This window comes from Hypanus sabinus, chromosome 28, assembly GCF_030144855.1.
Source record: "Hypanus sabinus isolate sHypSab1 chromosome 28, sHypSab1.hap1, whole genome shotgun sequence".
In the NCBI taxonomy this organism is placed as follows: Eukaryota; Metazoa; Chordata; class Chondrichthyes; order Myliobatiformes; family Dasyatidae; genus Hypanus; species Hypanus sabinus.
This window is the reverse complement of record NC_082733.1, coordinates 44,627,769-44,916,126: the sequence shown is the minus strand read 5'-3', so window position 1 is coordinate 44,916,126 and position 288,358 is coordinate 44,627,769. Positions and strand designations below refer to the sequence as shown.

The 288,358-nt window shown below is 48.2% G+C and overlaps 5 protein-coding genes and 1 long non-coding RNA gene across 12 annotated transcripts in view; 4 read left to right on the top strand and 2 right to left on the bottom strand.

Annotated features, from left to right (window-relative positions):
- Positions 1 to 40,033, top strand: part of LOC132382328 (uncharacterized) — a 188,536-nt gene extending 148,503 nt beyond the window's left edge. The window contains exons 10-12 of the mRNA XM_059952456.1: positions 34,683 to 34,754; positions 38,136 to 38,243; positions 39,427 to 40,033. Of these exons, the coding sequence (XP_059808439.1) occupies positions 34,683 to 34,754; positions 38,136 to 38,243; positions 39,427 to 39,534 (288 nt within the window). The 3' untranslated portion in view covers positions 39,535 to 40,033. The remainder of the gene's footprint in view (positions 1 to 34,682; positions 34,755 to 38,135; positions 38,244 to 39,426) is intronic.
- A 38,778-nt stretch (positions 40,034 to 78,811) lies between these two features.
- LOC132382661 (uncharacterized) lies at positions 78,812 to 121,188 on the bottom strand. Its single transcript, XR_009508441.1, has 4 exons — positions 121,053 to 121,188; positions 82,668 to 82,759; positions 80,498 to 80,648; positions 78,812 to 79,759 (listed from the first exon to the last, which is right to left on the bottom strand). It is a non-coding gene; the product is annotated as an uncharacterized LOC132382661 (long non-coding RNA).
- LOC132382659 (aminopeptidase N-like) lies at positions 120,606 to 198,550 on the top strand. 3 transcript variants are annotated; one of them, XM_059953093.1, is made up of 20 exons: positions 120,606 to 121,435; positions 141,883 to 142,025; positions 148,631 to 148,767; positions 156,412 to 156,538; positions 162,841 to 162,995; positions 163,659 to 163,772; positions 169,401 to 169,544; positions 171,201 to 171,266; positions 171,696 to 171,761; positions 172,421 to 172,590; positions 175,082 to 175,158; positions 178,279 to 178,412; positions 180,580 to 180,635; positions 182,995 to 183,142; positions 184,900 to 184,991; positions 192,893 to 193,000; positions 194,667 to 194,834; positions 195,594 to 195,734; positions 195,850 to 195,931; positions 197,526 to 198,550. In XM_059953093.1, exons 1-20 carry the CDS (start codon positions 120,780 to 120,782, stop codon positions 197,682 to 197,684), a joined length of 2,943 nt encoding a protein of 980 aa, XP_059809076.1. In that variant the 5' UTR covers positions 120,606 to 120,779; the 3' UTR covers positions 197,685 to 198,550. The 3 variants fall into 3 exon arrangements, with proteins under 3 accessions (XP_059809076.1, XP_059809078.1, XP_059809077.1); XM_059953095.1 differs by lacking the exon at positions 120,606 to 121,435 and adding an exon at positions 121,912 to 121,955; XM_059953094.1 differs by lacking the exon at positions 120,606 to 121,435 and adding an exon at positions 123,451 to 123,683.
- Positions 198,551 to 203,562: 5,012 nt separating this feature from the next.
- mtfmt (mitochondrial methionyl-tRNA formyltransferase) lies at positions 203,563 to 231,108 on the top strand. Of its 2 annotated transcripts, none has more exons than XM_059953091.1 (10): positions 203,563 to 204,571; positions 205,016 to 205,231; positions 208,328 to 208,450; positions 213,266 to 213,368; positions 217,014 to 217,089; positions 217,632 to 217,723; positions 218,922 to 219,003; positions 220,182 to 220,258; positions 225,427 to 225,621; positions 230,831 to 231,107. In XM_059953091.1, the coding sequence occupies exons 1-9, from the start codon at positions 204,381 to 204,383 to the stop codon at positions 225,592 to 225,594; spliced, it is 1,128 nt and encodes a 375-aa protein (XP_059809074.1). In that variant the 5' UTR covers positions 203,563 to 204,380; the 3' UTR covers positions 225,595 to 225,621; positions 230,831 to 231,107. The 2 variants fall into 2 exon arrangements, with proteins under 2 accessions (XP_059809074.1, XP_059809075.1); XM_059953092.1 differs by lacking the exon at positions 203,563 to 204,571 and adding an exon at positions 204,601 to 204,928 and having other exon boundaries at positions 230,831 to 231,108.
- A 3,847-nt stretch (positions 231,109 to 234,955) lies between these two features.
- On the bottom strand, positions 234,956 to 269,778 carry LOC132382657 (cartilage intermediate layer protein 1-like). Of its 4 annotated transcripts, none has more exons than XM_059953087.1 (8): positions 269,575 to 269,778; positions 268,937 to 269,069; positions 262,382 to 262,651; positions 259,275 to 259,409; positions 256,505 to 256,819; positions 244,412 to 244,520; positions 239,438 to 239,595; positions 234,956 to 238,650 (listed from the first exon to the last, which is right to left on the bottom strand). In XM_059953087.1, exons 2-8 carry the CDS (start codon positions 268,995 to 268,997, stop codon positions 236,339 to 236,341), a joined length of 3,360 nt encoding a protein of 1,119 aa, XP_059809070.1. In that variant the 5' UTR covers positions 268,998 to 269,069; positions 269,575 to 269,778; the 3' UTR covers positions 234,956 to 236,338. The 4 variants fall into 4 exon arrangements, with proteins under 4 accessions (XP_059809070.1, XP_059809071.1, XP_059809072.1 ...); XM_059953088.1 differs by lacking the exon at positions 269,575 to 269,778 and adding an exon at positions 269,416 to 269,550; XM_059953089.1 differs by lacking the exons at positions 259,275 to 259,409; positions 262,382 to 262,651; positions 268,937 to 269,069; positions 269,575 to 269,778 and adding an exon at positions 259,124 to 259,221 and having other exon boundaries at positions 234,959 to 238,650.
- A 15,198-nt stretch (positions 269,779 to 284,976) lies between these two features.
- Positions 284,977 to 288,358, top strand: part of slc24a1 (solute carrier family 24 member 1) — a 59,209-nt gene continuing 55,827 nt past the window's right edge. The window contains exon 1 of the mRNA XM_059953086.1: positions 284,977 to 287,032. Within this exon, the coding sequence (XP_059809069.1) occupies positions 285,556 to 287,032 (1,477 nt within the window). The 5' untranslated portion in view covers positions 284,977 to 285,555. The remainder of the gene's footprint in view (positions 287,033 to 288,358) is intronic.

Here is a 288,358-nt window from a genome sequence, read left to right as displayed (position 1 = left end):
ACTAGTGAGTCTTACTTCAGTGGTTAGTAAGTTGATGGAGAAGATACTGAGAGGCAGGATTTATGAACATTTGGAGAGGTTTAATATGATTAGGAATAGTCAGCATGGCTTTGTCAAGGGCAGGTTGTGCCTTATGAGCCTGATAGAATTTTTTGAGGATGTGACTAAACACATTGATGAAGGAAGAGCAGTAGATGTAGTGCACATGGATTTCAGCAAGGCATATGAGAAGGTACCCCATGCAAGGGTTATTGAGAAAGTAAGGAGGCATGTGATCCGAGGGGACATTGCTTTGTCAATCCAGAACTGGCTTGCCCACACGCTACAAAGAGTGGTTGTAGATGGGTCATATTCTGCATGGAGGTCGGTGACCAGTGGTGTGCCTCGGGGATCTCTTCTGGGACCCTTACTCTTTGTGATTTTTATAAATGACCTGGATGAGGAAGTGGAGGGATGGGTTAGTAAATTTGCTGATGACAGAAAGGTTTGGGGTGTTGTGGATAGTGTGGAGGGCTGTCAGAGGTTACAGCGAGATATCATCAGGATGCAAAACTAGACTGAGAAGTGGCAGATGGAGTTCAACTCTAAGTGTGAGGTGGATCATTTTGGTAGGACAAATATGATGACAGAATATAGTATTAACGCTAAAACTCTTGGCAGTGTGGAGGATCAGAGGAATATTGGGGTCTGAGTCCATAGGATGCTCAAAGCAGCTGCGCAGGTTGACTCTGTGGTTAAGAAGGCAAATGGTGTATTGGCCTTCATCAATTGTGGAATTGAATTTAAGAGCTGAGAGGTAATGTTGCAGCTATATAGGACCCTGGTCAGACCCCACTTGGAGTACTGTGCTCAGTTCTGGTTGCCTCACTACAGGAAGGATGTGGAAGCCATAGAAAGGGTGCAGAGGAGATTTACAAGGATGTTGCCTGGATTAGGGAGCATGCCTTATGAGAATAGGTTGAGTGAACTTGGCCTTTTCTCCTTGGAGCGAAGGAGGATGAGAGGTGACCTGATAAAGGTGTAGAAGATGATGAGAGGCATTAATTGTGTGGATGGTCAGAGGCTTTTTTCCAGGGCTGAGGCTAACATGATAGATTTAAGTTGCTTGGGAGTAAGTACAGAGGAGATGTCAGAGGTATGTTTTTTACTCAGAGAGTGGTGAGTGCGTGGAATGGGCTGCCAGCAACAGTGGTAGAGGTGGCTACAATAGGGTCTTTTAAGAGACTCCTAGAAAAGTACATGGAGCTTAGAAAAATAGAGGGCTATGGGTAACAGATAATTTCTATGATAAGGACATGTTCGGCACAGCTTTGTAGGCCAAAGGGCCTGTATTGTGCTGTAGGTGTTCTATGTTTCTATGAAAGTCTTTGGTATTACCCCGACAGCTGGCACTTAAAGTGTCTAGCTAATTGGTAGCCGACTGTGTTACACAGTTCTGATTTCCCTGTCTCCACACACGGATCCTGCTCTCTGATTTCCCTGACTCCACCCGCAGATCCTGCTCTCTGATTTCCCTGTCTCCACACACGGATCCTGCTCTCTGATTTCCCTGTCTCCACACACGGATCCTGCTCTCTGATTTCCCTGTCTCCACACGTGGATTCTGCTCTCTGATTTCCCTCTCTCCACACGCGGATCCTGCTCTCAGATTTCCCTGTCTCCGCAAGCGGATCCTGCTCTCTGATTTCCCTGACTCCACACACGGATCCTGCTCTCTGATTTCCCTGTCTCCACACACGGATCCTGCTCTCTGATTTCCCTGTCTCCACATGTGGATCCTGCTCTCTGATTTCGCTCTCTCCACACGCGGATCCTGCTCTCTGATTTCCCTGTCTCCGCAAGCGGATCCTGCTCTCTGATTTCCCTGTCTCCACCCGCGGATCCTGCTCTCTGATTTCCCTGTTTCCACACACGGATCCTGCTCTCTGATTTCCCTGTCTCCACATGCAGATCCTGCTGTCTGATTTCCCTGTCTCCACACGCGGATCCTGCTCTCTGATTTCCCTGTCTCTGCAAGCGGATCCTGCTCTCTGATTTCCCTGTCTCCACCCGCGGATCCTGCTCTGTGATTTCCCTGTCTCCACACTCGGATCCTGCTCTCTGATTTCCCTGTCTCCACACACGGATCCTGCTCTCTGATTTCGCTGTCTCCACACTCGGATCCTGCTGTCTGATTTCCCTGTCTCCACACACGGATCCTGCTCTCTGTTTTCCCTGTCTCCACACGCGGATTCTGCTCTCCGAATTCCGTGTCTCCACACGCGGATCCTGCTCTCTGATTTCCCTGTTTCCACACACGGATCCTGCTCTCTGATTTCCCTGTCTCCACACACGGATCCTGCTGTCTGATTTCGCTGTCTCCACACACGGATCCTGCTCTCTGATTTCCCTGTCTCCACACACGGATCCTGCTCTCTGATTTCCCTGTCTCCACACACGGATCCTGCTCTCTGATTTCGCTGTCTCCACACACGGATCCTGCTCTCTGATTTCCCTGTCTCCACCCGCGGATCCTGCTCTGTGATTTCCCTGTCTCCACACACGGATCCTGCTCTCTGTTTTCCCTGTCTCCACACACGGATCCTGCTCTCTGTTTTCCCTGTCTCCACACTCGGATCCTGCTCTCTGATTTCCCTGTCTCCACACACGGATCCTGCTCTCTGTTTTCCCTGTCTCCACACTCGGATCCTGCTCTCTGATTTCGCTGTCTCCACACTCGGATCCTGCTGTCTGATTTCCCTGTCTCCACACACGGATCCTGCTCTCTGTTTTCCCTGTCTCCACACGCGGATTCTGCTCTCCGAATTCCGTGTCTCCACACGCGGATCCTGCTCTCTGATTTCCCGGTTTCCACACACGGATCCTGCTCTCTGATTTCCCTGTCTCCACACTCGGATCCTGCTGTCTGTTTTCCCTGTCTCCACACGCGGATTCTGCTCTCCGAATTCCGTGTCTCCACACGCGGATCCTGCTCTCTGATTTCCCTGTCTCCACACACGGATCCTGCTGTCTGATTTCCCTGTCTCCACACGCGGATCCTGCTCTCTGATTTCCCTGTCTCCACACACGGATCCTGCTCTCTGATTTCCCTTTCTCCACACACGGATCCTGCTCTCTGATTTCCCTGTCTCCACACGCTGATCCTGCTCTCTGATTTCCCTGTCTCCACACAAGGATCGTGCTCTCTGATTTCCCTGTCTCCACACGCGGATCCTGCTCTCCGAATTCCGTGTCTCCACACGCGGATCCTGCTCTCTGATTTCCCTGTCTCCACACACGGATCCTGCTGTCTGATTTCCCTGTCTCCACACGCGGATCCTGCTCTCTGATTTCCCTGTCTCCACACGCGGATCCTGCTCTCTGATTTCCCTTTCTCCACACACGGATCCTGCTCTCTGATTTCCCTGTCTCCACACGCTGATCCTGCTCTCTGATTTCCCTGTCTCCACACAAGGATCGTGCTCTCTGATTTCCCTGTCTCCACACGAGGATCCTGCTCTCTGATTTCCCTGTCTCCACACAAGGATCGTGCTCTGTGATTTCCCTGTCTCCACACAAGGATCGTGCTCTCTGATTTCCCTGTCTCCACACGAGGATCCTGCTCTCTGATTTCCCTGTCTCCACACAAGGATCGTGCTCTGTGATTTCCCTGTCTCCACACACGGATCCTGCTCTCTGATTTCCCTGTCTCCACACACGGATCCTGCTCTCTGATTTCCCTGTCTCCACACAAGGATCGTGCTCTCTGATTTCCCTGTCTCCACACACGGATCCTGCTCTCTGTTTTCCCTGTCTCCACACACGGATCCTGCTCTCTGATTTCCCTGTCTCCACACACGGATCCTGCTCTCTGATTTCCCTGTCTCCACACGAGGATCCTGCTCTCTGATTTCCCTGTCTCCACACGAGGATCCTGCTCTCTGATATCCCTGTCTCCACACACGGATCCTGCTCTCTGATTTCCCTGTCTCCACACACGGATCCTGCTCTCTGATTTCCCTGTCTCCACACACGGATCCTGCTCTCTGATTTCCCTGTCTCCACACACGGATCCTGCTCTCTGATTTCCCTGTCTCCACACACGGATCCTGCTCTCTGATTTCCCTGTCTCCACACACGGATCCTGCTCTCTGATTTCCCTGTCTCCACACGTGGATCCTGCTCTCTGATTTCCCTCTCTCCACACGCGGATCCTGCTCTCTGATTTCCCTGTCTCCACCCGCGGATCCTGCTGTCTGATTTCCCTGTCTCCACACGCGGATCCTGCTCTCTGATTTCCCTGTCTCCACACGCGGATCCTGCTCTCTGATTTCCCTGTCTCCGCAAGCGGATCCTGCTCTCTGATTTCCCTGTCTCCACCCGCGGATCCTGCTCTCTGATTTCCCTGTCTCCACACATGGATCCTGCTCTCTGAATTCCCTGACTCCACCCGCAGATCCTGTTCTCTGATTTCCCTGTCTCCACCCGCGGATCCTGCTCTCTGATTTCCCTGTCTCCACCCGCGGATCCTGCTCTCTGATTTCGCTGTCTCCACACATGGATCCTGCTGTCTGAGTTCCCTGTCTCCACACACGGATCCTGTTCTCTGAATTTCCAGTCTCTACACACGAATCTCACACGGTCTCTGCCGAGTTCCCCTCTTGCTGATGGCTTTGGTTTCCTTTCCTCTATCTTTCCTGCAGGTTGCTTGCTGAATTCTTTTTGCTATCCTGAATATCTGCTGAATTAATAATAGTGTCCAGAGATGTTAGGGACAGCTCTGCCCAGGGTTTGGATGAAGGAGAAGCCTCGTCAAGCCCCATAAGGCATTTGTGAGGCCACACCTGGAATATTATGAGCAGTTTATGGCCTCTTCTGTGAGAAAAGTTGTGCTGACATTTGTAGAAGTATGAAGGCGATCTAAACGAAACCTATCAAACATTGAAAATCCAAGATAGAGTGGTTGTGGAGGGAATGTTTCCTATTGTCAGGGTGTCTAGGACTGTAGGGCACACCATCAGAATAAAAGGGCGTCCTTTTAGAACAGAGATGAGGTGGTACTTCTTTAGCCAGAGGATGGTGAATCTGTGGAATTCTTTGCCACAGGCAGCTGTGGAGGCCGAGTCATTGAGAATATATAAAGCAGAGGTTGATAGGTTTATGATTAGTCAGGCCTTGAAAGATTACGGCGAGAAGGCCGAAGAATTTGGTTGTGAGGGATAATAAATCAGTTGTGATGGAATAGTGGAGCAGACTCGATGTGCCAAATGGCCTCATTCTGCTCCTGTGTCATCTGGTCTTGTGAAGAGTTTTTTGATTTGGAAAATAAAGCGGGAGTATGGGATCCCAGCGATGCCGGTGTTGGGAGGCAAGGAGCTGAGTGAGGGAGAGACACTCCATAGCTGCGCTGACTCCTCTGCATGAAACTTCAACACCCTTCGTTCCTCCGGGGAGTGAGTATTAAATAGAAGAAAGACTGGAGACATGACTTGCTGATTTGTGAGTCTGGATGTGTTACAGCTAAAACTCCCATCAGCAAATATTGTTTTATTTTGCACCTTACCTTTAGCGATATTCTAAGGTTTATATTTTTATAGCTCTGAATATCAGACAAATCTGCTGATCTTGTAGAACCTAATACAGTCTTATCATGTCCTTTCTCTCATGATTTGATAAGGTTTTGCATTGTAATCTTTCCCTTTTACTGTTTAATGAGTTTCTGGCCTTGAGTTCAAATCTTTATACAGTTCATATCAAGAGCCATGGCTCTGTGAATAAGATATTCCCACACAAGGAAACATTCTTTTCATGACATTGTGTAATGTGCTCCAAGACATTCCCTTCTGGGTGGAGATACCCAGCCAGTGGCTGTTTTCTACCAGGATTTTCAGAAGGCCTGTGACACAGTGTCACATATGAAGCTGCTACATGAGTTGAGAGCTCATGGTATTAAAGATTCTAGCGTGAATAGAAGATTAGTCCTGATCAAGGGTCGTGGCCCGAAACATCAACAGTGCTTCTCCTTATAGATGCTGCCTGGCCTGCTGTGTTCCACCAGCATTTTGTGTGTGTTGTTGTCAACTAGAGTTCTTTATTTGAGTAATAGGTTTGTGAATTGTCACCACTGGAATGTAAAGAGATTCAGTCATCAACAGGATGCTCCTAAGTGATGTTATAAGTAATAAAGTGAAAAAGATCTTATTAAGATCAATATTTTGTGTGTGTTGCCTGATTCTGATCCTGATGAAGGGTCGTGGCCCAAAACATCAACAGCGCTTCTCCCATAGATGCTGCCTGGCCTGCTGTGTTCCACCAGCATTTTGTGTGTGTTGCTTGAATTTCCAGCATCTGCACATTTCCACGTGTTTGCTGGATAGAAGATTGGCTGATCAGCAGGAGGCAAAAAGTGGCAATAAAGGAAGTCTTTTCTGATTGGCTGCTGGTGATTAGTGCTGTTCCACAGGGGTCAATGTTGAGACCGATTCTTTTTACGTTATATGTCAATGATTTGGATGATGGAATTGATGGCTTTATGGACAATTCAAGGATAGGTGCAGGTGTTGTTGAGGAAACAGGGAGCCTGCAGAAGGACTTAGATTGTGGGAATGGTCAAAGAAGTGGCAGATTGATAGGGCAGAGCGTGGTAATGCACTTTGATAGAAGGAATAAAGGTGTAAGCGATTTTGTAAACAGGGAGAAAATTCAAAAATTGGAGGTGCAAAGGGACTTGGGAGTCCTTGTGCAGAATTTCCCAAGGGTTAATTTGCAGGTTGAGTTAGTGGTGAGGAAAGCAAATGCAATATTAGTATTCATTTTGAGAGGACTAGAATATAAAGGTAATGGTATGGTAGTAAGGTTTTGTAAGGCACTGGTCAGACTGCACTTGGAGTATTGTGAACAGTTTTGGCTCCCTTACCCAAGAAATGATTTGCTGGCAATGGAGGAAGTTCATGAGAATGATACTGGGAATTAAAGGGTTAATGAATGAGGAGTATTTAATGGAGTTTAGAAAAATGAGGGGGGATCTCATTGAAACCTATCAAATGTAGAAAGGCCTACACAGAGTGGATGTGTCTAATAGTAGGGGAGTCTGGGACCGGGGGGGGGGGCACAACCTCAACAGAGAGGAATGTCCCTTTGAAATGGAGAAGACGGTGAGTTGTTTTAGCTGGGGGGGGGGATAGAATCTGTGGAATTCATTGCTACAGATAGCTGTGTTGGCCAAGTCATTGGCTATATTTAAAGTGGAGGTTGATTCTTGAGTGTCGAAGGTTACGGGCAGAAGGCAGGAGAATGGGGTTGAGATGGATAATAAGTAAGCCAGGATGGAATGGCAGAACAGACTCGATGGGCTGAACATCCTCATTCTGCTCCTATGTCTAATAGTCTAATGTAATTGGTTTAGTATTGTCACATGTACTGAGGTACTGTCAAAACTTCACTTTGCTTGCCATCCATATAGACCAGAGGTCGGCAACCTGCGGCTCCGGAGCCGCATGCAGCTCTTTGATCTCTATGATGTGGCTCCCCGTGGTTTGTTAGTTTTTGAAATGTAATTCGAAATTTGAAGATTATGGTGATCTTGTACAATCTAAAAACTTTGTGGAGACCCCATTTCCTGGCACATCCGAACCGGCTCACAATTAGCCACCGTTCTGGCTGAGGGAGATAGCCTACGGGGGTTTGTGAGTACGTGTCTTTTGGAGCATCCGCGCCCACGGGGACGGGTTGAGGGAGGCTTTAAAGCAAGGCTGTTTAGTTCGAATAAAGTTACCTTTGACTGCAGTCTTTATTTTAGCGCTGCGTGTAGCACACCGCTACAATGTGTTTTTTTATCGCTATTAATATACATCACCACTGCCAATGCCTGACACCCATCAGTGCGCGCTTTCTTTTAATTCTTCGATCCAAGGTAGGCTAACTATGGAGTAACCTTCAACCCAACGTCTTTTTTTCGGAGTTCAAAATGTTTTTGTTGCATGCAGAAATGTAATTTCGTTTTCTCTGCAGGAGTTCATCAATTTCATAAATGCAACACATTATAGTTTGTTTATACATAGCATAAAGGCAAAAAAAAACCATTGTTTGCAGTGTTATTTAATTTTAAATATCAAACGGGTTTTGTGGCTCCCAGTGTTTTCTGTGGGAAATGGGTCCATATTGGCTCTTTCAGTGGTAAACGTTGCCGACCCCTGATATAGACCATTCTTCACATCACTATGTTAGTAGATGGGAAATGCAATAACACAATTTGTCATACCTCGGTAAGGTCTGTTTCGGCCTGCTTAGCTCCAGGGAGAACAGTCACAGCCTGTCTAGTCTCCGGGCCTCCAATCCCAGTAACATCTTTCTGCAGAGAAAAGGCGCCCTTCCTATATCTGGATAATGAAGCTTCATTCCCTTCTGGTTCCCACGGTAACACAACATCCCAATTCTTGAACTCTGTCATCATTATGTGCCGTGTGCTGTGAAGTGGGTGATCATGGTCCTTCCATGACCACGATGGATCTTGGCAAATGTTTCTACATAAGTGGTTTGCCATTGTCTCCTTCTGGGTAGAGTCTTTACAAGACGGGTAGCCCAGCCATTATCAATACTTGTCAGAGTTTGTCTGCCTGGTGTGATCTGCGCTGGCTGCTCATACGACCTGCTCCCAAGGCTTCACGTGACCCTGATCACTCCTTCTCCAGCCCTTAACCTTTCCCACCTATCACCTCCCCTGGGTCCCTTCCTCATTCCCTTTCTCCCAAGCTCCACTCTCCTTTCCTGTCTGACTCCATCTCCAGCCCTTGACCTTTCCCACCTATCACCTCCCCTGGGTCCCTTCCTCATTCCCTTTCTCCCAAGCTCCACTCTCCTTTCCTATCTGACTCCATCTCCGGCCCTTGACCTTTCCCACCTATCACCTCCCCTGGGTCCCTTCATCATTCCCTTTCTCCCAAGCTCCACTCTCCTTTCCTGTCTGACTCCTTCTCCAGCCCTTAACCTTTCCCACCTATCACCTCCCCTGGGTCCCTTCATCATTCCCTTTCTCCCAAGCTCCACTCTCCTTTCCTGTCTGACTCCTTCTCCAGTCCTTGACCTTTCCCACCTATCACCTCCCCTGGGTCCCTTCCTCGTTCCCTTTCTCCCAAGCTCCACTCTCCTTTCCTATCTGACTCCATCTCCGGCCCTTGACCTTTCCCACCTATCACCTCCCCTGGGTCCCTTCATCATTCCCTTTCTCCCAAGCTCCACTCTCCTTTCCTGTCTGACTCCATCTCCGGCCCTTGACCTTTCCCACCTATCACCTCCCCTGGGTCCCTTCATCATTCCCTTTCTCCCAAGCTCCACTCTCCTTTCCTGTCTGACTCCATCTCCGGCCCTTGACCTTTCCCACCCACCTGGCTTCATCTATCACCTTCCAGCCTGTCCTCCTTCCCCCAACCCCAACATCTTATTCTGGCATCTTCCCCCTTCCTTTCCAGTCCCGTAGAAGAGTCTCGACCTGAAACATCAACTGTTCACTCATTTCTTTGGATGCTTATACACGTGTCAAATCAAATAGAATTTGGTGGATTCTGTAGTTTCTTATATTTACCATGAAAACAAATCTCAGGGTTGAATAAATTTACTTTGAAGATTAGTTTTACTCGCCACGTGTATGTTGAAACAAGCAATGAAAGGTGATATTTGCATCAAATCAGCAAGGCACATGTATCAAACCCAATCTCCAGACCCTGTGTACCTGTGTGTCTCTCCCCCGTGTACCTGTGTCTCCCTCCCCCATGTACCTGTGTGTCTCTCCCCCCCCCCCCCCCCGTGTACCTATGTCTCCCTCCCGTGTACCTGTGTCTCCCTCCGGTGTACCTGTGTCTCTCCCCCCCGTGTCCCTGTGTCTCTCTCCCCCCGTGTACCTGTGTCCCCCTCCGGTGTACCTGTGTCTCCCTCCGGTGTACCTGTGTCTCCCTCCCCCGTGTCCCTGTGTCTCTCTCCCCCCGTGTCCCTGTGTCTCTCTCCCCCCGTGTACCTGTGTCTCCCTCCCCCGTGTACCTGTGTCTCTCTCCCCGTACCTGTGTCTCTCTTACCCGTGTACCTGTGTCTCTCTCCCAGTGTAACTGTGAGTGTCTCTCTCCCCGTGTACCTGTCTCTCTCCCCCTGTGTACCTGTGTCTCTCCCCCCTGTGTACCTGTGTCTCCCTCCGGTGTACCTGTGTCTCCCTCCGGTGTACCTGTGTCTCTCCCCCCCGTGTCCCTGTGTCTCTCTCCCCCCGTGTACCTGTGTCTCTCCCCCCTGTGTACCTGTGTCTCTCCCCCCTGTGTACCTGTGTCTCTCTCCCCCCGTGTCCCTGTGTCTCTCCCCCCTGTGTACCTGTGTGTCTCTCCCCCGTGTACCTGTGTCTCCCTCCCCCATGTACCTGTGTGTCTCCCCCCCCCCCCCCGTGTACCTATGTCTCCCTCCCGTGTACCTGTGTCTCCCTCCGGTGTACCTGTGTCTCTCCCCCCCGTGTCCCTGTGTCTCTCTCCCCCCGTGTACCTGTGTCTCTCCCCCCTGTGTACCTGTGTCTCTCCCCCCTGTGTACCTGTGTCTCCCTCCGGTGTACCTGTGTCTCTCCCCCCCGTGTCCCTGTGTCTCTCTCCCCCCGTGTACCTGTGTCTCTCCCCCCTGTGTACCTGTGTCTCTCCCCCCTGTGTACCTGTGTCTCTCTCCCCTCATGTACCTGTGTCTCTTCCCCGTGCACCTGTGTCTCTCTCCCCATGTACCTGTGTCTCTTCCCCGTGTACCTGTGTCTCTCTCCCCTGTGTACCTGTGTCTCTCTCCCCTGTGTACCTGTGCCTCTCTCCCCGTGTACCTGTGTCTCCCTCCCCCGTGTACCTGTGTCTCTCTCCCCGTGTACCTGTGTCTCTCTCCCCGTGTACCTGTCTCTCTCCCCTGTGTACCTGTGTCTCCCTCCCCCGTGTACCTGTGTCTCTCTCCCCTGTGTACCTGCGTCTCTCTCCCCCTGTGTACCTGTGTCTCCCTCCCCCGTGTACCTGTGTCTCTCTCCCCGTACCTGTGTCTCTCTTACCCGTGTACCTGTGTCTCTCTCCCAGTGTAACTGTGAGTGTCTCTCTCCCCGTGTACCTGTGTCTCTCCCCCCCCGTGTACCTGTGTCTCCCCCCCCGTGTATCTGTGTCTCTCTCCCCCCCCCGTGTACCTGCGTCTCTCTCCCCCTGTGTACCTGTGTCTCCCTCCCCCGTGTACCTGTGTCTCTCTCCCCGTACCTGTGTCTCTCTTACCCGTGTACCTGTGTCTCTCTCCCAGTGTAACTGTGAGTGTCTCTCTCCCCGTGTACCTGTGTCTCTCCCCCCCCGTGTACCTGTGTCTCCCCCCCCCCGTGTATCTGTGTCTCTCTCCCTCTGTGTACCTGTGTCTCTCTCCCCCCCCCATGGATCTGCGTCTCCCCCCCCCCGTGGATCTGCATCTCCCCTCCCCGTAGACCTGTGTCTCACCCCCTCCCGTGTACCTGTGTCTCCCCCCCCCCCGTGTACCTGTGTTTCTCTCCCCCCTGTGTACCTGTGTCTCTCTCCCCTGTGTACCTTTGTCTCTCTCCCCGTGTACCTGTGTCTCTCTTCCCCGTGTACCTGTGTCTCTCTCCCCTGTGTACCTGTGCCTCTCTCCCCGTGTACCTGTGTCTCTCTTCCCCGTGTACCTGTGTCTCTCTCCCCCCCGTGTACCTGTGTCTCCCTCCCCTGTGTACCTGTGTCTCTCTCCCCGTGTACCTGTGTCTCTCTTACCCGTGTACCTGTGTGTCTCTCCCGTGTACCTGTCTCTCCCCTCATGTACCTGTGCCTCTTTCTCTCTCTGTGTACCTGTGTCTCCCCCCCAGTGTAACTGTGTGTGTCTCTCTCCCCGTGTACCTGTCTCTCTCTCCCCCCGTGTACCTGTGTCTCTCCCCCCATGTACCTGTGTCTCTCTCCCCCCGTGTACCTGTGTCTCTCTCCCCCCGTGTACCTGTGTCTTTCGCCCCGTGTACCTGTGTCTCTCCCCCCCCGTGTCCCTGTGTCTCTCTCCCTCCGTGTCCCTGTGTCTCTCTCCCCCCGTATACCTGTGTCTCTCCCCCCTGTGTACCTGTGTCTCTCTCCCCCCGTGTACCTGTGTCTTTCGCCCCGTGTACCTGTGTCTCTCCCCCCCCGTGTCCCTGTGTCTCTCTCCCCCCGTGTCCCTGTGTCTCTCTCCCCCCGTGTACCTATGTCTCTCCCCCCTGTGTACCTGTGTCTCTCCCCCCTGTGTACCTGTGCCTCTCTCCCCTCATATACCTGTGCCTCTTTCTCTCTCTGTGTACCTGTGTCTCCCCCCCCAGTGTAACTGTGAGTGTCTCTCTCCCCGTGTACCTGTCACTCTCTCTTCCCCTGTGTACCTGTGTCTCTCTCCCGTGTACCTGTGTCTCCCCCCCGTGTACCTGCGTCTCTCTCCCCCTGTGTACCTGTGTCGCTCTCCTCCGTGTACCTGTGTCTCTCTCCCCATGTACCTGTCTCTCTCCCCGTGTACCTGTCTCTCTTCCCCGTGTACCTGTGTGTCTCTCTCTCCCCCCCCCCCGTGTACCTGTGTCTCTCTTCCCCGTGTACCTGTGTCTCTCTCCCCCCTGTGTACCTGCGTCTCCCTCCCGTGTACCTGTGTCTCCCTCCCCTGTGTACCTGTGTGTCTCTCCCCGTGTACCTGTCTCTCCCCTCATGTACCTGTGCCTCTTTCTCTCTCTGTGTACCTGTGTCTCCCCCCCCCAGTGTAACTGTGTGTGTCTCTCTTCCCGTGTACCTGTCTCTCTCTCTCCCCCCGTGTACCTGTGTCTCTCCCCCCATGTACCTGTGTCTCTCTCCCCCCCCCGTGTACCTGAGTCTCTCTCCCCCGTGTACCTGTGTCTCTCTCCCCCTGTGTACCTGCGTCTCTCTCCCCGTGTACCTGTGTCTCTCTCCCGTGTACCTGTGTCTCCCCACCGTGTACCTGCGTCTCTCTCCCCCTGTGTACCTGTGTCTCCCTCCCCCGTGTACCTGTGTCTCTCTTCCCCGTGTACCTGTGACTCTCTCCGCCCCCCCGTGTACCTGTGTCTCTCTCCCCCCCCCCCCCCGTGTACCTGGGTCTCTCTCCCCCTGTGTACCTGTGTCTCCCTCCCCCGTGTCCCTGTGTCTCTCTCCCCCCGTGTACCTGTGTCTCTCCCCCCCCCGTGTACCTGTGTCTCTCCCCTCATGTACCCGTGCCTCTTTCTCTCTCCGTGTACCTGTGTCTCCCCCCCAGTGTAACTGTGAGTGTCTCTCTCCCCGTGTACCTGTCTCTCTCTCTCCCCCGTGTACCTGTGACTCTCCCCCCCCGTGTACCTGCGTCTCTCTCCCCCTGTGTACCTGTGTCTCTCTCCCCCCGTGTACCTGTGTCTCTCTCCCCCCCGTGTACCTGTGTCTCCCACCCCTGTGTACCTGTGTCTCTCTCCCGTGTACCTGTGTCTCTCTTACCTGTGTACCTGTGTGTCTCTCCCCGTGTACCTGTCTCTCCCCTCATGTACCTGTGCCTCTTTCTCTCTCTGTGTACCTGTCTCCCCCCCAGTGTAACTGTGTGTGTCTCTCTTCCCGTGTACCTGTCTCTCTCTCTCCCCCCGTGTACCTGTGTCTCTCCCCCCATGTACCTGTGTCTCTCTCCCCCCCCCGTGTACCTGAGTCTCTCTCCCCCGTGTACCTGTGTCTCTCTCCCCCTGTGTACCTGCGTCTCTCTCCCCGTGTACCTGTGTCTCTCTCCCGTGTACCTGTGTCTCCCCACCGTGTACCTGCGTCTCTCTCCCCCTGTGTACCTGTGTCTCCCTCCCCCGTGTACCTGTGTCTCTCTTCCCCGTGTACCTGTGACTCTCTCCGCCCCCCCGTGTACCTGTGTCTCTCTCCCCCCCCCCCCCCCGTGTACCTGGGTCTCTCTCCCCCTGTGTACCTGTGTCTCCCTCCCCCGTGTCCCTGTGTCTCTCTCCCCCCGTGTACCTGTGTCTCTCCCCCCCCCGTGTACCTGTGTCTCTCCCCTCATGTACCCGTGCCTCTTTCTCTCTCCGTGTACCTGTGTCTCCCCCCCAGTGTAACTGTGAGTGTCTCTCTCCCCGTGTACCTGTCTCTCTCTCTCCCCCGTGTACCTGTGACTCTCCCCCCCCGTGTACCTGCGTCTCTCTCCCCCTGTGTACCTGTGTCTCTCTCCCGTGTACCTGTGTCTCCCCCCCGTGTACCTGCGTCTCTCTCCCCCTGTGTACCTGTGTCGCTCTCCTCCGTGTACCTGTGTCTCTCTCCCCATGTACCTGTCTCTCTCCCCGTGTACCTGTCTCTCTTCCCCGTGTACCTGTGTGTCTCTCTCTCCCCCCCCCCGTGTACCTGTGTCTCTCTTCCCCGTGTACCTGTGTCTCTCTCCCCCCTGTGTACCTGCGTCTCCCTCCCGTGTACCTGTGTCTCCCTCCCCTGTGTACCTGTGTCTCTCTCCCCGTGTACCTGTGTCTCTCTTACCCGTGTACCTGTGTGTCTCTCCCCGTGTACCTGTCTCTCCCCTCATGTACCTGTGCCTCTTTCTCTCTCTGTGTACCTGTGTCTCCCCCCCCCAGTGTAACTGTGTGTGTCTCTCTCCCCGTGTACCTGTCTCTCTCTCCCCCCGTGTACCTGTGTCTCTCTCCCCCCGTGTACCTGTGTCTCTCTTCCCCGTGTACCTGTGTCTCTCTCCCCCCTGTGTACCTGCGTCTCCCTCCCGTGTACCTGTGTCTCCCTCCCCTGCGTACCTGTGTCTCTCTTCCCGTGTACCTGTGTCTTTCTTACCTGTGTACCTGTGTGTCTCTCCCCGTGTAACTGTCTCTCCCCTCATGTACCTGTGCCTCTTTCTCTCTCTGTGTACCCGTGTCTCCCCCCCAGTGTAACTGTGTGTGTCTCTCTCCCCGTGTACCTGTCTCTCTCTCTCCCCGTGTACCTGTCTCTCTTCCCCGTGTACCTGTGTGTCTCTCTCTCCCCCCCCCCCCCGTGTACCTGTGTCTCTCTTCCCCGTGTACCTGTGTCTCTCTCCCCCCTGTGTACCTGCGTCTCCCTCCCGTGTACCTGTGTCTCCCTCCCCTGTGTACCTGTGTGTCTCTCCCCGTGTACCTGTCTCTCCCCTCATGTACCTGTGCCTCTTTCTCTCTCTGTGTACCTGTGTCTCCCCCCCCAGTGTAACTGTGTGTGTCTCTCTTCCCGTGTACCTGTCTCTCTCTCTCCCCCCGTGTACCTGTGTCTCTCCCCCCATGTACCTGTGTCTCTCTCCCCCCCCCGTGTACCTGAGTCTCTCTCCCCCGTGTACCTGTGTCTCTCTCCCCCTGTGTACCTGCGTCTCTCTCCCCGTGTACCTGTGTCTCTCTCCCGTGTACCTGTGTCTCCCCACCGTGTACCTGCGTCTCTCTCCCCCTGTGTACCTGTGTCTCCCTCCCCCGTGTACCTGTGTCTCTCTTCCCCGTGTACCTGTGACTCTCTCCGCCCCCCCGTGTACCTGTGTCTCTCTCCCCCCCCCCCCCCGTGTACCTGGGTCTCTCTCCCCCTGTGTACCTGTGTCTCCCTCCCCCGTGTCCCTGTGTCTCTCTCCCCCCGTGTACCTGTGTCTCTCCCCCCCCCGTGTACCTGTGTCTCTCCCCTCATGTACCCGTGCCTCTTTCTCTCTCCGTGTACCTGTGTCTCCCCCCCAGTGTAACTGTGAGTGTCTCTCTCCCCGTGTACCTGTCTCTCTCTCTCCCCCGTGTACCTGTGACTCTCCCCCCCCGTGTACCTGCGTCTCTCTCCCCCTGTGTACCTGTGTCTCTCTCCCCCCGTGTACCTGTGTCTCTCTCCCCCCCGTGTACCTGTGTCTCCCACCCCTGTGTACCTGTGTCTCTCTCCCGTGTACCTGTGTCTCTCTTACCTGTGTACCTGTGTGTCTCTCCCCGTGTACCTGTCTCTCCCCTCATGTACCTGTGCCTCTTTCTCTCTCTGTGTACCTGTCTCCCCCCCAGTGTAACTGTGTGTGTCTCTCTTCCCGTGTACCTGTCTCTCTCTCTCCCCCCGTGTACCTGTGTCTCTCCCCCCATGTACCTGTGTCTCTCTCCCCCCCCCGTGTACCTGAGTCTCTCTCCCCCGTGTACCTGTGTCTCTCTCCCCCTGTGTACCTGCGTCTCTCTCCCCGTGTACCTGTGTCTCTCTCCCGTGTACCTGTGTCTCCCCACCGTGTACCTGCGTCTCTCTCCCCCTGTGTACCTGTGTCTCCCTCCCCCGTGTACCTGTGTCTCTCTTCCCCGTGTACCTGTGACTCTCTCCGCCCCCCCGTGTACCTGTGTCTCTCTCCCCCCCCCCCCCGTGTACCTGGGTCTCTCTCCCCCTGTGTACCTGTGTCTCCCTCCCCCGTGTCCCTGTGTCTCTCTCCCCCCGTGTACCTGTGTCTCTCCCCCCCCCGTGTACCTGTGTCTCTCCCCTCATGTACCCGTGCCTCTTTCTCTCTCCGTGTACCTGTGTCTCCCCCCCAGTGTAACTGTGAGTGTCTCTCTCCCCGTGTACCTGTCTCTCTCTCTCCCCCGTGTACCTGTGACTCTCCCCCCCCGTGTACCTGCGTCTCTCTCCCCCTGTGTACCTGTGTCTCTCTCCCGTGTACCTGTGTCTCCCCCCCGTGTACCTGCGTCTCTCTCCCCCTGTGTACCTGTGTCGCTCTCCTCCGTGTACCTGTGTCTCTCTCCCCATGTACCTGTCTCTCTCCCCGTGTACCTGTCTCTCTTCCCCGTGTACCTGTGTGTCTCTCTCTCCCCCCCCCCCGTGTACCTGTGTCTCTCTTCCCCGTGTACCTGTGTCTCTCTCCCCCCTGTGTACCTGCGTCTCCCTCCCGTGTACCTGTGTCTCCCTCCCCTGTGTCCCTGTGTCTCTCTCCCCGTGTACCTGTGTCTCCCTCCCCTGTGTACCTGTGTGTCTCTCCCCGTGTACCTGTCTCTCCCCTCATGTACCTGTGCCTCTTTCTCTCTCTGTGTACCTGTGTCTCCCCCCCCCAGTGTAACTGTGTGTGTCTCTCTCCCCGTGTACCTGTCTCTCTCTCCCCCCGTGTACCTGTGTCTCTCTCCCCCCGTGTACCTGTGTCTCTCTTCCCCGTGTACCTGTGTCTCTCTCCCCCCTGTGTACCTGCGTCTCCCTCCCGTGTACCTGTGTCTCCCTCCCCTGCGTACCTGTGTCTCTCTTCCCGTGTACCTGTGTCTTTCTTACCTGTGTACCTGTGTGTCTCTCCCCGTGTAACTGTCTCTCCCCTCATGTACCTGTGCCTCTTTCTCTCTCTGTGTACCCGTGTCTCCCCCCCAGTGTAACTGTGTGTGTCTCTCTCCCCGTGTACCTGTCTCTCTCTCCCCCCGTGTACCTGTGTCTCTCCCCCATGTACCTGAGTCTCTCTCCCCCCGTGTACCTGTGTCTCTCTTCCCCGTGTACCTGTGTCTCTCTCCCCCTTGTGTACCTGCGTCTCCCTCCCGTGTACCTGTGTCTCCCACCCCTGTGTACCTGTGTCTCTCCCCCCGTGTACCTGTGTCTCTCTTACCTGTGTACCTGTGTGTCTCTCCCCGTGTACCTGTCTCTCCCCTCATGTACCTGTGCCTCTTTCTCTCTCTGTGTACCTGTCTCCCCCCCAGTGTAACTGTGTGTGTCTCTCTTCCCGTGTACCTGTCTCTCTCTCTCCCCCCGTGTACCTGTGTCTCCCTCCCCCGTGTACCTGTGTCTCTCTCCCCGTACCTGTGTCTCTCTTACCCGTGTACCTGTGTCTCTCTCCCAGTGTAACTGTGAGTGTCTCTCTCCCCGTGTACCTGTGTCTCTCCCCCCCCGTGTACCTGTGTCTCCCCCCCCGTGTATCTGTGTCTCTCTCCCCCCCCCGTGTACCTGCGTCTCTCTCCCCCTGTGTACCTGTGTCTCCCTCCCCCGTGTACCTGTGTCTCTCTCCCCGTACCTGTGTCTCTCTTACCCGTGTACCTGTGTCTCTCTCCCAGTGTAACTGTGAGTGTCTCTCTCCCCGTGTACCTGTGTCTCTCCCCCCCCGTGTACCTGTGTCTCCCCCCCCCCCGTGTATCTGTGTCTCTCTCCCTCTGTGTACCTGTGTCTCTCTCCCCCCCCATGGATCTGCGTCTCCCCCCCCCCGTGGATCTGCATCTCCCCTCCCCGTAGACCTGTGTCTCACCCCCTCCCGTGTACCTGTGTCTCCCCCCCCCCCGTGTACCTGTGTTTCTCTCCCCCTGTGTACCTGTGTCTCTCTCCCCTGTGTACCTTTGTCTCTCTCCCCGTGTACCTGTGTCTCTCTTCCCCGTGTACCTGTGTCTCTCTCCCCTGTGTACCTGTGCCTCTCTCCCCGTGTACCTGTGTCTCCCTCCCCTGTGTACCTGTGTCTCTCTCCCCGTGTACCTGTGTCTCTCTTACCCGTGTACCTGTGTGTCTCTCCCCGTGTACCTGTCTCTCCCCTCATGTACCTGTGCCTCTTTCTCTCTCTGTGTACCTGTGTCTCCCCCCCAGTGTAACTGTGTGTGTCTCTCTCCCCGTGTACCTGTCTCTCTCTCCCCCCGTGTACCTGTGTCTCTCCCCCCATGTACCTGTGTCTCTCTCCCCCCGTGTACCTGTGTCTCTCTCCCCCCGTGTACCTGTGTCTTTCGCCCCGTGTACCTGTGTCTCTCCCCCCCCGTGTCCCTGTGTCTCTCTCCCCCCGTGTCCCTGTGTCTCTCTCCCCCCGTGTACCTATGTCTCTCCCCCCTGTGTACCTGTGTCTCTCCCCCCTGTGTACCTGTGCCTCTCTCCCCTCATATACCTGTGCCTCTTTCTCTCTCTGTGTACCTGTGTCTCCCCCCCCAGTGTAACTGTGAGTGTCTCTCTCCCCGTGTACCTGTCACTCTCTCTTCCCCTGTGTACCTGTGTCTCTCTCCCGTGTACCTGTGTCTCCCCCCCGTGTACCTGCGTCTCTCTCCCCCTGTGTACCTGTGTCGCTCTCCTCCGTGTACCTGTGTCTCTCTCCCCATGTACCTGTCTCTCTCCCCGTGTACCTGTCTCTCTTCCCCGTGTACCTGTGTGTCTCTCTCTCCCCCCCCCCGTGTACCTGTGTCTCTCTTCCCCGTGTACCTGTGTCTCTCTCCCCCCTGTGTACCTGCGTCTCCCTCCCGTGTACCTGTGTCTCCCTCCCCTGTGTACCTGTGTCTCTCTCCCCGTGTACCTGTGTCTCTCTTACCCGTGTACCTGTGTGTCTCTCCCCGTGTACCTGTCTCTCCCCTCATGTACCTGTGCCTCTTTCTCTCTCTGTGTACCTGTGTCTCCCCCCCCCAGTGTAACTGTGTGTGTCTCTCTCCCCGTGTACCTGTCTCTCTCTCCCCCCGTGTACCTGTGTCTCTCCCCCATGTACCTGAGTCTCTCTCCCCCCGTGTACCTGTGTCTCTCTTCCCCGTGTACCTGTGTCTCTCTCCCCCTTGTGTACCTGCGTCTCCCTCCCGTGTACCTGTGTCTCCCACCCCTGTGTACCTGTGTCTCTCCCCCCGTGTACCTGTGTCTCTCTTACCTGTGTACCTGTGTGTCTCTCCCCGTGTACCTGTCTCTCCCCTCATGTACCTGTGCCTCTTTCTCTCTCTGTGTACCTGTCTCCCCCCCAGTGTAACTGTGTGTGTCTCTCTTCCCGTGTACCTGTCTCTCTCTCTCCCCCCGTGTACCTGTGTCTCTCCCCCCATGTACCTGTGTCTCTCTCCCCCCCCCGTGTACCTGAGTCTCTCTCCTCCGTGTACCTGTGTCTCTCTCCCCCTGTGTACCTGCGTCTCTCTCCCCGTGTACCTGTGTCTCTCTCCCGTGTACCTGTGTCTCCCCACCGTGTACCTGCGTCTCTCTCCCCCTGTGTACCTGTGTCTCCCTCCCCCGTGTACCTGTGTCTCTCTTCCCCGTGTACCTGTGACTCTCTCCGCCCCCCCGTGTACCTGTGTCTCTCTCCCCCCCCCCCCCCGTGTACCTGGGTCTCTCTCCCCCTGTGTACCTGTGTCTCCCTCCCCCGTGTCCCTGTGTCTCTCTCCCCCCGTGTACCTGTGTCTCTCCCCCCCCCGTGTACCTGTGTCTCTCCCCTCATGTACCCGTGCCTCTTTCTCTCTCCGTGTACCTGTGTCTCCCCCCCAGTGTAACTGTGAGTGTCTCTCTCCCCGTGTACCTGTCTCTCTCTCTCCCCCGTGTACCTGTGACTCTCCCCCCCCGTGTACCTGCGTCTCTCTCCCCCTGTGTACCTGTGTCTCTCTCCCGTGTACCTGTGTCTCCCCCCCGTGTACCTGCGTCTCTCTCCCCCTGTGTACCTGTGTCGCTCTCCTCCGTGTACCTGTGTCTCTCTCCCCATGTACCTGTCTCTCTCCCCGTGTACCTGTCTCTCTTCCCCGTGTACCTGTGTGTCTCTCTCTCCCCCCCCCCCCGTGTACCTGTGTCTCTCTTCCCCGTGTACCTGTGTCTCTCTCCCCCCTGTGTACCTGCGTCTCCCTCCCGTGTACCTGTGTCTCCCTCCCCTGTGTACCTGTGTCTCTCTCCCCGTGTACCTGTGTCTCTCTTACCCGTGTACCTGTGTGTCTCTCCCCGTGTACCTGTCTCTCCCCTCATGTACCTGTGCCTCTTTCTCTCTCTGTGTACCTGTGTCTCCCCCCCCCAGTGTAACTGTGTGTGTCTCTCTCCCCGTGTACCTGTCTCTCTCTCCCCCCGTGTACCTGTGTCTCTCTCCCCCCGTGTACCTGTGTCTCTCTTCCCCGTGTACCTGTGTCTCTCTCCCCCCTGTGTACCTGCGTCTCCCTCCCGTGTACCTGTGTCTCCCTCCCCTGCGTACCTGTGTCTCTCTTCCCGTGTACCTGTGTCTTTCTTACCTGTGTACCTGTGTGTCTCTCCCCGTGTAACTGTCTCTCCCCTCATGTACCTGTGCCTCTTTCTCTCTCTGTGTACCCGTGTCTCCCCCCCAGTGTAACTGTGTGTGTCTCTCTCCCCGTGTACCTGTCTCTCTCTCCCCCCGTGTACCTGTGTCTCCCCCCCCCAGTGTACCTGTGTATCTCCCCTCATGTACCTGTGCCTCTTTCTCTCTCTGTGTACCTGTGTCTCCCCCCGTGTACCTATGTCTCTCTCCCCTGTGTACCTGTGTCTGTCTCCCCCCCTGTACCTGTGTCTCCCTCTCCACTTTGTGATTTGTTTATTCCATTTCGATGAAGGAAATGCACCCTCTTCCCTTGTCCTCGCCCACCAATCACCGTAGTTATCCTGTAACTCGGTATTACTAGTGGAAGGCAGCTATGAAGCCCAGGGGACCATGGGTTTGCACCTCTGGAGGACTGTGTTCACTCCAGGGCACAAACCTGGGCGGGAAGATTTGAAGAACCGGCTGTTGGCCCTGCAGCAGGTTCTCCTTCTCCACATCACTGATGTAGTCCAGGGGAAGGGCAAACGCTGATACAGCTTGTTGTCGACATTAGACTCCTGACATTTTGAAAACAGCCGATTTTGAGACGGAACTCTTATACCAGATCCGGATTGGCCCAGTAGCCTAGAGATTAGTGTAGCATGATACGAGTTAGTGTCAGTGAGTGTGAACATGCTCTGTCGGTATGGGTTAGGGTCAGTGAGTGTGAACATGCTCTGTCGGTCCGGGTTAGGGTCGGTGAGTGTGAACATGCTCTGTCGGTCCGGGTTAGGGTCAGTGAGTGTGAACATGCTCTGTCGGTATGGGTTAGGGTCAGTGAGTGTGAACATGCTGTGTCGGTACGGGTTAGGGTCAGTGAGTGTGAAAGTGCTCTGTCGGTATGGGTTAGGGTCGGTGAGTGTGAACATGCTCTGTACGGGTTAGTGTCAGTGAGTGTGAACATGCTCTGTCAGTACGGGTTATTGTCAGTGAGTGTGAACATGCTCTGTCGGTATGGGTTATTGTCAGTGAGTGTGAACATGCTCTGTCGGTATGGGTTAGGGTCAGTGACTGTGAACATGCTCTGTCGGTACGGGTTAGGGTCGGTGAGTGTGAATATGCTCTGTCGGTACGGGTTATTGTCAGTGAGTGTGAACATGCTCTGTCGGTATGGGTTATTGTCAGTGAGTGTGAACATGCTCTGTCGGTATGGGTTAGGGTCGGTGAGTGTGAACATGCTCTGTCGGTATGGGTTATTGTCAGTGAGTGTGAACGTGCTCTGTCGGTATGGGTTATTGTCAGTGAGTGTGAACATGCTCTGTTGGTCCGGGTTATTGTCAGTGAGTGTGAACATGCTCTGTCGGTACGGGTTAGGGTCAGTGAGTGTGAACATGCTCTGTCGGTACGGGTTAGGGTCAGTGAGTGTGAACATGCTCTGTCGGTACGGGTTAGGGTCAGTGAGTGTGAACATGCTCTGTCGGTATGGGTTATTGTCAGTGAGTGTGAACATGCTGTGTCGGTACGGGTTAGGGTCAGTGAGTGTGAAAGTGCTCTGTCGGTATGGGTTAGGGTCGGTGAGTGTGAACATGCTCTGTACGGGTTAGTGTCAGTGAGTGTGAACATGCTCTGTCAGTACGGGTTATTGTCAGTGAGTGTGAACATGCTCTGTCGGTATGGGTTATTGTCAGTGAGTGTGAACATGCTCTGTCGGTATGGGTTAGGGTCAGTGACTGTGAACATGCTCTGTCGGTACGGGTTAGGGTCGGTGAGTGTGAATATGCTCTGTCGGTACGGGTTATTGTCAGTGAGTGTGAACATGCTCTGTCGGTATGGGTTATTGTCAGTGAGTGTGAACATGCTCTGTCGGTATGGGTTAGGGTCGGTGAGTGTGAACATGCTCTGTCGGTATGGGTTATTGTCAGTGAGTGTGAACGTGCTCTGTCGGTATGGGTTATTGTCAGTGAGTGTGAACATGCTCTGTTGGTCCGGGTTATTGTCAGTGAGTGTGAACATGCTCTGTCGGTACGGGTTAGGGTCAGTGAGTGTGAACATGCTCTGTCGGTACGGGTTAGGGTCAGTGAGTGTGAACATGCTCTGTCGGTATGGGTTATTGTCAGTGAGTGTGAACATGCTCTGTCGGTACGGGTTAGGGTCGGTGAGTGTGAACATGCTCTGTCGGTACGGGTTAGGGTCAGTGAGTGTGAACATGCTCTGTCGGTACGGGTTATTGTCCGTGAGTGTGAACATGCTCTGTCGGTACGGGTTAGTGTCAGTGAGTGTGAACATGCTCTGTCGGTATGGGTTAGGGTCAGTGAGTGTGAACATGCTCTGTCGGTACGGGTTATTGTCCGTGAGTGTGAACATGCTCTGTCGGTACGGGTTAGGGTCAGTGAGTGTGAACATGCTCTGTCGGTACGGGTTAGGGTCAGTGAGTGTGAATATGCTCTGTCGGTATGGGTTAGGGTCAGTGAGTGTGAACATGCTCTGTCGGTATGGGTTAGGGTCGGTGAGTGTGAACATGCTCTGTCGGTATGGGTTAGTGTCAGTGACTGTGAACATGCTCTGTCGGTACGGGTTATTGTCCGTGAGTGTGAACATGCTCTGTCGGTATGGGTTAGGGTCGGTGAGTGTGAACATGCTCTGTCGGTATGGGTTAGTGTCAGTGACTGTGAACATGCTCTGTCGGTCCGGGTTAGGGTCAGTGAGTGTGAACATGCTCTGTCGGTACGGGTTAGGGTCAGTGAGTGTGAACATGCTCTGTCGGTACGGGTTAGGGTCAGTGAGTGTGAACATGCTCTGTCGGTACGGGTTAGGGTCAGTGAGTGTGAACATGCTCTGTCGGTACGGGTTAGGGTCAGTGAGTGTGAACATGCTCTGTCGGTATGGGTTAGTGTCAGTGACTGTGAACATGCTCTGTCGGTCGGGGTTAGGGTCGGTGAGTGTGAACATGCTCTGTCGGTATGGGTTATGGTCAGTGAGTGTGAACATGCTCTGTCGGTCCAGGTTAGGGTCAGTGAGTGTGAACATGCTCTGTCAGTATGGGTTAGGGTCAGTGAGTGTGAACATGCTCTGTCGGTATGGGTTAGGGTCAGTGAGTGTGAACATGCTCTGTCGGTCCGGGTTAGGGTCAGTGAGTGTGAACATGCTCTGTCGGTATGGGTTAGTGTCAGTGACTGTGAACATGCTCTGTCGGTCCGGGTTAGTGTCAGTGAGTGTGAACATGCTCTGTCGGTACGGGTTAGGGTCAGTGAGTGTGAACATGCTCTGTCGGTACGGGTTAGGGTCAGTGAGTGTGAACATGCTCTGTCGGTACGGGTTAGGGTCAGTGAGTGTGAACATGCTCTGTCGGTATGGGTTAGTGTCAGTGACTGTGAACATGCTCTGTCGGTCGGGGTTAGGGTCGGTGAGTGTGAACATGCTCTGTCGGTATGGGTTATGGTCAGTGAGTGTGAACAAGCTCTGTCGGTCCAGGTTAGGGTCAGTGAGTGTGAACATGCTCTGTCAGTATGGGTTAGGGTCAGTGAGTGTGAACATGCTCTGTCGGTATGGGTTAGGGTCAGTGAGTGTGAACATGCTCTGTCGGTCCGGGTTAGGGTCAGTGAGTGTGAACATGCTCTGTCGGTATGGGTTAGTGTCAGTGACTGTGAACATGCTCTGTCGGTCCGGGTTAGTGTCAGTGAGTGTGAACATGCTCTGTCGGTACGGGTTAGGGTCAGTGAGTGTGAACATGCTCTGTCGGTCCGGGTTAGGGTCAGTGAGTGTGAACATGCTGTCGGTACGGGTTAGGGTCAGTGAGTGTGAATATGCTCTGTCGGTACGGGTTAGGGTCAGTGAGTGTGAACATGCTCTGTCGGTACGGGTTAGGGTCAGTGAGTGTGAACATGCTCTGTCGGTACGGGTTAGGGTCAGTGAGTGTGAACATGCTCTGTCGGTACGGGTTAGGGTCAGTGAGTGTGAACATGCTCTGTCGGTATGGGTTAGTGTCAGTGACTGTGAACATGCTCTGTCGGTATGGGTTAGGGTCAGTGAGTGTGAACATGCTCTGTCGGTCGGGGTTAGGGTCGGTGAGTGTGAACATGCTCTGTCGGTATGGGTTATGGTCAGTGAGTGTGAACATGCTCTGTCGATCCAGGTTAGGGTCAGTGAGTGTGAACATGCTCTGTCGGTATGGGTTATTGTCAGTGAGTGTGAACATGCTCTGTCGGTATGGGTTAGGGTCAGTGAGTGTGAACATGCTCTGTCGGTACGGGTTATTGTCAGTGAGTGTGAACATGCTCTGTCGGTATGGGTTAAGGTCGGTGAGTGTGAACATGCTCTGTCGGTATGGGTTAGGGTCAGTGAGTGTGAACATGCTCTGTCGGTATGGGTTAGGGTCAGTGAGTGTGAACATGCTCTGTCGGTCCGGGTTAGGGTCAGTGAGTGTGAACATGCTCTGTCGGTATGGGTTAGTGTCAGTGAGTGTGAACAGGCTCTGTCGGTCTGGGTTATGGTCAGTGAGTGTGAACATGCTCTGTCGGTCCAGGTTAGGGTCAGTGAGTGTGAACATGCTCTGTCGGTATGGGTTAGGGTCAGTGAGTGTGAACATGCTGTGTCGGTATGGGTTAGGGTCAGTGAGTGTGAACATGCTCTGTCGGTATGGGTTAGGGTCAGTGAGTGTGAACATGCTCTGTCGGTACGGGTTAGGGTCAGTGAGTGTGAACATGCTCGGTCGGTACGGGTTATTGTCAGTGAGTGTGAACGTGCTCTGTCGGTACGGGTTAGGGTCAGTGAGTGTGAACATGCTCTGTCGGTACGGGTTATTGTCCGTGAGTGTGAACATGCTCTGTCGGTATGGGTTAGGGTCGGTGAGTGTGAACATGCTCTGTCGGTATGGGTTAGTGTCAGTGACTGTGAACATGCTCTGTCGGTCCGGGTTAGGGTCAGTGAGTGTGAACATGCTCTGTCGGTACGGGTTAGGGTCAGTGAGTGTGAACATGCTCTGTCGGTACGGGTTAGGGTCAGTGAGTGTGAACATGCTCTGTCGGTACGGGTTAGGGTCAGTGAGTGTGAACATGCTCTGTCGGTACGGGTTAGGGTCAGTGAGTGTGAACATGCTCTGTCGGTATGGGTTAGTGTCAGTGACTGTGAACATGCTCTGTCGGTATGGGTTAGGGTCAGTGAGTGTGAACATGCTCTGTCGGTCGGGGTTAGGGTCGGTGAGTGTGAACATGCTCTGTCGGTATGGGTTATGGTCAGTGAGTGTGAACATGCTCTGTCGGTCCAGGTTAGGGTCAGTGAGTGTGAACATGCTCTGTCGGTATGGGTTATTGTCAGTGAGTGTGAACATGCTCTGTCGGTATGGGTTAGGGTCAGTGAGTGTGAACATGCTCTGTCGGTCCGGGTTAGGGTCAGTGAGTGTGAACATGCTCTGTCGGTATGGGTTAGTGTCAGTGACTGTGAACATGCTCTGTCGGTCCGGGTTAGGGTCAGTGAGTGTGAACATGCTCTGTCGGTACGGGTTAGGGTCAGTGAGTGTGAACATGCTGTCGGTACGGGTTAGGGTCAGTGAGTGTGAACATGCTCTGTCGGTACGGGTTAGGGTCAGTGAGTGTGAACATGCTCTGTCGGTACGGGTTAGGGTCAGTGAGTGTGAACATGCTCTGTCGGTACGGGTTAGGGTCAGTGAGTGTGAACATGCTCTGTCGGTATGGGTTAGTGTCAGTGACTGTGAACATGCTCTGTCGGTATGGGTTAGGGTCAGTGAGTGTGAACATGCTCTGTCGGTCGGGGTTAGGGTCGGTGAGTGTGAACATGCTCTGTCGGTATGGGTTATGGTCAGTGAGTGTGAACATGCTCTGTCGATCCAGGTTAGGGTCAGTGAGTGTGAACATGCTCTGTCGGTATGGGTTATTGTCAGTGAGTGTGAACATGCTCTGTCGGTATGGGTTAGGGTCAGTGAGTGTGAACATGCTCTGTCGGTACGGGTTATTGTCAGTGAGTGTGAACATGCTCTGTCGGTATGGGTTAAGGTCGGTGAGTGTGAACATGCTCTGTCGGTATGGGTTAGGGTCAGTGAGTGTGAACATGCTCTGTCGGTATGGGTTAGGGTCAGTGAGTGTGAACATGCTCTGTCGGTCCGGGTTAGGGTCAGTGAGTGTGAACATGCTCTGTCGGTATGGGTTAGTGTCAGTGAGTGTGAACATGCTCTGTCGGACTGGGTTATGGTCAGTGAGTGTGAACATGCTCTGTCGGTCCAGGTTAGGGTCAGTGAGTGTGAACATGCTCTGTCGGTATGGGTTAGGGTCAGTGAGTGTGAACATGCTCTGTCGGTATGGGTTAGGGTCAGTGAGTGTGAACATGCTCTGTCGGTATGGGTTAGGGTCAGTGAGTGTGAACATGCTCTGTCGGTACGGGTTAGGGTCAGTGAGTGTGAACATGCTCGGTCGGTACGGGTTATTGTCAGTGAGTGTGAACGTGCTCTGTCGGTACGGGTTAGGGTCAGTGAGTGTGTACATGCTCTGTCGGTATGGGTTAGTGTCAGTGAGTGTGAACATGCTCTGTCGGTACGGGTTAGGGTCAGTGAGTGTGAACATGCTCTGTCGGTATGGGTTAGGGTCAGTGAGTGTGAACATGCTCTGTCGGTACGGGTTAGTGTCAGTGAGTGTGAACATGCTCTGTCGGTACGGGTTAGGGTCAGTGAGTGTGAACATGCTCTGTCGGTATGGGTTAGTGTCATTGAGTGTGAACATGCTCTGTCGGTCTGGGTTATGGTCAGTGAGTGTGAACATGCTCTGTCGGTCCGGGTTAGGGTCAGTGAGTGTGAACATGCTCTGTCGGTATGGGTTAGGGTCAGTGAGTGTGAACATGCTCTGTCGGTATGGGTTAGGGTCAGTGAGTGTGAACATGCTCTGTCGGTATGGGTTAGGGTCAGTGAGTGTGAACATGCTCTGTCGGTACGGGTTAGGGTCAGTGAGTGTGAACATGCTCGGTCGGTACGGGTTATTGTCAGTGAGTGTGAACGTGCTCTGTCGGTACGGGTTAGGGTCAGTGAGTGTGAACATGCTCTGTCGGTATGGGTTAGTGTCAGTGAGTGTGAACATGCTCTGTCGGTACGGGTTAGGGTCAGTGAGTGTGAACATGCTCTGTCGGTATGGGTTAGGGTCAGTGAGTGTGAACATGCTCTGTCGGTACGGGTTAGTGTCAGTGAGTGTGAACATGCTCTGTCGGTACGGGTTAGGGTCAGTGAGTGTGAACATGCTCTGTCGGTACGGGTTAGGGTCAGTGAGTGTGAACATGCTCTGTCGGTATGGGTTAGGGTCAGTGAGTGTGAACATGCTCTGTCGGTCCAGGTTAGGGTCAGTGAGTGTGAACATGCTCTGTCGGTATGGGTTATTGTCAGTGAGTGTGAACATGCTCTGTCGGTATGGGTTAGGGTCAGTGAGTGTGAACGTGCTCTGTCGGTACGGGTTATTGTCAGTGAGTGTGAATATGCTCTGTCGGTACGGGTTAGGGTCAGTGAGTGTGAACATGCTCTGTCGGTACGGGTTATTGTCAGTGAGTGTGAACGTGCTCTGTCGGTACGGGTTATTGTCAGTGAGTGTGAACGTGCTCTGTCGGTACGGGTTAGGGTCAGTGAGTGTGTACATGCTCTGTCGGTATGGGTTAGGGTCAGTGAGTGTGAACATGCTCTGTCGGTATGGGTTAGGGTCAGTGAGTGTGAACATGCTCTGTCGGTACGGGTTAGGGTCAGTGAGTGTGAACATGCTCGGTCGGTACGGGTTATTGTCAGTGAGTGTGAACGTGCTCTGTCGGTACGGGTTAGGGTCAGTGAGTGTGAACATGCTCTGTCGGTATGGGTTAGTGTCAGTGAGTGTGAACATGCTCTGTCGGTACGGGTTAGGGTCAGTGAGTGTGAACATGCTCTGTCGGTATGGGTTAGGGTCAGTGAGTGTGAACATGCTCTGTCGGTACGGGTTAGTGTCAGTGAGTGTGAACATGCTCTGTCGGTACTGGTTAGGGTCAGTGAGTGTGAACATGCTCTGTGGGTACGGGTTAGGGTCGGTGAGTGTGAACACGCTCTGTACGGGTTAGGGTCAGTGAGTGTGAACATGCTTTGTACGGGTTAGTGTCAGTGAGTGAACATGCTCTGATGGTACAGGTTAGGGTTAGTGAGTGTGAACATGCTGTGTCGGTACGGGTTAGGGTCGGTGAGTGTGCACATGTTCTGTGGGTACGGGTTAGGGTCGGTGAGTGTGAACACGCTCTGTACGGGTTAGGGTCAGTGAGTGTGAACATGCTTTGTACGGGTTAGTGTCAGTGAGTGTGAACATGCTCTGTCGGTATGGGTTAGGGTCAGTGAGTGTGAACGTGCTCTGTCGGTACGGGTTAGGATCAGTGAGTGTGAACATGCTCTGTCGGTACGGGTTATTGTCAGTGAGTGTGAACGTGCTCTGTCGGTACGGGTTATTGTCAGTGAGTGTGAATGTGCTCTGTCGGTACGGGTTAGGGTCAGTGAGTGTGAACATGCTCTGTGGGTACGGGTTAGGGTCGGTGAGTGTGAACACGCTCTGTACGGGTTAGGGTCAGTGAGTGTGAACATGCTTTGTACGGGTTAGTGTCAGTGAGTGTGAACATGCTCTGTCGGTACGGGTTAGGGTCAGTGAGTGTGAACGTGCTCTGTCGGTACGGGTTAGTGTCAGTGAGTGTGAACATGCTCTGTCGGTATGGGTTAGGGTCAGTGAGTGTGAACGTGCTCTGTCGGTACGGGTTAGGATCAGTGAGTGTGAACATGCTCTGTCGGTACGGGTTATTGTCAGTGAGTGTGAACGTGCTCTGTCGGTACGGGTTATTGTCAGTGAGTGTGAATGTGCTCTGTCGGTACGGGTTAGGGTCAGTGAGTGTGAACATGCTCTGTGGGTACGGGTTAGGGTCGGTGAGTGTGAACACGCTCTGTACGGGTTAGGGTCAGTGAGTGTGAACATGCTTTGTACGGGTTAGTGTCAGTGAGTGTGAACATGCTCTGTCGGTACGGGTTAGGGTCAGTGAGTGTGAACGTGCTCTGTCGGTACGGGTTAGTGTCGGTGAGTGTGAACATGCTCTGTCGGTATAGGAACTGTGAGCTTCTCCCAGCTCAGCCTCGGACTTTGCTGGTCGGTGACGGATACGAGCCTTTTCACTGTCTGTTCGGATGTACCTGTGACAAACAGGGTGGCTGATATTGTTTTGATAGACAGGGACTGGAGTGCAACGTATTGTGCCCTAAGGTTGCTGTAAACAAAGTTAATGTTCTCTGCTGAATTTCCCAACGTGCCCCCTCCCCCAGTTGTTATTGCAGTGTTGTTATTGTAAGTTGCCGGAGATAAAGATAAAGACGTTTCTACATATTTATTTCCTTATTCTCTGTTTTCATCTGAGGTTTCCGTTGGTAATGGTTGAGCTGGGGCAGTACAACATGCAGAGCAAGTTGTTGCCCATGTCGGAAGCTCCCCCTCTCCATGTATCTGATGAACCCAAAGGAATGGAAGAGAAATACTGACAGGAGAAGGCCTTTTGTCCTTTCAAGCCTGCCCCAGTATTCAGTCTGATTCTGACTGATTTACCACAGCCCTTAGCTGCCCATTGGCGTAAGTTCCCCATCAGATCTCTCTGCTGCGTCCACCCTCTAGGCTGGGAAAATCTGCACTGAGACCCCACGCACCTCCATTGTAAATGATGCCCACTTACCTCCTCACCATCCTTCTTCACGGATGGAAGCACCTCCTGTTGTGCTTCCTCAGGACCCATGGCTTGCTCTGTACTTCAGTCTTTCACGGTCTCTCTTCTGGATTCCTCCAGCTGAGCTCCACCACCTCACTCTCAAAATCCCACCGCTCGACCAAGGGTTCTCAACGCCCCACCCTGCTGAACGTTCCGGGGCAGCCTCTCCCCTCTGCCATCAGGTTTCTGAGCCCATGAACACCACCTCACTCTCAAAATCCCACCGCTCGACCAGGGGTTCTCATCGCCCCACCCCTGCTGAACGTTCCGGGGCAGCCTCTCCCCTCCGCCATCAGGTTTCTGAGCCCATGAACACCACCTCAGTATTTGTTTGCTTCTTTTTTGCACTACTTACTTAATTTAATCTTTTCAGGTTCAGTATCACCTGCGTGAGTTATGAAATTTGTTAGCTTTGCGGAAGCAGTACATCACAACACATTACAAAACAACCCACACAAATTCTGCAGGAACTCAGCAGGCCAGACAGTATCTGTGGAAAAGAGGACAGTCAGCGTTTCGGGCCGAAATCCTTCGGCAGGGCCAGAGAAGGGTCTGCCTGGCCTGCTGAGTTCCTCCAGAATTTGTGTGTGTTGATTGGATTTCCAGATTTTCTCATCTCCATGCATGATAAATATTTTTAAGAACATGAATTCCAGTCGGTATGTATATGTACATTAAATAGGTAGTGCAGAAACAGAAATAAAAAGTAGTGAGGTAGTGTTCACGGGTTCAATGTCCATTTAGGAATCTGATGGGCGAGGGGAAGAAGCTGTCCCTGAATCATTGAGTGTGTGCCTTCAGGCTCCTGTACCTCCTCCTGTTTTTTTGAGGAGACGAGTACCCATGATGGAGCTGACTAATTTTACAACTCCAGCCCTCCCGCTATACCTTTCGGTGGTGCAGCCTGTCAGAATGCTCTCAGTAGTACACCTGTAGAAGTTTTCAGGTGTTTTAGTTGACAAACCAAATCTCTTCAAACTCCTAATGAAATATAGCCACTGTCTTGCCTTCTTTCTAGCTGCAATCTTGGAATCAGTTAGATCCCCAGAGATCTTGACATCCAGGAACTTGTATATATTTTACCCTGTTGTTATATAGAAGTTTTTTATAATTATGTCCTGCTGCCACAAAACAACAAATTTTGTGACATATGTAGGTGATATTAGGTGTGATTGTGATGGCTCCCCCCATGTGCCGTCTGCAAACCTGGATACCTTCCACTCGCCCCCCCCCCCCCCCTTCAGCTCAGGAGCCAGTTGTTGGAGCTGCTGTCCTTACAGCACGGAGAGGAATTGTACTGACTGCCCACTCTCTGACAAGCAGCCTCCAGACTACTCTAACCACCTCCCCCAGCACCCGAACCTGTCCAAATGCCTGTTAAATCTTGTAAATATATTTGCAGTCACCACTGTTGCACCATCCTCTGTGTGAAAAAAATCTCTCGGATGTCTCTCACCCCTCCTTTTCCTCCCTCTTCACCTTGAACGTGTTTGTAGTTGTTGGCGGGAGAAGGTTGATCTTTCCTATCTGCCGAAGGGTCTCGGCCAGAAACATCCACTGTGCTTTTGTTCACAGATGCTGCCTGGCCTGCTGAGTTCCTCCAGCACTTTCTGTGTGTGGCTCAGATTTCCAGAATCTGCGGATTTTCTCTTGTTTGTGGTTCCTTTCCTGTTGACGTCCCTGTTAGTTTATAAACGCCTGTAGTCTGCATGCTGTCACTATCAGTCCCTGTCAGTCACCTTGTGTTCAGGTGGTGCCACACTGAGCATCACTTTATATACTGGCTGTGCATTTAGTCTGTACAGCCACACTCAGCAGTTACTGGTTCACTGTAAGCACAAAGATGCTGTGGTCCTGACGAAGGGTCTCGACCCGAAACACTGACTGCTTCTTTCAACGGATGCTGCCCGACCTGCTGAGTTCATCCAGCTTTTGTGTACTGGTTCACTGTGTTTTATACGATTACTTTTATATTTATTCTGGGTTTTTTTTGTGCTGCTTCCGATCTGGAATAACAATTATTTTGTTCTCCTTCATACTTGGTGTACTGAAGAATGTGGGTGGTGGGCTGGAGATACGTCTCTCCCAAAGGAGGTGTAAGGTGCTCTTTCCCTCTGCTGGCCTGCAGGTCGCCCTTGGGCAAGGTGTAGCACCTGCTTAGCCCCACGATCAGGGTCATGTGAAACCACTTCTTTAGGAAAATTTGCCAAGAATAGTCATAGTCAAGAGAGCATGATAACCCATGTCACATAATGCTGTGATGAGTGAAGAAAGCTGTCAACAATCTTGAATATTGAACATTGAAGTTCAACCCCCACCCCCCACTGTCTCCCACACTTCAGTAAGAATAAACGCAGCCCACCATTGTAAGGCAACTCTGACATCTTCCCCCAGCCCCTGTACTTTGTGGACAGTGTGCACCTCTGGTAAATGAGCCACAGACTGTAGGGACAGGGCAAGCTGATTATCTGCAGTGATCAGCTGTAACACACTCAGCAAATTTACTCGGTAACGATTAATGACTGTTAATCTGTACCTTATCTTTCCCTTTGGACCAACATTCTTTCCAAGGTGAAAGGATATTTGTCTACTGAAGCATTCTGAGAGTTTAGGGATGTTTTGGAGCCCCAGTTCGTGGTGCTGGGTCAGCCTTTACCTTTCGAACAAAATCCACCCGTCTGTCTTTCAATGGGAAAATCGGTAATAAATCGTAGCAGGCAGTCATGCATTCCGGATAATTGTGTTAAGTCTCCTTGATCCTCATTTCTTTCCTGATGTTACCCACATCTGACAGTTACAGTGAGAATTACCTGTAGTAAGTCCAATGTCTACCCACTCCTCTGCTCCTCATCCCCACAACCTGCTCTCCCCACCCCTCCTTTTCTCATCCCCACTTCTCCTTACCTTCCCTTTCCCCAACTCCCCACTCCCCATCCCCTCTGCAGCATCCACCATCCGTGTCCTGCTCTGACCGTGGTCATTTAGACATTCCAATGGAGAAGTACAACAGAAACTGGGCCTTCAGCCCTCCATACCCTTACTATCCAAACTTCACTTAAATGTTGAAATTGAGCCACATGCACAACTTGTGCTGGCAGCTCAGTCCACACACTCACTACCCTCTGGGTGAAGAAATTCCCCCATGTGTTCCCCTTAAAATTTCACCTTTCACCCTTAATCCATGATCTCTGGTTCTAGTCCCAACCAAGCTACCTGCATTGATCCTATCTGTACCCTCTTTCACAAGAAACACAATAGAATCAATGAAAGATTGCACCCAACAGGAGGGGCAAACAACCAGTGCGCAAAGACAAAAATAAAGGGGAAAATAATTAAATCAATAAATAGACAAACAAACACCAGCAAGCAATAAATATCGAGAATATGAAATGAAGTGTCCTTGAAAGTGAGTTCATAGACTGTGGGAACAGTTCAAGGGAAGTTATCTCCTTTAGTTCAAGAGCCTGATGACTGAGGGAAATGACTGTCCCTGAACCAGGTGATGTGGGTCCTGAGGACCAGTACCTCCTTCCAGATGGCAGCAGTGAGGAGAGAGCATGTCCTGGGCAGAGGGGTCAGTGATGGAGAGGGCTTTACCTGTGATGGACTGGGTTGTATCCACTGCTTTTTGTAAGCTTCTTCGTTCAAGGGCATTGGTGTTTGCAAACCAGGTTGTGATGCAGCCAGTCAGGGTACTCTCCACCACACGTCTATAGAAGTTTGTCCAAGTTTTAGATGTCATGCTGGATATTCACAAACTTCTAAGAAAGTGGAGGCGCTGCTGTGCTTTCTTCATAATGACACTTACATATCGGACCCAGGACAGATTCTCATTACTGAGGAATTTAAGGAATTTAATTAAATGATTGATTGCTGGAAATAGTTGTTGGGCCTCGTCTGTGGGGGTCAGGAACGATGGAATGAAAGGTTATCAACCAAAACTGTTAATGATCTTTCCTCCAGCTGAAGTGGTCTGTCCTGCACATGTCTAGCTCACTGTATGGAGACATTTGGTGCAAGGACACAGGCCGTGCTCCTCCCTAATCCATCGTAGTCAAGCCAGTTGTGTTTCTCTGTCTATCTGATGCTCAATGTTTGCTTCAACTCTTCAGGTATTTGTGGAGACGCTGGACAAATGTTTTGAGAACGTCTGTGAACTGGACCTTATATTCCACATGGATAAGGTATGTTTTTAATCTGCTGCTCTTTGTTAGTGTTAATTATGCTAAATTTGTCTGCATTCAGATACGTCATGTAATGGAGGCCAAATGTTTGATAAAGGTCGCAGATTGTATCCGGCTGGACAAAGTTAACAACTGCATCCTACGCTTTGGCAGAGTGTGATGGATTTCACTGTTAGGTTTGGAATGTGTGGCATGGGAGGCTGTCGAATCAGCTAGGCCTCATCCAGTCTCAGGGCAGTGTGAGCTCACAGTCAGAGGGTACGTCATGTATTGTTGACTTTGGAGTGAGAGGTACTGTGACAAGAAGGTGGGGGGTGGGGATAACTAGAAGAATTGGATCAGCCCCAATTGAATGGCAGAGCAGACTCGATGGGCTGAATGGTGTACTTCTGCTCCTATATCGTAAGGTCTTATTAACATCTAATGAAGGGTCTCGGACTGAATATTCGTTTCCATTCAGTGCTTTGAATAGGTGATGGTGAGAGATTCTCCAGACAGCCCCACTGCACACTGGGTGGTGACAGCGACTTTGGTAATCTCACAGCCTGGAGATAGAAACTGCTTTCCATCTTAACAATTCTTGTCCTAATACTACAGTGCCTCCTGTCTGATGGTGGACAGCCAGAGACATTGCTGAACAGATGGGAGGGATCATTGACAATGGTAAGAGATCCAGGCCTAAGATGTTTCTCAGGAATGTCTACACCGATCCCTGTCTCCAGGCCTAACGGTGTTTCTCGGGAATGTCTACACCAATCCCTGTCTCCAGGCCTAACGGTATCCCTCAGGAAAGTATACACTGATCCCTGTCTCCAGGCCTAACGGTATCCCTCAGGAATGTCTACATCGATCCCTGTCTCCAGGCCTAATGGTGTTTCTCGGGAATGTCTACAGCAATCCCTGTCTCCAGGCCTAACAGTATCCCTCAGGAAAGTATACACTGATCCCTGTCTCCAGGCCTAACGGTATCCCTCAGGAAAGTATACACTGATCCCTGTCTCCAGGCCTAACAGTATCCCTCAGGAATGTCTACACCGATCCCTGTCTCCAGGCCTAAAGGTATCCCTCAGGAAAGTATACACTGATCCCTGTCTCCAGGTCTAACGGTATTTCTCGGGAATGTCTACACCGATCCCTGTCTCCAGGCCTAACGGTATCCCTCAGGAATGTCTACACTGATCCCTGTCTCCAGGCATAACGGCATCCCTCAGGAAAGTCTACATCAATCCCTGTCTCCAGGCCTAACGGTGTTTCTCGGGAATGTCTACACCGATCCCTGTCTCCAGGTCTAAAGGTATCCCTCAGGAAAGTATACACTGATCCCTGTCTCCAGGTCTAACGGTGTTTCTCGGGAATGTCTACACCGATCCCTGTCTCCAGGCCTAACGGTATCCCTCAGGAATGTCTACACTGATCCCTGTCTCCAGGCATAACGGTATCCCTCAGGAATGTCTACACCGATCCCTGTCTCCAGGCCTAACGGTGTTTCTCGGGAATGTCTACACCAGGGGTCAGCAACCTTTAACACTGAAGGAGCCATTTGGACCCATTTCCCACAGAAAAGAAAACACTGGGAGCCACAAAACCCGTTTGACATTTAAAATGAAATAACACTGCATACAACGTTTTGTTTTTGCCTTTATGCTATGTATAAACAAACTATAATGTGTTGCACTTATGAAATCGATGAACTCCTGCAGAGAAAACGAAATTACATTTCTGCATGCAACAAAAACATTTTGAACTCCGAAAAAAAGACATTGGGTTGAAGGTTACTTTTAAGTAAAATACTCAATGTCTATTTGAGTCCTTCTTGTATTTATGAAAAATGCCGAACTTAAATTTCCCGCCAGCAGCAAACCAAAAATAACGTCAGCCAGCTGTCAACCTGAAAAATAAAAGGACTATTTCACTGAACAATGAAAACATATGAATATACGTAAAATAATAGGCAATTAAAATATTTATCATGCTTGGTTAATGTGATTTCTGCTCCTGGACCTCAGCGCACAGCATCTGCACATCAGGGCTGTATGACGTCACCTTCATCTTTACACAGGATCGCAAGCTGTCATCTGTGAGGCGTGCGCGATGTCTGTTTTTAATAAAGTTCATGTTGGAGAACACCTGCTCACATACATATGTGGATCCAAAGATCGACAGGACTCCAAGCGCATACCTTTCAATGTTTACATAAATGTCGGGGATAGCATTCCATGTTTCGAACACAAGTTTGTCCGGTTTTAGGAGGTTTTCAGTATCACTCCATTTGTGATTCTGAGCAAGAACGGCCTTCTGACGGGCAACATCTTCAAGGTCTGCTGTCAAGCGTCTAAACTTGGACACCCATATGTCTTTGTCGGCTATGTCGGCCAGTTCCATCTCAAGATCAGGTTGACTCACACCTGCCAATGAAGTCGTATTCGGTAGGGATGGATCGATGCTTAGGAGAGTGACCGGAAAGGATAATGTATTTTTTTTCCTCTCTGAACTCACAGAAGTGTTTCCCAAATGATGTTTGCATTGCGATGATTGCAGAATGTAAATACTCCGAATTTATCATGTCGTGAGCTTGTTTGAACTCTCTCAAATTGGGGAAGTGAGTCAATGTGCCTTTCTGTAAATCTCCATTTACAGAAATAATTTACATTTACAGAATAATTGTAAATCTACAATTATTACTAAGCAACACAGTGGTTTAATTATTGAAGTACAGACGTTTCTCAAGTGTTTTATATGCATAGAATGGTAAAATATATACTATGTACTGAGACAAACGTTTGACAAACTGACGCTAAATAATACCGGATGTACTTGCTCCGACTTGCGTCCAAATCCGACTTAAAGACGGCCTCAGGAACGGAACTCGTACGTAACCCGGGGACTGGCTGTATTTATTCCTCTCCATAGACAAGTCAAGTCAAGTCACTTTTTATTGTCATTTCGACCACAAACTGCTGGTACAGTACTCAGTAAAAATAAAACAACAGACGCTGCATGACTTGCTGAGTTCCTCTGGCATCTTGTGTGTGTTGCTCAAGATTTCCAGCATCTACACAAGACACAAGACACAAAAGCAGCTCATTGGCTTGGAAGGAATATGTTCTGCGCCATATTACTTAAAATAAATTTCCACTGCACCCTCTCTGAAGCTTCCACATCCTATAATGTGACCAGAGCTGAGCACATTCAGCCCTTGACTCTGTGCTGAACTTTATTCATCTGCCCCCGTGAAGACCATTGCCCCTGTGCCCCAGACTTTCTCTGTGAGTGTATAAATTCCCCTTCACACTTGGCGTTCCCGGTAGGCAGCCTGCTGATGTTTGCTGTTGGATGGCATTGCACGCCGGTTTCTCATAGTGTCTCTGCTTGTCCACACAGGTTCATTGCATCCTGCAGGAAGTGGTGATGGGTGGAATGGTGCTGGAGACCAACATGAATGAGATAGTGACACAGGTGGAGGCACAGTCCAAACTGGAGAAGGCAGAGGTAAGGATGAGGGGTGACCCTGTCACACATTCTGTGCAGGAGGATGTGTTGGATGACAGAGCGTTAGTGGTGTTGCCTCACACTTCATTGTCATCATGAGCTGTGGGTGGGACTGGCTTATATTGTACATTCGATTCACCCTGAAATGAGGAGCTGGACACAAGAATACTGCTGACACTTCACTGACGCTCCGCAGGAAACTGTGGTGTTTACAGCTGGCAGACAGTTCTGTGGTAATTAAACCAGTTCTGTGGTAATTAAACCAGTTAATTAAACCAGTCACGTATTAATTAAACCAGTCACGTATTTCACTTTTCTCAATTTGTTCATGAATTGGAATTGGTTTACTTTGTTCAGACGTTCTGTGTACAGTGAGAATCTCCTGCACTTCGTTCAGACACGTCGATTCACTGGGGTAGAATGAGGTAAAACAATAATAGAATGCAGAGTAAAGTGCAGCTGTTACAGAAAATGTGCAAGGTAATAGACTGTGAGGTCAGGAGTCCATGTTGTTGTATCAGGGACCATTCAATGGTTTTACACCAGCGGGGTGGGCGGCTGTCCTTGATCCTAATGGTACTCGTCTTCTGCCCAATGCAGTGGTGAGCACAAGGGGGTAGTGAGTATACTGTCGGCTTTACTGAGGCAGGGTCCATCGAGGGGAGGCTGGTTTCTGAGATCTCCTGAGCCGTGTCCACAATTCTCTGCAGGTTTTTGTGGTCACAGACAGCAGATCTTCACCACCTTGTGTATAAGATTAGAGGCATTGATCGTGTGGATAGTCAGAGGCTTTTCCCAGGACTGAAATGACTAACATGAAGGGGCATAGTTTAGGTACAGAGGGTATGTCAGGGGTAAGTTTATCACACAGAGAGTGGCGAGAGTGTGGAATACACTGCCAGTGGAGCCGATACAACAGGGCCTGTTAGGAACATGGAGCTGAGGAAAACAGAGGGCTATGCGCTAGGGGAATTCTAAGCCGTTTCTAGAGTAGGTCGGCACAACATCGTGGGCCGAAGGGCCTGTCATGTGCTGTAGATTTCTGTGTTCTGCGTTCGCTTTGGATTGTGTGGTCAGAGCAGGGAAGCAGCCCTTCTGCCCAACTAGATCATGATGGCTCTTTGAATAGTTTGGTTTCTTAGCTGTGTGGCACTAAAGTGCAACCCTTCTCCTTCTGTTGCAGGCTGGCTTCTCTGCAGCTCCAGCGCGCGCTGTCTCTGCTGTCAAGAACATAAATCTCCCTGAGATCCCTCGCAACATCAAGGTTTCCAATCTCTCCCCGTTTATGTAAGAGGACGTTCTGCATCCACGAAGCCTTGTCGCCGTCCTCTGCACTTCCCCAGATACCACATACTGATTAGCACACCACAGTAAGACCTGTCTGTGTCCTGCACAGAATCCTCATTGGAGAATTGTACCAGTTGCCTCGGTCTGTGGGGCAGCCCTGAACACGGAAAGCTGAGAGTGCCGGAACTCGTGGGAGGTAGTCGACAGATCGGGCAGCATCTGTGGAGAGAGAAAGAGTGGATTTTCATTGTGAGAAATTGTTGTTCTTGCCTGAACAGTGTCAGTCACCACACCGTCAAAGTATTTTCTGTTTTCTCTCCTCCTCCAGCTTCAAACACCCAATCACCAGCCCATCATCGCATGTCCAAGGGTATAAAGTTTCATTATTTATAGTTAGTGAGTTACCCTTCATTGTTTTTCCTTATCAACTTGACTAATCTAGTTAAAATGTTTCACAAAGCCTCATTTAAAATGTCAGCAATAAAACAGATGTTCAAACTCTCCTTTGTTGGCTGCCTCAAAGCCAAATTCATTCTGTCTATTAACTTGTGAGTCTGTCCATTGATCTTCATCACCTAAAATTATTTCTTGAAATTGCCAAGATTAATCAAATCTATTCGCTTCCATTCAATATCCATTTCTTGACAGTTTGACAAATTGTAGTTTTGTTCTTAAAAATTGTATAATAATTTATAAGTGGAGAGAAAATTCAAAAATGTGAAGTACAAAGGGGCTTGGAAGTCCTCGTGCATGTTACCTGAAGGGAAAATTTGCAGGTTGAATCGGTGATAAGGAAGGCAAATGCAAGGTAAGCATTCATTTCAAGGGGTCAAGAATAAAAAAGCAAAGATATAATGTTGTGCTCCGGTTGGAAGTTCTACGCAGTCATCTCACCAACTACACCCAGTGCCACATCCACGACTGCGCTCTGTATACCGTCTTGACCGCAGTGTGTGCACCGTCTCGATCTCACTCTGTCCCACATCCGCGACCGCATTCCATACACCGTCTCGACCGCACTGTGTGCACCGTCTGGGTCACATGCAGTCCCACATCCGCGACCGCACCATATGCTGTCTCGACTGCACTCTGTCCCACATCCGTGACCGCACTCCATACGCTGTCTCGACCGCACTGTGTGCACCGTCTCGACTGCACTCTGTCCCACGTCTGCGACCGCACTCCATACGCCGTCTTGACTGCACTGTGTGCACCGTCTGGGTCACATGCAGTCCCACGTCCGCGACTGCACTCCATACACCGTCTTGACCGCACTGTGTGCACCATCTGGGTCACATGCAGTCCCACGTCCGCGACCGCACTCCATACACCGTCTTGACCGCACTGTGTGCACCGTCTGGGTCACATGCAGTCCCACGTCCGCGACCGCACTCCATACGCCGTCTCGACCGCACTGTGTGCACCGTCTGGGTCACATGCAGTCCCACGTCCGCGACCGCATTCCATACACCGTCTCGACCGCACTGTGTGCACCGTCTGGGTCACATGCAGTCCCACATCCGCGACCGCACCATATGCTGTCTCGACTGCACTCTGTCCCACATCCGTGACCGCACTCCATACGCTGTCTCGACCGCACTGTGTGCACCGTCTCGACTGCACTCTGTCCCACGTCTGCGACCGCACTCCATACGCCGTCTTGACTGCACTGTGTGCACCGTCTGGGTCACATGCAGTCCCACGTCCGCGACTGCACTCCATACACCGTCTTGACCGCACTGTGTGCACCATCTGGGTCACATGCAGTCCCACGTCTGCGACCGCACTCCATACGCCGTCTTGACTGCACTGTGTGCACCGTCTGGGTCACATGCAGTCCCACGTCCGCGACTGCACTCCATACACCGTCTTGACCGCACTGTGTGCACCGTCTGGGTCACATGCAGTCCCACGTCCGCGACCGCACTCCATACGCCGTCTTGACCGCACTGTGTGCACCGTCTCGACTGCACTCTGTCCCACGTCCGCGACCGCACTCCATACGCCGTCTTGACCGCACTGTGTGCACCGTCTGGGTCACATGCAGTCCCACGTCCGCGACCGCACCATATGCTGTCTCGACTGCACTCTGTCCCACGTCTGCGACCGCACTCCATACGCTGTCTCGACCGCACTGTGTGCACTGTCTCGACTGCACTCTGTCCCACGTCCGCGACTGCACTCCATACGCCATCTTGACCGCACTGTGTGCACTGTCTCGACCTCACTCTGTCCCACGTCTGCGACCGCACTGTGCACACCATCTTGACTGCAGTCCGTACAGCGACACAACTACACTGCATACAGCATCTCGTGTACACGCAGTACACAGTCTCAACTACGCTCAGTACACAGTCTCAACTACTGTCAGTGCGCTGTTTCAGCTACACTCAGTAGCGCATCTGAACCGTCAGCAGCCAAAGTGCTGGTGTTGTCACCATCTCGAGAGCTCTCACCGTTCTGGACCACTCCCGTTTTCACCTCCTCAATAAACCCTTCTGATTAACTCCGTCACTGCTCTCACACAAAATAGAGATTCAGATTCCTTTTGCCAGAGTAATTGGCATTGAAGTGTAAGTGGAAGCATCTGTTGTCTCCTGGCTCACAGCCCCATCACACGTAGCCAAGTGGAGCTGCCGTCTAGAAACTCTCTCCGTGTTTCAACAGTGTGAGCTACAGCTGCCTATAGCTATCGTCCATGGACAATGGCGTGTTACACTGGGAGCAAATCATATCGTTCCTCAATGGCTCATTTAACCACAAGATAATAGGCCATTCAACCCATCAAGTCTGCTCCTTCATTCCATCATGGCTGATCCCAGATCCCACTCAAACCCATACACCTCGCCACATCCTTTGACGCCCTGACTTATCAGAAAGCTATCAACTTCAGCCTTAAATATACCCATGTCATTCCACAGATTCACTGCTCTCTGGATAAAATAAAACCTCCCTACCTCTGTTCTAAAAGATCGCCCCTCAATTTTGAGACTGTGCCCTCTAGTTCTGGATACACCCACCATAGGAAACAGCCTCTCCACATCCAACTATCTAGTCCTTTCAACATTCGGTAGGTTTCAATGAGATCCCCATGTTTTCTTCTAAACTTGCAGACCTCTGGCATAGGTCTGCCACAGTGTCTTCCACTGATGCAAAGTACCCATTAAGGTCATCTGCCATTACTTTGTCCCCCATTACTACTTCACCAGCATTACTTCCCAGTGGTCCGATATCATCTCTCACCTCCCCTTTACTCCTTATATAGCTGAAAAAACTTTTAGTTTCCTGCTTTATATTATTGGCAAGTTTACCCCCATATTTCATCTTTTCCTTCTTATAGCTTTTTTAGTTGCCTTTTGTTGGATTTTAAAAGCTTCCCAGTCATCCAACTTCCCACTCACTTTTGCTACCTAATGTGCCCTTTCCTTGGCTTTTATGGAGTCCTTAACTTCTTTTATCAGCCATGGCTGCCTACTCCTGCCATTTGAGAACTTCGTCTACTGTGGGACTTATCTATCCTGTGCCTTGTGAACTATTTCCAGAAACTTCAGCCACCTCTGCTCTGCCGTCATCCCCACCAGTATTCTCCTCCAATATTCACGGTCAAGCTCCTCTCCCATGCTTCTGTAATTCCCTCTGTTTCTTTGCAATACTGATACATGTGACTTGTGCTTCTCCCTCAAATTGCAGTATGAATTCAATCATATTACGATCACTGCTTCCGAAGGGTTCCTTTATGTTAAGCTGCCTAATAAGATCTGGGTTATTAAACACACCCAATCTAAGATGGCCTTTCCCTGTGTAGGCTCAAGCACAAGCTGCTCTCAAAATCCATCTCATGGGCATTTAACAAACTCCCTCTCTTGCGATCCGACACCAACCTGATTTTCTCAATCCCCTTGCATATTGAAGTTCCCCCTTACAATTGTGTCTTTACCCTTACTACGTGCCCTTTCCAGCTCCCTTTGCAATCTCAACCCCACATCTTGGCTACGGTTTGGAGGCCTATATATGAGTCCCATAATGATTTTTTTTTCACCCTTGCATTTTCTTAACTCCACCCACAAAGATTCAAAATTCTCTGACGGTACATCACCTCTTTCTAAAGATGTAATTCCATCTCTTAGCAACAGAGCCACACCACCAGCTATGCCTTCCTGCCTGTCCTTTCAATACAAAGTATATCCTTTGATGTTAAACTCCCTACTATGGCCTTCTTTCAGCCACGACTCAGCGATCCCCATAACACCATACTGATCAATCTCTAATTGTGCCACGAGTCAGTTCACCTTGTTCTGAACGCTGCTCACATTTAAATACAGATCTTCAGTCTGGCTTTCTTTGCCCTTTTGAATTTTGCCTCTGTGGTACAATTTAACTCTTTGCTCTGTCTGCATTTGTACCCAATTGCTGACTTGTCCTTACTTACATTCATGTTACACCCATCATCTACGTGTAAACTGCTGGCTCATCCTGCAAGGTAACTGTAAGTGTGTGTGTGATTAGTGGAGATTTATCACTAACCTAGCAGCTTGGAGATGGAGAGAACTGGGAAAAGGGTAATTCCCTCGACATCTACAGACTTGTGTGTGCTACAAGAACAGGTTGCAGTGAATAATCCATCTCCCTCGGCCCAGCCAGTCTTCTCTCCTCACTCCAACACTCCGATTTATCTGAACTCCACCTGAATCTCCCTTCAGTGGCTCCAGCAGATTTCCAGAGTTAATCCTCCCTCATTCAAAGGATAATATTTCAACAACAAACCTCCCAACGTCAGAATTACTCCTCTTAACTTTCTTCAAGCCTGACACAAGTAATTCTGATGCCCATAAAGATTGCAGAGATTGTCAAGGCAATAAAAGAATTGCAAATGCAGAACACTGTAAATTAGAATCAAGAGTCTCGCTGGCAAAGCATTTCTTTAATACAGTTGCCGACCTCTGCTTCTTGTTGGCAGTACCTGGGTGACACAGGTTTACAATGCCAGAAGTTAGTCATTTCAATTAGTCAGGAGTTTAGACGTGAAGAAGTGAAACTCCACGAGGTCACTCTCTCCTTTATGCTCAAGCTAAGAAAGAATTTTGAACACTGCTTCGCCTTGTTTTCATTAACCTGAAAAACTCTGTGTGTTCATTAATTAGTCAGATTTGGGAAAATTATTACAAATACATTCAGTGGAACTGAAGTGAAGAGACTCAGGATAGGATGGATTGTGGAAAAGCAAAGATAGCTTGCAGTCAGACTGTCAGGAAGATGATAGGACAAAATAGCAGCCAGCAGGGTGAGTAACAGTGCATCAGAGGTGCAAAATCAAAAAGAGTAGCAGATACAGTACTCAAAGTGTTATATCTCAGTGCACGGAGTATAAGAAATAAGGTGGATGATCTTGTTGGCACTATAACAATTTGACACGTTTGATCTTGTGGCCATCACTGAATCGTGGCTGAAGGACGGTTGTAGTTGGGAGCTGAATGTCCAAGGTTACGTGTTGTTTCAGAGGGATAGGAAGGTAGGCAGAGAGGGTGATGTGGCTCTGCTGGTAAAGAAAGGCATCAAATCAATAAAAGATGTGACATAGGATCGGAAGATGTTGAATCCTTGTAGGTTGAGTTAAGAAACTGTAAGGGTAAAAGGACCCTGATGGCAGTTATATACAGGCGTCCCAGCAGTAACTGGAATGCGGACCACAGGTTACAATGGGAAATGGAAAAGGTGTGTCAAATGGGCAATGTCATGGTAGTCATGGGAGATTTCAACATGCAAGTCGATTGGGAAAATCAAGTTGGTAATGGATCTCAAGAGAGTGAGTTTGTTGAATGCCGAAGAGATAGCTTTTTAGAGCAGTTTGTCATTGAGCCTACCAGGGGATCAGCTGTACTGGATTGGGTGTTATGTCATGAACCGGAGGTGATTAGGGAGCTTAAGGTAAAAGAACTATAAGGAGACAGTGATCACAATATGATTGAGTTCAGCTTGAAACTTGATGGGGAGAAAATTAAGTCTGACGTAGTAGTATTTCAGTGAAGTAAAGGAAATTACAGTGGTATGAGAGAGAAGTTGGCCAAAGTAAATTGGAAGGAGCTGCTGGTAGGGATGATGGCAGAGCAGCGATGTGTGAGTTTCTAGGAAAAATAAGGATGGTGCTGGATAGATGTATTCCAAAAACAAAAAAAAAAATTCAAATGGCAAAATAGTACAACTGTGGCTGACAAGGAAGTTCAAGCTATTGTAAAAGCAAAGGAGAGGGCATACAACAAAACAAAAAATAGTGGGAAGACAGAGGATTGTGAAGCTTTTAAAAACCTGCAGAGAGCAACTAAAAGAATCACCAGAAGGGAAAAGATGAACTATGAAAGCAAGTTAGTAAACAATATCAAAGTAGGTAGCAAAAGCATTTTCAAATATGTAAAAAATAAAAGAGATGAGAGTGGATATGGGACCGCTAGAAAATGAGGCCAGAGAAGTAATCATGGGGAACATGGAGGTGATAGATGAACTAAATGTAGGCTTATCTTTTAGTTCTTGTTATTGTCAGCTATTCAGGAAGTATGAGTGTGAGGGCAGCTTGTTGTTCTCAGTGTCGGATGTGGGAGGTCCTGGAGTCTCCGAGCCTCACGGACGTCCACATCAGCGCCAGGTGCACCGAACTGCAGCTCCCGAGGGACCGAGTTAGGGAACTGGAGCTGCAGCTCGATGACCTTCGCCTGGTCAGGGAGAGTGAGGAGGTGATAGGAGTTACAGGCAGGTGGTCACTCCAGGGCCACAGGAGGCAGATAGGTGTGTCACGGTCAGGAAGGGGAAGAGGCAGGTACTAGAGAGTACCCCGGTGGCTGTACCCCTTGACAATAAGTACTCATGTTTGAGTACTGTTGGGGGTGACAGCCTACCTGGTGGAAGTGACAGTGGCCGGGCCTCCGGCACAGAGGACGGCCCTGTAGCTCAGAAGGGTAGGGATAGAAGAAAGAGGACCATAGTAATAGGGGACTCGATAGTCAGGGGTTCAGATAGGCGGTTCTGTGGAGGTGATCGGGAGTCCTGGATGGTAATTTGCCTCCCTGGTGCCAGGGTTCGGGACGTTTCTGATCGCGTCCAAGATATCCTGAAGTGGGAGGGTGAGGAGCCAGAGGTCGTGGTACATGCAGGTACCAATGACATAGGTAGGAAAGGGGAAGAGGTCCTGAAACGAGAGTACAGGGAGTTAGGAAGGCAGTTAAAAAGAAGGACCGCAAAGGTAGTAATCTCGGGATTACTGCCTGTGCCACGCGACAGTGAGAGTAGAAATGGAATTAGGTGGAGGATGAATGCGTGGCTGTGGGATTGGAGCAAGGGTCAGGGATTCAAGTTTCTGGATCATTGGGACCTCTTCTGGGGCAGGCGTGACCTGTTCAAGAAGGACGGGTTACACTTGAATCCTGGGGGGGACCAATATCCTAGCGGGGAGGTTTACTAGGGCTACAGGGCAGACTTTAAACTAGTAAGATGGGGGGGGGGGCGGGAATCAATTTGAGGAAACTATGGTAGAGGAGGTTAGTTCACCAGTAGAGCAAGTAAGTAGACAGTGTGTGAGGGAGGAAAGGCAGGTGATGGAGAAGGGATGCGCTCAGCCCGAAGATGTAGGGGAGAAGAAAGAAAAGGATAATAAATTTGAATGCATTGTTAGGGATGAAAAGAGAGGAGGAGGTGGAGAGTATCTTAAATGTAAATATTTTAATGCTAGGAGCATTGCAAGAAAGGTGGATGAGCTTAAAGCGTGGATTGATACCTGGAATTATGATGTTGTAGCTATTAGTGAAACATGGTTGCAGGAAGGGTGTGATTGGCAACTAAATATTCCTGGATTTAGTTGCTTCAGGTGTGATAGAGTAGGAGGGGCCAGAGGAGGAGGTGTTGCATTGCTTGACCGAGAAAATCTTATGGCGGTGCTTTGGAAGGATAGATTAGAGAGCTCCTCGAGGGAGGCTATTTGGGTGGAATTGAGGAATGGGAAAGGTGTAGTAACACTGATAGGAGTGTTTTATAGGCCACCTAATAGGGAGCGTGAGTTGGAAGAGCAAATGTGTAAGGAGATAGCAGATATTTGTAGTAAACACAAGGTGGTGATTGTGGGAGATTTTAATTTTCCACACGTAGACTGGGAAGCTCATTCTATAAAAGGACTGGATGGTTTAGAGTTTGTGAAATGTGTGCAGGATAGTTTTTTGCAACAATACATAGAAGTACCGACTAGAGATGGGGCAGTGTTGGATCTCCTGTTAGGGAATGCGATAGGTCAGCTGACAGATGTATGTGTTGGGGAGCACTTTGGGTCGTGATCACAATAGCATTAGCTTCAATATAATTATGGAGAAGGACAGGACAGGACCTAGAATTGAGATTTTTGATTGGAGAAAGGCTAACTTTGAGGAGATGCGAAGGGATTTAGAGAGAGTGGATTGGGTCAAGTTGTTTTATGGGAAGGATGTAATAGAGAAATGGAGGTCATTTAAGGGTGAAATTATGAGGGTACAGAATCTTTATGTTCCTGTTAGGTTGAAAGGAAAGGTTAAAGGTTTGAAAGCACCATGGTTTTCAAGGGATATTAGAAATTTGGTTCGGAAAAAGAGGGATGTCTACAATAGATATAGGCAGCATGGAGTAAAGGAATTGCTTGAGGAATATAAAGAATGTAAAAGGAATCTTAAGAAAGAGATTAGAAAAGCTAAAAGTAGATACGAGGTTGGTTTGGCAAATAAGGTGAAAGTAAATCTGAATATAAAAGCAAGAGGATAGTGAGGGATAAAATTGGCCCCTTAGAGAATCAGAGTGGTCAGCTATGTGTGGAGCCGAGGGAGATGGGAGAGATTTTGAACGATCTCTTCGGTATTCACTAAGGAGAAGGATATTGAATTGTGTAAGGTGTGGGAAACAAGTAAGGAAGTTATGGAACCTATGACAATTAAAGAGGTGGAAGTACTGGTGCTTTTAAGAAATTTAAAAGTGGATAAATCTCCGGGTCCTGACAGGATATTCCCCAGGACCTTGAGGGAAGTTTGTGTAGAAATAGCAGGAGCTCTGACTGAGATCTTTAAGATGTCATTAGAAACGGGGATTGTGCCGGAGGATTGGCATATTGCTCATGTGGTTCCATTGTTTAAAAGGGGTTCTAGAAGTAAGCCTAGCAATTATAGACCTGTCAGTTTGACATCAGTGGTGGGTAAATTAATGGAAAGTATTCTTAGAGATAGTATTAATAATTATCTGGATAGACAGGATCTGATTAGGAGTAGCCAGCATGGATTTGTACGTGAAAGCTCATGTTTGACAAACCTTATTGAATTTTTTGAAGAAGTTACGAGGAATGTTGACAAGGGTAAGGCAGTGGATGTAGTCTATATGGACTTCAGCAAAGCCTTTGACAAAGTTCCACATGGAAGGTTAGTTAAGAAGGTTCAGTCGTTAGGTATTAATGCTGGAGTAATAAAATGGATTCAACAGTGGCTAGATGGGAGATGCCAGAGAGTAGTGGTGGATAATTGTTTATTGGGATGGAGGCTGGTGACTAGCGGGGTGCCTCAGGGATCTGTTTTGGGCCCAATGTTGATTGTAATATACATAAATGATTTGGATGATGGGGTGGTAAATTGGATTAGTAAGTATGCCAATGATACTAAGGTAGGAGGTGTTGTGGATAATGAGGTGGGTTTTCAAAGCTTGCAGGGAGATTTATGCCAGTTAGAAGAATGGGCTGAACGTTGGCAGATGGAGTTTAATGCTGAGAAGTGTGAGGTTCTACGTTTTGGCATGAATAATCCAAATAGAACATACAGAGTAAATGGTAGGGCATTGAGGAATGCAGTGGAACAGAGAGATCTAGAAATAACAGTGCATAGTTCCCTGAAGGTGGAGTCTCATGTAGATAGGGTGGTGAAGAAGGCTTTTGGAATGCTGGCCTTTATAAATCAAGGCATTGAGTACAGAAGTTGGGATGTAATGTTAAAATTGTACAAGGCATTGGTAAGGCCAAATTTGGAATATTGTGTACAGTTCTGGTCACCGAATTACAGGAAAGATATCAATAAATTAGAGAGAGTGCAGAGACGATTTACTAGGATGTTACCTGGGTTTCAGCACTTAAGTTACAGAGAAAGGTTGAACAAGTTAGGTCTCTATTCATTGGAGTGTAGAAGGTTGAGGGGGGATTTGATCGAGGTAATTAAAATTTTGAGAGGGATAGGTAGAGTTGTTGTGAATAGGCTGTTTCCATTGAGAGTAGGGGAGATTCAAACTAGAGGACATGATTTGAGAGTTAGGGGGCAGAAGTTTAAGGGAAACACGAGGGGGTATTTCTTTACTCAGAGAGTGATAGCTGTGTGGAATGAGCTTCCTGTAGAAGTATAGAGATCAGTTCAGTTGTGTCATTTAAGGTAAAATTGGATAGGTATATGGACAGGAAAGGAGTGGAGGGTTATGGGCTGAGTGCGGGTAGGTGGGACTAGGTGAGATTAAGAGTTCGGCACGGACTAGGAGGGCCGAGATGGCCTGTTTCCGTGCTGTGATTGTTATATGGTTAAATGGGTATTTTGCATTGGTGTCCACTTCTCGGATGTGATGCTGAGGCTTTATGAGGCACTGGTGAGGCCTCTTTTTTCTTTTTCAATCTTTTTATTAAATTTCATATATAAAAAAAAAACAACACAAAATAATGAATAGATTACAGATTCAATAAACTTGAGATTACATTAGTAATAGGATAATAATATCCTATTAAAACATCCATCAACAAAAGGTGCATAAATCAATCAAGTCTATGTAAATATATATGAAAAACAAAAATAATCGTCGAAAAAAGAGAAAAAAAAAATTGAAATTATATATGAGAAAAAATATATAATGAAAAAAAATACTAAACTAACACTAACATGGGCAATAATAACACTTTATAAATATATAAAGGTGTCAAGAAAAGAACTCCAGAACTCCATACCTGAACAAGTATAAGTAGAGAAAAGGATCTGAAATAAGCCAAATTAATTCATATGAAAGTGTCGAATAAATGGTCCCCAGGTTTCTTCAAATTTAATTGAAGAATCAAAGATAGTGCTTCTGATTTTTTCCAAACTCAAATAAGAAATAGTTTGGGAGAACCACTGAAATGTAGTAGGAGGATTTACTTCTTTCCAGTTTTGTAATATAGATCTTCTGGCAATTAATGTTACAAAGGCAATCATTCGTCTGATTGAAGGGGAAAGTTGATTGCCATCTTCATTTGGTATACCGAAAATTGCAGTAATAAAATGGGGTTGTAAATCGATATTCCATACTGAGGAAATGACATCAAAAATGTCCTTCCAATAGTTATGCAAAGTGGGACATGTCCAAAACATGTGAGTCAATGAAGCCACTTCTAAGTGACATCTGTCACATTGAGGATTGATATGCGAATAAAATCGGGCAAGTTTATCTTTAGACATATAAGCTCTATGTACAATTTTAAATTGTATTAAAGCATGTTTAGCACAAATAGAGGAGGAATTAACCATTTGTAAAATTTTTTCCCATTTATCTGTTGATATATTACATCGAAGTTCTTTTTCCCATTCTTGTCTAATTCTATCCGATATTTCTGGCTGTATCTTCATAATCATGTTATAAATAAAAGCTACTAATCCCTTCTGACAAGGATTAAAAGTAAAAATCAAATCTGAAAAATCCGATGGAGTTGAATTAGGAAAAGATGGAAGAATTTTATGTAAGAAATTTCTAATTTGTAAGTATCTAAAAAAATTAGATTTAGGTAATTCAAATTTGTTGGATAGTTGATCAAAGGACATCAAAGTACCTTCAAAAAAAAGATCACGAGGCACTGGTGAGGCCTCACCTTGAGTATTGTGAAGTTTGGGCTCCTCATCTAAGAAAAGACGTGCTGGCATTGGAGAAGGTCCAAAGGAAGTTCACAAGGATAATTCCAGGAATGAAAGGGCTATCGTACAAGGAATGTTTGATGTCTCTGTGTCTGTACTTGTTGGATTTTACAAGGATGAGGGGGATCTCATTGAAACCTTTTGAATGTTGAAAGGCCTAGACAGAGTAGATGTGGAAAGGATGTTTCCCATGGTGGGGGAGTCTTGGAAAAGGAGGCACAGCTTCTGAATAGAGGGCTGTCCATTTAAAACAGAGATGCAGAGACATTTCTTTAGCCAGAAGGTGATGAATTTGTGAAATTTGTTACCACAGGCAGCTGTGGTGGCCAGGTTGTTGGGTGTATTTGAAGCAGAGGTTGATAGGTTCTTGATTGGACATGGCATCAAAGGTGACGGGGAGAAAGCTGGGAAATGGGGTTGAGGAGGAGAAGAGAAAAGGATCAGCCATGATTGAATGGCAGAGCAGACTCGATGGGCCAAATGGCCCAATTCTGCTCCTATGTCTTATGGTCTTATTAGGTTCACTTGTACCCCGGTTGTTAATGCAAAATTCTAAACAGCCAATTGTGTGGAGCAAATCAAAGCATGCGGACATGGTCAAGAGGTTCAGACCAAATGTCAGAATGGGGAAGAAATGTAATCTAAGTGACTTTGACCGTGGAATGAGTGTTGGTGCAAGATGGGTTGGTATGTGTATCTTAGAAACTGCTGATCTCTGAGATTTTTGCACAATAGTCTCTAGAGTTTACAGAGGATGGTGCAAAAAGAAACCAAAGAAAATCCAGTCAGTGGCAGTTCTGTGGGTGAAAATGCCTCGTTAATGAGAGAGGTCAGAGGAGAATGGCCAGACTGGTTCTGTGGGTGAAAACGCCTCGTTAATGAGAGGTCAGAGGAGAATGGCCAGACTGGTTCTGTGGGTGAAAACGCCTCGTTAATGAGAGGTCAGAGGAGAATGGCCAGACTGGTTCTGTGGGTGAAAATGCCTCGTTAATGAGAGAGGTCAGAGGAGAATGGCCAGACTGGTTCTGTGGGTGAAAACGCCTCGTTAATGAGAGAGGTCAGAGGAGAATGGCCAGACTGGTTCAAGCTGACAGGGAGGAGACAGTCACTCAAATAACCACATATTGCAACAGTGGTGTGCAGAAGAGCATCTCTGAACACACAACATGTCGAACCTTGAAGTGGATGGGCTACAGCAGCAGAAGACCACACCGGGCTCCACTCCTGTACCTCAGAAAGTGGCCACTGAGTGCATGTTTACATGTGTTAAGAATTTGCTGTGGTGTGTTGGTGAGGGTGTGACATGCAACAAAATACAATATTCAACAATTCTAAAAAATAAAGAATTACATAAGAATAACGTTTGAAGTCTGGATATAGAATAAAGCATGCAGAAATACCAGTGTGTATTTACAGTGTAGATAGAAACAAGGCAGAGACAGAGCAGACTGATATGATAAGCATGCAGGTACAGCAGGCAGTGAAGAAAGCTAATGGCATGTTGGCCTTCATAACAAGGGGAGTTGAGTATAGGAGCAAAGAGGTCCTTCTGCAGTTGTACAGAGTCCTGGTGAGACCACACCTGGAGTATTGTGTTCCGTTTTGGTCTCCAAATTTGAGGAAGGACATTCTTGTTATTGAGGGAGTGCACTGTAGGTTCACGAGGTTAATTCCTGTGATGGCGGGACTGTCATATGTTGAAAGATTGGAGTGACTTGGCTTGTATACACTGGAATTTAGAAGGATGAGAGGGGATCTGATTGAAACATAAGATTATTAAGGGATTGGTCATGTTAGTGGCAGGAAAAATGTTCCCACTTTTGGGGGAGTCCAGAACCAGAGGCCACAGTTTAAGAATAAGGTGTAGGCCATTTAGAACAGAGTTGAGGAAAAACTTTTTCACCCAGAGAGTTGTGGATCTATGGAATGCTCTGCCTCAGAAGGCAATGGAGGCCAATTCTCTGGATGCTTTCAAGAAAGAATTAGATAGAGCTCTTAAAGATAGCGGTCAAGGGATATGGGAAGAGGGCAGGAACGGGGTACTGATTGTGGGTGATCAGCCATGATCACATTGAATGGCGGTGCTGGCTCAAAGGGCCAAATGGCCTACTCCTTCACCTATTGTCTATTGACCTTCCTCCCAGGGTCAACATGTTGAGTACCACAGGGCATGTGTTTAAGGTGAGAGGGTATAAGTTCGAAAGTGTGAGGGGCAGGTGGTTTACACAAATGGTAATGCCAGCCAGGAATGTGCTGCTGAGGTTGGGACAGAGGTAAATTCAATGCAGAGAGTGAAGGGATAAGAGGATTGTGTAGGCAGGAGGGTACTGCGAGTAATTACCTGTTTAGTTTGGCTGAAGGGCTGGATCCTGTGTTGTCCTTTCTACAAACTTATCTTACGTATGTGAACTTCTGTATTTGAATGATCCCAGACTGTGAAGAGAACTTCACTCGTAACATAACTGCTCCATTGTAATGTTACACTTTGTGAACTTCTAGATGCACAGGACATCAGACAAATGGTGAAAGTTCTCTTTGAAATACGCAGCACACAGCTTCAGGCTGTGTTTGTTATTGTGCTGTCTTTGTGGAGTCCACTATCCATTAATCTGAAACCCCAACAAATGCTGGATACACTCAGCAGGTCAGGCAGCGACTATGGAAGGAGAAACAGAAAATATTTCAGATTGCACACCTACTGAATGTTTCCGTATTTAGTGCTTCAGTGGATTGGCATTGATGATAAACTCTGGCCCTACCCATTCCACAGGGCTCAGTAACCAAGGAGGCCAATGGGTCAACCCAGCTGAGCTACAGAGTGGGAGCAAGTGATTTTCATATTTGCAGAGAGAGGTAATCTGTGTTTATTTCAGTTTTGAGCAGACCACTGTGGGAGGGGTGGTATTGAGGGGAGGGGTACTGAGAGACACTGACCAGAGAAGCGTGGAGTTTGTGTTGGTGGCCTGGGGATTGTCGGACGGAGAGTGGTGCCCAGACTGACGGCTCAGTGCAGAGAAACCAGGCTTGGCCTGACCGTCTCATGACCTTCTTTGTAGTAGCAAAGTTACACAGTCTGAAGTGACCATCAAATATTTACACTCAGATTACTCAATACAATTAACTCATTACTGTTGAGTTAATAATTTAGGCTGTGACACTGAAAGCTTCTCTTTATGCAAGATTCTGTCGTTCCTGTGCTCATGGAACTGTCCTGTCTTACGCCACTTTGCTCTCGTGTCCAGTCCCGTAACCTGGGGCAATCTCTAAACTTTCCAAAGGCAGATGTAAATCTGTGTGTGATCATCCTGCAATATCAGAGACCATCAGGCCGGTCTACCTGCCCACTGACCTCTCCCTCGTCGCAAATGCCGGACCAGCCCCCAGGGAGGTCTGTGGGGTTTGCTGGTGGAAGTGACGGAAAGTGCTTGGCAGTATGGGCCACAGGATTTTAATTCCCATTGCCACATGGCTATGCTTGTTCTCCATTGCTCGGGTGAGAGAAACAGTCCTTCATGTCGAATCCCGAGTTCTCCATCCCCTCAGTCCCTTTTCTCTCCCCTCCTAATCCACCCAGATACCCCTACACCATGCCCAGACCTCGTAACTGTCTCCTTCCCCCTCTACACCCACTCCATCTGCTCAGCACCTCCGTTGTTTGTTTCAATGCTCCCACCACATCCCCCATCAGAACCCACCATCTGCAGTCCTCTGACACCTCGACCTCCCTCCACACCCCCTCCTCTTCTATCTCTTACCTCTCCGTAACCAAATCCACCCTTCACCCTGCAAGCTCCAGTCCCACCCCTGTGTAGTGATTGTGACCGAGGATAGATCCTCCCTGCCCTACCCAGCAACTCCCTAATCATGGGACAATTCACAATGATCCATTAACCTACCAACTGGTACATCATTGGACTGTGGGAGGAAACTGGAGCAGCCCGCGGAAAGCCACGTGGTCACAGGGAGAATGTACAAGCTCCCTACGGACTGTGGCAGGAATCAAGTAGGCATTCTCATGGAGAATTTCAGAGCACCTGTCCTTGGCCCAGCACATAAGTGTTATTACAAAGAAAGCACGGCAGTGCCTCAGGAGTTTGCGAAGATTCAGTATGACTCTGAATACTTCAACAAACTTCTATAGATGTGTGGTGGAGGATAAATTGACTGGCTGCATCACAGCCTGGTATGGAAACACCAATGCCCTTAAACAGAAAAAGCCTACACAAAGCAATGGATACGGCCTTGTCCAGCTTGGGTAAAGCCCGCATCATCATCACACAGAGCATTGTCACAGGAAAGCAGCATCCATCATCAGGACCCCCACCTCCCCCAGGATATGCTCTCGTCCCGTTGCTGCCATCAGGAAGAAGGTACAGGAGCCTCGGGCCCCACACCACCAGGTTCAGGAACAGTCACTAACCTCAACCATCAGGTTCCAGGCCAGAAGGCCTAACTTCATTCCACTTTAGATAATAAGTCACAGGAGCAGAAATAGGCATTTGACTTGACAAGTCTGCTCCACTATTCAAACATGGATAAGTCTTTTCTCCTCCTCATCTCCAGTTCCCAGCTTTCTCCCCGTAACCTTTGATGCCGTGTCCAATCAAGAACCTATCAAGCTCTGCCTTAAATATACCCAATGACCTGGCCTCCACAGCTGCCTGTGGCAACAAATCCCACAAATTCACCACTCCCTGGCTAAAGAAATTTCTCCATATTTCTGTTTTAAAAGGGCGCCCCTCTATCCTGAGGCTGTGCCCTCTTGGTCTAGACTCTCCCACCGTGGGAATTATCCTTTCCACATCTACTCTGTCTAGACCTTTCAACATTCGAAAGGTTTCAATGAGATCCCCCCCTCACCCTTCTGAATTCCAGCAAATACAATCCTGAAGCCATCAAACCTTCCTCGTAAGATAACCCTTTCATTCCTGGAATCATCCTTGTGAACCTCCTCTGGACCCTCTCCAATGCCAGCACATCTTTTCTAAGATGAGGGTCTCAAAACTGTTCACAATACTCAAGGTGAGGCCTCACCAGTGCCTTATAAATCCTCAGCATCACATCCCTGCTCTTGTATCTAGACCTCTTGAAATGAATGCTAACATTACATTTGCCTTTTTCACCACAAACTCTACCCGTAAGTTAACCTTTAGGGTGTTATGCACAAGGTCTTTCAAGTCCCTTTGCATCTCAGATTCTTGGATTTTCTCCCTGTTTAGAAAATAGTCTGCACCTTTATTTCTTCCACCAAAGTGCATGACTATGCTTTTTCCAACGTTATATTTAATTTGCCACTTTCTTGACTGTTCTCATAATCTGTCCAAGTCCTGCAGCCTCAACACTACCTGCCCTTCCACCAATCTTCCTATCATCTGCAAACTTCGCAACAAATCCATTTATCTCATCATCTAAATCATTTATATACAGCATAAAAAGAAGTGGTCCCAACAACGACCCTTGCAGAACACCACTAGTCTCTGGCAGCCAACCAGACAAGGATCCTTTTATTCCCACTCACTGCCTCCTACCAATCAGACAATGCTTTAACCATCTTAGTAAACTTTCCCGTAATACCATGGGCTCTTAACTTGGTAAGCAGCCTCATGTATGGTACCTTGTTAAAGGCCCTCTGAAAGTCCAAATATACAACATTATCTATCCTATTTCTGATCTCCTCAAAGAATTCCAACAGGTTCGTCAGGCAATATTTCCCTTAAGGAAACCATGCTGACATTGTCCTATCTTGTCCTGTGTCACCAAGTACTCCATCACCTCATCCTTAACAATTGATTCCAACGTCTTCCCAACCACTGAGGCCAGGCTAACTGGTCTATAATTTCCTTTCTGCTGCCTTCCTCCTTTCTTAGAGTGCCCAAATTTCACTTGCCCCATCACTGAACTGTTCCTGTAACCTATGGACTCACTTTCAAGGACTACGAGAACGGTCTAGCTGAAGACCCGAGGGGTCGTAACTGAATGGCCACAATGATACGACGGATTAAGAAAGCCACAAAAGGTTTGCCTGCCACCTCTGTTGCTGTTACATCTCACTAGCTCTCTCTCTCTCTCTCTCTAACGATTTCAACACAACAACCATAACCACGTCAGCATCTATGAACTGAGTATACTTTCCTATGACAATTCATTTACCCCTAGACATCAAAAGAGTTTATTTATTATTGATTATTATTATTCCTACACTTTTAGGTTTATTACTGCTAACTTGTTTTATATGTATATTTGCATTTTTTATAGTGTATTGTGTAGTTTACTAATAAACACCTTTAGTTTGGTACCACCAGACTCCAACGGATTCTTCTTTCTCTGCTGGTCAGACACCCAGTTACAGGGCACGTAACAATAGTAATTTATAATAAATAGAACAGTCAGTGTAATATAGAGTACACTCAAATCAGTGTGAGTTCATCATTCTGATGGCCTGGTGGAAGAAGCTGTCCCAGAGCCTGTTGGTCCTGGCTTTTATGCAGCGGTACCATTTCCCAGATGGCAGCAGCTTGTTTGGATTGTGGTTGGGGTGACTTGGGTCCCCAATGATCTTACGGGCCCTTTTTACACATCCGTCCTTGTCCTTGCAAACAGAACAAGTGCTACACCTGCCCCTACACCTCCTCTCTCACTCCCATTCAAGGCCCCAAACAGTCCTTCCAGGTGAGGCGACACTACACCTGTGTGGCTGTTGGGGTCACTTACTGTGTCCGGTGCTCCTGGTGTGGCCTCCTCTATATCAGTGAAAACTGACATAGATTGGGAGACCACTTCGCCGAGCTCCTACGCTCCGTCTCCCAGTGGACACCCATTTTAATTCCACCACCCATTCCCATTCCAATATGTCCATCCGTGGTCTCCTCTTCTGTCGCGATGAGGTCATGCTCAGGTTGGAGGATCAACTTTGTATTCCATCTGAGTAGCCTCCAACTTGATGGCATGAACATCAATTTCTCAAACTTCCAGTGATGACCCCCCACCCTCTCCTTCGCCATTTCACATCCCCTTTCCCCTCTCTCACCTTATCTCCCTGCCCGCCCATCGCCTCCCTCTGGTGCTCCTCCCCCTTTTCTTTCTTCCATGGCCTTCTGTCCTCTCCTATCATCTCCCCCTTCCCCAGCCCTGTATCTCTTCCACCAATCAACTTTCCAGCTCTTCACATCACCCTCCCACTCCAAGTTTCACCTACCACCTTGTGATTCTCCCTCCATTCCTCCATCTTTTAAATCTACTCCTCAACTTACTTTTTCTCCAGTGCTGCCAAAGGTTCTTGGCCCAAAACGTCGACTGTACTTTTTTCCATTGATGTTGCCTGACCTCCAGCATTTTGTGTGCGTCCCTTGTCCTTTAGGTGTGGATATACAGCCAAGTCTTGACCAGAGAAGTTATCCGTCCTATATTGGGACACCTGTTTGTGAAGAAGATGTCTTGTCTCACTGATATACAGATCTGTGCCGTTCTCATTCCACTGGACAGCACACTCAATATTGCTGTTTATGTTTGTGTGTAGGATCCTTGGGGTGGATGAGTTTCAGTCTGACTGTCTTTGTAAGTTAGGAAAACATAGGGATTTGGTATTTGTTGAAAATCCTTCTGAGTTTCTCTGTAACTCCAGCTACATATGGGATTACTATGCTTTTTTCCATCTGTTTTGCTTCTTCCCTCTGTCCATTGGGCTGATGTCCCTGCTGGTTTTAGTTACTGTCTTGATGAAGGCCCAGCCATGGTAGCCACAAGCTTTCAAGGCTTCTCTCAAATACTTGCGTTCCTTGCCTTTAGCTGTAATGTTGGTGTGCGCAACCTCGGGGCGGTGAAGTAGTGTTCTGATAACACCGACTTAAGTTGTAATGGGTGATGAGAATCAAACTGTAGGTACTGATCTGTGTGGGTTGGTTTCCTATGAACTTTAATAAGAAGATAATCATTTTCTTTGACAAGAAAGACAGGATCAACGAGGCTTATACTCAGTGGAATTTAGAAGATTGAGGGGGGATCTTATTGAAATGTATAAAATTCTAAAGGGATTGGACAGGCTAGATGTGGGAAGATTGTTTCTAATGTTGGGGAAGTCCAGAACGAGGGGTCACAGTTTAAGGATAAAGGGGAAGCCTTTTAGGACCCAGATGAGGAAAAACTTCTTCACACAGCGAGTGGTGAATCTGTGGAATTCTCTGCCACAGGAAACATTTGAGGCCGGTTCATTGGCTATATTTAAGAGGAAGTTAGATATGGCCTTTGTGGCTAAAGGGATCGGGGGTATGGAGAGAAAGTAGGTACAGGGTTCTGAGTTGGATGATCAGCCATGATCATACTGAATGGCGGTGCAGGTTCGAAGGGCTGAATGGCCTACTCCTGCACCTATTTTCTATGTTTCTATGTAAGTACTGCCCAGTCTAGAAAGGCCAGTCTATTGTTCTGAACGTCTTCTTGATGTTATTATCCATCGAGTTGATGAGAAGGCTTGCATCTCATGGGTTTCGATCTTGACCCAGGTGTCATCCACATACCTGAACCATACACTGGGTGATGTTCCATGGAAGGTGCTTAAGGCTGTCCTTTCTACTCCTTCCATGTACAAGTTGGCTACAGTAGGAGACACTGGTGAACCCATGGCACAGATGTGTTTCTGTCTGCAGAAGGTATCTTTGTACGTATTTGAAATAGGTAGTGTTGAGACAAAGTACGAGTAGACTACATACCTGATCCGAGTTGAGTGTGGTTGTACTGTCCAGGGTACTATCCTGACATAGACTGATCCGTGTTGAGTGTGGTTGTACTGTCCAGGGTACTATCCCGACGTGGACTGATCCGAGTTGTGTGTGGTTGTACTGTCCAGGGTACTATCCTGACGTGGACTGATCCGAGTTGTGTGTGGTTGTACTGTCCAGGGTACTATCCTGACGTGGACTGATCCGAGTTGAGTGTGGTTGTACTGTCCAGGGTACTATCCTGACGTGGACTGATCCGAGTTGAGTGTGGTTGTACTGTCCAGGGTACTATCCCGACGTGGACTGATCCGAGTTGTGAGTGGTTGTACTGTCCAGGGTACTATCCTGACGTGGACTGATCCGAGTTGAGTGTGGTTGTACTGTCCAGGGTACTATCCTGACGTGGACTGATCCGAGTTGAGTGTGGTTGTACTGTCCAGGGTACTATCCTGTCGTGGACTGATCCGAGTTGTGTGTGGTTGTACTGTCCAGGGTACTATCCTGACGTGGACTGATCCGAGTTGTGTGTGGTTGTACTGTCCAGGGTACTATCCTGACGTGGACTGATCCGAGTTGTGTGTGGTTGTACTGTCCAGGGTACTATCCTGACGTGGACTGATCCGAGTTGAGTGTGGTTGTACTGTCCTGGGTACTATCCTGACGTGGACTGATCCGAGTTGAGTGTGGTTGTACTGTCCAGGGTACTATCCTGACGTGGACTGATCCGAGTTGTGTGTGGTTGTACTGTCCAGGGTACTATCCTGACGTGGACTGATCCGAGTTGAGTGTGGTTGTACTGTCCAGGGTACTATCCTGATGTGGACTGATCCGAGTTGAGTGTGGTTGTACTGTCCAGGGTACTATCCTGACGTGGACTGATCCGAGTTGTGTGTGGTTGTACTGTCCAGGGTACTATCCTGACGTGGACTGATCCGAGTTGAGTGTGGTTGTACTGTCCAGGGTACTATCCTGACGTGGACTGATCCGAGTTGAGTGTGGTTGTACTGTCCAGGGTACTATCCTGACGTGGTCATGTTCTTACTGCCTTGATTGCTTCTGAAGTGGGCATGGATCTGAATAAAGATGTAACATCATTTGACACCTTGATCTCGTCTGTGTTCAGCTTCAGGTGCCGAACTTTCTCGACAAGGTCCTTGGAATTTTGGATGTGGTGTGGAGTGTCGCTGACTAACGGAGTGGGAATGGTGGTAAGGCGCTTCACAGTGTTGTAAGTAACTGAGGTAATGCTGCTCTCGAGGGGCTGAGGGCCACCCCTTGCCTGTGGATCTTGGGGATTCCCTGTAAGGATGGGATGGATTCTTCCAGATAGAGGCACTCATGGATGTCCCAGGATAGGAGGGCTAACAGCTCGGGTCAGGATTCGACTGTGTATCTACACCTAAAGAACGAGGGACGCTCCTTTGATGACAACGATGTGCACATTTTGGACAGGGAGGACATGTGGTTTGAAAGAGGGTTTTAAGAAGCCAGCTTTCCCAAACTGGTAAGCCCATCCCTGAACAGAAGGGGTGGGGTACGACACCACCTATCAGCTACTTACGATGCAGTCCAGACATCTCTATCCCAGTCCACACTAAGCCGGAAAGCTACCCGCCATGGATCAGACTGAAGAAGCCTCTCGGATGAGCGGTGAAACGTCTTCTACACAACTCAGCGAGTCCAGTTGCCTTGCTGTTGCCTGACACCCAATGACTTGGTCTCCACAGCCATCTGAGGCAATGAATTCCACAGATTTGCCACCCTCTGGCTGAAGAAATTCCTCCTCATCTCTGTTTGAAGACATTGTTTATTTCAATACTTTGTATTGACAATGCTTCCTTTGATTTGCAGATGATGACACTTCTGAAGGTTCACATTCCTTGGCTGGGACACTTCCCTGAAGATACTCACATTTACAGTGGTGCAATTTCCTAAGCCCATAGTTGATGCAGAGCAAGTAACCCCACCCCATTGTTAATACCTATTAGGTGAATGTTGTGTACTTGGATTTTCAAAAGACCTTTAACAAAGTGCCTCAAGTGGGTGTCTTGTGTAAGACGTAAGAACGCAAGGTGTTACAGGAAAAATACTAGCATGGGTAAAGCAATAGCTGACTGGCAGGAGGCAAAGAGAGGGAATAAAGGGAGCCTTTACTCGTTGGCTACTGTAACTACTGGTGTTCCACAGGGGTCTGTGTTGGGACGGGTTCTTTTTATGTTACATGTCAATGTGTAAAAAGGGCCTGAGGATCATTGGAGACCTGAGTCACCCCAACCACAAACTGTCCCAGCTGATACCATTTAGGAAGTGGTACTGCAGCACAGAAACCAGGACCAACAGGCTCTGGGACAGCTTCTTCCACCAGGCCATCAGCCTGATTAATTCTTGCTGATACAATTGTATTTTTATGTTATATTGACTGTCCTGTTGTACATACTATTTACTACAAATGACAATAAATTGCATTCTGCACATTCAGACGGAGAGGTAACGTGAAGATTTTTACTCCTGTATGTGAAGGATGTAAGAAATAAAGTCAATTCAATTCAATTCAATGATTTGGATGATGGAATTGATGGCTTTGTGTCCAAGTTCACAAACAATATGAAGATAGGTGGTGAGTAGGTAGTGTTGAGGAAGTAGAGAGGCTCCAGAAGGATTTAGGACAGATTAGGAGGATGGGCAAAGAACTGTCAGATGGAATACAGTGTCGGGCAGTGTATGGTCATGCAGTTTGGGAGAAGAAATGAAAGCATAGACTATGTTCCAAATGGAGAGAACATTCAAACTATAATGTGCAAAGGGTCTTGGGAATCCTTGTGCAGGATTCCCTGAGGGCTAATTTGCAGATTAACCATATAACAATCACAGCACGGAAACAGGCCATCTCGGCCCTCCTAGTCCGTGCCGAACCCTTAATCTCACCTAGTCCCACCTACCCGCACTCAGCCCATAACCCTCCACTCCTTTCCTGTCCATATACCTATCCAATTTTACCTTAAATGACACAACTGAACTGGCCTCTACTACTTCTACAGGAAGCTCATTCCACACAGCTATCACTCTTTGAGTAAAGAAATACCCCCTCGTGTTTCCCTTAAACTTCTGCCCCCTAACTCTCAAATCATGTCCTCTAGTTTGAATCTCCCCTACTCTCAATGGAAACAGCCTGTTCACGTCAACTCTATCTATCCCTCTCAAAATTTTAAATACCTCGATCAAATCCCCCCTCAACCTTCTACGCTCCAATGAATAGAGACCTAACTTGTTCACCCTTTCTCTGTAACTTAAGTGCTGAAACCCAGGTAACATCCTAGTAAATCGTCTCTGCACTCTCTCTAATTTATTGATATCTTTCCTATAATTCGGTGACCAGAACTGCACACAATATTCCAAATTTGGCCTTACCAATGCCTTGTACAACTTTAGCATTACATCCCAACTTCTGTACTCAATGCTTTGATTTATAAAGGCCAGCGTTCCAAAAGCCCTCTTCACCACCCTATCTACATGAGACTACACTTTCAGGGAACTATGCACAGTTATTCCTAGATCTCTCTGTTCCTCTGCATTCCTCAATGCCCTACCATTTACTCTGTATGTTCTATTTGGATTATTCCTGCCAAAATGTAGAACCTCACACTTCTCAGCATTAAACTCCATCTGCCAACATTCAGCCCATTCTTCTAACCGGCATAAATCTCCCTGCAAGCTTTGAAAATCCACCTCATTATCTACAACACCTCCTACCTTAGTATCATTGGCATACTTACTAATCCAATTTACCACCCCATCATCCAGATCATTTACAAACAACATTGGGCCCAAAACAGATCCCTGTGGCACCCCGCTAGTCACCGGCCTCCATCCCGATAAACAATTATCCACCACTACTCTCTGGCATCTCCCATCTAGCCACTGTTGAATCCATTTTATTACTCCAGCATTAATACCTAACGACTGAACCTTCTTAACTAACCTTCCATGTGGAACTTTGTCAAAGGCTTTGCTGAAGTCCATATAGACTACATCCACTGCCTTACCCTCGTCAACATTCCTCGTAACTTCTTCAAAAATTTCTTCAAAAAAGATTGAGTCGGTGGTAAGGAAGGCAAATGCAATTTTAGCATTTATTTTAAGAGGACTGGAATAGAAAAGCAAGGATGAAATGTTGAGACTTTATAAAGCACCGATGAGGCTTCACTTGCAGTACTGAGAGCAGCTTTAGGCCCCTTATCTTAGAAAGAATGTGCCGACATTGGAGATGGTCCGGAGGAGGTTCACAAAAATGATTCCAGGATTGAACGGCTTGTCATATGAAGAGTGTTTGATGGCTTTGGGCCTGTATTCACTGGAATTCTGTAGAACGTGGGGTGATCTCACTGAAACCTATTGAATGGTGAAAGGCCTCAGTAGAGTGGACGTAGAGAGGACGTTTGCTATTGAGGGAGAGTCTAAGGTCAGAATTACAGGTGTGTCCTTTTCAAACAGAGATGAGGAGGAATTCCTATAGGGGGAGGGTGTTGAATCTGGAATTATTTGCCACAGGCTGCTGTGGAGGTCAGGTCTTTATGTATATTTAAGGCAGAGGTTGCTGATGCGCTCACCTGAAGCAATTAATTCTAAGTATTCCTACACCACTCTTTGTGTGAAGAATCTGCTGCTGATGTCCCTTTTTAACCTATCACCTCTAATCTTAGTTGATTATTTGGATTCAGAACTGGCTTTGCTCAAGAGACAGAGGGGCGCAGTTGAAGGGACTTTCGAGCTCAAAGTCTGTAATTAGTGAAGTTCTGTAGGGATCTCTGCTGCTTGTGAAGTAAATAAATAAGCTGACTGAAAATTTAGATGGGTGTGTTGGTGAATTTGCAGATCAGTGGAGCTGTGGATAGTGTAGAAGTCTGGCAAAGAGTACAACACAATACAGATCAGATGCAGACATGGGTAGAGAAATGACAGAGGGAGTTTAACCCAGATAAATGTGAGGTGTTGCACCTCAGCTGGGCAAGTGCATGGAAACAGCACCCTATTAAGAGCAAGATCCTGAACAGTGTTGCTGAACGGAGAAATCTCGGGATCCATGTTCATAGCTCCTTGGAGTTGGCTGCACAGATCGATTAGGTGGTGAAGAAGGCCGATGGAATACTTGCTTTTATTAGTGAGGCACTGACTTCAAAAGCCAGGAAGTCATGTTGTAACTTTATGAAACTCTGGTTTGGCTATTGCATACAGTTCTGGTTGCCCCACTAGAGGAAGGATGTTGAGGCTTTGGAGAGGGGGCAGAAGAGGTTTACCAGCATGCTGCCTGGTTTAGAGGGCATGTGTTATCACGAGAGGCAAGACGCACGAGCTCATTTCACTCAAGTGGTGGATGTCGAGGGGAGATCAGATCGAGGTTTATAAGATTATGAGAGGCATAGATAGAATGGACAGGGAGTATCTGTTCCCCAGGGTTGAAATGTCCAGAGGTCATGCATTGAAGGTGAGAGGGGATAGGTTCAAGGGGGATATGAGGGGTCAGTTTTTTGCTCAGAGAGTAGTGGATGTCTGGAGTGCACTACCTGGTGCAGTGGTAGAGGTAAATACATTAGAGGGTTTTAAGAGACGTTTGGATAGGCACATGGATGTGAGGAAGATGGAGGGGTATGGACATGGTGTAGACAGGAGGGATTATTGTTTGAATGGTCTTGATTTTCTTTTTAGCTGGGCTGGCACAACACTGTGGGCTGAATGGCCTGTTCCTGTGCTGTTCTCTTCTTTGTTCTTAAAATTATTCCTCTTGTTCTTAACAACTTTCTCCTTGAGAAAAAGAGGATATGCCTTCACACTGCCTAAATCCCTCATGATCTTTTAAACTTATAAAATCACTCCCCAATTTCCGAAGTTCAAGGGAAGAAAATTCTTGTCTACACAATCCCTCCTTGTCCAGCCAACATCCTGGTAAAACATTTCTCCACCCTTTCCAGTTTCATAACATCGTTGTTATAACAGTGACCAAAGCAGTACAGAATAAAATTGTGGCCTCACCATAACTTCCCAACTCCTGTACCCAGTACCCTGAATGATAACGGCCAGAGAGCCAAACGCCTTCTACAGGGACCTTTCCTACTGGCCTGACAGCGGAGTGTAGTTTCCGTGTATTGTGAGGAGATGCTGCACCAAACCAGACAGTGACAGCTCTGATTACAGTGCAGAATTGCGCCAGTGCGTTCCAGGGAAGCTAAGAGGATATTGCACCAAACCAAATAGTAAATGCTGTTCTGGGGAATCAGATTAATATCACCCAAATATGGCATGAAACTTGTTAGCATAGCACCAGCAGTTCAATGCAATAGATGATAATACAGAAAAACCTGTACAAAAAGGACGGGCTGCACCTGAACCCAAAGAGGTCCAATATCGTAGTGGGCACATTTAATACAGCTGTTAGGGAGGGTTTAAACTAATTTGGCAGGGGCATGGTAACTGGAGTGATAGGGCTGAGGAAGGGGAAAACAGAAATAAATCAAAGATAGTGTGCAACAGAGATTATAGAAAGAACAGGCAGGAGATGAGGCTCAATCACAGCCAATGGGATGAGTTATAGGGCCATAGAGGCATGGTGCAGTTAGAACAAGAAACAACAAATACTGGACTGTGGATCAAAGAATACGTACACAACGCTGGAAGAACTCAGCAGGTCAGGCAGCATCCGTGAGAAAAGAGTAGCCAACGTTTCGGGCCGAGACGTTCCTGGTGAAGGGTCTCGGCCGGAAACGTTGGCTACTCTTTTCTCATGGATGCTGCCTGACCTGCTGAGTTCTTCCAGCATTGTGTACGTATTCTTTGATCCACAGCATCTGCAGTTGTATTTTTGTGTTTAAATACTGGACTGAAAGTGTTATATTTGAATACATGCAGCATAAGAAATAAAATGGATGATCTTAAAATTCAGCTACAGATTGGCAAATATGATGTTGTGGCCATCTCTGAAACTTGGCTAAAGGATGGCTACCGTTGGGAGCTGAACATCCAAGGATATACGGTGTATTGGAAAGATAGGTTAGTAGGCAGAGGGGATGGTGTGAACCTCTGTATAAGGAATAATATTAAACATTAGAGAGGGATGACATAGAATTGGAAGGTGTAGAGTCTCTGTGGGTTGAGTTAAGAAATGGCCAGGGTAAAAGGACGCTAATGGCAGTTGTATACAGGCCTCCAAACAGCAGCCGGGATGTGGATTACAAATTACAGCGGGAGATAGAAAAGGCATGTCAGAAAGGCAATGTCATGATAATCGTTGGGGATTTCAAGGTAACAAGGTGGATGAATTGAATGTGCAGAGAGTTATTAATGAATATGATATAGTTGGGATCACAGAGACATGGGTCCAGGGTGACCACGGATGGGAGCTCAACATCCAGGGATATTCAATATTCAGGAGGGATAGACAGGAAAGAAAAGGAGGTGGGGTAGCATTGCTGGTTAGAGAGGAGATTAACGCAATAGTAAGGAAGGACATTAGCCTGGAGGATGTGGAATCGAAATGGGTAGAGCTGCATAACACTAAGGGGCAGAAAACGCTGGTGGAAGTTGTGTACAGGCCACCTCACAGTAGTAGTGAGGTTGGGGATGGCATTAAACAGGAAATTAGAAATGCATGCAATAAAGGAACAGTAGTTATAATGGGTGACTTCAATCTACATATAGATTGGGTGAACCAAATTGGTAAGGGTGCTGAGGAAGAGGATTTCTTGGAATGTATGTGGGATGGTTTTCTGAACCAACATGTCGAGGAACCAACTAGAGAGCAGGCCATTCTAGATTGGGTATTGAGCAATGAGGAAGGGTTAGTTAGCAATCTTGTTGTGCGAGGCCCCTTGGGTAAGAATGACCATAATATGGTGGAATTCTTCATTAAGATGGAGAGTGACATAGTTAATTCAGAAACAAAGGTTCTGAACTTAAAGAAGGGTAACATTGAAGGTATGAGACGTGAATTAGCTAAGATAGACTGGCAAATGATACTTAAAGGGTTGACGGTGGATATGCAATGGCAAGCATTTAAAGATTGCATGGATGAACTACAACAATTGTTCATCCCAGTTTGTCAAAAGAATAAACCAGGGAAGGTAGTGCACCCGTGGCTGACAAGGGAAATTAGGGATGGTATCAAGTCCAAAGAAGAAACATATAAATTAGCAAAAAAAAGCAGCACACCTGAGGACTGGGAGAAATTCAGAGTCCAGCAGAGGAGGACAAAGGGCTTAATTGGGAAAGGGAAAAAAGATTATGAAAGAAAGCTGGCAGGGAACTTAAAAACTGACTGTAAAAGCTTTTATAGATACGTGAAAATAAGAAGATTGGTCAAGACAAATATAGGTCCTTTACAGTCAGAAACAGGTGAATTGATCATAGGGAACAAAGACATGGCAGACCAATTGAATAACTACTTTGGTTCTGTCTTCACTAAGGAGGGCATAAATAATCTTCCAGAAATAGTAAGGGACCGAGGGTCTAGTGAGATGGAGGAACTGAGGGAAATACATATTAGTAGGGAAGTGGTGTTAGGTAAATTGAAGGGATTAAAGGCAGATAAATCCCCAGGGCCAGATGGTCTGCATCCCAGAGTGCTTAAGGAAGTAGCCCAAGAAATAGTGGATGCATTAGTGATAATTTTTCAAAACCCCTTAGATTCTGGATTAGTTCCTGAGGATTGGAGGGTGGCTAATGTAACCCCACTTTTTAAAAAAGGAGGGAGAGAGAAACCGGGGAATTATAGACCGGTTAGTCTGATATCGGTGGTGGGGAAAATGTTCGAGTCGGTTATCAAAGGTGTGATAACAGCACATTTGGAAAGAGGTAAAATCATTGGACAAAGTCAGCATGGATTTGTGAAAGGAAAATCATGTCTGACGAAACTTATAGAATTTTTTGAAGATGTAACTAGTAGAGTGGATAAGGGAGAGCCAGTGGATGTGGTATATTTAGATTTTCAAAAGGCTTTTGACACGGTCCTACGCAGGAGATTAGTGTGCAAACTTAAAGCACACGGTATTGGGGGTATGGTATTGATGTGGATAGAGAATTGGTTGGCAGACAGGAAGCAAAGAGTGGGAGTAAACGGGACCTTTTCAGAATGGCAGGCAGTGACTAGTGGGGTACCGCAAGGTTCAGTGCTGGGACCCCAGTTGTTTACAATATATATTAATGATTTAGACGAGGGAATTAAATGCAGCATCTCCAAGTTTGTGGATGACACCAAGCTGGGCGGCGGTGTTAGCTGTGAGGAGGATGCTAAGAGGATGCAGGGTGACTTGGATAGGTTAGGTGAGTGTGCAAATTCATGGCAGATGCAATTTAATGTGGATAAATGTGAGGTTATCCACTTTGGTTGCAAGAACAGGAAAACAGATTATTATCTGAACGGTGGCCGATTAGGAAAAGGGGAGATGCAACGAGACATGGGTATCATTGTACACCAGTCATTGAAGGTGGGCATGCAGGTACAGCAGGCAGTGAAAAAGGCAAATGGTATGTTGGCATTCATAGCAAAAGGATCTGAGTACAGGAGCAGGGAGGTCCTACTGCAGTTGTACAAGGCCTTGGTGAGACCGCACCTAGAATATTGTGTGCAGATTTGGCCCCCTAATCTGAGGAAAGATATTCTTGCCATAGAGGGAGTACAGAGAAGGTTCACCAGATTGATTCCTGGGATGGCAGGACTCTCATATGAAGAAAGACTGGATCGACTAGGCTTATACTCACTGGAATTTAGAAGATTGAGGGGGGATCTTATTGAAACGTATAAAATTCTAAAGGGATTGGACAGGTTAGATGCAGGAAGATTGTTTCCAATGTTGGGGAAGTCCAGAACGAGGGGTCACAGTTTAAGGATAAAACTTTTAGGACTGAGATGAGGAAAAACTTCTTCACACAGAGAGTGGTGAATCTGTGGAATTCTCTGCCACAGGAAACAGTTGAGGCCGGTTCATTGGCTATATTTAAGAGGAAGTTAGATATGGCCCTTGTGGCTAAAGGGATCAGGGGGTACGGAGAGAAAGCAGGTACAGGGTTCTGAGTTGGATGATCAGCCATGATCATACTGAATCGCGGTGCAGGCTCGAAGGGCCGAATGGCCTACTCCTGCACCTATTTTCTATGTTTCTATGTAAGTACTGCCCAGTCTAGAAAGGCCGGTCTATTGTTCTGAACGTCTTCTTGATGTTATTATCCATCGAGTTGATGAGAAGGCTTGCATCTCATGGGTTTCGATCTTGACCCAGGTGTCATCCACATACCTGAACCATACACTGGGTGATGTTCCATGGAAGGTGCTTAAGGCTGTCCTTTCTACTCCTTCCATGTACAAGTTGGCTACAGTAGGAGACACTGGTGAACCCATGGCACAGATGTGTTTCTGTCTGCAGAAGGTATCTTTGTACGTATTTGAAATAGGTAGTGTTGAGACAAAGTACGAGTAGACTACATACCTGATCCGAGTTGTGTGTGGTTGTACTGTCCAGGGTAGTATCCCGACGTGGACTGATCTGTGTTGAGTGTGGTTGTACTGTCCAGGGTACTATCCCGATGTGGACTGATCCGAGTTGTGTGTGGTTGTACTGTCCAGGGTACTATCCTGACGTGGACTGATCCGAGTTGTGTGTGGTTGTACTGTCCAGGGTACTATCCCGACGTGGACTGATCCGAGTTGTGTGTGGTTGTACTGTCCAGGGTACTATCCTGACATGGACTGATCCAAGTTGTGTGTGGTTGTACTGTCCAGGGTACTATCCTGACGTGGACTGATCCGAGTTGAGTGTGGTTGTACTGTCCAGGGTACTATCCTGACGTGGACTGATTCGGGTTGAGTGTGGTTGTACTGTCCAGGGTACTATCCTGACGTGGACTGATCCGAGTTGTGTGTGGTTGTACTGTCCAGGGTACTATCCTGACGTAGACTGATCCGGGTTGTGTGTGGTTGTACTGTCCAGGGTACTATCCTGACGTGGACTGATCCGAGTTGAGTGTGGTTGTACTGTCCAGGGTACTATCCTGACGTGGACTGATCCGAGTTGAGTGTGGTTGTACTGTCCAGGGTACTATCCTGACGTGGACTGATCCGAGTTGAGTGTGGTTGTACTGTCCAGGGTACTATCCTGACGTGGACTGATCCGAGTTGAGTGTGGTTGTATTGTCCAGGGTACTATCCTGACGTGGACTGATCCGAGTTGTGAGTGGTTGTACTGTCCAGGGTACTATCCTGACGTGGACTGATCCGAGTTGAGTGTGGTTGTACTGTCCAGGGTACTATCCTGACGTGGACTGATCCGAGTTGAGTGTGGTTGTACTGTCCAGGATACTATCCTGACGTGGACTGATCCGGGTTGTGTGTGATTGTACTGTCCAGGGTACTATCCTGATGTGGACTGATCCGAGTTGAGTGTGGTTGTACTGTCCAGGGTACTATCCCGACGTGGACTGATCCGAGTTGTGTGTGGTTGTACTGTCCAGGGTACTATCCTGACGTAGACTGATCCGGGTTGTGTGTGGTTGTACTGTCCAGGGTACTATCCTGACGTGGACTGATCCGGGTTGAGTGTGGTTGTACTGTCCAGGGTACTATCCTGACGTGGACTGATCTGGGTTGAGTGTGGTTGTACTGTCCAGGATACTATCCTGACGTGGACTGATCTGGGTTGAGTGTGGTTGTACTGTCCAGGATACTATCCTGACGTAGACTGATCCAGGTTGAGTGTGGTTGTACTGTCCAGGGTACTATCCTGACGTGGACTGATCCGGGTTGAGTGTGGTTGTACTGTCCAGGGTACTATCCTGACGTGGACTGATCCGAGTTGAGTGTGGTTGTACTGTCCAGGGTACTATCCTGACGTAGACTGATCCGAGTTGAGTGTGGTTGTACTGTCCAGGGTACTATCCTGACGTGGACTGATCCGAGTTGAGTGTGGTTGTACTGTCCAGGGTACTATCCTGACGTGGACTGATCCGGGTTGAGTGTGGTTGTACTGTCCAGGGTACTATCCTGACGTGGACTGATCCGGGTTGAGTGTGGTTGTACTGTCCAGGGTACTATCCTGACGTGGACTGATCCGAGTTGAGTGTGGTTGTACTGTCCAGGGTACTATCCTGACGTGGACTGATCCGAGTTGAGTGTGGTTGTACTGTCCAGGGTACTATCCTGACGTGGACTGATCCGAGTTGTGTGTGGTTGTACTGTCCAGGGTACTATCCGGACGTAGACTGATCCGAGTTGTGTGTGGTTGTACTGTCCAGGGTACTATCCTGACGTGGACTGATCCGAGTTGAGTGTGGTTGTACTGTCCAGGGTACTATCCTGACGTGGACTGATCCGAGTTGAGTGTGGTTGTACTGTCCAGGGTACTATCCTGACGTGGACTGATCCGAGTTGAGTGTGGTTGAACTGTCCAGGGTACTATCCTGATGTGGACTGATCCGAGTTGAGTGTGGTTGTTCTGTCCAGGGTACTATCCGGACGTAGACTGATCCGAGTTGAGTGTGGTTGTACTGTCCAGGGTACTATCCTGACGTGGACTGATCCGGGTTGTGTGTGGTTGTACTGTCCAGGGTACTATCCTGACGTGGACTGATCCGGGTTGAGTGTGGTTGTACTGTCCAGGGTACTATCCTGACGTGGACTGATCCGAGTTGTGTGTGGTTGTACTGTCCAGGGTACTATCCTGACGTGGACTGATCCGAGTTGAGTGTGGTTGTACTGTCCAGGGTACTATCCTGACGTGGACTGATCCGAGTTGAGTGTGGTTGTACTGTCCAGGGTACTATCCTGACGTGGACTGATCCGAGTTGTGTGTGGTTGTACTGTCCAGGGTACTATCCTGACGTGGACTGATCCGAGTTGAGTGTGGTTGTACTGTCCAGGGTACTATCCTGACGTGGACATGTTCTTACTGCCTTGATTGCTTCTGAAGTGGGCATGGATCTGAATAAAGATGTAACATCATTTGACACCTTGATCTCGTCTGTGTTCAGCTTCAGGTGCCGAACTTTCTCGACAAGGTCCTTGGAATTTTGGATGTGGTGTGGAGTGTCGCTGACTAACGGGGTGGGAATGGTGGTAAGGCGCTTCACAGTGTTGTAAGTAACTGAGGTAATGCTGCTCTCGAGGGGCTGAGGGCCACCCCTTGCCTGTGGATCTTGGGGATTCCCTGTAAGGATGGGATGGATTCTTCCAGATAGAGGCACTCATGGATGTCCCAGGATAGGAGGGCTAACAGCTCGGGTCAGGATTCGACTGTGTATCTACACCTAAAGAACGAGGGACGCTCCTTTGATGACAACGATGTGCACATTTTGGACAGGGAGGACATGTGGTTTGAAAGAGGGTTTTAAGAAGCCAGCTTTCCCAAACTGGTAAGCCCATCCCTGAACAGAAGGGGTGGGGTACGACACCACCTATCAGCTACTTACGATGCAGTCCAGACATCTCTATCCCAGTCCACACTAAGCCGGAAAGCTACCCGCCATGGATCAGACTGAAGAAGCCTCTCGGATGAGCGGTGAAACGTCTTCTACACAACTCAGCGAGTCCAGTTGCCTTGCTGTTGCCTGACACCCAATGACTTGGTCTCCACAGCCATCTGAGGCAATGAATTCCACAGATTTGCCACCCTCTGGCTGAAGAAATTCCTCCTCATCTCTGTTTGAAGACATTGTTTATTTCAATACTTTGTATTGACAATGCTTCCTTTGATTTGCAGATGATGACACTTCTGAAGGTTCACATTCCTTGGCTGGGACACTTCCCTGAAGATACTCACATTTACAGTGGTGCAATTTCCTAAGCCCATAGTTGATGCAGAGCAAGTAACCCCACCCCATTGTTAATACCTATTAGGTGAATGTTGTTTACTTGGATTTTCAAAAGACCTTTAACAAAGTGCCTCAAGTGGGTGTCTTGTGTAAGACGTAAGAACGCAAGGTGTTACAGGAAAAATACTAGCATGGGTAAAGCAATAGCTGACTGGCAGGAGGCAAAGAGAGGGAATAAAGGGAGCCTTTACTCGTTGGCTACTGTAACTACTGGTGTTCCACAGGGGTCTGTGTTGGGACGGGTTCTTTTTATGTTACATGTCAATGTGTAAAAAGGGCCTGAGGATCATTGGAGACCTGAGTCACCCCAACCACAAACTGTCCCAGCTGATACCATTTAGGAAGTGGTACTGCAGCACAGAAGCCAGGACCAACAGGCTCTGGGACAGCTTCTTCCACCAGGCCATCAGCCTGATTAATTCTTGCTGATACAATTGTATTTTTATGTTATATTGACTGTCCTGTTGTACATACTATTTACTACAAATGACAATAAATTGCATTCTGCACATTCAGACGGAGAGGTAACGTGAAGATTTTTACTCCTGTATGTGAAGGATGTAAGAAATAAAGTCAATTCAATTCAATTCAATGATTTGGATGATGGAATTGATGGCTTTGTGTCCAAGTTCACAAACAATATGAAGATAGGTGGTGAGTAGGTAGTGTTGAGGAAGTAGAGAGGCTCCAGAAGGATTTAGGACAGATTAGGAGGATGGGCAAAGAACTGTCAGATGGAATACAGTGTCGGGCAGTGTATGGTCATGCAGTTTGGGAGAAGAAATGAAAGCATAGACTATGTTCCAAATGGAGAGAACATTCAAACTATAATGTGCAAAGGGTCTTGGGAATCCTTGTGCAGGATTCCCTGAGGGCTAATTTGCAGATTAACCATATAACAATCACAGCACGGAAACAGGCCATCTTAGCCCTCCTAGTCCGTGCCGAACCCTTAATCTCACCTAGTCCCACCTACCCGCACTCAGCCCATAACCCTCCACTCCTTTCCTGTCCATATACCTATCCAATTTTACCTTAAATGACACAACTGAACTGGCCTCTACTACTTCTACAGGAAGCTCATTCCACACAGCTATCACTCTTTGAGTAAAGAAATACCCCCTCGTGTTTCCCTTAAACTTCTGCCCCCTAACTCTCAAATCATGTCCTCTAGTTTGAATCTCCCCTACTCTCAATGGAAACAGCCTGTTCACGTCAACTCTATCTATCCCTCTCAAAATTTTAAATACCTCGATCAAATCCCCCCCTCAACCTTCTACGCTCCAATGAATAGAGACCTAACTTGTTCACCCTTTCTCTGTAACTTAATTGCTGAAACCCAGGTAACATCCTAGTAAATCGTCTCTGCACTCTCTCTAATTTATTGATATCTTTCCTATAATTCGGTGACCAGAACTGCACACAATATTCCAAATTTGGCCTTACCAATGCCTTGTACAACTTTAGCATTACATCCCAACTTCTGTACTCAATGCTTTGATTTATAAAGGCCAGCGTTCCAAAAGCCCTCTTCACCACCCTATCTACATGAGACTCCACTTTCAGGGAACTATGCACAGTTATTCCTAGATCTCTCTGTTCCTCTGCATTCCTCAATGCCCTACCATTTACTCTGTATGTTCTATTTGGATTATTCCTGCCAAAATGTAGAACCTCACACTTCTCAGCATTAAACTCCATCTGCCAACATTCAGCCCATTCTTCTAACCGGCATAAATCTCCCTGCAAGCTTTGAAAATCCACCTCATTATCTACAACACCTCCTACCTTAGTATCATTGGCATACTTACTAATCCAATTTACCACCCCATCATCCAGATCATTTACAAACAACATTGGGCCCAAAACAGATCCCTGTGGCACCCCGCTAGTCACCGGCCTCCATCCCGATAAACAATTATCCACCACTACTCTCTGGCATCTCCCATCTAGCCACTGTTGAATCCATTTTATTACTCCAGCATTAATACCTAACGACTGAACCTTCTTAACTAACCTTCCATGTGGAACTTTGTCAAAGGCTTTGCTGAAGTCCATATAGACTACATCCACTGCCTTACCCTCGTCAACATTCCTCGTAACTTCTTCAAAAATTTCTTCAAAAAAGATTGAGTCGGTGGTAAGGAAGGCAAATGCAATTTTAGCATTTATTTTAAGAGGACTGGAATAGAAAAGCAAGGATGAAATGTTGAGACTTTATAAAGCACCGACGAGGCTTCACTTGCAGTACTGAGAACAGCTTTAGCCCCCTTATCTTAGAAAGAATGTGCCGACATTGGAGATGGTCCGGAGGAGGTTCACAAAAATGATTCCAGGATTGAACGGCTTGTCATATGAAGAGTGTTTGATGGCTTTGGGCCTGTATTCACTGGAATTCTGTAGAACGTGGGGTGATCTCACTGAAACCTATTGAATGGTGAAAGGCCTCAGTAGAGTGGACGTAGAGAGGACGTTTGCTATTGAGGGAGAGTCTAAGGTCAGAATTACAGGTGTGTCCTTTTCAAACAGAGATGAGGAGGAATTCCTATAGGGGGAGGGTGTTGAATCTGGAATTATTTGCCACAGGCTGCTGTGGAGGTCAGGTCTTTATGTATATTTAAGGCAGAGGTTGCTGATGCGCTCACCTGAAGCAATTAATTCTAAGTATTCCTACACCACTCTTTGTGTGAAGAATCTGCTGCTGATGTCCCTTTTTAACCTATCACCTCTAATCTTAGTTGATTATTTGGATTCAGAACTGGCTTTGCTCAAGAGACAGAGGGGCGCAGTTGAAGGGACTTTCGAGCTCAAAGTCTGTAATTAGTGAAGTTCTGTAGGGATCTCTGCTGCTTGTGAAGTAAATAAATAAGCTGACTGAAAATTTAGATGGGTGTGTTGGTGAATTTGCAGATCAGTGGAGCTGTGGATAGTGTAGAAGTCTGGCAAAGAGTACAACACAATACAGATCAGATGCAGACATGGGTAGAGAAATGACAGAGGGAGTTTAACCCAGATAAATGTGAGGTGTTGCACCTCAGCTGGGCAAGTGCATGGAAACAGCACCCTATTAAGAGCAAGATCCTGAACAGTGTTGCTGAACGGAGAAATCTCGGGATCCATGTTCATAGCTCCTTGGAGTTGGCTGCACAGATCGATTAGGTGGTGAAGAAGGCCGATGGAATACTTGCTTTTATTAGTGAGGCACTGACTTCAAAAGCCAGGAAGTCATGTTGTAACTTTATGAAACTCTGGTTTGGCTATTGCATACAGTTCTGGATGCCCCACTAGAGGAAGGATGTTGAGGCTTTGGAGAGGGGGCAGAAGAGGTTTACCAGCATGCTGCCTGGTTTAGAGGGCATGTGTTATCACGAGAGGCAAGACGCACGAGCTCATTTCACTCAAGTGGTGGATGTCACCACTCTCTGTGTGAAAAACTAACCCCTGACATCCCCTCGGTGCCTATTTCCAAGCACCTTAAAACTATGCCCACTTGTGTTAACTATTTCAGCCCTGAGAAAAAGCCTCTGGCTATCCAAACAATCAATGTCCCTCATCATTTTATAGACCTTTTCTGGTCACCTCTCATCCTCCATTGCTCGAAGGAGAAAAGGCCAAGTTCACTCAACCAAGGCAACGTCCTTGTAAATCTCCCCCGCACCCTCTCTATGGTTTCCACATCCTTCCTGTAGTGAGGTGACCAGAACTGAACACAGTACTCCAAGTGGGGTCTGACCAAAGTCTTATATAACTGTAACATTACCTCATGGCTCTTGAACTCAATCCCATGGTTGATAAATGCCAATACACCATATGCCTTCTTAACAACATTTTCAACCTGCACAGCAGCTTTGAGTGTCCTATTGACATGGACCCCAAGATCCCTCAGATCCTCCACACTGCTAAGAGTCTTACCTTTATATTATATTCTGTCTTCAAATTGGACCTACCAAAATAAACCACTTCACAGTTATCCGGATTGAAGTCCATTCAGCCACTTCTCAGCCCAGTTCTGCATCCTATCGATTCCCCACTGTAACCTCTGACAGCTCTCACACTATCCACAACACTCCCAACCTTTGTGTCATCAGCAAATTTACTAACCCACCCTTCTACTTCTTCATCCAGGTCATTTATAAAAATCACAAACAGGAGGGGTCACAGAACTAATCCCTGTGGAACATATAAGCCATCTACAACCACCCTTTACTTTCTGTGGGCAATTCTGGATCCACAAAGCAAGGTCTCCTTGGATCCCAAGCCTCCTTACTTTCTGAAGGAACCTTGCATTGGGAACCTTATCAAATTCCTTACTAAAATCCAGATACACTACATCTGCTCTACCTTCATCAATGTATTTTGTTACATACATGTTAAATGGTGAGATGGCATTTAGAATATTGTGTACAATTTTAGTCTCCTTACCACCAAAAATATATGGAGGAATGGGATAGTAGGTTTGCTGAATGGTTTGCATTTTCCAAGTTTACAAGCTCGTTGAAGTTTCCAAACTTCTTACAAGACTTGATAATGTGGACACAAAGAATGTTTCTCTGGCTGAGGGCCTGAAACGAGGAATCATTGTCACAGAATAATGGGCAGATCATTTAGGACTGAGATGAGCAACAATTTTTTCACCCAGACAGTGGTGCTTAAGGAATTCTCAATGCCAGGAGACATTGAAGGCTTGGTCATTGAGTCCCTTTTTCATCTTGGTATTTATTTTCTAATTTTCCTAACTCTGAGGAAGGCTCTTTGACTTGCACCATTAATTCTATTTTTATTTTTACAGATGCTGGGTGTATTTCCTGAACATTTCCACAAGTAGTTTTAAATGTCAGATCATCCTGTAAGTTAGTTTGTATTGACTTGACTCAGACTACCCATGTTGTATGACTTGTTGTTCTTCTGAAGGGAATTAGCTATACGTGTCATCAACACGAAGTGTTGGTAGCAATCAATTTATTCTAGTTTGTGAGCAAAACCAGAGTTGTTCACTTCTGGCTTTTATGCTTGGGTTAATAATATCTGCCAGAACTTTTTTACTTTTTACATGAGTCTTTCAAATGAAACTTTTACACTGAGAGTTTGTTGATTTATCTTCATTGCAATTAACAATGGTTAGGAAGACCAATTTTTCCCAATAAGAATGATCTGGTTTAATATTCAAAACAGACTTAGCTAATAGATATCAAGTTGAAGCACGTCACAAGAACTGCCAAGAATTCCTGTCATTACGTCCATATCTCAACTCTTCAATTTTCAGTTTAAAAGTTGTAACTTATTTTTACTTCAATTACATTACACTAAATGAAGAATTCCCAATCTGATAGGGCTGACTAAATTTACAACCTCCTGCAGCTTCTTTAGGTCCTGTGCATTCCACCCCCTACCCCCCACATACCAGCTGTGATGCAACCTATCAGAATGCTCTCCATGGGACATCAGTCGGAGTTTTTGAATGTTTTAGGGGACAAATCGAATCTCCACAAACTCCTAATGAAATATAGCTGCTCCCTTGCCGCCTTTTGTAGTTGCATCAATATGTCGGGGGATGACATGTTATCAAATGCCACAAGAAGTAAATCCTCTGCTGGGGTTTTTGTTAACGTAGGAAGTAGAAGTTCCGAGTGCAGAGCAGCAAAGCCATTTCCACGACGTTCTTACACCTCGGGGAGTTCCAGAGTTCAATTCCAGTGCCGTCTGTAAGTGTGTCCTCCCTGTCGCACACGTGGGTTTGTCCTCGTGCTCCAATTCCCTCCCACAGTTCCTTTTAACAAACACAAAAGTTTATTTGCACAACAAAAACACAAAGTTCAAACAGTAAGTGTTTACAAGATAGTGAATAAATGCAAATTAAAATATGATTATTACTGTCTAGAATACAGTCAAATCCCCGGGGGAGCACCGCTCCTGGAAATCCCCCACTGTACCCATTATGACCACAGGCTCTCTCTCCAAGGACAGCCAGGCACGAATGCATCCTTGGAAGAGGGGCAGGCAGTTGGGCCTGGCAGAGCCCTCAACTGTCCGCAGCCTGGACCCATGATTAGCCATTTGACCAGGCTTAGGATGAAGACCAGCAGGAGATCCTCCTCGCGACCTGCCCCCCCCCCCCCGTACTGCCCAAAAAGTGGCAGGTAGGTTAATAGGTCAGTGTAAGTTGTGCCGTGATTAGGTTAGGGTTAATTGGGTTTGTCGGGAATTGCTGGGGCAGCGTGTCTCGAAGGGCTGGAAGGATTGAATCAAAATAAAATGGTTCTGCTACCTGAGGTCCCATGAGGTAACAACACCCAGGCTTGCAGACATTGAGTCCAGAAATATTTGCTTTTTTTTTGGGGGGGGGAACTAGAATAATAACAGATTTCTTGAAACATGCTGGAAGAGTGCATAGTTTGAGAGACTGATTGAAGATGGCTGCAAAGACTGTAGACAGCTGGTCAACACAATGTTCAGGATAACAGGGGAGACTGAATCAGGGTAATAGCTTACTGAACAGCTTTCTCACCTCCTCTCTCTTGACAACAAAGGGTGTGGGTTGTTGGTGATGTTCCGGCTGAATGGGCATGAGTCTTTACAAACAAGAGAGAATCTGCAGATGCTGGAAATCCGAGCAACACACACAAAATGCTGGAGGAACTCAGCAGGCCAGGCAGCATCTGTGGAAAAGAGTACAGTTGACATTTTGAGCTGAGACCCTTCATCAGGACTGGAGAAAAAGACGAGGGGTCAGAGCGAGAAGGTGGGGGGATGGGAGGAAGCAGAACAACAAGGTAGTTGATAGGTGAAGTGGAGAGAGGGAGAGGGGTGAAGTAAAGAATTAGGAAGTTGATTGGTGAAAGAGATACAGGGCTGGAGAAGGGGGAGTCTGATAGGAGAGGACAGAAGGCCATGGGGGAAAGGGAAGGGGGAGGGGCACCAAAGGGAGGTGATGGGCAGGTAAAGAGATAAGTTGAGAGAGGGAAATGGGAATGGTGGAATGGTGAAGGGGGAGGGGGTGGAGCAATTACCGGAAGTTTGAGAAATTGATATTCAGGTCATCAGTTTGGAGGTTACCTAGACAGAATTTAGGGTGTTGTTCCTTCGTGCTGAGCGTGACTTCCTCATAACGGTAGAGGCCATGGACTGACATGTCAGAATGGGAACGGGAAGTGGAATTGAAATGGGTGGAAATCCCTCTTTTTCTAGCGGATGGAGTGTGGGTGTTCAGCAAGTGGTCATCAGGTCTCACCGATGCACAGGACGCAGTGAATGACCCCAACAGACTCACAGGGCAAGTGTCGCCTCACCTGGAAGGACTGTTTGGGCCCCTGAGTGGCAGTGAGGGAGGAGGTGTAGGGGCAGGTGTAGCACTAGTTCCACTTGCAAGGATAAGTGCCAGGAGGAAGATCAGTGGGGAGGGATGAATGGACAAGGGAGTCATGTAGGGAGCAATCTTTGCGGAAAGCAGGAAGTGTGTGTAGTGGGGTGGGGGGGAAGATGTGCTTGGTGGTGGGATCCCATTGGAGATAGTGGAAGATACAGAGAATTATGTGCTGGATGTGGAGGCTGGTGGGGTGGTAGGTGAGGACAAGAGGAACCCTATTCCTGCTGGGGTGGCGGGAGGATGGTGTGAGGGCAGATGTGCACAAAACGGGAGAGATGTGGTTGAGGGCAGCATTGATGGTGGAGGAATGAAAAGCCTCATCCTGAGAGCGGAGATGGAGGAATTGAGAGAAGGGGATACCATTTTTACAAGTAAGAGGGTGGTCCAGGTAGCTGTGAGAATCGGTGAGTTTATAAAAGATATCAGTGGAAGAAACAGTGAGATGAAGATAGGGGAGGGAGGTGTCAGGTGAATTTGAGGGCAGGGTGGATTTTGGAGGCAAAGTGGGTGAGGTTGACGAGTTTTGGAAGCAGCACCAATGTAGTCGTTGATGTAGTGAGGGTGATCTGTGAGGCAAATTTGCAGTAGAACTTGTTTATTTGGTTTGGGAGGAGGGGGACATTGAGGCCTTGAAGTTGTACAAAGCTGCTTTCACAAGCAGGAGGACATCTGCAGATGCTGGAAATCCGAGCAACACACACAAAATGCCGTAGGAACTCAGAAGACCAGTCAACCCTCCTTCTCAACCCTCTCACTCTCTCTGTCTTATTCTCTCCCCCCATTCTCTTTCACCTCCCCTGTCTCCTTCCCTGCCCCTCTTCCATTCTCTCTCTCCTCTCTTTCTCTCCCTCATACACTCTCCCTCTCTCTCTCTCTCTCTCTCCAGAGAACAGTACAGCTCAGGAACAGGCCATTCCATCTAAAGAGCAAATCAGAAACACCCAAACACTAATCCTCCAACCAACACTATGTCCATCTTCCACACATCCATGTATCTATCCAACCTCTGATGTACCTGCCTCTACCAGCATACCAGGCAGTGAATTCCCAGCACCTACCACTCTCTGAGTAAAAAGTTTACCCCTCATATCCCCCTTGAACCTATACTTCTCACCTTCAATGCATACCCTCTGGTATTCGCCCTGGGAAACAGATACTCTCTGTCCACGCTATCTATGCTTTCCATAACCTTGTTGATATGTTACTTCTGTTTAAACGTACTGTGGGTTAACAGTAAACAATCATATTCTGGGAGAATTAGAGAGTTTTTATTTACGATAATAAACAAACATGTCTTAACCCAGCCACGTACTGGAACATTCTGGCAATCCCGCACATGCTCAGTGCTCTGTCCAATCATGTACTGGCGCATCATTGCACATGATATCACCGCATCTTCTTTTCCTTAAAAAGAAAAACAATTAATAACGTTAATCAAAGCAGATACATAATTCAACAAGTCTCTATCGGTCTTTCTGTGGGCTTACGAACACGAGTAGACCTAAGTGGTACACACAGATCTTGTGTTTTCTTGTTATTATTTACATGTTTTGTCTCATCTGCATCTGTTAACTGAATCTCTGAAATAGGGTCTTTCTTGATGTCTTTGCGATTTCTTCTTACCACTGCTCCCTCCTCTGTTTGGACCATGTATGATCTGGGTTGTACTTCTTCGTACTGTAGCTTTCTGTGTCCATGTGTTCACTTTGTCTTGTATCCTCACTTCATCTCCCTGATGCAGTTCAGCTAATGGACGAGTATGTCTATCAGAGTATATTTTCTGCTTTGCTTTGTGTTCACCTTTCCATCTGTTCACTTGTTCCCCTTCCTCTGTTCTCAGAAGGTCTCACCCATTGGCAGATTAGTTCTCAAACATCATCCCATCAAGAGCTGAGCAGGTGAAAGTCCACATTCAAGTGCAGTACTTCGGTAGCCTAACAAGGCTTTATAAAAATCAGCTCCACTATCTTTTACTTTGTGCATCATTTTCTTGACAATTCCTACCAATTTCTCAACTAATCCATTAGACTGAGGGAAAAATGGACGAGATGTTGTATGAACAAAGCCCCATTCATGAGTAAAATGTTTCATGCAAACACTACTGAACTGTGGACCACTGTCTGTGGAAACTTCACCAGGTGCAGCATGTCTGGAAAACACTGATCTCACGCATGTAATTAAATTCTCTACAGTCATTCTGCCCAGACAACACACTTCAGGATACAATGAGTAGTAATCTGTTAGTAATAGATAGTCTTTGTTGTTAGTTATAAAAAGATCAACGCTTGCCTTCTGATAAGGTCTATGAGGATTCGGATGTGGGTGCAATGGCTTCTTAGGGTTGCTAGGTTGGTGTTTAAGGCATATTTGACAAGAAGACACCAATTCTGCAATCTCTTAGTTCATCCTGGGCCAAAACATTACTTTCCGTGCCCTTCTCCTATATTTTTCAATGTCTAGGTGGCCTTCATGAATTTTATCAAGCATTTCTTTACGGAGAATTTTAGCCATAACAATTCTACTACCTTTGTACAATATCCCATCCACAACAGACAGTTCTGATCTATGGTTCCAATAATCTTGTACTACTGAGGTACAGTCATGCCTGTTATCTGGTCATCCATCCATCACCACTTGTATTACCTGACTGAGAATTTTGTCCTTCTCTGTCTCAACACACAGCAGTTCCAACTTTTTGGGAGCAACAGGTACAGTTTTGATGACCATATCAATGAATACCTGAACATCAATAATGTTCCTGTGACCGTCTTTTGTTGTTGGATCCACAGCCCTGGAAAGTGTGTCAGCTGTGTGCATGAATTTTCCAGGTGTGTATGACACATTTAATGCATATCTTTGCAATTTGATCATCATTTGCTGAATTTGCAAAGGACAGTCGCTTAAACATTTGTTAAACAATGCAATCAAAGGCTTGTAGCGGTGTGCTACAAACAGCGCTAAAATTACGACACGGAGTCGGTAACTGCAGTCGAAGGAAAAACTTTATTCGAAAACTTCAGCCTCACTTTTAAGCCTCTGTCAACCGGCCCCCCATGGCGAAGAGGCTCCAAAGCTCTGTGCTCGCAAACCCCCGTAGGCTATCTAATTGTGAGTCGGTTCGCATACGCTAGGAAAAGAGCCGCCACATAACCCCCCCCCAGAACCGGCGATACACCCCCCAATGTCCACAGCCAGGGCCAGAACCTGCTTGGGAGGTCGGCCTCTGCGCCGAGGCGCCGGAAACTCGGCCGGTTGCGCCAGGTCCACATGGGCCGGCTTGAGGCGGTCCACCGTGAAAACCTCCTCCTTCCCCCCAACGTCCAGCACGAACGTGGACCCGTTGTTCCGGAGCACCGTAAACGGCCCCTCGTATGGCCGCTGCAGCGGTGGCCGATGCCCGCCCCTTCGTACAAACACAAACTTACAGTTCCGTAGGTCTTTGGGTACGCAGGTCGGGTGCCGCCCATGCTGTGAAGTGGGTATGGGGGCCAGGTTACCGAGCTTCTCGCGAAGTCTGCCCAGGACTGCAGCGGGTTCTTCCTCTTGCCCCCTCGGGGCTGGTAGGAACTCCCCGGGGACGGCCAGGGGCGCGCCGTATACCAACTCGGCCGACGAGGCGTGCAGGTCGTCCTTGGGCGCTGTGCGGATGCCGAGAAGGACCCAGGGAAGCTCGTCCGCCCAGTTGGCTCCTCGCAGGCGGGCCATGAGGGCCGACTTCAGGTGACGGTGGAAACGCTCCACTAGCCCGTTCGACTGTGGGTGGTAGGCAGTGGTGTGGTGCAGCTGAGTCCCCAAAAGGCTGGCCATAGCTGACCACAGGCTGGAGGTGAACTGGGCGCCTCTGTCGGAGGTAATGTGGGCTGGTACACCAAAGCGGGATATCCAGGTGGCGATCAGGGCTCGGGCGCAAGATTCGGAGGTGGTGTCGGTGAGCGGGACCGCCTCTGGCCATCTTGTGAACCGGTCCACGATAGTCAGGAGGTAACGCGCTCCGCGCGACACTGGCAGGGGGCCCACGATATCCACATGAATGTGGTCGAAACGCCGGTGGGCGGGATGGAACTGCTGCGGTGGGGCTTTGGTGTGCCGCTGAACCTTGGCCGTCTGGCAGTGCATGCACGTCCTGGCCCATTCACTGACCTGTTTGCGGAGTCCGTGCCAAACGAACCTGCTGGAAACCATCCGGACAGTTGTCCGGATGGAGGGATGCGCCAAGTTATGAATGGAGTCGAAAACACGTCGCCGCCAGGCTGCGGGGACGACCGGACGGGGCTGGTTGGTGGCGACGTCACAGAGTAGGGTCCTCTCACCTGGGCCCACGGGGAAGTCCTGGAGCTGCAAACCAGAGACTGCAGTCCTGTAACTCGGAATCTCCTCATCTACCTGCTGCGCCTCTGCCAGTGCCTCAAAGTCTACCCCTTGGGAAAGGGCATGAACGGTAGGGCGAGAGAGCGCATCCGCCACGACATTGTCCTTACCCGAGACGTGCCGGACATCCGTTGTGTATTCAGAGATGTAGGACAGGTGGCGTTGCTGGCGGGATGACCAGGGGTCGGATGCCTTCGTAAACGCAAAGGTAAGCGGTTTGTGGTCCGTGAACGCGGTGAAGGGCCGACCTTCTAGGAAGTACCTGAAATGCCGGATTGCCAGGTAGAGCGCCAACAGTTCCCGGTCAAAAGCACTGTACTTGAGCTCGGGTGGCCGCAGGTGTTTGCTGAAAAACGCCAGGGGTTGCCAGCGACCTGCGATGAGCTGCTCCAGCACCCCACCGACTGCCGTGTTTGATGCGTCCACTGTGAGGGCGGTAGGGGTGTCCATTCTGGGATGTACTAGCATTGCGGCGTCAGCCAAAGCTTCCTTCGTTTGAACGAAAGCGGCGGCGGACTCCTCGTCCCAGGTAATGTCCTTGCTCGGACCCGACATCAGGGCGAACAGGGGGCGCATGATCCGGGCAGCTGAAGGGAGGAAGCGGCGGTAGAAATTGACCATACCTACGAATTCCTGAAGGCCTTTGACCGTGGTGGGTCGGGGGAAGTGGCGGACCGCATCTACCTTAGCGGGCAGAGGGGTTGCCCCGTCTTTAGTAATCCTGTGGCCCAGGAAGTCAATGGTATCAAGTCCGAACTGGCATTTGGCAGGGTTGATTGTAAGACCGTACTCACTCAGTCGGGCGCAGAGTTGACGGAGGTGGGACAGATGCTCCTGACGACTGCTGCTGGCTATGAGGATGTCATCCAAATAGATGAACGCGAAGTCCAGGTCCCGTCCCACCGCGTCCATTAACCGCTGGAACGTCTGTGCGGCATTCTTCAGGCCGAACGGCATGCGGAGGAACTCGAAGAGGCCAAACGGGGTGATGAGAGCCGTCTTGGGGACGTCGTCAGGATGCATCGGGATTTGATGGTACCCTCGGACAAGGTCGACCTTGGAGAAGATCCGGGCGCCGTGCAGGTTTGCCGCAAAGTCCTGAATGTGCGGCACAGGGTAGCGGTCCGGTGTGGTAGCCTCGTTCAGCCTGCGGTAGTCGCCGCACGGTCTCCAGCCCCCCGTCGCTTTGGGCACCATGTGCAGGGGGGAAGCCCAGGGGCTGTCGGACCGCCGGATGATCCCCAATTCCTCCATTCTCTGGAACTCCTCCTTCGCCAGTCGGAGCTTGTCCGGGGGAAGCCGCCGAGCACGGGCATGGAGGGGTGGTCCCTGTGTCGGGATGTGGTGCTGTACGCCGTGCCTGGGCATGGCTGCTGTGAACTGCGGTGCCAGAACCGATGGGAACTCCGCCAGGACCCTGGTGAAGTCGTTGTCGGACAGCGTGATGGAGCCGAGGTGAGGGGCTGGCAACTGGGCCGCGCCCAGGGAGAACGTCTGAAAGGTCTCGGCGTGTACCAGTCTCTTCCTGGGCAGGTCAACCAGCAGGCTGTGAGCTCGCAAAAAATCCGCACCCAGAAGCGGTTGGGCTACGGCGGCCAGTGTGAAGTCCCACGTGAACTGGCTGGGGCCGAACTGTAGCTGCACCTGACGGGTGCCATAGGTCCTTACTGTGCTGCCATTCACGGCCCTCAGGGGGGGACCCGGTGCCCTGCTGCGAGTGTCGTAACTCGTCGGAGGTAAAACGCTGACCTCAGCCCCAGTATCGACCAAAAAGCGGCGTCCCGACCTGCTATCCCACACATACAGGAGGCTATCCCGATGGCCAGCCGCCGTAGCCATCAGCGGCGGCTGGCCCTGGCGTTTCCCGGGAACTTGCAGGGCGGGCGGCAACGGCGGGCTTCTGCGCCCCACCGCTGGTGGTAGAAGCACCAGTGGTCATTGGGCCGGGGGTTAGTGGGCTCTGCGGCCGGGCCTGGACTAGTTTGCTGCCGGGAGCGTGGCTGGGAGATCTGTGCGATGGACGCCCCGCTCACCTTTTTGGCGTTCCACAGCAAGTCCGCCCGGGCTGCCACCTTCCGGGGGTCACTGAAATCCGCGTCGGACAGCAGCAGGCGTATGTCCTCGGGCAGCTGCTCCAGGAATGCCTGCTCAAACAGGAGGCCTGTGTGTCCCTCGGCCAGAGACAACATCTCATTCATTAAAGCCGATGGAGGTCTGTCTCCCAAGCCATCCAGGTGCAGTAAACGGGCAGCCCGCTCGCGCCGTGAGAGTCCGAAAATCCTGAGGAGCAGGGCTTTGAATTCCGTGTACTTGCCGTCTGTCGGGGGCGACTGTACGAACTCCGCGACCTGGGCAGCTGTGTCCTGGTCGAGGGAGCTCACCACGTAGTAGTAGCGGGTGTCTTCTGAGGTGATCCGGCGAACGTGGAATTGGGCTTCGGCTTGCTGGAACCATAGGTCCGGGCGCTGTGTCCAGAAACCCGGCAGTTTCAACGAAACCGCATGAACAGAGGCGGCGTCGGTCATTTCTGGTCCAAAAATCGTTTGGACCGTCGGGGTCACCAATTGTAGCGGTGTGCTACACGCAGCGCTAAAATTACGACACGGAGTCGGTAACTGCAGTCGAAGGAAAAACTTTATTCGAAAACTTCAGCCTCACTTTTAAGCCTCTGTCAACCGGCCCCCCATGGCGAAGAGGCTCCAAAGCTCTGTGCTCGCAAACCCCCGTAGGCTATCTAATTGTGAGTCGGTTCGGATACGCTAGGAAAAGAGCCGCCACAGGCTTATGATCGGTTTCAACATCAATAGATTGCCCTGACACAAACTGATGAAATCTCTCGCAAGCAAACATAATACTGAGCAATTCTTTTTCAGTTTGGGCATAACTTGTTTCTGGATCAGATAATGCACGAGATGCATATGCCACTGGTAGCCATTCCTGATCATGTTTCTGGAGTAATACTCCTAAGCCCACTTGAGATGCATCACCTGAGATTTTGACGGGTCTCTCAGCATCATAGAGTTTCAACAGAGGTTCTTTAGTGAGCACTTTCTTCAGATTTGCCATGCCTTCTCCTGTTCATGGTTCCAGCTCCATTCATTTCTCTTTTCTGTTAGCTGCCTCAATGGAGCAAGCTGTTCCGAGAGATTGGGTATGAATTTTCCCATTTAGTTAACCATTCCCATAAACCTTTGAACTTTTTTTACATTGCGGTCTTGGCATGTTCTCAATAGCAGAAACCTTCAAAGGATCAGGACACAGACCCTCACTGCTGATGATATCACCCACAAACATAAGTTCAGTCACTCCTAGCTGACAATTGTCTTTATTCAATTTCGGGTTTGCCTTGTCTCAAAGACTTGTCTGAGCCTGGTGTCATGCTCTTGTCCTCAAATAATAGTATCATCCATGGATGTATCTATGCCCTCAATGTGCTCATATAGCATGTGAATGGTTTTATGGTACACTTCAGGAGCTGATGCAATTCCAAATGGAAGCCTAAGAAAACAGTATCTGGCAAAAGGAATGTTAAAGGTACGCAATTCTGAACTCAGTTCATCTAATTTGAGTTGCCAGAATCTGGAGGATGCATCTAATTTACTAAAGTACTTTGCATCAGCAAACTGTGACATAATTTCTTCACGAGTGGGCAATTTGAAATGCTTTCTTTTAATGGCCCGATTCAAGTCTCTTGGATCTAAATAAATCCTGTTTTCCATTTTATCAACAATGCAATCTTATCGACAAGCAAATTGACCCATTTAGTTGGTTCATCAATTTTTTTTATGACTCCAAGCTTTTCCATTCTGTCTCGTTCTGTTTGCAGTTGTTGATGTAATGCAAAAGGTACTTTTCTGCATGGATGTATTACGGGTTGCACTGTATTGTCGATTTTAATCAAGTGCTCTCCTGGAAGACAACCAAGCCCTTTAAACAAGTCTTCATACTTGTTCATCAAGTCACTGTATTCTGACTCTGTGTTGCTATCCAGGACTAAAATTCTTTTCACCAAATTAAGTCTTTCACAGGCAGATAAACCCAGAATTGACTGCACATTTTTTGACATGACCACAAATGAAAGCGTATGCACAATATCTTTGTGTGATACCTTTGCCAGGCATGTTCCTTTAACTGGAATGTCTGCACCTGAATATCCAGTCACTTTTATATTTGTCTGATGTAACTTTGGTCTTGGTTTTAATGCATTAAACTCAGATTCTGTAAGAACATTTACTTGTGCTCCAGTATCAAGTTTAAACAGAATATTGTTTTGATTCACTTTCAATGGAATAGTCCAGTCATTCTTGCTTTGTTTTTTTTTCACAAAGCTCATCGATATAAAACTCCTCACATCCATCTTCAAGCACAACATTTACTTTATCAATTTTTTTATTGATTTAAAACGAGCATATGTACAAGCAAGAGAATTATCTCAAATATATATATATCAATAATAATACATAAAGAAGGTGAAATAAACATTATCAAAATCATGCATAGTATTAATCTGATATAGAATGTATAATAAGGAAAAAGATAATTAATTCTCCTCTTATCAATTCATGAAGAGAAAAAAGATTTTTTGAAATTTTTATGTGAATAAAACCCACTATTCTATACAAACAAAAACAAAAAGGACAAAAAGGGACTGGGCAGACCATCCTGAGAGTAAAACCAAGAAAAGAAAGAGTTTCTGATCAAATCCAAAACTTCAGAAAAATAACTGGAAGGGAGTCAGTGCAAAAACTAATAAATCAAACCATATGAAAATATTGAATAAAAGGTTGCCAGATTTCAAATTTAAAGGATGTATCAAATGGGTCCGACTTCTTATTCTCCCTAAACTTAAACAGGACATGGAGGAAAGCCAGTAAAATACAATAGGTGGATTAGAATCCTTCCATTTAAGTAAAATGGCTCTCCTAGCCAATAAAGTTGAAAAGGCTATCATTCACTGAGCGGAAACAGGAATATATCCTGCTTCTGATGGTTGTAAGTCCAGATCCAAGACTTTTGATAAAGTTTTAAAGACATCTTTCCAAAAATTATCCACCTTTATGCAAGACCAAAACATGTGAGTTAAAGTGGCCACCTCAATATTACATCTATTGCAAATAGGATTGGTATTGGGAAAACTATGGGCTAATTTATCCTTTGACATATGTGCCCGATGCACTGCCTTGAACTGTATCAAGGAATGGTGGGCACAAATAGATGACGTATTTACCAAATGAAAAAATTTACTCAATTGATTATCTAAAAGTAACTCTTGAAATTTCAATTCCCAAGCACCTTTAATTTTATTGTTAGATATCACTCATAAATTCAATAACCATTTATAAATTGTAGCTGTCAATCATTTTTGAAGTAGTTTAACATGAAAAAGGGTATCTATCATATTAGGTGGATAAGCAGAACGGTAATTTGGAAGCAAAATACGATAAAAAAAATTCCTAATTTGTAAATATCTAAAAAAGTGTGCATTAGATAAATCATATTTATCTGCTAACTGAGTGAAAGACATTAAACAATCCCCTATAAACAAATCTGAATAAGTTATTATTCCTTTGGTTTTCCAAATTAAAAAGGCCTGATCTAAAACTACAACACACAGTCCTGACGAAGGGTCTCAGCCCAAAACATCGACAACGCTTCTCCCTATAGATGCTGCCTGGCCTGCTGTGTTCCACCAGCATTTTGTGTGTGTTGCCTGATTCTGATCCTGACGAAGGGTCTCGGCCTGAAATGTCGACAACGCTTCTCCCTGTAGATGCTGCCCGGCCTGCTGTGTTCCACCAGCACTTTGTGTGTGTTGCCTGATTCTGATCCTGACGAAGGGTCTCGGCCTGAAATGTCGACAGTGCTTCTCCCTATAGACGCTGCCTGGCCTACTGTGTTCCACCAGCATTTTGTGTGTGTTGTTGTTTGAATTTCCAGCATCTGCAGATTTCCTCGTGTTTGCTGATCTAAAACTGATGGTTTAAAAAAATAGTTAAGATGGATTTTACCAGAAAGAACAAAGTTATTTAACTCAAAAAATTTGCAAAACTGAAACCAAATTCTTAATGTATGTTTAATAATGGGATTGAGGTCTCGACTACCAATCTTAGAAAGCAACAAAGGAAGAGGAGCTCCCAGTAAAGAGGCCAAAGAATACCCCTTCACCGAGTTTTTCTCCAAACCCACCCATAAAGGACAGTCATGTATGACTGAATAATGAATCCAAAAGGCAATAATTCGAGTATTAATTGCCCAGTAGTACAATCTAAGATTTGCAAGGCCATACCACCATCCTTTCTTAATTTCTGCAATAAAATAGAATTATGTACAGTTCTGGTCACCGAATTATAGGAAAGATATCAATAAATTAGAGAGTGTGCAGAGACGATTTACTAGGATGTTACCTGGGTTTCAGCAATTAAGTTACAGAGAAAGGTTGAACAAGTTAGGTCTCTATTCATTGGAGCGTAGAAGGTTGAGGGGGGATTTGATCGAGGTATTTAAAATTTTGAGAGGGATAGATAGAGTTGACGTGAATAGGCTGTTTCCATTGAGAGTAGGGGAGATTCAAACGAGAGGACATGATTTGAGAGTTGGGGGGCAGAAGTTTAAGGGAAACACGAGGGGGTATTTCTTTACTCAGAGAGTGATAGCTGTGTGGAATGAGTTTCCTGTAGAAGTAGTAGAGGCCAGTTCAGTTGTGTCATTTAAGGTAAAATTGGATAGGTATATGGACAGGAAAGGAGTGGAGGGTTATGGGCTGAGTGCGGGTAGGTGGGACTAGGTGAGATTAAGAGTTCGGCACGGACTAGGAGGGCCGAGATGGCCTGTTTCCATGCTGTGATTGTTATATGGTTATATGGTTAAAGGTTTACTCAATCTAGGATTTTTATTATTCTAATTATAGGATGAGATTTTACTTGTTTCATTTTACTTTCCTTCTTTATAATTTTACAACAGCGTGAAAAATGATTAATCTTACCACAGCCATTGTAAATTTAGCCATATGTGGGACACTGATTTGGACGTTGTTCCCGTGCACTGCGATCACGTGACTTTTTTCTTTCCAATGCTGTCTTGCTGTCGGTTTTGTTGACGTGTTATTATATTTCTTGATATAGTTTTTTTACAGCGTTTGCATTGCAGTTTTCAACAAAAAGCCCTTCAGCCTGTAACGTCACAGTCTCAGAAGCTTTGCAAAGTGCCAAAGCTTTTTCAAAATTTAAATCTTGCTCTCTCAACAGCCTTTCTCTCAGAGCATTATCTCGAATGCCACAATCAACTCTATCTTTAATGAGAGAATCCGTGAGCAATCCAAACTCATTCTACTACGCTTTCATAACTCAGTAATGTACTGATCAATTGTTTCAGCAGCTCTCTGTGCACATGTGAAGAATTTATATCACTCATACTTTAAATTACGCTTAGGTATACAAATTACTTCAAATCTGTCCATTATTGACTTTAAATTGAAATTATCTTCAAAGACAAGATTATTATATACCTCTGCTGCGTCATTCCCGATTACACGGGGCAGAACCATAGATTTCGTTTTGTCTGATTTTTCTTCATAATCGATCGTTGAAAAGTATAGTTCAAACTGTCACTTAAATATCCTCCAGTTCTCAGCTACATTGCCAGTCAGCTGAAGTTTTGATGGGGGTTGTAAACCTTCCATTTTACTACAGTTTGAGCTTTTTTCCCTTATATTTTTCCAATTATCTTCGATTCTCAATTTTCCCATATTATTCTTCAGAACCACTCCTGACACAATGTTATGTTACTTCTGTTTAAACATACTGTGAGTTAACAGTAAAGAATCATATTCTGGAAGAATTAGAGAACTTTTATTTACAATAATAAACAAACACGTCTTAACCCAGCCACGTACTGGAACATTCTGGCAGTCCCACGCATGCTCAGAGATCTGTGCAATCATGTACTGGCGCATCATTGCACGTGATATCACCACACTCGATCAGATTTCCCCTCAGCCCCCAGCGCTCCCTTTCTCCCTCACTCACTCTCTCTCTCTTTACCTGTCCCTCTCTCTCTCTCTGTCCCACTCTCCCTCTTCTTCCTTCCCTCCTCATATGCTCTTCTCTCTGCCGCATTTTCTCTTTCACACACACTCTCCCCGTCCTTTTCTTTCACTGTCTCCCTGGCCAATTCATTCTTTTCTTTCTTTTTCTCTTTCTCTCTCTCCCCCCTCTCTATCTATATATCTCTATCTCTAACTCTCTCTCCTTCCTTCTCTCCCCCTCTCTCTCTAAGTCTTTCTCTCTCTATATATATTTATCTATATATCTCTCTCTCTTGCTCTCTCTTTCTGCCCGTCTCTCATTAAAATACATTAATTGCTTATGTTATGTTATCATGCTACCATGTAATACATGGGCACCCCTTGCTTAAAGTGAAGATGAAGATAAACCAGCATTTCGGACTCTCGTGCCTTTCCTTGAAATACTTTGAAGCTCCCAGTACAGAGCTTGGGTTCATCGCTGTATCATTTCTGGAATGTGGCTGATAGGCCCCACATTCCTGACATTTCCTGCTCCAGCTGCCTTCCACATGTTTGAGGAAATGTTCCACTACAATAAACACTTACAAATAAATATTTAGGTTCTAAACATGTTTCTGCTGCGTGGAGGAATGGGGGTGTGGAGGGGGGCCACATGTACTGTGGTGATCACCAGTCGTCACGCAGTGTCAGAGAGACTACCTTCCTCCCCTAACTGCGGCAATGGGCGTCATCTCCCTTGCTTGATCAACATGCATATTGTCATCTGTGAAACCACCCCCTCTCCTTGTACCACTCCCGATCTCTGATCTAGCCTCCTTCTGATCTCTCTTCAACCAATTAACCTGTCAGCACAAAAGGTCCACAGCAGATGGCTCTTCACTCTACCCTAGTAGTGTTCTTGGCTTTATTATCCATTCAGAAATCTGAGGGTGGAGGGGAAGAAGCTGTTCCTGAGTCCCTGAGGGTAGCAATGAGAAGAAAGCATGCCCTGGGCGATGGGGGTCCTTAATGATGGATGCTGCATTTTAAGGCATCATCTTTTGAAGATGTCCTCAATGCCGGGGGGGGCGAGTGCCCATGATGGAGCTGGGTGAGTTTACAACTTTCTGCCGCTTTTTCCGATCCTGTACAGTGGTCCCTTCACACTGTCTTCACTGTGGATGACACTAGCAGTGTGCCAGAGGTCTGAGAGTGTCAGGGAGCAGGAGTGAGTGCCATTGCCATTACAAAGGAAAAAATGCCAGGCAAACTCAAAGGTCTTAAGGCGCATAAGTCACCGAGACCAGATGGACTACATCCCAGAACACCGACAGAAGCTGCTGAAGAGACCATGCATTGGTCATGGTCTTTCAAGAATCATTTGACTCTGGCAAGGTCCCAGAGGAGTGGAAGATTGCAAAAGCCGCTCCACTCTTTCAGAAGGGAGGAGGTCAGAAGAAAGGAAATTATCAGCCACTTAGCCTAACCTCAGTGGTTGGGAAAATGTTGGAGTCCATTATTAAGGATGAGTTTCCAGGGTTCTTGGAGACTAAAGATAAAATAAGTCAAGGTCAGGATGGTTTATGTAAAGGGAAATCTTGCCTGACAAATCTGTTAGAGTCCTTCGAGGAAGTAACAAGCAGGGTGGACAAAGGAGGGCAGTGGATGTCATTTACTTGGATTTTCAGAAGGCGTTTGATGAGGTGCCACACATGAGGCTGTTAACAAAGCATGGATAGAGGAATGGCTGACAGGCGGGAGGCAGTGAGTGGGAATAAAAGGCGACTACTCTGGTTGGCTGCCAGTGACTAGTGGGTGTTCCTCAGGGGTCAGTATTGGGACCGCTACTTCGCACGTTGTCAGTGATTCAGATAATGGAATTGATGGCTTTGTGGCAAAGTTTGCAGATGATATGAAGATAGATGGAGGGGTAGGTAGTGCTGAGGAAGCAATGCGATTGCAGCAGGACTTGGACAAATTGGAAGAATGGGCAAAAAAGTGGCAGATGGAATAGTGCTGGGAAATGTATGATAATGCATTTTGGTAAAAGGAACAATACTGCAGACCATTATCTAAATGGGGAGAAGATTCAAACATCAGAGGTGCAGAAGGATTTAGGAGTCCTCATGCAAGACTGAGAAGGTTAATTTACATGTTGAGTCTGTGGTAAAGAAGGCAAATGAAATGTTTGCATTTACTTCAAGGTGAATAGAATATAAAAATGAGGAGATAATGCTGAGGCTTTATAAGACACTAGTCAGGTCACACTTGGAGTATTGTCAACTGTTTTGGGCCCCTTATCACAGAAAGGATGTGTTGTCATTGGAGAGAGTCCAGAGGATGTTCACGAGGATAATTCTGGGGTTAAAGGGGTTAATATATGATTTGCGTTTGGCAGCTCTGGGCCTGTACTCACTGGAATATAGAAGAATGTGGGGGGGGGTGGGGGGAGTGGATCTCATTGAAGCCTACCAAATTTTGAAAGAACTAGATAGAGTGGATGTGGAGAGGATGTTTCCTATCCAGAACTAGAGGGCACAGCCTCAAAATTGAGGGGTGACCTTTTAGAACAGAGGTAAAGGAAAATTTTTTAGCCAGTGAGCAGTGAATCTGTGGAATGCTCTGCCACAGACTGAGGTGGAGGCCAAGTCTATGGGTATATTTAAACTGAAAATTGATAGTTTCCTGACTGGTCAGGGTATCAAAGGTGATGGCAAGAAGGCAGGTGTATGAGGTTGAATGGGATTTGGGATTAGCCATGATGGAATGGTGGAGCAGACGCAATGGGCTGAATGGCCTAACTCTTCCTATATCTTATTGTCTGTTATACCAGACAGTGATGCAGCCAGTTAGAATGCTTTCCACAATAGAACAATAGTGCCCGTGGTGACAAACCAAATCTCCTCAAACTCCTAATGAAGTATAGCCACTGTTCTACCTTTGTTACAATTGCATCAATATGTAGAGCCCAGAATAGATCCTCAGAGATGCTGACACCCAGGAACTTGAAACTTCTGATCCCTCAATGAAGACTGGCACGTGTTCCCTCAACTTCACCTTCCACAATCAATACTCTGGTCTTACTGATGCTAGGTGCAAGGTTGTTGTTGGGACAATTTGCTAAGACCAGTTAACCAGCCCAGTAGGTCTTTGAACTGTGGGAGGAAACCGGAAGACACAGAAAAACTTATGCATTCCTCAAAACTCCTTAGAGAGGATCACAAGACCATAAGACATAGGAGTGGAACTAGGCCATTTGGCCCAATGAATCTGCTCTTCCATTTCATTATGGCTGATCCATTTTCCCTCTGAAACACAATCTCCTGCCTTCCCCCTGTATCCCTTCTTGCCTTGACCAATCAAGAATCTATCAACGTCTGCTTTAAATATACCCAACGACTTGGCCTCTGTAGGTGTCTTGGCAACGAATTCCACAGATTCACCACTCTCTGGCTAAAGAAATTCTTTCTTATCTCTGCTCTAAATGGACATCCCTCTATTCTGAAGCTGTGTCCTCTAGTTCTAGACTCTCCCACTATAGGAAACATCCTCTCCACATCCACTCTATCTAGGCCTTTCAATATTCGCTAGGGTTCAATGAGATTTCCCTCCCTCCCCCATTCTTCTAAATTCTAGTGAGTACAGGTCCAGAGCCATCACACACTCCTCATACGATGACCCTTTCATTCCTGGCATCATTCCCATGAATCTCCTCTGAACTTTCTTCAATGTCAGCACATCCTTTCTCAGATAAGGGGCCCAAAATTGCTCACAATACTCCAAGTGTGGTCTCACCAGTGCCATATGAATCCTTCATATTACATTCTTTCTTGTATATTCTAATCCTCTCAAAATGAATGCTAACATTGTACTTGCCTTCCTCACCACTGACTCAACCTGCAAGTTAACCTTTAGTGAATCCTGCACAGGGACTCCCTTTGCACGTCAAATTTTTGAATTCACTCCCCACTTATGAACTAGTCTCTGCCTTTATTTCTTCTACCAAAGTGCATGACCATACGCTTCCTGACATCGTATTCCATCTATGGCTTCTTATCCCATTCTCCTAATCTAAGTCTTTCTGTAGCCTCCCTGCTTCTTCAAAACTACCTGGCCCTCCATCTATCTTAATATCGTTCACAAAATTGGCCACAAAGCCATCAATTCTGTCATCCAAATCATCGACATACAACGTTAAAAGAAGCTGTCCCAACTCAGAGCCCTGTGGAACACCACTAGCTTCTGCTAGCCAACCAGAAAATGCTTTCTTTATTTTCACTGCCTCTTGCCTATCACCTATTGCTCTATCTATGCTAGAACCTTTCTTGTAATACCATGGGCTCTTATCTTGTTAAGCAGCCTCATGTGCAGCACCTTGTCAAAGGCCTTCTAAAATCCAAGTAAGTAACATCCACTGATTCTCCTTTGTCTATCCTCCCTTTTATTTCCTCAAAGAATTCCAACAGATTAGTCGGGCAAGAATTTGACACCGGAATTGAACTCTGAACTGTGAAGCTCTGAGCTGCAGTAGTGTCACATTAGCCGTGGTGCCAATATGACTGGAGTTGAGGTTAAATGATGATGTCGATTAGCACATAAAGGCGTAGAGAATCAATATTTGTGTGCTGAGAGTCAGTCCGAGGATGTCTGTGATCTCTGTCCCCTCTCGCAAGGGACTGAATATCATTCCTCACCAACAGAGCCACCCCACCCCCTCTGACAGTCAGTCTGTCCTTTCGATAAGATGTATATCCTTGAATATTCACTTCCCAGGCCCTGTCCACTTGAACCCATGTCTCAGTTATTCCCACAACATCTCTGTTTCTATGGCAACAGGTGAGATTTAAGGATGGTGTGTTGCCTCCCTGGAGCTAGGATCCAGGACATCACGGACCGATTGCAGGGAATCCTCAAGGGTGAAGGTGAACAGCCGGAAGTGGTAGTGCATGTCGGCACAAATGACATCGGGAAGAAGAGGAAGGACATTCTGCAGCGGGACTTCAGAGAACTCGGAAGAAGTCTGAAAAGCAGGACTTCCAGGGTGGTTATCTCTGGTTTGCTTCCAGTTCCTCGTGCTGGAGAGGGCAGGAAGAGGGAGATAATGGATCTGAATGTGTGGCTGAGGAACTGGTGCAGGAAGCAAGGATTTACATTCTTGGACCACTGGGATCTGTTTTGGGGTAGGGATGAATTGTACAAAAGGGACGGGTTGCACCTTAATAAGCGGGGGACCAGCATTCTGGCAGACAGGTTTGCCACTGCAACATGGATGTGTTTAAACTAAGTAGTGGGGGGGAGGGGATGAACTGGAAATATAAGGGTGGAGTTAAAGGGAAAGTGAAAATAAGAAAAGTTAAAAAGGACAACAGAATCAATGGAGTAGAAAGCTCAAGAAGAGATCATACGGTATGGCCAAGTGAAATAGGAATTGATATGAAAGGAGAGGGGAGTACCGAATTAAAAGTATTATATATGAATGCACGAAGTATAAGGAATAAAGTAGATGAGCTTGAGGTTCAGTTGGAAATTGGCAAGTACGATGTTGTGGGAATAATAGAGACAAGGCTTCAAGCAGACAGGGCCTGGGAAGTGAATATTCAAGGATATACATCTTATCGAAAGGACAGACTGACTGGCAGAGGGCGTGGGGTGGCTCTGTTGGTGAGGAATGATATTCAGTCCCTTGCGAGGGGGGACATAGAATCATAGAATATGGATAGAACTGAGAAATTCTAAGGGTAGGAAGACCCTAATGGGAGTTATCTATAGGCCCCCAAACAGCAGTCTGGATGTAGGGTGTAAATTGAATGAAGAGTTAAAATTGGCATGTTGCAAAGGTAATGATACAGTTGTCATGGGGGATTTCAACATGCAGATAGACTGGGAGAATCAGAATGGTACTGGACCCCAAGAAAGGGAGTTTGTGGAGTGCCTCTGAGATGGATTCTTAGAACAGCTTGTACTGGAGCCTACCAGGGAGAAGGCAATTCTAGATTTAGTGTTGTGCAATGAACCGGATTTGATCAGGGACCTCGAGGTAAAGGAACCATTAGGAGGTAGTGACCATAATATGATATGTTTTAACCTACAATTTGAGAAGGAGAAGGGAAAATCGGATGTGTCAGTATTACAATTGAACAAAGGGAACTATGGAGCTATGAGGGAGGAGCTGGCCAAAGTTCAATGGAACAATACCCTAGCAGGGAAGACAGTGGAACAAAAATGGCAGGTATTTCTGGGAATAATGCAGAAGGTGCAGGATCGGTTCATTCCAAAGAGGAAGAAAGATCCTAAGGGGAGTAAGGGGCGGCCGTGGCTGACGAGGGAAGTAAAGGGCAGTATAAAAATAAAAAAGAAGAAGTATAACATAGCAAAGATGAGCAGGAAACCGGAGGACTGGGAAGCTTTTAAAGAGCAACAGAAGATAACAAAAAAGGCAATACGCCAAGAAAAAAATGAGGTACAAAGATAAACTAGCCAAGAATATAAAGGAGGATAGTAAAAGCTTCTTTAGGTATGTGAATAACAAAAAGATAGTTAAGACCAAAATTGGGCCATTGAAGACAGAAACGGGTGAATTTATTATGGGGAACAAGGAAATGGCAGATGAGTTGAACAGGTACTTTGGATCTGTCTTCACTAGGGAAGACACAAACAATCTTCCAGATGTAATAGTGGCCAAAGGAACTAGGGTAAAGGATGAACTGAAGGAAATTTATATTAGGCAAGAAACAGTGTTGGATAGACTGTTGAGTCTGAAGGCTGATAAGTCCCCGGGACCTGATGGTCTGCATCCCAGGGTACTTAAAGAGGTGGCTCTAGAAATCATGGATGTATTGGTAATCATTTTCCAATGTTCTATAGATTCAGGAACAGTTCCTGCTGATTGGAGGGTGGCTAATGTTGTCCCACTTTTCAAGAAAGGAGGGAGAGAGAAAACAGGGAATTATAGACTGGTTAGCCTGACGTCAGAGGTGGGAAAGATGTTGGAGTCAATTATAAAAGAGGAAATTACGACACATTTGGATAGCAGTAGAAGGATCAGTCTGAGTCAGCATGGATTTATGAAGGGAAAATCATGCTTGACTAATCTTCTGGAGTTTTTTTGAGGATGTAACTATGAAAATGGATAAGGGAGGGCCAGTGGATGGAGTGTACCTGGACTTCCAGAAAGCTTTAGATAAAGTCCCACATAGGAGATTAGTGGGCAAAATTAGGGCACATGGTATTGGGGGCAGAGTACTGACATGGATTGAAAATTGGCTGGCTGACAGGAAACAGAGTAGTGATTAATGGGTCCCTTTCGGAATGGCAGGCTGTGACCAGTGGGGTACCGCAAGGTTCGGTGCTGGAACCGCAGCTGTTTACAATATACATTAATGATTTAGATGAAGGGATTAAAAGTAACATTAGCAAATTTGCTGATGACACAAAGCTGGGTGGCAGTGTGTAATGTCAGGAGGATGTTATGAGAATGCAGGGTGACTTGGACAGGTTGGGTGAGTGGGCAAATGTATGGCAGATGCAGTTTAATGTGGATAAATGTGAAGTTATCCACTTTGGTGGCAAGAACAGGAAGGCAGATTACTATCTAAATGGAGTCAAGTTAGGAAAAGGGGAAGTACAACGAGATCTAGGTGTTCTTGTACATCAGTCAATGAAAGCAAGCATGCAGGTACAGCAGGCAGTGAAGAAAGCTAATGGCATGCTGGCTTTTATAACAAGACGAATTGAGTATAGGAGTAAAGAGGTCCTTCTGCAGCTGTACAGGGCCCTGGTGAGACCCCACCTGGAGTATTGTGTGCAGTTTTGGTCTCCTAATTTGAGGAAGGACATTCTTGCTATTGAGGGAGTGCAGTGTAGGTTCACAAGGTTGATTCCCAGAATAGCGGGACTGTCATATGTTGAAAGATTGGAGCAACTGGGCTTGTATACACTGGAATTTTGAAGGATGAGAGGGGATCTGATTGAAACATATAAGATTATTAAGGGATTGGACACACTGGAGGCAGGAAGCATGTTCCAGCTGATGGGTGAGTCCAGAACTAAAGGCCACAGTTTAAGAATAAGTGGTAGGCCATTTAGAACAGAGATGCAGAAAAACTTTTTCACCCAGAGAGTGGTGGATATGTGGAATGCTCTGCCCCAGAAGGCAGTGGAGGCCAAGTCTCTGGATGCATTCAAGAGAGAGTTAGATAGAGCTCTGATAGATAGCGGGGTCAATGGATATGGGGAGAGGGCAGGAATGGGGTACTGATTGTATATGATCAGCCATGATCACAGTGAATGTTGGTGCTGGCTAGGAGGGCCAAATGGCCTACTCCTGCACCTACTGTCTATTGTCTATCTATAGGGAGAAGCAGTGAATGATCACTACTTCATTTTGATTCTGTTTTATTGCTCTCTTTTGGATGTCTTATTTAATTTATATATAAACTGTGTATATTTCTTATTGTATTTAATAGTTTTTATTGTTGTGTATCGCAATGTACTGCTGCCACAAAACAACAAATTTCATGGCATATGGCATTGATTCTGTTCTGTGTTCTATTGCATTGTTAAAACAGCACAGGTGCAGGCCCTTCAGCCCACTATTGCCATGCTGACCATAAACCATCCATCTACACCTTTGTGTGCCATAGTTCTCAGTTAGATTCCAGTGCCATTTGTCCGTTCTCCCCATGACTGTGTGGGTTTCCTCTGGGTGCCCAGGTTTTCTCCCACATTCTGGTCATTGTAAATTGTCTTGTGATTGGGCTAGCATTAGATCGGTGGGCTGCTAAGTTTGCTCCATATTCTTCTCTGCCCTGCAATTCCAACACATTTTCAACATCTCCACTAGTAAACCACCCCCAGGCAGTGTGTTCTTGATCACAGTCACACACTTCTTTAAAGAGATTTACATAATTGAGCTCCCTCCCAGGGGAGATTAACTCCACTTTTTAATTTAGCCCCATCATTTCGAAATGTCTGTAATCTTAAGTATTAGTGCATCTGGAAGGTCACACAGCACAAAACACAAATCCCTGAGTGGCATAATCATCTGAACTTAACTAAGCGCATTAGATCTTGCATACATTCCAGTTGTCCCAGTCACCACATACCAGGGCCAGTTTATAGCAACCAAGTTACATGGCACCCAGTCAGAGAGATGCTAGCTTGTTCTTCTTCAACAGAAAGATATAGAAAACATTTCAGAGTCTGCAGATCGACAATCCCTTAATCACAGGTAGATGGGGTTGTAGAGAGAGCTTTGGGCACATTAGCCTTCATAAATATGGACAGGGCCTAGGATGTTGGGATTGTACAAGATGTTGGTGAGGACAAGTTAGCAGTTCTGATCACCCACATACAGGAAAGATATCAATAAAATTGAAAGAGTGCAGAGAAAATTTACTAGGATGTTGCCGGGACTTGAAGATCTGAGTTACAGGGAAAGGTTGACTAGGTTAGGAGTTTATTCTCTGAAGTGTTGGAGGTTTGAAAGACTCACCCATCAGCGGGAACATGCTTCCTGCCTCCAGTGTGTCCAATCCCTTAATAATCTTATATGTTTCAATCAGATCCCCTCTCATCCTTCTAAATTCCAGTGTATACAAGCCCAGTCGCTCCAATCTTTCAACATATAACAATCCCTTAATAATCTTATATACGTTGGTACTCATGACGTAGGTAGAAAAAAGGAGGAGGTCCTGAAGAGGGTATTCAGGGAGTTGGGTAGGAAACTGAGAAGCAGGACCTCCAGGGTAGTAATCTCAGGATTGCTGCCTGTGCCACGTGCTAATGAGTACAATAGCATGATCAGGCATATTAATACATGGCTGAGATACTGGTGTAGGGGGCAGGGTTTCGGGTTGCTGGATCATTAGGGCCACTTCTGGGGGAGGTACAACCTATACAAAAAGGACGGGTAACACCCGAATCTAAAGGGGTCCAATATGCTAGCAGGCAGGTTTAATAGAGCTGCTAGGGATGGTTTAAGCTAATTTGGCAGGGGGATGGTAACCGGGGTGATAGGGCTGAGGAAGGGGAAAACAGAAATAAATCAAAGATAGCGTGCAACAGAGATTATAGAAAGGACAGGCAAGAGATGAGGCATAATCACAGCCAGTGGGATGAATTACAGGGCCATAGAGGTGTGGTGCAGTTAAAACAGATGCAACTAATACTGGACTGAAAGTGCTGTGTTTGAATGCACGCAGCATAAGGAATAAAATGGATGATCTTGAAATTCAGCTACAGATTGGCAAACTGTGAAACTGTGACATCTCTGAAACTTGGCTAAATGACGGCTGCCATTGGGAGCTGAATGTCCAAGGATATATGGTATATCAGAAAGATAGGTTAGTAGGCAGAGGGGGTGGTGTGGCTCTGTGTATAAGAAATAGTATTAAATCATTGGAAAGAGATGACATAGAATCGGAAGGTGTAGAGTCTCTGTGGGTTGAGTTAAGAAATGGCCAGGGTAAAAGGACCCTAATGACAGTTGTATACAGGCCTCCAAACAGCAGCTGGGATGTGGATTACAAATTACAGCAGGAGATAGAAATGGCATGTGTTATGAATGTACCACAGCTCTGAGGGGCCAAAGGGTGCGGGATAGCCCCCTCCTTTGTGAGAATCGCAAGATCACTATTGAGTCCGTTCAGGAGACCCAGGAAATGGGAGAGGGAGAGGGGGGGAGAGAGAGTGAGAGTGAGAGTGAGAGTGAGAGTGAGAGAGAGAGAGAGAGAGAGAATGAACTTCAGCTAAAAGAGCTGGAAGCAGCTGAGAAGGAGAAGGAGAGGGCCGAGAAGGAGAAGGAGGCAGAGACAGAGGAAACATGACTTGCAGATGGAGAAGTTAAGGCAAGAGCAACGAAGTCAGGGGTGGGACCGAGAGGAGCGGTTTGATGTCAGTCGGGCGTTGAGGTTAGTACCCCCGTTCGAGGAGACGGATGTAGATAGTTATTTCTTGCTTTTTGAAAAGGTGGCAGTGAATCAGAAGTGGCCCAGAGAGCAGTGGGTGGCGTTGTTACAAAGTGTGTTAAGAGGGAAGGCCCAGCGGGCATATGCGGCGTTGTCCACGGAGGGGGAAGGGGAAGAGAAATATGACCAAGTAAAGGCGGCCATTCTCCGGGGTTACGAGCTAGTAGCTGAAGCATATAGACAAAAGTTCAGAAATTTACGAAAAGGGTGGAATCAGACGTATGCCGAGTTTGCCTATGAGAAGGGTGTGCACCGTTGGTGCACCGGGAAAAAGTGGACGAGGATTATGGGCGTCTCAAGGAGTTACTTTTGATTGAGGAATTTAAAGGTTGTGTTTCAGAGGACATCCGGATGTATTTGAATGAGAAGCTGAATAAGTTGAAATAGGGGTGCCATCCGAGTTCCCGAGAATTGACGCGGACGTCCTTCTCGGTAACGATTTAGCAGGTGGTAAGGTTTGGGCAGCCGGCCGGTGAGTGCGGCGGCCCCGCCCATAGAGTCCCAGACCTACCCCACAAGCGCGGTCACTCGCAGCCTGCCGAGAACGAGAGCAGTTTAAATCGGGCCAGTTTCGATTTGGCCGAGACATTGCTACTGACCCTGTACCACGAGGGTTTAGAGGGTGGTAAAACGAAGAGTAGTAAAGTAAAAGAGGGTAAGGGAGCGGAGGTAGATCTGCCTTTAGTGAGGAGAAAGGTCAGAGAGGCAGAAAATAAAGATGAGGAACCGATAGAGCGGTTAAGAGGTCCAGAGTTGGACAGGGATGATCTGTCTGGGTTTGGCAGAACTGTTTGAGGAAGTTGAAACTTCTAAAGGTGTTCCCGATAATGAAATGAGGGCAGCCCTAGATGAAAAGGGTGCCCTTACCTCGAAGAAATCTGCTGGGTTGGCAGATGAGGTTGTTTCAGCCCGCAGGGTTGAGTTTACTCCAGAAGGGAGTTGCCCAGAGAGTAACTGGGAGAAATTAGAATTTAAAAAGGGTACGGATATTGAAAGCCTGGAAGAGGCCAATGTCCCGTTTGAGAGTGTCCAAGATGGGGATGCACGTGGTACTGAACCTAGTAACGGAGCTCAGAAGAAGTCTGAGGTATTTGATTCAGTGGAACGGGGCGGCCGTCCTGGTGGGTCAGATGGACTCGGTTCTGTGAAAAAAGGGTTAACCTTGGTAACCGTGGGAAGTGTGAATTCCCAGGTGTTTGGACTCGAAGGTGTGTTCAAAGTTAATGCAGAATTTAAGAATGGGGAGATGAGGATTATTATTGAAGGAAACGGAAAGTCTGTAGTTCCCAAGCCGAATGAAGAAATTTTAAACCTGGCAGATCGCTCACAGAGTGAGCCGGGAGATAGCGGGGCCCCCCACTCTATTGTTATGCCAGGATGGGGTGTGAAGAGGCCGAATTCGAAATGCTACTTGAACTAAGAGTTCGAATTAAAAACCAATAGCCTGAAGGGTCCTGACGAAAGGGCTAGCCACCTGTGTAAAATTAAAGAATTGGGTGGAAATGGTCTAAGTTTGGGACACGGTGTTGATAAAATAACCCCTATGAACGAGGAGGGCGGGAGTTTACCTTACCACGCCAAATTACTCAAGCTCCCCATGGGGGGACTCACCGGAAAAGAGGCGACAGTTAATGGGGATGCCATTTTAAACAGCAAAGCAGGTTGTACGGGATTGCGCCAAAGCCTGTGAATAATAAAGACAGCCCCTTGGAGACCTGCCGGTTAAGTAAAACGACAGAAACGATTAGTATTCGCATAAACTTTTGTAGATGCACATAAGCTAAGATCACACCTCCCTAATTTTGTTGCTGAAGGAAAGAAATAAAAATAAGTGGTTATTAAATTGAAGTTTGATGCTAAAAGACTTTAGTACGGTATACGATGTTAAGATATTAAAGAAAGTGACACTGTAATCATTAACTGTTTAGATACTGAATTGAATGTATCACTATTACTCTGTAAAAAAAAACAACTTTTGTATTGTGTTAGATTCTAAAACCCTGTAAGACTCTGTAATACTTCGTTTTCACCGCTGGTGAAAACGCTTTGAAGAAAGGGGGTGTTATGAATGTTATGAGGGGCCAAAGGGTGCGGGGTAGCCCCCTCCTTTGTGAGAATCGCAAGATCACTATTGAGTCTGTTCAGGAGACCCAGGAAATGGGAGAGAGAGACGTGCCGAATACCTCGTTCCACCGCGATGTAAAATAATGCGACATTGACCATTGTCTCCTGGAGACCACGTTTGTGGATTGGGGACTATGCTACGTGTAAGCCCTCGGGCAAAGAGGGCTGGTTGAGAGAGAGATTGCATCATCCCAACCTGATTGATATCTGAGACCCTGTGAGGAAGTATAAAAGAGGGTCTGGGGGAACACCCCCTTCAGACGCACCAGAAGAAATGCTAACGATCCCGTAGTAGTGGGAAGCCATTTGAAGGAAGTCACGTGCGTTCGATTCCGTTGCTGGAATCGGTGACTGGAACCACGGAAACCTGCTTAGCTAACAACGGGGAAGCCCGCTCCCCTGATTCAATGGATTCGCTTCATAAAAAACCCGGGCAAGTTTCTTTTCTCACCAATCTCTCTCTCTCTCCAACAAGTGAAAACCCAGCGGTCCCCCCAAAAGGCTGAAGCCTACAGGACCTGAGTGACTTTTATATTTCCATCGGACAATATATTATCCCCTAGACGAACGATCGAGCTGTTTCCTATTGATGGTTATTATTAGACCCGCGCTTTTAGATTGAGTAGTGACGACGTATATTAGCTGAATGTTTGTATTAATCTTATTTTTGTGCCCCTTTATAAATAAAGACTTTTAAAAATAGTACCATCAGACTTCAACGGACCTCTCTATCTTTGCTGGTAAGTGATCCAGTTACGGGATTTCATAACACATGTGAGAAAGGCAATGTCATGATAATCGTTGGTGGTTTTAACATGAAAGTGGATTGACAGGAGAGAGAACGTAGAATGTCTAAGGGATGATTTTTTAGAACAGCTTGTTGTTGAGCCCACTAGGGGATTGGCTGTGCTGGATTGGATGTTGTGCAATGATCGAGAGGTGATAAGAGAGTTTAAGAACCCTTAGGTTCTTTAAGGAACCTTAGATTCTGGCTTTGTACCGGATGACTGGAAAATTGCAAATGTTGTTTTACTCTGCTATTGAAGAAGGGCGGGAGGCAGCAGAAAGGAAACTATAGACCTGTTAGCCTGACATCAGTGGTTGGGAAATTGTTGGAGTCGATAGCTGGGATGAGATTACGGAGTACCTGGAGGCACATGACAAGATAGGCCAAAGCCAGCATGGTTTCCTGAAAGGAAAATCCTGCCTTTCAAACCTACTGTAATTTTTTGAGGAAGTTACATGCAGGGTAGACAAAGGAGATGTAGTAGATGTGGTGTACTTAGATTTTCAGAAGGCTTTTGATAAGGTGCCACACATGAAGCTGCTTAGCAAGATAAGACCCCATGGAATTTCAGGGATGTAACTAGCATGGGTGAAGCATTGGCTGATTGGCAGAGAACAGAGAGTGGGGATAAAGTGATCCTATTCTGGCTGGTCGCCGGTTAGCAGTGGAGTTCCACAGGGGTCAGTGTTGGGACAGCAGTTTTTTAACGATGGATGTCAATTATTTTGAAAATGGGATTAATGGATTTGTGACTAAATAATACAAAGATATGTGGAGGAGTGGGTAGTGTTGAGGAAACAGAGAGTGTACAGAGAGACTTAGATAGTTTAGGGGAATGGGCAAAGAACCATCAAATGAAATGCAGTGTTGGAAAGTGTATGGTCATGCACTTTGGTAGAAGAAATAAATGGGCAAACTATTATTTAGAAGGGGAGAGAATTCAAAATGCAGGGATGCAAAGGGACTTGGGAGTCCTTGTGCAGGACACCCTAAAGGTTAACCTCCAGGTTGGCTCGGTGGTGAAGAAGGCAAATGCAATGTTGGCATTCATTTCTAGAGGTGTGGAATACAAGAGCAGGGATGTGATGTTGAGGCTCTATAAGGCACTCATGAGACCACACTTAAGAGTATTGTGTGCAGTTTTAGGCTCCTTATTTTATAAAGGGTATACTGACATTGGAGAGGGTTCAAAGAAGATTCATGAGAATGATTCCAGGAATGAAAGGGTTACCGTATGAGGAATGTCTGGCAGCTCTTGGGCTGTATTCCCTGGAATTCAGGAGAATGAGGGGGGATCTAATATTCTGAATTTTAAAAGACCTGAACAGATTAGATATGACAAAGTTATTTCCCATGGTCGGGGATTCTGGACAAGATGGCATGACGTCAGGATTGAAGGATGTCAATTTAGAACAGAGATGCAGAGAAATTAATTTGGTCAGAGGTGGTAAATCTGGAAATTGTTGCCACAAGCGGCTGTGGAGGTCAAGTTATTGGGTGTATTTAAGGCAGAGATAGAGAGGTTCTTGATTAGCCAGGGCATCAAAGGGTGTGGGGAGAAGGCCGGGGAGTGGGGACGACTGGAAGAATTGGATCAGCCCATGATTGAATGGCAGAGCAGACTCGATGGGTTGAATGGCCCACTTCTGCTCCTATATCTTATGGTCTTTAGTTTTACCTTCTACAAGTTTTTAAAAGCTTCCCAATCCTCTATCTTTCCATGAGCTTCTATGCCCTCTCTTTTTCTTTGACTTTGGCTCTGACTTCACTTGTCAGCCACGGTCATGTCCTTCTTCCGTTAAAAAAAATCTTCTTTTTTGGAATACTGTATATCTGTCTTGTACTTCCCTCATTTTTCTCAGAAACTCCAGCCATTGCTGCTCTGCTGTCCTTCCTGATAGTGTCTCTTTCCAGTTAACTTTGGCCAGTTCCCCTCTCATGCCATTGTAATTTCCTTTATTCCACTGAAATACCAACACATTGGAATTTAGTTTCTCCTTCTCAAATTTCAAAGTGAACTCGATCATATTGGGATCACTGTTCCCTAAGGGTTCCTTAACCTTAAGCTTTCATGCCGGATCATTGCACAACACCCAATCCAGCACAGCCGATCCCCCAGTGGGCTCAACGAAAAGCTGTTCTAAAAAGCCATCCCTTAGACATTCTACAAATTCTCTCTTGAAGTCCAGCACTGACCTAGTTTTCCCAATCCACGTTCATGTTAAAACCCCCAACGATTATCATGACATTGCCTTTCTGACATGCCTTTTCTACCTCCTGCTGGAACTTGTAATCCACGTCCCAGCTGCTGTTTGGAGGCCTGTATACAACTGTCATTAGGGTCCATTTACCCTGGCCATTTCTTAACTCAACCCACAGAGACTCTACACCTTCTGATCCTATGTCATTCCTTTTTAATTATTTCATATTATTTCTTATACACAGAGCCACACCACCCCCTCTGCCTACTAACCTATTTTTCCAATACACCATATATCCTTGGACATTCAACTCCCAATGGCAGCCATCCTTTAGCCAAGTTTCAGAGACCGCCACAGCATCATATTTGCCAATCTGCAGCTGAATTTCAAGATAGTCCATTTTATTTCTTATGCTGTGTGCATTCAAGTAAACATTTTCAGTCCAATATTTGTTGTTTTCTGTTTTAACTGCACTACACCCCTGTAACTCACCCCTCTGGCTGTGATTATGCCACATCTCCTGCCTGTCGTTTCTATAATCTCTATTGCATGCATATCTGTCTTTGATTTATTTCTGTTTTCCTGTTCCTCAGCCCTATCACTTTGGTTCCAATCCCCCTGCCAGATTAGTTTAAGTCCTCTATTAAACCTGCCTGCTGGGATATTGGACCCCTTTGGGTTCAGGTGTGACCCGTCCTTTTTGCACAGGTCATACCTCCCCCAGAAGATGCCTCAATGATCTTGGAATCCGAACCCCAGCCCCCTACACCAGTCTCTCAGCCATGCATTAACATGCCTGATCATGCTATTCTTGCACTCATTAGTACATGGTAGTAATCCTGAGATTATTACCCTTACTACAGGTAAAACAAAGGAATCCTCACAGAGGGATCAGAAGTGCAGAGAGTGAGCATTTTCAAGTTCCTGGGCATAAAAGATCTCTGAGGATATAACCTGGTCCCAACATATTGATGTAGTAGAAAAGAAGGCAAGACAGTGACAATACTTCATTAGGGTTTTGTAGAGATTTGGCATATAAATAAATACACTCAAAAACTTCTATAGATGTACCGTGGAGAGCATCTTGACAGGCTGCATCACTGTCTGGTATGTGGGGAGGGGCTACTGCACAGGACTGAAAGAAGCTGCAGAGGTTTGTAAATCTAGTCAGCTCCATGTTGGGTACTAGCCTACAAGTTCCCAGGACACCTTCAGGGAGTGGTGTCTCAGAAAGGCAGCATCCATTATTCATGACCTCTGGCACCCAGGGCATGCCCTTTTCTCACTGTTACCATCAGGTAGGAGTTACAGAAGCCTGAGGGCACACACTCAGTGAGTCAGGAACAGCTCCTTCACCTCTGCCGTCCGATTCCTAAATGGATATTGAACACTTGGACACAACCTCACTTTTTTAAAATATAGAGTATTTATTTTTTTGCACAATTTTTGAGTCTATTCAAAATACGCCTGTTGTAAATCATTTATTTATTTCACTTCTATATTATCAATTGCATTGAACTGCCGCAGCTAAGTTAACAAATTTCGCATCACCTGCTGATAATAATAAACCTGATCCTGATTTCCTAATGATGGGAAGGGATTTGCCTGTACAGTATCTGATGGTTGGTAGGGATTTGTCCACAATTGAACAGTTTCATCAAATAAACCTTCTGAACATAGAAGGCAAGATCTTTTTCAGCGTGTTGGCGCAAAGACTTACAAAATATCTGAAACAAAACCATTTCATTGACACATCAATCCAAAAGGCTGACATAGCAGGCTTCTCGGGACGCCTTGAACACGCCAGAGTCGTATGGCATCAAAGCCAGACATTTAAGAAAGAAGGAAAGGATCTGCATGGCTTGTTCCTCGACCTGGCCGATGCCTATGGATCAGTCCTCATTCCCTGTTGTGAACTGCTTTTGAATTCCTTTAGGTGCCTGCAACAATCACAAATCTGGTAAAACACTACTTCCAGGATCTGCAAGTTTGTCTCACAACATCAGACTTCACCACAGCAGCTTGGCAACCACTGGAAGTAAGCATCATGGCGGGGTGCACCATCTCCCCACTGGCCTTCACTCTGGCAATGGAGCTCATTATCAGAGCCTGAAAATGGGTTGCGGGAGGAAAATAGCTACAGTTTGGTCAAAGGTTACCACTGATACAAGCCTATATGGACGATATAACAATACTGACGTCAACTGTCCCCTGCACCAAGAGACTTCTGCAAAAGCTTCATCAAAACATCATATGGACAAGGATGAAGATCAAGCCCAGCAAGTGCAGAAGCATCTCCATTGTCAAAGGTCAAGTCACAGATCATAGATTTCATATCGATGGAACACCTGCCCCAACTGTTTCAGAAATGCCAGTGAAGAGCTTGGGCCGATGGTATGATGCTAAGCTCAAGGACACCGAGCAGTTTAAACAACTCAAAAAGGATACCATCACGTAGATAGCTCACATCAACAAGACCTGGCTGCCAGGAAACTTCAAGCTGTGGTGTTTCCAGTTCGGTATACTCCCAAGACTCATGTGGCCTTTAACAGTGTATGAAATCCCCATTAACAAGGTGGAAAGGCTCGAAAGAGTGATCAGCACACATGTGAAACAGTGACTTGGACTTCCACAATGCTTAAGTCCTGTTGGACTGTACGGGAACGGCAAATTGGAATTACCAATTACAAGTCTTGTGGAAGAATACAAATGCACCAAAGCAAGGTTGGTCATTACCTTCACTGAATCTGAAGATACTGTTATTCGAACAGCAGCCCCCGTGTGGCAACGGGGAGGAAGTGGACCCCATCTGAAGCGATCAGAGTGCTAGGTCTGCTCTTCACTTCAGGGACATGGTTGGCCAAGTCCAACATGGGAGAGCCGGTCTCGGGCTTGTCCCGAAGGCTCCTCAACGGCACAAGGCAACATCAGTGCAGAAGAGACGGCTCGTTGTGGAGGAGGTGAGGAGACAGGAGGAGGCAGAGCGACACGCCAGAGCCGTTTCAATGGCCAAGCAGGGCCAATGGACTAATTGGGAGAGCCTGGAAAAGAGGAAACTCAGTTGGCGTGACATCTGAGAGATTGAGGGATCTCGGCTAAGTTTTGTCATCAGAGCCACTTATGACCTCCTACCAACACCTCAAAACCCGAACCAGTGGTGGGGAGAAGACCCCACTTGCTCTCTTTGTCAAGCACCTGGATCACTAAGGCACATTTTAACAGGATGCACCATGAGCCTCAGCCAGGGGTGGTATACTTGGTGGCATAACCAAGTTCTCAGACAGCTGGCATCAATCTTGGAACAGAGGCAAGCCACCGTAAATGCTCTCCCACAAACATCGGCAGGAAATATCCACATTACACGATTTGTACCAGCAGGCCAACCTCCGGAGCACCAAGTAACATCAAAGGACATAAGCATTCTGCATGTTGCTCAGGATTGGAAAATGGACGTGGACTTGGAGAAAAAGCTTGTGTTTCCCCCAGACATTGCGGCTACAACACTCTGGCCAGACATAGTCCTTTGTCCACAACAGCCAAGCTGGCATATGTTGTGGAATTGACAGTACCATGGGAAGATGGTGTTGAAGAAGCTTATGAGAGGAAAAAGACCAAGTACTCTGAACTGGCAACTGAAGCTGCTCAGAACGGCTGGAAGACCAAGATTTTCCCTGTAGAAGTGGGATGCAGGGGATTCGTTGCTATATCTACGACCAGTCTGTTGAAGAAGGTGGAGGTGAGGGGTGTCTCCCTCCAATAAGCAATCAAATCCTTGTCAAACGCAGCAGAGGAAAGCAACTGGATTTGGATTAAAAGGAAAGACAACAACTGGGCTGCAAGATGAAGACAGGAGGGTAGGGAACTGAGGGGGGTGTATCTGGGATGCCAGGTAACACTGTTGAGCCCTCTGGAAACGTATGGGGCTTATCAACGAAACATTAGAGAAGGAAGGTGCCCACCAGATGACCCCGATGACATAGCTACCCTCCTCGTCACCACTCCAAGCCACTGACAACATCGAGACTGCCAACTTTATCACTGGGATTGAAACATCAAGTCCTAGTAGCTCTACCTAATGATGGGAAGGGATTTGCCTGCACAGTATCTGATGGTGTGCAGGAGTTTCTCTGTACAGAATCTGATGGTGTGTAGGGATTTGACTTTACAGTATCTGAAGGTGGATAGGGAGTTGTCTGTACAGTATCTGATGGTGGGGGGGATTTGTCTGTACAGTACCTGATGGTGGGGGGGGACTTGTCTGTACAGAATCTGATGGTGGGGGGGGACTTGTCTGTACAGAATCTGATGGTGGGGGGGATTTGTCTGTACAGAATCTGATGGTGGGGAGGGATTTGTCTGTACAGAATCTGATGGTGGGGAGGGACTTGTCTGTACAGAATCTGATGGTGGGGGGGATTTGTCTGTACAGTATCTGATGGTGGGGGGGATTTGTCTGTACAGAATCTGATGGTGGGGGGGGACTTGTCTGTACAGAATCTGATGGTGGGGGGGGACTTGTCTGTACAGAATCTGATGGTGGGGGGGATTTGTCTGTACAGAATCTGATGGTGGGGAGGGATTTGTCTGTACAGAATCTGATGGTGGGGAGGGACTTGTCTGTACAGAATCTGATGGTGGGGGGGATTTGTCTGTACAGTATCTGATGGTGGGGGGGATTTGTCTGTACAGAATCTGATGGTGGGGAGGGATTTGTCTGTACAGTATCTGAAGGTGGATAGGGATTTGTCTGTACAGTATCTGATGGTGGGGGGGGGATTTGTCTGTACAGTACCTGATGGTGGGGGGGGACTTGTCTGTACAGAATCTGATGGTGGGGGGGATTTGTCTGTACAGAATCTGATGGTGGGGAGGGATTTGTCTGTACAGTATCTGATGGTGGGGGGGGATTTGTCTGTACAGTATCTGATGGTGGGGGGGGACTTGTCTGTACAGAATCTGATGGTGGGGGGGATTTGTCTGTACAGAATCTGATGGTGGGGAGGGACTTGTCTGTACAGAATCTGATGGTGGGGAGGGACTTGTCTGTACAGAATCTGATGGTGGGGGGGATTTGTCTGTACAGAATCTGATGGTGGGGAGGGATTTGTCTGTACAGTACCTGATGGTGGGGGGGGATTTGTCTGTACAGAATCTGATGGTGGGGGGGGACTTGTCTGTACAGAATCTGATGGTGGGGGGGATTTGTCTGTACAGTATCTGATGGTGGGGGGGATTTGTCTATACAGTATCTGATGGTGGGGAGGGAGTTGTCTGTACAGAATCTGATGGTGGGGAGGGATTTGTCTGTACAGTATCTGATGGTGGGGGGGATTTGTCTGTACAGTATCTGATGGTGGGGGGGGATTTGTCTGTACAGAATCTGATGGTGGGGAGGGATTGGCCTGTACAGTATCTGATGGTGGGGAGGGATTTGTCTGTACAGTATCTGATGGTGGGGGGGGACTTGTCTGTACAGAATCTGATGGTGGGGGGGATTTGTCTGTACAGTATCTGATGGTGGGGGGGGGATTTGTCTGTACAGAATCTGATGGTGGGGAGGGACTTGTCTGTACAGAATCTGATGGTGGGGGGGATTTGTCTGTACAGTATCTGATGGTGGGGGGGATTTGTCTATACAGTATCTGATGGTGGGGAGGGAGTTGTCTGTACAGAATCTGATGGTGGGGAGGGATTTGTCTGTACAGTATCTGATGGTGGGGGGGATTTGTCTGTACAGTATCTGATGGTGGGGGGGGGATTTGTCTGTACAGAATCTGATGGTGGGGAGGGATTGGCCTGTACAGTATCTGATGGTGGGGGGGATTTGTCTGTACAGAATCTGATGGTGGGGAGGGACTTGTCTGTACAGAATCTGATGGTGGGGGGGATTTGTCTGTACAGTATCTGATGGTGGGGGGGATTTGTCTGTACAGAATCTGATGGTGGGGAGGGATTTGTCTGTACAGAATCTGAAGGTGGATAGGGATTTGTCTGTACAGTATCTGATGGTGGGGGGGGATTTGTCTGTACAGTACCTGATGGTGGGGGGGGACTTGTCTGTACAGAATCTGATGGTGGGGGGGGACTTGTCTGTACAGAATCTGATGGTGGGGGGGATTTGTCTGTACAGAATCTGATGGTGGGGAGGGATTTGTCTGTACAGTATCTGATGGTGGGGGGGGATTTGTCTGTACAGTATCTGATGGTGGGGGGGGACTTGTCTGTACAGAATCTGATGGTGGGGAGGGATTTGTCTGTACAGAATCTGATGGTGGGGAGGGACTTGTCTGTACAGAATCTGATGGTGGGGGGGATTTGTCTGTACAGAATCTGATGGTGGGGAGGGATTTGTCTGTACAGAATCTGATGGTGGGGAGGGACTTGTCTGTACAGAATCTGATGGTGGGGGGGATTTGTCTGTACAGTATCTGATGGTGGGGGGGATTTGTCTGTACAGAATCTGATGGTGGGGAGGGATTTGTCTGTACAGTATCTGAAGGTGGATAGGGATTTGTCTGTACAGTATCTGATGGTGGGGTGGGATTTGTCTGTACAGTACCTGATGGTGGGGGGGGACTTGTCTGTACAGAATCTGATGGTGGGGGGGGACTTGTCTGTACAGAATCTGATGGTGGGGGGGATTTGTCTGTACAGAATCTGATGGTGGGGAGGGATTTGTCTGTACAGTATCTGATGGTGGGGGGGGATTTGTCTGTACAGTATCTGATGGTGGGGGGGGACTTGTCTGTACAGAATCTGATGGTGGGGGGGATTTGTCTGTACAGAATCTGATGGTGGGGAGGGACTTGTCTGTACAGAATCTGATGGTGGGGAGGGACTTGTCTGTACAGAATCTGATGGTGGGGGGGATTTGTCTGTACAGAATCTGATGGTGGGGAGGGATTTGTCTGTACAGTACCTGGTGGTGGGGGGGGATTTGTCTGTACAGAATCTGATGGTGGGGGGGGACTTGTCTGTACAGAATCTGATGGTGGGGAGGGACTTGTCTGTACAGAATCTGATGGTGGGGGGGATTTGTCTGTACAGTATCTGATGGTGGGGGGGATTTGTCTATACAGTATCTGATGGTGGGGAGGGAGTTGTCTGTACAGAATCTGATGGTGGGGAGGGATTTGTCTGTACAGTATCTGATGGTGGGGGGGATTTGTCTGTACAGTATCTGATGGTGGGGGGGGGGATTTGTCTGTACAGTATCTGATGGTGGGGATGAATTGGCCTGTACAGTATCTGATGGTGGGGAGGGATTTGCCTGTACAGTATCTGATGGTGGGGGGGATTTGTCTGTACAGAATCTGATGGTGGGGGGGATTTGTCTGTACAGTATCTGATGGTGGGGGGGGGATTTGTCTGTACAGTATCTGATGGTGGGGAGGGATTGGCCTGTACAGTATCTGATGGTGGGGAGGGATTTGCCTGTACAGAATCTGATGGTGGGGGGGATTTGTCTGTACAGTATCTGATGGTGGGGGGGGGGATTTGTCTGTACAGAATCTGATGGTGGGGAGGGACTTGTCTGTACAGAATCTGATGGTGGGGGGGATTTGTCTGTACAGTATCTGATGGTGGGGGGGATTTGTCTATACAGTATCTGATGGTGGGGAGGGAGTTGTCTGTACAGAATCTGATGGTGGGGAGGGATTTGTCTGTACAGTATCTGATGGTGGGGGGGATTTGTCTGTACAGTATCTGATGGTGGGGGGGGGGATTTGTCTGTACAGAATCTGATGGTGGGGAGGGATTGGCCTGTACAGTATCTGATGGTGGGGGGGATTTGTCTGTACAGAATCTGATGGTGGGGAGGGATTGGCCTGTACAGTATCTGATGGTGGGGAGGGATTTGCCTGTACAGTATCTGATGGTGGGGGGGATTTGCCTGTACAGTATCTGATGGTGGGGAGGGATTGGCCTGTACAGTATCTGATGGTGGGGAGGGATTTGCCTGTACAGTATCTGATGGTGGGAGGGATTGGCCTGTACAGTATCTGATGGTGGGGGGGATTTGCCTGTACAGTATCTGATGGTGGGGGGGGGATTTGTCTGTACAGTATCTGATGGTGGGGAGGGATTGGCCTGTACAGTATCTGATGGTGGGGAGGGGATTTGCCTGTACAGTATCTGATGGTGGGGGGGATTTGTCTGTACAGTATCTGATGGTGGGAGGGATTGGCCTGTACAGTATCTGATGGTGGGGGGGATTTGCCTGTACAGTATCTGATGGTGGGGGGGATTTGCCTGTACAGTATCTGATGGTGGGGGGGATTTGTCTGTACAGTATCTGATGGTGGGGGGGGATTTGCCTGTACAGTATCTGATGGTGGGGAGGGATTGGCCTGTACAGTATCTGATGGTGGGGAGGGATTGGCCTGTACAGTATCTGATGGTGGGGGGGATTTGCCTGTACAGAATCTGATGGTGTGTAGGGATTTGTCTGTACAGTAACTGATGGTGTGTAGGGATTTGTCTGTACAGAATCTGATGGTGGGGGGGATTTGGCTGTACAGTATCTGATGGTGGGGGGGATTTGTCTGTACAGTATCTGATGGTGGGGAGGGATTGGCCTGTACAATATCTGATGGTGTGCAGGAGTTTCTCTGTACAGAATCTGATGGTGGGGAGGGATACGTCTGCAATATATCTGATGGTGTGTAGAGATTTGTCTGTACGGTATGTGATGGAGGGAAGGTATTCATCTGTACAGTAACTGATGGTGTGAAGGGATTTGTCTGTACAGTATCTGATGGGGTGTACAGATTTGTCTGTACAGTATCTGATGGTATTTGGGGATCAATGCCTCTTATCATCTTGTACACCTCTATCAGGTCACCTCTCCTCCATCGCTCCAAGGAGAAATGTCCGAGTTTACTCAACGTACTCTCATAAGGCATGCTCCCCAATCCAGGTCAATCTCCTCTGCACCCTTTCTATGGTTTCCATGTCCTTCCTGTAGTTGGACAACTAGAACTGAGCACAGTACTCCAAGTGGGTCTGACCAGGGTCCTATATTGCTGCAACATTACTTCTTCACTCTTAAACTCAATCCCATGGTTGATGAAGTCCAATACAATATACCCCAAGATTCCTCTGATCCTCCACACAGCCAAGAGTCTTACCATTAATGCTGTATTCTGCCATCATATTTGACCTACTAAAATTAACCATCTCACACTTATCTGGGTTGAACTCCATCTACCACTTCTCAGCCCAATTTTGCATCCTATCAATGTCCCGCTGTAAACTCTGACAGCCCTCCACACTATCAACAACACCCCCAACTTTTGTGTCTTCTGCAAATTTACTAACCCATCCTTTGACTTCCTCATCCAGGTCATTTATAAAAATCACGAAGAGTAGGGGTCCCAGAACAGATCCCTGAGGAACACCACTGGTCACCAACCTCCATGCAGAATATGACCCGTCTACAACCACTCTTTGCCTTCTGTGGGCAAGCCAGTTCTGGATCCACAAAGCAATGTCCCCTTGGATCCCATGCCTCCTTACTTTCTCAATAAGCCTTGGATGGGGTACGTTATCAAATGCCTTGCTGAAATCCATATACACTACATCTACAGCTCTAACTTCATCAATGTGTTTAGTCACATCCTCAAAAAATTCAGTCAGGCTCATAAGGCACAACCTGCCTTTGACAAAGTCATGCTGACTATTCCTAATCATGTTATACCTCTCCAAATGTTCATAAATCCTGCCTCTTGGGATCTTCATCAATTTACCAACCACTTGCAGATATTCACAATATAATATTATTTATGAAAAATCTATCAATAATTAAAGACTGGCAAAGAACCAATGTGCAAAATAAGACAAACTGCGCAAATAAAAATAAATAATCTCGAGAGCAAGAGTTGTCGAGTTCTTGACAGCAAGCCTGCGGGTTGTGGAATCAATTCAGAGTAGAGGTGAGTAAAGTTAACCCTTCTGATTCAAGAGCCTGATGATTGAGGAGTAATAACTGTTCCTGAACCTGGTGGTGTGAGTCCTGAGGCTCCTGTACCTTCTTCCTGATGGTGGAGGGAGAGCATGTCCTGGGCGGGGGTTTCCTGATGATGGAGGCTGCTTTCCCTTGACAACGCTCTGTATGGATGTCCTTAATGGTGGGGAAAGTGGGGCTGGGTCTTTAGCATGATGGGCTGGGCGGTCCACATACCTTTCAAGTGCATTGGTGTTTCCACACCAGACTGTGATGTAACCGGTGATACACTCCACTCACTACACATTCATAGAAGTTTGTAAAAGTTCCAGATCGTATGCTGAATCTTTGCAAGGAAGTACAGTTGACCTTAAAGAGCTTTATAAAATCTGAAGAGGAACGGGCGAAGCTTGTCGCAACCTTTCCCCCAGGATAGAGGAGTCTTAAACTAGGTTTAAGTTGAAAGAGGAAAGATTTGAAGGGAATCTGAGGGGCAAGTGGAGGCTGTCAGGTATAAGTAAAGAGGTGTATAGGATTACAACATTGCCAGAGGTGCACGGACAGGAAAGCTTTTGAGAGATAGGGCGCCTAATGTGGGGAAAATGGAACGATGTTAGGCAACGGAACAGTATCGATCGGTTGGGCAGAACTGCCTGTTTCTGGGCTATTTCTGGACGAGGTGGAGGTGGGTGTTACCGCTCCGCTCTTTCAGTGGGGCGACGGGGATCAACTGCCGGAGCTCTCGGTGACCCGAGACGTGGGGCTGAGGGGAGAGAGCGCTACCTCCAGCGGGAGATAAGCGGGACCAGGATATGGTTACGGGGAGACCAGATTCGGGGGGAGGAGGAACGGGAGACGGATCGCAGGGGCGGGACACTCTGTGAATCTACACGCCCGGGACCATATGGGGAACGCCCGGGCGCGGCGCAGCTGTTCCCGGACGCGGCGGGGCTCAGCCCCCTGCCGTTAAATGCCGGAGCCCAGCAGCGCCCGGGACGCAGTGCGGGCGGGAAGCCGGGTGCGGGAGACATGGGCCAAGGATTCTACATCAGCCGCACGCTGGCGGCCGTGGCGGGTGTCCTGGCGGCCGGAGCGGCTGCTACCATCATCGCGCTTGCCGTCGTCCTGGCGCAGGAGCGAGCTAGCCAGCCTTCTGATAACGGGGCAGGCGGCCCCAGCACCCCGGCGGCGGGCGGCCCCAGCACCCCGGCGGCGGGCGGCCCCAGCACCCCGTCGGCGGGCGGCCCCAGCACCCCCACGGCGCCACTACAACCCTGGCAGCGACTCCGTCTGCCCACTGACCTGGTCCCGCTGCACTACGAGCTGAATCTGTGGCCGCAGCTGAAACCGCAGTCTGGCAACAACGACTTGTACATCTTCAAAGGCAGCTCCTCCGTGTTGTTCAAATGCGTCAAATCCACCGACCTGATTCTCATCCATTCCGACCGGCTAAATCTGAGCAGCGCGTCGGGGCAGCTGGCCTGGGTTTGGGGTGCGGGTGGGAAGCCGCTCGACGTGAAGAAGAGCTGGCTGCAGAACGACACCCAGTATCTCGTCATCGTTCTCGCCAAGCCGCTTAAGCGCGGCGCGAACTACTCCCTCTACACCGAATTCACTGGACGACTTGACGACGACCTCCGCGGTTTCTACCGGAGTCAGTACGTGGACGAGAGTGGAAAGACCAGGTTGGTACCGGGCTCGGGGAGTGGGAGCCAAGCCCCGGTTGGAGCCGAATGGGGTGTGTGTGTACGGATCAGGGACCGGAATGGGAGCTGAGCCCCGTGCACCTGGCAGAACCGTTTCGGAGCGGGCACTGAGTCCCTGCGAGCAGGCTGCCGGGTTTCGAACCGCGGCCGTGAGGATGGGAGAGTCGGTCCATCGGTTGGCGATGGTGGCTGTGAAGGAAAGTTCAGTCTGGGTGGCTCTGTGACAAAGTGGTGGGGGGGGGGGGGAGTGAGAGGGCAGCACCGCCAGTGGGTACGTCTGCCTCCCACGGGCTGCCCGGACTGAGTGGTGTTTTCAAGCCCTACAGTTATATTAGGAGCATGATTTCGACGAAGAGAACTCACTCACGCAGAGTGGGGGAGCAGGAGCCGAACAGGGCTCATCCGCGGTGGCGTGGGGGGGGGGGTAACCAGGAGCTGAAAGGGACCAACCAGGACTGTGGGGGCCAGGAATGAGGAATCGCCAAGCTGAGGAGAACTGGTACTGAGGGAAAGTGTTTTTACATCAGGTTGTGGGATCCCTCAGTAGGAAACATATCAGGATCAGGAGATTGAGCTTCTCCTGTGAATGGAGGGGCACTAGGGAGTGTTGGGGAACAGAGGGATCCAGAAGAACCACATTGTTCATTGAAAGCAGCATCATAGGTAGAAGGTGGTAAAAAAGGTGTTTGTCACAGGCTATCATCAGTCAGGGCACCGAGTACGGGAGATGGACTTGTTCTTCAAGTAGGTGTACTTGAAGAACTGTGTACACCATGTTACAGGAAAGAAGTGGTTAAACTGGAAAGAATACAGAAGGGATTTACGAGAATGTGCCAGGACTAGATGGTCAGAGTAACAGGAATGTTGGATAGTCATGGTCTCTATTCCTTGGAACAGAGGAGAATGAAGAGCGACCATATTGATATGTTTAAAATTATAATAAGGAGACGGCATCTGTCTTTTCCAAGGGCAGGGGAGATCAAGACCCAAAACGAGGGGGTAATTTTTAAAGTGAGAAGGGAAAGGGAAGCTGAGGGACAATGTTTTTCACACAGAAGGTGGTGGCGGCCGAGGAAGGTAGGTACAATAGTATAATTTGGATCGGGACAGGCAGGGGAAGGGCCTGGACCTATTCCGGACTAAGTGTGGTCGGGCCAAAGACCCTGTATCTGTGCGGTGTTCATGACTGGGAATGACTGGATAACAGATTCAATGCGTCATGAGGAGCGGCTCTTCGGAATTGTCAAACCCAGCAGTGACGGGGGGGAGGGGTGAGTGTGGAGCGGCGACGGGGTGTTGTGGTTCCTGACAGTGGGTCAGCCAACATCTTGGTGAAATGTCTGCAGGAGGTAGTTAACTGCAGGTTCGAGTTACAGCGGCGCGGTTTCGGAGAAAGTGGGATCTCTCCAATACAGCTGGTCACTGAGAGTTCGGGAAATAAATGGGTAAAGTGAGCTTCGAGGGAGGGTTTTGTAATAAAAAATATTTCTTTACACGAACGAGAGGCGCAGCTTTGCTCTGACCGGAGCGAGGCGCAGATGTGAGTCTCAGGAATGCCTCCGCGGTGGCTTTTGCCGCCATCTGTAGGTAGCGCGGACGGAGAGGTGTACCTGCCCCTCCTGGAACGTGATTAACTTTCCAACTGAACAAATTGTGTTTACAAATTGTGCCTCTTAAGTTTGAGCAACATTTGCTGAGCGAGTCTGTGGTGCAGGTCTGTTTTATTCCTGTATTTACCAACGCCACTCAGCCGCTCTCCCTGAATGGGAGATCCTAGAAGTGAGGTTAAACTTACACTTTCTACAGCTTCTAACTTTTCTAAAAGTTTCCTCTGGGAATCGAGTCCCTGGGTGGAGGGCAAAGTTATTTTTAAAAATCCTTCGGTAGCAGTTCTAGGTTTATTGAGTGAGAGGCGGGTTGTGTTGCGCAGGGTTAATGACCACAGAAGGTCAGTGACAGAGTGGGCTGACAAAAGCTACGTATCTGAGCTTCAGTGACAGGTTTAACTGATGGCATTGAAAGTCAGCAGAGAGCCGAGATGCCGAGATCACACTGGCACTGAGCTTGGCCACAGAGTTTGCGTTTGTGCATTTATATGCACATGTGTCTCCCACCGAAGAATCAGTCCAAGATGTGTCTGTCTCAGTATCTGGAGGCGGCGTCTGTTGCTTTACGAAAGCCTGCGCCAAATCCACCATGAAATATTTAACGACGGCGCCACTCGCTTGTAGGAAGTTTAAAGTACATTTAATATCGAAATAATAATAGATGCCGTCAGATACGACACTGAGATTCATTTTCCTGTGGGCATTTAAAGGAAAATAAGGAAATATAACATAATTTGTGAACAACTTCACATATAAAGGCTGACAAACAACCAATGTGCAAAACTAAGAAAAACTGTGCAAGTAGAAAGTACTGAGAACTGGAGTTGTGGTGAGTCCTTGAGAGTGAGTGGGCCCTGGAGTTGTGGTGAGTGAAGTTACCCACACTGTTCCTGACACTGGTGGTGTGGGACCTGATGGTTGAGGGGTAATAACTGTTCCTGAACCTGGTGGTGTGGGACCTGATGGTTGAGGGGTGATAACTGTTCCTGAACCTGGTGGTGTGGGACCTGATGGTTGAGGGGTAATAACTGTTCCTGAACCTGGTGGTGTGGGTCCTGATGGTTGAGGGGTGATAACTGTTCCTGAACCTGGTGGTGTGGGACCTGATGGTTGAGGGGTAATAACTGTTCCTGAACCTGGTGGTGTGGGACCTGATGGTTGAGGGGTAATAACTGTTCCTGAACCTGGTGGTGTGGGACCTGGTTGAGGGGTAATAACTGTTCCTGAACCTGGTGGTGTGGGACCTGATGGTTGAGGTGTAATAACCGTTCCTGAACCTGGTGGTGTGGGACCTGAGGGTTGAAGGGTGATAACTGTTCCTGAACCTGGTGGTGTGGGACCTGATGGTTGAGGGGTAATAACTGTTCCTGAACCTGGTGGTGTGGGACCTGAGTGTTGAAGGGTGATAACTGTTCCTGAACCTGGTGGTGTGGGACCTGATGGTTGAGGGGTAAAAACTGTTCCTGAATCATCTGTTGGAGTTTTTTGAGGGTGTAACAAGGATGTTAGACGAGGGTAAGCCAGTAGATGTTGAGTACCTAGATTTTCAGAAGGCATTCGATAAGGTGCCACATAGGAGATTGGTGAGTAAAATCAGAGCTCATGGCATTGGGGGCAGGGTTTCAACATGGATAGAAAGCTGGTTGGCAGATAGAAAGCAAAGGGTAGCAGTGAATGGGTGTTTCTCAGACTGGCTGGAGGTGACTAGTGGGGTACCACAGGGCTCTGTATTGGGACCACAGCTCTTTACGATTTATGTCAATGATTTAGATGAGGGCATTGAAAACTATATCAGCAAGTTTGCTGACGATACTAAACTGGGTGGCAGTGTGACATGCGAAGAGGACGTTAGGAGAATACAGGGAGACTTGGATAGGCTGAGTGAGTGGGCAGATACCTGGCAGATGTCATTCAATGTGAATAAATGTGAAGTTATCCACTTTGGAAGCTGGAACAAGAGGGCAGAGTATTGTCTGAACGGTGTCGAGTTAGGTAAGGGAGAAATGCAAAGAAACCTAGGAGTCCTAGTTCACCAGTCAATGAAAGTGAATGAGCAAGTGCAACAGGCAGTGAAGAGGGCAAATGGAATGTTGGCCTTTGTTACAAGGGGAATTGAATACAAGAGCAAGGATGTTCTTTTGCATTTGTACAGGGCCCTGGTGAGACCACACCTGGAATATTGTGTACAGTTTTGGTCTCCAGGTTTAAGGAAGGACATTCTGGCAAATGAGGAAGTGCAGCGTAGATTCACTAGGTTGATTCCTGGGATGGCAGGGCTGTCTTACGCAGAGAGATTGGAGAGATTGGGCTTGTACACGCTGGAATTGAGGAGATTGAGAGGGGATCTGATTGAAACGTTTAAGATAATTAAAGGATTTGATAGGATTGAGGCAGGAAATATGTTCCAGTTGTTGGGAGAGTCCAGTACCAGAGGGCATGGATTGAGAATAAGAGGTCAGTTATTTAAAACAGAGTTGAGGAAGAGCTTCTTCTCCCAGAGAGTTCTGGAGGTGTGGAATGCACTGCTTCAGAAGACGGTGGAGGCCAATTCTCTGGATGCTTTCAAGAAGGAGCTGGATAGATATCTGATGGATAGGGGAATCAAGGGATATGGGGACAAGGCAGGGACTGGGTATTGATAGTGAATGATCAGCCATGATCTCAGAATGGCGGTGCAGACTCGAGGGGCCGAATGGTCTACTTCTGCACCTATTGTCTATTGTCTATTGAACCTGGTGGTGTGGGACCTGATGGTTGAGGGGTAAATAACTGTTCCTGAACCTGGTGGTGTGGGACCTGATGGTTGAGGGGTAATAACTGTTCCTGAACCTGGTGGTGTGGGACCTGATGGTTGAGGGGTAATAACTGTTCCTGAAGCTGGTGATGTGGGACCTGATGGTTGTAGGGTAATAACTGTTCCTGAACCTGGTGGTGTGGGACCTGATGGTTGTAGGGTAATAACTGTTCCTGAATCTGGTGGTGTGGGACCTGATGGTTGAGGGGTAATAACTGTTCCTGAACCTGGTGGTGTGGGACCTGATGGTTGAGGGGTAATAACTGTTCCTGAACCTGGTGATGTGGGACCTGATGGTTGTAGGGTAATAACTGTTCCTGAACCTGGTGGTGTGGGACCTGATGGTTGAGGGGTAATAACTGTTCCTGAACCTGGTGGTGTGGGACCTGATGGTTGATGGGTAATAACTGTTCCTAAACCTGGTGGTGTGGGACCTGATAGTTGAGGGGTAATAACTGTTCCTGAACCTGGTGGTGTGGGACCTGATGGTTGAGGGGTAATAACTGTTCCTGAACCTGGTAGTGTGGGACCTGATGGTTGAGGGGTAATAACTGTTCCTGAACCTGGTGGTGTGGGACCTGATGGTTGAGGGGTAATAACTGTTCCTGAACCTGGTGGTGTGGGACCTGATGGTTGAGGGGTAATAACTTTTCCTGAACCTGGTGGTGTGGGACCTGATGGTTGGGAGGTAATAACTGTTCCTGAACCTGGTGGTGTGGGACCTGATGGTTGAGGGGTAATAACTGTTCCTGAACCTGGTGGTGTGGGACCTGATGTTTGATCATTTAATAACTGTTCCTGAACCTGGTGTTGTGGGACCTGATGGTTGATGATTTAAGAACTGTTCCTGAACCTGGTGGTGTGGGACCTGATGGTTGATGATTTAAGAACTGTTCCTGAACCTGGTGGTGTGGGACCTGATGGTTGATGATTTAATAACTGTTCCTGAACCTGGTGGTGTGGGACTTGATGGTTGATCATTTAATAACTGTTCCTGAACCTGGTGGTGTGGGACCTGATGGTTGATGATTTAAGAACTGTTCCTGAACCTGGTGGTGTGGGACCTGATGGTTGATGATTTAAGAACTGTTCCTGAACCTGGTGGTGTGGGACCTGATGGTTGATGATTTAATAACTGTTCCTGAACCTGGTGGTGTGGGACCTGATGGTTGATGATTTAATAACTGTTCCTGAACCTGGTGGTGTGGGACCTGATGGTTGATGATTTAATAACTGTTCCTGAACCTGGTGATGTGGGACCTGATGGTTGATGATTTAAGAACTGTTCCTGAACCTGGTGGTGTGGGACCTGATGGTTGATGATTTAATAACTGTTCCTGAACCTGGTGGTGTGGGACCTGATGGTTGATGATTTAATAACTGTTCCTGAACCTGGTGGTGTGGGACCTGATGGTTGATGATTTAAGAACTGTTCCTGAACCTGGTGGTGTGGGACCTGATGGTTGATGATTTAATAACTGTTCCTGAACCTGGTGGTGTGGGACCTGATGGTTGATGATTTAATAACTGTTCCTGAACCTGGTGGTGTGGGACCTGATGGTTGATGATTTAAGAACTGTTCCTGAACCTGGTGGTGTGGGACCTATGACTCCTGTACCTCCTACCCAATGAGAACAGACCTCACTGTGTCCAAGACCAACACTACACGCGCTAACCATAAGCCATGGATGATAGCGGAGGTGCATGCGCTTGCTGAGGACCCGTGACTCCGCTTTCAGAGCAAACAACAAGGCAGCCCTAACAACAGCAAGGGGCCAAATTGTCCCGGGCCATCAGAGGGGCAAAGAGTGCACGTGCCCAGCGAATCCACAGCCACTTCCAGGACAGCGGCGACAAGAGGCGCATGTGCAAGGGCATCACCAATTACAGGACAACATCACCTGCCTGTACTGGTGATGCCTCCCTCCCAGATGCGCTGTATAACTTCCGCGCTCTTTTTGAGGTGGAAAATGACATGGCAGCGAGGAAGTCCACCCCTCCTCCAAATGACCAGGTGCTGTGTCTCACCGAGGCCGATGTGAGAAGAACCCTGTGCAGGGTCAACCCACGGAAAGCTGCTGGACCAGACAATATTCCTGGTAGAGTGCTCAGAGAATGTGCAGACCAGCTAGCAGATGTTCTCACTGACATCTTCAACATCTCCCTGAGCAGTGCCACCGTTCCAAAGTGCTTCAAGGCCGCCACCATCATCCCCGTGCCGAAGAAGCCTTCAGTGTCCTGCCTAAATGACTACTGTCCCGTTGCACTCACATCCATCATTGTGAAGTGTTGCGAGGCTCATCAGGAGGCATATCAAGACCCTGCAGCAGATAGTGAGGTCAGCTGAGAAGATCATCGGGGTCTCTCTTCCTGCCATCACGAACTTTTACACTACACGCTCCATCCGCAAACAGCATTACGAAGGACCCCACACAACCCTCCTACAAACTCTTCTCCCTCCCGCAATCTGGGAAAAGGCACCCAAGCATTTGGGCTCTCACGACCAGACTATGTAACGGTTTCTTCCCCCAAGCTATCACACTCCTCAATACCCAGAGTCTGGACTGACACCAACTTACTACGCTCTACTGTGCCAATTGTCTTGTTTATTATTTATTGTAATGTCTGCACTATTTTGTTTACCTTATGCAGCTCTGGGTAGGTCTGTAGTCTAGTGTAGTTTTTTTTCCTGTTTTTGTTACATGGTTCAGTGTAGTTTTTGTACTGTTTCATGTAGCACCATGATCCTGAAAAACGTTGTCTTGTTTTTACTGCATACTGTACCAGCAGTTATGGTCGAAAAGACAATAAAAAGTGATTCAACTTGGTCTGGATGAGGCTGGGGGTCTTTGATGATTCATGTTGTTCTCTTGTGACAGCGCTCTGTGTGAATATTCTCAGTGGTGGGGAGGGCTTTACCTGTGAAGGACTAGTCTGTATCCACTGCTTTTTGTAGGATTTTCCATTCCAGGCAATTGGTGTTTCCATATGATGCAGCCAGTCAGTATACTCTCCACTACACATCTATGCAAGTTTGACAAAGTTTTAGGTGAAATCTTTATGATGGCACTTATGTGTTGTTACCTTTTACAGAAACTTGTTCAAAGGAATCCCACAGAATAAAATGAAGCTTGACACCAAGCTGCAATGGAGATGATTGTAATGGGGAAGAGGGAAGGAGCCTTGGGGTTTTTGTAATGGGGAAGAGGCAAGGAGTCTTGGGGTTTTTGTAATGGGATATGGGCAAGGAGCCTTGGGGTTTTTGTAATGGGGAATGGGCAAGGAGCCTTGGGGTTTTTGTAATGGTGAATGGGCAAGGAGCCTTGGGATTTTTGTAATGGGGAAGAGGCAAGGAGCCTTGGGGTTTTTGTAATGGGGAAGAGGCAAGGAGCCTTGGGGTTTTTGTAATGGGGAAGAGGGAAGGAGTCTTGGGGTTTTTGTAATGGGGAAGAGGGAAGGAGCCTTGGGGTTTTTGTAATGGGGAAGAGGCAAGGAGTCTTGGGGTTTTTGTAATGGGGAAGAGGCAAGGAGTCTTGGGGTTTTTGTAATGGGATATGGGCAAGGAGCCTTGGGGTTTTTGTAATGGGGAAGAGGCAAGGAGCCTTGGGGTTTTTGTAATGGGATATGGGCAAGGAGCCTTGGGGTTTTTGTAATGGGGAATGGGCAAGGAGCCTTGGGGTTTTTGTAATGGGGAAGAGGCAAGGAGTCTTGGGGTTTTTGTAATGGGATATGGGCAAGGAGCCTTGGGGTTTTTGTAATGGGGAAGAGGCAAGGAGCCTTGGGGTTTTTGTAATGGGGAAGAGGCAAGGAGTCTTGGGGTTTTTGTAATGGGATATGGGCAAGGAGCCTTGGGGTTTTTGTAATGGGGAATGGGCAAGGAGCCTTGGGGTTTTTGTAATGGGGAAGAGGCAAGGAGCCTTGGGGTTTTTGTAATGGGGAATGGGCAAGGAGCCTTGGGGTTTTTGTAATGGGGAAGAGGCAAGGAGCCTTGGGGTTTTTGTAATGGGGAAGAGGCAAGGAGCCTTGGGGTTTTTGTAATGGGGAAGAGGCAAGGAGCCTTGGGGTTTTTGTAATGGGGAATGGGCAAGGAGCCTTGGGGTTTTTGTAATGGGGAAGAGGCAAGGAGCCTTGGGGTTTTTGTAATGGGGAAGAGGCAAGGAGCCTTGGGGTTTTTGTAATGGGGAAGAGGCAAGGAGCCTTGGGGTTTTTGTAATGGGATATGGGCAAGGAGCCTTGGGGTTTTTGTAATGGGGAATGGGCAAGGAGCCTTGGGGTTTTTGTAATGGGGAAGAGGCAAGGAGTCTTGGGGTTTTTGTAATGGGATATGGGCAAGGAGCCTTGGGGTTTTTGTAATGGGATATGGGCAAGGAGCCTTGGGGTTTTTGTAATGGGGAATGGGCAAGGAGCCTTGGGGTTTTTGTAATGGGGAAGAGGCAAGGAGTCTTGGGGTTTTTGTAATGGGATATGGGCAAGGAGCCTTGGGGTTTTTGTAATGGGGAATGGGCAAGGAGCCTTGGGGTTTTTGTAATGGGGAAGAGGCAAGGAGCCTTGGGGTTTTTGTAATGGGGAATGGGCAAGGAGCCTTGGGGTTTTTGTAATGGGGAAGAGGCAAGGAGCCTTGGGGTTTTTGTAATGGGGAATGGGCAAGGAGCCTTGGGGTTTTTGTAATGGGGAATGGGCAAGGAGCCGTGGGGTTTTTTGGCATCTTTAGCGGAGTGGTTAAACTAAGTAAGTGATTGGAAGGGGGGAGAACTGGGAAGGAGGGTGTTGCATAGGGCACATTCACAGATCTTGAGTTGGGTCACTGACACCCTGTCCTGCTGTGGCTGGGAGGAGCCAGTGCCCTGCCCATGTGGAGTGTGAGAGGTTGCAGCTCCTGTCTGAATATCTGAAGTGGCTCCTCCAGTTCTGGCTGCAGATCAGCTTCACGTCCCTGATCACTGATCACCCATTGAGGACAGATGACGGCCGTTTGGGTGAGCCCCTCGTAGGCCTACTCCTGGGCCTGACCAAACTGGCCATTCATGGGTCCAGAGGGCAGTTGAGGGCTCTACTTGAGCCGACTGTGGTAAACTATGTATACCCGTCTGGACGCGCCCCTCTGCTGACTGCTCCTGTGGCTCCTCCCACAGACCCCGGTATAAAGGCGATTGGGGCACTGCTCCTCCATCAGCCTCCGAGATGTTGTGCACCCTGTTAATAAAAGCCTATCGTTCACTTCCAGTCTCCTAGAGTTATTGATGGTGAATCACTGACTGGCTGCCCTTCATGCCTCAGTGTCCCTGGAGAAGGGGTGTGCCTCTATGGTGGGGCCTGCAGGGGCTCAAGTGTAATTGTATTTAAATTTGAAAATGTAAATGAGGTTCTGCAGATGCTGGAAATCCAGAGCAACACACAAAATGCTGGAGGAGCTCAGCAAGTCTGGCAGCCATGGCAACGAAGTGGTTAGGGAGTCACTATTACTGCTGAGAATGCTGTGAGTTCAGAGCTCAATTGTACACCCTCCCCATGGAATGTGTGGGTTCCGGGTGTTCCCATTTCCTCCCCCAATCCTGAGGTGTACTGGGTCGGTTAATTGGTCATTGTAAGTTGTCCCGTGATTTGGATAGGGTTAAATGGGGGTTGTGGGGGCATTGCTGGGGTGGTGTGGTTCAAAGGGCCAGGGGCCATCTCTGTGTTGTGTCGCCACAAAATCTCATATAGAAAGTTGAAGTGAAGCAGATTTCCTGTTCTGAAAGGACTTCCATTGCTGGCCATCTCCATCTCTCCACTCTCTGGCCTGATGCGCCTGAAATGGCGGCCACCCCTCGGCCCACTGGGATGCTGCTGACCCTCTGGTCTTGCCCAGTTACAGCCATGTGACCAACTAACCCATATGTCTTCGAATGTAGGAGAAAACCAGAGCAGCTGGAGGAAATCGCCGTGACCTTGGGGATAACGTACAAACTCCTCACAGAAAGGGGTAGGTCAAGTGCAAGATTTTGCAACCAGGGTAGGTGTCACATAGTGAACGGTCGGGTACTGAGGAGTGAGGTAGAACAAAGGACTCTGGCGATTATTCATTGAAAGTGGCGTCACACATCGATGCATTGAGTACAGAAGATGGGATGTTATGTTGAAGTTGTCTAAGACGTTGGTGAGGCATAATTTGGAGTATTGTGTGCAGTTCTGATCACCTACCTACAGGAAAGTGTAAACAAGATTAAAAGAGTGCTGAGAAAGTTTGCAAGGATGTTGCCGAGTCTGAAGGACCTGAGTTATAAAGATAGATTGAATAGGTTAGAACTGTATTCTTTAGAATGTAGAAGATTGAGAGAACATTTGATAGAAATATACAAAATTATGAGGGGTATTGGATAGGGTAATTGCAAACAGGTTTTTCCACTGAGGTTGAGTGGGACTACAACCAGAGGTCATGGGTTAAGGGGGAAAGGTGAGAAGTTTAATGGGAACATGAGGGGAAACTTCTCTCAGAGAGTCGTGAGTGTGTGGAATGAGCTTCCAGCACAAGTGGTGGGTGCAAACTCAATTTTGACATTTGAGAAGCTTGGGCAGGACGGGGGTCCCTGAAGTACTTTGTTCACCGGCTGATGCACTGACGTCTGATTTTAAGACAAAGTCTTAAAGTAAGGTTTTAAAAATCAAGTGCAGAATCCCATGTGTTTACAGGAAAATAAAGAAATACATTAGAATTAATGAAAAACTATACATAAACAAGGCCTGACAAACACCCGATGATGTGCAAAAAAGGACCAATATGACAGAGCAGTCAGCCTGCAATCACAAGACGGGAGGAAGCTGGGCGTCAGTCCAGAGGCAGAGGTAGACATGTATTTGACATAATAATATGAGAGGCAAAATTGGCATGAATTTAACAGGTCATGTTTGACAAACATGTAGAGCTTATAACTGTCTGAATGACTTAGGGAAGGTTTCCAAACAAAAGATGCCAGAGAAATTAGTTCAATAAAACTAGGGCACACAGCTTTGACTGTGATGTACTGGGTTGGTATGGTCGTGGAGTGGTTAGTGTAACATCATTACAGCGTCAGTGACCCAGGTTCCATTGCCTGTAAGGAGTTTGTACGTTCTCCCCATGGCCATGGGGAGCCTCCGGGTGCTTCAGTTCCTCCCACAGTCCAAAGACATATGGGATAGGGTTAAAAAGTTCTGGACATGTCACGTTGGTACAGGAAGCATGTCGACATTTGCAGGCTGCCCCCAGCACATCCTCAGACTATGTCGGTACTTGGCCAAACGACACATTTCACTGAGATGAGGAAATCCAAATGACACGAAATGCTGGAGGAACTCAGCAGGCCAGGCAGCACCTGTGGGAAAGAGGACAGTCGACATTTCAGACTGAGACACCTCATCAGACTGGAGAAAAAAGACGAGGGGTCAGAGTGAGGTGGGGGATGGGAGGAGGCAGTGATGCTTTGGGGATCGGTTGTTCACGAGCTGTATCAGTGATATGGTGAGAACATCCCAGCATGCTGCGTGCCGAATCAAGGCAGGTCGGAGTCTGGGCTGAGCTAAGGGATGAAGGGAGGGAACTCATGGATATACCCGTAGGCTCAGAGACTGCAGGGGCAGGGTGGGAGGAATGGACTGTATGCCCCTCGTATTGTTCTTTGAGCATTATGTATTCTGTTGTTTTCCCTCCACTACTACCTCAATGTGCAGTCCATTTCTTACCTCCTGTACCTAATAAAGTGGTCTCTGAGTGTGTGTTCATGGTCTTCTGCTGCTGTAGCCCGTCCACTTCAAGGTTCAATGTGTTGTGCATTCAGAGATGCTCTTCTGCACACCACTGTTGTAACGTGAGGTTATTTGAGTTACTGTCACCTTCCTGTCAGCTTGAACCAGTCTGGACATTCTCCTCTGACCTCTTTCATTAACAAGATGCTTTCACCCACAGAATTGCCACTCACTGGGTACTTTTGTTTTTCACACCATTCTCTGTAAACTCTACCGACTGTTGTGTGTAAAAATCCCAGGAGATCAGCAGTTTCTGAGATACTCAGACCACCCTGTCTGGCACCAACAATCATTCCACAGTCAAAGTCACTTCAATCACATTTTTACCCCATTCTAATGTTTGGTCTGAACAACAACTGAACCCTTTGACCATGTCTGTGTGCCTTTATGCATTGAGTTGCTGCCACGTGATTGGCTGATGAGATATTTGCATTAACGAGCAGGTATTATGGGGTGGCTACTGAAGTAGCCACTGCGTGTACTGGTTTGTAAGATTGCACTGGCGAGCAGGCAGATAAAGCTGCTCTGTCTCTCTGTACACGTAACAACGTGTCTAGATTCTTTAATGTCATTTCCAGTACAGGAGTGAAAAGCTCCTACTCCGGATCCGATGCAGCACAGAAAAACCACTGGGGTAAAGAACGCAATAGAAATGTAGAGAACCTACAGCACCTTACAGGCCGTTCGGTCCTCAATACTGTGCCCAACATGCTCTTCCTTTAGAAACTACCTAGGGTTACATATAGCCCTCCATTTTTTCTAGATAATAGACAGTAATAAACAAAAGGTAAATGTAAATACATCAGATTGATTGTTCATAAAGTAACACTAGGTGCAGGAGACTCCAACAGGCTATGATGGTGGTGGTTTGGGGTGTGTTGGTGGGTGGAGCTGTGGACCTGCCTTACTACTTGGGGAAAGTAACTGTTTTTGAGTCTGGTGGTCCAGGTGTGGATGCTACGTAGCCTCCTCCCTGATAGGAGTGGGACAAACAGTCCATGAACAGGGTGGGTGTGATCCTTCATGATGTTCCAGCACCTTTCTTAACACATGTCCCTGATGGTGGGTTGGCTGGTGCTGGTGATGTGTTGGGCAGATTTGACCTACTGTTGTTGAGCCACAGAGCAGTTACCAGACCACGTTGGGATGCATTTTGCTTTATCTGAAACACTGACGTAGAGGGGTGTGGATTGTCTGAAGTCTCCGTACCGTGCAGTGAGATGTGGCTTGTTACATCTGCCCTGGAAACACGGACTGACAGATGCCAGAGCTGTGACATCAGGTATAGGGGGTGAGCTTCCCTCATGGACTTCAGCCGGCTCAAAGTCCACAGCATTTATTATCAAACTGTGTTTCCGTTACCATGTGCTGTTTTCTTGCAGGCAATTTACAGGATAAACAAAATATGAAAATAGATAATTTTTTGAAAGATGAGGAAGTGAGGCTGAGTGGATTTCCTTCTTGTTCTGACTTTGTTTAGAGAAATACAATAGAATTTACAAAACTTTAATGCAAAGACCATCAAACCATGTCAAAAAGGCACTGTGCAAATACAGAAAGACTACTGGGAACTTCAGTTTGTGAAGAGTCCCTGATACTGAGTCTGTAGGATCAGAGAATCAGTTCAGAGCTGTGGGTGGTGAAGTTACTCACTCCAGTTCATGCTCGTAAGAGTAATAACTCTTCCTTAACCTGGTGGCCCTTTTCTGTTGACGGGTACCGATGTTTCCATACCAGGCCGTGATGTAACCATTTTGGATACCGTACATCTCTAGAATTTTGTCAAAAGTTTTTGGTAGCATGCCGTATCTATACAGGTCTGTAAGAAAGCAGTGACTAAGCACATGGGCTTGTGATATTGAACCACCCGCACTGGTGTTCCACTCGGAGTAGATGGCCTACTGCAGGAGGGACTGAGCAGAGGGCATTTTTTAAGTAATGGGAAACTGCAAGGTGCTGGTGTTTGGAGGGACCTCTGTTTCCCTGTGTACACTTGACAAATGTAGGGTAAAAATGAGCAAAGTCTTTGACTTAAGAGGAAGTGGCTACAAGCGTAAAGACACTTGAAAGGTCAGGCCCTCCAAGGGAAGGAAGGATGTACTTGTGACTGAGGGAATGCTCTGTCTTTACAGCGTTTATGTAGCCCATCATGGGGAAAGCCCCCCCCACCACTGAGCCCAGTTACATGAAACAGGAAAGCAGTGTCCATCAACAGGGACCCCCACCACCCAGGCCATGTCTCTTCTTGCTGCTGTCATCAGGAAGTAGGTACAAGATCCCAAGGACCTACACCACCAGGTTCAGGAACAGTTATTGCTCCTCACACATCAGGCTCGTGAACAAAAGGTGATAATCACTCATTTGCCCCATCCCTGAGACAGTCCCACAAGCAACACTCTCACTGTAATTATTCTTTATCCTTTTATGTCATGTTCTCGTTATTTATTCCTATTTATTTATATTTGTATTTGCACAGTTCGTTGTCTTCTGCACTCTGGTTGATCTTTCATTGATCCTGTTTACTTATTAATCTATAGACTTGCTGAGTATGCCCATAGGGAAATGAATCTCAGGTTGTATATGCTGACATATAGCATATGTACATTGAATATGAATTTATTCTGAACTTTGAGATTGAGAGAGAGCAGGACAACACGCTAGTATAGTGTTTAGTGTAACATTTTTTAATAGCAGTTCGGCTGCCACTACTGACTGTCGGGAGTTTGTACGTTCACCCCGTGAACACATAGTTTTCCTCTGGGAGCTTGGGTTCCCCCCCACCACAAAAATGTATGCGTTAAGTTGTAGGCAGGCTGTGTTGGTAACAATTGTGGGCTGCCGCCAGCACAACCTCAGACCTGTTTCTCACCAATACAAATGATATATTATACGTTTCTATGTACGCGTGACAAATGAGAAACACCAACCCTCTGATTTTCAGCGTTTCAATTACTCCCGCTTTTACTGAGAGAGACACAGTGAGGGTCAGTGTGATGGGTGGAGATCGGGTGGGGTGAGGGTCAGAGAGGTGGAGATCGGGTGGGGTGAGGGTCAGTGTGAGGGGTGGAGATCGGGTGGGGTGAGGGTCAGTGTGATGGGTGGAGATCGGGTGGGGTGAGGGTCAGAGAGGTGGAGATCGGGTGGGGTGAGGGTCAGTGTGACGGGTGGAGATCGGGTGGGGTGAGGGTCAGTGTGAGGGGTGGAGATCGGGTGGGGTGAGGGTCAGTGTGAGGGGTGGAGATCGGGTGGGGTGAGGGTCAGAGAGGTGGAGATCGGGTGGGGTGAGGGTCAGTGTGAGGGGTGGAGATCGGGTGGGGTGAGGGTCAGTGTGATGGGTGGAGATCGGGTGGGGTGAGGGTCAGAGAGGTGGAGATCGGGTGGGGTGAGGGTCAGTGTGACGGGTGGAGATCGGGTGGGGTGAGGGTCAGTGTGAGGGGTGGAGATCGGGTGGGGTGAGGGTCAGTGTGAGGGGTGGAGATCGGGTGGGGTGAGGGTCAGTGTGATGGGTGGAGATCGGGTGGGGTGAGGGTCAGTGTGAGGGTTGGAGATCGGGTGGGGTGAGGGTCAGTGTGAGGGGTGGAGATCGGGTGGGGTGAGGGTCAGAGTGATGGGTGGAGATCGGGTGGGGTGAGGGTCAGTGTGAGGGGTGGAGATCGGGTGGGGTGAGGGTCAGTGTGAAGGGTGGAGATCGGGTGGGGTGAGGGTCAGTGTGAGAGGTGGAGATCGGGTGGGGTGAGGGTCAGTGTGAGGGGTGGAGATCGGGTGGGGTGAGGGTCAGTGTGATGGGTGGAGATCGGGTGGGCTGAGGGTCAGTGTGAGGGCTGGAGATCGGGTGGAGTGAGGGTCAGTGTGAGGGGTGGAGATCGGGTGGGGTGAGGGTCAGTGTGAGAGGTGGAGATCGGGTGGGGTGAGGGTCAGTGTGAGGGGTGGAGATCGGGTGGGGTGAGGGTCAGTGTGAGAGGTGGAGATCGGGTGGGGTGAGGGTCAGAGAGGTGGAGATCGGGTGGGGTGAGGGTCAGTGTGATGGGTGGAGATCGAGTGGGGTGAGGGTCAGAGTGACGGGTGGAGATCGGGTGGGGTGAGGGTCAGTGTGACGGGTGGAGATCGGGCTGGTGTGAGGGTCAGTGTGACGGGTGGAGATCGGGTGGGGTGAGGGTCAGTGTGAGGGTTGGAGATCGGGTGGGGTGAGGGTCAGTGTGAGGGGTGGAGATCGGGTGGGGTGAGGGTCAGTGTGATGGGTGGAGATCGGGTGGGGTGAGGGTCAGTGTGAGGGGTGGAGATCGGGTGGGGTGTGGGTCAGTGTGAGGGGTGGAGATCGGGTGGGATGAGAGTCAGTGTGAGGGGTGGAGATCGGGTGGGGTGAGGGCCAGTGTGACGTGTGGAGATCGGGTGGGGTGAGGGTCAGTGTGAGAGGTGGAGATCGGGTGGGGTGAGGGTCAGTGTGAGGGGTGGAGATCGGGTGGGGTGAGGGTCAGTGTGAGAGGTGGAGATCGGGTGGGGTGAGGGTCAGTGTGAAGGTGGAGATCGGGTGGGGTGAGGGTCAGTGTGAGAGGTGGAGATCGGGTGGGGTGAGGGTCAGTGTGACGGGTGGAGATCGGGTGGGGTGAGGGTCAGTGTGAGAGGTGGAGATCGGGTGGGGTGAGGGTCAGTGTGACGGGTGGAGATCGGGTGGGGTGAGGGTCAGTGTGAGGGGTGGAGATCGGGTGGGGTGAGGGTCAGTGTGAGGGGTGGAGATCGGGTGGGGTGAGGGTCAGAGAGGTGGAGATCGGGTGGGGTGAGGGTCAGTGTGACGGGTGGAGATCGGGTGGGGTGAGGGTCAGTGTGAGAGGTGGAGATCGGGTGGGGTGAGGGTCAGTGTGAAGGTGGAGATCGGGTGGGATGAGGGTCAGTGTGAGAGGTGGAGATCGGGTGGGGTGAGGGTCAGTGTGATGGGTGGAGATCGGGTGGGGTGAGGGTCAGAGAGGTGGAGATCGGGTGGGGTGAGGGTCAGTGTGACGGGTGGAGATCGGGTGGGGTGAGGGTCAGTGTGAGGGGTGGAGATCGGGTGGGGTGAGGGTCAGTGTGACGGGTGGAGATCTGGTGGGGTGAGGGTCAGTGTGACGGGGTGGAGATCGGGTGGGGTGAGGGTCAGTGTGAGGGGTGGAGATCGGGTGGGGTGAGGGTCAGTGTGAGGGGTGGAGATCGGGTGGGATGAGGGTCAGTGTGAGGGGTGGAGATCGGGTGGGGTGAGGGTCAGTGTGAGAGTTGGAGATCGGGTGGGGTGAGGGTCAGTGTGAGGGGTGGAGATCGGGTGGGGTGAGGGTCAATGTGAGGGTTGGAGATCGGGTGGGGTGAGGGTCAGTGTGAGGGGTGGAGATCGGGTGGGTTGAGGGTCAGTGTGACGGGTGGAGATCTGGTGGGGTGAGGGTCAGTGTGACGGGTGGAGATCGGGTGGGGTGAGGGTCAGTGAGATGGGTGGAGATCAGGTGGGGTGAGGGTCAGTGTGACGGGTGGAGATCGGGTGGGATGAGGGTCAGTGTGACGGGTGGAGATCGGGTGGGATGAGGGTCAGTGTGAGGGGTGGAGATCGGGTGGGGTGAGGGTCAGTGTGAGGGTTGGAGATCGGGTGGGGTGAGGGTCAGTGTGAGGGGTGGAGATCGGGTGGGGTGAGGGTCAGTGTGACGGGTGGAGATCGGGTGGGGTGAGGGTCAGTGTGAGAGGTGGAGATCGGGTGGGGTGAGGGTCAGTGTGATGGGTGGGGATCGGGTGAGGTGAGGGTCAGTGTGAGGGGTGGAGATCGGGTGGGGTGTGAGTCAGTGTGAGGGGTGGAGATCGGGTGGGGTGAGGGTCAGTGTGAGGGGTGGAGATCGGGTGGGGTGAGGGTCAGTGTGACGGGTGGAGATCGGGTGGGGTGAGGATCAGTGTGAGGGGTGGAGATCGGGTGGGGTTAGGGTCAGTGTGACGGGTGGGGATCGGGTGGGGTGAGGGTCAGTGTGAGGGGTGGAGATCGGGTGGGGTGAGGGTCAGTGTGAGGGGTGGAGATCGGGTGGGTTGAGGGTCAGTGTGACGGGTGGGGATCGGGTGGGGTGAGGGTCAGTGTGAGGGGTGGAGATCGGGTGGGGTGTGGGTCTGTGTGAGGGGTGGAGATCGGGTGGGGTGAGGGTCAGTGTGAGGGGTGGAGATCGGGTGGGTTGAGGGTCAGTGTGAGGGGTGGAGATCGTGTGGGGTGAGGGTCAGTGTGACGGGTGGAGATCGGGTGGGGTGAGGGTCAGTGTGACGGGTGGAGATCGGGTGGGGTGAGGGTCAGTGTGAAGGTGGAGATCGGGTGGGATGAGGGTCAGTGTGAGGGGTGGAGATCGGGTGGGGTGAGGGTCAGTGTGAGGGGTGGAGATCGGGTGGGGTGAGGGTCAGTGTGAAGGTGGAGATCGGGTGGGGTGAGGGTCAGTGTGAGTGGTGGAGATCGGGTGGGGTGAGGGTCAGTGTGACGGGTGGAGATCGGGTGGGGTGAGGGTCAGTGTGAGAGGTGGAGATCGGGTGGGGTGAGGGTCAGTGTGAGGGGTGGAGATCGGGTGGGGTGAGGGTCAGTGTGAGGGGTGGAGATCGGGTGGGGTGAGGGTCAGTGTGAGGGGTGGAGATCGGGTGGGGTGATGGTCAGTGTGACGGGTGGAGATCGGGTGGGGTGAGGGTCAGTGTGAGAGGTGGAGATCGGGTGGTGTGAGGGTCAGTGTGACGGGTGGAGATCGGGTGGGGTGAGGGCCAGTGTGACGTGTGGAGATCGGGTGGGGTGAGGGTCAGTGTGAGAGGTGGAGATCGGGTGGGGTGAGGGTCAGTGTGAGGGGTGGAGATCGGGTGGGGTGAGGGTCAGTGTGAGGGGTGGAGATCGGGTGGGGTGAGGGTCAGTGTGACGGGTGGAGATCGGGTGGGGTGAGGGTCAGTGTGAGAGGTGGAGATCGGGTGGGGTGAGGGTCAGTGTGACGGGTGGAGATCGGGTGGGGTGAGGGTCAGAGAGGTAGAGATCGGGTGGGGTGAGGGTCAGTGTGACGGGTGGAGATCGGGTGGGGTGAGGGTCAGTGTGCGAGGTGGAGATCGGGTGTGGTGAGGGTCAGTGTGATGGGTGGAGATCGGGTGGGGTGAGGGTCAGTGTGAGGGGTAGAGATCGGGTGGGGTGAGGGTCAGTGTGACGGGTGGAGATCGGGTGGGGTGAGGGTCAGTGTGAGAGGTGGAGATCGGGTGGGGTGAGGGTCAGTGTGAGGGGTGGTGATCCGGTGGGGTGAGGGTCAGTGTGAGAGGTGGAGATCGGGTGGGTTGTGGGTCAGTGTGAGTGGTGGAGATCGGGTGGGGTGAGGGTCAGTGTGACGGGTGGAGATCGGGTGGGGTGTGGGTCAGTGTGAGAGGTGGAGATCGGGTGGGGTGAGGGTCAGTGTGAGGGGTGGAGATCGGGTGGGGTGAGGGTCAGTGTGAGGGGTGGAGATCGGGTGGGGTGAGGGTCAGTGTGAGGGGTGGAGATCGGGTGGGGTGAGGGTCAGTGTGACGGGTGGAGATCGGGTGGGGTGAGGGTCAGTGTGAGAGGTGGAGATCGGGTGGGGTGAGGGTCAGTGTGACGGGTGGAGATCGGGTGGGGTGAGGGTCAGTGTGAGAGGTGGAGATCGGGTGGGGTGAGGGTCAGTGTGACGGGTGGAGATCGGGTGGGGTGAGGGTCAGAGAGGTGGAGATCGGGTGGGGTGAGGGTCAGTGTGACGGGTGGAGATCGGGTGGGGTGAGGGTCAGTGTGAGAGGTGGAGATCGGGTGGGGTGAGGGTCAGTGTGATGGGTGGAGATCGGGTGGGGTGAGGGTCAGTGTGAGGGGTAGAGATCGGGTGGGGTGAGGGTCAGTGTGACGGGTGGAGATCGGGTGGGGTGAGGGTCAGTGTGAGAGGTGGAGATCGGGTGGGGTGAGGGTCAGTGTGAGGGGTGGTGATCCGGTGGGGTGAGGGTCAGTGTGAGAGGTGGAGATCGGGTTGGGTGAGGGTCAGTGTGAGGGGTGGAGATCGGGTGGGGTGAGGGTCAGTGTGACGGGTGGAGATCGGGTGGGGTGAGGGTCAGTGTGAAGGTGGAGATCGGGTGGGATGAGGGTCAGTGTGAGGGGTGGAGATCGGGTTGGGTGAGGGTCAGTGTGAGGGGTGGAGATCGGGTGGGGTGAGGGTCAGTGTGAGAGGTGGAGGTCGGGTGGGGTGAGGGTTGGGAAAGGGATGTGGTGGGGAATGAGGGACATTAGTTGTGTTGACTGTTTGCTACTGGTTTAACAGGATCATCGCTACCACTCAGATGCAGCCAACAGATGCGAGGAAAGCTTTTCCCTGCTTCGACGAGCCTGCGATGAAAGCCACCTTTGCCATCAGGCTGATGCACGATCAATACCACACCGCTCTCTCCAACATGCCGATGACTGGTAATCATGCAAAGAGGAAGCTGGGGCTGTCAAAAACAACTGTATTTTTATTGACACAGAAAACATTGCAAAAGTTTTAGATACACGTCTCGCTGGGGTGGCTGAAACTTTTGAACAGTACTATATTTATCAATGTAGGGCAGAGAGCAAATTTGCAAATTTGGCTGGAGCAAAGGAGGCTGGGAAGGGTATTTGGTCAATCTCGGACCTTGGGAAGGGTCAGAAAAGGTCACCAATCTCAGGAAAGGTCTTTTGTTGTTTTGGGACTCAGGCAAAAGGAGGGTCTTTGTTCAATCTGAGACCTCAGGAAGGGTCATCAATATCAGGAAAGGTCTCTGGTCAATCTCGGACCTCAGGAAGGGTCATCAATATCAGGATCACTGGTCAATCTCGGACCTCAGGAAGGGTCATCAATATCAGGAAAGGTCTCTGGTCAATCTCGGACCTCAGGAAGGGTCATCAATATCAGGATCACTGGTCAATCTCGGACCTCAGGAAGGGTCATCAATATCAGGAAAGGTCTCTGGTCAATCTCGGACCTCAGGAAGGGTCATCAATATCAGGAAAGCTCTCTGGTCAATCTCGGACCTCAGGAAGGGTCATCAATATCAGGAAAGATCTCTGGTCAATCTCGGACCTCAGGAAGGGTAATCAATATCAGGATCACTGGTCAATCTCGGACCTCAGGAAGAGTCATCAATATCAGGATCTCTGGTCAATCTCGGACCTCAGGAAGGGTCATCAATATCAGGATCTCTGGTCAATCTCAGACCTCAGGAAGGGTCATCAATATCAGGAAAGGTCTCTGGTCAATCTCGGACCTCAGGAAGGGTCATCAATATCAGGAAAGATCTCTGGTCAATCTCGGACCTCAGGAAGGGTCATCAATATCAGGAAAGGTCTCTGGTCAATCTCGGACCTCAGGAAGGGTCATCAATATCAGGATCACTGGTCAATCTCGGACCTCAGGAAGGGTCATCAATATCAGGAAAGGTCTCTGGTCAATCTCGGACCTCAGGAAGGGTCATCAATATCAGGAAAGGTCTCTGGTCAATCTCGGACGTCAGGAAGGGTCATCAATATCAGGAAAGGTCTCTGGTCAATCTCGGACCTCAGGAAGGGTCATCAATATCAGGATCACTGGTCAATCTCGGACCTCAGGAAGGGTCATCAATATCAGGAAAGCTCTCTGGTCAATCTCGGACCTCAGGAAGGGTCATCAATATCAGGAAAGATCTCTGGTCAATCTCGGACCTCAGGAAGGGTCATCAATATCAGGATCACTGGTCAATCTCGGACCTCAGGAAGAGTCATCAATATCAGGATCTCTGGTCAATCTCGGACCTCAGGAAGGGTCATCAATATCAGGATCTCTGGTCAATCTCGGACCTCAGGAAGGGTCATCAATATCAGGAAAGGTCTCTGGTCAATCTCGGACCTCAGGAAGGGTCATCAATATCAGGAAAGATCTCTGGTCAATCTCGGACCTCAGGAAGGGTCATCAATATCAGGAAAGGTCTCTGGTCAATCTCGGACCTCAGGAAGGGTCATCAATATCAGGAAAGATCTCTGGTCGATGACGGACCTCTGGAAGGGTCATCAATATCAGGATCTCTGGTCGATGACGGACCTCAGGAAGGGTCATCAATATCAGGAAAGATCTCTGGTCAATCTCGGACCTCAGGAAGGGTCATCAATATCAGGAAAGGTCTCTGGTCAATCTCGGACCTCAGGAAGGGTCATCAATATCAGGATCTCTGGTCAATCTCGGACCTCAGGAAGGGTCATCAATATCAGGATCTCTGGTCAATCTCGAACCTCAGGAAGGGTCATCAATATCAGGATCACTGGTCAATCTCGGACCTCAGGAAGGGTCATCAATATCAGGAAAGGTCTCTGGTCAATCTCGGACCTCAGGAAGGGTCATCAATATCAGGATCTCTGGTCAATCTCGGACCTCAGGAAGGGTCATCAATATCAGGAAAGGTCTCTGGTCAATCTCGGACCTCAGGAAGGGTCATCAATATCAGGAAAGCTCTCTGGTCAATCTCGGACCTCAGGAAGGGTCATCAATATCAGGAAAGGTCTCTGGTCAATCTCGGACCTCAGGAAGAGTCATCAATATCAGGATCTCTGGTCAATCTCGGACCTCAGGAAGGGTCATCAATATCAGGAAAGGTCTCTGGTCAATCTCGGACCTCAGGATGGGTCATCAATATCAGGATCTCTGGTCAATGACGGAGCTCAGGAAGGGTCATCAACATCACGAAAGTTCTCTGGTCAATCTCGGACCTCAGGAAAGTTCCTCAATATCAGGAAAGGTCTCTGGTCAATCTCGGACCTCAGGAAGGGTCATCAATATCAGGATCTCTGGTCAATCTCGGACCTCAGGATGGCTCATCAATATCAGGAAAGATCTCTGGTCAATGACGGACCTCAGGAAGGGTCATCAATATCAGGAAAGATCTCTGGTCAATCTCGGACCTCAGGAAGGGTCATCAATATCAGGAAAGATCTCTGGTCAATCTCGGACCTCAGGAAGGGTCATCAATATCAGGACCTCTGGTCAATCTCGGGCCTCAGGAAGGGTCATCAATATCAGGAAAGGTCTCTGGTCAATCTCGGACCTCAGGAAGGGTCATCAATATCAGGAAAGGTCATCAATATCAGGAAAGGTCTCTGGTCAATCTCGGACCTCAGGATGGGTCATCAATATCAGGAAAGATCTCTGGTCAATGACGGACCTCAGGAAGGGTCATCAATATCAGGAAAGATCTCTGGTCAATGACGGACCTCAGGAAGTGTCATCAATATCAGGAAAGGTCTCTGGTCAATCTCGGACCTCAGGAAGGGTCATCAATATCAGGAAAGATCTCTGGTCAATCTCGGACCTCAGGAAGGGTCATCAATATCAGGACCTCTGGTCAATCTCGGACCTCAGGAAGGGTCATCAATATCAGGAAAGGTCTCTGGTCAATCTCGGACCTCAGGAAGGGTCATCAATATCAGGAAAGGTCATCAATATCAGGAAAGGTCTCTGGTCAATCTCGGACCTCAGGATGGGTCATCAATATCAGGATCTCTGGTCAATGACGGACCTCAGGAAGGGTCATCAACATTACGAAAGTTCTCTGGTCAATCTCGGACCTCAGGAAAGTTCCTCAATATCAGGAAAGGTCTCTGGTCAATCTCGGACCTCAGGAAGGGTCATCAATATCAGGAAAGATCTCTGGTCAATCTCGGACCTCAGGAAGGGTCATCAATATCAGGACCTCTGGTCAATCTCGGACCTCAGGAAGGGTCATCAATATCAGGAAAGGTCTCTGGTCAATCTCGGACCTCAGGAAGGGTCATCAATATCAGGAAAGATCTCTGGTCAATCTCGGACCTCAGGAAGGGTCATCAATATCAGGAAAGATCTCTGGTCAATCTCGGACCTCAGGAAGGGTCATCAATATCAGGAAAGATCTCTGGTCAATCTCGGACCTCAGGAAGGGTCATCAATATCAGGAAAGGTCTCTGGTCAATCTCGGACCTCAGGAAGGGTCATCAATATCAGGAAAGATCTCTGGTCAATCTCGGACCTCAGGAAGGGTCATCAATATCAGGACCTCTGGTCAATCTCGGACCTCAGGAAGGGTCATCAATATCAGGAAAGGTCTCTGGTCAATCTCGGACCTCAGGAAGGGTCATCAATATCAGGAAAGATCTCTGGTCAATCTCGGACCTCAGGAAGGGTCATCAATATCAGGAAAGATCTCTGGTCAATCTCGGACCTCAGGAAGGGTCATCAATATCAGGAAAGATCTCTGGTCAATCTCGGACCTCAGGAAGGGTCATCAATATCAGGAAAGGTCTCTGGTCAATCTCGGACCTCAGGAAGGGTCATCAATATCAGGAAAGATCTCTGGTCAATCTCGGACCTCGGACAAACAAGGCCTCAGAACTGGTCTGTGATGTGCCTTTGGGCAACTGCCCTGCCCTGTGTCCATTATTTCAGTGTTTCCTTCAGCTTCCTCTCAATGTAGATTCCTGTCAGTGAAGAACAGCAATGAACACGGTATTTAAATGTTATTTGGCCTGGGTGTTAAGTACTTCCTGTAAAAAGTGTCTATTGCGTTGGGCCATAGGAGCAGGAATGTGTTGTGAAGCCTGAATCTGTGTGGGACTGCCCACTGGACAGCATTCCTTCTGCTGGGAGAGGCTGAGGAGTACGTTGTCCATCTGTGGATAGTGAGTATAGAGTCATAGCGCACTGCAGTGCAGAAACAGGCCATTCAGCCCATTGAGTCCATTCTCAACTATTCTACCTAGTCCCATCATCCTATATTGGGACTGGCACCCGCCTTGTCCCTCCCATCCATGTGTGTACCCAAACCTTTGCAATAGAGTTTGGGTCCAGCACTTCCGCCTATGTTTGCAATCTACTGTTCACTGCCGCTGTTGCGAAAAGCTAATTAACATGAGACCATAAGACTTAGGAACAGAACGAGGCCATTCAGCCCATCAAGTCTGCTCTGCCATTCCATCACGACTGATTTATCATCCCTCTCAACCCATTCACCTGCCTTCTCCCTGTGACCTTTGACACCCCGGCTAATCAAAAGTCTGTCAACCTCCATTTTAAATATACTCAGTGTCATAGCTTCCACAAAGTATTCCACGGATTTAGCACCCTCTGTCTAAAGAAATTCCTCCTCTTTCTGTTCCCATTGTTGTCCTTGTCCATTCTCCCCATGACCGTGTGAGTTTCCTCTGGGTGCTCCGGTTTCCTCCCACAGTCAAAGGTGTGCAGGTTGATTGGTCATTGGTACCTATCCTGATTAGGCAGTGTATCTCTACAGAAATAAATACACAGACAGACAGGCATCCCTCTGGTCCTAGATTCCCCCACTATAGGAAACATCCTTTCTATCTGTGCCCTCTGGTCCTAGAATCCCCCACTATAGGAAACATCCTCTCCACATCCACACTATCTGTGTCCTCTGGTCCTAGACTCCCCCACTATAGGAAACATCCTCTCCACATCCACTCTATCTGTGCCCTCTGGTCCTAGATTCCCCCACTATAGGAAATATCCTTTCTATCTGTGCCCTCTGGTCCTAGATTCCCCCACTATAGGAAACATCCTCTCCACATCCACTCTATCTGTGTCCTCTGGTCCTAGACTCCCCCACTATAGGAAACATCCTCTCCACATCCACTCTATCTGTGTCCTCTGGTCCTAGACTCCCCCACTATAGGAAACATCCTCTCCACATCCACTGTATCTGTGCCCTCTGGTCCTAGACTCCCCCACTATAGGAAACATCCTCTCCACATCCACTCTATCTGTGCCCTCTGGTCCTAGATTCCCCCACTATAGGAAACATCATCTCCACATCCACTCTATCTGTGCCCTCTGGTCCTAGATTCCCCCACTATAGGGGATTCATCCACTCTATCTGTGCCCTCTGGTCCTAGATTCCCCCACTGTAGGAAACATCCTTTCTATCTGTGCCCTCTGGTCCTAGATTCCCCCACTCTAGGAAACATCCTTTCTATCTGTGCCCTCTGGTCCTAGATTCCCCCACTATAGGAAACATTCACTCTATCTGTGCCCTCTGGTCCTAGATTCCCCCACTACAAGAAACATCCTCTCCACATCGACTCTATTCTAGGCCTTTCAATATCAATGCTATTTCCTCTTCCACACCCCACCCCCCAGCAAGTACAGGCCCAGAGCCATCAAACTCTCCTCATTGATAACCCTTTTATTCCCAGGATCATGCCTTTAATTTTCCTGCTATTTATGCCCTGGGTGCTTCTGTCCATGAACTCCTCAGCTACTTCTGTGTTTAAATCAAATTTCTCCTGAGTTGCCCAGGGCCAGCCAGCCTGATCAACCTTTCGTCGTAAGACAACCCATTTCTGGTGGTTCACCGTCTGACAACAACGGCCAGAAATCTGTGCAGGACGGTTTTCTTTTTGAAGTGGAAAGGGCGTGGCTGCAGTGGTTTGAGTCATCGTCACAACAGGGGTTGTAGTGGATTCCTCTGTGCCCTCATCCCTCTTCTGAACGCTGTTCCTACCACAATGCTCCATGTAGCTGAGCTCAATGGTGGCAAGGCCTTTACCCCAATGGAGTACTTTGTTTTCAGAGTTTAATGATTACAGTCTGTATCTGAACTAAAAGTTATATGAAGCTGGAGCAATAACAACTTTTAAAAAACCATTGGACAGATTGGGAAGATTTAGAAGGTTATGGGCAATTGGGAAAATAAAGTCAGTGATGGGCCAAAGGGCCTGTTCTGTGTTCTGTCTCTCCATGATTTGGGGTGGACACAATAATATGAGCAGTATGTAATCAGTTGGTTATTGTCCCTAAACCAAGAGATTCTGCAGATGGTGGAGGAACTGAGCAGGTCAGGCTGCACGTCATAAACAGTTGACATTTCAGGCCGAGACCCTTCATCAGGACTTGCTGTTCCTGATCTACATCTAGCATCAAATGATTTTATTTAGATGCCAACTGAGACTGGTGTTGTAATTTTTGTATTTATTCCACTTTGTGTAATGTTGAAACGTTCTCAGGACGGGACTAAATGCCTTTTCTTCCTTTACAGGAAATAAATCCATGGTTATTGATAATGTCAAGTGGTATAATGTCTCCTTTGAAACAACTCGCAAGATGTCCACATACCTTCTGGCTTTTATTGTTTGTGACTTTGATAGTGTGGAGGAAATTTCAAATGGAACTATGGTAAGGGATCCGAACCCGTTAGCGTTTCTAATCAGAACCCGTGAGCGTTTCTAATCCGAACTAGTGTGCGTTTCTAATCAGAACCCGTGTGCGTTTCTAATCCGAACCCGTGTGCGTTTCTAATCAGAACCCGTGAGCGTTTCTAATCCGAACCCGTGAGCGTTTCTAATCCGAACCCGTGAGAGTTTCTAATCCGAACCCGTGAGCGTTTCTAATCCGAACCCGTGAGAGTTTCTAATCTGAACCCGTGAGCGTTTCTAATCCGAACCCGTGTGTGTTTTTAATCAGAACCCGTGTGTGTTTCTAATCAAAACCCGTGAGCGTTTCTAATCTGAACCCGTGTGTGTTTCTAATCAGAACCCGTGAGCGTTTCTAATCTGAACCCGTGTGCGTTTCTAATCAGAACCCGTGTGCGTTTCTAATCCGAACCCGTGAGCGTTTCTAATCAGAACCCGTGAGCGTTTCTAATCCGAACCCGTGTGTGTTTCTAATCAGAACCCATGTGCGTTTCTAATCCGAACCCGTGTGTGTTTCTAATCCGAACCCGTGTGTGTTTCTAATCCGAACCCGTGAGAGTTTCTAATCCGAAACCGTGTGCGTTTCTAATCAGAACCCGTGTGCGTTTCTAATCCGAACCCGTGAGCGTTTCTAATCCGAACCCGTGAGCGTTTCTAATCCGAAACCGTGTGCGTTTCTAATCAGAACCCGTGTGTGTTTCTAATCAGAACCCGTGAGCGTTTCTAATCCGAAACCGTGTGCGTTTCTAATCAGAACCCGTGAGCGTTTCTAATCAGAACCCGTGTGCGTTTCTAATCCGAACCCGTGAGAGTTTCTAATCCGAACCCGTGAGCGTTTCTAATCAGAACCCGTGTGCGTTTCTAATCCGAACCCGTGAGAGTTTCTAATCCGAACCCGTGAGAGTTTCTAATCCGAACCCGTGTGCGTTTCTAATCAGAACCCGTGAGCGTTTCTAATCCGAACCCGTGAGCGTTTCTAATCCGAACCCGTGAGAGTTTCTAATCCGAACCGGTGAGAGTTTCTAATCAGAACCGGTGAGAGTTTCTAATCCGAACCGGTGAGAGTTTCTAATCCGAACCCGTGAGTGTTTCTAATCCGAACCCGTGAGCGTTTCTAATCCGAACCCGTGAGAGTTTCAATCAGAACCCGTGAGCGTTTCTAATCCGAACCCGTGAGAGTTTCTAATCCGAACCCGTGAGCGTTTCTAATCCGAACCCATGTGCGTTTCTAATCCGAACCCGTGAGAGTTTCTAATCCGAACCCCTGTGCGTTTCTAATCAGAACCCGTGTGTGTTTCTAATCCGAACCCGTGTGCGTTTCTAATCCGAACCCGTGTGCGTTTCTAATCAGAACCGGTGAGAGTTTCTAATCAGAACCCGTGAGAGTTTCTAATCCGAACCCGTGAGCGTTTCTAATCAGAACCGGTGAGAGTTTCTAATCAGAACCCGTGTGCGTTTCTAATCCGAACCCGTGTGCGTTTCTAATCCGAACCCGTGAGCGTTTCTAATCCGAACCCATGTGCGTTTCTAATCCGAACCCGTGAGAGTTTCTAATCCGAACCCGTGTGCGTTTCTAATCAGAACCCGTGAGCGTTTCTAATCCGAACCCGTGTGCGTTTCTAATCAGAACCCGTGAGCGTTTCTAATCCGAACCCGTGTGCGTTTCTAATCAGAACCCGTGAGCGTTTCTAATCAGAACCCGTGAGCGTTTCTAATCCGAACCCGTGAGCGTTTCTAATCTGAACCCGTGAGAGTTTCTAATCAGAACCCGTGAGCGTTTCTAATCAGAACCCGTGTGCGTTTCTAATCCGAACCCGTGAGCGTTTCTAATCAGAACCCGTGAGCGTTTCTAATCCGAACCCGTGAGAGTTTCAATCAGAACCCGTGTGCGTTTCTAATCAGAACCCGTGAGCGTTTCTAATCAGAACCCGTGTGCGTTTCTAATCCGAACCCGTGAGCGTTTCTAATCAGAACCCGTGAGCGTTTCTAATCCGAACCCGTGAGAGTTTCAATCAGAACCCGTGTGCGTTTCTAATCAGAACCCGTGAGCGTTTCTAATCCGATCCCGTGAGCGTTTCTAATCCGAACCCGTGAGAGTTTCTAATCAGAACCCGTGTGTGTTTCTAATCCGAACTTTTGTGCGTTTCTAATCAGAACCCGTGTGTGTTTCTAATCTGAACCCGTGTGCGTTTCTAATCAGAAACCGTGAGCGTTTCTAATCAGAACCCGTGTGTGTTTCTAATCCGAACCCGTGAGCGTTTCTAATCCGAACCCGTGAGCGTTTCTAATCAGAACCCGTGAGCGTTTCTAATCCGAACCCGTGAGCATTTCTAATCCGAACCCGTGAGAGTTTCTAATCAGAACCCGTGTGTGTTTCTAATCCGAACCCGTGTGTGTTTCTAATCCGAACCCGTGAGCGTTTCTAATCCGAACCCGTGAGCGTTTCTAATCCGAACCCGTGAGAGTTTCTAATCCGAACCCGTGAGAGTTTCTAATCAGAACCCGTGAGCGTTTCTAATCCGAACCCGTGAGCATTTCTAATCCGAACCCGTGAGAGTTTCTAATCTGAACCCGTGAGCGTTTCTAATCAGAACCCGTGTGTGTTTCTAATCCAAACCCGTGAGAGTTTCTAATCCGAACCCGTGTGTGTTTCTAATCCGAACCCGTGAGCGTTTCTAATCCGAACCCGTGAGCGTTTCTAATCCGAACCCGTGAGCGTTTCTAATCCGAACCCGTGAGAGTTTCTAATCAGAACCCTTGAGAGTTTCTAATCAGAACCCGTGTGCGTTTCTAATCCGAACCCGTGTGCGTTTCTAATCCGAACCCGTGTGCGTTTCTAATCAGAACCCGTGAGCGTTTCTAATCCGAACCCGTGAGCGTTTCTAATCAGAACCCGTGAGCGTTTCTAATCAGAACCCGTGTGTGTTTCTAATCAGAACCCGTGAGCGTTTCTAATCCGAACCCGTGAGCGTTTCTAATCCGAAACCGTGAGAGTTTCTAATCCGAACCCGTGAGAGTTTCTAATCCGAACCCGTGTGCGTTTCTAATCAGAACCCGTGAGAGTTTCTAATCCGAACCCGTGAGCGTTTCTAATCAGAACCCGTGAGCGTTTCTAATCCGAACCCGTGAGCGTTTCTAATCCGAACCCGTGAGCGTTTCTAATCCGAACCCGTGAGCGTTTCTAATCCGAACCCATGTGTGTTTCTAATCAGAACCCGTGAGCGTTTCTAATCCAAACCCGTGAGAGTTTCTAATCTGAACCCGTGTGTGTTTCTAATCAGAACCCGTGAGCGTTTCTAATCTGAACCTGTGTGCGTTTCTAATCAGAACCCGTGTGCGTTTCTAATCAGAACCCATGTGCGTTTCTAATCAGAACCCGTGAGCGTTTCTAATCAGAACCCGTGAGCGTTTCTAATCCGAACCCGTGAGAGTTTCTAATCCGAACCCGTGAGAGTTTCTAATCCGAACCCGTGAGAGTTTCTAATTCGAACCCGTGAGAGTTTCTAATCCGAACCGGTGAGAGTTTCTAATCCGAACCCATGTGTGTTTTTAATCAGAACCCATGCGCGTTTCTAATCAGAACCCGTGAGCATTTCTAATCAGACCCCGTGAGCATTTCTAATCAGAACCCATGCGCGTTTCTAATCAGAACCCTTGTGCGTTTCTAATCCGAACCCGTGTGCGTTTCTAATCAGAACCCGTGTGCGTTTCTAATCAGAACCCGTGAGCGTTTCTAATCAGAACCCGTGTGCGTTTCTAATCCGAACCCGTGAGCGTTTCTAATCAGAACCCGTGAGCGTTTCTAATCAGAACCCGTGAGCGTTTCTAATCCGAACCCGTGAGCGTTTCTAATCAGAACCCGTGAGCGTTTCTAATCAGAACCCGTGAGCGTTTCTAATCAGAACCCGTGAGAGTTTCTAATCAGAACCCGTGTGCGTTTCTAATCCGAACCCGTGTGCGTTTCTAATCAGAACCCGTGAGCGTTTCTAATCCGAACCCGTGAGCGTTTCTAATCAGAACCCGTGAGCGTTTCTAATCAGAACCCGTGTGTGTTTCTAATCCGAAACCGTGTGCGTTTCTAATCCGAAACCGTGAGAGTTTCTAATCCGAACCGGTGAGAGTTTCTAATCCGAACCCGTGAGCGTTTCTAATCCGAAACCGTGTGCGTTTCTAATCAGAACCCGTGAGCGTTTCTAATCAGAACCCGTGAGCGTTTCTAATCCGAACCCGTGAGAGTTTCTAATCCGAACCCGTGAGAGTTTCTAATCCGAACCGGTGAGAGTTTCTAATCCGAACCCATGTGTGTTTTTAATCAGAACCCATGCGCGTTTCTAATCAGAACCCGTGAGCATTTCTAATCAGAACCCGTGAGCATTTCTAATCAGAACCCGTGAGCGTTTCTAATGCGAACCCGTGTGTGTCTTTAATCAGAACCCGTGAGCGTTTCTAATCCGAACCCGTGAGCGTTTCTAATCCGAACCCGTGAGCACATCTACTGCTGTTTTCCTGAGGCTGAGGATTGGTCTCATCAGATGAGGGATAAAGATGGCCTTTTCCATCGATGTTGGGTGAAAGGTGAAATATGTAAGCCAGGGGTTGCCGACCTTTTTTGTGCCGAGGAGCCTTCCCATTAACCAGGGGAGTCCGTGGACCCCAGGTTGGGAACTCCTGGTTTAAGGGGAACGTGAGGAGGAGCTTTTTCATTCGGAGGATGGGGAGAGTGGGGAATGAACTGTCAGCGGAAGTGGTGAGTACAGGTTTGATGGCAACATTTGAGAAATTTGGATGGGTACATCAATGGGAAGGGTATGGTCCTGGTGTAGGTGGATAGAACTAGGCAGATAAATAGCTCAGCACAGACTGGATGGGCTGAAGGGCCTGTTTCTGACTCTAAATTCCACCTGCCCATCATTGAGCGTCTGTAGCCCTGTCCACTCTATCAACTCCAATGTCTGTGTCTGCTGCAAATTTACCCATCCCCTGATTCCCAGAACAGCTTCCATCCCCACTGACATTGTCTCCATTTTATTAGGAAACGATTACTGCATTTTTCTTCCTCCTGGTATCATGTGGGATGGATTCTAATACCCTGTTTTCTCTCTCCCAACTTTTTTGAAATAGTGAGTTTGCCTGCTGTCGACCTGTGCAAACTGTTCTGGCCTCTGTCGAGTTTTAGAAACTAACACTTAGTAACACCACTCACTTCCTTCAAAGTGCAGGACAGCTGTGTGTGGAGGGTTTTTCATCTTTTAGTCTCATCTCTTTTTCTATGGCACCCGGGGTTTGTAAGTTAATTTTTTTTAAAATCTGGTGGCTCTTTCCTCCTTTAGCGAAGACATGAATAACAGACTTGTTTAATTTCTTTACTGTCTCACCGAGACTAGGTTCACTTTCATCACAAGATGCTGACAGTTGGGGCAGAATTGGTCCAGTCTCTTCACCCGCCCCCCCCCCCACAAATCATCTATTCCTCCGCCACCCCTTGCTCCTTGATCCACAGATCCCTGGTGACCGTGAAGGAACACAATTTGCCTTTCATTCCCTTTCATTCCTGCTCTCTGCCAGTAACCTGAAACCATCAGCTCTAATTCAGTGCAGTGAATATTGACTCTCATCTCTGTTGGGGCACAGAGCAGCTTCAGCAAATGAACAGGCCCTTCAGCCATTCTAACTTAATCCATCCTGTATCTCCCCACTGCTCATGCACTTTTCTAAATGCCTGTTATATAACGATGGTGACTGTCTCCAGCAATGCCCCAGCACCACGTTCCCTGTGCTTAAACTCCCTCCCTCTCACCTTAATGCTCACCCTCTGATATTTGACATTTCAACCTTGCGTTAAAGACCGGCTGTCTACCCCATCAATGTATCCTTATAATCTATAAACTTCTACACCTGTGGCTGAGAAGACAACCTCTCCTTACAGCCTGCCACCTCCAGTCCAGGCAACCTCCCTGCGTCCGTGACCTGAACTGAACACATTCCTACAGCTTCAGCTTCACCGAAGTGTCACACAGCACTCCCTGCCTCTTGTACTCAGCACCGTCAGAGAGATCTCCTCTCGTCCTCTGAAGCTGAGCAAACAGATGCTGGGCCAGGTTTAATATCACCGGCAAATGTAAATTTGTTAATTTTGCAGCAGCAGATCATTGCAATACATGATAAAAGAGAGAAAATTAGTGAGGTAGTGTTCATGGGTTCAATGTCCAGCCAGAATTCAGACAGAGGAGGGGAAGAAGCTGTTCCTGAATCACTGAGTGTGTGCCTTTGGGCTTCTGTACCTCCTTCCTGATGGTGACAATGGGAAGAGGGTGTGTCCTGCGTGGCGGGGTCCTTAATAATGGACGCCACCTTTTTTGAGGCATTGCTCCCTAAAGATGTCCGAAGGCTAGCGTGTCTGATGGAGCTGACCAAATTTACAACTCTGCAGCTTACTTCGGTCCTTTGCAGTAGCCCCTCGCACCCCACCCCCCCAGCCTCCTGCCCCATACCAGACGGTGATGCAGCCTGTTCGAATGCCCTCTGTGGTACATCTGTAGAAGTTTGAGTGTTTTGGGTGACAAACTAAATCTGCTCAAACTCCTAATGAACTATAGTTGCTGTCTTGCCTTTTTTATAGCTGCATTGATGTGTTGGGACCAGGCTCGATCCTCGGATATCAATTCCCAGAAACTTGAAATTGTTCTCTCTCTCACTTCTGAGCCCTCTGAGGATTGGTTTGTGTTCCCTTGACTTGCCTTTGCTGGTCCACAACCAGCTGTTTCGTCTTACTGACGTTGAGTGCCAGGTCGTTGCTGCGACACCACTCCACTAGTTGGCATATCTCACTCCTGTACACTCTCTCGTCTCCACCTGAGATTCTCCAGAAATGGCAATGCTGTAGTGAGTCTTGCTGTTCACGGGACAGCCATGGAACCTCAGTGCTTTGATAGACTGTTTTGGATAAATTCTAATCACCATCACAAATCAGTAACAAAGCCCAGCAAAGTGGAACTTTACATTTCTCGTGAAGCAGCTGATTTTGAAAACACAAGTTCAGAGAGGACTTCATGTTTGTGTTTGCTCATGGCGAGTAACGCTACAAGTAAATTGTCCGTGGTCTCAAGCTGAAGTGTGAGATGAAATGAACACTTTGCGTCCACTCACCTTGTAGTGTGTGGCAATACATCTTTGGTTTGTGCTTTGAGTGGCTACATCTCACATGCCCCATCCTATTACAGGCGTGAGATGATTGATAGCCGTGGCAGAATGGAGAAGATGAAAGATCACTTCGAAGAGTCATTGGTTAGCTTGATTGCAAAGTTGTTAGCCTTATTCGAAGGTCCTTCAATCTGTGCCTGCTGAGGTCACTGAATGCGTTTGCGAGGCTGGTACCTACCGGGGCTTCTACGCAGCCAAACGTTGTTGGCCACTGCTGGCATTATTTGTTCAATGTTAACAGATTGAAAAGTGTTGATAATTGGGAAGTTTTGTGGGCTGTATATATAGAGTGAGAGTCTGTGCTGTTGATTTGGTATTCATGCTGAAGGAATTTCCCATTACTTTTGTGGTTGATGCTGCTTACAGGGCACTTGCTGTGAAGCGAAACACCTGGCACATTATTCTTCCACCATTTGATATGTTTTAGATCCGTATTTGGGCTCGAAAGGCTGCGATCGCTGAGGGCCAGGGCTCTTACGCTCTGAATGTTACTGGACCAATCCTCACATTTTTCGAATCTTACTACCAAGTTCCCTACCCACTCCCGAAGTCAGGTATCGTTTGCACAATCGAGCATTCTTTGCATATTTTAATGCAATCTCTTTAATGTTATTTGAGCTGTTGGTTAATTACAGCCTGGGACACAATGAAAAGCTCTGAGGTCTGGGTTCGAAATTCAGGATTTGGAATGAGGGGGAGGAGGTGTAAATTGAAACCAAGGCCCAGGGTGAGGGGAGAGAGAAGGTAAAAGCAGCAAGTGAAGCTTGCAATGTAGGTCACTGCTCAAGGTGTGGTCTCATCTGCGGGCTGTGGGCTGGGCGCGTGCTTGCGGAATGCCTTTGCTATCCTGAAGTTCAGCCTGCTCCACCCCCAATTCCCTGGCTGAACTCTCCACCTACGGCCTCACTGACTGTTGGAAAACAAACCCTGTGCAGGCCCCAGGAGCTGTGGTTCGCAGCAAGGCAAGGGTTAAGACAATGTCCAGGCAAAGACAGCCTACAGCCTATGGTGTGCAGTCAACCCAGTCAAGAGAAGTCTTTGAAGAACATAGTTTCCCTTTTTTAACAAAGCTATAAAAGTTTATTTACATCACAAATACACAAGGTACAGACATTCAGTATCAACAAGACAGTGAGTACACTCAAATTAAAATATGGTTACTACTGTCTATTAAACAGTCAATACCCTGAGGGCAAGTACTGCTCCCATCCTGTCTTGTAGGCCGACCACAGCAGGGGACCAAAGTTTAAGGTAATGTCAAGCCAAGGACAGTTCTCACAGAAAATGTGCAAACAGTGTGGGCAAAGGGGCCTCTCAGCATCACAGCTTTCCTTTACGCAGCAAGGGACTGGAGCCAGGGAGCAGACTGAGATAAGATAGTGATATCAGTGAAGAACTGGGAGTGATTATTGGTTGGGTACTCTGAAGTATTTCTGGTCTTTAACATGGGGGTTCTCGACTATCACAGTGCAGTTGGTGATGGATCACGGTTACGGAAGATGACCATACACAACGTTACTGATTGCTGAATATCTGAATTGTGAACTTCTGTATATCGAGCAAACACGAGGAAATGTGCAGATACTGGAAATTCAAACAACACACACAAAATGCTGGTGGAACACAGCAGGCCAGGCAGCATCTACAGGGAGAAGCGCTGTTGATGCTTCGGGCCGAAACCCTTCGTCAGGACCCGTTTTGATATAACCTGTAAGTGCGTAGATGGAGTTAGAACAGTATCTGGTAACACAGTCATTGGTGTCCTGACGAAGAGTCTCGGCCTGAAACGTCGACAGTGCTTCTCCCTGTAGATGCTGCCTGGCCTGCTGCGTTCCACCAGCATTTTGTGTCTGTTTTCTGTTTAAAAATGCCATTTTGTCGCTCAGACTTCACAGCAGCATGGTGACAGGCCGGTGTGTGCAGGTAAAGCAGAAGAGTGAATTTTCAGAGTCAGTAATTCCGGTGACAGAATGGCATCTCCCACCCCAGTCCACGTTCTTTCCTTTTCTCAGCACAGGCCACAGGCTGAAGGCTGCGTTTTGGGTATTCACAAGTGCAGGCAGGGTAGCAAGGTAGAGGGGCATTGAGAGAATGTCTCTCTGAGGCCATTTCACATCACTGGTTTTACACATACTCCTTTCTGCCAGTTCCACTTTCCCTCCGTCCAGTGACACCCTTCGTTCCACTCCCACCCCAGTGTCACCCCACGTTCCACTCCCCCAGTGACACCCCTCGTTCCACTCCCCCAGTGACACCCCTCGTTCCACTCCCCCAGTGTCACCCCTCGTTACACTCCCACAGTGATACCCCTCATTCCACTCCCCCAGTGTCACCCCTCGTTCCACTCCCCCAGTGACACCCCTCGTTCCACTCCCCCAGTGTCACCCCTCGTTCCACTCCCCCAGTGACACCCCTCGTTCCACTCCCCCAGTGACACCCCTCGTTCCACTCCCCCAGTGTCACCCCTCGTTCCACTCCCCCAGTGACACCCCTCGTTCCACTCCCCCCAGTGACACCCCTCGTTCCACTCCCACCCGTGACACCCCTCGTTCCACTCCCCCAGTGTCACCCCTCGTTCCACTCCCCCAGTGTCACCCCTCGTTCCACTCCCCCAGTGACACCCCTCGTTCCACTCCCCCAGTGACACCCCTCGTTCCACTCCCCCAGTGTCACCCCTCGTTCCACTCCCCCAGTGACACCCCTCGTTCCACTCCCCCAGTGTCACCCCTCGTTCCACTCCTCCAGTGACACCCCTCGTTCCACTCCCCCAGTGACAACCCTCGTTCCACTCGCCCAGTGTCACCCCTCGTTCCACTCCCCCAGTGACACCCCTCGTTCCACTCCCCCAGTGTCACCCCTCGTTCCACTCCCCCAGTGACACCCCTCGTTCCACTCCCCCAGTGTCACCCCTCGTTCCACTCCCCCAGTGACACCCCTCGTTCCACTCCCCCAGTGACACCCCTCGTTCCACTCCCCCAGTGTCACCCCTCGTTCCACTCCCCCAGTGACACCCCTCGTTCCACTCCCCCAGTGTCACCCCTCGTTCCACTCCCCCAGTGACACCCCTCGTTCCACTCCCCCAGTGACACCCCTCGTTCCACTCCCCCAGTGTCACCCCTCGTTCCACTCCCCCAGTGTCACCCCTCGTTCCACTCCCCCAGTGACACCCCTCGTTCCACTCCCCCAGTGTCACCCCTCGTTCCACTCCTCCAGACACACCTCGTTCCGCTCCCCCAGTGACACCCCTCGTTCCGCTCCCCCAGTGACACCCCTCATTCCGCTCCCCCAGTGACACCCCTCGTTCCACTCCCCCCAGTGACACCCCTCGTTCCACTCCCCCCAGTGTCACCCCTAGTTCCACTCCCCCAGTGTCACCCCTCGTTCCACTCCCCCCAGTGTCACCCCTCATTCCACTCCCCCAGTAACACCCCTCGTTCCACTCCCCCCAGTGTCACCCCTCGTTCCACTCCCCCCAGTGTCACCCCTCGTTCCACTCCCCCCAGTGACACCCCTCGTTCCACTCCTCCAGTGACACCCCTCGTTCCACTCCCCCAGTGTCACCCCTCATTCCTCTCCCCCCAGTGTCAACCCTCGTTCCACTCCCCCCAGTGACACCCCTCGTTCCACTCCTCCAGTGACACCCCTCGTTCCACTCCCCCAGTGTCACCCCTCATTCCTCTCCCCCCAGTGTCAACCCTCGTTCCACTCCCCCCAGTGACACCCCTCGTTCCACTCCCCCAGTGTCACCCCTCATTCCTCTCCCCCCAGTGACACCCCTCGTTCCACTCCCCCCAGTGACACCCCTCGTTCCACTCCCCCAGTAACACCCCTCGTTCCACTCCCCCCAGTGTCACCCCTCGTTCCACTCCCCCAGTAACACCCCTCGTTCCACTCCCCCAGTGTCACCCCTCATTCCTCTCCCCCCAGTGACACCCCTCGTTCCACTCCCCCCAGTGACACCCCTCGTTCCACTCCCCCAGTAACACCCCTCGTTCCACTCCCCCCAGTGTCACCCCTCGTTCCACTCCCCCAGTAACACCCCTCGTTCCACTCCCCCAGTGTCACCCCTTATTCCTCTCCCCCCAGTGACACCCCTCGTTCCACTCCCCCCAGTGTCACCCCTCATTCCACTCCCCCAGTAACACCCCTCATTCCACTCCCCCCCTGTCTCCCCTCATTCCACTCCCCCCAGTGTCATCCCTCGTTCCACTCCCCACAGTCACCCCTCGTTCCACTCCCCCCAGTGACACCCCTCGTTCCACTCCCACCCCAGTGACACCCCTCGTTCCACTCCCCCAGTGTCACCCCTCGTTCCACTCCCCCAGTGTCACCCCTCGTTCCACTCCCCCCAGTGACACCCCTCGTTCCACTCCCCCAGTGACACCCCTCGTTCCACTCCCCCCAGTGACACCCCTCGTTCCACTCCCCCAGTGACACCCCTCGTTCCACTCCCACCCCAGTGTCACCCCTCGTTCCACTCCCCCCAGTGACACCCCTCGTTCCACTCCCCCCAGTGTCACCCCTCGTTCCACTCCTCCAGTGACACCCCTCGTTCCACTCCCCCCAGTGTCACCCCTCATTCCACTCCCCCCAGTGTCACCCCTCGTTCCACTCCCCCCAGTGTCAACCCTCGTTCCACTCCCCCAGTGACACCCCTCATTCCACTCCCCCCCGTGTCACCCCTCGTTCCACTCCCCCCCAGTGTCACCCCTCGTTCCACTCCCACCCCAGTGTCACCCCTCGTTCCACTCTCCCAGTGTCACCCCTCATTCCACTCCCCCAGTGACACCCCTCGTTCCACTCCCCCCAGTGTCACCCCTCATTCCACTCCCCCAGTGACACCCCTCGTTCCACTCCCCCAGTGACACTCCTCATTCCACTCCCCCCAGTGACACCCCTCCTTCCACTCCCCCAGTGACACCCCTCCTTCCACTCCCCCAGTGACACCCCTCGTTCCACTCCCCCCAGTGACACCCCTCGTTCCACTCCCCCAATGTCACCACTCGTTCCACTCCCCCAGTGTCACCCCTCGTTCCACTCCCCCCAGTGTCACCCCTCATTCCACTCCCCCAGTGACACCCCTCGTTCCACTCCCCCAGTGATACCCCTCATTCCACTCCCCCAGTGTCACCCCTCGTTCCACTCCCCCCAGTGTCACCCCTCAATAAGAGCACAATAAACAATATTAGACATGATGGTTGTGTACATAGACTGATTGTCTGTACGTAAGGTGATGTGGGCACAGGAGCATCTGAACACAAGTTGATTTTGAGGGGAAATAATAAAATAATGGTGGAAGGCGTGGAGAGATGAGTTAGTGGGTATAGTTGTCGATGAATATCCTGTTAGAATCCTGTTTGACCGTAGGGTCAATATCCCGTTAGAATCCTGTTTTACGGTACGGTCAATATCCTGTAGGGTCAATATTGATAGGTACCAGATAACGAGTATACACGATAGTCTGCTACAGCACAGGAATAAGCCTTTCAGCCTGTTATATTGTGTTGAATTAATAAGTAAATGTCTGATTAAACTAATTCCTCCTGCCTACCCATGCTCCAAGTCCTTCCATTCAATGCGTAGAGAATGGCTGAATGACTTTATGTATATCAGAACGGGCTACTATTGACAGAAGATGGGTTGTTATGTTAAAATTATGTAAGGTCTAATCTGGAGAATTGTGTGTTGTTCTGATCACCCACCTCCAGGAAAGATATCAATAATATTGAAAGAGTGCAGAGATAATTCAGAAGGATTTTGCCCAGACTTGAGGACTTGTGTTTTTGGGAAAGGTTGTGTAGGTTAGGACTTTATTCCCTGGAGTGTGGGAGAATGAGGGGAGATTTGATAGAGATGTCCAAATCCATGTGGGGTATAGATAGGGGTGATGACTGGAGATGCGTCTCAATCAAAGGAGGTGTAAGGTGGTCGTATCATATCACAAGTCCTGGTTATTCAGCCACTGATGCCAGGTAGATAATCTCTGAGAGTATTGATAATGGCTGGGGGGGATCTCACCCGACTTGTAAAGGCATTGCCCAGAAGCAGCAATGGTAAACCACTTCAGTAGAAAAATTTACCAAGAACAAATGAGACCATGGTTACCTGCGGCATATGACGCATCCCATGATGACAGATAGATAGATGGAGTAAATGCAAGCAGGCTTTTCTCCACTGAGGCTGGATGAGATTAGGACCGGAGACTATGGGTTAAGGGTGAAAGGTGAAATGTTTAAGAGGAACCTGAGAAGGAAGTCAATCTTTGAGAGAAGTTTGGATAAGTAGATGGATGGGAGGGGTATGGAGGGTTGTGATCCGGGTAAGGTAGATGGGACAAAGCAGAATAACAAGTCAACATGGTCTAGAGAGACTAAAAGTTCTGTGTGTGGTAATGCTCTATGGCTCTTCATGTGCCTGTCTGAGAGGCTTTTAAACACACCTCTCGTATCTACCTCACCCAACTACCCCAGGCACCCTGTGGAAAACTTTGCCCCGAATATCTCCTTTGAACCCATCCCCCTCACCTTAAATGCATGCCCCTGGTGTTAGACATATTGACCCTGGAGGAGAAGGATATCAGCTCCCTGTGCCTCTCATAACCTTGCATCTGATCTTCTCTCTGTCTCAGCCACTCCACAGAAACCAGGTCAAGATTTTCCAACCTGTCCTTATCGCAATTGCTCTCCAACCTGGGTGGCATCTTGCTCCCTGCCCAAAGCCCCCGCACCCTTCCTGTAACGGGGTGGCCAGACCTGAATGCTCACTCCAGGTGCAGCCCGGATTCCCGAGTATCAGTCAGTGGAATGAGAGTTGCTAACCCCCTCACACCCAGCTTCGCTGTTTGATGTTCCAACAGATCAGATTGCGCTCCCGGATTTCAATGCCGGTGCAATGGAGAACTGGGGCCTGGTCACGTACCGGGAGACAGCCCTGCTGTACGATCCATCGCTGTCTTCCAACGGCAACAAGGAGCGCGTGGTGACGGTCGTCGCGCATGAACTTGCCCACCAGGTACCAACGTGTCAACCCACTGAAGACTGTGATCCGCAGTACAACATTCACCCAACATGCACAGGCTCTCGCTCCCTGATGAGGGAAAAAGGGGTGTCCTCCTTTCACAGCGAGGGGGCATAACAAAACACCGGTTTAAGGTGTTAAACTGTTGAGCTGCTTGCCCCCCCCCACCCCGAGTCCTGAGAATTGGCGACGATCTCTCACCCACCAATGAGAGAGAGAGCGCGACTCAGCGAGTACAGAACCTCCGGCGGCTGATCCGCTGCTCCCGGTGTGCCATTCTCCCCCGCGACACCTCAGTCAGCGGCACCGGTTTAGAATCAGTCCGTCCACATGGCCGCGGAACCCCCACACCCTGAAGGGGCCCTTGTCTTCTTTTCGGCATATCGAAAAGCAGCTGGCCGTGCGCCCCCAGGAGCAGGTCCCACCACTGTGAGGAACCAGAGTTTGAGTGTAGCTCCTCAACAGAACCCCGTCCACCCTGAAAAGCAAAAGGAGACACACCAAAGGTAGAAATTAAGCTGTTTCTGTAAATGAGCTCGAAGGAGGCGTAATTTAGCACCATCCTGACTCCACCTTCTAGTATGAGGGACGGTGCATACGGATTGTTCCGGAATCGCTCTGCTAATTCTTACTCGCTAATTTTAATCTTTGTTTCAGTGGTTTGGAAATCTTGTGACTCTTAAATGGTGGAATGACCTGTGGCTGAATGAAGGCTTTGCCTCATACGTTGAATATCTGGGAGCTAATTACGCCGAACCGTCGTGGAACATAGTAAGTGGTTTGGTCAACACTTGCAAAATGCCGGAGGAACTCGGCAGGTCGGTCAGCGTCTATGGAGGGGAATAAGCAATCGATACTTCGGGTTGAGACCCTTCATCAGGGTCATAGGGTGTGATCAGGCCGATGGAAGGATTTTGTTCATCGGAACTTTTGTCAGGGGTTTGAGGGCCCAGCTGCGTATTCCTGCTCCTGATGCCTTGCATTGGGACAGTGTGGTAAGTTGTGGGCGTGCTACGTTGGTGCTGGAAGCCACATGACAGTAGTGGGATGTCCCCAGCACATCCCAATGATTCAACCAGACACCAACGTTTCGATATACATGTGACAAATAAAGTTAGTCTTTTGAGCCCAAGAGAGATTGAAATCTCCAGGTCCCCAACAAACAACCCCATTAACTAGTATTAGTATACAGAATATAGACCAGTACAGACCCTTCAGCCCACAATACTGTGCTGTACATTTAACCTACTCTAAGATATCTTCCCTCCTGCATTGTTGTGTCATCCAAATGCCTATCTAGGAGTCTCTTATATGTCCCTAATGTATCTGTATCTACACCATCCTTGGCAGGACGTTCCACTTTCCCACTCCCAGAGTTAGTATAATAAAAAACTAATTCTGACATCCTTCCTTACTTTCCTCCAGCCACCTTAAAATTAGAGGTATGTTCAATGACTGAAGTACAGGATGAAATAGTAATGGCTGACGTATTGTTATCTTACAAATGAGGCACTCTCTGAAGTTAATTGTTACAACGTCCCGGGTGGGGGGGGGAATCAGTTGGTGCGGAGATTTTCTGACTGTGGGTGGTGCTTTCCTGTGGGGGTGGGGAGGACGAAGCTAAAAGTTCAAGTTCAGATTTAATTGTCATTCAGCCACCCATGAATACAGCCGATTGAAACGGTGTTCCTCACGGGCCAAGGTGCAAAACACACGAGCAGCAGCACACAGCACACCGTATATCATATTCAGTAAGAAAGAGGAAAGAAAGACTTGGCTGGAGATTGTCCTGGTCCCGTTAGATCTCCCATCAAACAAGGTGCACAAGAAAGCTGTGGGATTTCAATGGACTGGCTAGCTAGAACCAAAAACAGAAATGAAGGCACAGATTATAGAGTCAGAGGGTAGAAACAGGCCATTCAGCCCACTACATCCCTGCTGACCAATCAGCATCCATTATATCACACCCAGCTCACACAGCCGTCAATGTCCGAAAGTTTCTTGTATTCATCCACCTGAATCAGGCTTGTTATCAGGGACGTACTGTAGTTGTAAAATTTGTTGTTTTGTGGCAGCAGTACAGTGTAACACATTACAAATTAATGCAAGTTACAGTAAAAATAAATAAAGAGGAGTAGTGCAAAATAAATATATTGTTTAATTTTTTCCATTTATGGGATGTGGATGTCACCAGCTAAGCCAGCATTTATTGTCCATCCCTAGAAAATAAATATTGCTGAGGAGGAATAGTGAGGTAATGTTTAAGGGGTCATGGGCTGGTAGAAATCTGATGGCGGAGAGGAAGAAGCTGTTTCTAAATAACTGAGAGTGGGTCTTCAGGCTCCTGTCCCTCCTCTCTGACAGTAGCAGTGAGATGAGGACATGTCCTATACACCTTGAGTGACTCGGCCTCCAGCACTGTCTCTGGCAGTGTGTTCCAGGCCCTAACCTGGGTGAAGATGATCTCCCCCCCACCCCCCTTAGATCCTCTGCACATCTCTGACCCCTCAATCTGAATCTGAGTCTCTACATGTGATGAAGGGAAGATCTCTCTGCACCCTTCACTTTGTAATCATGTTCCCTGTTAACCTCTGCAATCTCTCCTTGTGTGCAAATGCTCTTCCCAGGCAACTCCCTGGGAAATCTCCTCGTCATCCTCTCCAGCGTTATCACTTCCTTCCTGTAACACGGAGACCGGAACCGCACATAGGACTCACTATGGCTTTGTATTAACCTTCCTACCGTTGTATCCAACAGCTCAACTATTCAAGGCCACTACCCCATAATGCCCTCTTCTTAATGGTGCATTACCGCCACCTTCTGCTTGGAGTGTGGACTTACATCCTAAATCCCTTCACCCATTTCTCTCTCTCTCTCTCTCTCTCTCTCTCTCTCTCTCTCTCTCTCTCTCTCTCACACACACACACACACACACACACACACACACACACACACACACACACACACACACACACACACACACACACACACACACACCCTAATACCCTAATTCTACACTTTATCCTTCCTTCTTTGGCCATCCTAGTACCCTATTCCTGCTTATCCATCATATCCTATATAAAAAAAACCCTGTATCCCTTAAGAAAGCTAAAAGCACCCTGACCCCTGTGCTCTCTCACCCATGCCCAGTAACCCTTTTAACGTGAATTCCTGCACCCCCAATTTCCTTAGATTAATTCTCATCATCTCTCCCTGTATCCCATACTTCCTGCAACTCAGAACTACATGTTCTACTGACTCCTCTTCCTGACATTCCTCACACAATCCTGTCTGGTGTTTCCCTGTCAATTTCAATGTTTGGTTTAGTGCCTTAACCTAGTCCACACAATTTCCTCTCTTCTGTATAATGCCCTCCTAAAGAAAGAAAGATTGTAAAGACGAGATCAGTTTTATTTGTCACACGGACATTGAAACGTCCAGTGAAATGCTTTGTTTTTGTCAAATCAAATCAGTGAAGATTGTGCTGGGCTGCCCACAAGTGTCGCCATGTTTCTGGTGCCAACACATTGTGCCCACAGTTTACTAACCCCACATGAAACCGGAAACCCACAGTCACAGGGAGACCACACAAGCTCCTTCCAGTCTGGCAGAATTTGAAACCTGATCTTTGTGTACTGTAAGGTTCCCATGGCGCCCCAAATTTTTCAGGAGAGCCCTGGTCACGTCATGCACCTATGGTACCACCTTCAACCCTGCTGTGATGAGACCACACTTGGTTTGCACGTCACACTCTTTCTGAGCATCCTGCACCCAGATGGGATGAACATGATTTCTCCAGCTTCCATTAATCTCTCCCCCTCCCCTTTCTCTTGTCATTCCCTATTCTCATTGCCCTCTCACTCCTTCCCTTCTCCTCACCTCCCTCTGGTTCCCTCTCACTCCGTCCCTTCTCCTCACCTCCCTCTGGTTCCCTCTCACTCCGTCCCTTCTCCTCACCTCCCTCTGGTTCCCTCTCACTCCTTCCCTTCTCCTCACCTCCCTCTGGTTCCCTCTCACTCCGTCCCTTCTCCTCACCTCCCTCTGGTTCCCTCTCACTCCTTCCCTTCTCCTCACCTCCCTCTGGTTCCCTCTCACTCCTTCCCTTCTCCTCACCTCCCTCTGGTTCCCTCTCACTCCGTCCCTTCTCCTCACCTCCCTCTGGTTCCCTCTCACTCCGTCCCTTCTCCTCACCTCCCTCTGGTTCCCTCTCACTCCTTCCCTTCTCCTCACCTCCCTCTGGTTCCCTCTCACTCCGTCCCTTCTCCTCACCTCCCTCTGGTTCCCTCTCACTCCGTCCCTTCTCCTCACCTCCCTCTGGTTCCCTCTCACTCCTTCCCTTCTCCTCACCTCCCTCTGGTTCCCTCTCACTCCGTCCCATCTCCTCACCTCCCTCTGCTTCCCTCTCACTCCTTCCCTTCTCCTCACCTCCCTCTGGTTCCCTCTCACTCCGTCCCTTCTCCTCACCTCCCTCTGCTTCCCTCTCACTCCTTCCCTTCTCCTCACCTCCCTCTGGTTCCCTCTCACTCCTTCCCTTCTCCTCACCTCCCTCTGGTTCCCTCTCACTCCGTCCCTTCTCCTCACCTCCCTCTGGTTCCCTCTCACTCCGTCCCTTCTCCTCACCTCCCTCTGGTTCCCTCTCACTCCTTCCCTTCTCCTCACCTCCCTCTGGTTCCCTCTCACTCCGTCCCTTCTCCTCACCTCCCTCTGGTTCCCTCTCACTCCTTCCCTTCTCCTCACCTCCCTCTGGTTCCCTCTCACTCCATCCCTTCTCCTCACCTCCCTCTGGTTCCCTCTCACTCCGTCCCTTCTCCTCACCTCCCTCTGGTTCCCTCTCACTCCTTCCCTTCTCCTCACCTCCCTCTGGTTGCCTCTCACTCCGTCCCATCTCATCACCTCCCTCTGCTTCCCTCTCACTCCTTCCCTTCTCCTCACCTCCCTCTGCTTCCCTCTCACTCCTTCCCTTCTCCTCACCTCCCTCTGGTTCCCTCTCACTCCGTCCCTTCTCCTCACCTCCCTCTGGTTCCCTCTCACTCCTTCCCTTCTCTTCTCCTCACCTCCCTCTGCTTCCCTCTCACTCCTTCTCTTCTCCTCACCTCCCTCTGGTTCCCTCTCACTCCATCCCTTCTCCTCACCTCCCTCTGGTTGCCTCTCACTCCGTCCCTTCTCCTCACCTCCCTCTGGTTCCCTCTCACTCCTTCCCTTCTCCTCACCTCCCTCTGGTTGCCTCTCACTCCGTCCCATCTCATCACCTCCCTCTGCTTCCCTCTCACTCCTTCCCTTCTCCTCACCTCCCTCTGCTTCCCTCTCACTCCTTCCCTTCTCCTCACCTCCCTCTGGTTCCCTCTCACTCCGTCCCTTCTCCTCACCTCCCTCTGGTTCCCTCTCACTCCTTCCCTTCTCTTCTCCTCACCTCCCTCTGCTTCCCTCTCACTCCTTCTCTTCTCCTCACCTCCCTCTGGTTCCCTCTCACTCCGTCCCTTCTCCTCACCTCCCTCTGGTTCCCTCTCACTCCTTCCCTTCTCTTCTCCTCACCTCCCTCTGGTTGCCTCTCACTCCGTCCCTTCTCCTCACCTCCCTCTGGTTCCCTCTCACTCCGTCCCTTCTCCTCACCTCCCTCTGGTTCCCTCTCACTCCTTCCCTTCTCCTCACCTCCCTCTGGTTCCCTCTCACTCCTTCCCTTCTCCTCACCTCCCTCTGGTTCCCTCTCACTCCATCCCTTCTCCTCACCTCCCTCTGGTTCCCTCTCACTCCGTCCCTTCTCATCTCCCTCTGGTTCCCTCTCACTCCGTCCCTTCTCCTCACCTCCCTCTGGTTCCCTCTCACTCCATCCCTTCTCCTCACCTCCCTCTGCTTCCCTCTCACTCCTTCCCTTCTCCTCACCTCCCTCTGGTTCCCTCTCACTCCGTCCCATCTCATCACCTCCCTCTGCTTCCCTCTCACTCCTTCCCTTCTCCTCACCTCCCTCTGGTTCCCTCTCACTCCGTCCCATCTCATCACCTCCCTCTGCTTCCCTCTCACTCCTTCCCTTCTCCTCACCTCCCTCTGGTTTCCTCTCACTCCGTCCCTTCTCATCTCCCTCTGGTTCCCTCTCACTCCATCCCTTCTCCTCACCTCCCTCTGGTTCCCTCTCATTCCGTCCCTTCTCCTCACCTCCCTCTGGTGTCTCTCCTCCTTCCTTTTCTCCCATGGTTCACTCTCCTCTCCTTCTGCAACTCTCACCTCCTAACTTCTTACTTCTTTTCCCCCCTCCCCACCTGGTCTCTCCCGTCACCTTCCAGCCTTCACTCCTTACTCCCCTGTCTTATTCTGGTGTCTTCCCCCTTCTTTTCCAGCGTTTGGTGTGTGTTGTCTCCTGGACAGTAACTGATTCACCACACTGCTCTCTCTTCTCACTGACAGACGCTGCTAACGGTCTTGAATGATGTTTACCGAGTGATGGCTGTTGACGCGCTGGCGTCGTCCCACCCTCTCTCATCTAAGGAGGAAGAGATAAACACGCCTGCCCAGATCAATGAGCTGTTTGATGCCATTTCCTACAGCAAGGTGGGTCTTTCCCTGGGCAGTTACACCTTGTATCGAGAGGACAGGCAGGCAGAGTGGGGGGTGGTGTTCCGTTGGGGAAAAATGAAATCAAATCTTCAGAAAGTGACAACGTAGGGTCAGAAAATGTTGAATCCTTGTGGATAGGGTGAAGGAACTGCAAGGGAAAATCCCACTGATAGGAGTTGTATTACAAACCCCTCAAATAGCAGTAAGGACGTGCTCGACAAATTACAACGGGATGCAGAACATGCATGCCAAAAGGGCAATGTTACAAAAGGGCAACGTCATGGGGATTTCAATATGCAGATAGATTGGGAAAGTCAGGTAGGTGCTGGATTACAGGAGGGGGAATTTGTAGAGTGGATGTGGAGAGGATGTTTCCTCTAGTGGGGGAGTCTAGGATCAGAGGACACAGATAGAGTGGATGTGGAGAGGATGTTTCCTACAGTGGGGGAGTCTAGGACCAGAGGACACAGATAGAGTGGATGTGGAGAGGATGTTTCCTATAGTGAGGGAGTCTAGGACCAGAGGACACAGATAGAGTGGATGTGGAGAGGATGTTTCCTATATTGGGGGAGTCTAGGACCAGAGGACACAGATAGAGTGGATGTGGAGAGGATGTTTCCTATAGTGGGGGAGTCGAGGACCAGAGGACACAGATAGAGTGGACATGGAGAGGATGTTTCCTATAGTGAGGGAGTCTAGGACCAGAGGGCACAGATAGAGTGGATGTGGAAAGGATGTTTCCTATATTGGGGGAGTCGAGGACCAGAGGACACAGATAGAGTGGACATGGAGAGGATGTTTCCTATAGTGGGAGAGTCTAGGACCAGAGGGCACAGATAGAGTGGATGTGGAAAGGATGTTTCCTATAGTGGGGGAGTCGAGGACCAGAGGACACAGATAGAGTGGATGTGGAGAGAATGTTTCCTATAGTGGGGGAGTCGAGGACCAGAGGACACAGATAGAGTGGATGTGGAGAGGATGTTTCCTATAGTGGGGGAGTCTAGGACCAGAGGACACAGATAGAGTGGATGTGGAGAGAATGTTTCCTATAGTGGGGGAGTCGAGGACCAGAGGACACAGATAGAGTGGATGTGGAGAGGATGTTTCCTATAGTGGGGGAGTCGAGGACCAGAGGACACAGATAGAGTGGACATGGAGAGGATGTTTCCTATAGTGGGGGAGTCTAGGACCAGAGGGCACAGATAGAGTGGATGTGGAGAGGATGTTTCCTCTAGTGGGGGACTCTAGGACCAGAGGACACAGATAGAGTGGATGTGGAGAGGATGTTTCCTGTAGTGGGGGAGTCTAGGACCAGAGGTTACAGCCTCAGAATAGTGGGATGCCTATTTAGAACGGAGATGAGGAGGAATTTCTTTAGCCGATGGTGGTGAATCTGTGGAGCTTGTTGTCACAGGCAGCTGGGTATATTTGAGGCAGAGGTTGAAAGATTCCTGATTGGTCAGGTCAAGAAGGGATATGGGAGAAGGCAGGAGGTTGGGGGCTGAGGGAGAAATGGATCAGCCATGATAAACTGACAAGACAGACTCGATGAGCCAAATGGCCTAATTCTGCTCCATACCTTATGAGCAGATAGTGCAGTGTTCTGTGTAACTAACATTCTGATGACGAACTGCATTGGTTTCTTTGCAGGGAGGAGCAGTTCTCCGCATGTTGTCCAACTTCCTCACGGAGGAAGTCTTTGTTTCTGGCCTGAAAGTAAGTTTCAAGTTGACTTGTTTCGATTCAATTCCATTCAGGTTTTACTGTCATTTAGCCGCATCTAACCTCTCATCAATACAGCCAGACCAGACAGTGTTACTATGGAGTCAAGGTGCAAAACACAGCACCAACAGTCACACACAGCACAAAGCACACATGGCATCACAATCACTCGGTAAAGGAATCCAAAACCCGTGGCACGAACACTGGAGCACCAGACTGCAGCCTGGACGGTGGAGTGCACCGGGCCCGACTCCACACTCCTCCCGCACCCCCCACTGCAGGGACACTGTAGCTTGAGGCCCAGTCCTTGCATAAATGAGACCTATAAAATATACTTGTATAGAGTCCAGACTGTACATCGAAGCAACTGATTTGAAATCTGCAGCAGTTTGCTGACCTTGTCCAATTTTTCTTTCCACACAGGAATACCTCACGAAATATTCCTACGGCAACACTGTGTACTCCAATCTCTTTGATGAGCTCCAGCAGGTCTGTACTTTCAGTGATAAATGTGACTCCCTGTAAAAACCCGGTCTGGGTCTGAGTGTCAGGTGACTGAGGTCACGGCCCCTCTGCCCGTCTCAGTCTCCATGGCAGACGAACTCACGTTTATCATGTCTCCAGATCGTCCATTTTCCAGTCCCGGCTGTTCCCTTTACACAGTTTCAAGCCATTTTTTTACCCGAACTCTGCCCTGTGGCTAGTCCTGTTTCACAATTCAAAGTTCAGAGTTCAATTCCGCTCTCTGTAAAGAGTCTGCACATCCTCCCCATGGAATATGAGGGTTTCCTCCCACAGTCCAAAGACGTACCAGCCAGTAGGTTAATTGGTGATTGTCAATTGTCCTGTGGTTAAATCAGGGGTTGCTAGAAGCTGGAAAACCCTATTCCAGAGCAGCAAATGACCAGAGAGAGGGACGAGACTGACCTTGGTCACATGGGTGAGTTGGGTCAGAGGCTTGAGTCGGTGCTGGGTGAGAAGAGGGTAAACCCATCCTCACAGAACTGGGGCCAGCAGCCCAGTGCCAGAGACACAGTTGCCTGGCTGTGTGTGGAGAGGATGGTCCCTCTCCTGTACAGGGACCCGGAGCGATGCTGGTCTCAGGCCACGTGTACACCTCCCTGTAACAGGGGAACTTTCTGTTCTAGGCTGCAGACGGGAAGGTCCAGCTGCCAAGGACGGTCAATGTAATAATGAATCGATGGACACTACAGATGGGTTTCCCGGTGATCACCATCGATACAAATAATGGAAAAATCAACCAGCAACATTTTCTTCTTGATCCTAATTCAAATGTGACGCGTCCGTCAATATTTAAGTAAGTCTGTTAACTGGGAGAGAGCAATCTAGACTTTGATATATACAATTCCTGTACACATTTTGTCTGAATGAGACTGCGCCACTTCACGTCCCCCAGGGTGAATGAGCATTTTGTTAAGATTAGCTTTATTTGTCACGAGTACAGTGAAACACCAAAACATTTAGTGAAATGCATTCACAGTCAGCACTCTCCGAGGATGTGTGGGGGCAGCCGGCGAGCATCACTAACACAGCACCCCCACGACTCACCAACCCTAACCCGTACATATTGGGAATATGGGAGGGAACTGGAGCACCCGGAGGAAACGATATTGGGAATATGGGAGGGAACTGGAGCACCCGGAGGAAACGATATTGGGAATATGGGAGGGAACTGGAGCACCCAGAGGAAACGATATTGGGGATATGGGAGGGAACTGGAGCACGCGGAGGAAACGATATTGGGGATATGGGAGGGAACTGGAGCACCCGGAGGAAACGATATTGGGGATATGGGAGGGAACTGGAGCACCCGGAGGAAACGATATTGGGGATATGGGAGGGAACTGGAGCACGCGGAGGAAACGATATTGGGGATATGGGAGGGAACTGGAGCACCCGGAGGAAACGATATTGGGGATATGGGAGGGAACTGGAGCACCCGGAGGAAACGATATTGGGGATATGGGAGGGAACTGGAGCACCCAGAGGAAACGATATTGGGGATATGGGAGGGAACTGGAGCACCCGGAGGAAACGATATTGGGGATATGGGAGGGAACTGGAGCACCCGGAGGAAACGATATTGGGAATATGGGAGGGAACTGGAGCACGCGGAGGAAACGATATTGGGGATATGGGAGGGAACTGGAGCACGCGGAGGAAACGATATTGGGGATATGGGAGGGAACTGGAGCACGCGGAGGAAACGATATTGGGGATATGGGAGGGAACTGGAGCACCCAGAGGAAACGATATTGGGGATATGGGAGGGAACTGGAGCACGCGGAGGAAACGATATTGGGGATATGGGAGGGAACTGGAGCACGCGGAGGAAACGATATTGGGGATATGGGAGGGAACTGGAGCACGCGGAGGAAACGATATTGGGGATATGGGAGGGAACTGGAGCACGCGGAGGAAACGATATTGGGGATATGGGAGGGAACTGGAGCACGCGGAGGAAACGATATTGGGGATATGGGAGGGAACTGGAGCACGCGGAGGAAACGATATTGGGGATATGGGAGGGAACTGGAGCACCCGGAGGAAACGATATTGGGGATATGGGAGGGAACTGGAGCACCCGGAGGAAACGATATTGGGGATATGGGAGGGAACTGGAGCACCCAGAGGAAACGATATTGGGGATATGGGAGGGAACTGGAGCACCCGGAGGAAACGATATTGGGGATATGGGAGGGAACTGGAGCACCCGGAGGAAACGATATTGGGAATATGGGAGGGAACTGGAGCACGCGGAGGAAACGATATTGGGGATATGGGAGGGAACTGGAGCACGCGGAGGAAACGATATTGGGGATATGGGAGGGAACTGGAGCACGCGGAGGAAACGATATTGGGGATATGGGAGGGAACTGGAGCACCCAGAGGAAACGATATTGGGGATATGGGAGGGAACTGGAGCACGCGGAGGAAACGATATTGGGGATATGGGAGGGAACTGGAGCACGCGGAGGAAACGATATTGGGGATATGGGAGGGAACTGGAGCACGCGGAGGAAACGATATTGGGGATATGGGAGGGAACTGGAGCACGCGGAGGAAACGATATTGGGGATATGGGAGGGAACTGGAGCACGCGGAGGAAACGATATTGGGGATATGGGAGGGAACTGGAGCACGCGGAGGAAACGATATTGGGGATATGGGAGGGAACTGGAGCACGCGGAGGAAACGCGCAGTCATGAGGAGAGCTTTCAGACTCCTGACAGAGATCAGCAGGGATTGAACTCTGGTTTCTGGCGCCATGAAAAACAGGACCAGGTAGAGTGAGGCAAAGCCAAGGAACATTCACCTGGTCTCACCCGGACATCCAAACTGCCAGTTCAAGGTCTTTGTGCAGAGGGAGGGGCTCTGCGACGTGTTCATCTGAGGGTCTGCGATGTGTCTGTCTGGCTGTCTGTGATATGTGCATCTGGGGGTCTGCAATGTGTCTGTCTGGCTGTCTGTGATGTGTCCATCTGGGGGTCTGCAATGTGTCTGTCTGGCTGTCTGTGATGTGTCTGTCTGTGATGTGTCTGTCTGTGATGTGTCCATCTGGGGGTCTGCAATGTGTCTGTCTGGCTGTCTGTGATGTGTCTGTCTGTGATGTGTCCATCTGGGGGTCTGCGATGTACCTGTCTGGGGGTCGGCGATGTGGTTGGAGTGGACCCAGTTTCTGGTGGCCGAGCCGTGGAGGACATCCCAAGCTGTGATCAGGGTTCAGTTCCCAGGAAAACGCCAGTTGTCACGATCAATAACAGGCTCCGTTGCCTCTTCTCTTCCAGTTACGTCTGGATTGTGCCAATTCAGTGGATGAAGACTAATTCACAAGCCAATTTAACCTGGTTACTGGAAAAGGAAGGTACGCACTCAACAAGTAGGAACTTCTACCTCCCGGTAGAGGGGGTGCAGAGGGATGCAAGAGGGACAAATTTGGTCTACACCAACCGTATCAGCTGTCCATCAGAACCCCCCCTGTTGCCTGGTCGAGCCCCTTACCTCTGTCGACTGTTCGACCCCCCCCCCCTCCCTCCGCCTAGTCAATCCCCCCCACCCCGTGGCCTGTTCGCCCCCTCCTCCATCACCCACCTTCCCTTCTGTCACCTGAGTCGCCCTCCATCCCTTGCCCCTCCCTACGTCACCTGCCCCCTCGGTTGCTCTCACTCTCTCTTGCCCCCCCTTCCTTGACCGGGGCAGTGGGGCACCTACCCACACATCCTCAAGACCCCTCATTGCAGAAATTTGCTGTTTCCTTCAGAGTTGCCTCTCAGGTGTGACCCCTTCATGAGGTAATCCCCTTGGACAGTGTGCCTTCTCTGGCGTGACCCCTCACCTTTCCCTCCTGCCATAGGCGTGGAATGGTCTGCCTCTCTCCAGGGCAGCCATCTGATGCACATCCCAGGGTTCATGACGTGGTGCTGGGAATCTGTTCTGCCGGGAAATCTCAGAGAGATTCAGCAGGGAGAGAGGCCCTTTGGCCCAGACCATTACATGCTGACCAACATTCCTGTCGAAACTAATCCCATGCACTGGCATCCCTCTGACCCTTTCCTGTTCACTTACCTATCCAAACATAAACGCAAGAGATTCTGCAGATGCTGGAAGTTTAGAGCAACACACAAAATGCTGGAGGAATTCAGCAGGTCAGGCAGCATCAATGGAAATGAATAAACAATTAACATTTTGGGCCAAGACTCTTCTTTAGGACTTTTAAATTTCAGACATTGTTACTTTACCTGCCTCAGCCACACCTTCTCCTGCAGCTTAACCACACTCGGGGGTAAGAAGTTTCCCCTCAGGTTCCTATTTAGTCTCTCCCCTCTCACCCTAAACCTGTATCTTCTGGTTGTTGATGCTCTGGGAAAGAGACAGTGCGTTCAGCCAGACTATGGCACATGTGGGTTGATCAGTGCCTTCGACATGTGAAATACCTCCATCCTCTCCTATCAAGCCTGATGGGCTGTGTGCCCCGTCACCATTCAAGTGTGTGGGACGTGGGAGAGGCCGAGGTTTTGATTTGGGACGTGGAGACATTCCAGGCCTGAGACCATCTGCTCTCAGTGTGACTGATGACAACCTGATAGCAGGTTGTTGAGATTTCGGAAAGGTATCTTTGCCCAATCTGTCAGAACGTGTCAGAGAAACTCAGCAGGTTGGGCAGCAGTTGTGAAAGAGGAAAGAGAGGTGATATTTCAAGTAGAGATTCGGGTTTTATTCAGATTTATTTACGTGTGCACGGTGAAATGAGTGGTTTGTGTTAACAGCCAACACACCCAAGGGCGTGCTGGGGGCAGCCCGCAAGGGTCACCCCACACTCCAGCGCCAGCACAGCATGTCCACAACGCTCGGCAGAACAACACGGAACACACCAAGCAACAAAACAACAACAGCAAAACAGGTCTCATTCCTCTCTCCCATGCACTGACAGTTCCAACCCCATGTCAGCTCTCTGCACCTCCAGTCTCCTGGCTTTGACCACTGAGCTTTGATTTCTGGACTTCTGATGGACTGTGGGGCTTTGGTAGAAACATAGAAAACCTACACAATACAGGCCCTTCGGCCCATAGAGTTGTGCCGAACATATCCCAACCTTAGAAATTACTAGGCTTACCCCATAGCCCTCTATTTTACTAAGCTCCATGTACCTATTTAAAAGTCTGTTAAAAAGACCCTATTGTATCTGCCTCCACCATTGTTGCCAGCAGTCCATTCCATGCACTTACCACTGATATCTCCTCTGTACCTTCTCCCCAGCACCTTAAACCTGTGTCCTCTTGTGGTAACCATTTCAGCCCCGGGAAAAAGCCTCTGACTATCCACACAATCAATGCCTCTCATCATCTTGTACACCTCTATCAGGTCACCCCTCATCCTCCGTTGCTCCGAGGAGAAAAGGCTGAGAAATGGTCTGCTAGAGGGCCAGTTCGTGTCGGCCCTTCGTCGGTTTCTGGTGCCTCAGTAAAGCAGCCAGCATACTCAGAAGACCATGAGGACAGCAGAGCAGAATTAGGCCGTTCAGCCCGTCAACTCTGCTCCATCATTCTATCATGGCTGATCCCGGATCCCAGTCAACCCCCACACACCTGCCTTCTTTGATGCCCTGACCGATCAGGAAAACAATCAACTTTCACCTTAAGTACACACACGGACTTGGCCTCCACCACAGTCCGTGGCAGAGTATTGCACAGATTCACCAAGACCTCACCCACCCCGGACATTCTCCCCCCCCCACTGGGCAGCAGATGCAAAAGCCCAGAGGCTCCTACCACCAGACTTGAGGACAGCTTCTCCCCGCTGTTATGAGAGCATAAAGGCTTCCCTAGCATGACAAGCTGGACACGAACTCAGAGACTTGCACTTTATTGTCTCCCCGTACGGCACTCTCTCTGTAGCTGCTACTCATACTTCTACCTCAGCGCACTGTGCAACAGAACATAGAACAGTGCAGACCCTTTAATCTACTCCGAGATCAATGTCATCCTTCCCTCCCACATAACCCTCCATTTTTCTATCATCCATGTTTGTACCTAAATGTCTCTTAAATGTCCCTAATGTATCTGCCTTTTAGCACCACCCCTGGCACTCACCACTCTCTGTGTCTGACATCCCACCCCCCACATTTTCCACCAGTTGCTTTAAAATTATGCCCTCTCGAATCAGCCACAATGAACTGGTCTGTAGGAGCTTTTCACTGTACCTCAGTACGGTTACAGTAAACGGATAGAATCAGAACTGGCTTCCATATCACTGGCATGTTGTCTTTGCAGCAGCCCTACACTGCAATAGAGAATAACAGAAACTGTAAATTAGATGATTAATTACCCGGTGCAGTGTGTAATCAGTTTGTACATTCTCCCCGTGACTGTGCGACATGTCCTGGGTGATGGGGATCCCTTGCTGACGGACGCTGCCTTTTTGAGGCTTTGCCTTTTGAAGATGGGAGCATTTCAGTTTCCAGTTTTTCACTTCTGTCCCCATGCAGACACCAAGCAAGGGATGATATCCACTGGGACAGACTGGGTGCTGGCCAATATTGACGTTGTTGGGTATTACCGCGTGAACTACGATGAGAGAAACTGGAAGAACCTTATCAAACAATTGGAAACCAACCACAAGGTGAGTGCACCTGCTCTGCCTGCTGTGATGGTTCGGGAGCTGGTGGTGCCATCGCCTCAGTACATGGGCCCTCAGCAGGGAGGAAGCAAGGCTGATGGAATGACAGGAATGTTTTTGTTTGGAATTGCAGCCAGCCCACCCATGTGGCCAATTAAGCTAATAATCGGTACCCCGTTGGAATGTGAGACGAATCCAGAGCACTCGGAGGAAACCACACGTACAAACTCCTCACCGACGATTTGGAAAAGTCTCAGGCTGCCCTCTCAGTCTATGCCTCTTATCATCTTGCTTGCTGAACTAGTAAAGGGTTGGACTAACCACTACACTACCACGTCAGCTCCTCTTTCAGAGACACCAGGAGAATCCGGATGCAGGAAGCTGAGGCCAGAGCCAGTCTCTGTGTAGGGAAGGATGCTGCCCGGATTAGACAGATGTCTTATGAAGAAAGGTTGACTGGGCTGGGGCTTTTCTCTTTGGAGAGAAGGAGGATGAGAGGAGGTGTACAAGATGATAAGAGACACAGATTGAGTGGACAGCCAGAGTCTTTTCCCCGGGGGGAAAACGAGGCATAGTTTTAAGGTGATTGGAGGAAGGTACACACAGGGCTCAGAGGCAGGCTATTTACAGAGCGTGGTGGGTGTGTGCAACACCCTGCTGGGGTGCTGGCTGAAGCAGGTACATTAGGGACATTGAAGAAATTCTTCTATAGCCACATGGATGATAGGAAAAGGGAGGGCCATGTGAGACGGCAGGGTGAGGTTGATCTTGGAATAGGTTAAAAAGTCGGCACAAAGTTCGGGCTGAATAGCCTGTACTGTTCTATGCTCTATCACACAGTGCATCGATGTAGATAACTTTCACCAGCTTCGGTGTGTGGTTTGCCATTCAGTATAGTTCAAAGTATTTCCCAACCAGGCAGGTTCTTATCTGCTGTCATTTTCAGTGTCCTCCTCTCACTACACTGCCACTGGTCAGTGCCACGCCCACCTCTCTCTACACTGCCAGTGGTCAGAGCTATGCCCACCTCTCTCTACACTGCCACTGGTCAGTGCCACGCCCACCTCTCTCTACACTGCCAGTGGTCAGAGCTATGCCCACCTCTCTCTACACTGCCAGTGGTCAGTGCCACGCCCTCCTCTCACTACACTGCCACTGGTCAGTGCCACGCCCACTTCTCACTACACTGCCAGTGGTCAGTGCCACGCCCTCCTCTCACTACACTGCCACTGGTCAGTGCCACGCCCACCTCTCTCTACACTGCCAGTGGTCAGTGCCACACCCACTTCTCTCTACACTGCCAGTGGTCAGTGCCACGCCCACCTCTCTCTACACTGCCAGTGGTCAGTGCCACGCCCACCTCTCACTACACTGCCAGTGGTCAGTGCCACGCCCACCTCTCTCTACACTGCCAGTGGTCAGTGCCACGCCCACCTCTCACTACACTGCCAGTGGTCAGTGCCACGCCCACCTCTCACTACACTGCCAGTGGTCAGAGCTATGCCCACCTCTCTCTACACTGCCAGTGGTCAGTGCCACGCCCTCCTCTCACTACACTGCCAGTGGTCGGAGCTACACCCTCCTCTCACTACACTGCCAGTGGTCAGAGCTATGCCCACCTCTCTCTACACTGCCAGTGGTCAGTGCCACGCCCACTTCTCACTACACTGCCAGTGTTCAGTGCCGTGTCCACCTCTCACTACACTGCCAGTGTTCAGAGCTATGCCAACCTCTCACTACACTGTCAGTGCTCAGAGCTACGCCCACCTCTCACTACACTGCCAGTGGTCAGTGCCGTGATCACCTCTCACTACACTGCCAGTGGTCAGTGCCATGCCCACTTCTCACTACACTGCCAGTGTTCAGTGCCGTGTTCGCCTCTCACTGCACTGCCAGTGGTCAGTGCTGTGCCCACCTCTCACTACACTGCCAGTGGTCAGTGCCACGCCCACTTCTCACTACACTGCCAGTGTTCAGTGCCGTGTTCGCCTCTCACTACACTGCCAGTGGTCAGTGCTGTGCCCACCTCTCACTGCACTGCCAGTGGTCAGTGCTGTGCCCACCTCTCACTACACTACAAGGTGGAGCCGTTCATACTGTAACTGAACAGTCTCTAGCTCTGGGCAGTCACTGTACCTTTCAAAGGAAGTGTTTTTGTTTTATTTTCTAGGTTATACCGGTATTAAACAGAGCCCAGATAATTGATGACTCTTTCAATCTTGCAAGGTAAGCTGGTTACAGGTTGAGTGTGTGAAATCAGAGCAGTCGAACGAAGCAATAAAGTCTGATACTATCGGAGGCTGCATTCTGTGAAATAAATATGATTGTGGAGAGAGGGTCTATGATGTCTGAATCCAGGTGTGGACACTATTTGAGCTGAGACAGAGGAGTAGCAAACAGTATTCATTTCCTCGAAGTGCCAAGCAATATATAACGTGCCCAGCAGTGGTTTGCATGCGGATTGCCCCCCCCCCCCCCCGCCGCCGCACACAGACATCACCTTCCCACCGTCCCCCGCGCACGCAGCCTGCACGTCCTCAAAGTTCAAGATAAATTTATTATTAAAGTTCATAGGTGTTACCATAAACTTCCGAGATTCATTTTCTTGTAGGCATTTACTGGAAAAAAGATACAATAGAATTTACAAAATACTATATATAAACAGGCAAAGAATGACAAGGAACTTGCAAATGATTGCCTTCTGATTTAATTCTCATGAGTATGTTGATGCAAACAGTGAAATTGATAAACAAGAGAGTCTGCAGATGCTGGAAATCCAAAGCAATACACACAAAATGCTGGAGGAACTCAGCAAGTCAGGCAGCGTCTATGGAGATGAACAAACAATTGACGTTTCGGGCCGAGAGCCGCCTTCAGGGCTGGGAAGGAAGGGGAAGGATGTCAGAATAAAAGGGTGGGGTGTGATGAGGAGGCTGTCTGGAAGGTGATGGAAGAAGAAGGGTGGGGGTGAAAGGTGAAGGGAGGAATCTGATAGGAGATCCCCAGGAGGGGCTCGTGGCTGTGGTGTTGGGTCTGGGTGAGCACATGGTTGAACAATCAGAGGGCAGCACATATCAGAGAGGGAGCAGTGAGAGAGTCTTACCGAACTCCCGTCGAAGAGAAGATTTAAATTTCTTCAAGGTCACCAACCCTCAAAGAGACTTAGCAGCAGAGCAGCAAATCGTAGGCACAAGGAATTTGTCAGTGACCAACACACACAGGGATATGGTGGGAAAAGCCCACAGTTGTAATGATAGAGCATTTTTCATATAATGTCATTGAAAATGCTTTACAAAAGGATATTGGGACATTCTTTATAATGAGTGCCATCACAGATTTCAGTGTGTGGCCACAATGAACCTGAGTGGTAAAGAGCCCAGGAAAGTGAGCCCGCAGGTCTATGCTGGGTCACCTACCATTATTGGCCAGGGGCTGCTTACCAAGCAGAATTTAACCGCACCAACCAGGTAACGTGTGGTCGGAGACTTGGTGACAATGCAGGAAAAAGAGGCCCACCCACCGAATTACGCTTCACGGATAGCGCAGGGGCTGCAGTAGGTGGCGCACAACCTGGGCTTTTATTCTGTAGAACACCACGCAGCAACCCTGATTTAACCCCAGCCTAATCACTGGGACAATTTACAATAACCAATTAACCTACGGACCGGTCCATCTGTGGGCTGCGGGAGGAAACCCACGCGGTGACGGGGGGAGGGCGTACAGACTCCTTGCAGAACACGTCAGGATTGAACTCCCCTGCCCCGGCTTGGGCTGACGTTGCTCGTGCCACGCAAGTTCCAGACGTGCCCGTCCCCACTCAGATGCTCAATGGCCTTATCCGAGCCCCCAAGTCAAGCCCACCTGCAGACTCGCATCACAAACCACTTGTACCTTCCACTTTGGCACAAAGCTCAGTGGCCACGTTATTTGATAGGAGCGTGTTCAGGAGTGGAACCCCGTGTGACCTTCTGCTGCTCCAGCTCAGTCAGCAGAAAACCACGAGCACGTACCTCCTTTTCCAAATAAAGTGGCCACTCTAAAATCCTAATAAATCCAAATTAATCTCTAAAAATCTTAATAAATTTAGAGATTAAAGGATGATATGGAATAAAATGTGCAGGAATAAATAAATACCAGCATGCATTATGTATAGTTTTCATAATTTCCATAGTCTTTCTTTATTTCCCTGTGAATGCCTGTAAGAAAATGAATCTTCAGGTAGAATACGGAGATCTTTGATAATAAATTTGCTTTGACCAAGTTTGTTCCAAAGCCTGACTCCTTGGCGGAACTGTCAATTGGCTCTCCAGATTCTCATTTCATAACGAGCAGAATTAGGCCATTCGGTCCATCGAGTGTGCTCCTCCATTCCGTCATGGCTGGTTTACTATCCCTCTCACCTCATGTCTGCCTTCCTTGGATGTTTCTGAAAGCTAGGGAAACTCAGAGGTCATCAGACTCTAGATGCTGTTTGAGTACCTGACGCAGATCAAACAGTCTTCACTCTCTGTGGTAAGGGCTGACCAGCATCACGCTGGCCAAGTTCAGAAACCGTGTCCATTGAGGGGTGTTCTGTCATTCACAGGGCTGAGTACCGCAATACCACATCAGCACTGGAAACAACCAGGTACCTGACGAAGGAGCGGGAGTACATCCCATGGGAAGCTGCCCTCAACAACCTGGCCTACCTAAGGGTCATGTTGGACCGCAGCGACGTCTTTGGGAACATGCGGGTAAGGACCCCTGAGGATAAGGTTCATACAGTGGCCTTTATTTCTTACATCCATGAGGTGTAAAAATCTTTACGTTTCATCTCCATATAAATGTGCAATGTCATAGTAATTTATAATAAGCTGTAATAAATAGAACAGTCAAAGTAATATAGAATACACTCAGATCAGCGTGAGTTCATCAGTCTAATGGCCTGGCGGAAAAAGCTGTCGCGGAGCCTGTTGGTCCTGGCTTTTATGCTGTGGTACCGCTTCCTGGATGGTAGCAGCTGGAATAGATTGTGGTTGGGGTGACTCAGGTCCCCAATGATCCTACGGGCCCTTTTTACACATCCTTCCTTGTAAGTAAACTGAATCATGGGAAGCTCACAACTACGGATGCGCTGGGCTGTCCGCACCACTCTCTGCAGAGTCCTGCGATTACGGGAGGTACAGTTCCCATACCAGGCAGTGATGCAGCCAGTCAGGGTGCTCTCAATTGTGTCCCTGTAGAAAGTTTTTAGGATTTGGGGACCCATACCAAACTTCCTCAACCGTCTGGGGTGAAAGAGACGCTGTTGTGCCTTCTTCACCACACAGCTGGTGTGTACAGACCATGTGAGGTCCTCGGTGATGTGGGTGCTGAGGAATTTACAGCTGTTCACCCTCTCAAACCAAGATCCATTGATGTCAATATTGACATCAATATTGATGTCTCCATTCCTCCTGTAATCCACAACCAGCTCCTTTGTTTTTGTGACATTGAGGGAGAGGTTGTTTTCTTGACACCACTGTGTCAGAGAGATGACTTCTTCCCTGTAGGCCACCTTGTTATTGTTTGAGTTTAGGCCAATCAATGTAGTATCGTCAACAAACTTAATTAGCAGATTGGAACTGTGGGTGGTGACACAGTCATGGGCGTACAGAGAGTAAAGGAGGGGGCTTAGGACACAGCCCTGAGGGGCACCTGTGTTGTCTGTCAGAGGGGTGGAGGCGAGGGAGCCCACTCTTACCACTTGCTGGTGATCTGACAGGAAGTCCAGGATCCACAAGGCAGGGTGAAGGCCGAGGTCTCTGAGATTCCTGTCGAGCCTCAATGGAATTATGGTTTTGAATGCTGAACTGTAATCCAAGAACAGCATTCTCACATAATCATCCTTCTTCTCCAGCTGTGTAAGGACGGTGTGTAGAGCTGTGGCTATTGGGTCATCTGTCGATTGTTATGTCAGTAGGTGAATTGTAAGAGGCCCAGTGTGGGTGGTAGAATGCTGCAGATGTAGTCCTTGACCAGCCTCTCAAAGCATTTGCTTATTATTGAGGTGAGTGCAACAGGACACCAGTCATTTAGGCATCTTACCGTGGTCTTTCTAGCTACAGGGACGGTGGTGGATAATTTGAAGCCAGAGGGCTCTCTACACTGGGAGAGGGAGAGATTAAAAATGTCTGTAAAATATTCACAAATAATTTTAATCTCTCCCTCTGGTCTCTCGGGCAATGTTTAATATGGATACTTCCATGCCAGCTCATTTACATGGCTGAGAACTAATGTCTTCCTTATCGTCCGAGGAGCACTGAGCCTTTGGGGTATTTGCCCCTTGTTTGGGAACACCCTGGGTAGGGCTCTGCGTTGTTTACAGGGAGCACAAGGCCAGTGGCTGCTGAGAAATGGTTAGGAGTGTGACAGACTTCAGTTTCATCTAATTCAGAGTGTCTGTTGTAGGAATTGCCGTTTGAAGGACAAGGTTTGTTTTCTGACTAACACTTTCTTTACTTACACACAGAAATACATGCTCCAGCAGGTGACCCCTTTGTATGATCACTTCAAAAACATTACTCAGAACTGGACAAAGCCGTCAGAAGGTCATATGGACCAGTAAGTATCAGCTTTGGTTTGCCTGCTGACTTAACAGGGAGGCACTTGCTGTGTTGCTTCTGCGGGTAAATATTAGATCAGCTTCATTTGTCCCATCTACCGTAGATTCCGGACTACAGAGCGCACCTGATTAAAAGCCACACGCTCTAATTTTAGAAAGAAAATCAATTTTGTACTTGTACAGGCCGCACAGGATTTTAAGCCGCAGGTGTCCCACATTGTAATATGAGATATTTACACAGAAAGATATTACACGTGAGGATTTTTTAACTTTTAATTAAATCCATATGGTAACATAAACAAATACATATTGCAAATGCTTTTTTTCGAACAGTGCCTGTAACACAGCTACTTTTAAATATACATACGTATCGGTAACACTGTAGCGGTGTGCTAGATGCAGCATTAAAATTACGACATGGAGTCGGTAACTGCAGTCGAAGGAAAAAACTTTATTCGAAATCCTCAGCCTCACTTTTAAGCCTCCCTCAACCTACCCCCTGTGGCGCAGGGGCTCCAAAGCTCTGTGCTTGCAAACCCCCGTAGGCTATCTAATTGTGAGCCGGTTCAGATGTGCCCGGAAATGGGTCGCCACATAACCCCCCCCCCCCCAGAACCAGCGATACACCCCCCAATGTCCACAGTCTGGGCCGGAACCTGCTTGGGAGGTCAGCCTCTGCGCCAAGGTGCCGGAAACTCGGCCAGTTGCGCCAGGTCCACATGGGCCGGTTTGAGGCAGTCCACAGTGAAAACCTCCTCTTTCCCCCCAACGTCCAGCACGAACGTGGACCCGTTGTTCTGGAGCACCATAAACGGCCCCTTGTATGGCCGCTGCAGCGGTGGCCGATGCCCGCCCCTTCATACAAACACAAACTTACAGTTCTGCAGGTCTTTGGGTACGCAGGTCGGGTTCCGCCTGTGCTGTGAAGTGGGTATGGGGGCCAGGTTACCGAGCTTCTCGCGTAGTCTGCCCAGGACTGCTGCGGGATCTTCCTCTTGCCCCCTTGGGGCTGGTAGGAACTCCCCGGGGACGACCAGGGGCGCGCCGTATACCAACTCGGCCGACGAGGCGTGCAGGTCGTCCTTGGGCGCCGTGCGGATGCCGAGTAGGACCCATGGAAGCTCGTCCACCCAGTTAGCTCCTCGCAGGCGGGCCATGAGGGCCGACTTCAGGTGACGGTGGAAACGCTCCACTAGTCCGTTCGACTGTGGGTGGTAGGCAGTGGTGTGGTGCAGCTGAGTCCCCAAAAGCCTGGCCATAGCTGACCACAGGCTGGAGGTGAACTGGGCGCCTCTGTCGGAGGTAATGTGGGCCGGCACACCAAAGCGAGATATCCAGGTGGTGATCAGGGCTCGGGCGCAAGATTCGGAGGTGGTGTCGGTGAGCGGGACCGCCTTTGGCCATCTTGTGAACCGGTCCACAATAGTCAGGAGGTGCCGCGCTCCACGCGACACTGGCAGGGGGCCCACGATATCCACATGAATGTGGTTGAAACGCCGGTGGGCGGGATGGAACTGCTGTGGTGGGGCTTTGGTGTGCCGCTGCACCTTGGCTGTCTGGCAGTGCATGCACGTTTTGGCCCATTCACTGACCTGTTTGCGGAGTCCGTGCCAAACGAACCTGCTGGAAACCATCCGGACAGTCGTCTGGATGGAGGGATGCGCCAAGTTATGAATGGAGTCGAAAACACGGCACCGCTAGGCTGTCGGGACGACGGGGCGGGGCTGGCCGGTGGCGACGTCACAGAGTAGGGTCCTCTCACCCGGGCCTACGGGGAGGTCCAGGAGCTGCAAACCGGAGACTGCGGTTCTGTAACTCGGAATCTCCTCATCCGCCTGCTGCGCCTCTGCCAGTGCCGCAAAGTCTACCCCTTGGGAAAGGGCATGAATGGTAGGGCGAGAGAGCGCATCCGCCACGACATTGTCCTTACCCGAAACATGCCGGACATCCGTCGTGTATTCAGAGATGTAGGACAGGTGGCGTTGCTGGCGGGACGACCAGGGGTCGGACGCTTTCGTAAACGCAAAGGTAAGCGGTTTGTGGTCCGTGAACGCGGTGAAGGGCCGACCTTCTAGGAAGTACCTGAAATGCCGGATTGCCAGGTAGAGCGCCAACAGTTCCCGGTCGAAAGCACTGTACTTGAGCTCGGGTGGCCGCAGGTGTTTGCTGAAAAACGCCAGGGGTTGCCAGCGACCTGCGATGAGTTGCTCCAGCACCCCACTGACTGCCGTGTTAGATGCGTCCACTGTGAGGGCGGTAGGGGCGTCCATTCTGGGATGTACTAGCATTGCGGCGTTCACCAAAGCTTCCTTCGTTTGAACGAAAGCGGCGGCGGACTCCTCGTCCCAGGTAATGTCCTTCCTCGGACCCTACATCAGGGCGAACAGGGGGCGCATGATCCGGGCAGCTGCAGGGAGGAAGCAGTGGTAGAAATTGACCATACCTACGAATTCCTGAAGGCCTTTGATCGTGGTGGGTCGGGGGAAGTGGCGGACCGCATCTACCTTAGCGGGCAGAGGGGTTGCCCCGTCTTTAGTAATCCTGTGGCCCAGGAAGTCAATGGTATCGAGTCCGAACTGGCATTTGGCGGGTTGATTGTAAGACCGTACTCACTCAGTCGGGCGCAGAGTTGACGGAGGTGGGACAGATGCTCCTGACGACTGCTGCTGGATATGAGGATGTCGTCCAAATAGATGAACGCGAAGTCCAGGTCCCGTCCCACCGCGTCCATTAACCGCTGGAACGTCTGTGCGGCATTCTTCAGGCCGAACGGCATGCGGAGGAACTCGAAAAGGCCAAACGGGGTGATGAGAGCCGTTTTGGGGACGTCGCCCGGATGCATCGGGATTTGATGGTATCCCCGGACGAGGTCTACCTTGGAGAAGATCCGTGCACCGTGCAGGTTTGCTGCAAAGTCCTGAATGTGCGGCATGGGGTAGCGGTCCGGTGTGGTAGCCTCGTTCAGCCTGTGGTAGTCGCCGCACGGTCTCCAGCCTCCCGTCGCTTTGGGCACCATGTGCAGGGGGGGAGGCCCATGGGCTGTCGGACCGCCGGATGATCCCCAATTCCTCCATCCTCTGGAACTCCTCCTTCGCCAGTCGGAGCTTGTCCAGGGGAAGCCGCCGAGCGCGGGCGTGGAGGGGTGGTCCCTGGGTCGGGATGTGGTGCTGTACGCCGTGTCGGGGCATGGCCGCTGTGAACTGCGGTGCCAGAACCGATGGGAAATCCGCCAGGACCCTGGTGAAGTCGTTGTCGGACAGCGTGATGGAGCCAAGGTGAGGGGCTGGCAACTGGGCTGCACCCAGGGAGAACGTCTGAAAGGTTTCGGCGTGTACCAGTCTCTTCCTGGGCAGGTCGACCAGTAGGCTGTGAGCCCGCAAAAAATCCGCACCCAGAAGCGGTTGGGCTACGGCGGCCAGTGTAAAGTCCCACGTGAACTGGCTGAAGCCGAACTGTAGCTGCACCTGACGGGTGCCATAGGTCCTTACGGTGCTGCCATTCACGGCCCTCAGGGGGGGACCCAGTGCCCTGCTGCGGGTGTCGTAACTCATCGGAGGTAAAACGCTGATCTCGGCACCAGTGTCGACCAAAAACCGGCGTCCCGACCTTCTGTCCCACACATACAGGAGGCTATCCCGATGGCCAGCCACCGTAGCCATCAGTGGCGGCTGGCCCTGGCGTTTCCCGGGAACTTGCAGGGCGGGCGACAACGGCGGGCTTCTGCGCCCCACCGCTGGTGGTAGAAGCACCAGTGTTCGTTGGGCCGGGGGTTGGCGGGCTCTGCGGCCGGGCCTGGACTGGTTTGCTGCTGGGAGCATGGCTAAGAGATCTGTGCGATGGACGCCCCGCTCACCTTTTTGGCGTTCCACAGCAAGTCCGCCCGGGCTGCCACCTTCCGGGGGTCACTGAAATCCGTGTCGGTCAGCAGGTCAACTGCTCCAGGAATGCCTGCTCAAACATAAGGCAGGGTGTGTGTCCGTCGGCCAGAGACAACATCTCATTCATTAAAGCCGATGGAGGTCTGTCTCCCAAGCCATCCAGGTGCAGTAAACAGGCAGCCCGCTCGCGCCGTGAGAGTCCGAAAGTCCTGAGGAGCAGGGCTTTGAATTCCATGTACTTGCCGTCTGCCGGGGGCGACTGTACGAACTCCGCGACCTGGGCCGCTGTGTCCTGGTCGAGGGAGCTCACCACGTAGTAGTAGCGGGTGTCTTCTGAGGTGATCCGGCGAACGTGGAATTGGGCTTCGGCTTGCTGGAACCATAGGTTTGGTCGCTGTGTCCAGAAACCCGGCAGTTTCAACGAAACCGCATGAACAGAGGCGGCGTCGGTCATTTCTGGTCCAAAAATCGTTTGGACCGTCGGGGTCACCAATTGTAGTGGTGTGCTACACGCAGCGCTAAAATTACGACACGGAGTCGGTAACTGCAGTCGAAGGAAAAAACTTCATTCGAAATCCTCAGCCTCACTTTTAAGCCTCCCTCAACCTGCCCCCCTGCGCAGAGGCTCCAAAGCTCTGTGCTCACAAACCCCGGTAGGCTATCTAATTGTGAGCTGGTTCGGATGTGCCAGGAAATGGGTCGCCACAACACACAAATTACGTTGCGTACACTTTTTTACTGAACAGCATTCCAATATCTCCTAACGACTGGTACAAAAAATATATATACTGCAGCCAACCAGGAAAAGTTATTGATCGCCTTCTTCATCTTCCTCCTGCGCACTAAAACCATCAAAGTCCTCATCTTCAGTGTCCGAATTGAACAACCTCAGGATCTCGTCACTCACTTCAGTCTCTTCGTTGTCGCTCTCACTTGAGCGCACGCGGTCCTCTTCATCATGCAGCAGTCCAGCCTTTCGAAACCCGTTGGTGATGGTGGATGTTGTGACACGGCTCCACGCATTTAGGATCCACTGGCAGACTTGAGTTAAAGATGCTCTTCGCATGCAGCCTGTTTTGGTAAAGGATTTCTTGCTGCTCGTCATCCAAGCCTCCCACTCAATGCGCAGCGCCACTTTAAATGCCTGGTTCACGCTGATGTCCAGTGGCTGCAAATACTTCGTGGTGCCCCCAGGAATCACAGCTGGAATTGAGTTTGTACTCTTGATGGCAGCTTTCATTGAACTTTCATTGTCAGCCGCTTAAAAATCATCATCGGTGGAAGCTTTAGTCCAGATGCTGTGCAGCTCAGAACACAAGTAAAATGCGTTCTCTCATGGCCACTTGTTTTCAGTGTGATGGACGAGTCACCTTTTTTATTAACAGTCCGAGTGAGAGGCAGGTCAAACGTCAAAGGTACTTCATCCATATTTATGATATCATCTGGCCCGATGGAATTCTCCGCTATCTTTGTTTGAGTGAATGTGCGGAAGTTAGCAAGTTGTTCCTCGTGGTCGGGAGGGAGCTGCTGACACAGAGTCGTGCGTACCCTGACGGACAGGCCTTTTTGTCTCATAAATCTAAAACACCACGATGGCCCACCTCTAAAATCTTCGATTTTCATTTTAGTGGCGATTGCTTTAGCCTTCAGTCTGATCTGCACGGTGGAAACACCGCAGCCGCCTGCTCTCTGTGTGTTAACCCAGTCTTCAAGAAAGTTTTCAAGTTCGAGCCATCTGCTATGATTACCTCCGAAAGCTTTTGTTGTCTTTTTGCATTGACTCAGTTCTTCACGCTGGCGTCTCCACCGTCTCACCATCGATTCATTTATGCCAAGATTATGTGCAGCAGCTCGATTTCCTTCTTCAACCGCCAGATTGATTGCCTTTAACTTAAAAGCTGCATCATATGCTTTTCTTCGAGTGTTTTCCATGTTGATGAGGGTGAGTACAAATGACTGATTTACAATAATTTAATTGTGAAAGTGCGCTTGATTTATAGTACAATTTCATTGGACCTCTGTGAACTACTCATCAATTTTATTGGTCTACTGTTACGAGGCAAAATGTTTTTGGCGGCATGAAAAAAAAACATGCATTAGCCGCATCGTAGTATAGGCCGCAGTGTTGCCGCAGAGTTCAAAGTGTGGGAAAAAAGTAGCGGCTTATAGTCCGGAATTTACGGGATATTAAAATATCAAAACGTATAGTGAATTGTGTTGCTTGATTTGGAATGTGCTGGGAGAGCCTTCAAGTGGGGAACATTCAAAGGAGATTCACGAGAATGATTCCAGGATTGAATGGCTTGTCATATGAAGAGCGTTTGATGGCTCTGGCCCTGTATTCACTAGAATTTATAAGAATGAGGTGACCTAATTGAAACCTATCGAATGGTAAAAGGCCTCAATAGAATGAATGCGGAAAGGATGTTTTGTTACCAACAGGGCCACCCCACCCCCTCTGCCTTCCGGCTTGCCCTTTCAATACAATGTATCCTTGGACATTAAGCCCTCAGCTATAATCTTCTTTCAGCCATAATTCAGTGATGCCCACAACATCATACATGTCCGTCTGTAACTGTGCTACAAGTTCAGCACCTTATACCGTATACGGTGTGCATTCAGATACAACGCCTTCAGTCATGTGTTCACCTTGTGCATTGCAACTCATCCTATTGCCTGTAATTTTGCCCTATCCTTGCTAGAAGTCTCGCTACACACTGTCTCTGTTTGTAAACCAACTACCCCACTATTGCTCTGGTTCCCGGCCCCCACAGAACTGGTCCCTCAGTTCAGCTGATGCACGTTGGGCAAGATCCCCATCTAAGTCAGTCCCATTTGCACGAATTTGGCCCATGTCACAATGTCTCACAATACCAGTGACCTGGGTTCAATTCCTGCCGCTGCCTGTAAGAAGATTGTCCATTCTCCCTGTGACTGTGTGGGTTTCCAATCGGTGCTCTGGCTTCCTCCCACAGTCCAAAGACATACAGACTGGTAGGTTAATTGGTGATTGTAAATTGTCCTCTGATTAGGCCAGGGTTAAATTGGGGGATTGCTGGTCAGTGTGGACAGGGAGGGAGGCAAAAGAGATGGGGGCGTGGCACTGTTGATCAGAGATAGTGTCACGGCTGCAGAAAAGGTGGATGCCACGGAGGGATTGTCTACGGAGTCTCTGTGGGTGGAGGTTAGGAACAGGGACAGGTCAATAACTCTGTGGTTAAGAAGGTGTACGGTGTATTGGCCTTTATCAATCGTGGAATTGAATTTAGGAGCCGAGAGGTAATGTTGCAGCTATATAGGACCCTGGTCAGACCCCACTTGGAGTACTGTGCTCAGTTCTGGTTGCCTCACTACAGGAAGGATGTGGAAACCATAGAAAGGGTGCAGAGGAGATTTACAAGGATGTTGCCTGGATTAGGGAGCATGCCTTATGAGAATAGGTTGAGTGAACTTGGCCTTTTCTCCTTGGAGCGAAGGAGGATGAGAGGTGACCTGATAGAGGTGTACAAGATGATGAGAGGCATTGATCGTGTGGATAGTCAGAGGCTTTTTCCCAGGGCTGAAATGGTTGCCACAAGAGGGCACAGATCTAAGGTGCTGGGGAGTAGGTACAGTGGAGATGTCAGGGGTAAGTTTTTTACTCAGGGAGTGTTGAGTGCGTGGAATGGGCTGCTGGCAAAGATGTTGGAGGCGGATACGATAGGGTTTTTTACGAGGCTTTTAGGTAGGTACATGGAGCTTAGTAAAATAGAGGGCTATAGGTAAGCCTAGTAATTTCTAAGGTAGGGACATGTTCGGCACAACTTTGTGGGCTGAAGAGCCTGTATTGTGCTGTAGGTTTTCTGTGCTTCTATGAATGCAGGAGGGCCTACTCTGCGCCGTATCTCAATAAATAAATAAATCACTCCAAACCATTGCTTTGTCTTTCACGTGAAGGCAACTGCATCTTGTCAGGTCTGGAAACAGCTGTGGGTTGCTCTCTGTCTCCATCGTCACAGTGAACAGCTTCTTTCTCTTCTCAGGTACAATGAAATCAATGCCATGAGCGTGGCTTGCTCCTACGGACTCAAGGATTGTCAGAAGACAGCAGAGGAGTTTTTCAGGGACTGGATGAATTCAGGCGATAATATGTAAGTGTTTTAGATGAAAAGGAAATATCTATGCGGCTAATTAAATGTCATTGTGGGACTGTGGCCTAGACGCATCGACCATAGCCTACAACTCTCCCATCCACATACCTATCTGAATTCCCCTTAACTGCTGAAATCAAGCTCGTATCCATCACTTCCACTGGCAGCTCATTCCACACTCTGAGTGAAGCAATTCCCCCTTATGTTGTCCTTAAATATTTCACCTTTCACTCTTAACCGATGAACTCTAGTTCTTTTCTCACCAACCCTCAGTGGAAAAAGCCTGCTTACATTTACCCCTACCTATACCCCTCATATTTTTGTATACCTCTATTAAATTTCTCCTCATTCTCCTGTGCTCCAGGGAATAAAGTTTTAAACTATTCAACCTTCCCCCATCACTCTGGTCCTCAAATCCCAGCAACATCCTTGTAAATTTTCTCTGCACACTTTCAAGCTTATTGAGATCTTTCCTGGGTGATCAGAACTGCACAAATACTCCTAATTAGCCTCCCCAGTGTCTTATACAAGTTCAACATAACATCCTATCTCCAGTACTCAATACTTTGATTTTTGAAGGGCAATTCACCAAAACTGTTCTTTAAGACACTTTGTACCTCACTTTCAGGAATTTTAATTTAACATTTCTTTTGAAGTTGTAAACATTCAATTTGGAAGATGTGCTGTGATGTTTTACTGTTGAGGAAAAGGGACAGACAGCCTTCAGTGCCTGGAAGTGAATGAAAAGCTTGTGGTGAAGTTCAGAATCAGGTTTAATATCACTGGCACATGTCATGAAATTTCTTGTTTTGTGGAAGCAGTACAGTGCAATGCACAACAATAAAAACTGTAAATTCCAGTAACTACATAAACAATTAAATTAAATAGTTCCAAAAGAGAATAAATTTTTTAAAGAAGAGAAAGTAGTGAGGTAGTATACAGGTGCTCATTGTCCATTCAGAAATCTTTTGGCAGGGTGGGGGTTTGGCAAGCTGATCCCGAAACGTTGAGCGTGTGTCTTCAGACTTCGGTTGTTTCTCCTTGAGAAGAGGCCGTGCTCTGGGTGACGAGGATCCTTAATGATGGATTCCGCCTTTATGAGCCATTGGCTTTTGAAGGTGTCTCGATGCTGGGGAGGCCAGTGCCCCGATGGAGCTGGTTGAGTTTAAAAACTCTGCAGCTTTTTTCGATCCTGTGCAGTGGCTCCTCCGGACCAAACGGTGAGACAACAGTTAGAATGCTCTCCACATTGGCATTGGCACAACTTCGACCATAGATGTAAGAGTAGAATTAGGCCATTCAGCCCATCCACCATTCCATTATACTTCTCAACACCAGTCTCCTGCCTTCTCATGGTGACCTCTGATGCCCTTACAATGCCACGGCGAGCATGACACGATTACAGCTCGGGGTGTTAGAGTACACGCGTGGGTTTTCTCCACATCCTCTTGTTTTTTTATACAGTCTGGGTAAGTTAATTGGTCATCGTAAATTGTCCCAGGTTTGGGTTAAATCGGGGTTGTCGAGATTTTGGGCAATGCAGCTTCAAGGGCTGGAAGGGACGCTGTGTCTCTAAATGAAAATCTATCAACCTCTGCACTAAGCATATCCAATAACGTGTGACATAAATCACATTACTCTCATCTCTAATGCTTTCATAATGCAGGATCCCATTGAACCTGAAATCGGCGGTCTATTGCAATGCTATAGCCTCAGGCGGAGAGAAGGAGTGGGACTTTGCCTGGAATAAGTTCAAGAATGCCACAATAGCCACAGAGTCTGAAAAATTACGACTAGCTCTGGCCTGCACCAAACAACCATGGCTGCTGAACCGGTGAGGATTGGGGGGGGCAGCCCGGGCAATGCCACTCACAGGCAGAGTTCTGAGTCCTGCTGGGAAACAGCCCCCACACCACCCAGAATTATTCCAGGACTCTCCTTATTACAGCTGGACTGGACATAACATGCACAAAATGCTGGAGGAACTCAGCAGATCAGGCAACATCTAGAGAGAGGAATAAACAGTTAACATTTTGAGCTGAGACCCTTCATCAGGGCTGGAAAGGAAGGGGGAAGAAGCAGAATAAGATGGTGGGGGAGAGGGAGGAATACAGGTTGGCAGGTAATAGGTGAGGGGGAAGGTAGGTGTGTGTGGAGGGAAGGGATGAATTAAGAAGCTCGGCAGTGATAGGCGGAAGAGGCAAAGGGCTGAAGAGAAAAGAATCTGATTGGAGAGGACAGTGAACCATGCTTCGTTCGAGTTTAACCATACACATGTGAAGAGCTAAACAACAGTTTCTCTCTGCAGAGGTGGAGGGAGTCACAGCACCAGAGGGAGGTGATGGGCAGGAGGGGAGAAGAAAAGGGGTGAGAGGGGAGCCAGAATGGGGAATGGAAAATGGGGGAGAGAGAGAAGTTAAATTACATGTTAAAGATTGGAGGCTACCCAGATGGAATATAAGGTGTTGCTCCTTCAACCTGAGTTTGGTCTCATTGTGGCGGTAGAGGAGGCCGTGGACTGACATATTGGAATGGGAATGGGAGCTCCTGCCTTTACTTGTATTTCACCTTCCTTCCCTTTGCTTTGATCCAGGTACCTGCTGTATTCACTGGATCCAAACAAGATCCGGAAGCAAGATGCCACCTCCACCATCTCTGCCATTGCCCGAAATGTCGTTGGTCAGTCTCTGACGTGGGACTTCATCAGAGCAAACTGGAAAACCATTTTCCAGCAGTGAGTATCTTGGTGTCCCGAACGAGGTTTGGAGTTGTACTTCCAGGAGGGTGGGGGCTACATGACTGCATTCTGCGAGGAGCAGCGTGTTAACAGCTAACCTTCTTTCCTTCAGGTATGGCGGCGGTTCCTTCTCATTCTCGCGGCTAATATCTAGCGTCACGGAGCGATTTTCCACAGAGTTTGAGCTCAAGCAGGTTGGTGCTTCTAGAATTTTATTGATATTATAATAATTATTTTTTCTCTCTATTTGTATTTGCACAGTTTGTTGTCTTTTGAGCTATGGCGGTTCCCCCTGCTGGTGCAATCTTTCATTGATTCTGTTATGGTTATTGAATTTACTGAGTATGCCTGCAAGACGATGGATTTCAGGGTTGTATACGGTGATATAGACAGTATGTTCTTTGATAATAAATTTACTTTGAACTTTCTGTTTTTAGTTTTGCATTTCCAGCACCTCAACATTTTGTTTTGTATCTGTATATCTGCAGGAAGAAATCTTCACTCCTTTAGTGAAACCGTCAGACAATGACTTCCTGTCAACAATGCGCCCAATTCCTGACCTCAGTATCCACCTGTTGGTGGCCAGAGATTGGTGTACAAGGATACCCAGGTCCATTTATACATCACCATCTCCCAGACTCTCGGCCCTGTGAAAAAAATACTCACTGACCTAACTCAGGGAGAGGAGATATCCTCCCGTTCCTGTAACAGACCTCTCTCAGTGAGAGGAGATATCCTCCCAATCCTGTACTGGACCCCTCTCAGTGAGAGGAGATATCCTCGTGTTCCTGTAACAGACCCCTCTCAGTGAGAGGAGATATCCTCGTGTTCCTGTAACAGACCCCTCTCAGTGAGAGGAGATATCCTCGTGTTCCTGTAACAGACCCCTCTCAGTGAGAGGAGATATCCTCGTGTTCCTGTAACAGACCCCTCTCAGTGAGAGGAGATATCCTCCCAATCCTGTACTGGACCCCTCTCAGTGAGAGGAGATATCCTCGTGTTCCTGTAACAGACCCCTCTCAGTGAGAGGAGATATCCTCCCAATCCTGTACTGGACCCCTCTCAGTGAGAGGAGATATCCTCTCGTTCCTGTAACAGACCCCTCTCAGTGAGAGGAGATATCCTCGTGTTCCTGTAACAGACCCCTCTCAGTGAGAGGAGATATCCTCGTGTTCCTGTAACAGACCCCTCTCAGTGAGAGGAGATATCCTCTCGTTCCTGTAACATAGTTTTAACCTTTACGGAATCCTGCATGAGGACTCCCCATTCCCCTTGCACCTCAGATTTTAGAATTTTCTCCCGTTTACTAAATAGTCAATGCTGGTCTTTCTTCTACCAAAGTGCACGACCATACACTTTCTGACACTGATTTGAGGCATTGCTGACCCTGGCCACATACCATCAGGATGTCTCCATCACATCCACAGAATCTCATGACTACTCCTCTGACTCCAGAATCTTCTATCACTGCTGGAGATGAATGGAAATGAAGCTTTCCTCAGGGAAGTGAGGCTTCTCCTACCAGATTCTTTCTTCTCCAGCCCTTTACCTTTCCCACCCACCTGGCTTCACCTATCACCCTCTAGCTATCCTCTTTCCCCTCCCCCTCCTTTTTTATTCTGGCATTTTCCCGCTTGCTTGCCAGCCCCAAAGAAGGGTTTTGGCTCGAAATGTTGACTGTTGATTTTTTCCATAGACGCTGCCTGACCTGTTGAGTTCCTCCAGCATTTTGTGTGCGTTGCTAAGGCTGTTGGTATCAGGAATGAACATTGTTGGTTTTCTTCACAGCTTGAACAGTTCAAGAAGGATAATGAGCACATCGGATTTGGTTCTGGAACGCGTGCCGTTGAGCAAGCTCTGGAGAAGACAAAGGCCAACATCAAGTGGGTGAAAGCAAACAAGGAGTCTGTCAGTCAGTGGTTTTTCAGCGCCTTAACCCATCGGTAAATGTAAATAGAAAATCTCTTTGGTGTCTGGAGCTGAAGTTGACCAGCATCAGAAAGTTCATCAGATCTGCTCTGCAGAGGAGGATGTTCTGCATTTAAAATGACAGGAAACTCAGCTGTTGGGTAATTTCGAGATGTGTTTGGGTGATGATCCACGAAATAGTGAACTCAAACCAGACCAACCATTGAAGGGATTTGACATATCACTTAAATAACAGTGCCAAGATTTTGCTTAATGCAGCCTTTTGGAATTAATTCTTGGTGAACCAACTATGCCTTAATGATTACTGCAAATGATTATTTTTATGGCCCTGTGTTGAGCTTGATTCCATTTGTCACATGTTGTATTATCTTCAGGGAGGTGCAAAGACTGTGCTTTCAGTAATATTTCTATATAGTTTCTGAATAAGTTAAATTGTTTACTCAATTAATACCACATGATTAATGAATGAGAGAAGACCTCAGGTAATTCCTGTTAGCAGGTGTATTCTGTGGGGAAAATGGTGCAGAGCCTCTTGACTGTGAAATAATCTAGTCTCCTGTGGTATCCACCACAGCACAGTGTGAAAATACATCTTCCCAAGGAGCGTACTCAGGAAACATTCGGGTCAGTCATTCCCGAAAATCTGCAACATAAGGTTCGATGTTCTCCGTGTGCCTGTCTGATGGAACAGTAACACTCTCGGTACCAGCCTGTGGGTGTGTCCAACAGGACAGGCACTCGGAGAGGAAATGAAGCCATTGCAGATCTCTGCAGCAACATGGAGCAGCTGTGGAAACCTTACACAAAGAACAGAACTTCCGTCTGCAGCAATGTCACCTCTTTGTTGTACCTTTTCTCAATAAAAATCTGCTATTCAAAATCACTATACATGGTTTTGTGAATGTTATTTATTCCCACTGCCTGGTGAAAGCAACTTGGCCCAATTGTCAGTGTAAATCTCCACACCTCCCTTAATTCTGTCGGCTACTTTGGGTCACAATGCTCCTGTTTCAGACTCCCCCTTCCCTCCCACTCTCAGCCACACAGCTCCTGTTTCACTCTTCCCTCCCTCCCACTTGCATTCCCCAGGCACATTCTCCTCCTTTCACTTCTTTCCATCTCAGCACAAATGTCCCCCTTGATCCTCCCTTCACCCCTTCCATCGCTGATGAAGGTTCATTCAAGTGACATGTTAATTCTCCACTGCCCGACCAGACGAGTATTTCTGATATTTTCTACTTTTATTTAGAGAAGTTTTCTTGAGGCGTTTTTCAGAGGGACTCAGTCACATCTCTCGTTTGCTGTCAGATACAACCGGGGAGCTGGGGAAGCTGTGGGTCTGTAGCTCCAGAGGTGTCGGCATGGCAACAGTGCAGATGCACTTACCACTTCGGTCTTCTTCACTGCTTGGGTCGGGAGTAAAAGCCTGCAACTGGCTTAGGAAACTAAAATTAAACACAGCCCTTGAGGATTACAAGAAGCTGAATAGGAGCCCAAAAGGGAATTAGGAGTGCCAGGAAGGGACATGAAAAATCTGTAGTTTCAACAGAATCCCAAGACATTCTTTACATACATCAAGACAAGAGGATAACCAGGGAGAGGGTAGGACTGTTCAAGGGTAAGATGGGAACATGGAAGGAGAGAATTACTTTGCTATGGTACTTACCAAGGAGAAGGATTTGGAGAATAGGGAGATTAGCTTTAATATGCTAGGATTGTTTGAGCTAAAGTGGGTGGCATCAGGTCTCTCAAAGAGCATTAAGGTGAATAAATCCACTGGGTTTGATGGGATATAGCCCGGGTTAATGAGAGCCAAGAGCTGAGATTGCTGTGCTTTTAACAAATATCTTCATATCTTCTCAAGCCTCAGGCAAGTTCCTAGAGGACTGGTGAGTAGCTGATCCTGGAAACTATGAGCAGTTGTGTCTCAGATCAGTGGCAGGGAAGCCATTAGAGATGATTGTTAAGGATAGGATTTATGAGCAATTGAGCCATATCTTACAAACTTGATCACTTTCAAGGAAGTGATGAAGGTAGAGCTGGGATGTTGTTTACATGAACTGCACTGGTGATAGGACACTCATAATCAGACAAATAGAGACTAGATTCTGTGGATGTGATAGAGATGATGTGTTGCATCCTGGGTGCCAGGGTCAGGGATGCCTTGGATCAGGCCCACAGCATTCCAAAGGTGGAGGGTGAGCAGCTGGAAGTCTTAGTACATATTGGCACCAATGACATAGGTAGACGAGGTGAGGAGGTCCTGAAGAGAGATTCTAGGGAGCTAGGTAGAAACAGGACACCTGGGTAGTACCTGTGGATTGTGGCCCATGCCATGTGCCAGGGAGGGTAAGAATAGGATGATTTGGCAGGTGAATATGTGGCTGAAGAACTGATGCAGGGGGCAGAGGTTCAGATTTAAGGATCATTGGGATCCCTTCTGGGGAATGTTTGATCTGTACAAAAGGGACAGGTTATACCTGAGCCCAAGGGGATCCAATATCCTCATGAGCTGATCCTCTAGAGCTGTCGGGGAGGGGCTTAAACTAACTTAGCAGGGGGATGGGAACCAGGATGACTGTACTGAGGATGGGCTAGTTGGTTTACAAACAGAGATAGTATGTAGCGAGACCCCTAGCAAGGACAGTCTGATGATCAGATAAAACTGTAGTCAATGGGATGAGTTGCAATGTAAAAGGGGGACAAAATCAAAAAGGATGATGAATACAGGAGCGAAGGTGTTGTACTTGAATGTGAGCAGCATATGCAATAAGGTAGATGAACCTACAGCATAGTTACAGATTGGCATGTATGGCGTGGGCAACAGTGAGCTGTGCCTGAAAGAAGATTATAGATGGGAGCTTAACGTCCAAGGATGCATATTGTATTGAGAGGACAGGCAGGCAGAGGGGGTGGATGGCTGTGTTGGTTGAAAAAATTAAATCAAATCATTAGAAAGAAGTGACATCAGATCTTAAGGTGTAGAATCATGGGCTGAGCCATGAAACTACAAAGGTAAAAACTCTCAGATGGGAGTTATACACAGGCATCCAAACAGTAGCAAAGATGTGGTTCACAAATTACAATGGGAGATAGAAAATGCATGTCAAAAGGGCAATGTTACAATCGTTATGGGGGATTTCACTATGCAAGTAGATTGGGAAAATCAGGTTGGTGCTGGATTCCAGGAGGGGAAATTTCTAGAGTGCCTGTGATTACTTTTTAGAGCATCTCATGGTTGAGCCCACGAGGGGATCAGCTACTCTAGACTGGGTGTTGTGTAATGAACTGGAATTGATTAGAGAGCTTAAGGTAAAGGAACCCTTGGGGACCAGTGATCATAATATGATCGAATTCACCCCGAAATTTGAGGAGAAGCTAAAGTCAGATGTATCAGTGTTATAGTGGAGTAAAGGGAATTACAAAAGGCATGAGAGAGGAGCTGACCAAATTGGAAGGGAACACTAAGCAGGGATAATGGCAGGGAAGCAGTAGCTGGAGTTTCTTGGAGCAATTCAGAAGGCACAGGAAAGATACATCTCAAAGAAGTATTGTAATGGCAGGGTGACACAACCATGGCTGACAAGAGAAGTAAAAGCCAAGATAGAAGTTAAGAGAGGGCATATAATAGAGCAAAAATTAGTGGGAAGTTAGAAGACTGGGAAGCTTTTAAAAACCAACAGAGGACAACTAAAGAAATCATAAAGAAGGAACAGATGGAATACTAAGGTAAGCTAGCCAATAACATTAAAAAGGAAACAAGTTTCTTCAGATACATAATGTAAAAAAGAGGTGAGGTAAATATCAGACCACTGGAAAATGATGCTGGAAAGGTAGTGATGAGAAACAATGAAATGGCAGATGAACTGAATAAGTATTTTGCATCAGTCTTCACTGTGATAGACACTAGCAGGATGGTGGAAGTTCCAGGTGTCAGGGGTCATGAACTGTGTGAAATTACCATTACCAGAGAAGGTTCTTGGGAAACTGAAAGGCCTAAAGGTAGATCCGTCACCTGGACCAGATGGTGTACACCTCAGGGTTCTGAAAGAAGAGGCTGAAGACATCGTGGAGGCATTAATAATGATCTTTCAAGAATCACGAGATTCTGGAATGGTTCTGGAGGACTGAAAAATTGCAAATGTCACTCCACTCTTCAAGAAGGGATTGAGGCAGAAGAAAGGAAATTATTGGCCAGGTAGTCTGTTTCTGTGGTTGGGAAGATGCTGGAGTCAATTATTAAGGATGAAATCTCAGGGTACTTGGAGGAACGTGATAAAATAGGCTGAATTCAGCATGGTTTCTGCAAGAAAAGATCTTGTCTGACAAATCTGATGGAATTCTTTGAAGAATTAACTAACAAGGTAGACAAAGGAGCATCATCAGTTGATGTGTATTTGGATTTTCACAAGGCCTTTGACAAGGTGTCACACATGACGCTGCTTAACAAGCTACGAGCTCATGGCATTACAGGAAAGATACTAGCATGGATAAAGCAGTGGCCGATAGGTAGGAGGCAAAGAGTGGAAATAAAGGGTGCCTTTTCTGACTGGCTGCCCGTGATTAGTGGTGTTGCACGGGGGTCTGCTTTGGGACCAATTCATTTTACGTTATATGTCAATGTTTTGAATGACGGAATAGATGGCTTTGTTGTCGAGTTTGCAGACAATATGAAGATAGGTATAGGGGCAGGTAGTTTTGGGGAAGTAGAGAGGTTACAGAAGGACAGACAGAAAAGAACTGTCAGATGGAATACAGTGTCGGGAAGTGTATGGTCATGCACCTTGGTAGAAGAAATGAAAGGGTAGACTATTTTCTAAATGGTGAGAAAATTCAAAAACCTGAGGTGTAAAGGGACTTGGGGCTCCTCGTGCAGGATTCTCTCAAGGTTAATTTGCAGGTTGAGTCAGTGAGGAAGGCAAATACAATGTTAGCATTCATTTTGAGAGGACTAGAATATAAAAGCAAGGATGTAAAGCTGAGTAAAAACACAAAATGCTGGCAAAACTTAGCAGGCCAGACAGCATCTATGGGAGGAGGTAGTGACAACGTTTTGGGCCATAACCCTTCATCAAGAGTCATTTAGAACGGAGATGAGAAAGAAATTCTTTCGCCAGAGCACGGAAAATCTGTGGAATTTGTTGCAACAGACAGTTATGGAGGCCAAATTACTGGGTATATTTAAGGCAGAGATTGATAGACATGAATGGATTTAGGGAGAAGGCAAGAGATTGGGGCTGAGAGGGAAATTGAATCAGCCATGATGAAATGGCAGGGAAGACTCGATGGGCCAAATGGCCTAATTCTGCTCCTATATTTTATGGTTTTATTTGACAAGGACCCCATGGGAGGCTCAGCCAGAAGATTGAGATGCATGGGATCTACAATGATTTGTTTGTTTAGATTTCAAATTGTGTCATAGAAGACAGAGGGTTCTGGCCTGACACAGAACTCCATCCCCAGTACTCACTGATAACGAGCTGACCCTGGGGGAGTCACCTCGTCTGGTCTGCCAGTCCAACATCCCAGCCCAGCCGCGTGCCTTCACCATTTGATGCTTTGGGTTCAAGAGTTATGTTAGTTTTATAAAACTCTAGTTAGGCTACATGTGGTGTTTCACATTCAGTCCTGGTCACTGCATTACAGGAGAGAGGCGGAGGTTTTAAGTTTTACTAGGGTGCTGCTGGTTTGAAGCTTGGACAAACTTGTGTTGTTTTCTCTTGATGGAGGCTGAACGGGTCAACATAAAAGTTATTATAACTTACAGCATAAATAAGTAATCAAGAGATGGTGTTCGTGGGTTTCACGGACCATTGAGAAATCTCAACAGGTCAGGCAGTGTCGTAGTTACTAGAAATGACCAGGAGACGCAGACAATTCCTCAAGAAGTTTAAACCTTTATTTGCAAACAAAGGCTGAGGCAAACAATGAACGTCACCGAAAGCCCGCCGAGCTCCGGTGTACAGCATTCTTTATAGTAATTTCTTATCTCAGTTACATTTCGGTTTCATCAGCATACCCAATCACTTTTTAGTTGCATATCATCTGTACATTAACTAATCAATCGCTCTTGCCTAGCTCTCGGTGCGCCACCAGTATTTCTTTCCAGATCACATCTTGGGCCTCATTCCTGGCCACGGTGGTTTCTCAGTCAGCCTCCCTTAACCTCCCTCACATTACAGTTCCTGTTCATACCATCCTGTCTGCCACCGTTATCTCTTCATAAGCCATTCTACTGTATAATATATGGGGTAGATTTCAGGTAATTAGTGCTGCTAAGGATAAACAGATGTTCTTTAACTGCCATAGTATGTAGCTAAGAGAATACATGGTATCTAGTAAAACAATACATAGTAATATTCGGTACATAGGAGTGATTACATAGTATAGTAAATAGCTAGTACATAGTGATTATATTTCAGGTATATTTAGTGATTATGTCAGGTACATTTCTCAATAGCAGCACCTACAGAGGGACACAGACTGCCGACGTTTCCGGCTGAGACCCTTCAACAGCTGGAAACTCGCCCTCTTCGCCCACTACCCCCAACCCAGTCACATCACCCACCGGCGTCTTCTAAACTTCACCCCGGAGCTGATCTTCCTTGGGGGGTGGCGGACCGGACCCCAGAGCCGCTCTCCGACCTGCCCGGCGGAACCTCTCTCTACGTGGGCCGGGGGACGAAATGTGCCGGACCGGAAGCTGGCACGCTAATGGCGGCGCTCCGGAGGTCTGGCCGGGCCTGGGCCGCAGCTTCGGCCCTTCCTCGCTTCGCATCGAAGGCCAAGCGTTGGGTCAGCGGGGACGACGGCCGGCGGGTCCGGATCGCGCCGCCCTGGAGAATTCTCTTCTTCGGAACCGACGCGTTTGCGCAACGGACCCTACAGGAAGTGCACAGGCGCAGGTACCGGGGTAAAAGGCTGGGTGGAGGTTAATAGGGTCCGGGGTCGGTGGTTCAATAGCTGGAAAGCTCCAAGTCCGGGAGGTGATGAGGGTTATAGGGGTCAAATCGGAGCAGATGACCCCTCCGTGACCTGTGACCCCACCTTTGGGTCAGGGAGGGATCAAGTCAGCCTGCAACCTTTTGGGGAAATGGGGTCATCCTGTTTGGGGAGCAGAAAGTTCAGGTTCTGCACCTTCCCCCTCTCCCAACCCTCACTGTCTTCCCCAAACCCCCATACTCTGTCAATTCGCTCCTCTTCTTCCACCCCACTTGTCCACCAAACTGGAGTTGCGGTCTGGTGAGGATGATCACCCCGAGGTAAAACTGTTGCTCAGCTAGGCTTCTCCTCACCTCTGCCATCGCTGCTTTCTACAGTAATGACATAGACTTTTCTCTTCCCTCCAGCTCCTTGCGTGATGGGAACCTGCTGATAGAATGGCTGGAAGTGGTTACTTTGCCGGACACTAAATATGGCGAGCTGCCAGTGCGAAGATACGCCAGGCTTAATAAAATAACGCTTCACGACTGGCCGTGCCTCACGGAGTGCCATCGCTTTGATGTTGGAATTGTCGTTTCGTTCGGAGTGCTGCTTAGTGACGCCCTTATAGAGCAGTTCCCCTAGTGAGTAATGCCCTCTTCCTTCACACATCCCGACAAATGGACTTCTCTGTGTGACTGCAGTGAGACAGTGTGAGGGGGGCAGAATGGAGCTCCTGCTCCCCTGTTTTGTCCGACATTGCAGTCGTTGCAGACATCTTGCTATCTATTAGAACAGGAGAACATTCACACCTACTGTACCACTCAGTAAGATGGCGGCTAATTGTTTACCATCACTTTACAGCACAAACCCCTTATTTCTTTATTCCCCAATAATTTATTGATCCTTGTCCTGAAGATGTTCAGCAACTGAGCCTTAGCAGCCCAAATTCCGAACCCTCACTACCCCCAGTGAAGAAATTTCTTCTCATCTCCATCCTTTTTCAACATAGAACAGTATCGCACAAGATCAGGTCATTTGACCCACAATGTTGTACCGAACCAATTAAATTTGTAATCAAATGGCCAACTAAACTAATCTCTTCTGCCTTCACAATGTTTGCATCCTTCCACTTTCCTCATATTCATGTGCCGATCTAAATGTCTCTTAAAAATTCCTAATGTATCTCTACCACCACTCCAGGTAGTGCATTCCACCATTCTGTGTTTAAAACAAAACAACCTGCCCCTCACACTTCTTTTGAAATTACCCCCTCTCACCTTTTAATGCATGCCCTTTTGTATTGGATATTTCAACCCTGGGAAAAAGATACTGTCTACTCTATCAATGCTACTCATAATCTTATAAACCTCTATCACATCTCCCCTCAGCCTCCATCTTGCCAGCAAAAGCAGCCCTTGTTTGTCCGACCTCTCGTTAATGCCCATGCCCTCTAGTCCAGGCAGCATGCTGGTAAATCTCTTCTGCACCCTCTCCAAAGTCTTAACATCCTTCTTGTAACTAGGTGACTAGAACCAGTTGGAGTTTTGATTATCTTTGTTTCGTGGCACTACAACATGTTATATTTTCTGTTAAGCCTTGTAAGAACATTGTATGTTTCAACAAAATCACATGTTACTCTTCTAAACTGAAGAGAGTTTGGACCCAGTCTGCTATAACCTCCTCTCACAGGACAAATCCGTGATGGATGCATTTCCCTTACTGCAGGCCTGTCCACTTTGGGGTAGGGAGAACCAGCCCCTGCACAGTGCACCTTGCCAGGAGCCCGAGTTGTTCCACTCAGCATCGTTACTCAGATCACCCCTGCAACAACAATAAACACAGCATTTTCCTTCCCAATTGTTTGCTGCATTAACAATGTGATCCATCTACTGACTCCTACTTCCCTCTTTTAACCTTTCATCATTTATAAGTACAGTCGGCCCTCCTTATCCGCGAAGTCAACCAAGCGCGAATCGAGAAAACCTGGAAGTGCTCTTCTAGCACTTGTTATTCGAGCATGTACAGACTTTTTTTTCTTGTCATTATTCCCTAAACAATGCAGCATAACAACTATTTTACATAGTATTTACATTGTATTGGGTATTATAAGTAATCTAGAGATTATTTAAAGTATACGGGAGGATGTGCGTGGGTTATCGTGGATCGGGATCGAAAGAAATCATAAGTTCTCTAAGTCGGAACAGGTACATCCAGTATTATTTAGTGTCAGTTAGTCAAACGTTTGTCTTAGTATATAGTCTATATTTTTCTTTTACTATGCATATAAAATACTTAAGAACGTATTTCAGTGCCAGGCTCGGGAAGTTCCCGAGTTCAATCCAGTGACAGACCACTATCGAGTGCGCTCACATCGGGGCAGGGCCTTTCTCATTTTATCCTTCAAAATTGTTCCGATCCTTTACCGATGTAGCCTAATGCTTTTACAATGTCCAATGGCATTTCACCTTTTTCTGATCACTTTATTATTTCTACTTTATTTTCAATCGTGATCGTGATTATTTTCGTGAACAGAAACACTGTGGATTCAGAGCAGAGCGCCGCTGCCGGGTCCTAATGTCTACCACACACAGGTTAAGTAAAGTCCGGGGTTCCACTGGGTCCTAAGGTCCACTGCATTCAGACAGGTTGAATAAGGGACTTGAGCATCTGCGTTTTTTTGGTATCCGTGAGGGGTTCCAGAACCAATCCCTCGCGGATAAGGAGGGCCGACTAGTCCACTTTAAAATTTCTTCTGCAAAGTGTTTGACTTCACATTTTCCATCTTGCATGTCCTTGGCCATTTCCCTGGTCTGAGTGTACATGTAGCACATTTAAGATAGCAGTAAGCATACATCCTCATCATCATTATGTGCCATGTTGTATGACATGGGTGATCATGGTCTCCATGATCATGACTGTTCTTGGCAAATGTTTCTACAGAAGTGGTTACCATTGTCTCCTTCTGGGCAGAGTCTTTACAAGATGGGTGACCCCAGCCATATCAATACTCATCAGAGATGGTCTGCCTGGCGTCAGTGGTCGCATAACCAGGACTTGTGAAATACACCAGCTGCTCCCATGGCTTCATGTGGCCCTGATCTGGGGTGGGGGTGGGAGGAGGAGGTAAGCACCTTGCCCAAGAGGAGTGACCTGCAGGAGCACCTTACACCTCCTTTGGTAGAGATGTACCCCCACCTTGTCATCCTAGTAAACGTAGTCACACAAAATTAATATAATCACTTTAAAAAAATAACTAATAAAAAACACTTCTACAGCATCAGCAACAAAGTTCAATTCCTGCCACTGTCTGTAAGGAGGGACGTTCCGTCAGAACAGAGATCAGGAGTAATTTCTTTAGCCAGAGGGTGGTGAATCTGTGATTCATTGCCATAGATGGCTGTGAAGGCCAAATCTTTGGGTATATTTAAAGCGGAATGTCAAAAGGTTACAGGGAGAAGTCAGGAGAATGGGGTTGAGTGGGATGATAAATCAGCCATGATGGAATGTAGGAGAAGACCCAATGGACCAAATGGCCTAATTCTACTTTGTGTCTTGTGGTTTTATAGGAAATAAACACTCCTCATTTTGTGGCCTTGTAGCTTAATCACAAACAAGGGAAAATCCACAGATGCTGGAAATCTCAGAGTTCCTGCAGCATTGTGTGTTGCTGATGCTGTAGCCTGATCAGCTGCTAACTCCACCATCGGTTAACTTTGCTATCTCTGTCTTGCCCCTAGTGGGATACTGAATCTTCATCCAAGTCTCCTTCCGCGGTGGAGAGGCCCTGCTCCGATTTTCCACACCCTGATCCATGGTGACCAGGTGACTGGCGTAACCATCATGCAGATTCGACCCAAGAGGTACGTTGGCTCGTGCAGAGACTTGAGGAACAGGGTGAAAACTGACGCTGGCAACGACTGAGCAGTTTCTGTTTTGTGTTTCTAGATGAACAGTTACCATGGTAGTGTGATGCTATTACAGCTGAGGGGCGGTGGGGAGTGGGGGGGTTTGGAGTCGGTGTTCAGTTCCAGTGCCACCTGTAAGGAGTTTGTACATCCTTCTTGTGATTGCATGGGTTTCCTCCAGGTTCTCTGATTTCCTGCTGCAGTCCAAAGACGTACTGGTTAGTGAGTTAATTTGACATGTCCTGTGACCAGGCTAAGGTTAAATAGGCAGCTTGCTGGGCAGTGCAGCTCACTGGGTTGGGAAGGCCTGTTCTGCGTCGTATCTCTGAATAAATACGTAACCTGTACCACGTGTGTCATCATGACCAACTGTCGCCTGTAACTGCACGAAGGTTCCATAGAATCACAGAGAGTCAAACAGCCCAGAAACAGGCCCTTCAGCCCACTATGCACATGCTGGCCATCAGTTATCCATTTCTACCACAAGACACAGGAGCAGAATTAGGCCATTTGGCCCATTGAGTCTTCTCCACCATTCCATCATGGCTGATTTATTGTCCCACTCAACCCTGTTCTCCTGCCTTCTCCCTGTTACCTTTGACAACATTCCTAATCAATCTCTGTTTTACATAAACTCAATGATTTGGCCTCCACAGCTATCCATGGCAATGAATTCCACAGATTCACCGCCCTCTGGCTAAAGACATTCTATCTCATCACCATTCTAAAGGAATGCCTTTGCATTCTGAAGCTGTCTCCTCTGGTTTTAGACTTGCACTATAGGAAACATTTTCTCCACTTCCACTCTATTCAGGTCTTTCAATATTCGGAAGTTTTCAATGAACTCCACCCCTCCATACTAATAAATTCCAGCGAGTACAGGCCTAGAGCTTACAAATGTTCCTAGTATGATAGCCCTTTCATTCCTGGAATTATCCTTCTGAACCCTCTCCAATGCTAACACATAGATAAGGAGCCCAGAACAGTTCACCTTCCTCATCACCAAGTCTACCTGCAAGTTAACCTTTAGAGTGTTTTCCACAAGGCTTCCCTAGACTCTTTACATATCAGATTTTTGGATTTTCTCTCTATTTTGAAAATAGTTTGCACATTTCTTTCTTTCTACCAAAGTGCATGACCATGCATTTTCCAACATTATATTTAATTTGCCACTTTCTTGCCCATTCTCCTAATCTGTCTAAGTCCTTCTGCAGCCTATCTGTTTCCTCAGCACTACCTGCCCCTCCACCGATCTGTGTATTATCTGCAAACTTGGCAACAAAGCCATCTATTCCATTATCTAAATCATTAATATACAGCATAAAAAGAAGCGGTCCCAACACCAAGCCTTGTGGAACATCACTAGTCACTGGCTACCAACCAGAAAAGGATCCTTTTATTCCCACTTGCTGCCTCCTACCAATCAGCCAATGCTCTAACTGTGCTAGTAACTTTCCTGTAATACCATGAGCTCTTAACTTGGTATGCAGCCTTGTGTGAGGCACTTTGTCAGAGACCTTCTGAAAATCCAAATATACAACATCCTCTGCATCCCCTTTATCCTACTTGTGATTTCCTCAAAGAATTCCAGCAGGTTCATCAGGCAATATTTTCCCTTAAGGAAACCATGCTGACTTTGTCCTATCTTGTCCTGTGTCACCAAGTACTCCATCACCTCATCCTTAACAATTGACTCCAACATCTTCCCAACCACTGAGGCCAGGCTAACTGGTCTATAATTTTCTTTCTTTAAGAGTGGGGTGACACTTGTAATTTTCCAGTCTTCCAGAACCATGCCAGAGTCCAATGAATTTTGAAAGATCATTATTAATGCCTCCACAATTTCTAATGCTACCTCCTTCAGAATCCTAGGGTGCAGTTCTTCTGGCCCAGGTGACTTACGTACCCTTAGCTCTTTCAGCTTTTTGAGTACCTTCTCCCTTGTAGTAGTAACTGCACTCACTTCTCTTCCCTCACACCCTTCAACACCCAGCACACTGCTAGTGTCTTCCATAGTGAAGACTGACAAAATACCTGTTTAGTTCATCTGCCATCTCCTTGGCCCCCGTTATTATTTCTCTGGCCTCATTTTCTAGCTGTTCTATATCCACTCTCATCTCTCTTTTATTTTTTTACATACTTGAAAAAGCTTTTACTATCCATTTTTGATCATGTTTACTAGCTTGCTTTCTTACTTAATCTTTTCCCTTCTAATGATGCTTTTCGTTGCTCTCTAGGTTTTTTAAAATCTTCCCAATCCTGTCTTCCTACTAATTTTTGCTTTGTTGTTTGTATGCCCTCTCTCTTGCTTTTACAAAAACTGACTTCCCTTGTCAACCATGGTTGTACATATTGCAATTTCAGTATTTCTTTGCTTTGGGAATACATCTATCCTGCATCTTCCTCATTTTTCCCGGAAACTCACGCCACTGCTGCTCTGCTGTCATTCCTGCCAGTGCTCCTTCCAATTTACTTTGGCCAACTCCTCTCTCACACCACTGTAATTTCCCTTACTCCACTGAAATACTGCTACAACAGACTTCACTTTCTCCCTATCATATTTCAAGTTGAACTCAGTCATATTCTGATCACTGGTTCCTAAGGATTCTTTTACCCTAAGCTCCCTAATCACCACCAGTTCATTACATAACACCCAATCCAGTATAGCTGATCCCCTAGTAGGCTTAAGGACAAACAGTTTTAAAAAGCTATCTGTTAGGCATTCAACAAGCTTACTCTCTTGAGATCCATTACCAACCTGATTTTCCCAATCAACCTGCATGTTGAAATCTGTCAAGACTGTCGTAATGTTGTCCTTTTGACACTCCTTTTCAATTTCCAGTTTTAGTCACAGCTACTGTTGGGAGGCCTGTATGTAACTGCCATCAGGGTCCTTTACACTTTGCAGTTTCTTAATTCAACCCACAAGGATTCAACATCTTCCAATCCTGTATCACATCTTTCTATTGATTTGCTGCTTTGTAATCATGTCACTTGTTCACCAGATTGATTCCTGGGATGGCAGGACTTTCATATGAAGAAAGACTGGATCGACTAGGCTTATACTCACTGGAATTTAGAAGATTGAGGGGGGATCTTATTGAAACGTATAAAATTCTAAAGGGATTGGACAGGCTAGATGCAGGAAGATTGTTTCCGATGTTGGGGAAGTCCAGAACGAGGGGTCACAGTTTAAGGATAAAGGGAAAGCCTTTTAGGACCGAGATGAGGAAAAAACTTCTTCACACAGAGAGTAGTGAATCTGTGGAATTCTCTGCCACAGGAAACAGTTGAGGCCGGTTCATTGGCTATATTTAAGAGGAAGTTAGATATGGCCCTTGTGGCTAAAGGGATCAGGGGGTATGGAGAGAAAGCAGGTACAGGGTTCTGAGTTGGATGATCAGCCATGATCATACTGAATAGTGGTGCAGGCTCGAAGGGCCGAATGGCCTACTCCTGCATCTATTTTCTATGTTTCTATGTTTCTCCATTCCAGGGAGAACAGAGCCAGCCTCTACAATCTCTCCTTGTGTATCTCACCTAAAACCCTGATGAATCTCCTCTGCACCCTCTCTAGTGCTATCTCATCATTAAGTAGATCTCGTACCTCTAGGAGAAACAGGAGTATGAAAGAGGGTATGTCCCACATGGTGAGGGTCCTTAATGATGGGTGCTACCTTCTTGAAGATGTCCTGAGCAGTGGTGAGGGTTGTGTCTGTGATGGAGCAGGCTGAGTCGATGACCCTGTGCAATGGAGCCTTCACCTCCCTACCAGACAATGATGACTTATATTCCCAGAAGTGAATAGTTTCCTGAATTTGATCATGTTCTTGCATTCAACAGAAAATTACTGTGAATCACTGCAAACAGAACAATCATAGCTTGTTCAATCTGTCCTCAGAAGACATGCTCTCTAATCCAGGCAGGATCCTGGTAAATCTCCTCTCTAAAGCTTCCACATCTTTCCTTTAATGAGATGACCAAAACCAAGCGCAATACTCTGAGTGGGGTCTAACCAGGATTTACAGAGCTGTAACATCACCTCACGGCTCTTGGACACAATCTCCTGACTAATGAAGGCCAGCACACCATCGCCTCTTAACCACCCTATTGACTTGGCCGACAACTTTGAGGGATCTATGGATGTGATCCCCAAGATCTCTCCTTTGTGCCACACTGTTAAGAATTCTGCCGTTAATCCTGTACTCTGGTTTAAGTTTGTCTGCCCAAAGTGAATCATATAACCATATAACAATTACAGCACGGAAACAGGCCATCTCGGCCCTTCAACTCTGTGCCGAATGCTTACTCTCACCTAGTCCCACTGACCCGCACTCAGCCCATGACCCTCCATTCCTTTCCTGTCCATATACCTATCCAATTTTGCTTTAAATGACAATACCGAACCTGCCTCTACCACTTCTACTGGAAGCTCATTCCACACAGCTACCACTCTTGGAGTAAAGAAATTCTCCCTCGTGTTACTCTTAAACTTTTGGTCCCTAACTCTTCACTCATGTCCTCTTGTTTGAATCTCCCCTACTCTCAATGGAAAAAGCCTATCCACGTCAACTGTATCTATCCCCCTCATAATTTAAAATACCTCTATCAAATCCCCCCTCAACCTTCTACGCTCCAAAGAATAAAGACCTAACTTGTTCAACCGTTCCCTTCACACTTTTCTGGGCTGAGATCCAAATGGTCGCTGATTGAGTGAGAGCCATTGTGAATCGAGCACACGGGTAACTGTTGGATGTTTGTCAATTGTAGGTTTGACATCGGTCCTATTCTGACACAGCAGGAGACTCCTGTTCCTCCGAGATGTACGGCTGACGAACTGGGAGTGATACTGGCAGAAAAAGGTGCTGAAATGGTAAACTCTTCGTACTCTCACTGGTACACGTTTCCAGCATCTGCAGAATCTCTGGTGTTTATACATACACTCACTTTGATTTTTATTTTATTGAAACGTACTGTGTGTGGGGATTTACTGTCTGCACTGTCTTTGAGCAGATAGGAAGGACGAAGTTGTGAGCCACCTTGCTGAAGGTATTCCAACAGCGGTCAGAACACCCAGATTCTGAAAAGTGTCTGCGTGAAAGCGGCGATTCACAATGTTCATAAACACAAGAGGCTCTGCAGATGCTGAAAATCCAGAGCAACACTTACAAGTTGTTGGAGGAACTCAGCAGGTCAGGCAGTGCATCCATGGAGGGGAATAAACAGTTGATATTTTGAGCTGAGACCCTTCATCAGGACTGGAAGGGAAGGGGGGCAGAAACCAGAATAAGTGGTGGGGGGGAGTGGTTGGATGAAATAAGAAGCTGGAAGGGGATAGTTTGAGAGGTAAAGAGCTGAAGAAGAGCTTCTGCCCTCGATCTTTCCAGTCCTGTCTGTTAATTCCTCTCCATGGATGCTGCCTGACCTGCTAAGTTCCTCCAGCTCTTGGTGTGTGTTATTTAAATTGGGGCAAAGAGCAGTTTTGCTGTCAGTTAGTGAAGAGAGCACCAAAGAGAGTGGATGTCCTTTAGCTCAAAACTGTTTGGGGTTGGAGTTAAGATGCAAGAGGAGCTGTATCACTAGATACAGCAGGCAACCAAGAGGCAGAGTGAGAGAGGGTAGGGAGGAAGGAGTGGTTGTGGTTGTGCTTGTGCTCATGGTCTGGATCATGAAGTGGGTTCACTTGGATCAACCCACTATTGTGATGTCCATTGGGGAAGAGCTGCCACGTGCTAGCTGTACCGTGTCAGATCGAAGGCCAGAATGTGTCAAGAGTGCGTGCGGCTGATCAATTGTGGAGGGAACTGATTAGGCCTCCAACATTTGGTAGGCTCGCACTTTAGAGTGCACGTGTCTTGTCATGTCGGTGGACCTGGTTCGTCACTCCCACACTGTAAATTGCCCAGTGTGTACCACTCCTAACATTAGTCATTCAAAACGTTTAATCATACTGCTCCAATATAGTTCTTGCTCCAAATGCACATAACACCACCACTCTGACCTCTTTACTTCCTAAATTTTCCTTCACCTAAACCCAGCTCTTCCATCCTCATCTCCCCTGTTGAGCGAAAGTACCATCTGAAAGCCTTGTGACTCAGTTTGCCAGAATGCTGGTGGATTGGCAAGGAGAGAAAGCTGCAGCTCGGAAATACAAATGGGGAAGGCCAAAGGAATGTTGGGCCTCAGTTCAAGAAGCTCAGAGTGAGGACGTCCCTCTGCAACTGCACAGAGCACCAGTGAGACTGGACTGCGAGCACTGGAGATGGTTATGGTCTCTTTGTGTAAGGAAGGGAGTTTTATTGGAGGCTGCTCTGGGAATATTGTTTAAGGAAGTGTATGGTCATGCACTTTGGAAGAAGGTTTACTTTCTGAAAGGAGAACAAATTCTGAAATCAAAGGTGCAAGGGGATTTGAGAGTTCTTGTGAAGTATTCCCTAAAGGTTAGTTTGCATGATGATGTGGTAGTAAGGGAGGCAAATGCAATGTTAGCAATCATTTCAGAGGACTGGAATGTAAAGGCAGTGATGTAATACTCAAGTTTTATAAGGCATTGGAGGACTGTGAACCGTTTTGGACTCCATATCTAAGAGAGGATGTGCTGGCATTGAAGAGGGTCCAGAGGAGGTTCACCAGAGTGATTCTGGGAATGAAAGTCTTTACATTTGAGGAATATTTGATGGCTCTGGGCCTGTGCTCGCTAGAGTTTAGAATGATGGGTGGTCTCATTGAAACCGATTGAATGTTGAGAGGCCTAGGTAGTGGATGTGGAGAGGATGTTTCCTATAGTGGGGGAGTCTAGGACCAGAGGGCACAGTCTCAGAGTGCAAGGACGTTGATTTAGAAAAGAGATGAGGAGGAATTTCTTTAGCCAGATGGTGGTGATTCTGTGGAATTCATTGTCACAGATGGCTGTGGAGGCCAAGTCATTGGGTATGTTTAAACGGAGGTTGGTAGGTTCTTGATTGGAAAGGGGGTCAAAGGTTACATGTGAAGACAGGGGAATGGGGTTGAGAGGGAAAATAAATCAGGCTAAAGTTTATTGTTATCTGACTGTACATATTACAAGCAAATAAAACAAAGTTTCTCTGAATGGCCCAAATCTGCTCCTATGTCCTGTGATCTTGTGGAAGGTCTATTTGAGCAGTTGTCAATGTGGGAGGGGTCATTCTACGAGGGAAGGTTAATCAGACTGGCACCTCTACCCACGGGATCTTAAAAAGGATGAAAGGTGATATTATTGAGATCTACAGGAGGTCTAGGGGTCTAGAGGGGACTGTCCAGAGATAGAACGTCATCTCTGAATGAAGAAACAACCGTTTAAGACTAAGATGAGGAATTTCTTTAGCCAGAGGTTAGCAAATCTGTGGAATTCATTGCCACAGGCGGCTGTGGAGGCCAAGTCATTGGGTGTAGTTAAAGTGGAGCTTGATAGGTTCTTGGTTAGTCAGGGTGTCAATGGTTACAGAGAGAAGGCAGGAGAATGGGGTTGAGAGGGATGATAAATCAGCCATGATGGAATGGCAGAGCAGACACAATGGGCCAAATGGCCTCATTCTGCTCCTATGTCTTATGGTCTTATCCCTGCCACAGAGAACTGTGATCTTTCGGTATACTTAAACCTGAGAAGGTGGGTTTCTAAACGGTGAAGGAATGTGGTTAGTGGGTATGGTGAACTACATATACCTGTCTGGACACGGCCCCTACTGACTGCTCCTGTGGCTCCTCCCACAGACCCCTGTATAAAGGCGATTGAGGTCTGAGCCCGGCCTCTCTGTCTCCAGGATGTAGTGTGGTGGTCACTCACTGCTTTTTCCTTCTTCCAGTCAATAAAAGCCGATACCTCGCCTTTACGTCAGAGAGAGTTATTGATGGTGCATCAGTGGGAAACAGGCAGGAGGGAAGACAAGGAATGTTGGATTGGTTATTCTGTTGAATGACAGAATGGGCAGGAGAGGCTGAATGGTCTGTTGCTGTTTCCTCTGATTTAAAGCCAGACTGATTCTTACTGGTTGCATTCCTGGTATGAAGGGGCCACTGCACAGGATTGGAAAAAGGTGCAGTGGATTGTAATTTAAGCCAGCTCCATGATAGGCACGAGCCTCCCCAGCATCCAGGACATCTTCAAAAGGTCATGCCTCAAAAAGACAGTATTCATCATGAAAGACCTTCACCACCCAGGACATGCCCTCTTTTCGTACTACCATCAGGGAGCATGTACAGGAGCCTGGAGACACAAACTCAATATTTTAGGAACAGCTTCTTCCCCTCTGCCATCAGATTTCTGATTGGCCCATGACTCCATGTACGCTCATTATTTTTGCTTTCTTTTTACACTACTTTTTAAATTTTAATTTTTTATATGTTTTTTATTGTAATATATAGTCTTTATTGTTATGTATTGCAAAGTACTGCTTCCACAAAACAATAAATGTCATGCCAGATGTCAGTGATATTAAACCTGGTTCTGATTCTGAATCAGTCTGCGTCCATCTCTAAATGTCCTCTGTCTGGGTTTCAGCTGCTGTCTGTGTTGAGGAGTCTGCCGCAATACATTGAGAATAAACGGGAGCAGAGCAAGGAGGGCGTCACATTTGGTGAGTTCCAGGGATCTCTCAGCATCGACACAGACCGATCTGCACCTTCAGATGTTACATCTATTTTGTTAATTCGCTGACTGACACATCCAAAGGTCTCCAATGGTTTGATTGTGCTAGAGTTGACATTCTCAAATAAATCTTTTCAGATATTTGTAGATGGTGTCAGCAGTCTTGGGTGAAGAGGTGGGTGTTTTTATACCACAACTCTCTGGTGTCCCTCTTCTTTTCCTTTATTCAATGATCCACTCTCCTCTCCTACCTGAATTCATCCTTCAGCCCTTTACCTCTTCCACCTGTCACCCCCAGCTGCCTCTTTCATTCTCCTTTCCCCCCCATGAGGTCTCACCAGCATGTGTGCCTTTCTTCCCCTACCTTCTTATTCTGCCTTCTTCCCCCTACCTGCCGCCCTGAAGAAGGGTCTTGACTGTTTTTCCCCCTCTACAGTTGCTGCCTGACCTGCAGAGTTCCTCCAGCATTTTGTGTGTGTTGTCTGTATGAAAGTCTTTAATTAACAAAGTCTGCAATGCTTGGATTTTCAGCTCCTAAAATCACTGTGGCCGACAGCTGGGTGAATTGGGAGGAACAAACGGTGGAAGGAATTGATCGGTTAAACCGGGCAATCGGGTCCAGGGTGAGTACTAACCAGATGTGCGCCTTGATTTATTCATTGGGTGTGGTCTTCACAAGAAGGTGAGGATTTATTCCCTACCCTCAAGGCGAAGGTGTGGGCAGCAGCAGATATGGCAGGTAAGGCACTCAGTGTCTGTGCAGAGACCATTCCAAGATGGAGTGGTTCCGAGCAGCTACAGGTTGGGAAGAGGAAACGTGTATTTCACTACTTCATTTCCCTGTGCCAAAAGAGTCCGTAAGGTAAAGAAACAGAATTAGGCCATTTGGCCCAGTGAGTCTGCTCTGCCATTTCATCATGGCTGATCCATTTCCCTGTACACTACAGCACAGAAACAGGTCCTTCAGCCTGTCAAATCCCTGTCAAACTGTTAATCTGCATCGTCCCTTTGACCTGCACTACGACCATATCTCTACCATCATGTATCTATCCAACTTTTTCTTTAATGCTGCAATCAAAGCCAGATCCACTACTTCTGCTGGCAGCCTGTTCCTCACTCACACCACCCTCTGACTGAAGTCATTCACCCTTGTGTTCCCCTAAAACAGTCCAAGCTTTCACCCTTAACCTGTGATCTCTAGTAATGGTGTCACCCAACCTCAGTAGAAAAAACTCTTAAACTATCTATACCCCTCATGATTTATCTGTGTCTCTAAATCTATGATTATTCTCTTTATTTAAAGACAAGATCCCCATTTAAGAACCCAGAACCTATTTACATTTATTTAGTAATCACATGCACATAGCAACAGACTTGATGGGCCGAGTGGCCTGGCTGTTCCTATGGCTTGTGTCTTATGGAAACATACTGTTCGTTGAAATGTGTTGTTTGCGCCAACAACCAACACAGCCCGAAGATTTGTTGGGGACGACCCAATGTAACATGCCCATAACTTACTAACCCTAACCCGTATGACTTTGGAACGTGGGAGGGAACCAGGGAAAACCCACGTGGTCACGGGGAAAACATACAAACTCCTTAGAGACAGCTGCGGGAATCGATCCGTGCTCTTACAGCTGCTATTGTGAAGCGATGTGTTAACTGCTGTGCTAGAGAGGATCGGCAGACATCGAGAGCCCATTCACTGCCGTCTCTGTGTCCCAGAGTGCGTGAGGGAAGGGGATTGGGGCGAGAAGTGGGAGCGCTGGTGAGTGAACGTGTGGACAGCAGTAAATGTGTTACTTCTGATCATCGTTGCAGCTGCCACTGCGCACACTGTGGATGGGCAGGACCGTAAAGCTGATGGACCTGGTGGATGTAGAAAAGATCCCGCACCTGCCAGGTAGGTTGTTTCAGATCTCCCGTTAACTGCCGTCGGGTTAGAGGAACAGCACCTCATATTCTGTCTGGGTAGCCTCTGACCTGACAGCGTGACTTCGAACTTGCGTTCATTTCTCTCCCCACACCTCTATCTATTTCCATTCCCTATTCTGCTTACCTTCTCAGCCTTTCCCCTCACCTGCTGGTCACCACCCTTTGGTTCCCTTCCTCCTTCCTTTCTCCTATCAGGTTCCTTCCTTCTTTCAGCCCTTGATCTTTTCAACCTACCTTCTCCCGGCTTCTTCATTACCCCTTTCCCACCACCTGCCAGCTTGTACTCCTCCTCCCTCTACCCCCCCCAACCATCTTATTCTGGCTCTTTCCCCTCTTCCTTCCCAGTCCATGGGCAGACATGAGCCAGACAGGCCCGTCCACCCGCGTTTACCCACCAGACAGGCCCGTCCACCTGCGTTTACCTTGGCGTTTATCATGGGCGAGCGTGATCCCAACATGTTCATCTGTCTCACTGTGAAACGATCTGAGCTCCAGCACCAGCAGGAAAAATCCCTGCGAGGAAAAGCCTATTAAATGTTTCTCAGTGTGAACAAATGCTTATTTGTAAATGATCTAGTTTAAATAAAATCAGCTGAAAGCACTTAACAAGCTGACAACACGCTTGTCAACCGTGCTTTTTTTTAAAAGAGGTCCAGCTCCTGAATCAAACTCAGAAGCACTGTTGCTGACTTTGAAACAAAACTGCTGGCGATCATTAGTGGGGAGGGAAAGTGAGGGAACAGTTAGACCACAGGGCAGGAGCAGAATGAGGCCATTCAGCCCATCAAGTCTGCTCCACCATTCCACCACAGCTGATCTGTTTTCCCTCTCATCCCCATTCTCCTGTTTCCTCCCCATTTCTGGAGATGTAGCCCTACACGTGCAGTGAGGAACAGGGCCATCTGTTGCCTGGGTTACTACAGGCTGCTGAACGCTGAGTGAGTAACCAGCGTTACTCTGAGCTGGCAGTGTGCACGGCCCTTATATTTGTATTCACTAGTTTCTTATTTTTTTTAACCAGTTTTCTTTATTTGGATGAACTTTTTGTGAAATAACTGCAACTTATTTGTGAACTCTGAATATGTAAACAATATGTCAATCTTCCCCAGTTTGCATTTCTTGAGTTTTTAATCCCTATTTCTATAGATGCCACACAGGATCAGTTAATCCCTGGGACAGCTCACTTCCACAAAGAATTAAATGTGCTCCTCGTACGCTGCAAGGTAACATTCTGCTTATGTTTCAGTGTGTCTGAAGGGTTCGGAAATTTCTTCCATGTTTGTTTTACAGTTCTCATGCTCCAGAGTGAGTCTCCCTTCCCTCTCCCCTGTCTAGTTCCATTCTGTAGGTGGTTCTGTGTACAGTTCTTACAGTCCTGAGTGAGTTGCCTGTTAAAGTTGAATCTGAGTAAAACGCAGGAGACCAGCTTCTTATAGTTACCACAGTTTATTGCACACCCTTCTTCAGGAGTTTGAGACCCATTTGTCAAAGGGAAGGCATGTAAGTACTGTCACTGTCCGACAAGTGGACCTTCCCCCTCAGGTTACAGCCGTATATTTATACATAGTAAGCCCATACATCACTGTTGCTAGATTTATTTGAACTGGTATGCCCACCAAGTCTGTTTGTGCAAAACTTAGTTACAGATAAGAGAGTCTGCTAGATCAAGGCTTAATTCCAGATGGATGTCTCTTCCTGTCCTTATTGGTGAGTCCTCCTGTCCCTACTCAAACAAGTACAATGTTATTGAACTCTCAATGTCTCTCTGTAAGCTGGAGAGAACTGGTATGAGCCTGTCTTAGCAAATTGCTGAAAGCAGAGTTTACTTCAGTTCAAAAATTCCTATCCAGTCCCAATTATTCTTTTAGCCAGAGGTTAATTTTTGTATCCCTAATTCCTCATTCCCTCCTTTTTATCATTTCATGGTAACTCTCAGGATCCAAGGGTTACAATTGGATCCCATGGCTAAAGCAGCTGTCCACCAGTGACCAGGAGCATCGCAATACAATGACAGTAATTACAATACTTCCATAATGCAACAGCATACCACCGATATTCCCGAAGGAGCTCCCAAATGACCACCATCCTGTCCTGCTCCCAGACCCATGCAACCTCCATCCTAAGTTATGAATCTTTTGTATTTCCTGGGTTATAGGCTCAGAAAGGGACGATATGTTACTAGATTCGTTGGGTGTGTACGTACAGCATTCTTTCCCTATAATGCTGCATGTTCCTCCTTTTCCTGCCAGAACAGAATTAAGGGCCATCCAGTTCTGTAGGACTGTTTGTTGGATTGCAATCATTTCAGTGGATATTTCTGTTACTTGGGGCTGTGTGTCTGTCAGGGCCCCTGCAGTATTGTTGGCCAGCTCCTTAAGTGCTGCAGCCAAATTGATTATCTCTCGTGAATTCCTGGCTACTCCATAGGAGAGAAAAGCAATCATCTAAAATCGCTCAGTTTTGGTTTTTCCTCTCCGCTGCCTGTTCCTGTGGGGGTGATCCTGCATTTGCATTTCAGATGGGGTACTAAATATGCTCAGTAAACAACAGCCAGTTCACCCTTTGCTGGGACTTTGTGGGTCCCATCTGCTGGCAGTTTCCCTTGGTAGTCATATATAGGCCCGATTTCCACACACCCAGTGGGTGCCATTTACTGGTCGGGGATGGTCTGCAGTGGTGTAGGTGGTACAGTTGTTATTTCCCAGAAAGACTGCATCTTCGCTTCTCTGGAAGTTACAGTAACAGGTGGAAGTTGCTACTCCAGTGCTGGGCACCCGCAGGTATGGCCAGGATGCATGCTTCCCAGGATATGAGGTTCCGTTTGGTGGGGGGCCTGAGATACTATCTCTCAAAACAATGACAGCCACAGTCATCTCGGACTGGACTCACTTCCCCGGGTGTTATTTGAGGAAGCCCAGGCGAGAGTTCCTCACTCTGGTTGAGCGAGATTACTGACATTGGAATCATAATCTTACCATGCTGCGGAATTTCAGCGCAAACCCATTTCTACCTGTTCGGCATAGGTATGACAGAGAGACAGAAAGGTGACCCCCAGGTGCTGGGGTGAGCCCTCTCAAAGGCATAAGCATGGATACCACTATCAATCAATACATTTCCTTTAATCTGAGAGAGTCCCTCTACTCCGTTCCATCTGCCCAATTAATTAAATTTACCCAGTATCGCCTCCTGCTCAATTAGTAAAATTTGCCTACCTTATATAGTCTCCCAGCAGGTTCTTTCTTGATCCCATCAAGATTATGTGATCAGCCTTGGGCGAGGGACTGTGCCCCCAAAGGAAGTAACGGAGAGCAACAAAGGGTAAAATACCTATTGGGTGCCTGGTTTGTCTCCGCAGTCCCCAGACTGGTCCAGCTGCTTACTCAGCCCGTCTGCTTAGCACTGCCTACACTGGGATCCTGTTCATGACACCAGATGTTAAAGTTGATTCTGAATAAAATGTGGGAGACCAGCTTCTTATAATTACCACACCCACCTGCAGGAGTTTGAGACCCAGTTGTCAAAGGGAAGGCACGTAAGTACTGCCACCATCCGACAAGTGGGCCTTCCCCCTCAGGTTGCTGCTGTATATTCATAGTAAGCTCCATATATTACCGTTGCGAGATGTTATTTGAACTGGTATACTTACCAAGTCTGCTTATGCAGAATTTGGTTACAGATAAGAGAGTCTGCTAGATCAAGGCTTAATTACAGATTGATGTGTTGTTCAGTGCCTATCAGTTATTCCCTTTGCTAGGCCCCAATTTAATTACAGATGGATGTTCATTCCTGTCCTTATTGGTGAGTCCTCCTCTCCCTACTCAAACGAGGGTACAATGTATGCAATCTCTCAATTTCTCAGTAAGCCTGGGAGAACTGGCAGGGTTTACTTCAGTTCAAAAATTCCATGTCTAATTCCATTCTGTAGGTGGCTCTGTGTACCGTTCTTACAGTCCGGAGTGAGTTGCCCTTCCCTCTCCCCTGTCCAGTTCCATTCTGTAGGTGGCTCTGTGTTTGCTCTCCCAACTGCTCTCTGTAACCTCTAAAGAAGATTTTGAATTCATGGTGAAGGAGGGTACTGGGGTGGTAGGGAAGGAGGTAGCTCACAGACCAGAGAGTGTGAGTGCCAAGGTCAGTGGGTTAAACTAGTCACCGCATGTTGTTTGAAGCACTGATAGACCTTCGGACGGTCACCATGATGGAAGGTCTGTGCAGATGTTTGAGAATGTTCAGAAAAAGAAGCAAGGGCATTGTTAATAACTGAACCAAAGGATTGATTTGCAAAGGATAAATAAGTTTGGCAGGGGAGTATGGTCAGCCCTGCATTGTAACCCTGCAGCTGTACACTGAGTGTTTGCCTTGATTTGCTAAGGCCCCAGGTCCCGGTGGCCGAAAACATTGGAAACAAGACCATGGCCAGCTGGCAGACTTTAGTCACAGAGTTATACAGCACAGTAACAGGACCTTCAGAGCATCACAGAAAGGACAAGCCCTGGGTTTGGAAGCAATGTTCCCTCCAATTTGTAATAACCAGTGTGTGCAAAAATCCTGTGCTGTGCAATTTTCTGCCCAGTGACAACAGCATGTGTGCACTGAGTTTTATATAGAGAGGTATTCATTTCAACAGCTAGCAAAACACTGTCAATAAGAACATTGGTCTACTCTAGGTTTGATTGTTTTTGCTCTCGTTCATCTGCACTCTCACAAAACATAAGAAGCAGGCCTGTAATGAAGGATTTTCTTGCCAAACCGTTTGCACATTGTCCCTCTGTGATTTGCTTGCTGAATGATGCTTTAAAAAGTCAAGTTTCCAAATATCACTCCACTTCTTCACACTTGCAAATTCTCCAGTAACCTTTGCATCGCAACAGTACACGCAGGTATCACCAGTTTCTGTGTTGTACATAAATATTTCTCATGGTTACACATTCCTGACCTAATGAGCTTTCAGTGTAGCAGTTTCCATTGTTTCATTAAGTCATTCCACTTTAAATTAACTAGCTGTTATTTGGCGCTTCATGCCCTTTGCTTCTTTGGAATTTGACATAGTTAATCAATGATTTCTTCAGTAAAGCCAGTTGTAAAATCTGCAGAAAGATCATCGCAAACTCCACATGGTCACCACCATCCGCATCAGAAACTGGAAAAGGAAATGTGTTTGTGTACGATCATGAAGTATACTTAACGTGTCAGCGAGGTAGAGGGTGACAACCTTTCATGCGCAGTTTAAATTCCTTTGTAGCTAAAGATGTGTGTGCGCACACTTTAGAGGGAACATTGGGAGTCAGGAACCTGGTATTATGTCTGAGCAGCTGATACCATGTTCGGGTGGCCAGTCTTTGTTTTAACTGTGTGTAGTTTTCCATTGATCCTATCATGTTTGCACTCAAGAAAATGAATCTCAGGGTCGTATATGGCGACATTTATGTACTTTGCACTCTGGTACCCTCTAGAGGTTGAGGGTTCTTGCACTTTCTTGTTCCGGTGAAAGGGTTAACGTATGAGCAACATTTGATACCTCTGGGACTGTACTTGTTGAAGTTCAAAAGAATAGGGGTGGGGGGATCTCACTGAAACCTGTTGAATATTGAAAGGCTTGAAAAGAGTGGACGTGGAGAATATGTTTCCTATAGTGGGGGAGCAGAGAGCTCAGCTTCAGAGTTGAGGGATGTTCATTTAGAACAGAGATGAGAAGAAATGTGTTTAGCCAGAGAGTGGTGAATCTGTGGAATTCATTGCCAAGTCTCAGGGTATATTTAAAGTGGTGGTTCATAGATTTCTGATTAGACCATAAGATAGAGGAGTAGAATTAGGCCATTTAGCTCATCAAGTCTGCTTTACCATATCATCATAGCTGATCCAATTCTCCTCTCAGCCGGTCTCCTGCCTCGTCCCTGTATTCCTTCATGCCCTGACCAATCAACAATATACCGACCTCACTGGTTTGCAGTGGCCATGGCTTGTTCCTGCATTCCTACTTGAATAAAGCCACAACATGAGCAACCCTCCGGTCTTTCGGTACCTTACCCCTCGCAAACAAAGATGCAAAATCTCTACCACGACTTCGATTAATTTATTGAGATGCAGTGCAGAACGGGTCCTTCCGGCCCAACAAGCCTAGCCCCAGCAATCCCTGATTTAACCCTAGACTAATGAAGGACAGTTTACAACGACCAGTTAACCTACTAACCGGTATGTCTTTGGACCCTGATAGGAAACCAGGACATTCCATGGGAGGATGTACAAATTCTTTATAGGGGACGGCCAGTATTGAACTCTGATGTTCTGAGCTGTAATGGTGTCATGCTAACATCTACACAATCATGGTGCCCTTGTTTGCTTGCTCTCCACACGAACATGAATTCTAACCAGCAATTCACATGCTTCTCTCCAGAATGGCTGGACTGGTTTCAGGCAGGTGCTGTTGAAGAAGCAACTCACTGCTGCAGATTTTTACAATGGATACCTCCATCCATACTTCCGAGGATCTGCAGGTCATCAAAGTGTGGCCAGGTTTCAGACACACAAACCAAGAACAAAGATCAAAAAGATGGCAAAATGAACTGGAACGTGGCTTGATGATAAAGATGTAAGTGATCTGTAATTAAAGTTCAGTGTTTTTTTTACATCCTTAAGTTTTACAATGTTGTGCAGATGTTGGGGGAGGAGTTAGTGGTAAATCCTGGAGTGGAAGGGTGGGCTGGTCAGTGTTGTTGAGAAGGTAAGTCACCAATTGTGAACATTGAGTCAACTGTGACCTGGATGACTTACAAGGATAGGTTAAGCGAGATAGGGCTTTTCTCTTTGGAGTGAAGGATGAGAGGTGACTTAATAGAGGTGTAGATGTGTACAAGTTGATAGAGGCATAGATAGAATGAATAGCCAGAGACTTTTCCCCAGAGCAGCAACAGCTGATACAAAGGGCATCATTTTAAGGTGATTAGAGGAAAGTACAGGAGGGATGACAGAGTTCCATTTTTTTTACAGAGAGAGTGAGTGGTGAGTGTTTGGAATGCCCTGCTATGTGTGGTGGCAGAAGCAGATGGAATATAGAACTATGCAGACCCTTCAGCCCACAATCTGTACTAACCTTTTAACCTACTCCAATATCAAAATAACCTTCCTTCCTATGTGGCCCTCCATTTTTCTATCATCCATTGTCTATTAAAGAGTCTCTTAAATGTCTCTAATGTTTCTGCCTCTCCCACCACCTGCAGCAATGTGTTCCACACATCCACCACTCTTGTGTAAAAAGCCCCTACCTCAGACATTCTCCTACCCTGTATTTTCCAACAAACACCTTAAAATGATGCCCCCTCATATTAGTCGTTTTCATCTTGAGAAAAAGCCTCTGGCTTTTGTACAGCTCTATCAAGTAGCAAAAACTAGTGATGTCCAATAAATACTTCGATAGATACATGGATGAAAGAAATGGAGGGTTAGATTGACTTTGGCATGGGTTAAAAGGTTGGCGCAACATCACGGGCCAAAGTACTGATGAACATCCCGAGGTTTTGAGAGAGGTGGCCGTGGGGCTGTGGCTGTACTGGATTGGAATGTCAAACAGTGGAAGTGTAAACAACAATATGGACTCCCTGGCATTAGCAACGCAGTAGGGCACATCGAGAACTAATGAGGGCTTGCAAGAAAGGCACTGCAGTAACTGTGCGAACATTAAGTGTAGATGGGACCTATCCAAGTGGGTAAGGTGGAGTGTGGGGCTTCATCATAGTGTGAACTTCGGACAGTTTCACAGCAATGTGAAACCAATCAGGGAGCTTTTGCACTTTGCAACATAGAGATGGGAGATGTATGGGAGGTGATGGGTACATGGGCTGTGATTTTGCAAAGGTTGTCAAATTCAGAAATGGCCCTGGTACCTAAGAAAACTGCATTAAAGATTAGCTTTATTTGTCAGATGTACATTGAAACGTACAGTGAAATGCAGCATTTATGTCAAACACCAATACTGTCCAAGGATGTGCTCGGGGTCACCTGCCAGTTTTGTCATGTTTCTGGTGCCAACGTAGCATACCCATAATGCATCAAACCTTCAGTAATCTGTATGTCTTTGGAATGTGGGAGGAAACCAGCTCGGTCAAAGGGAGAATGTTTTTTTCCAGGTTCTATAAAGAGTAAAAGATACTTTTCGCAATATATGTCAGTGATTTGGATGATGGAATTGATGGCTTTGTGGCCAGGAGACCAGCTTTGTGGACCATATGAAGATCGGTGGAGGGGCAGGTGTTGTTGAGGAAGCAGAGAAGGGTTTGGATAGATTATGAGAATGGGCAAGGAAGTGGCAGATGGAATATGGTGTCAGGAAGTGTATGGTCATGCACTTTGGAAGAAGAAATAAAGGCACAGACTATTTTCCAAACAGGGAGAAAATTCAAAAATCAGAGGTACAGAGGGACTTGGGAGTCCTGCTGCAGGATTCCTTAAAGGTTAATTTGCAGGTTGAGTCAGTGGTGAGGAAGGCAAATGCAATGTTAGCATTCATTTTGAGAGGACTAGAATACAAATTCCAGGAAGGTTTCTTGACAGAATGCGTAGATAAGCCTCCAAGAGGAGAGACTGTACTTGATTTGGTTTTGGGAAATGAACCTGGTCCCCTCTCTCAGTGGGAGAGCATTTTGGAGATAGTGATCATAATTCTATCTCCTTTACGATAGCATTGGAGAGAGATAGGAACAGACAAGTTAGAAAAGCGTTTAATTGGAGTAAGGGGAATTATGAACATATCAGGCAGGAAATTGGGAGGCTTAAATTGGAAACATATGTTCTCGGAAAAGTATGAAAGAAATGTGGCAAATATTCAGGGGATATTTCTGTGATGCTCTGCATAGATACGTTCCAATCAGACAGGGAAGTTATGGTAGGGTACAGGAACCGTGGTGCACAAAGGCTGTAATGAACTTAGTCAAGAAGAAAAGAAAAGCTTACAGAAGGTTCAGGGAGCTAGATAATGTTAGAGATCTAGAAGAATATAAGGCTACTAGGAAGGAGTTTAAGAAGGAAATTAGGAGAGCCAGAACGGGCCATGTGAGGCATTGGTGGGCAGAATTAAGGAAAACCCCAAGGCATTCTACAAGTATGTGAAGAGCAAGAGGATAAGACGTGAAAGAATAGGACCTATCAAATGTAACAGTGGGAAAGTATGTTTGGAACAGGAGGAAATAGCAGAGGTACTTAATGAATACTTTACTTCGGTATTCACTATGGAAAAGGATCTTAGTGATTGTACTGATGACTTGCAGCAGACTGAAAAGCTTGAGCATGTAGATATTAAGAAAGAGGATGTGCTGGAGCTTTTGGAGAGCATCAAGTTGGATAAGTCGTCAGGACCGGATGAGATGTACCCCAGGCTACTGTGGGAGGAGGGAGGAGATTGCTGAGCCTCTGGCGATGATCTTTGCATCATCAATGGGGAGGGGAGAGGTTTCAGAGGATTGGAAGGTTGCAGATGTTGTTCCTTTATTCAAGAAAAGGAGTAGAGATAGCCCAGGAAATTACAGAGCAGTGAGTCTTACTTCAGTGGTTGGTAAGTTGATGGAGAAGATCCTGAGAGGCAGGATTTGTGAACATTTGGAGAGGCATAATATGATTAGGAGTAGTCAGCATGGCTTTGTAAGGGGCAGATTGTGCCTTACGAGCCTGATTGAATTTCTTGACAATGTGACTAAACATATTGATGAAGGAAGAGCAGTAGATGTAGTGTATATGGATTTCAGCAAGGCATTTGATAAGGTAACCATGCAAAGCTTATTGAGGAAGTAAGGAGGCTGGGATCCAAGGGGACATTGCTTTGTGGATCCAGAACTGGCTTGCCCACAGAAGGCAAAGTGTGATTGTAGACGGGTCATATTCTGCATGGAGGTCGGTGACCATTGAAGTGCCTCAGGGATCTGTTCTGGGACCCTTACTCTTTGCGATTTTTATAAATGGATGAGCAAGTGGAGGGGTGGGTTGGTAAGTTTGCTGATGACACAAAGGTTGGAGGTGTTGTGGATAGTGTGGAGGGCTGTCAGAGGTTACAGCAGGACATTGAGAGGATGCAAAACTGGGCTGAGAAGTGGCAGAAGGAGTTCAACCCAGATAAGTGTGAAGTGGTTCAGTTTGGTAGGTCAAATATGATGCCAGAATATAGTATTAATGGTAAGACTCTTGGTGTTGTGGAGGATCAGAGAGATCTTGGGGTCCAAGTGCATAGGACGCTCAAAACAGCTGCGCAGGTTGACTCTGGTTATGAAGGGATATGGTGTATTGGCCTTCATCAATCGTAGAATTGAAATTAGGAGCCAAGAGGTAATGTTGCAGCTATATAGGACCCTGGTCAGACCCCACTTGGAGTACTGTGCTCAGTTCTGGTTGCCTCACTACAGGAAGGATGTGGAAGCCGTAGAAAGGGTGCAGAGGAGATTTACAAGGATGTTGCCTGGATTGGGGAGCATGTCTTATGAGAATAGATTGAGTGAACTTGGCCTTTTCTCCTTGGAGCGAAGGAGGATGAGAGGTGACCTGATAGAGGTGTATAAGATGATGAGATACATTGATCGTGTGGATAGTCAGAGGTTTTTTCCCAGGGCTGAAATGATTGCCTCAAGAGGACACAGGTTTAAGGTGCTGGGGAGTAGGTACAGAGGAGATGTCAGGGGTAAGTTTTTTACTCAAGAGCAGTGAGTGCATGGAATGGGCTGCTGACAATGGTGGTGGAGGCGGATACGATAGGGTCTTTTTAAGAGACTTTTAGATGAGCTTAGTAAAAGCTTAGTAAAATAGAGGGCTATAGGTAAGCCTAGTAATTTCTAAGGCATGGATGTGTTCGGTGCAAATATGTGGGCCAAAGGGCCTGTATTGTGTTGTAGGTTTTTCTATGTTTCTACAAAAGCAAGGATGTAACACTGAGGCTTTATAAGGCATCAGTCAGACCACACTTGGAGTATTGTGGGCGGTTTTGGGCCCCTTATCTAAGAAAAGATGTACTGACAAAGGTTTCAGAGGAGGTTCACCAGAATGATCCAGGAATGAAAGGGTTAACAATTGATGAGCAATTGACGGCCCTCCTTGCTGGAACTGAGATGAATGGCGGGGGGGTGGGGGGCGTAGGGGAACATCTCATTGAAACCTATCAGATGCTGTAAGTGGACCTGGAGAGGATGTTTCCTATAGTGGGTGAGTCTAGGACCAGCAGACACAGCCTCAGAATAGAGGGATTTCCATTTAGAACAGAGATGATGAGAAATCTCTTTAGTCTGAGAGTGAAGAATCTGTGGAATTCATTGTCACAGGCAGCTGTGGAGGCCAAATCATTGAGTATATTTAAAGAGGAGATTGATTAGTCAAGTCATCAAAGGTTACAGAGAGAAGGTAGAGTGGGGTTGAGAGGGATTTAAATCAGCCCTGATGGAATGGCAGAGCAGACCCAATGGGCCACATGGCCTCATTTCTTACGGGATGTATGAACTCTTACAGACAGCAGTGAGAATCAATCACAGATTCACTGATCACTGGCCCTGTAAAGTGCACTAGCTGCTGTTACTGTGTCAAGAAAGGAAGGTGACACGGAACAAGATGCTGAGTTGATGTTTGTCTCTACAGAGGCAGGGTATTTAGAAACTGGACCCTCAGGCAGTGGAAATACAGCACCATGGTGCCTAATGTTTTGAGTTCCTGAGGATGTAACAAGCATCAAAAGGAAGCTAGTGTGCTTAGATTTCCAAAGTAGATGGTGAAGGTTTAGTGGCGGAATGTTACTCTGAGTATTTCTGATACCTTCTGTTTGTTTTGATCTCCAGCATCTGCAGTTTCTTTGACCAGAGAAATCCCACACAGCGTGGACCAGTTTGAAAACCTACTGTGGACCCTTCTGAACTTTGTCATTTTCCAGGTTGTTCAACATAACCCCGTGGAATCTAGCCGCCTGTGCCCAGTGTGAGGAGAACAGGCTGATCACCATGACTGATTACACCCCTGACAATACAGAGCTGACCCCGTCTGAGGAGCCGACCCAGGCAGTGAAGAATATTTATACACTGCAAGTTCAGCCAGTGATGTGAAACCAGAATAATAATTGGTAAAAGTAAAACAGTTGTGGTGTTTATAAAAGCTACAACACACTGCCTGTCTGTAAATCACTAATACAAGAGATTCTGGAGATGCTGGCAATCCAGCATCCAGCAACACACTCAGCAGACCAGGCAGCATCTTTGGAAATAAATAAACAGTCCACATTTCAGGGACAGACCATCAACAGGACTGGAAGGGAAGGGGGAAGAGGTCAGAATAAGGTGGGGGAGGAGTACGTTGGCAGGTGATAGATAGGTGAGGGAGGATGAAGTAAGAAGCTGGGAGGTGGTTGGTGGAAGAGGTAAAGGGCTGAAGGAAGAGGAATCAGATAGGAGAGGAGAGTGGACCGTGGGAGAAAGGGAAGGAGGAGGGGAACTGGAGGGAGGTATTAGTCAGGTGAGAAGAGAAGGGGTGAGAGGGGAATCAGGATGGGGAATATTAAGAGAAAAGGGGGAGGGAATTACTGGAAGTTAGAGAAATCAATGTTCATACTGTCAGGTTGGAGACTACCTAAATGGAATATGAGGTCAAAAGGACAGGCAGGTAGGCAGATGGGGTCCTCTGGCTCTGTTGGTAAGAGATGACATAGGATTACAAGATGTAGAGTTAAGAAACTGCAAAGGTAAAAAGACCCTGATGGGAGTTAAAGTCAGGATTCTGAACAGTGGCCAAGATGTGGGCTACAAATTACGTTTGTACAATGTGAGATAGAAAAGGCAAGTGAAAAGGTAAATGTTGCGATAAACGTGGGGGGTTTTAGTATGCAACTAAATTGGGAAAATCAGGTAGGTGCTGGATCTCGAAGGGGGAATTTGTGGAATGCTTACGAGATGTTTTAGAGTTTTTTGTGGTTAGACTCCACTCGAGGAAGGGCAATTCTGGATAGAATAATGTGTAATGACCAAAATTTGATTAGATAAAGGAACCCTGAGCAGGCAGTGATAATTGACTCTGCAATTTGAGAAGGAGAAGTTAAATATTACAGTGGAGTAAAAGGAATTACAGAGGCCTGAGAGAGGAGCTGGCCAAAATTGATTGGAAGCACATTAGCAGGGATGACAGCAGAACACCAATGGCTGGTGTTTTGGGGGGAAATTTAGAAGGTGCAGAAAAGATAGATCCCAAAAATGAAGAAGTATTCCAAAGGGAGAATGACACAAACGTAGCTGACAAGAGAAGCCAAGGACAGTGTTAAAGCCAAAGAGGGGCAAGATTAGTGGAACAGTAGAGGATTGGGAAGCTTTTAAAAAACCAACAGAAGGCAACTAAAAAAGCTATAAAGAGAGAAAAGATGAACTAGGGTAAGTTAGCCAATCATTTATAAGAGGAGCAAAAAGTAAAAGATGAAAGTGGGTATCAGGCCGCTGGGAAATGACATGGGAGAGGTAGAAATGGGGGATGAGGAAATGGCAGGCGAACTTAATTAGAATTTTGCATCAGTCTTCACAGTGGAAGACACTAACAGGATGCCAGAAATGCAAGAGCGTCAGGACAGAGGTGAGTGCTGCTATTAAAGCTGAAAAATTTGAAGGTAGGTAGGTAGGTCACCTGGACCAGATGGTACACCCCAGGGCTCTGAAAGAGACAGCTGGAGGGATTGTAGAGGTATTAGTAATGATCTTTTAAGAATCACTAGGTTCTGGAATGGTTCCGGAGGACTGGAAAAGTGCAAATGTCACTCCACTCTTCAAGAAGGGAGAGAGGGGGAAGAAAGGAAATTATAGGCCAGTTAGCCTGACGTCAGTGGTTGGAAAGATTATTAAGTCCATTATTAAGGATGAGGTTTCAAGGTACTTGGAAGCACATGATAAAATAGGCCAAAGTTAGCATGGTTTCCTTAAGGGGAAATCTTGCCTGACAAATCTGTTGGATTTCCTTGAGGAAATAACAGGCAGGCTAGACAAAGGAGAGTCAATGGATGTTGTTTACTTGATTTTTCAGAAAACCTCATTAGGATGCTTAACAAGATTACAGCCCATGCTATTACAGGAAAGGTACTAGCACGGATGGAATATTGGTTTACTGGCAAGAGACAAAGAGCGGAAATAAAGGGGGTCTTTTCTGGTTGGCTGCCAGTGACTAGTGTTGTCTGCAGGAGTCTGTATTGGAACTATTTCTTCGCACATTATATGTGAATAATTTGGATAATGAATTCTTAGGTTTGTGGCCAGGTTTGCAGACGTTACAAAGATAGATTGAGGGAGCAGTGTGTCTACAGAAGGATTGGACAGATTGGGGGATTGGGTAAAGAAATGGCCAAAGGAATATAATAGACAATAGGTGCAGAAGTAGACCATTCAGCCCTTCGAGCCTCCACTGCTATTTTGAGATCATGGCTGATCAACTACTATCAATACCTGGTTCCTGCCTTGTCCCCATATCCCTTGATTCCCCTATCCATCAGATACCTATCTAGCTCCTTCTTGAAAGCATCCAGAGAATTGGCCTCCACTGCCTTCCGAGGCAGTGCATTCCACACCCCCACAACTCTCTGGGAGAAGAAGTTTTTCCTTAACTCTGTCCTAAATGACCTACCCCTTATTCTCAAACCATGCCCTCTGGTACTGGACTCTCCCAGCACCTGGAACATATTTCCTGCCTCTATCTTGACCAATCCCTTAATAATCTTATATGTTGCAATCAGATCCCCTCTCAATCTCCTTAATTCCAGCGTGTACAAGCCCAGTCTCTCTAACCTCTCTGCGTAAGACAGTCCAGACATCCCAGGAATTAACCTCGTGAATCTATCTATGCTTCCTTAACCCTGGAGACCAAAACTGTACACAATACTCCAGGTGTGGTCTCACCAGGGCTCTGTACAAATGCAAGAGGATTTCCTTGCTCTTGTACTCAATTCCCTTTGTAATAAAGGCCAACATTCCATTAGCCTTCTTCACTGCCTGCTGCACTTGCTTATTCACCTTCAGTGACCGATGAACAAGGACTCCTAGGTCTCTTTGTATTTCTCCCTTACCTAACTCTACACCGTTCAGATAATAATCTGCCTTCCTGTTCTTACTCCCAAAGTGGATAACTTCACACTTATTCACATTAAACGTCATCTGCCAAGTATCTGCTCAGTCACCCAGCTTATCCAAGTCTCCCTGAATTCTCCTAACATCCTCATCACGTCACACTGCCACCCAGCTTAGTATCATCAGCAAATTTGCTGATGTTATTTTCAATGCCTTCATCCAAATCGTTGACGTAAATTGTAAGCAGCTGTGGTCCCAATACCGAGCCCTGTGGCACCCCACTAGTCACCACCTGCCATTCCGAGAAACACCCATTCACCGCTACCCTTTGCTTTCTATCTGCCAACCAGTTTTCTATCCATGTCAATGTCTTCCCCCCCCGATGCCCTGAGCTTTGATTTTACCCACCAATCTCCTATGTGGGACCTTATCAAATGCATAATGTAGGGAAATGCATGGTCATGAACTTTGGCAAAAGGAATAAAGACTTGAACTCTTTTGTAAACTGGGAAAAAAATTCAGAAATAAGAGGTGCAAAAGGAATTGAGAGTCCTTTGCAGAACACCCTAAAGGTGTTAATAAACCCGATTCTGAGGTTAAATTGCAGGTTGAGAAGGAAGACAAATGTAGTGTTAGCATTCATTTCAGAAGGACTAGAATATAAAGGCATGGATGTAATGCTGAACTTTGTCTAGCACTGGTCAGGCCACATTGGAGTATTGGGAACAGTTTTGGGCCTATTGTCTAAGAAAAGATATGCTGGTATTGGAGAAGGTTCATGAGAATGATTTCTGGAATTAAAGGGTTAATGTATGAGGAGCGTTTAATGGCTCTAGGCCTGTACTCGCTGGGGTTTGCAGGAATGGGGGGGGGGGGATCTAATTGAAACCTTTCGAATATTGAAAAGCCTACATAGAAAGGATGTTTGCTATAGCAAGTGAGTCAAGGACCAGCAGGCACTGCCTCAGACTAGAAGGATGAACAGAGGTGAGGAAAAATTTCTTTAGCCTGAGGGTGAGGCATCTGTGGAATTCATTGCCATGGAAGGCTGTTGAGGCCAAGTCATTGGGTACATTTAAAGTGGACGTTGATAGGTACTTGATTAGACAGGGAATCAAAAGTTATGGGATCAGCCATGATGGAATGCCGGAGCAGACTCGATGGGCTGAATGGACAATTCCTGCTGCTATGTCTTACAGTCAATGGTGGTGTACCTCCAATCTCTTCATGGTGATAGCGCAGGGTTTCCACGTACCCGTTGGTTAATGGTAGGGATCTATGGCATAAAGAAGATTGTGGACCCGCACTGTAGAGGCTCTGTAAGGGTTCCAGTCCCGTAAGTTGCAAAGTTTAATTTGTTCCTACCCTCTGGCAAGTTTCTCCTAATAGTACCACACTGCATGTGAATTTGCTGCAAGGAAATGCATCCTCAGATATCCAGTCCTCCGTACCTTTAGTCCCACAGCATTCAGGAGTGTTCTCAGCACAATTCACAATCACAATCCTTCTCAGCAGAAGGACAGTGTGCATGTAAAACTTGAGCTCTTTATTTTAGAAGCATCTGGTATTGCGTAATACTAACTACGAGCCAAATACAGATTTGTTATGCAGAAGTGCAGTAAATTTAAGCCAGCACGTGAAGGGAAAGGTCGTTAATGCTAGTTCCAATACTAGAGAGCATGTCTTCTGAGGGAGCTAGGGATTTTCTCTTTGGAGCGAAGGAGGATGAGAAGTGACTTGATAGAGATGTACAAGATGATGAGGCACAAGTAGAATGGACAGCCATCAACTTTTACCCAGGGTGGAACTAGCACAATTTTAAGTGATTGGAGGAAAGTATATAAAGGACGCTAGACCTATTTTGTTTTTACACACAGACGGATGCTGTTGGGGGTGATGGTAGAGGCAGACACGAGGGGCATATAATAAGATGGGAACGTGGATGATAGAGAAGTAGAGGGATATGTGCATGGGAAGACTGAGACTGATCTTGGAGTTGACTAGAAGTTTGGCACAAAAGGGAGCTGAAGGGCCTGTACTGTGCTGTAATGTTCTATGTTTGCCTGAACACATCATACGTGGTGTGTTCTGGAAAGCTCTGCTTTGGAACACTACCAGAAATAAATAGAATAGAGAACTGGTTTCACAGTTCACGGAAGTAACTTCCTCCCTAAAGATTTGAACTTGCAGTTTAATTTGGAACTACAGAGTTTGGAGCAAAATGTTGGTTTAATCCACATCACAGAACCACAGACTCTCAGCCTACGCTCTTGGCACTTGCATATATCTTCTCAATGTGCGAAACAAGCGACCTCTCTTCCCTCTTCCTACCCGCTGGTTGTGCGCGCGTGGCTGTCCTGGGAAGTTCTGCAAGCTCTGGAAGGCATCCTGCTGACCCACTGGCCTGTCTGCACAGTTAAAGGTCAGCGCCACACCCGCGTTGGACTTCATGACCCGGGAGACTGTGTCTGAACTTCCGGCAAAGCACCTGCCAAGAGCTATTTCCTTGGCAGTGGCAGCATCCTGGTCGGTTACGGTGTAGATGCCGTAATTGTGGCCGAGAGGATCGAGGGGAGCCAGCATTGTGAACTCGCTGGTGTCGTTGTTGACAGCAAGAGGCAGTTCGTTGACCAGATATTCCCGGAACATGTTGTTAATGCTCTCCAGGCGACAGTGACCCTGTGGGATGATCTTCACCAGTGTTCTGTCGACCCGCTCTTGGTCGTAGAGCGTGCCGCTGCATTTGAACTCCAGGCAGACGGCGGAGACGCCTGGCTGCTTGACATCACGGGTGCTCCGAACGTCGCGCAGGCCGTACAGCTGGCCTACGGTCCGAGGGTGCGTACCCCCCAGGTTGCGAGACCTCACCGTGATGTCCTGAGTTCCAGTGAGCTTCACTTTGATGTAGCAAGCTCGGAACTCAAGGGGCCGTGGCCACCAGGCCAGGTAGTCTTCTGTCCAACTCATCGGGTCATCTTCGTTGAAGGCTACAGTGTTGTATTCATATCTGTCGCCCTCCACCCTGTAGAATCGGAAATGAGCAGCACTGAAGGGCGCCTCCTCACACTCTCGCAGCTTCTGGTAAGGGTAAACGGGACCATTCGCCTCCTCCGCCGCGTTGGGGTTGGGCTTGGCCACGTTTATCCTGAATGCTGTCTTTTTGGCTCTAGGGTCCTCGTGGTCTGATCTCCTGTATTGGAACTTCTGCAGGAGGGGTTGCTGCACGCCAATGCTGGATGTCAGGGAGTGGGAGATGGCCTCCAGCTCCTCTCCCCTGAGGGTTGCTGTCACGTAGGCGGAGTAAGCGTGGGGCTGACGCTCGTCACAGAAAGCAGGCACACAGGCCCCGTTGGGACCACTGACCACACTGTCAAAGCGTCCCCAGGCCCGGGGATTGGAGCTAAACCCCGGCAGGGGCTCTAGGTTAATGAGCGATACCACCGCTCCCCGTAACTGATCGCCGGTTGTGAAGCGATCACCTCGGAAGGTGCGGACTTTGACGTAGCACCTCCTGCTCTCGGGGACGTCCAAGTTAAAGAGGCGCCGCTCCCGAATCTCCATGTTACCCACCAGGAAGGTTCGCTCCTCGCGTCTCCCTCGCCGGCTTTGGACAAAAGTGAAGTCCCCCTCTTCTTCCCAGAAGCCAGTGTCAGGGTTGAGAGACCATAGCTTCATCAGTTCCAAATGTTCGGGTATTTGAACTTGGGCAGTGTCCAGGAATACCCTCACCTGGCCTGCGTTGAGATTGTTCAATGCAGCTTCATCGGTGAAGTCCAGAGAAAACATGCCATAGGTCCTCAGGGGCAGAACGTCGCCCTCTTCATTAACAAAGTCCAGATCACTTGGTGCTGCTGAGGCCAGGGAGGTATCTCTGGCATCGAGGAAGGTGATGCTGGCTTGCACCAGGCCCCTGTAAACTTCCCCATTCTGCTTGTAGAATGAGTTGGCTGGAATCTCCAGCTCAGCAATGGGTTCTCGTTTTTCACTCCCTCCCATGCTGATGGCGTTACTGACAGAACAGTCCAGCGTCGTCGCAGGCTTCTTCCTTAGAAGTCTAACCTGGTGAAACACAGACCCTCCATTCCTGTTGAAAGCCAGTACCTTGGTGGTATTCACAAACTTCTGGGAACGGTCCACAAAGGTCAGGACCAACCTGTCGACATCAGCCGGGACTGCCATTGAGAAGGTGCCCTTGTACCCCGTCATACCGACTTTCCTCCCGCCCATGAAGATCTGCCCGAGGCGCATGGGTTCCCCATTGTCAGCCGCTACTGCACGGCCACGCACGGTGGCCTTGATATCTATGCACCTCTGGCACCCACACTTCTTCACCACCCTGATGGGGAGTGTGTACCCAGAGCAGGGTATGCTTCTGTCCTCCAGCTGCACCGCCCCACAGCAGAACCTGGCGGCATCTCTGCACTCCCCCTCTGGCCCCTGGTCCCCGGCGCACCTTGCTGCAGGGCACCGCCCTGCGTCGTAGAGAAAGGAATGGCTCTGGTTCTGGTAGCAGTCAGCCGGAAGCTGGATGAAATAGCTCTCGGGGACTGGATTACAAGAAGGAGCCATCAGTGCTGTGAATACAAAAGCAGACAGTGAGATACCCATGGACACGTTAACAGTCACAGAGCAGAGGAAACCAGATGATCTTCTGCGTGACCGGACAATTTGCAGAACGGCACCAGTTTAATTGGGAATGCTAACATGTCAGAAGGAGGGACATGGTTCTACAACAACACTACAAATCAGAGCTTGAGAAAGGGAGCCTTAGGAGGGAGCATTTTGGTAGGAGTGATCATAACCTGGGTTGAGATGTGATTCAACAAAGGTAGACTAGGAGCAGGCGCACAAAGGTAAAATTGTCAGAGCAGCTGAAGGCTTCAGAAAGGGGACGGTGTGGCTCCGAACCACGTGCAGACATCACGATCCTGACCTCACGCTCATGGCAGGCCTGTGGGGACACCTTCACCAGGAGGACACGGAAAACGCGAGACCATCAGGAAACCCCCATGGCATATGCAGGAGCCACTGGAACATTCTACACTGAGAGGGATCGTACCGATAGCTCCACACCAGGGGAGGGCCAGTGGACTCCGTGCTGTGGGAGGGGCAGAGCAGTGGGCGTGAATCCATCAAAGGACAGCAATGAAAGGGAAGTGTCCCGGCAGAGAAGCTGCAATCAAACCCAGAGGGCCTGGGTCGGATAACCAGTCCTCAGGTGGATGGGAAATGCCAGCACTCCTCCACTCATCGTGGGGGATCAGTAACGCCTGTTCGCACGGCTGGAGGAATTCACTGGAGCTACTTTCCTGTTTAAGCCGCACCTGGTTTGGAGGTAGCTGAGGAGTTCTGTTCCCTCACCTGTCACAGTGAGTGTGGCTGGCTGGGATTTGATGAAACCGGCAGGATTGCTGGCACGACACGAGTACTGCCCAGCGTGTTGTGGCTGCAGCGAGTGTAAAACCAACACGCTGCCATGGCCAGCTGTCCTCTCGTCCAGCAAGGAGCCATTATGGTACCTGCAGATCAGAGTACAGTGCAACCAAATCAGAATCTGCTTTAATATCGCTGGCATAGTCATGAAATTTGTTGTTTGCAGTAGCAGTACATTGCAATACCCAGTAATAAAAAAAACTAAATTACAGTAAGCACACACACACATAAAAATAAATAAGTAATGCAAAAAAGAGGGAAAAAACAGAGGTAGTGTCGGGTTCATTGTCTACTCAGAAATCTGCTGGTGGAGGGGAAGAAGCTGTTCCTGAAATGCTGGCTCCCTGATGGTGGTAATGAGAAGAGGACACCCGTGGGTGATGGGTGGCACCTTTTAAAAACGTCGCCTTTTGTCCTGGAAGCTGGGGAGGCCAACTTTTTACAGCTTTTTTCAATTCTCTGCAGTGCTCCCCCCCACCGTACCAGACGGTCATACAACAGGCTCCCCCCCCATACCAGAGGGTCATACAACAGGCCCCCACCCCCCCATACCAGACGGTCATACAACAGGCCCCCCCCGGTACCAGACGGTCATACAACAGGCCCCCCCGGTACCAGACGGTCATACACCCTTTTATCATGGAACACAAAGACAAGCCTGTGTCTTACGGCTGCTCACAGGGGTGAAACTGGACACAAACCACCTGGCTAGTGATCATGTTCCATCAGCACACTCTGCGTTCCACGTGCTTAACCCTTCCTCACTCTCACGTGCGTCCACTCTTTCCTGAAGTACATGGAGGCAATTCACTTTAACCATTCCCTGAAGACGATCTCTGCAGTCAGGAGCTTCAGGTCTGTACCTACTGCATAAAGTACAGAAACAGACCCTTTGGCCCATCTAGTCCATTCCAACCCAATCTTCTGCCAAGTCCCATCTACCTGCACCTGGAACATATCCCTCCACATCCCTCCCATCACGTACTTATCCAACCTTCTCTTAAAAGTCACAATTGAATCAACTTCTATCACTTCTGCTGGCAGCTCTGAGTAAAGAAGATTCCCCCTTCACCCTAAACCCAAAAACCTATAACCTCCAGTTCTAGTCTCAGCCAAATGGAGGGGTAAAAACCTGCATGCAGTCACCCTATCCATACACCTCATAACCCCCATAAGATCTCCCCTCATTCCCCTGTGATCCAGGGAATAAAGTCCCAGCCTATTCAACCTTTCCCTGTAACAAGTCCCGGCAACATCCTTGTAAACTTCCTCTGCACTCTTGTCAATCTTATTCATACTTGTAGGGAAATTAATTTGCTAAGGAAATTCAATTAGAGTTGGTCACATTTAAGTTGGACACTGGTTTCAAAGTGACGAGAGAATACTTTTATTCATGAAAAAGTGAAGAATGACTCGCTGATGGTGCAACCGTCAACAGACAGACAGTCAAGTCTTCCAAAGAATGATAGTCATAGTCTTTGTTTATACATGCACACAGGAAGTCAATTATATCAGTAAAGTTAAAAACATCAGTCCTGTGTGTCTTATTAATTCCCACAAAAATGCCAGACAGTCTCTTGACTGCCCACAACACAAGAAGTAAAGGCTGCTGAACATCCTTGAAGCTGATAAGATTATTGCAAGCGTATTGAGAACCCAGGCTGAATGGTGAATTATGGCAGAAAGGAGGTTCATAAACTCCTTAGGTTCAGTAAGTCATTAAAATACAAAAGCATAATTTGTTTTATGTTAGTACCAGACAGGTGAAGGAAAACCAGAGGCTTTGTGTCAGAAACTTGACAGCCCACAGGAGCCTCCCTACTATGACCTTCACTGTTTCCATTGTGTTTATGCTGCTGTGTTACACAGCACGAGGCATGTTGCTAACTAGAGGGAGGTGCAGTGTGTTAAAAGCTCAGATATTTTAACCCTTTATTCAAAATATTCTTCCACAATACTTTTCCTGTAGGCAGGTGGCCAGAACTGCACACAATACTCCAAATTTGGCCTCACCAACACTGTTGTCATCAATACAGTACATCATCCCACTTCCTGTGCTCAGTGCCCAGGTTTATGAAGGCCAATGTGCCAAAAGCTTTATTTATGACCCTATCTATTTGTGTCACCACTTCCAAGCAACAATGGATCTGTATTCCTAGATCCCTCTGTTCTACCACTCCCACCAGTCTCTCCTGCTCACCATGTAAGACCTGCCCCGGTTAGTCCCCCCAAAGTGCAATACCTCATACTAGTCTGGTCCAGATCCCGCTGCGAGCTCTGATAGTTTCCCTCACTGTCCACTACACCCCCCAACCTTGGTGTCATCCACATTATCATCCAGGTTGTTGATGTGGATGAGAAACAACAATGGACACAGCACCGATCCCTGTGACACACCACCAGTCACGGGCCTCCTGTCAGAGAGGCAGTCCTCTATGACCAGTCTCTGGCTTCTCCCACAAAGCCAATGTCTAATCCAATTTACTACCTCATCCTGATCAAAGGCCTTGCTAACGTCCACTTATTTATCCATTTATTGAGATGCAGCACATCTGAGCAGTATAGCCTTAGCTTAATCATGGGACAATTTACAATGACCTGTCAATCGGCACATCTTTAGACTGTGGCAGGAAATGAGGCAATAGCAGGGGAAATGTACAAACTCCTTACAGACAGTGGCAGGAATTGAACCTGGGTCACTGGCCCTGTAAAGTGTGGTGCTATCAATATCCACCGTCTTGCCTTTGTTAACTTTCCCAGTAACCTCCTTGAAAAGCTGTGGAAGGTTGGTTAGACCTGACCTGCTGTGATGGCTATCTCTAATCAGAATCTGTCTGCACAAAAACGTAGAAATCCTGTGCCTTAGAATACCTGACATCGAGCTCACTAGCCTATCATTGCCCGAGCCTTTCTTAAAAAACAGTCTTCTGGCATCTCACTGTGGCTGGGGACATTTTAAATATCTTTACTAGGGCTCCTACAATTTCTGCACTTGCCTCCCACAGAGTCCGAGGGAACTCCTTGTCAGTCCCTGGGGTTTTATCCACCCTAATTCACCTGAAGACAAACAGCACTCCTCTTTTATAATCTGACCTCACTACTCTGTTCTATGGTCTCTGTCTCCCAAATAAATCCAGATGCAAAAAAGTTGGGCACTTTGGTCAATTATTTGGGGCCTTTTATGGATGTCCTGCGTACCCCATCACCTAATCTTCTCTTGTGCCCTACAAAGGTAACACACACACTTCTGGAAGAAGTCAGCAGGTTGAGTAGCAGCCGTGGAGGGGAATGGACAGTCAACATTCCAGGTTTATTGGGACTGAATGACGGGAGAAAGTTGAGAATAAGGAGAGCAGGATAAGGATCTGGCAGGTGATGGGTGGGTCCAGGTGGAAGTGAAGTACTGGACCAACGTCCGCTGCACTAACCATCCCTCTGGTGTTAGCAAAATGAAGGAGCTCGTCGTTGGCTTCAGGAAGGGGTGACGTACACAGTTCCTTTTGTATCAATGGTCCTGAGGTGGAGATGTCAAGAGTTTCAGCATAAGAACCAAAATTATGCCTGGATCGCTTTGAAGGTAATCTTGTGCGGCACAGCTTGATGGGTACAATTAAATATTCCCATTTCAGCCTGATACAGCTGAGAATTATAATTGCTTCCACAGGCTGTATAGTTAATAAAGATGTCTTAATGTGATTGACTAACCTACTGCTGCTTAAGACTGACGGAAACAATGCCGACTGTGTCTGTACTTCTCACCGGACTCCTCATAGGAAACGTGGGTGCTGGTCTCGGACTCAGGTGTTTAATAAAATGAGGTTTTCAACTCCCAATACCGACTAACTTACTGGTAAACATACAGTTTCTAGTCAGGAAAATCGGAAATCTCAGAGCTAAAGTGCTGTATCAGAGAAACATTAGGACCACTTGCTTCCCTTATTATTGGCTAGCTTAACTCCATATTACATCTCCACCCCTCCCCATGGCTTTTTAGTTGCCATCAGTTTGTTTTTAAATATTTCCCAATCCTCTAACTTCCCACTAATCTTTGCTCTATTACATGCCCTCTTTTTGGCTTTTATGTTGGCTTTGACTTCCTTGTCAGCCACGGTTGTGCCATCCTGCCTTTAGAATATTCTTCTTTGGGATGAATTGCTCGCAGAAACTCCAGCCATTGCTGCTGAGCCATCATCCCTGTTGATGTTCCCTTCTAATCAGCCTTGGCCAGCTCCTCTCTCGTGCCTCTGTAATTCCTTTCACCATCGTAATACTGGTACATTTCACTTTTGCTTCTCCCTTCTGACATTCCTACTACTAACCCCAACATCTCCAATATTGAGCCCCTTGTGCAAAACAGCTGACCTACTGCTCCCACCCTGAGCAATAACACACTGAACCCAACCCACTCCACAACTGCTGATCCTGGAGATGGCCAACCCTTCTCAGAGTACCACCTCACAACCTATGTTCCCTCTAGTCTGTGTGTGTGTCCATGCACACACAGGAAAGTAATGTGTGCACCAAAGGTTAGTTACCTAAAGTAATGTAGTAATTAATAATTATACTTATTGAAAATAATCTTTCAGCTAAATGTTTCTGTTAACTAGATAGTCGGGTTTTCAAATACCACAATGCTCATCACTAATTTACGTCACCTCACCTTTCCTGTTCCGGTTTGTACAGCTGCATCACGGTGGCAGCCATGTTTGGTGGACAGTGTTGAACCCACCGCTAACTGCCTCATCCCTGACTACTGGGCATTGGTCCCTATATAACATATAACCATAGAACAATCAATCACAGCACGGAAACAGGCCATCTCGGCCCTCCTAGTACCTCCACCTCACCAGAGGTTCGAGGGTTGGGATGAACATAGACACAACAGAATGGAAGGGACGTTACCAGGAGTACTTGTTGGCGGGCGGATCACACACTGCGTTGCAGCAGAAAGTGACGCTCTGGCCCTCGTGTCTGATCTTGCTCTGGGGCTGTGACCTGATGAATGGCTTCACTGGAGAAAGGGGAAAGAGGTTACAGAAATTAATATTCCGGCTAATTGGGACCCCTCTTGAAATATCACTAGTTATATCAGCTGGAATGCTGTTCTCCAACGGGAATGTGAATTTGTTGGTGTTGTTTTATCAAGGGATAATGCACAGTAACAGGCCCTTCCAGCCCGCAAGCCTCTGGCTCATAATTACATCCATGTGCTCAGTTAACTTACTAATCCCCACGCCTTTTGAATGTGCGAGGAAAACATAAAAATTCCTTACAGGCAGTGATGGGAATTGAACGCAAGTCACTGGTGTTGAAATAGCAGCACTATTGCCCCCTCACACCCACTCCTCCCTCCTCCCCAACCAATTCCTGATTCTCTCCCCAGTTCTCTGCAGTAATGAGAGTGTATGTAAAAGAGAGGGATGTGTAATTATTACCAGTGTGTAACAGCGAAGGGTGGGTGAGAGCAGTGACACCATTACACATCCTCTCTACGACATGCTCATTACTAGCACATCACTGTTACACACCCCAGTCTAATACACCCTTCTGAAGCACACAACATCACAGTCAGCATAGAAACATAGAAAACCCACAGCACAATACAGGCCCTTTGGCCCTCAAAGTTGTGCCGAACATGTCCCTACCTTAGAAATTACTAGGCTTACCTATAGCCCTCTATTTTTTTAAGCTCCATGTACCTATCCAAAAGTCTCTTAAAAGCCCCTATTGTATCCACCTCCACCACCGTTGCCAGCAGCCCATTCCACGCACTCACCACTCTCTGAGTAAAAAATTACCCCTGACATCTCCTTTGTACCTACTCCCCAGCACCTTAAACCTGTGTCCTCTTGTGGGAACCATTTCAGCCCTGGGAAAAAGCCTCTGACTATCCACATGATTGATTTATCTCATCATCTTGTACACCTGTATCAGGTCACCTCTCATCCTCCGTCACTCCAAGGAGAAAAGGCCGAGTTCACTCAACCTGTTTTCATAAGACATGCTCCCCAATCCAGACAACATCCTTGTAAATCTCCTCTGCACCCTCTCTATGGTTTCCACATCCTTCCTGTAGTGAGGCGACCAGAACTGAGCACAGTACTCCAAGTTTGGTCTAACCAGGGTCCTATATAGCTGCAACATTACCTCTCGGCTCCTAAATTCAATTCCACGATTGATGAAGACCAATACACCGTATGCCTTCTTAACCATAGAGTCAACCTGCGCAGCTGCTGTGAACATCCTATTGACTCGGACCCCAAGATCCCTCTGATCCTCCACACTGCCGAGAGTCTTACCATTAATACTATACTCTGTCATCATATTTGACCTACCAAAGTACACCACTTCACACTTACCTGGGTTGAACTCCTTCTGCCACTTCTCAGCCCAGTTTTGTATCCTATCAACGTCCTGCTGTAACCTTTGTGTCATCAGCAAACTCACTAACCCATCCCTCCACTTCCTATTCCTGTGTGAAATAGGCAGGGGTTTGATTAGTGTAACAGTGACAACTGAGCTGTGTGCTGTAATGAGATGTGTACAGAGGTTGTGTATAAAATTGTGGTTGAGTTCATATGGACAGTGAGAGGAGTTGGAGGTCAGATTAGGATTTAGGGACAGAGATGAGGGGAGTTAGGGGACAGATTAGGATTTAGGGACAAGGATTGGAGGAGTTAGACGTCAGATTAGGATTTAGGGATAAGGATGAAGGGAGTTAGGGGACAGATTGGGTTTAGGGACAGATGGGGGAAGTTAGAGGTCAGATTAGGGTTTAGAGACAGAGATGGGGGAAGTTAGAGGTCAGATTAGGATCTAGGATCAGAGACAAGGGGAGTTAGAAGTCCGGCCTCTGCTCTACACTCAGAAGTCCAGCAATGTAGAGGGTGATGAAAGAGGGATCTGCTTGAAATATATATAAAAATTTCAGTAAAATAACCATTCTTATAGCATTTATTCGACCTATTAATGACATCAACATAGGCCTTAAATATACCCAATGACTTGGCCTCCAAGCCCCTTCTGACAATGAATTCCACAGATTCTGGCTAAAGAAGTTTCTCCTCATCTCTGTTCGAAATAGAAGTCCCTCTAGTTGCTCTATTATTAGGCTGTGCCCTCTGGTCACAGACTCCCCCACTTTGGGAAACATCGTCTCCACATCTACTCTATCAAGGCTATCTATCATCCGATAGGTTTCCAGAATAATTTTTGTAAAACTCCTCAGAATATCTCCAGCTTCAACATATCCTTTCTAAGATAACCGGCCCTAAATGGCTCACAATACTCCAAGTCAGGCCTCACCCGTGCTTTATAAAGTTTCAACATTACATCCTTGCTTTTATAACCGTATAGACAATAGACAATAGGTGCAGAAGTAGACCATTCAGCCCTTTGAGCCTGCACCGCCATTTTGAGATCATGGCTGATCATCTACTATCAATACCCGGTTCCTGCCTTGTCCCCATATCCCTTGATTCCCCTATCCATCAGATACCTATCTAGCTCCTTCTTGAAAGCATCCAGAGAATTGGCCTCCACTGCTTTCCAAGGCAGTGCATTCCACACCCCTACAATTCTCTGGGAGAAGAAGTTTTTCCTTAACTCTGTCCTAAATGACCTACCCCTTATTCTCAAACCATGCCCTCTGGTACTGGACTCTCCCAGCACCTGGAACATATTTCCTGCCTCTATCTTGACCAATCCCTTAATAATCTTATATGTTGCAATCAGATCCCCTCTCAATCTCCTTAATTCCAGCGTGTACAAGCCCAGTCTCTCTAACCTCTCTGTGTAAGACAGTCTGGACATGCCAGGAATTAACCTTGTGAATCTACGCTGCACTTCCTCTACAGCCAGGATGTCCTTCCTTAACCCTGGAGACCAAAACTGTACACAATACTCCAGGTGTGCTCTCACCAGAGCTCTGTACAAATGCAAGAGGATTTCCTTGCTCTTGTACTCAATTCCCTTTGTAATAAAGGCCAACATTCCATTAGCCTTCTTCACTGCCTGCTGCACTTGCTCAGTCACCTTCAGTGACTGATGAACAAGGACTCCTAGATCTCCCTTACCTAACTTTACACTGTTCAGATAATAATCTGCCTTCCTGTTCTTACTCCCAAAGTGGATAACCTCACACTTATTCACATTAAACGTTATCTGCCAAGTATTTGCCCACTCACCCAGCCTATCCAAGTCACCCTGAATTCTCCTAACATCCTCATCACATGTCACACTGCCACCCAGTTTAGTATCATTAGCAAACTTGCTGATGTTATTCTCAATACCTTCATCTAAATCGTTGATGTAAATCATAAACAGCTGTGGTTCCAATACCGAGCCCTGTGGCACCCCACTAGTCACCATCTGCCATTCCGAGAAACACCCATTCACCGTTACCCTTTGCTTTCTATCTGCCAACCAGTTTTCTATCCATGTCAATATCTTCCCCCCAATGCCATGAGCTTTGATTTTACCCACCAATCTCCTATGTGGGACCTTATCTGAAAATCGAGGAACACTACATCCACTGGATCTCCCTTGTCTAACTTCCTGGTTACATCCTCGAAAAACTCCAATAGATTAGTCAAGCATGATTTGTCCTTGGTAAATCCATGCTGGCTCAGCCCAATCCTATCACTGCTATCTAGATATGCCACTATTTCATCTTTAATAATGGACTCTAGCATCTTCCCCACTACTGATGTTAGGCTGACAGGACGATAGTTCTCTGTTTTCTCCCTCCCTCCTTTCTTAAAAAGTGGGATAACATTAGCCATTCTCCAATCCTCAGGAACTGATCCTGAATCTAAGGAACATTGGAAAATGATTACCAATGCATCCGCAATTTCCAGGGCCACCTCCTTTAGTACCCTAGGATGCAGACCATCTGGACCTGGGGATTTGTCAGCCTTCAGTCCCATCAGTCTATTCATCACTGTTCCCTTCCTAATGTCAATCTGTTTCATTTCCTCTGTTACCCTATGTCCTTGGCCCAGCCATACATCTGGGAGATTGCTTGTGTCTTCCTTAATGAAGACAGATCTAAAGTACTTATTAAATTCTTCTGCCATTTCTCTGTTTCCCATAACAATTTCACCCAATTCATTCTTCAAGGGCCCAACATTGTTCTTAACTATCTTCTTTCTCTTCATGTAACTAAAAAAGCTTTTGCTATCCTCCTTTATATTCCTGGCTAGCTTGCGTTCGTACCTCATTTTTTTTCTCCCCGTATTGCCTTTTAGTTAAGTTCTGTTGTTCCTTAAAAATTTCCCAATCATCTGTCCTCCCACTCACCTTAGCTCTGTCATACTTCCTGTATATAACCATATAACAACTACAGCACGGAAACAGGCCATCTCAGCCCTTCTAGTCCGTGCCAAATGCTTACTCTCACCTAGTCCCACCCACCTGCGCTCAGCCCATAACCCTCCATTCCTTTCCTGTCCATATACCTATCCAATTTTTTTTGTAAATGACAAAATCGAACCTGCCTCTACCACTTCTACTGGAAGCTCATTCCACATAGCAACCACTCTCTGAGTAAAGAAATTCCCTCTTGTGTTACACCTAAACTTTTGTCCCTTAACTCTCAACTCATGTCCTCTTGTTTGAATCTCACCTACTCTCAATGGAAAAAGCCTATCCATGTCAACTCTATCTATCCCCCTCATAATTTTAAATACCTCTATCAAGTCCCCCCTCAACCTTCTATGCTCAAAGAATGAAGACCTAACTTGTTCAATCTTTCCCTGTAACTTAGGTGCTGCAACCCAGGTAACATTCTAGTAAATCTCCTTTGTGCTCTCTCTATTTTGTTGACATCTTTCCTATAATTCGGTGACCAGAACTGTACACAATACTCCAAATTTGGCCTTACCAATGCCTTGTACAATTTTAACATTACATCCCAACTTCTGTACTCAATGCTCTGATTTATAAAGGCCAGCATACCAAAAGCTTTCTTCACCACCCTATCCACATGAGACCCCACCTTCAGGGAACTATGCACCATTATTCCTAGATCACTCTGTTCTACTGCATTCCTCAATGCCCTACCATTTACCATGTCCTATTTTGATTAGTCCTACCAAAATGTAGTACCTCACACTTATCAGCATTAAACTCCATCTGCCTTCTTTCAGCCCGCTCTTCCAAATGGCCTAAATCTCTCTGCAAGCTTTGAAAACCTACTTCATTATCCACAATGCCACCTATCTTAGCATCACCTGCGTACTTACTGATCCAATTTACCACCCCATCATCCAGATCATTAATATATATGACAAACAACATTGGACCCAGTACAGACCCCTGAGGCACACCACTAGCCACCGGCCTCCAACCTGACAAACAGTTATCCACCACTACTCTCTGGCATCTCCCATTCAGCCACTGTTGAATCCATTTTACTACTTCAATATTTACTAGCATGGTTCGGGAAGGTTTAAACTAATTTGCAAGGGGGATGGGACCCGGAGCAATAGAGCAGTAAAAGAAGTGCATGGAATAAAGCCAGATCTAACATATAGAGAGGCTTTGAGGAAAGAGAAGCAGACTAAAGGGTGTAAAGGTAGTAAGGTAGAAGGGCTAAAGTGTGTGTACTTCAATGCAAGAAGCATCAGGAACAAAGGTGATGAACTGAGAGCTTGGATACTTACATGGAATTATGATGTAGTGGCCATTACGGAGACTTGGCTGGCACCAGGGCAGGAATGGATTCTCAATATTCCTGGATTTCAGTGCTTTAAAAGGGATGGGGGGGGGGGGGAAGGGGAGCAGGGGTGGCATTACTGGTTAGGGATACTATTACAGCTACAAAAAGGGTGGGTAATGTCTTTTGAGTCAGTATGGGTGGAAGTCAGGAACAGGAATGGAGCAGTTATGCTACTGGGGGTATTCTATAGACCCCCTGGTAGCAGCAAAGATACCAAGAAGCAGATTGGGAGGCAGATTTTGGAAAGGTGCAAAAATAATAGGGTTGTTATCATGGGTGACTTTAACTTCCCTAATATTTAATTGGCACCTGATTAGTTCCAAGGGTTTAGATGGGGCAGAATTTGTTAAGTGTGTCCAGGATGGATTCCTGTCACAGTCTGTTGACAGGCCGACTAGAGGGAATGCCATACTAGATCTAGTATTAGGTAACGAACCGGGTCAGGTCACAAATCTGTCAGTGGGTGAGCATCTGGGGGACAGTGATCACTGCTCTCTGACCTTTAGCATTATCATGGAAAAGGATAGAATCAGAGAGGACAGGAAAATTTTTAATTGGGGAAGGGCAAATTATGAGGCTATAAGGCTAGAACTTGCGGGTGTGAATTGGGATGATATTTTTGAAGGGAAATGTACCATGGACATGTGATCAACGTTTAAGGATCTCTTGCAGGATGTTAGGGATAAATTTGTCCCGGTGAGGAAGATAAAGAACGGTAGGGTGAAGGAACCATGGGTGACACGTGAGGTGGAAAATCTAGTCAGGTGGAAGAAGGCAGCATACATGAAGTTTAGGAAGCAAGGATCAGATGGGTCTATTGAGGAATATAGGGTAGCAAGAAAGGAGCTTAAGAAGGGGCTGAGAAGAGCAAGAAGGGGGCATGAGAAGGCCTTGGCGAGTAGGGTAGAGGAAAACCCCAAGGCATTCTTCAATTATGTGAAGAACAAAAGGATGACAGGAGTGAAGGTAGGTCCGACTAGCGATAAAAGTGGGAAGATGTGCCTGGAGGCTGTGGAAGTGAGCGAGGTCGTCAATGAATACTTCTCTTCGGTATTCACCACTGAGAGGGAACTTGATGACAGTGAGGACAATATGAGTGAGGTTGATGTTCTGAAGTATGTTGATATTACGGCAGAGGAGGTGTTGGAGTTGTTAAAATACATTAGGACGGATAAGTCCCCGGGGCCTGATGGAATATTCCCCAGGCTACTCCACGAGGCAAGGGAAGAGATTGCTGAACCTCTGGCTAGGATCTTTATGTCCTCGTTGTCCATGGGAATGGTACCGGAGGATTGGAGGGAGGCAAATGTTGTCCCCTTGTTCAAAAAAGGTAGTAGGGATAGTTTGGGTAATTATAGACCAGTGAGCCTTACATCTGTGGTGGTAAAGCTGTTGGAAAAGTTTCTTAGAAATAGGATCTATGTGCATTTAGAGAATCATGGTCTGATCAGGGACAGTCAGTATGGCTTTGTGAAGGGCAGATCATGCCTAACAAGCCTGATAGATTTCTTTGAGGAGGTGACCAGGCATATAGATGAGGGTAGTGCAGTGGATGTGATCTACATGGATTTTAGTAAGGCATTTGAAGGTTCCACACGGTAGGCTTATTCAGAAAGTCAGAAGGCATGGGATCCAGGGAAGTTTGGCCAGGTGGATTCAGAATTGGCTTGCCTGCAGAAGGCAGAGGGTCAAGGTGGAGGGCATACATTCAGATTGGAGGGTTGTGTCTAGTGGTGTCCCACAAGGATCTGTTCTGGGACCTCTACTTTTCGTGATTTTTATTAACGACCTGGATGTGGGGGTAGAAGGGTGGGTTGGCAGATTTGCAGACGACACAAAGATTGGTGGTGTTGTAGTTAGTGTAGAGGATTGTCGGAGATTCCAGAGAGACATTGATGGGATGCAGAAGTGGGCTGAGAAGTGGCAGATGGAGTTCAACCCGGAGAAGTGTGAGTTGGTACACTTTGGAAGGACAAACTTCAAGGCAGAGTACAAAGTAAATGGCAGGATACTTGGTAGTGTGGAGGAGCAGAGGGATTTGGGGGTACATGTCCACAGATCCCTGAAAGTTGCCTCACAGGTAGATAGAGTAGGTAAGAATGCTTATGGGGTGTTAGCTTTCAATAAATCGAGAGATAGAGTTTAAGAGACGTGATGTAATATTGCAGCTCTATAAAACTCTAGTTAGGCCACACTTGGAGTACTGTGTCCAGTTCTGGTCGCCTCACTATAGGAAGGATGTGGAAGCATTGGAAAGGGTACAGAGGAGATTTACCAGGATGCTGCCTGGTTTAGAGAGTATGGATTATAATCAGAGATTAAGGGCTTTACTCTTTGGAGCGAAGGAGGATGATAGAGGTGTACAAGATATTAAGAGGAATAGACATTAATAGACATAGAGGAATAGACAGAGTGGACATCCAGTGCCTCTTCCCCAGGGCACCACTGCTCAGTACAAGAGGACATGGCTTTAAGGTAACGGGAGAGAAGTTCAAGGAGGATATTAGAGGAAGGTTTTTCACTCAGAGAGTGGTTGGTGCGTGGAATGCACTGCCTGAGTCAGTGGTGGAGGCAGATACACTAGTGAAGTTTAAGAGACTACTGGACAGGTGTATGGAGGAAGTTAAGGTGGGGGGTTATATGGGAGGCAGGGTTTGAGGGTCGGCATAACATTGTGGGCTGAAGGGCCTGTAATGTGCTGTACTATTCTATGTTCTATGTAATATTAATGCCTAACGATTGAACCTTCCTAACTAACCTTCCATGTGGAACCTTGTCAAAGGCCTTACTGAAGTCCATATAGACAACATCCACTGCTTTACCCTCGTCAACTTTCCTAGTAACCTCTTCAAAAAATTCAATAAGATTTGTCAAACATGACCTTTCACTCACAAATCCATGTCGACTGTTCCTAATCAGACCCTGTCTATCCAGATAATTATATATACCATCTCTAAGAATACTTTCCATTAATTTACCCACCACTGATGTCAAACATACAGGCCGATAATTGCTAGGTTTACCCTTAGAACCCTTTTTAAACAATAGAACCACATATGCAATACGCCAATCCTCAGGCACCATCCCCGTCTCTAATGACATTTGAAATATTTCTGTCAGAGCCACTGTTATTTCTACACTAACTTCCCTCAGGGTCCTAGGGAATATCCTGTCAGCATCCAGAGATTTATCCACTTTTATATTCATTAAAAGCACCAGTACTTCCTCTTCTTTAATCATCATAGTTTCCATAACTACCCTACTTGTTTCCCTTACCTTACACAATTCAATATCCTTCTCCTTAATGAATACCAACGAAAAGAAATTGTTTAAAATCTCCCCCATCTCTTTTGGCTCCGAACATAGCTGTCCACTCTGATTCTCTAAGGGACCAATTTCACTATCCTTTTCACTATCCTTTTGCTATTAATATAACTGTAGAAACCCTTTGGATTTATTTTCACCTTAGTTGCCAAAGCAACCTTATATCTTCATTTAGCTTTTCTAATTTCTTTCTTAAGATTCTTTTTACATTCTTTATATTCCTCGAGCACCTCATTTTGCCGATGATACTAAGGTAGGAGGTGTTGTGGATAATGAGGTGGGTTTTCAAAGCTTGCAGGGAGATTTATGCCAGTTAGAAGAGTGGGCTGAACGGTGGCAGATGGAGTTTAATGCTGAGAAGTGTGAGGTTCTACATTTTGGCAGGAATAATCCAAATAGAACATACAGGGTAAATGGTAGGGCACTGAGGAATGCAGTGGAACAGAGAGATCTAGGAATAACTGTGCATAGTTCCCTGAAGGTGGAGTCTCATGTCGATAGGGTGGTGAAGCAGGCTTTTGGAACGCTGGTGTTTATGAATCAGAGCATTGAGTACAGAAGTTGGGATGTAATGTTAAAATTGTACAAGGCAATGGTAAGGCCAAATTTGGAATATTGTGTACAGTTCTGGTCACCGAGTTATAGGAAAGATATCAATAAATTAGAGAGAGTGCAGAGACGATTTACTAGGATGTTACCTGGGTTTCAGCACTTAAGTTACAGAGAAAGGTTGAACAAGTTAGGTCTCTACTCATTGGAGCGTAGAAGGTTGAGGGGGGATTTGATCGAGGTATTTAAAATTTTGAGAGGGATAGATAGAGTTGACGTGAATAGGCTGTTTCCATTGAGAGTAGGGGAGATTCAAACGAGAGGACATGATTCGAGAGTTAGGGGGCAAAAGTTTAAGGGAAACACGAGGGGGTATTTCTTTACTCAGAGAGTGATAGCTGTGTGGAATGAGCTTCCTGTAGTAGTAGAGGTCAGTTCAGTTGTGACATTTAAGGTAAAATTGGATAGGTATATGGACAGGAAAGGAGTGGAGGGTTATGGGCTGAGTGCGGGTAGGTGGGACTAGGTGAGATTAAGAGTTCGGCACGGACTAGGAGGGCCGAGATGGCCTGTTTCCGTGCTGTGATTGTTATATGGTTATATGGTTATTTACTCCATGCTGCCTATATTTATTGTAGATCTCCCTCTTTTTCCGAACCAAGTTTCCAATATCCCTTGAAAACCATGGCTCTCTCAAACTTTTAACCTTTCCTTTCAAGCTAACAGGAACATAAAGATTCTGTACCCTTAAAATTTCACCTTTAAATGACTTCTATTTCTCTATTACATCCTTCCCATAAAACAAATTGTCCCAATCCACTCCTTCTAAATCCTTTCGCATCTCCTCAAAGTTAACCTTTCTCCAATCAATAATCTCAACCCTGAGTCCAGTCCTATCCTTCTCCATAATTATATTGAAACTATTGGCATTGTGATCACTGGACCCGAAGTGCTCCCCAACACATACGTCCGTCACCTGACCTCTCATTCCCTAACAGGAGATCCAACACTGCCCCTTCTGTAGTTGGTACCTCTATGCATTGCTGCAAAAACTATCCTGCACACATTATATTCTAGCCCTCTCAATTTGAATGCTAACGTTGCACTTGCCTGAAGAAATTTGGCCTGTCAATATTGTTTGGTGACAATAAAGTATTTGTACTTGTATTTTGGATTTGCCTTCCTGACCACCGACTCAACCTGCAAATTAACCTTTAGGGAATCCTGCACAAGGGCTCCCAAGTCCTTCTGCACCTCATATTTTTGAATTTTCTCTCCTTTTAGAAATTAGTCTATGCCTTTATGCAGAAGTGCTTACTTTTCCTGACACTGTGTTTCATCTGCCACTTCTTTGCTGTTCTCCTAAACTGTCGAAGTCCTTCTGCAGTCTCCCTGCTTTCTCAACACTACCTGCCCCTCCACCTGTCTTCATGTTGTCTGCAAACTTGGCTTCAGAGCCTTCAGTGTTACATCCTTGCTTTTGTAGAAACATAGAGAACCTGCAGCGCAATACAGGCCCTTCGGCCCACAAAGCTGTGTCGAACATGTCCCTACCTTAGAAATTACTAGGCTTTACCCATAGCCCTTTATTTTTTAAGCTCCATGTACCTATCCAAAAGTCTCTTAAAAGACCTTATCGTATCCACCTCCACCACCGTCGTCAGCAGCCCATTCCACGCACTCATCACTCTGAGTAAAAAATTTACCCCTGACATCTCCGCTGTACCTGCGCCCCAGCACCTTAAACCTGTGTCCTCTTGTGGCAACCATTTCAGCCCCGGGAAAAAGCCTCTGACTATCCACACGATCAATGTATCTCATTATCTTGTACACCTCTATCAGGTCACCTCTCATCCTCCTTCACTCCAAGGAGAAAAGGCCGAGTTCACTCATCCTATTCTCATAAGGCATGCTCCCCAATCCAGGCAACATCCTTGTAAACCTCCTCTGTACCCTTTCTATGGCTTCCACATCCTTCCCGTAGTGAGGCGACCAGAACTGAGCACAGTACTCCAAGTGGGGTCTGACCAGGGTCCTATATAGCTGCAACATTACCTCTCGGCTCCTAAATTCAATTCCACAATTGATGAAGGCCAATACACTGTATACCTTCTTAACGACAGAGTCAACCTGCGCAGCAGCTTTGAGTGTCCTATGGACTCGGACCCCAAGATCCCTCTGATCCTCCACACTGCCAAGAGTCTTGCCATTAATACTATATTCTGCTATCATATTTGACCTACCTATGAATAATTGCGTGTACAACGGGGTAACTGCATCAGTAATTTCTGTACAGAAGTGAAGGGTGTGTAACAGGTAAAGGGGAGCCTGTGGGCCGAGCAACAGTGAAGGGGGTATCTCCCGTTAGTTGTATAGTACGGAGGGACTGGATGATTCCTTACCGGATCTCTTGAGCTTTACGCTGATGATGGAGACTTTGTTGGTGCCTTTGTCCAGTACGACCACAGCAATGTTATATCGGGGCTTCCGAATCTCCACAGCCGTGCTGCCATCGGGACAGAGACCAGGAATCCTGAACTTGCCATTGTGGTCACAAGTTGTCAGCAGTGAGTCTGTGTCTCCCCGCAGGTGGACAGTGGCCCCGGAGGCCGGAGCTCCATCCTGCAGCCGCACTGACCCGAGGAGGGTGTAGTCCTCACACATACAACGGCTGCAGGCCGCATTCACACGTCCCATGGAACAAGTTAGCCCGCAGCCTGTAACACACCATGCGAGGGCGGGCACGGTTAGTTCAAGGACTCATTTCTTTTTCAGATATTGGGCAGGAACCTGTTTTCCACTCCCAGACCAGCCCTCACATACACAACATTCCCATACCTCGACTACCAGACAATTCCCAGTGCCGTCTCTCTTCAGCATTCCCGGTGGAGTGGTTACTGTGCCTGCAGGATGTGCCAGCCCCATGGAGGTTCTCAAGGATAATCCCGGGAGTGAAATGAAAGGGTTAACATGGGAGGGGTGTCTGAGCCGGTCCTGGTTGGTTTGAAGACCAGGGACAGCGCCACCTCCTGGCCCACGATGGTGTTACTGGGATGTGGGGCGATACTCGCGGGCTGCCCCCAGCACATCCTTAGCTTGTGTTGCTTGTTAACACAAACGGCACATTTCACTGTCTGTGTCGGTGTACGTGTGAGAAGTAAATGAAACTGAGGCTGCCGCAAGGGATGGGGCAAGCACGGGGATCAGGCCTGGCCACTGTACAAGGACCTCAGCTCTGGAAGGGACTGGAGAACCCTTCGAGCACAAAGCTGCTCGGTATCTCCACAGATGCAGCGAATGGACGAGAGGAAACGTGTAACTTTGGGACGTTAAAAACCCTCAAGAATATTTTTCGGGGTTAGAGCAAGCTTGTAATGATCTAGAGAGGGACACACCACAGAAACTGCTCCAACCCACTGCAGGTTCCTTACGCACCCCAGATCCGAAAACTGACAAATAAGCATGTGCACAAAGATACTTTTCCAAACTTTGACACAGCTCCACGTTCAGACAGTTTCTGTGACTCCTTCGGCTGAATAAGTAATGAGCTCTGTGTGTCCGCCTGTTAAACAAAACGCTGGCAGACGGTCCGAGCTGGAATTGTTTTGGGGCAAAGGGCTTCGTTTCTCACAATACATAGAAAACCTGACCTGACCAGCAGCTGGCTCCTCGCTGGAGTGATGATCAGCCTTGGGGGAACTGAGGAGTCACTGGGGGCAGAACACAGCTACAGAGTCATCACTCAAACCACGAGGGAAGCTCCTCGTGTAGGGATAGTGAAGGCTGGGAGGAACAGGTGAGAGGGTGAAGAGGGGTGTAAGTCTGAACCGGTAATGGACAAGGGTGGCGTGATCGGTGGGGAACACAACAGAGTGACCAATGATGACGCGCGGAGTCTGAAACATGCATAAATCCCGGCCCGGATGGAGGGAGGGTCACTCTGTGGGAGGGGTGGTACTGAGGGAGGGTCACTGTGGGAGGGGTGGTACTGAGGGAGGGTCACTCTGTGGGAGGGGTGGTACTGAGGAAGGGTCACTGTGGGAGGGGTGGTACTGAGGAAGGGTCACTGTGGGAGGGGTGGTACTGAGGGAGGGTCACACTGTGGGAGGGTGGTACTGAGGGAGGGTCACACTGTGGGAGGGTGGTACTGAGGGAGGGTCACACTGTGGGAGGGGTGGTACTGAAGGAGGGCCACTGTGGGAGGGGTGGTACTGAGGGAGGGTCACACTGTGGGAGGGGTGGTACTGAGGGAGGGTCACACTGTGGGAGGGGTGGTACAAAGGGAGGGTCACACTGTGGGGGGTGTTACTGAGGGAGGGTCGCTGTGGGAGGGGCAGTAATGAGGAAGAATCACACTGGGAGGGGTGGTACTGTGGGAGAGTCACACTGTGGGAGGGGTGGTAATGAGGGTGGGTCACTGAGGGAAGGGTGATATTGAGGGAGGGGTGGGACAGGCAGGGTCACACTGTGAGAGGGGCAGTAATGAGGGAGTATCACACTGGGAGGGGTGGTACTGTGGGAGATTCACACTGTGGGAGGGGTGGTAATGAGGGAGGGTCACTGGGGGAAGGGCGATATTGAGGGAGGGTCACACTGTGGGAGGGGTGGGACTGAGCCCATTCACGGGTCGAGGAGGTGGAGGGGGCTGCCCGGGCCGACTGCCTGCTCTTTTTCCAACGATGCGTTTGTGCCCGGCTGTCCTTGGAGAGGAAGAATGGTGTCACAGTGGGGGATTTCCATGAGCAATGCGCCCCCCAGGGTATTGACTGTTTAATAAACGGAAATAACCATATTTTAATTTGAGTGTATCCACTGAATTGTAAATACTGAATGTCTGCACCTTGTGTATTTGTAATGTAAATAAATTTTCATAGTTTTGTACAAGAAAAGGGATGGTACTGACTGAGGGTCACTCCGAAGTATGAGGGGGAGCTTGAGGCGAGGCGAACTTCACATTGCTTCAATCTGATCACTGACCTGAATTAAAATTTAAAATTCCTTCGTATGAGTATTGTACATACCGTGTAACAGTGGGCAAACTGCATGAGAGAGGGACAGTGCGTAGGAAAGAGATTAACCTTGGATTGATCACCGTGAAGGAGGAAGTGGTTTAACCCAGGGAATGGCTCCTGTCAGTCAGCTGCTCCCTGGAGCCAGTGGGGCTGGACATACCTGCGCAAGGTGCCCCCGGGCACATCCGCCCTTCCAACAGCGGTCCGGGACGAGTCCGTGTCCGTGTCTGCTCACAGCCTGCGCCACACACTCCCCACGTGGACCAGGAGCCCAGAGCCACGGCAGTCTCAGGTCCTGCCAAAACAAGGGTTTGCATTGGAATTTCCCAAAACAGTTCAGCCGTTTCCTTTCCTCACCGTGAAGAACGTTTCAGTTAGAACTCTGCACCCTTCTCGCAACTTCTGCAGGTATTAACACTGGACTGGTCAGTGACTCAGTGTCCAGCAGTTCCGGGCAAGGTCAGGAAATCGTCTCCTTACTAACAAACAAAGATCTCCCTTTTTTCGTTTATTTCGGGGTACTAGGCAAGGTTGTCCTCTTAGTCCATTATTATTTGATATTGCTTTAGAACCTTTGGCAATTGCTATCAGAGAATCACCGAACATTTCTGGCATCACTCGAGGGATGGATATACATAAGTTATCATTATACGCAGATGATTTATTATTATTTATTTCTGATCCTGAGAAATCCATTCCTGCAGTTATATCATTGTTGGCTCAATTTAGTAATTTTTCCGGGTATAAATTAAATCTTAATAAGAGTGAATTGTTTCCTTTAAATAGACAGGTTCCAATTTATGGAAGTTTACCTTTTAAATTAGTTAATGACTCTTTTATATACTTAGGGATTAAAATTACAAAAAATTGTAAGGAGTTATTTAAGGTTAATTTTTTACCCTTAATTGATCAGATTAAATGTTTGTTCACTAAATGGTCACCATGATCTTTATCTCTGATAGGTCGGATTAATGCTATTAAGATGATTATTTTACCCAAGTTTTTATATATATTTCAAGCGGTACCAATTTTTATTCTGAAATTTTTTTTGCTAATGTTGATTCAAAAATTTCCTCATATATATGGCAGAATAAAAATCCTAGGTTAGGTAAAAAGTATTTACAGAAGGCAAGGAAGGAAGGTGGATTGGCATTGCCTAATTTTAGATTTTATTATTGGACAATCAATATCCGATATTTGTTATGTTGGTTAAAGGATTGGGATTTATCTTTTAGCCCTCATTGGGTGAACCTGGAAATTAAATCTGCACAAGGATTTTCATTGGGTTCTATTTTAGGGTCTTCTCTTCCCTTTGCTCTTTCTAAATTGCAGAAACAAATTGACAATCTGATAATTAAACATACTTTATGTATATGGTTTCAATTTCAGAAATTTTTTGGGTTGAATCAATTTGTTCTAACTATTCCTATTGTATCCAATTTCTTTTTTTACCCTTCTATTATAGGCCAAGCTTATTCAGCTTGGAAGACTAAAGGATTACTACGATTTTCTGATTTATTTCTGGATAATTGTTTTATGTCTTTTGAACAATTATCTAATAAATATAATTTGCCTAGATTTCATTTTTTTTTAGATATTTACAGATTAGGAATTTCTTAAACACTGTACTTCCTACCTTTCCAAATCTTGAGTCTTCAGGTATTTTGGAGAATTTGTTAGAACTAAATCCTTCTCAGAAAGGTGTAATATCAAAACTCTACAATATAATTATGAAGATACATTCAGAACCCTTCTATAAGATTAAAAATGATTGGGAAAGAGAACTTAACCTTATTATCCCTATTGAGAATTGGGATAAAATTCTTCAATTAGTCAATTTATCATCTATATGTTCTAAACATTCATTAATACAGTTTAAAGTTGTGCACAGGGCTCATATGTCCAAGGATAAATTGGCTCGATTTTATTCCTATATAAATCCTATTTGTGACAGATGTCATTCTGAGATAGCGTCTTTAACTCATATGTTTTGGTCATGTCCACTTTTGAAAAAATATTGGAAAGGTATTTTTGATATTATTTCCACAGTATTGAACATTGATTTACAACCTCATCCTATTACTGCAATTTTTGGTTTACCAATGATGGACTCACTCCATTTATCCTCTTCTCGAATGATTGCATTTCTTACATTAATGCTAGAAGATCTATTTTGTTGAATTGGAAATAAATTAATCCCCCTACCATATTTCATTGGCTTTCTCAAACTATGTTATGTCCAAATTTGGAGAAAATTAGAAGTGTTGTATTTGACCCTTCTATTAAATTTGAAAAGACATGGAGACCATTTATTCAATATTTTCATATGATGTAATGAGACCCTGTTCCAAACCTACTCGTTTTTCCAGTTTTGATTATACATATGTTGAGAGGATTGGAGTTGGTGACACTGATGATTTTGTATTTTTTTATATAGATATTATAAACAGCCCATTATTCATTATTATTTTTTTCTCTTTTTTTTCTTTTTTTTCTCTTTATTAGTTATTAGGTTGTTAGATTAGTTTTTCTAGGAAATTTTTTTTCCTCTCTTTTTCTCTTTTCTGTTTTTTTAATATATATTATGATATACCTAGTTTTGCTTTGTTTATATGATATTTGTATCATTCATGATTTGGGAAGACTTAATTATATTGTAACTATTGCTTGTGTATCCTTTCATGTTCAATTTAAATTTGTAAGTTTGTAATCCCACTATCTATGTATTAATCTTATTATGTTGATATTAATAATAATAATAAAAAGATTGAAAAAGAAAGGAAACCGTCTCCAGCCCACTCTCAACACCCACACTGCTTGTCTACTCAAACATCTTACCTTCCTGGTCCATCAGCCCTCCTCACAGAGGGAATCCTCCTGACGCATACTCCAGGGGGGCATAATTTGAAGGTGATTGGAGGAAGGTACAGGGGGATGTCAGAATGATGGATGTGTAGAACAGGCTGCCAGGGGTGGTGATGGAGGCAGATACATTAGTGACATTTTTGAGACTTGGATAGGGAAATGGACGGAAGAAAAATGAAGGGAGGGTTAGATTGATCCTGGAGGAGGTTAAAGGGTCAGCACAACAAAGGGTCTGCACTGCTCTTGGTTTTTCATCTGGATTGTGTGTAGAAAACAAGTGAATTATTACGCACACTTACTATCTGTTGACCACAACTGGACTTCACAGAGTGCATCTCCTGACATTGAATTCACCAAGACTGACCAGGACTAGACTGGTGTTGGTGCCAGCTGTCAACTCACCTCTGGGACACTGGAATCTGACAGCATAATTCGAGCAATGTTTCTCCGGGAGCTGCTCTTTGTTGAGACACCAGAAGCCACGCTGGGAGCTGAGGTGAAATGTCTCCCCCGTCAGCGCGGCTGGTACACCCTGCGTGGTGCGGGCTTGCACACCGACCGGTGAGGGGCACAGCTTGTCTGGGTAGTGCCTCTGGATGGCATCGAGTTGCTCGAGGTCTCCTCTCCCTCCAGGATGGTCAATATTGAACCATTGTGTCCATTGCCAATGCCCTGAGAGCAAGAAATGTGATCAGAGAGCTGACAAAGTGACAGAAAACATAGAACATTACAGGCCCTTTGGCCCGCAATGTTGTGCTGAACCTATCACCCTTCCATCCCCCATTGCCCTCCGTTTTTCTATAATCTGTGTACCTGTCTAAGTGTCCCAGAAGTCTCTGCCTCAACCACTCCATGTTCTATGACTCTATGTTCTCTGTATTTATGTGTTCATTTGTTATTGGGATACAGTGTGACTGATGCTGGCTCTTCCGGCCCTTTGAGCTGCGATGCCCAGCAAACCACCAATTTAACCCCACCCTCATCATGGGGCAATTTACAATGACCAATTACCCTGCCAACAGGCACGCCTTAGAAACATAGAAAACCTACAGCACAATACAGACCCTTCAGCCCACAAAGCTGTGCTGAACATGTCCTTGCTTTAGAAACTACCCGGGGTTACCAATAGCCCTCTATTTTTCCAAACTCCATGTACCTGTCCAGGAGTCTCTTAAAAGCCCCTAACGTATCCGCCTCCACCACCGTCACCGGCAGCCCATTCCACGCACTCACCACTCTGAGTAAAAAACTTACCCCGACATCTCCTCTACCTACTTCCAAGCACCTTAAAACTATGCCCTCTCGTGCTCGTCATTTCAGCCTCTGAATATCCACAGGATCAATGCCTCTCATCACCGCAGGAGGGAACTCACACACTCCCATGGTGAACATCGAAGCTCCTCACAGACAGCATTGGAAATGAACTCTGAACTCTGGAATGCCCCAAACTGCGACAGTGAACAGTTTTTAAATAATGTGAGTTCTGTGTGTTTGTGTTCAAAGAAACAGTGACTTTTGTCACTGATAGTTGGCAATAAGACAATTCAGAACCGTCTTGCTCACCTGTGGCTTCAAGCATTCCGGCTTGGAGATTCCAGAAACAACCAGGAATGAAAATGAAACTATTTCACTAATTCAACAAGTTAGGAACCACAAAGAATTTGAAGGTATCGACAATCATCTTGAATGTTACAATGAAAATGAAGATCTGCAAGATGCATTGTTGGCGGCCGATGGCAGCCCATTCAGAGTCTGGGCTGACTCAGCAGCATACCCTGAATGAGTTCCTCTGTTGATAACCATTTGGATCTAGTGCACAGTTTTATTGTACTATCATAGTATTGAGAGTGATCTAATTTGTTCTGTGTTTGTTTCAGCTGTGAAGTTTCTTTTATTTCCTGATCTAACATAATTTCGTGCTTAGTGGTCAGTAACACCAAATGCTTCAAGTCCTGAAAGGCAAAACATCTTTCACAAGCACCTCTGAAATACTAATCCCAGTAAAACAAAACCTGCGGTCAATAAGTGACTCCAGACTTTAAGAAATAAATGTTTTGGCTGCTTCATTCAGAACACATCTGTGAAATAAATCCCACTGCAATCCTGTCACAACAGACTCTGAACAATCCCCAAATACAAGTTAACTTCCTAGAATGGAAGGTTCCCAGAGGAAGCTCTCACAATCTGTCTGGAAAAGAATTTAAAAGGAGGATTAGTTTGACAGCTTTACTTCTCAGTGGCTGGCAGGAGCAGCTCCAGACCTGTCACTGCTCTTGACAAAGTACATCTCAGACTCCTAATTGATAAAACAGAATTTTTTTTTGTACAGCTTCACTGAAGACTTCTGTTGTGAGGAGGAAAAATTTCCAAAGTTCTGGTCTGCCGGCTTTCTCAATCCTTTTAGGAAGTACAGGAAGAGTTCTGTAAATCTCTGGAAATTAATATACCAGAAAAATGAGGAAAAGTATGAAACTTGAACTGATACCTGGAAGGATTGAGGCTTTCCTTTTTTCATCTGTTCCTCACCAGTTCCCTGTCCATTATCCCCCACCTCACCCAGTTCCCTGTCCATTATCCCCCACCTCACCCAGTTCCCTGTCCATTATCCCCCACCTCACCCAGTTCCCTGTCCATTATCCCCCACCTCACCCAGTTCCCTGTCCATTACCCCCCCACCTCACCCAGTTCCCTGTCCATTATCCCCCACCTCACCCAGTTCCCTGTCCATTATCCCCCACCTCACCCAGTTCCCTGTCCATTATCCCCCACCTCACCCAGTTCCCTGTCCATTATCCCCCACCTCACCCAGTTCCCTGTCCATTACCCCCCCACCTCACCCAGTTCCCTGTCCATTATCCCCCACCTCACCCAGTTCCCTGCCCATTATCCCACCCACCTCACCCAGTTCCCTGTCCATTACCCCACCCACCTCACCCAGTTCCCTGTCTATTATCCCCCACCTCACCCAGTTCAGTCCATTATCCCCCACCTCACCCAGTTCCCTGCCCATTATCCCACCCACCTCACCCAGTTCCCTGTCCATTACCCCGCCCACCTCACCCAGTTCCCTGTCCATTATCCCCCACCTCACCCAGTTCCCTGTCCATTATCCCCCACCTCACCCAGATCCCTGTCCATTATCCCCCACCTCACCCAGTTCCCTGTCCATTATCCCCCACCTCACCCAGATCCCTGTCCATTACCCCCCCACCTCACCCAGTTCCCTGTCCATTACCCCACCCACCTCACCCAGTTCTCTGCCCATTATCCCCCACCTCACCCAGATCCCTGTCCATTATCCCCCACCTCACCCAGTTCCCTGTCCATTATCCCCCACCCACCTCACCCAGTTCCCTGTCCATTACCCCGCCCACCTCACCCAGTTCCCTGTCCATTATCCCCCACCTCACCCAGTTCCCTGTCCATTATCCCCCACCTCACCCAGTTCCCTGTCCATTCCACCCCACCCACCTCACCCAGTTCCCTGTCCATTACCCCACCCACCTCACCCAGTTCCCTGTCCATTATCCCCCACCTCACCCAGTTCCCTGTCCATTCCACCCCACCCACCTCACCCAGTTCCCTGTCCATTACCCCACCCACCTCACCCAGTTCCCTGTCCATTATCCCCCACCTCACCCAGATCACTGTCCATTATCCCACCCACCTCACCCTGTTCCCTGTCCATTATCCCACCCACCTCACCCAGTTCCCTGTCCATTATCCCACCCACCTCACCCAGTTCCCTGTCCATTATCCCACCCACCTCACCCAGTTCCCTGTCCATTATCCCCCACCTCACCCAGTTCAGTCCATTATCCCCCACCTCACCCAGTTCCCTGTCCATTCTACCCCACCTCACCCAGTTCCCTGTCCATTCTACCCCACCTCACCCAGTTCCCTGTCCATTACCCCACCTCACCCAGTTCCCTGTCTATTATCCCCCACCTCACCCAGTTCCCTGCCCATTGCCCCCACCTCACCCAGTTCCCTGTCCATTATCCCCCACCTCACCCAGTTCTCTGCCCATTGCCCCCACCTCACCCAGTTCCCTGTCTATTATCCCCCACCTCACCCAGTTCTCTGCCCATTGCCCCCACCTCACCCAGTTCCCTGTCCATTCCACCCCACCCACCTCACCCAGTTCCCTGTCCATTACACTCCACCTCACCCAGTTCTCTGCCCATTATCCCCCACCTCACCCAGTTCTCTGCCCATTGCCCCCCACTTCACCCAGTTCCCTGTCTATTACCCTCCACCTCACCCAGTTCCCTGTCCATTATCCCCCACCTCACCCAGTTCTCTGCCCATTGCCCCCACCTCACCCAGTTCCCTGTCCATTATCCCCCACCTCACCCAGTTCTCTGCCCATTGCCCCCCACCTCACCCAGTTACCTGTCTATTACCCCCAACTCAACCAGTTCCCTGCCCATTGCCCCCCACCTCACCCAGTTCCCTGTCTATTACCCCCCACCTCACCCAGTTCCCTGCCCATTGTCCCCCACACCTGGTGCAGTGAAACTCTGAACACTGTATGTCACCTACCACACAGATAAATATTCTCCGTGCTCTCCTTTCCCTGTTGGTAGATACAGTCTGTGTCCTCTCCTGTTCCTCGCCCTCAGCCTACCCCCTCTATTCAATGCCCAGAGCATGACCTGGGATCTGGTCGAGATCTATGAATGTAGTGGCTGGAATGGCTTCACCCATAATGTCATTGAAAGTCTCTGAGTGAGTCGATGTTGCTCCCTGCACTAACCCATCTCCCTTCATCCCTTCACCAAAAACCTACTGATCTCAGCCTTGGACATACTCTGTGACCAGTCCTCATGGAGATTTGCAATCCATCATCTCTGGGTGAATCCCTGCCCTTACTCCCAATCATATTTCTCTCAATTACTTACAAAGAGATTCCAATTCCTAGTTCCTCATTCTCCGGCCTCTTTCAGGGATCTGTGAACGTAGACCCCAAGATCCCTCTGTTCCCCCACACTGCCAAGGAGCCTGCCATTAACTCTGTGCTCTGCTTTCATCAGTTGACCTTCCAAAATGAATCGCTTCATGTTTTTCCACGTTAGATTCCATCTGTCGCTTGTCAGCTCAGCTCTGCATCACGTCAATGTCCTGGTGTAACCTACAACGACCTTCCCTCCTGTCCACAACGTGACCAGCCTTCGTGTCCCTGCAGACTTACTAACCCACTCCCACTTCCTCATCCAAACATCCACCAATTTTTTCTGGAATCCATGAAATTTTCAGAGATGATAACCATCGCATTGACCATTTCTTTTGGCTTTGCCCTCTTTTGTCGAGTTCTGGAATGTTCTCAGAGCTCAGGTTGGTCAGCCTGACGCCAGGATCAGAGTAGTTGTTGCGTCACTGAGGAGGAGGGAGTGAACGTTTCAGCTGGTGGAGTGGCTGCATTGTTCTGGAAGGTGTCTCTTCTCCCACCAGATGGAATGAGAGCAGTGATTATAATGAGGAGATTTGCTACTTCACCGAATTCCCACAGATGTACGGTGGAGAGTGTTCTGACCAATTGCTTCGTTGTCTGGTCTGAAGGTTCCAGTGTACTGGGTCGGTAAAAGCTGCAGAGGGTTGCAAACTCAGCCAGCTCCATCAAGGACATCTTCAAAAGGCAATGCCTCAAAAAGCTGGTATCCCTTGCCATCCAAGACATGCCCACTTCTCATTGCTGCCATAACCCGACATTTCAGGGGCAGCTTCTTCCCCTCAGCCATCAGACTTCTGAATGGACATTGAACCCATGAACAATACCTAAGATTGTGGGGGGTTTTTTGCAATAATTTGTAAATGCAATTTACAGCAATTTAAAAAAAATTCATTGCGTCGTATTCCCACCACAAAATAACTAATCCCATGGTGTGATGATAATCAACCAGATTTTGATAGAAATACAATTAAATGACAAAATTTTAAATCCAAAAGCAATTGTAAATATAAAGAAAGGCAACTTAACATTAAGAGACAAGCAAAATAAACTGGAGTGGGAAATAAAATCAAAAGACATGAATGCAAAGTCTTGTGGCCATTAAAGGGATGTTGCATATATCATATCTGCTGGGAATTGAGAAAGAAAGTCCACGGTGAGCCAAGGGCTGAAAGTAGATTTTAAACTGAATAAAATAAGTTTATAAGGTTGCAAAGTTTTAAAGTAGTGGTTCAGGGATTGTGAGGATTTCACACCTCACCAGAAGTCTGTCTATAATTCCCACCAGGACTTTTTCACCCTTGCAGTTTCGTAACTTTATCCACAAGGATTGGACACCTTCTATGTCACCTCTTTCTAAAGATTTGATTTCGTTTTTAGCAACAAAGCCACTGCACCCTTTCTGTCCACGTGCCTGTCCTTTCGATACAATATCTATCCTTGGACATTAAGCTCCGAACTATAATCTTCTTTCAGCCACAATTTGGTGTGATGCCCACAATGTCATACCTGTCAGTCTGTAACTGTGCCACGTACATCGACCTTATTCAGTGTATTGCACACATTCAAATACAACCCCTTCACCCTTTTTGATTTTGCAGTGTATTGGTGCTTCGATCAGTTGAATGGCTAAGGACATTTGACCAACCCTTTCTGATCTTCATGTCCATGAAATCTTAAAGCTTAACGAGTGTGACCGAGAGCCAGTTTCCCACATCAGATCATTATCTAATTCATAGACACAAGAGATACTGGAAATCCAGAGCAACGCACACAAAATGCTGGAGGAGCTCAGCAGGTCAGGCAGCGTCTATGGAGATGAATCTACAGTGGATGTTTTGGGCTGAGACCCTTCATCAGGACTGGGGAAGCATCGGGATAAAAAGGTGGACTTCTAACATCTGCAGGATTCTGTTGTGCTAGGCATACAATGGAAGTATGTTTAGTGCATTCCCAAAGGTGGGAGGTGACGAGAACTCTCCTGAGTGAGTGAGTTAGATACCCACCTCGCGATGAATCACAGATAATCCCAATCACGAAGAGGGTTGCAGCCCAGTATACGTCCATCTCTTGACCTCTGTTCCTACAACTGGGATGTAGATCGGGGATCTTCAGACATCAATGGCTAATGTAGAACCCCTAAACATCAAAGCAAGCTGTGACACACTCGGCAAGATTCAGGAATAATGAGGAGTGCGAGAGGGAGGGGGCAGGTGAGCTGAGAGACCAGACAAGATAAAATGTATTAACAGTCCCTGCTACCTCCCTGCTCCCTCTCTCCTGCCTCCCACATCGACACAATCCTTCTTCTTACTTGCTTCTGAATCCTCAGCACACTCGGCCCGTCTATTCGATACCAGCTGTCATACTCATCGCAACCTTATATCATCTGGGACAGGACGGGGCAGATATCTACATGAAATTACCCCTCTACCACACTAACCCTCAGCCTCCCAGATACTGCACACCAGCTTTGCATTCTCACCGCATTTCCCCGACCACATACAAGTGGTTTTCAGCAGAAAATTCCACCTCAAAGAGAGCGGCTGAGGTCGGGACCGAACCCCACTCCCCGGATCTGTGAGTCGGATCCACGGACGTTGTCGGGCTAACATTCCGGTCCCGGTCCGGGTTACGGTCTCACCTCGGTCTCGGCGGCTGAGGTCCGGCGCGGTGCGGTGAGGATCTGATGTGAGAGACTGCGGTCAGACTGCTCCGGGACGTGCGGCTGGAAGTTATTATATTCGGGTCGGGATGTGTACAGCTGCGGGGGGCAGAGTCTTTGATCAAACGCTGACATCCCGCCAACAGCCGTGGGCAGGACATCATTAAAACAGGAAAACTCAGCGGCAGGTAGCATACACAGACTGACTCACACTCTCCACAGGTACACAGACTCTCCCACTGATTGACCAACTCCAGACCGACTCACTGGCAACCCCGCGACTACAGGCAGACTCACTGACCGATTCCCCAGATACAGACACTCTGACTCCTCAGTTACAGACAGACACACTGACTGAATCCCCAGAAACAGACAGACAGACAGACTGACCCCCCCAGTTACAGACCCACTGACTGAATCCCCAGATACAGACAGACAGACAGACTGACTGACCCCTCAGTTACAGACCCACTGACTGATTCCTCAGTTACAGACAGACAGACTGACCCCCCCCCAGTTACAGACCCACTAACTGAATCCCCAGATACAGACAGACACACCAACATCTCAGTTACAGACAGACCCACTGACTGAATCCCCAGATACAGACAGACAGACTGACCCCCCCAGTTACAGACCCACTGACTGAATCCCCAGATACAGACAGACAGACAGACTGACTGACCCCTCAGTTACAGACCCACTGACTGATTCCTCAGTTACAGACAGACAGACTGACCCCCCCCCCAGTTACAGACCCACTAACTGAATCCCCAGATACAGACAGACACACCAACATCTCAGTTACAGACAGACCCACTGACTGAATCCCCAGATACAGACAGACAGACAGACTGACCCCCCCAGTTACAGACCCACTGACTGAATCACCAGATACAGACAGACAGACTGACCCCCCCAGTTACAGACCCACTAACTGAATCCCCAGATACAGACAGACAGACAGACCAACCCCCCCAGTTACAGGCAGACCCACTGACTGAATCCCCAGAAACAGACAGACAGACAGACTGACCCCCCACCCAGTTACAGACCCACTGACTGATTCCTCAGTTACAGGCAGACCCAATGACTGATTCCTCAGTTACAGGCAGACTCACTGACCGATTCCCCAGATACAGACACTCTGACTCCTCAGTTACAGACAGACCCACTGACTGAATCCCCAGATACAGACAGACAGACAGACCAACCCCCCCAGTTACAGACCCACTGACTGAATCCCCAGATACAGACAGACAGACAGACTGACCCCCCCAGTTACAGACCCACTGACTGAATTACCAGATACAGACAGACAGACAGACAGACAGACAGACTGACCCCCCCAGTTACAGACCCACTGACTGAATCATCAGATACAGACAGACAGACTGACCCCTCCAGTTACAGACCCACTGACTGAATCATCAGATACAGACAGACAGACAGACCGACTGACCCCCCCAGTTACAGACCCACTGACTGAATCACCAGATACAGACAGACAGACAGACAGACAGACTGACCCCTCCAGTTACAGACCCACTGACTGAATCACCAGATACAGACAGACAGACTGACCCCCTCCAGTTACAGACCCACTGACTGAATCCTCAGCTGGAAACAAAGGAGACCATTCAGCCTTCTAACCTGCTACAACATAACTTTCTTGCTGAAGGCATAGGTGAGATAAACACGCTTCCCATACCCCCTGACACTCCGCCCCCCTACTGGGTAATGAAAACCCGATTAGTGAAGTGCAGATATGGAGTATTTAGTGGGGAAACTGAGGGTAAGATCACAGAGAGAGTGGTCCATGTATGGAGCAAGCTACCAGAGGGCGGCAGATATTAACGAGGCAATTAGACAAGTACCTGCACAGGAGGGATATGGGCCAAGTGCAGGGAAATGGGGCAAACTTGGACAGTTGCTGTGGAAGGCACTTTCCGCGCAGTAAGACTGTGACTTGCAGAACTGCTAATGTCAGAACGAGCTCCCATAATGTCTGACCAGCAAGGCCTGACGTACCTGTGTGGGGCGGCCCCGTACACACCTGCCCTTCCTACAGATCTTCGGGCAGGAACGTCCTGCTGTTGGCCCTCTGGGCTGCACAATGCCCACTCGGACCACGCCACTTTCGAACGTCGATGTAGTGAGCACACAGACATTACACAGTGATTGAGCTCTTCAGAACAGAAACAGGCCCTTCAGCCCATTTACTCCATGCCATCTATTAACCTGCCTAGGCCCATTGAACTGCACCTGGACTTACCCCTCCCATCCATGGACCTGCCCAAATTACTCTTAAACATTGAAATCGATCCCACATCCCCCACTTCCACACTCGCAGCACTCTCCGAGTGAAGAATCTCTCTTAATGCTCCCCTTAAACATTTTGCCTCTCAACATTAACCTGTGACCTTTAGATCAGTGATAAAAAGCCTGTTTGCATTTACCCTATCTATACCCCTCATACCGAAGGGCAGCTGGAGATATGTCTCTACCAAAGGAGATGTAAGGCCCTCCTTCCCTCCGCTGGCCTGCTGGTCACCCTTGGGCAAGGTGTAGCACCCGCTTAGCCCCCAATAAGGGTCACATGAAGCCATGGGAGCAGGTGGTGGATGGTCGTACGAGCAGCTGATGCAGATCACAAGTCCTGGTTATGCGACCACTGACACCAGGCAGACAATCTCTGAAGAGTATTGATGATGGCTGGGGTCATCTGTCTTGTAAAGACACTGTCCAGAAGAAGGCAATGAAAACTACTTCTGTAGAAAATTTTGCCAAGAACAATCATGCATTCCGCAGGGGTCTCTCCCTACGCGACTCCCTTGTCCATTTGTCCCTCCCCACTGATCTCCCTCCTGGCACTTATCCTTGTAAATAGAACAAGTGCTTCACTTGCCCCTACACCTCCTCCCTCACTACCATTCAGGGCCCCAAACAAACCTTCCAGGTGAGGCAACACTTCACCTGTGAGTCTGTTAGGGTCATTTACGGTGTCCAGTGCCCCCGGTGTGGCCTCCTGTACATCGGTGAGACCTGACGTAGACTGGGAGACCGTTTAACTGAGCACCTGTGCTCTGTCTGCTAGAAAAAGTGGGTTCTCCCAGTGGCTGTCATTTTAATTCCACTTCCCATTCCCGTTCCGATATGTCGATCCATGGCCTCCTCCACTGTCACGATGAGGCCACACTCGGGTTGGAGGAACAACACCTTGTGTTATGTCTGGGTAGCCTCCAACCTGATGGCATGAACATCAATTTCTCAAACTTCCGGTAATGCCCCTCCACCGAACCATTCCCCATTTCTCTTGTTCACCTTATCTCCTTACCTGCCCATCCTCTCTCTGTTTCTCCTCCCTGGCCTTCTGTTCTCTCCTATCAGATACCTCTTCTCCAGCCCTGTAAATCCTTCACCAAATTCCCAGCTCGTTACTTCACCCTCCCCCACATTTCACTGATCACCTTGTGTCTCTCTCTCCCCTCCCCCCACCTTTTAAATCTACTTCTCGTCTTTTTCTGCAGATGCTGGAAATCCACAGCAAAACATACAAAATGCCGGACGAACAGCAAGTCAGGCAGCATCTATAGAGGGGAATAAACAGTTGGTTGTTCTGGACTCATCAGGCCTTCTACCCCTCTGCTGGTCTCTCCAGTCCCCCTCCCTCATCACAGGAATTCCATCTCCCCTCCCTCCCTCAATGCTGGTCTCCCCATCCCCCACTCCTTGCTGGTCTCTCTATGTCCCCCCGCCCCCCCCCCCCCAGGTCTCTGGAACCGTGCTAACAGTGGATATGTTCAAACTCCGTACAGACCATAACAGGAATCAAACCGTGCTAACAGTGGATATGTTCAAACTCCGTACAGACCATAACAGGAATCAAACCGTGCTAACAGTGGAGGCATTGAAGACACCGAAAAGGAAAGATGTTTTACTGACTCTCCAGACACAAGCTGGAAAAGTTTTAACCCTCTTCCTGGGTGTGATGTTATGAACCTTGCTATCTACTACCCTTGGCTCTATTGCTCAGCCAGGTCGAAACCTCCCAGAAAATGTTGTAGGTTTGAAGGCTGGAACCACAGATTCTGATCTACACACATCTTGTCTTCACTCCCATCATTCGAGAGTCACTCAGATCCATGATGTGGGTGAAGCTTCCCCTGTCTGTGGTGCAGAGAGTAATGATATGGCCATCTCACTCCCAGAGCAGTGAGCGATCTGCTCCCTCTCTGCCCTTGATGGCACATCCCTCAGCTCATCCCCGTCCTCTTCACCGCCTTGCAGTAATTGACCACGCCACCAACGTTTCCACCGGGAAAACCTGCGGAAGCTGGAAGCCCAACTCAACAAAACACAAAGAATGGAAACACTCGGCAGGTCAGGCAGCGTCAGTGGAGATAGAAACACTGTTTTCTTAGGTCAATTACTAATTTAGATCAGAACTCTGATGAAAGGCCATTGACTAGAAACGTTTCTCCTCACAGACACTGAGCGACCGACTCTTCATGTCATCTGTAGATTCTGGGATCTATGTACATTCCGTGCACATTGCCATGGATACCACGGAATTACCAGAACCGGGAAAGCAGGCGAGAACAGCTACTGAGTCATCACACACCAATGCCCAGCAAGTCCGCTCAAGTCCCGCCGATGGATGTATAAGCAGACAAGAAGTTACCCAATGAAAATGTGGATAAGATTGATAATCCAGATCTGGAGAACTGTAATGTGTGAAGCTGGAGTTTCCAGGGGAGGCTCTGACTGTAATGGGTCACTGACTGACTCAGCTGTGAAAACCCACTCACAGGAATCCCACTGCGCCCTTCAAAGCTGGTGCCATATGTTTCCCATTAAAACAGCTCGGAATAACTTTTCGTATTGAAGGGTATAGCGGGAGCCAACTCATCTGTTTCCAAGACGTTAACAAGTTTGTTCAAATACTTCTCTGGGCTTAGCAAGGATTTCTGGGCTGTAGGATCCCTACGGATTATCGCATTCCCACTGCAAACTCAACACCGGAAACATTCTCTCAGCTCCACCATGAGAAAGGGTGAGGGTGAAAGGTGAAATATTTAGGGGGAACCTTTTACTCAGAAGGTGGCGAGAGTGTGGAATGAGCAGCCAGCAGAAGTGGTGGATGAGGGCTCGACTGCAACATTTAGGGGCAGTTTGGTGAGGTATGTGGAGGGGAGGGGTGTGGAGGGCAAAGGTCGATGGGACTAAGCTGATGAAGGGTCTGAAACTTCGACTGTCTATTCATTTCTGTAGATGCTGCCTCCTACATTTTATGTGAGTTGTTCGGTTTTCCAGCATCTGCTGACTTCTTTGTGTTTAAGAGTTCCAGTTTGGAATGGAGGTGATGGGCTGAAGGGCCTGTCCCTCTGCTGTGGTGTTCTCTGTCTCTGAGAGGATAGTTCCGCACAGATTAGATGGGCTGAAGGGCCTGTCCCTCTGCTGTAGTGTTCTCTGTCTCTGAGAGGATAGTTCCACACAGATTAGATGGGCTGAAGGGCCTGTCCCTCTGCTGTGGTGTTCTCTGTCTCTGAGAGGATAGTTCTGCACAGATTAGATGGGCTGAAGGGCCTGACCCTCTGCTGTGGTTTTCCCTGTCTCTATGACAGGATTGTTCCGCACAGACTAGACGGGCATTCTCTGACTCCAAAGGAAAAGTTATAATGCTCATGAAGTTGTCTTTTAATGCGTTTAGCCTCTCTCTGTGCTTTGGTGTTCCATTCAGTGAGAGGAGTGTTGCCATGGAGAAACTCACTCCAGTTAGCAAATTCCAGGAACCCAAAATGTATCGATATTACACGAAAGGTGCCGCTGGTCTCGAGGCGGATAAATCCCAAGTTGGGCTCACTGGGAACATCGTGGGATGGCTGGGAAGATACTGCAGGGTCTCCAGCAGAAGGTTTGTGTGTCTGTCTGGGCACGGGGGCAGTGCTGGAAGACTGAAGAGTGGCTTACGTTCTCTGATTTACTGGGGAACTACAGGCTGGCGAGCCTGACGTCACTAGCCACTGCCCTGCCCCTGCAGCGAGCGGAGGAATGTGCATCTCCTCCAGGGAAACAACCAATATCCAGCTCCACTCATACACGGATCTCTGGTGAGTCAACGCTGGCATTTCAGCCTTTTGTGAGTGGTTCCTCAGGGTGAGAGGTCACCGGGGTAGCTGGGTAGAGGAGTTTTAACCATATAACAACTACAGCACGGAAACAGGCCATCTCAGCCCTTCTAGTCCGTGCTGAATGCTTACTCTCACCTAGTCCCACTGACCCGCACTCAGCCCCTAACCCTCCATTCCTCTCCTGTCCATATACCTATCCAATTTAAAAAAAAACAATATCGAACCTGCCTCTACCACTTCCACTGGAAGCTTGTTCCACATAGCAACCACTCTCTGAGTAAAGAAATTCCCTCTTGTGTTACACCTAAACTTTTGTCCCTTAACTCTCAACTCATGTCCTCTTGTGAATCTCTCCTACTCTCAATGGAAAAAGCCTATCCATGTCAACTCTATCTATCCCCCTCATAATTTTAAATACCTCTATCAAGTCCCCCCTTAACCTTCTACGCTCCAAAGAATAAAGACCTAACTTGTTCAATCTTTCCCTGTAACTTAGGTGCTGAAACCCAGGTAACATTCTAGTAAATCTCCTCTGTACTCTCTCTAATTTGTTGATATCTTTCCTATAATTCGGTGACCAGAACTGTACACAGTACTCCAAATTTGGCCTCACCAATGCCTTGTTACATTACATCCCAACTCCTATATTCAATGCTCTGATTTATAAAGGCCAGCATACCAAAAGTTTTCTTCACCACCCTATCCACATGAGATTCCACCTTCAGGGAACTATGCACCATTATTCCTGGATCACTCTGATCTACTGCATTCTTCAATGCCCTACCATTTACCATGTATGTCCTATTTCAATTAGTCCTACCAAAATGTAGTACCTCATACTTAAGTGCATTAAACTCCATCTGCCATCTTTCAGCCCACTCTTCTAACTGGCCTAAATCTCTCTGCAAGCTTTGAAAACCTACTTCATTATCCACAATGCCACTTATCTTAGTATCATCTGCATATTTACTAATCCAATTAACTACCCCATCATCCAGATCATTAATGTATATGACAAACAACATTGGACCCAGTACAGATCCCTGAGGCACACCACTAGTCACTGGCCTCCAACCTGACAAATAGTTATCCACCACTACTCTCTGGCATCTCCCATCTAGCCACTGTTGAATCCATTTTACTACTTCAAAATTAATACCTAATGATTGAACCTTCCTAACTAACCTTCCATGTGGAACCCAGTTTTAACCTAGCTCCATTCTCCAATCCTGCTAACTCTCCTGCTGGTTTTCATTTAAACCCCAGACTGGCATCCAACGTGGCAGCTGTATGTTAGCCTGGGCAGGAACTCTCTGCATCTGCTTTGGGCAGGAAAGTTCAGAGGTAGCTGCCCTGTACAGCACCACCCTCGTTCTTGTAGAACATAGAACATTGAACAGAGTGGCAGGGTAACAGTCTCTGGCTCTCCATTGGACCTCTGCCTCTTATCTCCTTGTACACCTCTACCAAGTCACCTCTCATCCTCCTTCTCCCCAGAGAGAGAAGCCCCAGTTTGCTCATGAGACATGCTGTCTAATCCAGGCAGCGTCCTGGTAAATCTCCTCTGCACCTTCGCTAAACCTCCCACATCCTTCCTATAACGAGGCAACCAGAACTGAGCACAATAATCCGTGTGAGGTCTAACCAGAGGAGCAACATTACCTCACAGCTCTTGAACTCAATCCCCCAACTAACAAAGGCCAACACTCCAAACGCCTTCTTAACCACCCGTACCCCTGACAACTTGTGTGACAAGTCAGAAGGATCTATGGACATGAACCCCAAGATCCCTCTGTTCCCCCACACTGCTGAATTCTGCCATTGACCCCTGAACCCTTCAAGTTCAATCTTCCAAAGGTTGAACTAGCTAATGATTCTGGAATGAATAGCTAATCTTGTCCCAGTATTCGAAAGGGGAACCAGGGAAAACCCTAGAAAATATAGGCCAATTAGTTTCACATCAGTTGCAGTGAAATTACTGGCTGATTGGATTTTTGAGCATTTGGAAAACCGTGGCCTAATTAAGGGCAGTCAGCATGGCTTTGTGCAGGGCAAATCATGTCCTGTTAACTTGATGGAGTTTTTGGGGAGGTGACGAGGGTGATTGATGAAGGTAGAGCGGTGGATGTTGTCTACATTGATTTTGGTAAGGTGTTTGACCAGGCCCTGCACCGGAGGCTCATCCAGAAGATTCAGATGCAGGGGATCCATGCTGACTTGACTGGATTCAGAATTGGCTTGCCTATGGAAGCCAGAGCATAGTGGTTGAAGGGACATTTGAGCTGGAGGAATGTGATTAGTGGATCTGCGCTGGGGCCTCCGCTGCTTGTTATGTATATAAATAACCTGGATGAACATGTAGATGGGTGGTTTAGTAAGTTTGGAGATGGTGTAGATTGGTGGTGTTGTGGATAGTGCAGAAGGTAGAGGGGTGGTGGTGTGGAATCATGAAGGCCATTGATAAATTGAAGGGTCACAGTCGTTTCCAGTCTAAAACTTGAGGGTAATAGCTTTGAGGTGAGGGTGAGGGGAAAGATTTAAATGGGACCTGAAGGGCAACTTTTTCCACGCAGTGGAATGTGGATTGAGTTGCCAGAGGAAGTGGGCACAGTCACGATCTTTCAAAGACATTTAGACATGTCCATGGGCAGGAAAGGTTTCAAGCAGGAACTCCCAAACTTTTTTTATCCTACCATTAACTGAGGGGTCAGTGGACCCCAGTGGGTCAAAAACAAGACGGGCTCAGCTGGGCAACTGGGTCAGAATGGAGCAGTTGGGTTGAAGGGCCTGTTTTGCTCTGCAACTCCAAGTTGAAAGCTTCCCAGAAGTCATTTGCAGCCACAGCTCTGATCACATTTGTGCCCTGTCCAGAAATGAAACAATTTCAATCAGCACAGAACACTGCTCAGAATTCACTGCTGTTGCCAACAGGCATGATGACAATTGGTTAAAACTAACTTCCTGAATGTAAAACATCAGAAACAAGTTCTTCCAGAGGCTGATGCAGAGGCTCTCAGGGAAGCAAACAAACCAATCTACACCCACAGTGGTCTTGGTGCAGGCCGTGGCCACCGGAGAGAGAACGTGGCACATGGGTGCAGTTCTTAAACAAACAAAACCTCAGGAGTGGCAGATTCACCTCCACAGTCCAGCGAAAGGACTCAGAACAAAAAGCCACATCATGATCAGATCCAGATGGACTGAACCATGTTTTATGGAAAACTTGAATCAGAACGTTACGTTGGTGACTCAGCAGTATCAGCCACCCACAGGATGGGCATCTCAATATGGTATTGGTCACAAACTAGAATGGAAAAACGGACTGGTCACTGAAATAGTAAACCACATGACAGGGTAAACCAAGTCCTTCCCAGAAACGTGGGAGGGGTCCCCCCCACACAGTTCTGGGCAGCTGTGTTGTCATGATGGAGGGGAAACGTGGCTTACTGGGTATCGGCCCATAGCAACGCGAATCCATCTCTAAAGAGACACAATGGGAAACCAACATTCATAATGTCCAGTTGCATTGGTGTGACATGGTTGTTTGACGGCGGTATCACAGGTACGCGGGGCAGAGAGGAAGCCATTTCGCAAACTGGCCTCCATCAGCTAGGGCACTGGGTACAGGGGATAGGAGATTATGTTGAGTTGAGGCCACTCTTGGTGTACTGTGTACATTTGGGTTGTCCTGTTATAGGAGAGATGTGGTGAAACTGGAAAAATATTTCAATTTAACCATGTCGGAAAGTACAGAAGAGATTTATGAGGATGTGCCGGGACTAGAGGGCCTGAGTAACAGGGAGAGGCTGGCCAGGCGAGGATTTTTCCCTTCGAACAGAGAAGAATGAGGGGCGACCTTATAGAAATGTTTTAAAATTATATGAGGCAGGGATAAGGTCACAGTAACTGCTTTTCCCCAGGGTAGCACAGTCCAAAATTAAGGCGGAGGTTTAGAGTGAGAGGGGAGAGATTTAAAATATACCTGAGGGAGGGGTACGTCCACACAGAGGGTGGTGATAAACGGAGTGAGGTACGGGGGGGGGGGGATGGATTGTGTGTACAGGGAGGGTGGGGTACCGGGGGGATAGATTGTGTGTACAGGGAGGGTGGGGTACCGGGGGGGGGGGAATGGATTGTGTGTACAGGGAGGATGGGGTACCGGGGGGATGGATTGTGTGTACAGGGAGGGTGGGGTACGGGAGGGATGGATTGTGTGTACAGGGAAGGTGGGGTACCGGGGGGGGGGGGAATGGATTGTGTGTACAGGGAGGGTGGGGTACGGGAGGGATGGATTGTGTGTACAGGGAGGATGGGGTACCGGGGGGATGGATTGTGTGTACAGGGAGGGTGGGGTACCGGGGGGGGGGGGATGGATTGTGTGTACAGGGAGGGTGGGGTACCGGGGGGGGAATGGATTGTGTGTACAGGGAGGGTGGGGTACGGGAGGGATGGATTGTGTGTACAGGGAGGGTGGGGTACCGGGGGGATGGATTGTGTGTACAGGGAGGGTGGGGTACCGGGGGGGGGGGGGGGGGATGGATTGTGTGTACAGGGAGGGTGGGGTACCGGGGGGATGGATTGTGTGTACAGGGAGGGTGGGGTACCGGGGGGGGGGGAATGGATTGTGTGTACAGGGAGGGTGGGGTACGGGAGGGATGGATTGTGTGTACAGGGAGGGTGGGGTACCGGGGGGGGGGGGGGGGATGGATTGTGTGTACAGGGAGGGTGGGGTACTGGGGAAGGATGGATTGTGTGTACAGGGAGGGGGATTGTGTGTACAGGGAGGGTGGGGTACCGGGGGGGGGGGATGGATTGTGTGTACAGGGAGGGTAGGGTACGGGAGGGATGGATTGTGTGTACAGGGAGGGTGGGGTACCGGGGGGGGGGGGGGATGGATTGTGTGTACAGGGAGGGTGGGGTACGTGGGGGGGGGGTGATTATTAGCAGCAAAACGGAGCACAGCATCTCGGAAACTGAGGGGGGAGCAGTGCCTTTATACCGGGGTAAGTGGGGGGAGCCACAGGAGCAGTCAGCAGAGGGGCGTGTCCAGACGGGTATATGTCGTTCACCACACTGATAGATTCTCGATTATTCAGGACGTGAAAGGTTACGGGGAGAAGGCAGGAGAATCGGGTTCAGGGGGAAATGGATCGGCCAAGTTCAAAGGGCTGGTAGACTGAATGGGCTGAATGGGCTGATTTACTCCTGTGTTTTATGGATTTAAAAGGGGGGGGGGATGTCGGTGATAGGTTTTCAACACGGTGAGTGGTGGGTGTGTGGAACGCTCTGCTAGAGATGGTGGGAGAGGCAGATACATCAGGGACATTTAAGAAACTCTTAGACAGGCACATGGATGATACAAAATGGAGGCTCTGTGTGAAAGGTAAGGATTAGTTTGATCTTAGAGTAGGTTAAAGAGTCGGTGTAACATCTTGAGCTGAAGTGTCTGCACTGTGATATTGTGTTCTATGTTCTGTGTGTGTGTGTGTGTGGGGGGGGGGGTAGTGTTGCTGCATACAGTGTTATCCCTGGGGCTGTCTCTTTGACCAAATGCAATTTAAATTTAAGTGTTAACTGTACTTGTTTTGACCCGAAGACCATTGGTTCAGTCCCGGCTGAGCGATCAGGGCTCCGCTCGCAGTTCGTGATATATCACTGCCACCTCGTGGACAATCCGCTAACTGCACCTGTCCCTCTCCTACGCCGGTCGCTTTTTCACGCTCCTTTGAATCCAAAGGTCCCTTTAATCAACGGACGTGGAGAGGATGTTTCCTATAGTGGGCGAGTCTGGGACCAGAGGACACCACTTTATCCGTTTATCCGACACCACACGGAGGGTCACTCACTCTGAGCAAAGGTTTTACTTCCCAAATACTTTCGGGTGCATCTTATGGATTTTAGGCTGCTGATCATGAAAATCACCATGAAATTTCTCAATCACGCACCATTTTTTGAAAATGCCTATATCTGTTACTTCAATTCATAATTCAAAGAGGGGCACAGGACCGAAATAAGCTGCAGAAGCTTGTAAATCTAGTCAGCCCCATCTTGGGCCCTACCCTACAAAGTACCCAGGACATCTTCAGGAGGCGGTATCTTAGAAAGACAGTGTCTTTCTTAAGGACCTCCAGCATCCAGGGCATGCCCTTTTCTCGTCAGGTAGGCGATATAGGAGCCTGAAGGCACACACTCAGAGATTCGGGAACAGCTTCTTCCCCTCTGCCATCTGATTCCTGAATGGACTTTGAAGCTTAGGGCCCTACCTCACTTTTTTAATGTACAGTATTTCTGATTTTGCACATTTTTAAACAATCTATTAAATATATATAATTGATTTACTTGTTTATTTAATATTATGTTTTATTTTATTTATTTTTCTCTCTCTTTATGCTAGATTATGCATTGCATTAAACTGCTGCTGCTAAATTAACAAATTTCATGTCACATACTGGTGATAATAAACCTGATTCTGATTCTGAAGTCGATTAAAATGTTGCTCAAAATGTAAACTGAAAAGGTTCTATCTAGTCCGCGTATGCTTGGACATGTTTAAGCAGGGTGGATACTCTATGGCAGGACAGGTTTTGGAAAGGCTATAAATTTCTGTGAAAGATTTCAACATTTGAGACAGATGTTTCCCAGAATAACTGATGCCAAGATTAAGGAAGGCATTTTTGTTGGTCTACAAATCAAACAGGTGATCAGTGACAGGCAATTTCAAGAACTTCTAGTGGAACTGGAGAAAATTGCATGGAAGGCATTCAAGGACATGGTTGAAAATTTTCTTAGCAATTACAGAGCACCAAGTTATGTGCAGTTGGTTGATAACATGCTTGAAACATGGAGCACAACAAGTCACCAAAGAGCAAGCACGAGGAAATGTGCAGATGCTGGAAGTTCGAACAACAACACACAAAATGCTGGTGGAACACAGCAGGCCAGGCAGCATCTGAGATTCACCAAAGATTCATCTTCTGCATTCCCATTTAGACCTTTTCCCCTGTAAATCTTGTCGCTGTCAGTGAAGAGCATGGTGAAAGGTTTCACCAGGACATTGCGGTCACGAGGAAACAGTATCAGGGCAACTGGAATCCATCAAAACCGGCTGATTATTGTTGGACATTTAAGAGAGAAACCTCAGACACTGAGTACAAATGAAAATCATCAACAAAACATTTTGAACAATAAAAAATTTGCAGCTGCTGGAAATCCAAGCAAGACACACAAAGTGCTGGAGGAACTCAGCAGGCCAGGCAGCGTCTCTGGGAAAAAAAGAGTACAGTAGTTGATGTCATGGAATGAAACCCTTCAGCAGGACTTGAGGAAAAAAGATGAGAGTAGATTTAAAACCTAGGGGGAAGGGAGAGAGATTCACAAAGTGATAGGAGAAACCGGGATGGGGAGGGGATGTGGCAGTAAAGTAAAAAACTGGAAAGTTGATTGGTGAAAGAGATACAGGGCTGGAGAAGGGGGAATCTGATAGGAAAGGACAAAAGGCCATGGAAGAAAGAAATGGGGGAGGAGCAGCAGAGGGAGGCGATAGGCAGGCAAAGAGATAAGGTGAGAGAGGGGAAAGGGGATGGAGAGTAGTGAAGGAGAAAGGGGAGAGCAACCAGAAGTTTGAGGAATTGACTTTCATGTGAAGTTGGAATCTGCCCAGATGGAATATAAGGTGCTGTTCTGTCTACTTGAGTGTGGCCTCATCGTGACAGTAAAGGGGACCATGGATAAACATATGGGAATGGGAAGTGGAATTAAAATGGGTGGCCACTGGGAGATCCCACTTTTTCAGAGCTATGCTCTGAGGCTGGTACAGTTACAATAAAGTTCCTCTAATCTAATGTACATGAAACGTGTGGTAACACGGCATCAATCAGCTGTGTCCCAGGTATCTGTGAATGCACACTGAGAGCTTACAGTACACAAGTCCTTCACAAGTTGGTGTGGGTCGAATCAAAGCTCTCAAAGCCATAACTTTAACTTGCAGATAAAATTCATTCTTGCTTTCAGTCATTTTTGTTAATTTCACGTGTAGAATGGTCTCATCTGATGAGGATTTTTATCCAAAATGTTGACTTTTTTACTCACTTTGTCTATCCGTTTCACTCTCTCTGGTCTACAACATTCCTTGGGGAGGGGGGAGGTTGTGAGTGTGATTGAGAGAGAGAGAGAGAGAGAGAGAGAGAGAGAGAAGGTATACCATATATCGGTCTTCATTAGTCAGGATGTTGAATCTAAAAGTTGGGAAGTTATGTTGCAGTTATAGAAAACTTTGGTTGGGCTGTATTTGGAGTACTGCCTGCAGTTCTGGTCTCCACATTACAGAAAGGGCATGGAGACATTGAAAGGGCGCAGAGGAGGTTCAGTAGGATGTTGTGTGGATTAGAGAGTATTAGTTATAAGGAGAGGTTGAATAATCTTGGATTTTACTTTCACTGGAGCAACAGAGGTTGAAGGGATTCCTGACAGAAGTTTATAAAATTATGAGAGGCAAAGATAGGGTAGACAGAGTCTCTTTCTCAGGGTGGATATGTCTAATACAAGAGGCCATACTTTAAAGGAGAGTAGGGTAAGTTTAAAAAAGCTTTGGAGATATGCAAGGCACTTTGTTTTTATACATAGGTAGCATAGTGGATGGTGGGGGGAGATTGGAGTGTGGAAACAGGTATGATAACAACATTTAGACAGCATATGAACATGCAGGGAATGGAGGGATATGGAGCATGTACTGGGAATGGGGGGATATAAAGGCAGAGGTTCATAGGTTATTGATTGGACATGACATCAAAGGTTACAGGGAGAAGTTTGGGGAGTGGGGCTGAGGAGGAGATTAAAAGGATCAGCCATGGTGGAGCAGACTCGATGGGGCAAATGGCTTAATTCTGCTCCTATGTCTTATGGCCGAATGGCCGATTTCTGCCCGTGTCTAAAGGAGATCCTTTAGCTTTGTGAAGATGAGTCAGTCAGACTGATCGCTTACGTTCGCACCGAGCTTCATTCATAGGCGAACTGTTCTTGACAACAATCGTTCACTCCTGATCGACGTCAGTCCACCGAAGCGCATCACCCCAACTCTCTGATGATCAATCGCCTGACTGCGTCCCCACCCACCCCCCATCCATTCTACCAGTCACAATCTCAGAATCGTCCAGCAGGTTAACCGACCTCTAATCACAAATCCACGCCGATTCCGCTCTGTAATTTCAGAAGATGACGGGTTCAATTAGCATGACTGCCCGCAGAAACCTACTTCTGGGAAACAACTGGTATCGTCTACACACCGGGAGTCCGGTACGTCCAGTCTCCGGAGCTGACGGGAAGAGAAGGCGCGACCGCGGAGAGCGGAGCCGGGATAATCGGCGATGAGCTGGGACTCTTCACTTGTTTTACAGAATATTCAATGGCTTCTGATTAGAGTTGTTCGATTATTCAGAGAGTAAATTATTTCGGTTTCCATAGAAACCGATTCCGGAGTCGCTCTTCCTTTTCAGAAATGAGTCAAGATTGTGGAAGCCTGGTTAACGCTGGCCATTCGGTTTTGTCACTCCTGGGGGCTGCCTCCCGTCTCCGGCAACAGGATCAGGTCAGGGCAAGCGCGCTGATCCCGGCTTAACCCGCCGCCTTCACCATCTCCTTAATCTACATAGAACGAGAAGGCGAAAGCTGGGAGATTCTGAGCCAGTGTCCCTGGAAATGTGTCCGTGACCCAGGCTCGGGACATCACCTCCTCCTACCGCAGGAAGAGGGGCACGGCCGGAGCAACTCTGATGGCCGAAGTTTGAATCTGCAGCGCTGGGCACCGACCCGTGAACTTGGCGGAGCCGGGATGTACCCGGGTCGCAGGAGAAGGCTGAGTTGGAGCCGGGTAGTCTTTCTGCTGTCGGCGCTGACCATTTGCTCTCTGGCCCGCTTCCCCATCGGAACCTGGTCGGATTCAGCACCTTGGAGAGCAAAGACCGGACAGAACCTTCACTCTTACAGCCGGAGACTGCTTCAAGTCACGGGACCTGGCAGCACCCACACGGAACACCCAGAGACCGGGAGCCCCAACACCGGATTCCCCGAGACTGGGAACCCCAATACCGGATTCCCCGAGACCGGGAACCCCAACACCGGACTCCCTAGGGCTGGGATCCCAAACACCGGACTCCCTAGGGCTGGGATCCCAAACACCGGACGCCCCGAGACTGGGAACCCCAATACCGGACACCCTGAGACCGGGAACCCCAATACTGGACACCCCGAGACGGGTAAACCCTTCACCAGACACCCTGGGACAGGGAGACCCCTCTCTGGGGTTCTCGGGACCAGGAACCCCAATACCAGCTTTCCAGGTCAAAGAAACCCTGATGCAGAAGTTCTCGGGAGCAGGTACCCCGGGTCCACTTTAACTAGAGCCCCGGAACTATGGCCCCACTCAACCGCGGCTCCGTCTAACCAGACCAGCACCGCTGGGCGAACAAGCGGAATGGAGGGCGAACCGACGGCGTCGGAGAAGCCCCGACTGAGAGGATGCATTCTCGTGGGTAACGAGATCGTCCCTGCTCCCGGGACCGCTGCCCCGGACGGAGTGCCGGAGGGCAGCGGGGAAGCGGACAGGGACGACAAGTCGGGTAGCAGTCTGGAGCCGCCGCTCGGCCACACCAAGGGCGAGTACCCGGTGGATGTGTTCAGCGTGGAGGAGCGGCGCCGGGGCTGGGTGCTGCTCCATGTGCTCGGCATGGTCTACATGTTCATCGCTCTGGCGCTCGTGTGCGACGAGTTCTTCGTGCCGTCGCTGGGGACGATCACAGAGAGCTTGAAGATCTCGGACGACGTGGCGGGAGCCACCTTCATGGCGGCGGGGGGCTCGGCCCCCGAGCTCTTCACCTCCCTCATCGGGGTCTTCATCGCCCACAGCAACGTGGGCATCGGGACCATCGTGGGCTCCGCCGTCTTCAACATCCTCTTCGTGATCGGCATGTGTGCCGTCTTCTCCCGGGAGATTCTGCATCTGACCTGGTGGCCGCTTTTCCGCGACGTGTCCTTCTACATCCTGGATCTGATGATGCTCATCGTCTTCTTCCTGGACAACGAGATCCGCTGGTGGGAGAGTCTCTGCCTGCTCGCCGGGTACCTGGCTTACGTTGGCTTCATGAAGTACAACGGCGCCATCGAGATTTGGTGCAAGCGGCAGCTCACCAGCAATACCAGCGTGGTGAAGGTCATGTCTGCGCTTCACGGCGCCAAGGTGAGCGGGAGACTGCCGCCCCCACCCCTCCCGGAGCGCCTGTCCCTCCTCTCCCAACACCAGCCCAGTCCCCGCGCCCGAGTGACTACCAGAGGGAGTGACGGTGAGGGTGAGTGAGAGAATGTGTGAGGATGAGAGTGTGTATGTGGGATCGAGTGTGAGTGTGGATACGGGTGAGAGAGAGTGAGGGTGGGAGTGTGAGTGAGAGAGGGTGAGAGAGAGTGAGGGTGGGAGTGTGAGTGAGAGAGGGTGAGAGTGAGTGAGGGTGGGAGTGAGTGAGGGTGGGAGTGAGAGAGTGAGAGTGTGAATGACAGTGAGAGAGGGTGGGAGTGATAGTGAGAGAGGGTGAGAGTGAGGGTGTAAGTGAGAGTGAGTGAGAGTGAGAGAGTGAGAGTGAGAGTGGGTAAGAGTGTGATTGTGAGTGTGTGTGTCAAATAGGAACTGAGGGAGTGGGCCAGAATAGGTCAGAGACAGGAATTATTCAAGTTTTTCAGAAATAAATAGGTGTAGCTTGGGCCAGATCAGGTCCCCCTCTTTGATCTGGAGAGTGAGTGTGGAGATGCTCAATGTGAGACAGGCTCAGCCAAGGACGGTGTGTAGTAGGGTGGAATTGGGTGGGTCTCTGTCAGTGAGGACTCTCAGCCCCATCAGCTAAGGGGTAGTGGCAGGGCTTCCATGGTGAAGTGGATCATTTGGCAACATGGCAGATGGTATCATAGATGCCCCACACAAACTACAGGGGCAGCCCTGAGCTTCTAGTTCCCTCTCCAACCCATGTTCTCTCTCCATCCCACTTTCCCTCTGCATCCCACTTTCCCTCTCCATCCCACTTTCCCTCTCCATCTCACTTTCCCTCTCCATCCCACGTTGCCTCTCCATCCCACGTTTCCTCTGCATCCCACTCCCTCTGCATCCCACGTTCCCTCTCCATCCCACGTTTCCTCTGCATCCCACGTTGCCTCTCCATCCCACTTTCCCTCTGCATCCCACTTTCCCTCTCCATCCCACTTTCCCTCTCCATCCCACGTTGCCTCTCCATCCCACGTTTCCTCTGCATCCCACTCCCTCTGCATCCCACGTTCCCTCTCCATCCCACGTTTCCTCTGCATCCCACTCCCTCTGCATCCCACGTTGCCTCTCCATCCCACGTTCCCTCTCCATCCCACGTTTCCTCTGCATCCCACGTTGCCTCTCCATCCCACTTTCCCTCTCCATCCCACTTTCCCTCTCCATCCCACGTTGCCTCTCCATCCCACGTTGCCTCTCCATCCCACTTTCCCTCTGCATCCCACTTTCCCTCTCCATCCCACTTTCCCTCTCCATCCCACGTTGCCTCTCCATCCCACGTTTCCTCTGCATCCCACTCCCTCTGCATCCCATGTTCCCTCTCCATCCCACT

Bases quoted from the DNA above. Each gene is read 5' to 3' on its own strand.
- LOC132382659 (XM_059953093.1), top strand. From the start codon at position 120,780: ATGGGCCAAGGATTCTACATCAGCCGCACGCTGGCGGCCGTGGCGGGT. The intron at 172,591-175,081 runs GTAAGTCTGTTA...CTTCTCTTCCAG, and splicing joins ACGCGTCCGTCAATATTTAA to TTACGTCTGGATTGTGCCAA. The intron at 184,992-192,892 runs GTAAGTATCAGC...TTCTCTTCTCAG, and splicing joins TCAGAAGGTCATATGGACCA to GTACAATGAAATCAATGCCA.
- LOC132382657 (XM_059953087.1), bottom strand. From the start codon at position 268,997: ATGGACGTATACTGGGCTGCAACCCTCTTCGTGATTGGGATTATCTGT. The intron at 262,652-268,936 runs GTGGGTATCTAA...TCTTGCTCTCAG, and splicing joins TATCTGTGATTCATCGCGAG to GGCATTGGCAATGGACACAA. The intron at 239,596-244,411 runs GTAACGTCCCTT...TCTGATCTGCAG, and splicing joins CCCGCCAACAAGTACTCCTG to GTACCATAATGGCTCCTTGC.
- mtfmt (XM_059953091.1), top strand. From the start codon at position 204,381: ATGGCGGCGCTCCGGAGGTCTGGCCGGGCCTGGGCCGCAGCTTCGGCC. The intron at 205,232-208,327 runs GTGAGTAATGCC...TCTTGCCCCTAG, and splicing joins CTTATAGAGCAGTTCCCCTA to TGGGATACTGAATCTTCATC. The intron at 220,259-225,426 runs GTAACATTCTGC...GCTTCTCTCCAG, and splicing joins TGCTCCTCGTACGCTGCAAG to AATGGCTGGACTGGTTTCAG.